General features: G+C 46.2%; 1 protein-coding gene across 7 annotated transcripts; it reads left to right on the forward strand.

The window, feature by feature from the left end:
• The first annotated feature begins 9448 nt into the window (after positions 1-9448).
• Positions 9449-203033, forward strand: LOC141171973 (myelin-associated glycoprotein-like). Of its 7 annotated transcripts, XR_012252401.1 has the most exons (12): positions 91324-93304; positions 94831-94883; positions 162949-163024; positions 165812-166180; positions 166460-166756; positions 175338-175595; positions 177987-178247; positions 179428-179715; positions 190242-190338; positions 191214-191307; positions 196217-200245; positions 200407-203033. XR_012252401.1 is itself a non-coding variant. In XM_073655717.1 (11 exons), the coding sequence occupies exons 3-11, from the start codon at positions 162976-162978 to the stop codon at positions 196379-196381; spliced, it is 1878 nt and encodes a 625-aa protein (XP_073511818.1). In that variant the 5' UTR covers positions 9449-9590; positions 94831-94883; positions 162949-162975; the 3' UTR covers positions 196382-203033. The 7 variants fall into 7 exon arrangements, 6 of the variants coding, with proteins under 6 accessions (XP_073511818.1, XP_073511823.1, XP_073511822.1 ...); XM_073655717.1 differs by lacking the exon at positions 91324-93304 and adding an exon at positions 9449-9590 and having other exon boundaries at positions 196217-203033; XM_073655720.1 differs by lacking the exons at positions 196217-200245; positions 200407-203033 and adding an exon at positions 192304-192344 and having other exon boundaries at positions 91323-93304.
• The last annotated feature ends 85325 nt before the right edge of the window (positions 203034-288358 follow it).

A 288358-nucleotide genomic window follows, 5' to 3' on the forward strand; every position in this document is an offset into this window, starting at 1 on the left:
AATAGATCATAGACTGAACATGAGTCAACAGTGTGATGCAGCAGCAAAAAAGGCAAATACAATTCTGGGATGTATTAACAGAAGCATACAGTCTAGATCACGTGAAGTCATTATCGGTCTTTACTCCTCTTTGGTCAGACCTCATCTGGAATACTGTGTACAGTTTTGGGCACCACATTTTAAAAAAGACATAGACAAACTGGAGCAAGTTCAGAGAAGAGCGACCAGAATGGTGACCGGTCTGCAAACCCTGTCCTATGAGGAACGGTTGCAGGATTTGGGAATGTTTAGCTTGCAAAAAAGAAGACTGAGAGGAGACTTAATAGCTGTCTGCAAATATGTCAAGGGCTGTCACATTGTAGAAGGATCATCTTTATTCTCATTTGCACAAGGAAAGACTAGAAGCAATGGGATGAAACTAAATGGGAGGAGACACAGATTAGATATTAGAAAAAACTTTTTGACAGTTAGGATGATTAATGAGTGGAACAGGCTGCCACGAGAGGTGGTGAGTTCCCCTTCAATGGACGTCTTCAAACAGAGGCTGGACAGACATCTGTCTGAGATGATTTAGTGAATCCTGCTTTGAGCAGGGGGTTGGATCAGATGACCCAGGAGGTCCCCTCCAACTCTACCATTCTATGATTCTATGATTTAAAACTATGAATTAACACATGTGGAATTATATACTTAACAAAAAAGTGTGAAACAACTGAAAATATGTCTTATATTCTAGGTTCTTCAAAGTAGCCACCTTTTGCTTTGATGACTGCTTTGCACACTCTTGGCATTCTCTTGATGAGCTTCAAGAGGTAGTCACCGGAAATGGTCTTCCAACAATCTTGAAGGAGTTCCCAGAGATGCTTAGCACTTGTTGGCCCTTTAGCCTTCACTCTGTGGTCCAGCTCACCCCAAACCATCTCGATTGGGTTCAGGTCTGGTGACTGTGGAGGCCAGGTCATCTGGCGTAGCACCCCATCACTCTCCTTCTTGGTCAAATAGCCCTTACACAGCCTGGAGGTGTGTTTGGGGTCATTGTCCTGTTGAAAAATAAATGATGGTCCAACTAAACGCAAACCGGATGGAATAGCATGCCGCTGCAAGATGCTGTGGTAGCCATGCTGGTTCAGTATGCCTTCAATTTTGAATAAATCCCTAACAGTGTCATCAGCAAAGCACCCCCACACCATCACACCTCCTCCTCCATGCTTCAGGGTGGGAACCAGGCATGTCGAGTCCATCCGTTCACCTTTTCTGTGTCGCACAAAGACACGGTGGTTGGAACCAAAGATCTCAAATTTGGACTCATCAGACCAAAGCACAGATTTCAAATCCTATAAAAAGAAGGAAATACCACAAATTTTACTATACCAATCCAAGATACCGCAAACTCAGGATAACAACCGCACAAAAAAGGTATAAAGGAATAACACAATACTCACTATTCATCATATACTAATTTTATTTTAATTTAAACATCTCAGGACAGACAACAAGAAAGATTAAAATCATTTAAAAACATAATTAAAATACAGCTCAGGAGGGGGGGACCAGAAAATGGATGCTCAAAATGAATAACACAAAATGAATACCTCTATAAATCCCCTGTATGATAATATATAAATCCAATTTAATTACCCATAACTTCTTCACAATGATTGGATATATATAATAATCTCTGATAGCAGCAACATTAGATAAATAAATAAATATATCATATAGAGTGAGACTTTGACAACTCAATACGAGGTAAAATGCCCGTGCAATAACTTTATTAACAATGATTAGATATATATAATAATTCCTGATAGCAGCAACATTAAATAAATAAATAAATGAATAAATATTTCATATAGAGTAAAACTTTAACGATTTAATATAAGATAAAGCGCCCGTGCAGTAAATTTATACACATATAAAATAAATATTCAAGCACATCATGCTGCTGCCAGCAGTGGGACATCTAAAATATTCACCAATGTATCCATCAATAGGTAATTACAGTTCTACTGAAGTATCCCAAGGTAACAGAGTACTGAAATTATAATGAACATCTCATTAGAGACATACCCTGGTCCCCCTCACACCACTCCAAAGCACAGATTTCCACTGGTCTAATGTCCATTCCTTGTGTTCTTTAGCCTAAACAAGCCTCTTCTGCTTGTTGCCTGTCCTTAGCAGTGGTTTCCTAGCAGCTATTTTACCATGAAGGCCTGCTGCACAAAGTCTCCTCTTAACAGTTGTTGTAGAGATGAGTCTGCTGCTAGAACTCTGTGTGGCATTGACCTGGTCTCTAATCTGAGCTGCTGTTAACCTGCGATTTCTGAGGCTGGTGACTCGGATAAACTTATCCTCAGAAGCACAGGTGACTCTTGGTCTTCCTTTCCTGGGGCGGTCCTCATGTGAGCCAGTTTCTTTGTAGCGCTTGATGATTTTTGCAACTGCACTTGGGGACACTTTCAAAGTTTGCCCAATTTTTCGCACTGACTGACCTTCATTTCTTAAAGTAATGATGGCCACTTGCTTTTCTTCACTTAGCTGCTTTTTTCTTGCCATAATACAAATTCTAACAGTCTATTGAGTAGGACTATCAGCTGTGTATCCACCAGACTTCTGCACAACACAACTGATGGTCCCAACCCCATTTATAAGGCAAGAAATCCCACTTATTAAACCTGACAGGGCAGACCTGTGAAGTGAAAACCATTTCCGGTGACTACCTCTTGAAGCTCATCAAGAAAATGCCAAGAGTGTGCAAAGCAGTCATTAAAGCAAAAGGTGGCTACTTTGAAGAACCTAGAATATAAGACATATTTTCAGTTGTTTCACACTTTTTTGTTAAGTATATACAGTTATATGAAAAAGTTTGGGCACCCCTATTAATCTTAAGCTTAATGTTTTCTTAAAATTGGTGTTTTTGCAACAGCTATTTCAGTTTGATATATGTAATAACTGTTGGACACAGTAATGTTTCTGCCTTGAAATGAGGTTTATTGTACTAACAGAAAATTAGCAATCTGCATTCAAACAAAATTTGACAGGTGCATAAGTATGGGCACCTCACCAGAAAAGTGACATTAATATTTAGTAGATCCTCCTTTTGCAAAAATAACAGCCTCTAGTCGCTTCCTGTAGCTTTTAATGAGTTCCTGGATCCTGGATGAAGGTATTTTTGACCATTCCTCTTTACAAAACAATTCCAGTTCAGTTAAGTTTGATGGTCGCCGAGCATGGACAGCCCTCTTCAAATGATCCCACAGATGTTCAATGATATTCAGGTCTGGGGACTGGGATGGCCATTCCAGAACATTGTAATTGTTCCTCTGCATGAATGCCTGAGTAGATTTGGAGCGGTATTTTGGATCATTGTCTTGCTGAAAGATCCATCCCCTGCGTAACTTCAACTTTATCACTGATTCTTGAACATTATTGTCAAGAATCTGCTGATACTGAGTGGAATCCATGCGTCCCTCAACTTTAACAAGATTCCCGGTGCAGGCATTGGCCACACAGCCCCAAAGCATGATGGAACCTCCACCAAATTTTACTGTGGGTAGCAAGTGTTTTTCTTGGAATGCTGTGTTTTTTTTGCCGCCATGCATAACGCCTTTTTGTATGACCAAACAACTCAATCTTGGTTTCATCAGTCCACAGGACCTTCTTCCAAAAAGAAATTGGCTTCTCCAAATGTGCTTTTGCATACCTCAGCCGACTCTGTTTGTGGCGTGCTTGCAGAAACGGCTTCTTTCGCATCACTCTCCCATATAGCTTCTCCTTGTGCAAAGTGCGTTGTATAGTTGACCGATGCACAGTGACGCCATCTGCAGCAAGTTGATGCTGCAGCTCTCTGGAGGTGGTCTGAGGATTGTCCTTGACTGATCTCACCATTCTTCTTCTCTGCCTTTCTGATGTTTTTCTTGGCCTGCCACTTCTTGCCTTAACAAGAACTGTCCCTGTGTTCTTCCATTTCCTTACTATGTTCCTCACAGTGGAAACTGACAGGTTAAATCGCTGAGACAGCTTTTTGTATCCTTTCCCTGAACAACTATGTTGAATAATCTTTGTTTTCAGATCATTTGACAGTTGTTTTGAGGAGCCCATGATGCCACTCTTCAGAGGAGATTCAAACAGGAGAACAACTTGCAAGTGGCCACTTTAAGTAGCTTTTCTCATGATTGCATACACCTGGCTATGAAGTTCAAAGCTCAATGAGGTTACAAAACCAAAAAAAGTGCTTTAGTAAGTCAGTAAAAAGTAGGTAGGAGTATTTAAAACAAGAAAATGATAAGGGTGCCCATACTTATGCATCTGTCAAATTTTGTTTGAATGCAGATTGCACATTTTCTGTTAGTACAATAAACCTCATTTCAAGGCAGAAACATTACTGTGTCCAACAGTTATTACATATATCTAACTGAAATAGCTGTTGCAAAAACACCAATTTTAAGAAAACATTAAGCTTAAGATTAATAGGGGTGCCCAAACTTTTTCATATAACTGTAATTCCACATGTGGTAATTCATAGTTTTGATGCCTTCAGTGTGAATGTACAATTTTCATAGTCATGAAAATACAGAAAAATCTTTAAATGAGAAGGTGTGTCCAAACTTTTGGTCTGTACTGTACTTAAACCCTAGTACTTAAATAGAAAGGCCCTTTAATTTTGCAAAAAAAAAAAAAACGCACCACAACTCTGTGGCGCTCAGGCCTTGCAGTATCACCTGTCTGAGTGTCTGCATTATTAATGAGTTGACATAATAAGCGCTAAGTTACCGGAACATGATTCTTCAGCCATTATTTTAACCCTTTGGTACAGAATTCCGAAACATATATTCACTATTGCATTTGCGCCTTTTTTTGTGTCGTTTTTCACCTTTTGTTTCCATCTGTTCATTTATTATGTTTTAGTATATTATTATTATATTATTTAATATTTATTATATTATGTTCATTATATTTTTTTTATTATATTATTATTATATTATTTATTTATTATGTTCATTATTATGTTTTATTATATTATGATTAGTGATGAGCGAGCATGCTCGCCACTGATCGGTACTCGCCCGAGCATCTCAGTACTCGAGATGCTCGGAGCTCGCCGAGTACTTGCGCGATGCTCGGGCAGGAGAATTCTCTCACGCTCACCGCATGCACAGGAGAATTCTCCCACGCTGTCAGTGACGTGCATGAGGTGAGCTGAGTTCATTGGACATGAACTCGGCTCATCTGGATGCCGTCACAGCCAGTCACTGAGGAGCGCAAGCATGCCTGCGCTTCTCAGTATCTGCGGCATGGCAAGCTGGATGGCAGCTTTCGGCTGCGATCCAGCCTGTCATGTGAATGTAGCAGAGCTGGAGCCGTCCTGGGAACCATGGAAAGGTAAGGATGAGGTTGGTTTATTATTTTTCTTTTATTGCAGGAGATCGTTGGCTTCAGCTGGAATGGGCGTGATGGTAAGTATGGTTTAATTTAGAACATTAAAGAATTGTGTGTTTATTTCAATTAAAGGACTTTATTCTGGGTGTTTGTGTTTTTTTTTAACTTTGACTATGGGGTTAGTAATGGGGGTGTCTTATAGACGCCTCTCCATTACTAACCTGGGCTTGATGTCAGCTGGCATTATAAGCTGACATCAACCCCAACCCTATTACCCCACTGCCACCGCTACAGGGCAGTGGGAAGAGTGAGGCTAAGTGCCAGAATTGGCGCATCCTATGGATGCGCCATTTCTGGGGTGGCTGAGGGCTGGTGTTTCTATCCTGGGAGGGGGCCAATATTCTGCCTAGCCTTTGCTAGCTATTAAAGTAGGGGGGACCCCACGTCATTTTTTTTGGGGGGGGGGTCCCCCATTTTAATAGCTAGTAAAGGCTAGGTATTCAGCTGGGGGCTGATATTAGTAGCCTGGGAAGCTCCGTGGGTATTACCCCCTTCCCAGGCTTCAAACATCTGCCCCAGCCGTCTGCTTAACCTCCGCTAGAGACTAAAATTACGGGGAACCCTACGCCAATTTTTTTTTTAATAAATCCTTTATTTTAACACTAAATGACAAGTACAGTAATCAGCACTATCCCTGTACTTCATATATATGTGACTGACATGTTTCTATCTAATCTATGTGTGATGCTCTATTCTTTCTGTTCTAAATTGTCGGGTACCGGTGTATGCCGCTGATGAATTGCCGGCCGGGTTTTTTAAAGAGACGGGTGGATGAAAATCGGAGGGCACTAGTCTGTTCCAAGTGCCCTGCTATGTTTTTCATGCACCCTCCTATATACCCTGCCTGCCTGTCTGCCTATATATTCTGCCTGCCTGACGTTTAATTGAGCACCGTTGCCATCGATTTGGGCAATTTTTGACCTTCTGCAGACCGCCGGGGGGGGACTTCCAGAAAAATGCTCGAGTTTCCCATAGACTTACATTGGGCTCGTTGCTCGAGTCGAGCACCCGAGTATTCCAATGTGCTCGACCTGAGCTTCGAGCTCCCGAGCATTTTAGTGCTCGCTCATCACTAATTATAGTTTTTGTTATATTATGTTCATTATTATGTTTTATTCTATTATTATTAATATAATATTAAATAATAATACAATAATAATAGAATAAAACATAATAATGACCATAATATAATATGTTCATTATTCTAATTATAATTTGCGCCTTTTTTACTTTTATTTTACATGTGTTCTCCTCTTTTTATTCTTTAAGATTGTCATTATTAATAGGGGTTTGGTGCTTCCGGATGATTCATCAAGTGCAACTTTTTAAAAAAAGTTGCTAGATTTTTGTGCAAATGTGATTTCTTGCACGCCTGAAATTTTCTAATGTAAATTTTGCAATATTTTAGCAGTAAATGCAAAAATTTTTTTTTTACTTTGCTCAAAATTAGTGAACCACATGCGCCGTTGATATAAAACTTGAAGAAACGAAAAAAGTCAAGAAATAACGAAAAGACACAAAAAAAGAAAATGGATTTAAAACAAAACAAAACCCCAAATGATGAATCGGGAGCATTTCTTTTAGGTCTATTAATTTCGAGTGGTCGGATCTGATCTAGTTAGTGCAGAATTTGACATAAAGTGCATGTAGATGTAACTGAGAATTAATCTAGTGCTGGTGCTGGAGATGTCATTGGTTTCGTCCACATGAGTAGGTTTCTGCACAGCTCGCTGGACAATGAGCCGTTGTGGCCGCCGGCTGTGTGTATCATACAGTCCATTGATGATGTCCCTGCAGCTCTTCGCTCCCAGTGAGTAATGTTTGTGACTCATGGCCCCCCGAATAATAATCCCACCCTTTGTTTAGGTGATTTACACACTTGCATTGCGGCCCCCGGCTGTGACAGACACAAATATGTACAGTATGACTTATATGGCCGCTCCTGACAAAACTGCTCTCCATCCATAGCAAGAGATAATAAGTCACAAGAGGTTCCGCAGAGGCCGCCATTCAGCTTTCCTAGAGTTCTGAGCTGCAAGTAAAGGAAATGTGTCACTTACTTATTTGCTAGTCAAAAGTTTCAGAAAGTTTAGAACAGATAGAACCAACGAGTAAAAGTTGTAAAAAGTTGGAAAAACTTTTTTTTTTACCAACGTTCTGAAACTTTCTGAGGTTTTGTACACCAAATTTATCCGAAAGTGTATCGTTCAGTTGGCGAATGCCAGAAATGTTCCGCCGGCCGGGGACTGAACGTACATTTCTGCCGTAATTTTTGACAGTTTTCTGCATAAAATTTGATAAATTTTTCAGGCGTGCTTCTCCGCATTTCGAAAAGTTAGAAAAGGGACTGACGTAAAGACACCAAAAGTTGCAAAAAAAAAAGTGACATTTTAAGAAGTTTTACTCTACTAAAAATTCATCATTTTTATTTATTTATTTATTTTTTGTCTCGTGGTACTCGTTGAAATTTTTCATGCCAAATTCTTTAAATTGACGCGCGTGGTTCATGAATTTTAGGGAAAATCACAAGTGTTCTTTATTTTTGTCTTTTTTTTGCGCATTTTAGTTTTAATTGCAGGCATGCATCAAATTATTCTGAGGGGGAGAGGGACTGGAGTAAATTTGCTCAAAAGTTTTTGACTTTTAGATGAGTTGGCTGCAAATCTTTGGAAAAACAAATGGAGAACACAAAAAAACAAGCAGACAAACAAATATAAAATAGACTTAGAAAAGGTGCAAACTGAAGAAGAATTGGGCACAAATAAACAGGCAAAAAGTTGAAATCTAGACAAAAAAGTCCAACATTTCCAGGTTACATTACTCGCTGATAGTAAATGGCTTCATCTTAGTTTTCATACATGAGGTTGAGAACAGCTGAGGTGTTGCTACACGGATATCCAGATAGTGAGTCACCAGCAGAAGAAATGTATCAATGGAGGCAAAGTGTATCAGCGGAGGCAAAATGTATCAAAGGAGGCAAAATGTATCAGCGGAGGCAAAATGTATCAAGGGAGGCAAAATATAGCAGTGGAGGCAAACTATATCGGTGGAGGAAAAATGTATCAAGGGAGGCAAAATGTATCAATGGAGGCAAAATGTATCAAGAGAGGCAAAATATATCAGTGGAGGCAAAATATATCAGTGGAGGCAAAATGTATCAAAGGAGGCAAAATGTATCAAGGGAGACAAAATATATCAGTGGAGGCAAAATGTATCTAGGGAGGCAAAATGTATCAAGGAAGGCAAAATATATCAGTGGAGGAGAGGAGGGGGATGCAGCTGTATGACTGGAGAAGAGGTCAGAGTGGTAAGATAATGGATTGGCTGAAAACACAGATCCTTACATCACTCCTGAGAGATATAAGGGGAGGGGGGAGATGCAACTGCAGTCTTTCTCTCATCAGCTGGGATTGCATGCTGTGAGAGGGGAAAGGAGGTAAAGTGATGAGAAGATGGAGTAGATCAGAGGCGCTTACATAGCAGCAGGAAGATAAATGAGCTGCGGCAGTAGGGGAGGAGGGGGATGCAGCTGCAGTTTTTCTAAAACATACCCAGTAAAAGTAGTACGACACAGACCTTTATATCCCACCAGGATGAGCCCACTCACTCTAAAATGGGCGCTTGTGGCTTTGGTGGGGGATAGTGGGAGAGTCGTCATTTTTACATTGGGTTGTGCTGGGCTGGTTGATCGAAAGTGAAGCTGCGGATGACGGCAGGTAAGAGGCGGTTTGTAGGGAGTAAAAGAGAAAGGTGCGTGCTGGCAGCCAATGTCCGAGGGCGCCCCAAGTGGACACACTGATGTCTTCGAAGAGAGAGTTTCCTAACGAAGGTCGGTAGATCATCATTTAGTGGCATTTTCTTTGCATGTTGCACATTTTACCAATATTCCCACAAGAATAAGACACAACCCATCATCTGCTGCACGGGCCAAGGGTTAAAGGAGTCAAGTGCAGACCTAACAAAGCTCCGCTTGTGAGGGGTCCGGAGGCTTGGTCCGGTGGGACAATCCTCGCTGCTCTGTGGCTATTTGTCCTTTGTTCCGTGCGGAGGGTGGTATCACTTGGTACTGTCGGTGCGTTATCGGGGCATGACACACACTGCAGCACATCTCTACTGGGAGAGGATATGACAAGCCGTCCTGACTGACCGGGGTGAGTCCTCCATCACAAGCAAAAAGATAAAAAGAACAATTACTAAATATTATTATTTATTATTAACTATTATTATTAGATTTTATTAATAATAACTAGTACTATTAACTATTATTATTAGATTTTATTTATTATTATATTATTAATAATTAGTATTATTAACCATCATTATTAACTATTAATATTATTTTATTTGTATTAACAATAACTATCATTCTTAACTGTTATTATTAACTATTTATCACTATTATTATTTTATTAATAATAAAAAGTATTATTAACTATTATTAGCTATTATTTATTATTATTATTATTATATTATTTTATTAATAATTTGTATTAACCATCGATATTAATTATTATTATGAACTATTTAATGTTATTATTTATTATTAGCTCTTTTATAATTAATAATAATAATTATTATTAAATAATATTAAATTAGCTCTTTTTACTACGTATATGATTATTATTATTACTAGAATTTTTTTCTACATGAATTTGGACACTTTTTGTGGCATTTCTTTTTTTCTACTTAAATGTGTATATATTTTATATATGTGTGTATGTATATGTATGAGTATGTATATATGTATATACAGTATATATATATATATATATATATGAGTATAATATATTTACAGTAGGGTCTCATGCAAAACTTTAGATCCTTTGGTTTCTACAGCTCCTATGTGTCGCAGTACATACCAGGATGAGTTAACGCTGAATCGTTCAGTGAGCTCAGCGCAATCTATAACTGTTGTCTTTCTTCTCCTGAACTCTAAGCTCGCTTCCAAATGAACCTGTCGTGTTGAAATAGTATCTGATGTGCAGGCAGGATGTGATAGAGTCGGAGGAGCTGATCAGATTTATAGACATTTGTATGGGAAAAAAGTTTCAGTAAAAGTTGTATTTTATTCATTAAAGTCCTTGGAGTTTGTATGTAGGAGTCCAGTGGGCGGTCCTTCTTAGTTATTCAGTCTTCCCTGTATGACTGTGCATCTAGAGATAGCTGTCAATCACTAATAGCCCCGCCCACTGGACTCATAATATACAAACAAACCCCAGGGATTCGCTATATAGTGAATCTTTTCCAACAAACATTTGTATAATTATTATTACATTCTAGGATTTTTTGTTGTATTTTTTTTTTATTTGCACAAACAAAAAAATGACCTCGTTTCATGAAAAATTAACTTTCTTGATGGAATGTGACCGGCAGCCGCTTATCTGTAGGAAAACTGAATCAGCAAGTGCTGCCCACGCAATCCTACTGCTTAGTGGTGCGGGCACGAGGTCAGCGCCTTGTACTAAAGGTGCCATACACACTGGGGGAAATCAGCTGAGCACAATGAGTTCAGGGGGATGTACACCGGGGTGCAAGCTCTGCCCTGAGGATTGGCAAGGGAAAGTCTGGACACCCCCATACACTGGGGTCAAGGGAGAGTCAGGACACCCCCATACACTGGGGTCAAGGGAGAGTCAGGACACCCCCATACACTGGGGGTCAGGGGAGAGTCAGCACACCCCCATACACTGGGGGTCAGGGGAGAGTCATGACACCTCCATACACTGGGGTCAACAAATAGTCAGGGCACCCCCATACACTGGGGTCAAGGGAGAGTCAGGACACCCCCATACACTGGGGTCAGGGCAGAGTCAGGACACCCCCACACACTGGGGATCAGGGGAGAGTCAGGACACCCCCATACACTGGGGTCAATGGAGAGTCAGGACTCCCCGATACACTGGGGTCAGGGGAGAGTCAGGACACCCCCATACACTGGGGTCAATGGAGAGTCAGGACACCCCCATACACTGGGGGTCAGGGGAGAATCAGGACACCACCATACACTGGGGTCAAGGGAGAGTCAGGACACCCCCATACACTGGGGGTCAGGGGAGAGTCAGGACACCCCCATACACTGGGGGTGAAGGGAGATTCAGGACACCGCAATATACTGGGGGTCAATGGAGTTTGGGACACCCCTATACACTGGCGGTCAAGGGAGAGTCAGGCCCCCCCATACACTGGGGGTCAAGGGAGAGTCAGGACACCCCCATACACTGGGGGTCAAAGGAGAGTCAGGACACCCCCATACACTGGGGGTCAAGGGAGAGTCAGGACACCCCCATACCCTGGGGGTCAAGGAAGAGTCTGGACAACCCCATACACTGGGGGTCAAGGGAGAGTCAGGATACCCCCATACACTGGGGGTCAAGGGAGACTCAGGACACCCCCATACACTGGGGGTCAAGGAAGAGTCTGGACAAGCCCATAAACTGAGGGTCAAGGGAGAGTCAGGACACCGCCATACACTGGGGGTCAAGGGAGAGTCAGGACACACCCATACACTGGGGGTCAAGGAAGAGTCTGGACAATCCCATACACTGGGGTCAAGGGAGAGTAAGGACATACTCTGGGGGTCAAGGGAGAGTCAGGCCCCCCATACACTGGGGGTCAAAGGAGAGTCAGGACACCGCTATACACTGGGGGTCAGGGGAGAGTCAGGACACCCCCATACACTGGGGGTTAAGGGAGAGTCAGGACACCCCTCTACACTGGGGTCAAGAGAGAGTAAGGACTTAAACTGGTGGTCAAGGGAGAGTCAGCCCCCCCATACACTGGGGGTCAAGGGAGAGTCAGGACATCCCCATACACTGGGGGTCAAGCGAGAGTCAGGACACCCCCATACACTGGGGGTCAAGGGAGAGTCAGGAGACCCCCATACACTGGGGTAAGGGGAGAGTAAGGACATACTCTGGGGGTCAAGGGAGAGTCAGGACACCCCCATACACTGGGGGTCAACAAATAGTCAGGACACCCCCATACATAAGGGTCAACAAATAGGACTCCCCAATATACTGGGGTCAAGGGAGTTTGGGACACCCCTATACACTGGGGGTCAAGGGAGAGTCAGGACACCCCCATACACTGGGGGTCAAGGGAGAGCCAGGACACCCCCATACACTGGGGGTCAAATGAGAGTCAGGACACCCCCATACACTGGGGGTCAAGGGAGAGTCAGGACTCCCCCATACACTGGGGGTCAAGGGAGAGTCAGGACACCCCCATACACTGGGGGTCAAGGAAGAGTCTGGACAACCCCATACACTGGGGGGTCAAGGGAGAGTCTGGACAACCCTATACACTGGGGGTCAAGTGAGAGTCAGGACACCCCCATACACTGGGGGTCAAGGGAGAGCCAGGACACCCCCATACACTGGGGGTCAAATGAGAGTCAGGACACCCCCATACACTGGGGGTCAAGGGAGAGTCAGGACTCCCCCATACACTGGGGGTCAAGGGAGAGTCAGGACACCCCCATACACTGGGGGTCAAGGAAGAGTCTGGACAACCCCATACACTGGGGGGTCAAGGGAGAGTCTGGACAACCCTATACACTGGGGGTCAAGGGAGAGTCTGGACAACCCTATACACTGGGGGTCAAGGGAGAGTCAGGACACCCCCATACTCTGGGGGTCAAGGGAGAGTCAGGACACACCCATACACTGGGGGTCAAGGAAGAGTCTGGTCAACTCCATACACTGGGGTCAAGGGAGAGTAAGGACATACTCTGGGGGTCAAGGGAGAGTCATGACACCGCTATACACTGGGGGTCAGGGGAGAGTCAGGACACCCCCATACACTGGGGGTCAAGGGAGAGTCAGGACACCCCAAACACTGGGCTCAAGGGAGAGTTAGGATACCCCCATACACAGGGGGTCAAGGGAGAGTCAGGACACCCCAAACACTTGGGGTCAGGGGAGAGTCAGGACACCCCCATACACTGGGGGTCAAGGGAGAGTCAGGACACCCCAAACACTGGGCTCAAGGGAGAGTTAGGATACCCCCATACACTGGGGGTCAAGGGAGAGTCAGGACACCCCAATACACTGGGGGTCAAGGGAGAGTCATGACACCCCTATACACTGGGGTCAAGAGAGAGTAAGGACACACACTGGGGTCAGGGGAGAGTCAGGACACCCCCATACACTAGGGTAAGGGGAGAGTAAGGACATATACTGGGGGTCAAGGGAGAGTCAGGACACCCGCATACACTGGGGGTCAGGGGAGAGTCAGGACACCCCCATACACTAGGGGTCAAGGGAGAGTCAGGACACCCCCATACACTGAGGGTCAAAGGAGAGTCAGGACACCCCAGTACTCTGAGGGTCAAGGGAGAGTCAGGACACCCCATATACTGTGTGTCAAGGGAGAGTCAGGACACCCCATACACTGGGGGTCAAGGGAGAGTTAGGATACTGGCATACACAGGGGGTCAAGGGAGAGTCAAGACGCCTTAATACACTGGGGGGTCAAGGGAGAGTCAGGACACCCCATATACTGGGGTCAACAAATAGTCAGGACTTCCCAATATACTGGGGGTCAATGGAGAGTCAGGACACCCCCATACACTGGGGATCAAGGAAGAGTCAGGACACCCCATATACTGGGGGTCAAAGGAGAGTCAGGCCCCCCATACACTGGGGGTCAAGGGAGAGTCAGCACACCCCCATACACTGGGGTCAACAAATAGTCAGGACACCCCCATACACTGGGTCAAGGGACAGTCAGGACACCTCCATACACTGGGGTCAACAAATAGTCAGGACACTCCCATACATTGGGGGTGAAGGGAGATTCAGGACACCCCCATACATAAGGTTCAACAAATAGTCAGGACACCTCCATACATAAGACTCAACAAATAGTCAGGACTCCCCAATATACTGGGGTCAAGGGAGTTTGGGACACCCCTATACACTGGCGGTCAAGGGAGAGTCAGGCCCCCCCATACACTGGGGGTCAAGGGAGAGTCAGGACACCCCCATACACTGGGGGTCAAAGGAGAGTCAGGACACCCCCATACACTGGGGGTCAAGGGAGAGTCAGGACACCCCCCATACCCTGGGGGTCAAGGAAGAGTCTGGACAACCCCATACACTGGGGGTCAAGGGAGAGTCAGGATACCGCCATACACTGGGGGTCAAGGGAGACTCAGGACACCCCCATACACTGGGGGTCAAGGAAGAGTCTGGACAAGCCCATAAACTGAGGGTCAAGGGAGAGTCAGGACACCGCCATACACTGGGGGTCAAGGGAGAGTCAGGACACACCCATACACTGGGGGTCAAGGAAGAGTCTGGACAACCCCATACACTGGGGTCAAGGGAGAGTAAGGACATACTCTGGGGGTCAAGGGAGAGTCAGGCCCCCCATACACTGGGGGTCAAAGGAGAGTCAGGACACCGCTATACACTGGGGGTCAGGGGAGAGTCAGGACACCCCCATACACTGGGGGTCAAGGAAGAGTCTGGACAACCCCATACACTGGGGTCAAGGAGTAAGGACATACTCTGGGGGTCAAGGGGGAGTCAGGCCCCCCATACACTGGGGGTCAAAGGAGAGTCAGGACACCGCTATACACTGGGGGTCAGGGGAGAGTCAGGACACCCCTCTACACTGGGGTCAAGAGAGAGTAAGGACTTAAACTGGTGGTCAAGGGAGAGTCAGCCCCCCCATACACTGGGGGTCAAGGGAGAGTCAGGACATCCCCATACACTGGGGTCAAGGGAGAGTCAGGACACCCCCATACACTGGGGGTCAAGGGAGAGTCAGGAGACCCCCATACACTGGGGTAAGGGGAGAGTAAGGACATACTCTGGGGGTCAAGGGAGAGTCAGGACACCCCCATACACTGGGGGTCAACAAATAGTCAGGACACCCCCATACATAAGGGTCAACAAATAGGACTCCCCAATATACTGGGGTCAAGGGAGTTTGGGACACCCCTATACACTGGGGGTCAAGGGAGAGTCAGGACACCCCCATACACTGGGGGTCAAGGGAGAGCCAGGACACCCCCATACACTGGGGGTCAAATGAGAGTCAGGACACCCCCATACACTGGGGGTCAAGGGAGAGTCAGGACTCCCCCATACACTGGGGGTCAAGGGAGAGTCAGGACACCCCCATACACTGGGGGTCAAGGAAGAGTCTGGACAACCCCATACACTGGGGGGTCAAGGGAGAGTCTGGACAACCCTATACACTGGGGGTCAAGGGAGAGTCAGGACACCCCCATACACTGGGGGTCAAGGGAGAGCCAGGACACCCCCATACACTGGGGGTCAAATGAGAGTCAGGACACCCCCATACACTGGAGGTCAAGGGAGAGTCAGGACTCCCCCATACACTGGGGGTCAAGGGAGAGTCAGGACACCCCCATACACTGGGGGTCAAGGAAGAGTCTGGACAACCCCATACACTGGGGGGTCAAGGGAGAGTCTGGACAACCCTATACACTGGGGGTCAAGGGAGAGTCAGGACACCCCCATACACTGGGGGTCAAGGGAGAGTCAGGACACACCCATACACTGGGGGTCAAGGAAGAGTCTGGACAACTCCATACACTGGGGTCAAGGGAGAGTAAGGACATACTCTGGGGGTCAAGGGAGAGTCATGACACCTCTATACACTGGGGGTCAGGGGAGAGTCAGGACACCCCCATACACTGGGGGTCAAGGGAGAGTCAGGACACCCCAAACACTGGGCTCAAGGGAGAGTTAGGATACCCCCATACACAGGGGGTCAAGGGAGAGTCAGGACACCCCAAACACTTGGGGTCAGGGGAGAGTCAGGACACCCCCATACACTGGGGGTCAAGGGAGAGTCAGGACACCCCAAACACTGGGCTCAATGGAGAGTTAGGATACCCCCATACACTGGGGGTCAAGGGAGAGTCAGGACACCCCAATACACTGGGGGTCAAGGGAGAGTCAGGACACCCCTATACACTGGGGTCAAGAGAGAGTAAGGACACACACTGGGGTCAGGGGAGAGTCAGGACACCCCCATACACTGGGGGTCAAGGGAGAGTCAGGACACCCCTATACACTGGGATCAAGAGAGAGTAAGGACACACACTGGGGTCAGGGGAGAGTCAGGACACCCCCATACACTAGGGTAAGGGGAGAGTAAGGACATATACTGGGGGTCAAGGGAGAGTCAGGACACCCGCATACACTGGGGGTCAGGGGAGAGTCAGGACACCCCCATACACTAGGGGTCAAGGGAGAGTCAGGACACCCCCATACACTGAGGGTCAAAGGAGAGTCAGGACACCCCAGTACTCTGAGGGTCAAGGGAGAGTCAGGAAACCCTAAAGACTGAAGTCAAGACCTCCCCACATACTGGGGTCAATGAAGTCAGGGGACCACCAGACATTGGGAGTCAAGAGAGAGTAAGATGTGCTGATAACTGTACAGGGATCACTGGAGTAAGAAGCGCCAAATCCATGAAGAGGCAGAAGCCTGAATCTGGAGCGTGTGATGACTGCCAGTGACACAAGCGTCACGCAGCGCCCGTGTCCTTTGCCGTCACCTGCTGCTGCTCCACCTCACCTGTCTGGCAGCAATTACAGGAAACGCCGTCATACCAGGAGGCTTCGGCTTAGAGGGATTTTCCAGTGTTTTATAAATAAACATTAATCATTGTATCACTTTCTCATATACTTTATTATACATTGTTGTCTACATGCAGACGCTGAGAACCTGCGTGTAGTAAAAACATGGCTCCTTACTTTCAGAAACAGCGCCACCCCTAACTAAAGGTTGTGCACGGTATTGCAACTCATCTTCATTTGCTTTAATAGTGCCGAGTTGCAATACCAGTCACAAGCCATGATAGGATTGGCGCTATTTTTGAAAAATAGGAGCCATGTTTTTGTAATTCTGGATGACCCCTTTAAACGGATAATTCTTAGAATTGCAAGTTTTCCCGTATCCATAGGATAGAACAATTTACTGATCTCTGGGGGGGTCACTAATTTACTGATCGCAGGGGTCACTAATTTACTGATCACAGGGGGTCACCAATTTACAGATCACTGGGGGGTCCGGAAGCTAAAACTTAATTTCCATAAAACTTTTATAAAGTTTCTGCAATTTGAGTGTAAGCGCTACATCAGACAATGGGGTGACCGCCCCTTTAACATCCCTTCAATCCCATCTCCATCTGGTTTTTGAATACAATTGTGCTGTTGTTCCCTGTTATCAGCTATTGGAGACAATTGAATTCCATCTATTGTATTTTGGTAAATAGAATCGATTTATTGTTCTCTGTTATCAGCCATTGTCAATCTTGCGATTTATAGGGTCTTTCAATGGGATGCATGATAATTAGCTTTTTAAATCCTCACCATTTTCCAGAGCTCTGCTTGTTGTCGGCGACTGGAAAGATTTGAGGTTGAAATGAGTACAGATCTAATACTGCTCACAGCAGAGGGTTTGTTACAATTGTATCACATCCAGGTAATCCTTTATGGACTATGATGGTTTGTTACAATGTATCAGTGCAGATGACACGTCACAGTCTGGATTGTTTGGATTGTGGTTATTACAGTCGCGTGCAATATCCTGTATTACTCAGGGGAGCGGTTTCGTGTCACTGGGGCAGTGACAGACACTGATCTGCTCTCGGCGAAACTTTTTCTTGGCGGAAAGTGAAACTGACTTTACCTGCCGAGCGAGTCGTCATCAGAGAAACAATGCAAACTATTGACGGCATGGCGGTATTATCCAGCACCTGCACTACTGCAACCAAAATCGCCACCCATGATCCCCTTTAACCTATCCAAAAAATTCAGATTATTTCCACTGTGACTGGTTGGCCGGCACTAAACCGCAATTTCCATTTCAATTGGTGCAATATTCTGAGCCGAGTAATTACCTAATGGTTTTTTATAGGGTTTGTCATACACCGCTCCAAACCCCCTGCACAGATATTGACAAATAGTCACTTTCCATAATCACCACTAGAGGGAGCCAGATACAGTGCTATTATGTGGGTACTGTATGGTCCTGTTATGGGGTCACTGTATAGAACAGTTCATGGTTGTTCTATGATTACTGCTTTATGTAGGGACTGCGTTGTCCTTACTGTGTAGTACTATTATGGCGCTACTGTTATTTGATTGCTGTGTAGTATTATTATTTAGGGACTGTCGTGTTGTTATATTTGTTACTTTTTAGTGCTGTTGTGTAGCAATTTTATATATTTCATGTTTTATATTTTCTGGGGCTTTGGTCAAGATATGTTTAAATCAGTGGCCTCCATATACTCTGACCCAACTATTTTGGCAGCTGAAAAACCTACTGTACATGTCCCTTCTCTGAATCGGTGGAGCAGGTTACCTTCAACTTTCCTCACAGCTCAGTCTAGCCCTATTTACACCAGCAGATGACTGGTCAAACTACCAAAAAATGCATGTATGAGTCTAAGCTAAGACTAATTAGGAGACCCAATACTAGACCCAACCCAGGGATCATTAGGAGTCCCAGCACTAGTCTCAGCCCAGGGCTTATTAGGAGTCTCAATACTAAACCCAACCCAGGGATCATTAGGAGTCCCATCACTAATCTCAGCCCAGGGATCATTAGGAGTCCCATAACTAGTCCCAGCCCAGGGATCATTAGGAGTCCCAGCACTAGTCCCAGCCCAGGGCTCATTAGGAGTCCCATCACTAGTCCCAGCCCAGGGCTCATTAGGAGTCCCAGCACCAGTCCCAACCCAGGGATCATTAGGAGTCCCAGCACTAGTCCCAGCCCAGGGCTCATTAGGAATCCCATCACTAATCTCAGCCCAGGGATCATTAGGAGTCCCATCACTAATCTCAGCCCAGGGATCATTAGGAGTCCCATAACTAGTCCCAGCCCAGGGATCATTAGGAGTCCCAGCACTAGTCCCAGCCGAGGGCTCATTAGGAGTCCCATCACTAGTCCCAGCCCAGGGCTCATTAGGAGTCCCAGCACTAGTCCCAACCCAGGGATCATTAGGAGTCCCAGCACTAGTCTCAACCCAGGGCTTATTAGGAGTCTCAATACTAAACCCAACCCAGGGATCATTAGGCGTCCCATCATTAGTCCCAGCCCAGGGCACATTAGGAGTCCCAGCACTAGTCTCAGCCCAGGGCTCATTAGGAGTCCCAGCACTAGTCCCAACCCAGGGATCATTAGGAGTCCCAGCACTAGTCTCAGCCCAGGGATCATTAGGAGTCCCATCACTAATCTCAACCCAGGGATCATTAGGAGTCCCATCACTTGTCCCAGCCCAGGGATCATTAGGAGTCCCAGCACTAGTCTCAGCCCAGGGATCATTAGGAGTCCCATCACTAATCTCAACCCAGGGATCATTAGGAGTCCCAGCACTAGTCTCAGCCCAGGGATCATTAGGAGTCCCATCACTAATCTCAACCCAGGGATCATTAGGAGTCCCATCACTAGTCCCAGCCCAGGGATCATTAGGAGTCCCATCACTAGTCCCAGCCCAGGGCTCATTAGGAGTCCCGCACTAGTCTCAGCCCAGGGATCATTAGGAGTCCCATCACTAATCTCAACCCAGGGATCATTAGGAGTCCCATCACTAGTCCCAGCCCAGGGCTCAGTAGGAGTCCCATCACTAGTCCCAGCCCAGGGCTCATTAGGAGTCCCATCACTAGTCCCAGCCCAGGGCTCATTAGGAGTCCCATCACTAGTCTCAGCCCAGGGCTCATTAGGAGTCCCATCACTAGTCCCAGCCCAGGGATCATTAGGAGTCCCAGCACTAGTCCCAACCCAGGGATCATTAGGAGTCCCAGCACTAGTCCCAGCCCAGGGCTCATTAGGAGTCCCAACACTAGTCTCAGCCCAGGGATGATTAGGAGTCCCAGCACTAGTCCCAGCCCAGGGCTCATTAGGAGTCCCATCACTAGTCCCAGCCCAGGGATCATTAGGAGTCCCAGCACTAGTCTCAGCCCAGGTCTCATTAGGAGCTCCAGCACTAGTGCCAGCCCAGGGCTCATTAGGAGTCCCAGCACTAGTCCCAGCCCAGGGATCATTAGGAGTCCCAGCACTAGTCCCAGACCAGGGATCATTAGGAGTCCCAGCACTAGTCCCAGCCCAGGGCTCGTTAGGAGTCCCAGCACTAGTCTCAGCCCAGGTCTCATTAGGAGCCCCAGCACTAGTCCCAGCCCAGGTCTCATTAGGAGTCCCAGCACTAGTCCCAGCCCAGGACTAATGGCAGCTGAGCCACCAGAGCTCTGGCCTGGACCGGAACTTGCCATACAGACTATTGCACCTTCCCATTACATGAGTCAGCTGTGGCTGGGTGAATACTCTGCATAGTTAGACGTGTTATCTCTTGGTGAGTCATGACTGCAGTCATGATGGTAAACCAGCCTGAGATAAGTATAATGTGCAGCCCCAGCCATACAGAGCTACCTGTGTGTGATCAGCAGGAGCCCCAGCCATACAGAGCTACCTGTGTGTGATCAGCAGGAGACCCAGCCATACAGAGCTACCTGTGTGTGATCAGCAGGAGCCCCAGTCATACAGAGCTACCTGTGTGTGATCAGCAGGAGCCCCAGCAATACAGAGCTACCTGTGTGTGATCAGCAGGAGCCCCAGCCATACAGAGCTACCTGTGTGTGATCAGCAGGAGCCCCAGCCATACAGAGCTACCTGTGTGTGATCAGCAGGAGCCCCAGCCATAGAGAGCTACCTGTGTGTGATCAGCAGGAGCCCCAGCCATACAGAGCTACCTGTATGTGATCAGCAGGAGCCCCAGCCATACAGAGCTACCTGTGTGTGATCAGCAGGAGCCCCAGCCATACAGAGCTACCTGTGTGTGATCAGCTGGAGCCTCAGCCATACAGAGCTACCTGTGTGTGATCAGCAGGAGCCCCAGCCATACAGCGCTACCTGTGTGTGATCAGCAGGAGCCCCAGCCATACAGAGCTACCTGTGTGTGATCAGCAGGAGCCCCAGCCATACAGAGCTACCTGTGTGTGATCAGCAGGAGCCCCAGCCATACAGAGCTACCTGTGTGTGATCAGCAGGAGCCCCAGCCATACAGAGCTACCTGTGTGTGATCATCAGGAGCCCCAGCCATACAGAGCTACCTGTGTGTGATCAGCAGGAGCCCCAGCCATACAGAGCTACCTGTGTGTGATCAGCAGGAGCCCCAGCCATACAGAGCTACCTGTGTGTGATCAGCAGGAGCCCCAGCCATACAGAGCTACCTGTGTGAGATCAGCAGGAGCCCCAGCCATACAGAGCTACCTGTGTGTGATCAGCAGGAGCCCCAGCCATACAGAGCTACCTGTGTGATCAGCAGGAGCCCCAGCCATACAGAGCTACCTGTGTGTGATCAGCAGGAGCCCCAGCCATACAGAGCTACCTGTGTGTGATCAGCAGGAGCCCCAGCCATACAGAGCTACCTGTGTGTGATCAGCTGGAGCCTCAGCCATACAGAGCTATCTGTGTGTGATCAGCAGGAGCCCCAGCCATACAGAGCTACCTGTGTGTGATCAGCAGGAGCCCCAGCCATACAGAGCTACCTGTGTGTGATCAGCAGGAGCCCCAGCCATACAGAGCTACCTGTGTGTGATCATCAGGAGCCCCAGCCATACAGAGCTACCTGTGTGCGATCAGCAGGAGCCCCAGCCATACAGAGCTACCTGTGTGTGATCATCAGGAGCCCCAGCCATACAGAGCTACCTGTGTGTGATCAGCAGGAGCCCCAGCTATACAGAGCTACCTGTGTGTGATCATCAGGAGCCCCAGCCATACAGAGCTACCCGTGTGTGATCAGCAGGAGCCCCAGCCATACAGAGCTACCTGTGTGTGATCATCAGGAGCCCCAGCCATACAGAGCTACCTGTGTGTGATCAGCAGGAGCCCCAGCCATACAGAGCTACCTGTGTGTGATCAGCAGGAGCCCCAGCCATACAGAGCTACCTGTGTGTGATCAGCAGGAGCCCCAGCCATACAGAGCTACCTGTGTGTGATCAGCAGGAGCCAAAGCCATACAGAGCTACCTGTGTGTGATCAGCAGGAGCCCCAGCCAGGCAGAGCTACCTGTGTGTGATCAGCAGGAGCCCCAGCCATACAGAGCTGCCTGTGTGTGATCAGCAGGAGCCCCAGCCATACAGAGCTACCTGTGTGTGATCAGCAGGAGCCCCAGCCATACAGAGCTACCTGTGTGTGATCAGCAGGAGCCCCAGCCATACAGAGCTACCTGTGTGTGATCAGCTGGAGCCTCAGCCATACAGAGCTACCTGTGTGTGATCAGCAGGAGCCCCAGCCATACAGAGCTACCTGTGTGTGATCAGCAGGAGCCCCAGCCATACAGAGCTACCTGTGTGTGATCAGCAGGAGCCCCAGCCATACAGAGCTACCTGTGTGTGATCAGCAGGAGCCCCAGCCATACAGAGCTACCTGTGTGTGATCAGCAGGAGCCCCAGCCATACAGAGCTACCTGTGTGTGATCAGCAGGAGCCCCAGCCATACAGAGCTACCTGTGTGTGATCAGCAGGAGCCCCAGCCATACAGAGCTACCTGTGTGTGATCAGCAGGAGCCCCAGCCATACAGAGCTACCTGTGTGTGATCAGCAGGAGCCCCAGCCATACAGAGCTACTGTTAGAACCTTGCTCTTAGGTTTTTTCCTTTGCTGATCACATGACCTTGTTGGCCTATTTAATCCTGCTCCGCCCTTCTGGCTTTGCTGGACTTCATTGTATAACTACTTTCTAGCTAGCCTGTGCTCTGTGTCTTGCTCTGTTAGTTTGCTTGGTCTTCGGACCTCAGTGTTCTTTATATTTTGTTTGTTTGTCTGTCTGCTACTATTTCTGTTAGGAGGTGTCCCATTTTCCTCCCAGTCCTTAGTACTTGTAGGGATTCCTTCCCCACATCTATAGGTCTCCGTACAGACTAGCTTAGGACTTTAGCAGGTCTGATCGCAGGATCAGGTCCCCTGTTACATCGTAGGGATAAAGCTGAGTTCTATCGTAGGGACAGATCTCCTCTCTTTCCTTAGCTCTGGTAGCAGAACATAACAGCTACCTGTGTGTGATCAGCAGGAATCCCAGCCATAGAGAGCTACCTGTGTGTGATCAGCAGGGGCCCCAGCCATACAGAGCTACCTGTGTGTGATCAGCAGGAGCCCCAGCCATACAGAGCTACCTGTGTGTGATCAGCAGGAGCCCCAGCCATACAGAGCTACCTGTGTGTGATCAGCAGGAGCCCCAGCCATACAGAGCTACCTGTGTGTGATCAGCAGGAGCCCCAGCCATACAGAGCTACCTGTGTGTGATCAGCAGGAGCCCCAGCCATACAGAGCTACCTGTGTGTGATCAGCAGGAGCCCCAGCCATACAGAGCTACCTGTGTGTGATCAGCAGGAATCCCAGCCATACAGAGCTACCTGTGTGTGATCAGCAGGGGCCCCAGCCATACAGAGCTACCTGTGTGTGATCAGCAGGAGCCCCAGCCATACAGAGCTACCTGTGTGTGATCAGCAGGAGCCCCAGCCATACAGAGCTACCTGTGTGTGATCAGCAGGAGCCCCAGCCATACAGAGCTACCTGTGTGTGATCAGCAGGAGCCCCAGCCATACAGAGCTACCTGTGTGTGATCAGCTGGAGCCCCAGCCATACAGAGCTACCTGTGTGTGATCAGCAGGAGCCCCAGCCATACAGAGCTACCTGTGTGTGATCAGCAGGAGCCCCAGCCATACAGAGCTACCTGTGTGTGATCAGCAGGAGCCCCAGCCATACAGAGCTACCTGTGTGTGATCAGCTGGAGCCCAAGCCATACAGAGCTACCTGTGTGTGATCAGCAGGAGCCCCAGCCATACAGAGCTACCTGTGTGTGATCAGCAGGAGCCCCAGCCATACAGAGCTACCTGTGTGTGATCAGCAGGGGCCCCAGCCATACAGAGCTACCTGTGTGTGATCAGCAGGAGCCCCAGCCATACAGAGCTACCTGTGTGTGATCAGCAGGAGCCCCAGCCATACAGAGCTGCCTGTGTGTGATCAGCAGGAGCCCCAGCCATACAGAGCTACCTGTGTGTGATCTGCAGGAGCCCCAGCCATACAGAGCTACCTGTGTGTGATCAGCAGGAGCCCCAGCCATACAGAGCTACCTGTGTGTGATCTGCAGGAGCCCCAGCCATACAGAGCTACCTGTGTGTGATCAGCAGGAGCCCCAGCCATACAGAGCTACCTGTGTGTGATCAGCAGGAGCCCCAGCCATACAGAGCTACCTGTGTGTGATCAGCAGGGGCCCCAGCCATACAGAGCTACCTGTGTGTGATCAGCAGGAGCCCCAGCCATACAGAGCTACCTGTGTGTGATCAGCAGGAGCCCCACCCATACAGAGCTACCTGTGTGTGATCAGCAGGAGCCCCAGCCATACAGTGTGTGATCAGCAGGAGCCCCAGCCATACAGAGCTACCTGTGTGTGATCAGCAGGAGCCCCAGCCATACAGAGCTACCTGTGTGTGATCAGCAGGGGCCCCAGCCATACAGAGCTACCTGTGTGTGATCAGCAGGAGCCGCAGCCATACAGAGCTGCCTGTGTGTGATCAGCAGGAGCCCCAGCCATACAGAGCTACCTGTGTGTGATCTGCAGGAGCCCCAGCCATACAGAGCTACCTGTGTGTGATCAGCAGGAGCCCCAGCCATACAGAGCTACCTGTGTGTGATCAGCAGGAGCCCCAGCCATACAGAGCTACCTGTGTGTGATCTGCAGGAGCCCCAGCCATACAGAGCTACCTGTGTGTGATCAGCAGGAGCCCCACCCATACAGAGCTACCTGTGTGTGATCAGCAGGAGCCCCAGCCATACAGTGTGTGATCAGCAGGAGCCCCAGCCATACAGAGCTACCTGTGTGTGATCAGCAGGAGCCCCAGCCATACAGAGCTACCTGTGTGTGATCAGCAGGAGCCCCAGCCATACAGAGCTACCTGTGTGTGATCAGCAGGAGCCCCAGCCATACAGAGCTACCTGTGTGTGATCAGCAGGAGCCCCAGCCATACAGAGCTACCTGTGTGTGGTCAGCAGGAGCCCCAGCCATACAGAGCTACCTGTGTGTGATCAGCAGGAGCCCCAGCCATACAGAGCTACCTGTGTGTGATCAGCAGGAGCCCCAGCCATACAGAGCTACCTGTGTGTGATCAGCAGGAGCCCCAGCCATACAGAGCTACCTGTGTGTGATCAGCAGGAGCCCCAGCCATACAGAGCTACCTGTGTGTGATCAGCAGGAGCCCCAGCCATACAGAGCTACCTGTGTGTGATCAGCAGGAACCCCAGCCATACAGAGCTACCTGTGTGTGATCAGCAGGAGCCCCAGCCATACAGAGTTACCTGTGTGTGATCAGCAGGAGCCCCAGCCATACAGAGCTACCTGTGTGTGATCAGCAGGAGCCCCAGCCATACAGAGCTACCTGTGTGTGATCAGCAGGAGCCCCAGCCATACAGAGCTACCTGTGTGTGATCAGCAGGAGCCCCAGCCATACAGAGCTACCTGTGTGTGATCAGCAGGAGCCCCAGCCATACAGAGCTACCTGTGTGTGATCAGCTGGAGCCTCAGCCATACAGAGCTACCTGTGTGTGATCAGCAGGAGCCCCAGCCATACAGAGCTACCTGTGTGTGATCAGCAGGAGCCCCAGCCCTGCAGAGCTACCTGTGTGTGATCAGCAGGAGCCCCAGCCATACAGTGTGTGATCAGCAGGAGCCCCAGCCATACAGAGCTACCTGTGTGTGATCAGCTGGAGCCCCAGCCATACAGTGTGTGATCAGCAGGAGCCCCAGCCATACAGAGCTACCTGTGTGTGATCAGCAGGAGCCCCAGCCATACAGAGCTACCTGTGTGTGATCAGCAGGAGCCCCAGCCATACAGAGCTACCTGTGTGTGATCAGCAGGAGCCCCAGCCATACAGTGTGTGATCAGCAGGAGCCCCAGCCATACAGAGCTACCTGTGTGTGATCAGCAGGAGCCTCAGCCATACAGAGCTACCTGTGTGCGATCAGCAGGATCCCCAGCCATACAGAGCTACCTGTGTGTGATCAGCAGGAGCCCCAGCCATACAGAGCTACCTGTGTGTGATCAGCAGGAGCCCCAGCCATACAGAGGTACCTGTGTGTGATCAGCAGGAGCCCCAGCCATACATAGCTACCTGTGTGTGATCAGCAGGAGCCCCAGCCATACAGAGCTACCTGTGTGTGATCAGCAGGAGCCCCAGCCATACAGAGCTACCTGTGTGTGATCAGCAGGAGCCCCAGCCATACAGAGCTACCTGTGTGTGATCAGCAGGAGCCCCAGCCATACAGAGCTACCTGTGTGTGATCATCAGGAGCCCCAGCCATACAGAGCTACCTGTGTGTGATCAGCAGGAGCCCCAGCCATACAGAGCTACCTGTGTGTGATCATCAGGAGCCCCAGCCATACAGTGTGTGATCAGCAGGAGCCCCAGCCATACAGAGCTACCTGTGTGTAATCAGCAGGAGCCCCAGCCATACAGAGCTACCTGTGTGTGATCAGCAGGAGCCCCAGCCATACAGAGCTACCTGTGTGTGATCAGCAGGAGCCCCAGCCATACAGAGGTACCTGTGTGTGATCAGCAGGAGCCCCAGCCATACATAGCTACCTGTGTGTGATCAGCAGGAGCCCCAGCCATACAGAGCTACCTGTGTGTGATCAGCAGGAGCCCCAGCCATACAGAGCTACCTGTGTGTGATCATAAGGAGCCCCAGCCATACAGAGCTACCTGTGTGTGATCAGCAGGAGCCCCAGCCATACAGAGCTACCTGTGTGTGATCATCAGGAGCCCCAGCCATACAGTGTGTGATCAGCAGGAGCCCCAGCCATACAGAGCTACCTGTGTGTGATCAGCAGGAGCCCCAGCCATACAGAGCTACCTGTGTGTGATCAGCAGGAGCCCCAGCCATACAGAGCTACCTGTGTGTGATCAGCAGGAGCCCCAGCCATACAGAGCTACCTGTGTGTGATCATCAGGAGCCCCAGCCATACAGAGCTACCTGTGTGTGATCATCAGGAGCCCCAGCCATACAGAGCTACCTGTGTGTGATCAGCAGGAGCCCCAGCCATACAGAGCTACCTGTGTGTGATCAGCAGGAGCCCCAGCCATACAGAGCTACCTGTGTATGATCAGCAGGAGCCCCAGCCAGGCAGAGCTACCTGTGTGTGATCAGCAGGAGCCCCAGCCATACAGAGCTACCTGTGTGTGATCAGCAGGAGCCCCAGCCATACAGAGCTACCTGTGTGTGATCAGCAGGAGCCCCAGCCATACAGAGCTACCTGTGTGTGATCATCAGGAGCCCCAGCCATACAGAGCTACCTGTGTGTGATCATCAGGAGCCCCAGCCAGGCAGAGCTACCTGTGTGTGATCAGCAGGAGCCCAAGCCATACAGAGCTACCTGTGTGTGATCTGCAGGAGCCCCAGCCATACAGAGCTAGCTGTGTGTGATCAGCAGGAGCCCCAGCCATACAGAGCTACCTGTGTGTGATCAGCAGGAGCCCCAGCCATACAGAGCTACCTGTGTGTGATCAGCAGGAGCCCCAGCCATACAGAGCTACCTGTGTGTGATCAGCAGGAGCCCCAGCCATACAGAGCTACCTGTGTGTGATCAACAGGAGCCCCAGCCATACAGAGCTACCTGTGTGTGATCAGCAGGAGCCCCAGCCATACAGAGCTACCGGTGTATGATCAGCAGGAGCCCCAGCCAGGCAGAGCTACCTGTGTGTGATCAGCAGGAGCCCCAGCCATACAGAGCTACCTGTGTGTGATCAGCAGGAGCCCCAGCCATACAGAGCTACCTGTGTGTGATCAGCAGGAGCCCCAGCCATACAGAGCTACCTGTGTGTGATCAGCAGGAGCCCCAGCCAGGCAGAGCTACCTGTGTGTGATCAGCAGGAGCCCCAGCCATACAGAGCTACCTGTGTGTGATCAGCAGGAGCCCCAGCCATACAGAGCTACCTGTGTGTGATCAGCAGGAGCCCCAGCCAGGCAGAGCTACCTGTGTGTAATCAGCAGGAGCCCCAGCCATACAGAGCTACCTGTGTGTGATCAGCAGGAGCCCCAGCCATACAGAGCTACCTGTGTGTGATCAGCAGGAGCCCCAGCCATACAGAGCTACCTGTGTGTGATCATCAGGAGCCCCAGCCATACAGAGCTACCTGTGTGTGATCAGCAGGAGCCCCAGCCATACAGAGCTACCTGTGTGTGATCATCAGGAGCCCCAGCCATACAGTGTGTGATCAGCAGGAGCCCCAGCCATACAGAGCTACCTGTGTGTGATCAGCAGGAGCCCCAGCCATACAGAGCTACCTGTGTGTGATCAGCAGGAGCCCCAGCCATACAGAGCTACCTGTGTGTGATCATCAGGAGCCCCAGCCATACAGAGCTACCTGTGTGTGATCATCAGGAGCCCCAGCCATACAGAGCTACCTGTGTGTGATCAGCAGGAGCCCCAGCCATACAGAGCTACCTGTGTGTGATCAGCAGGAGCCCCAGCCATACAGAGCTACCTGTGTGTGATCAGCAGGAGCCCCAGCCATACAGAGCTACCTGTGTATGATCAGCAGGAGCCCCAGCCAGGCAGAGCTACCTGTGTGTGATCAGCAGGAGCCCCAGCCATACAGAGCTACCTGTGTGTGATTAGCAGGAGCCCCAGCCATACAGAGCTACCTGTGTGTGATCAGCAGGAGCCCCAGCCATACAGAGCTACCTGTGTGTGATCAGCAGGAGCCCCAGCCATACAGAGCTACCTGTGTGTGATCATCAGGAGCCCCAGCCAGGCAGAGCTACCTGTGTGTGATCAGCAGGAGCCCCAGCCATACAGAGCTACCTGTGTGTGATCAGCAGGAGCCCCAGCCATACAGAGCTACCTGTGTGTGATCAGCAGGAGCCCCAGCCATACAGAGCTACCTGTGTGTGATCAGCAGGAGCCCCAGCCATACAGAGCTACCTGTGTGTGATCAGCAGGAGTCCCAGCCAGGCAGAGCTACCTGTGTGTGATCAGCAGGAGCCCCAGCCATACAGAGCTACCTGTGTGTGATCAGCAGGAGCCCCAGCCATACAGAGCTACCTGTGTGTGATCAGCAGGAGCCCCAGCCATACAGAGCTACCTGTGTGTGATCAGCAGGAGCCCCAGCCATACAGAGCTACCTGTGTGTGATCAACAGGAGCCCCAGCCATACAGAGCTACCTGTGTGTGATCAGCAGGAGTCCCAGCCATACAGAGCTACCGGTGTATGATCAGTAGGAGCCCCAGCCAGGCAGAGCTACCTGTGTGTGATCAGCAGGAGCCCCAGCCATACAGAGCTACCTGTGTGTGATCAGCAGGAGCCCCAGCCAGGCAGAGCTACCTGTGTGTGATCAGCAGGAGCCCCAGCCATACAGAGCTACCTGTGTGTGATCAGCAGGAGCCCCAGCCAGGCAGAGCTACCTGTGTGTGATCAGCAGGAGCCCCAGCCATACAGAGCTACCTGTGTGTGATCAGCAGGAGCCCCAGCCATACAGAGCTACCTGTGTGTGATCAGCAGGAGCCCCAGCCATACAGAGCTACCTGTGTGTGATCAGCAGGAGCCCCAGCCATACAGAGCTACCTGTGTGTGATCAGCAGGAGCCCCAGCCATACAGAGCTACCTGTGTGTGATCAGCAGGAGCCCCAGCCATACAGAGCTACCTGCGTGTGATCAGCAGGAGCCCCAGCCATACAGAGCTACCTGCGTGTGATCAGCAGGATCCCCAGCCATACAGAGCTACCTGTGTGTGATCAGCAGGAGCCCCAGCCATACAGAGCTACCTGTGTGTGATCAGCAGGAGCCCCAGCCATACAGAGCTACCTGTGTGTGATCAGCAGGAGCCCCAGCCATACAGAGCTACCTGTGTGTGATCAGCAGGAGCCCCAGCCATACAGAGCTACCTGTGTGTGATCAGCAGGAGCCCCAGCCATACAGAGCTACCTGTGTGTGATCAGCAGGAGCCCCAGCCATACAGAGCTACCTGTGTGTGATCAGCAGGAGCCCCAGCCATACAGAGCTACCTGTGTGTGATCAGCAGGAGCCCCAGCCATACAGAGCTACCTGTGTGTGATCAGTAGGAGCCCCAGCCATACAGTGTGTGATCAGCAGGAGCCCCAGCCATACAGACCTACCTGTGTGTGATCAGCAGGAGCCCCAGCCATACAGAGCTACCTGTGTGTGATCAGCAGGAGCCCCAGCCATACAGAGCTACCTGTGTGTGATCAGCAGGAGCCCCAGCCATACAGAGCTACCTGTGTGTGATCAGCAGGAGCCCCAGCCATACAGAGCTACCTGTGTGTGATCAGCAGGAGCTCCAGCCATACAAAGCTACCTGTGTGTGATCAGCAGGAGCCCCAGCCATACAGAGCTACCTGTGTGTGGTCAGCAGGAGCCCCAGCCATACAGAGCTACCTGTGTGTGATCAGCAGGAGCCCCAGCCATACAGAGCTACCTGTGTGTGATCAGCAGGAGCCCCAGCCATACAGAGCTACCTGTGTGTGATCAGCAGGAATCCCAGCCATACAGAGCTACCTGTGTGTGATCAGCAGGAGCCCCAACCATACAGAGCTACCTGTGTGTGATCAGCAGGAGCCCCAGCCATACAGAGCTACCTGTGTGTGATCAGCAGGAGCCCCAGCCATACAGAGCTACCTGTGTGTGATCAGCAGGAGCCCCAGCCATACAGAGCTACCTGTGTGTGATCAGCAGGAGCCCCAGCCATACAGAGCTACCTGTGTGTGATCAGCTGGAGCCTCAGCCATACAGAGCTACCTGTGTGTGATCAGCAGGAGCCCCAGCCATACAGAGCTACCTGTGTGTGATCAGCTGGAGCCTCAGCCATACAGAGCTACCTGTGTGTGATCAGCAGGAGCCCCAGCCATACAGAGCTACCTGTGTGTGATCAGCAGGAGCCTCAGCCATACAGAGCTACCTGTGTGTGATCAGCAGGAGCCCCAGCCATACAGAGCTATCTGTGTGTGATCAGCAGGAGCCCCAGCCATACAGAGCTACCTGTGTGTGATCAGCAGGAGCCCCAGCCATACAGAGCTACCTGTGTGTGATCAGCAGGAGCCCCAGCCATACAGAGCTACCTGTGTGTGATCAGCAGGAGCCCCAGCCATACAGAGCTACCTGTGTGTTATCAGCAGGAGCCCCAGCCATACAGAGCTACCTGTGTGTGATCAGCAGGAGCCCCAGCCATACAGAGCTACCTGTGTGTGATCAGCAGTAATCCCAGCCATACAGAGCTACCTGTGTGTGATCAGCAGGGGCCCCAGCCATACAGAGCTACCTGTGTGTGATCAGCAGGAGCCCCAGCCATACAGAGCTACCTGTGTGTGATCAGCAGGAGCCCCAGCCATACAGAGCTACCTGTGTGTGATCATCAGGAATCCCAGCCATACAGAGCTACCTGTGTGTGATCAGCAGGGGCCCCAGCCATACAGAGCTACCTGTGTGTGATCAGCAGGAGCCCCAGCCATACAGAGCTACCTGTGTGTGATCAGCAGGAGCCCCAGCCATACTGAGCTACCTGTGTGTGATCAACAGGAGCCCCAGCCATACAGAGCTACCTGTGTGTGATCAGCAGGAGCCCCAGCCATACAGAGCTACCTGTGTGTGATCAGCAGGAGCCCCAGCCATACAGAGCTACCTGTGTGTGATCAGCAGGAGCCCCAGCCATACAGAGCTACCTGTGTGTGATCAGCAGGAGCCCCAGCCATACAGAGCTACTTGTGTGTGATCAGCAGGAGCCCGAGCCATACAGAGCTACCTGTGTGTGATCAGCAGGAGCCCCAGCCATACAGAGCTACCTGTGTGTGATCAGCAGGAGCCCCAGCCATACAGAGCTACCTGTGTGTGATCAGCAGGAGCCCCAGCCATACAGAGCTACCTGTGTGTGATCTGCAGGAGCCCCAGCCATACAGAGCTACCTGTGTGTGATCAGCAGGAGCCCCAGCCATACAGTGTGTGATCAGCAGGAGCTCCAGCCATACAGAGCTACCTGTGTGTGATCAGCAGGAGCCTCAGCCATACAGAGCTACCTGTGTGTGATCAGCAGGAGCCCCAGCCATACAGAGCTACCTGTGTGTGATCAGCTGGAGCCCCAGCCATACAGAGCTACCTGTGTGTGATCAGCAGGAGCCCCAGCCATACAGAGCTACCTGTGTGTGATCAGCAGGAGCCCCAGCCATACAGAGCTACCTGTGTGTGATCAGCAGGAGCCCCAGCCATACAGAGCTACCTGTGTGTGATCAGCAGGGGCCCCAGCCATACAGAGCTACCTGTGTGTGATCAGCAGGAGCCCCAGCCATACAGAGCTACCTGTGTGTGATCAGCAGGAGCCCCAGCCATACAGAGCTACCTGTGTGTGATCATCAGGAGCCCCAGCCATACAGAGCTACCTGTGTGTGATCAGCTGGAGCCTCAGCCATACAGAGCTACCTGTGTGTGATCAGCAGGAGCCCCAGCCATACAGAGCTACCTGTGTGTGATCAGCAGGAGCCCCAGCCATACAGTGTGTGATCAGCAGGAGCCCCAGCCATACAGAGCTACCTGTGTGTGATCAGCAGGAGCCCCAGCCATACAGAGCTACCTGTGTGTGATCATCAGGAATCCCAGCCATACAGAGCTACCTGTGTGTGATCAGCAGGAGCCCCAGCCATACAGAGCTACCTGTGTGTGATCAGCAGGGGCCCCAGCCATACAGAGCTACCTGTGTGTGATCAGCAGGAGCCCCAGCCATACAGAGCTACCTGTGTGTGATCAGCAGGAATCCCAGCCATACAGAGCTACCTGTGTGTGATCAGCAGAAATCCCAGCCATACAGAGCTACCTGTGTGTGATCAGCAGGGGCCCCAGCCATACAGAGCTACCTGTGTGTGATCAGCAGGAGCCCCAGCCATACAGAGCTACCTGTGTGTGATCAGCAGGAGCCCCAGCCATACAGAGCTACCTGTGTGTGATCAGCAGGAGCCCCAGCCATACAGAGCTACCTGTGTGTGATCATCAGGAATCCCAGCCATACAGAGCTACCTGTGTGTGATCAGCAGGGGCCCCAGCCATACAGAGCTACCTGTGTGTGATCAGCAGGAGCCCCAGCCATACAGAGCTACCTGTGTGTGATCAGCAGGAGCCCCAGCCATACAGAGCTACCTGTGTGTGATCAGCAGGAGCCCCAGCCATACAGAGCTACCTGTGTGTGATCATCAGGAGCCCCAGCCATACAGAGCTACCTGTGTGTGATCAGCAGGAGCCCCAGCCATACAGAGCTACCTGTGTGTGATCAGCAGGAGCCCCAGCCATACAGAGCTACCTGTGTGTGACCAGCAGGAGCCCCAGCCATACAGAGCTACCTGTGTGTGATCAGCAGGAGCCCCAGCCATACAGAGCTACCTGTGTGTGATCAGCAGGAGCCCCAGCCATACAGAGCTACCTGTGTGTGATCAGCAGGATCCCCAGCCATACAGAGCTACCTGTGTGTGATCAGCTGGAGCCTCAGCCATACAGAGCTACCTGTGTGTGATCAGCAGGAGCCCCAGCCATACAGAGCTACCTGTGTGTGATCAGCAGGAGTCCGAGCCATACAGAGCTACCTGTGTGTGATCAGCAGGAGCCCCAGCCATACAGAGCTACCTGTGTGTGATCAGCAGGAGCCCCAGCCATACAGAGCTACCTGTGTGTGATCATCAGGAGCCCCAGCCATACAGAGCTACCTGTGTGTGATCAGCAGGAGCCCCAGCCATACAGAGCTACCTGTGTGTGATCAGCAGGAGCCCCAGCCATACAGAGCTACCTGTGTGTGATCAGCAGGAATCCCAGCCATACAGAGCTACCTGTGTGTGATCAGCAGGAGCCCCAGCCATACAGAGGTACCTGTGTGTGATCAGCAGGAATCCCAGCCATACAGAGCTACCTGTGTGTGATCAGCAGGAGCCCCAGCCATACAGAGCTACCTGTGTGTGATCAGCAGGAGCCCCAGCCATACAGAGCTACCTGTGTGTGATCAGCAGGAGCCCCAGCCATACAGAGCTACCTGTGTGTGATCAGCAGGAGCCCCAGCCATACAGAGCTACCTGTGTGTGATCAGCAGGAGCCCCAGCCATACAGAGCTACCTGTGTGTGATCAGCAGGAGCCCCAGCCATACAGAGCTACCTGTGTGTGATCAGCAGGAGCCCCAGCCATAGAGAGCTACCTGTGTGTGATCAGCAGGAGCCCCAGCCATACAGAGCTACCTGTGTGTGATCAGCAGGAGCTCCAGCCATACAGAGCTACCTGTGTGTGATCAGCAGGAGCCCCAGCCATACAGAGCTACCTGTGTGTGATCAGCAGGAGTCCCAGCCATACAGAGCTACCTGTGTGTTATCAGCAGGAGCCCCAGCCATACAGAGCTACCTGTGTGTGATCAGCAGGAGCCCCAGCCATACAGAGCTACCTGTGTGTGATCAGCAGGAGCCCCAGCCATACAGAGCTACCTGTGTGATCAGCAGGAGCCCCAGCCATACAGAGCTACCTGTGTGTGATCAGCAGGAGCCCCAGCCAGGCAGAGCTACCTGTGTGTGATCAGCAGGAGCCCCAGCCATACAGAGCTACCTGTGTGTGATCAGCAGGAGCCCCAGCCATACAGAGCTACCTGTGTGTGATCAGCAGGAGCCCCAGCCAGGCAGAGCTACCTGTGTGTGATCAGCAGGAGCCCCAGCCATACAGAGCTACCTGTGTGTGATCATCAGGAATCCCAGCCATACAGAGCTACCTGTGTGTGATCAGCAGGAGCCCCAGCCATACAGAGCTACCTGTGTGTGATCAGCAGGAATCCCAGCCATACAGAGCTACCTGTGTGTGATCAGCAGGAGCCCCAGCCATACAGAGCTACCTGTGTGTGATCAGCAGGAGCCCCAGCCATACAGAGCTACCTGTGTGTGATCAGCAGGAGCCCCAGCCATAGAGAGCTACCTGTGTGTGATCAGCAGGAGCCCCAGCCATACAGAGCTACCTGTGTGTGATCAGCAGGAGCCCCAGCCATACAGAGCTACCTGTGTGTGATCAGCAGGAGCCCCAGCCATACAGAGCTACCTGTGTGTGATCATCAGGAGCCCTAGCCATACAGAGGTACCTGTGTGTGATCAGCAGGAATCCCAGCCATACAGAGCTACCTGTGTGTGATCAGCAGGAGCCCCAGCCATACAGAGCTACCTGTGTGTGATCAGCAGGAGCCCCAGCCATACAGAGCTACCTGTGTGTGATCAGCAGGAGCCCCAGCCATACAGAGCTACCTGTGTGTGATCAGCAGGAGCCCCAGCCATACAGAGCTACCTGTGTGTGATCAGCAGGAGCCCCAGCCATACAGAGCTACCTGTGTGTGATCAGCAGGAGCCCCAGCCATACAGAGCTACCTGTGTGTGATCAGCAGGAGCCCCAGCCATACAGAGCTACCTGTGTGATCTCAGCAGGAGCCCCAGCCATACAGAGCTACCTGTGTGTGATCAGCAGGAGCCCCAGCCATACAGAGCTACCTGTGTGTGATCAGCAGGAGCCCCAGCCATACAGAGCTACCTGTGTGTGATCAGCAGGAGCCCCAGCCATACAGAGCTACCTGTGTGTGATCAGCAGGAGCCCCAGCCATACAGAGCTACCTGTGTGTGATCAGCAGGAGCCCCAGCCATACAGAGCTACCTGTGTGTGATCAGCAGGAATCCCAGCCATACAGAGCTACCTGTGTGTGATCAGCAGGAGCCCCAGCCATACAGAGCTACCTGTGTGTGATCAGCAGGAGCCCCAGCCATACAGAGCTACCTGTGTGATCAGCAGGAGCCCCAGCCATACAGAGCTACCTGTGTGTGATCAGCAGGAGCCCCAGCCAGGCAGAGCTACCTGTGTGTGATCAGCAGGAGCCCCAGCCATACAGAGCTACCTGTGTGTGATCAGCAGGAGCCCCAGCCATACAGAGCTACCTGTGTGTGATCATCAGGAGCCCCAGCCATACAGAGCTACCTGTGTGTGATCAGCAGGAGCCCCAGCCATACAGAGCTACCTGTGTGTGATCAGCAGGAGCCCCAGCCATACAGAGCTACCTGTGTGTGATCAGCAGGAGCCCCAGCCAGGCAGAGCTACCTGTGTGTGATCAGCAGGAGCCCCAGCCATACAGAGCTACCTGTGTGTGATCAGCTGGAGCCCCAGCCATACAGAGCTACCTGTGTGTGATCAGCAGGAGCCCCAGCCATACAGAGCTACCTGTGTGTGATCATCAGGAGCCCCAGCCATACAGAGCTACCTGTGTGTGATCAGCAGGAGCCCCAGCCATACAGAGCTACCTGTGTGTGATCAGCAGGAGCCCCAGCCATACAGAGCTACCTGTGTGTGACCAGCAGGAGCCCCAGCCATACAGAGCTACCTGTGTGTGATCAGCAGGAGCCCCAGCCATACAGAGCTACCTGTGTGTGATCAGCAGGAGCCCCAGCCATACAGAGCTACCTGTGTGTGATCAGCAGGATCCCCAGCCATACAGAGCTACCTGTGTGTGATCAGCTGGAGCCTCAGCCATACAGAGCTACCTGTGTGTGATCAGCAGGAGCCCCAGCCATACAGAGCTACCTGTGTGTGATCAGCAGGAGTCCGAGCCATACAGAGCTACCTGTGTGTGATCAGCAGGAGCCCCAGCCATACAGAGCTACCTGTGTGTGATCAGCAGGAGCCCCAGCCATACAGAGCTACCTGTGTGTGATCATCAGGAGCCCCAGCCATACAGAGCTACCTGTGTGTGATCAGCAGGAGCCCCAGCCATACAGAGCTACCTGTGTGTGATCAGCAGGAGCCCCAGCCATACAGAGCTACCTGTGTGTGATCAGCAGGAATCCCAGCCATACAGAGCTACCTGTGTGTGATCAGCAGGAGCCCCAGCCATACAGAGGTACCTGTGTGTGATCAGCAGGAATCCCAGCCATACAGAGCTACCTGTGTGTGATCAGCAGGAGCCCCAGCCATACAGAGCTACCTGTGTGTGATCAGCAGGAGCCCCAGCCATACAGAGCTACCTGTGTGTGATCAGCAGGAGCCCCAGCCATACAGAGCTACCTGTGTGTGATCAGCAGGAGCCCCAGCCATACAGAGCTACCTGTGTGTGATCAGCAGGAGCCCCAGCCATACAGAGCTACCTGTGTGTGATCAGCAGGAGCCCCAGCCATACAGAGCTACCTGTGTGTGATCAGCAGGAGCCCCAGCCATAGAGAGCTACCTGTGTGTGATCAGCAGGAGCCCCAGCCATACAGAGCTACCTGTGTGTGATCAGCAGGAGCTCCAGCCATACAGAGCTACCTGTGTGTGATCAGCAGGAGCCCCAGCCATACAGAGCTACCTGTGTGTGATCAGCAGGAGTCCCAGCCATACAGAGCTACCTGTGTGTTATCAGCAGGAGCCCCAGCCATACAGAGCTACCTGTGTGTGATCAGCAGGAGCCCCAGCCATACAGAGCTACCTGTGTGTGATCAGCAGGAGCCCCAGCCATACAGAGCTACCTGTGTGATCAGCAGGAGCCCCAGCCATACAGAGCTACCTGTGTGTGATCAGCAGGAGCCCCAGCCAGGCAGAGCTACCTGTGTGTGATCAGCAGGAGCCCCAGCCATACAGAGCTACCTGTGTGTGATCAGCAGGAGCCCCAGCCATACAGAGCTACCTGTGTGTGATCAGCAGGAGCCCCAGCCAGGCAGAGCTACCTGTGTGTGATCAGCAGGAGCCCCAGCCATACAGAGCTACCTGTGTGTGATCATCAGGAATCCCAGCCATACAGAGCTACCTGTGTGTGATCAGCAGGAGCCCCAGCCATACAGAGCTACCTGTGTGTGATCAGCAGGAATCCCAGCCATACAGAGCTACCTGTGTGTGATCAGCAGGAGCCCCAGCCATACAGAGCTACCTGTGTGTGATCAGCAGGAGCCCCAGCCATACAGAGCTACCTGTGTGTGATCAGCAGGAGCCCCAGCCATAGAGAGCTACCTGTGTGTGATCAGCAGGAGCCCCAGCCATACAGAGCTACCTGTGTGTGATCAGCAGGAGCCCCAGCCATACAGAGCTACCTGTGTGTGATCAGCAGGAGCCCCAGCCATACAGAGCTACCTGTGTGTGATCATCAGGAGCCCTAGCCATACAGAGGTACCTGTGTGTGATCAGCAGGAATCCCAGCCATACAGAGCTACCTGTGTGTGATCAGCAGGAGCCCCAGCCATACAGAGCTACCTGTGTGTGATCAGCAGGAGCCCCAGCCATACAGAGCTACCTGTGTGTGATCAGCAGGAGCCCCAGCCATAGAGAGCTACCTGTGTGTGATCAGCAGGAGCCCCAGCCATACAGAGCTACCTGTGTGTGATCAGCAGGAGCCCCAGCCATACAGAGCTACCTGTGTGTGATCAGCAGGAGCCCCAGCCATACAGAGCTACCTGTGTGTGATCAGCAGGAGCCCCAGCCATACAGAGCTACCTGTGTGTGATCAGCAGGAGCCCCAGCCATACAGAGCTACCTGTGTGTGATCAGCAGGAGCCCCAGCCATACAGAGCTACCTGTGTGTGATCAGCAGGAGCCCCAGCCATACAGAGCTACCTGTGTGTGATCAGCAGGAGCCCCAGCCATACAGAGCTACCTGTGTGTGATCAGCAGGAGCCCCAGCCATACAGAGCTACCTGTGTGATCTCAGCAGGAGCCCCAGCCATACAGAGCTACCTGTGTGTGATCAGCAGGAGTCCCAGCCATACAGAGCTACCTGTGTGTGATCAGCAGGAGCCCCAGCCATACAGAGCTACCTGTGTGTGATCAGCAGGAGCCCCAGCCATACAGAGCTACCTGTGTGTGATCAGCAGGAGCCCCAGCCATACAGAGCTACCTGTGTGTGATCAGCAGGAGCCCCAGCCATACAGAGCTACCTGTGTGTGATCAGCAGGAATCCCAGCCATACAGAGCTACCTGTGTGTGATCAGCAGGAGCCCCAGCCATACAGAGCTACCTGTGTGTGATCAGCAGGAGCCCCAGCCATACAGAGCTACCTGTGTGATCAGCAGGAGCCCCAGCCATACAGAGCTACCTGTGTGTGATCAGCAGGAGCCCCAGCCAGGCAGAGCTACCTGTGTGTGATCAGCAGGAGCCCCAGCCATACAGAGCTACCTGTGTGTGATCAGCAGGAGCCCCAGCCATACAGAGCTACCTGTGTGTGATCATCAGGAGCCCCAGCCATACAGAGCTACCTGTGTGTGATCAGCAGGAGCCCCAGCCATACAGAGCTACCTGTGTGTGATCAGCAGGAGCCCCAGCCATACAGAGCTACCTGTGTGTGATCAGCAGGAGCCCCAGCCAGGCAGAGCTACCTGTGTGTGATCAGCAGGAGCCCCAGCCATACAGAGCTACCTGTGTGTGATCAGCAGGAGCCCCAGCCATACAGAGCTACCTGTGTGTGATCAGCAGGAGCCCCAGCCATACAGAGCTACCTGTGTGTGATCAGCAGGAGCCCCAGCCATACAGAGCTACCTGTGTGTGATCAGCAGGAGCCCCAGCCATACAGAGCTACCTGTGTGTGATCAGCAGGAGCCCCAGCCATACAGAGCTACCTGTGTGTGATCAGCAGGAGCCCCAGCCATACAGAGCTACCTGTGTGTGATCAGCAGGAGCCCCAGCCATACAGAGCTACCTGTGTGTGATCAGCAGGAGCCCCAGCCATACAGAGCTACCTGTGTGTGATCAGCAGGAGCCCCAGCCATACAGAGCTACCTGTGTGTGATCATCAGGAGCCCCAGCCATACAGAGCTACCTGTGTGTGATCAGCAGGAGCCCCAGCCATACAGAGCTACCTGTGTGTGATCAGCAGGAGCCCCAGCCATACAGAGCTACCTGTGTGTGATCAGCAGGAGCCCCAGCCATACAGAGCTACCTGTGTGTGATCAGCTGGAGCCTCAGCCATACAGAGCTACCTGTGTGTGATCAGCAGGAATCCCTGCAGTGCCAGCAGCCAAAACTGACCCCATAATCTGCAGCTTAGAAATGGGGAACACTGCTGGAGATTTTAGCTGATAACAGAAAACAATAGACCTAAGTTAGTAACCTGTAGTTTATATTTCAATGTCTATCTAACTGACATCAACACAATGGCATCCAGCCAGCTGGGAGGGGAAGGGGAGAGGAGGCAGAGGGGCCTGGGCCCCCTATTTAGTCTCAGACACAGTAGACGTTTGAATGCCCCTTTAGTTGCCCTGGATGAGCGTTGTACGGGGGTCATTCACACTGCACAATCTGAATGATATCACATGTATGAATTTATATATTTTTTGGCTGTGTCTTTAAGAAGAAGATTGTGGGAGGAGGAAACATAAATATTTTTCATAGCAGAAGTTACAAGTAACAACAATGTACTAAGAGAAATCCTACTGTAGCTCCTGAGCTCCCTACGCCCCCTGCAGGGAACCCTGAGCATAGCAGCCGTGTACTCACTAGGGTGGAAGTGCTCCAAATTAGAAACATTCTTTCTATCTATCTATCTATCTATCTATCTATCTATCTATCTATCTATCTATCTATCTATCTATCTATCTATCTATCTATCTATTATCTATCATCTATCTATCTATTATCATTCTATCTATTATTTATCCATCCTTTCTATAAAATAAGGATATTTTAAAAATATTTGGTAGACTATTGACAGTTTGCATTTGTGTTGTGATTTTATCCTAATTTACATTTAAAGATGATAAATCTCCAAATGAACAGATAAAGAGAGAAATCTTCTAGCTGGTGGAATAAACAGCTCTGGAGTCCCTGAATGTCTGCCAGCCACACATGCCAGTGACAGCGGCTACAAGAGGAGGCTCATTAACTGTTTGTGACGCATCAAGTCATATGTGCCCTCTGCTATTAATGTCTTCCTTGGACATGGAAGAGAGCAGAGAGCAAAGAACACTGGTGCCCAAGGGTTAAATCTTGAATGTAAACTATAAACCGCAACAAGTTGAGTTATGTTGTAAACATTACATTACTGATCCTGAGTTACATCCTGTATTATACTCCAGAGCTGCACTCACTATTCTGCTGGTGCAGTCACTGTGTACATACATTACATTACTGATCCTGAGTTACATCCTGTATTATAGTCCAGAGCGGCACTCACTATTCTGCTGGTGCAGTCACTGTGTACATACATTACATTACTGATCCTGAGTTACATCCTGTATTATACTCCAGAGCTGCACTCACTATTCTGCTGGTGCAGTCACTGTGTACATACATTACATTACTGATCCTGAGTTACATCCTGTATAGTGTTGAGCGATACCTTCCGATATCGGGAAATATCGGATTGGATTGGATCGGACCGATACCGAAAAAGTATCGGATATCGCCGATTCCGATACCGGAAACCAATGCAAGTCAATGGGACATAAATATCGGAATTAAAATAAACCCTTTCTTTCCTTGTAGGTTATTTCTACATGAAGGAAAACAACTAAGAATAATGTAGAATGTATTGGGGGAGGTGGGGGAGACAATAAAGGCATAGAGGTTTAGCCCAGTCAAATGGAATAGCAGGAATTAATATTTTTTTATTATGTTCTGAGTTACGGAAATATTAACTATGTTAAGTATTTTTATATTTTGTCAGATATTTATGTTTCACTACTTCCATGCTCTTCACCTTCTTTTTTACTTCTCCCACACTTTCTCCTTCATCATCCTCAGCATCTTTTTCATCCACTTCTTCTTCACCTTCTTCTTCTTCACCTTCTTCGTATTATTCTTTTTTTTACATTCTTCATATTCTACTTCTTCATCTTCTTCATATTCTTCTTCTTCATCATATTCTTATTTGTGACAGGCATTCCTGTAGTTGTTATCTATAAAAGGTTGGACATTACACCTTTCGTTCTGCCCGTCACAAAAGATTTACAACAGGATTTGTCCGCGTTCAGTTTGGCCTGCAGCAGCAGGTCTTTTCCAGGGGCACCACGAGGAGGAACGGACTCACCCCCATACACTGCTTAGTCATCTTCTGCTTATAATTTAGATATTATCTTTTGCTCTGATTTTTAGTCTTATGCTTAATGTTCTTCCGCTTTTTGTTCTGCAGCTTCTTGTATTTCTGCTTCTTGGTTTTCTGTCTCTTGTTTTTCTGTATCTTGGTGCTTGTCTTCTCTTCTTTGTCTTCTTGGTCAACTTCTTCAGGGTCATCTTCTTGGTCTTCTTCGGGGTGGTCTTCAGGGTCGTCGTCTTCGGGGGTCCTCGTCTTCGGGGTCCTCGTCTTCTTCGGGTTGGTCTTCTGGGTCCTCGTCTTCGGGGTCCTCGTCTTCTTCGGGGTGGTCTTCAGGGTCCTCGTCTTCTTCGGGGTGGTCTTCAGGGTCCTCGTCTTCTTCGGGGTGGTCTTCAGGGTCCTCGTCTTCAGGGTCATTGTCTTCGGGGTCCTCGTCTTCTTAGGGTTGGTCTTCAGGGTCCTCGTCTTCAGGGTCCTCGTCAGGGAGATCCAGAGTGATTACCAAGAACCATTTCAAAAAGCTTGAACTTGGAAATGTAGCAGAAGGTACAAGAAAGCTGAGGAACTACCGAGGACCAGCTGACGGTACTGGAACCCGGATGGATAGCAGAAGGTACAAGAGCCAATGGAACTACCGAGGACCAGCTGATGTTACTGGAACTCGGTTACTAAGCAGGAGGTACCTGTGCCAGAAAGCACTACCAAGGACCAGCAGACGTTGGTGGAACTTGGATACCGAGAAGGAGGCACCTAATCCAAAGGCACTGCCGAGAACCAGCTGACGGTACTGGAACCCGGATGGGTAGCAGAAGGTACAAGAGCCAATGGAACTACCGAGGACCAGCTGATGTTACTGGAACCCGGATGGGTAGCAGAAGGTACAAGAGCCAATGGAACTACCGAGGACCAGCTGATGTTACTGGAACTCGGTTACTAAGCAGGAGGTACCTGTGCCAGAAAGCACTACCAAGGACCAGCAGACGTTGGTGGAACTTGGATACCGAGAAGGAGGCACCTAATCCAAAGGCACTGCCGAGAACCAGCTGACGGTACTGGAACCCGGATGGGTAGCAGAAGGTACCCATGTAAAAAAAAAGTTCAAGGCCGCGAGCCGGCCGCAGTTACCAAAACCCACAGTCCTACAGAGGGTGCTTGTCCTATTGGCACTATGGAACCAGCCTTCATTGCCAGATCCCGCAGCCCACATAGGAGTCACCTAAACTGCAGGCACCATAGAGTCGGCTAACCCGACCGCAACACGACAGGACAACGCATTGGAGGCAAAGTGACGTTGACACTACCCGGAAACAGCTGGCGTGCTGGAACCAGGCTGGGCAGGAGGGAGTACCCGTGCCAAAGACACTGCCGAGAACCAGCTGACGGTACTGGAACCCGGATGGGTAGCAGAAGGTACAAGAGCCAATGGAACTGCCGAGAACCAGCTGGCGGTGCTGGAGCCCAGGGTAAATACTAAAAACAGAAGAGCCAGAGGTGTATTTGGAGGAGGTTTTAAATCCGTACTACAGTGGATGTGGACAAAGCAGGAGAATTTGCCGGACACACAGCTGGGGATCAGCTGACGTTACTGAATCCCAATAACACTGGAGCAAGCGTTGACTGTGCAGACGGCACTTCTGAGCAGCAACTAGCGGTATTGGAGCCCAGGGTAAATACTAAAAACGGAGGAGCCAGAGGTGTAATTGGAGCAAGTTTTAAATAAGTAGCACAGTGAATATGGACAGAGCAGGAGAAATTGCCGTGAACACAGCAGGGGAACAGCTGACGTTACTGAACCCCAATAACATGGTAGCAAGTGTTGACTGTGCAGACAGCACTTCCGAGCGCCAACTGGCGGTGCTGGAGCCCAGGGATAAGAATGAAAACAGAGGAGCCAGAGGTGTAATTCGAGCAACTTTAAAATGTGTAGTACAGTGGATGTGGACAAAGCAGGAGAAATTGCCGTCCGCACAGCAGGAGAACAGCTGACGTTACTGAACCCCAATAACACGGCAGCAAGTGTTGACTGTGCAGACAGCACTTCCGAGCGCCAACTGGCGGTGTTGGAGCCCAGGGTAAATACTAAAAACGGAGGAGCCAGAGGTGTAATTGGAGCAACTTTAAAATGTGTAGTACAGTGGATGTGGACAAATCAGGAGAAATTGCCGTCCGCACAGCAGGAGAACAGCTGACGTTACTGAACCCCAATAACACGGCAGCAAGTGTTGACTGTGCAGACGGCACTTCCGAGCGCCAACTGGCGGTGTTGGAGCCCAGGGATAAGAATGAAAACAGAGGAGCCAGAGGTGTAATTGGAGCAACTTTAAAATCTGTAGTAGTGAGAATGTGGACAGAGCAGGAGAAATTGCCGTCCGCACAGCAGGGGAACAGCTGACGTTACTGAACCCCAATAACATGGCAGCAAGTGTTGACTGTGCAGACGGCACTTCCGAGCACCAACTGGCGGTGTTGGAGCTCAGGGATAATACTGAAAACAGAGGAGCCAGAGGTGTAATTGGAGCAACTTTAAAATCTGTAGTAGTGAGAATGTGGACAGAGCAGGAGAAATTGCCGTCCGCACAGCAGGGGAACAGCTGACGTTACTGAACCCCAATAACATGGTAGCAAGTGTTGACTGTGCAGACAGCACTTCCGAGCGCCAACTGGCGGTGCTGGAGCCCAGGGATAAGAATGAAAACAGAGGAGCCAGAGGAGTAATTGGAGCAACTTTAAAATGTGTAGTACAGTGGATGTGGACAAATCAGGAGAAATTGCCGTCCGCACAGCAGGAGAACAGCTGACGTTACTGAACCCCAATAACACGGCAGCAAGTGTTGACTGTGCAGACGGCACTTCCGAGCGCCAACTGGCGGTGTTGGAGCTCAGGGATTACAGTTCAGGTGGTAGAAACATGAACAGAACAGGAGACCTGGATACTGTTGCCAACCAATTATTTATTCTGGAAGAGGACTGGCAAATTCATGAGAGATCCAGGCCTTGTTCATTTTGAGAAAAGTAAGCCGGTCAACGTTATCGGAGGATAGTCGCATGCGACGGTCTGTTAGTACACCACCTGCGGCACTAAAGACGCGTTCCGATAATACACTAGCAGCAGGGCAAGCTAGCACCTCCAGTGCATACTGACTAAGCTCTGGCCATGTATCCAGCTTACAGACCCAAAACTTGAAGGGAGAAGAGCCGTCTGGGAGTACACTAAGAGGGCAAGACATGTAGTCTGTCACCATCTGACGGAAACGTTGCCTCCTGCTGACTGGAGCTGTCTGTGATGGTGTAGACATTTGTGGCGGCGGGGACACAAAACTTTGCCACATTTCGGCCATACTGGTCTTGCCTTGTGCTGAGGCGCTGCTTCTGCTCCCTCTTTGTGCAGAGCTTCCTCCACTGCCTCGACGCACTGAGCTGCTTTGTAAAGCACTAGCAGCACTGCTCTCGGTTGGAATGGAGAACATGATGGAATGCACCAGTGCGTCTTGGTACTCCCGCATTTTACGCTCCCGGTTCAATGGTGTTATGAGGCTTTGTAAGTTGTCCCGGTAGCGAGGATCTAGGAGGGTGGACACCCAATAATCAGCCGTGTTGAGAATGTGGGCGATGCGGCGGTCGTTTCTGAGGCACTGCAGCATGAAATCAACCATGTGCTGCAGACTGCCAACTGGCCAAGAAACGCTGTCCCCTGCTTGAGGCGTGATCTCTGCCTGCTCTGCATCACCCCACCCTCGCTCTAGATACTGACTACTAGAGCATTGTGTACCTCCCTCCTCTGGACAGATGTCTTCCTCATCCATTGACTCCTCCTCATCCTCCTCACAAAGTGTCCCCTGCCTAGGCCTTTGTGAGGAACCACGTTGCGCAGACTGTAGAGAAGCAGATGGCATTTGTGACTCCTCATCCTCCACCTCTTCCAAAACCTCGTCCCTTAGTGCTTGCAGTGTTTTTTCAAGCAGGCAGATAAGGGGGATAGTCATGCTGACTAGTGCATCATCTGCACTCGCCATCCGCGTGGAATAATCGAAGGCACGCAAAACGTGGCAAATGTCCTTCATAGAGGCCCACTCAGTGGTGGTGAAGTGTGAACGGCGCGCACTGCGACTTGTTTGCGCCTGCTGCAGCTGGTACTCCATTACTGCTGCCTGCTGCTCACACAACCTCTCCAACATATGTAACGTTGAATTCCACCTGGTGGGTAGGTCACATATGATGCGATGTTCCGGAAGACATAATCGGCGCTGCAGAGCTGCAATGCGTGATCTTGCATTGCTGGAACGCCGCAAGTGAGCGCACTCTATGCGGACCTTGTGAAGCAGTGCATCAAGATCCGGATAGTCCCTCAAAAAACTCTGCACGACCAAGTTGAGCACATGTGCCAGACATGGGATGTGAGTGAGGTTGCCTAGGCCCAGAGCTGCCACCAGATTTCGGCCATTGTCACACACTACCATGCCTGGCTGGAGATTCGCTGGCACAAACCACACGTCACTCTGCTGCTTGATGGCATTCCAGAGCTCCTGCGCTGTGTGGCTTCGATTCCCCAAAGAAATTAATTTTAATACGGCCTGTTGACGTTTGGCCACGGCTGTGCTCATATCGGTCATCATAACAGGTAACCGTTCACGGGTCGATGTGGAGGTAGACCGTGACGGCTCCTGCAGCGCTGATTCAGAGGAACTGGAGTATGAGGAGGAGTCAATGTGTACAGACTGGATTCCTGCAATCCTTGGAGTTGGCAGAACACGTACAGCGCCACTCTCAAGATCTGTACCCGGCTCCACAACATTTACCCAATGGGCAGTGAGGGAAAGGTATCGTCCCTGTCCATGCTTACTGGTCCACGCATCAGTGGTCAGGTGGACCTTGCTACTGACGGCGTTTTGTAGCGCATGTTTAATTTTTCCCTCCACATGATGTTGCAGGGCAGGGACGGCTTGCCTGCTGAAATAAAAGCGGCTGGGCACGTTGTATTGTGGGACTGCCAATGCCATAAAGTTACGGAATGTGTCAGTCTCCACCAGCCTGAATGATAGCATTTCAAGGGCCAGTAGTTTAGCAATGCCAGCATTCAGAGCCTGTGCTCGGGGGTGGTTTGCCGAGTATGGGCGCCTTTTCTCCCATGCCTGTGCTAACGATGGCTGTAGACTGGCCTGGGAGTGTGAGGATGACTGGGAAAGTGGTGCTGTGGGTGGAATTACACTGTGTCTCTGTTCAACAGTGCCAGAGATTCTTCCATGGCGATCCTGTGAGGAAGCCGAACCAGCTGTGTGTGAGCTGGAGGAAGAGGCTACAACACGAGCTGAAGAGGTGGTAGGTGGCGCTGTAGGTTGGCCTAGGTCTTCAGTGTGTTTGTGTAACTCCACCACGTGCTTGGTCCGCACATGTTTCCACATATTTGTGGTATTGAGGTTGCTGACACTTTTCCCTCTTTTCACCTTCTGATTACACAGCTTGCATTTGACAAAGCAAATGTCATCTGCAACTGTGTCAAAAAAGGACCAGGCACTGCAAGTCTTGGGAGCGCCCGCTTTGGATTTTGGAAGAGCCATGCTCCTAATGGGTGCCGAAGTGGAGGCTACAGGCAACCAAGTCTGCCCCCTCCCTCTCCCTCCTTTTTGGGCTGTTCGGGGAATCTCTTCCTCAGAGCTGCTCCCACCACCTTCCTGTCCCTCACGCCATGATGGGTCAAGGACCTCATCATCTACACCACCCTCTTCAAACAACTGCTTCTCCTGGGTAGTCTCGACAGCACAGTACGCACCAGAAAGTGGCACCTGAGTCTCATCATCAGATGCGTACTGAGGTGTGCTGCTGACCATAGGCACTGGCCCACCCGCCTCTTCAGATTCAGAGAGACAAAACGGTTGCGCATCACTGCATACTACCTCTTCTTCAAATTCTCGAATTCTGCTTGGCTGGCCCCCTCTTTCCAAGCCAAGAGATTCAGAGAACAGAAGTAGAGATGGCTCCTGTCCAGGGCTCTCTGACTGCCTGGGCAATTTGGCAGGTGGTGAAGAGACAGATGGGTGCTCTTCAGTGCTCAGGACCTGAGAGGATCTGGAACTAATTGAAGTCGATGCGTTAGCTGCCATCCATCCGACAACGGCTTCAATTTGGTCCTCGCGCAGCAGTGGGGTACGGCTAGCTCCTACAAAGCTGCGCATAAAGGACTGTTCCCTGGTAAAACTGGGGGATGCTGAGTCACTGGTGCCCGCAGCAGGCACAGAATCCCCACGTCCTCTCCCTGCAGGCACAGAATCCTCACGTCCTCTCCCTGCAGAAACTCCACGCCCACGCCCACGACCACGACCACATGCCTTACTCCCTGCCTTCTTCATCTTGGTAGACTGATAAAGATAGGCAGAAAAGTACTAAGGGCTTAGTGTGCTTATTCCTGAACAGCTGCTAACAGGTATAAGAAACACTAATTTTATAAAGTGTGGACTAGACTTTAATATGAGCTAATGTGGCCTACACAACTGTAAAGTGGAGTGTTTGGTGAACTTTATTTAGGTTTTTTTTGTCACAAAAAGACACTGGATGTGCCTAAAGATGTAATAACGATAGTATCACAAACTTTTTGTAGCTATTACAATGTAGGAAGGTAACCTACAATGCAATAGATGAGGCTGCAAAAAATAGGCTAATACTAATCTGGCTGGGGCTGCAGGGCACAAGGCTGCAGAAAGGCTCCTCTATCTACTCCTATATAGTGTGTTTGGAATCAATTTAGCTGAATATGGATGGAACCACCACACTAATAGGAGATATCAGGAAAAATTATGAATTGGCAATAAAGGACAATGTATGAGGCAGTGACACACACTGAGTGCACTACAACCAGACGTGGTTGAAGCACACACTACAGGGTGAGCTGCACTCACACACCAGACCTTGCAGACAGCGGTGAACAGTACAGATGCAGAGCACTGTGCACTAGCGCTGCAAGACCAAAAAAAATTCTCTATCTACTCCTATATAGTGTGTTTGGAACCAATTTAGCTGAATACGGATGGAACCACCACAATAATAGGAGAAATCAGGAAAAATTATTAATTGGCAAAAAAGGACAATGTATGAGGCAGTGACACACACTGAGTGCACTACAACCAGACGTGGCTGAAGCACACACTACAGGGTGAGCTGCACTCACACACCAGACCTTGCAGACATGCGTGAACAGGGCAGATGCAGAGCACTGTGCACTAGCGCTGCAAGACCAAAAAAAATTCTCTATCTACTCCTATATAGTGTGTTTGGAACCAATTTAGCTGAATACGGATGGAACCACCACACTAATAGGAGATATCAGGAAAAATTATTAATTGGCAAAAAAGGACAATGTATGAGGCAGTGACACACACTGAGTGCACTACAACCAGACGGGGTTGAAGCACACACTACAGGGTGAGCTGCACTCACACACCAGACCTTGCAGACAGCGGTGAACAGTGCAGATGCAGAGCACTGTGCACTAGTGCTGCAAGACGGAAAAAAAATTCTCTATCTACTCCTATATAGTGTGTTTGGAACCAATTTAGCTGAATACAGATGGAACCACCACACTAATAGGAGATATCAGGAAAAATTATGAATTGGCAAAAAAGGACAATGTATGAGGCAGTGACACACACTGAGTGCACTACAACCAGACGGGGTTGAAGCACACACTACAGGGTGAGCTGCACTCACACACCAGACCTTGCAGACAGCGGTGAACAGTACAGATGCAGAGCACTGTGCACTAGTGCTGCAAGACGGAAAAAAAATTCTCTATCTACTCCTATATAGTGTGTTTGGAACCAATTTAGCTGAATACAGATGGAACCACCACACTAATAGGAGATATCAGGAAAAATTATGAATTGGCAATAAAGGACAATGTATGAGGCAGTGACACACACTGAGTGCACTACAACCAGACGGGGTTGAAGCACACACTACAGGGTGAGCTGCACTCACACACCAGACCTTGCAGACAGCGGTGAACAGTACAGATGCAGAGCACTGTGCACTAGTGCTGCAAGACGGAAAAAAATTTCTCTATCTACTCCTATATAGTGTGTTTGGAACCAATTTAGCTGAATACAGATGGAACCACCACACTAATAGGAGATATCAGGAAAAATTATGAATTGGCAAAAAAGGACAATGTATGAGGCAGTGACACACACTGAGTGCACTACAACCAGACTTGGCTGAAGCACACACTACAGGGTGAGCTGCACTCACACACACAGACCTTGCAGATAGCGGTGAACAGCACAGGGAACTGTGCACTAGCACTGCAAGGCACAGTGATTTAGAAAGTAGCTTGGGTAAAGCAGTATAGAGCAAATAGGTAGCTAAAACTGTCCCTCAGAACAACAGCGTCCTATCCCTAACTGAATTCACAGCAGAGTGAGCTCAAAATGGCGGCGGTGGCTTTTATAGTGCATCATGACATCATTTCAGCAGCCAATCACAGCCATGCCATTAGTTAAGATGCCTACATGCCTAACAGGATGTGCCCACACTTCTTAGGATCCTCATTGGCTGAATAAAATGAAAATGTCTCATTGCATTATGGGAACTTCCGATTCCGGTATACGATATTGCAATAGTATCGGAATTAAGTATCGGAATTCCGATACCGCGAATATCGGCCGATACCCGATATTTCAGTATCGGAATGCTCAACACTAATCCTGTATTATACTCCAGAGCTGCGCTCACTATTCTGCTGGTGCAGTCACTGTGTACATACATTACATTACTGATCCTGAGTTACATCCTGTATTATACTCCAGAGCTGCGCTCACTATTCTGCTGGTGCAGTTATTGTGTACATACATTACATTACTGATCCTGAGTTACATCCTGTATTATACTCCAGAGCTGCGCTCACTATTCTGCTGGTGCAGTTATTGTGTACATACATTACATTACTGATCCTGAGTTACATCCTGTATTATACTCCAGAGCTGCGCTCACTATTCTGCTGGTGCAGTCACTGTGTACATACATTACATTACTGATCCTGAGTTACATCCTGTATTATACTCCAGAGCTGTACTCACTATTCTGCTGGTGCAGTCACTGTGTACATACATTACATTACTGATCCTGAGTTACCTCCTGTATTATACTACAGAGCTGCACTCACTATTCTGCTGGTGCAGTCACTGTGTACATACATTACATTACTGACCTGAGTTACATCCTGTATTATACTCCAGAGCTGCGCTCACTATTCTGCTGGTGCAGTCACTGTGTACATACATTACATTACTGATCCTGAGTTACATCCTGTATTATACTCCAGAGCTGTACTCACTATTCTGCTGGTGCAGTCACTGTGTACATACATTACATTACTGATCCTGAGTTACCTCCTGTATTATACTACAGAGCTGCACTCACTATTCTGCTGGTGCAGTCACTGTGTACATACATTACATTACTGACCTGAGTTACATCCTGTATTATACTCCAGAGCTGCACTCACTATTCTGCTGGTGCAGTCACTGTGTACATACATTACATTACTGATCCTGAGTTACATCCTGTATTATACTCCAGAGCTGCGCTCACTATTCTGCTGGTGCAGTCACTGTGTACATACATTACATTACTGATCCTGAGTTACATCCTGTATTATACTCCAGAGCTGCGCTCACTATTCTGCTGGTGCAGTTATTGTGTACATACATTACATTACTGATCCTGAGTTACATCCTGTATTATACTCCAGAGCTGCGCTCACTATTCTGCTGGTGCAGTTATTGTGTACATACATTACATTACTGATCCTGAGTTACATCCTGTATTATACTCCAGAGCTGCGCTCACTATTCTGCTGGTGCAGTCACTGTGTACATACATTACATTACTGATCCTGAGTTACATCCTGTATTATACTCCAGAGCTGCGCTCACTATTCTGCTGGTGCAGTCACTGTGTACATACATTACATTACTGATCCTGAGTTACATCCTGTATTATACTCCAGAGCTGTACTCACTATTCTGCTGGTGCAGTCACTGTGTACATACATTACATTACTGATCCTGAGTTACCTCCTGTATTATACTACAGAGCTGCACTCACTATTCTGCTGGTGCAGTCACTGTGTACATACATTACATTACTGACCTGAGTTACATCCTGTATTATACTCCAGAGCTGCACTCACTATTCTGCTGGTGCAGTCACTGTGTACATACATTACATTACTGATCCTGAGTTACATCCTGTATTATACTCCAGAGCTGTACTCACTATTCTGCTGGTGCAGTCACTGTGTACATACATTACATTACTGATCCTGAGTTACCTCCTGTATTATACTACAGAGCTGCACTCACTATTCTGCTGGTGCAGTCACAGTGTACATACATTACATTACTGACCTGAGTTACATCCTGTATTATACTCCAGAGCTGTACTCACTATTCTGCTGGTGCAGTCACTGTGTACATACATTACATTACTGATCCGGAGTTACATCCTGTATTATACTCCAGAGCTGCACTCACTATTCTGCTGGTGCAGTCACTGTGTACATACATTACATTACTGATCCTGAGTTACATCCTGTATTATACTCCAGAGCTGCGCTCACTATTCTGCTGGTGCAGTTATTGTGTACATACATTACATTACTGATCCTGAGTTACATCCTGTATTATACTCCAGAGCTGCGCTCACTATTCTGCTGGTGCAGTTATTGTGTACATACATTACATTACTGATCCTGAGTTACATCCTGTATTATACTCCAGAGCTGCGCTCACTATTCTGCTGGTGCAGTCACTGTGTACATACATTACATTACTGATCCTGAGTTACATCCTGTATTATACTCCAGAGCTGCGCTCACTATTCTGCTGGTGCAGTCACTGTGTACATACATTACATTACTGATCCTGAGTTACATCCTGTATTATACTCCAGAGCTGTACTCACTATTCTGCTGGTGCAGTCACTGTGTACATACATTACATTACTGATCCTGAGTTACCTCCTGTATTATACTACAGAGCTGCACTCACTATTCTGCTGGTGCAGTCACTGTGTACATACATTACATTACTGACCTGAGTTACATCCTGTATTATACTCCAGAGCTGCGCTCACTATTCTGCTGGTGCAGTCACTGTGTACATACATTACATTACTGATCCTGAGTTACATCCTGTATTATACTCCAGAGCTGTACTCACTATTCTGCTGGTGCAGTCACTGTGTACATACATTACATTACTGATCCTGAGTTACCTCCTGTATTATACTACAGAGCTGCACTCACTATTCTGCTGGTGCAGTCACTGTGTACATACATTACATTACTGACCTGAGTTACATCCTGTATTATACTCCAGAGCTGCACTCACTATTCTGCTGGTGCAGTCACTGTGTACATACATTACATTACTGATCCTGAGTTACATCCTGTATTATACTCCAGAGCTGCGCTCACTATTCTGCTGGTGCAGTCACTGTGTACATACATTACATTACTGATCCTGAGTTACATCCTGTATTATACTCCAGAGCTGCGCTCACTATTCTGCTGGTGCAGTTATTGTGTACATACATTACATTACTGATCCTGAGTTACATCCTGTATTATACTCCAGAGCTGCGCTCACTATTCTGCTGGTGCAGTTATTGTGTACATACATTACATTACTGATCCTGAGTTACATCCTGTATTATACTCCAGAGCTGCGCTCACTATTCTGCTGGTGCAGTCACTGTGTACATACATTACATTACTGATCCTGAGTTACATCCTGTATTATACTCCAGAGCTGCGCTCACTATTCTGCTGGTGCAGTCACTGTGTACATACATTACATTACTGATCCTGAGTTACATCCTGTATTATACTCCAGAGCTGTACTCACTATTCTGCTGGTGCAGTCACTGTGTACATACATTACATTACTGATCCTGAGTTACCTCCTGTATTATACTACAGAGCTGCACTCACTATTCTGCTGGTGCAGTCACTGTGTACATACATTACATTACTGACCTGAGTTACATCCTGTATTATACTCCAGAGCTGCACTCACTATTCTGCTGGTGCAGTCACTGTGTACATACATTACATTACTGATCCTGAGTTACATCCTGTATTATACTCCAGAGCTGTACTCACTATTCTGCTGGTGCAGTCACTGTGTACATACATTACATTACTGATCCTGAGTTACCTCCTGTATTATACTACAGAGCTGCACTCACTATTCTGCTGGTGCAGTCACAGTGTACATACATTACATTACTGAACTGAGTTACATCCTGTATTATACTCCAGAGCTGTACTCACTATTCTGCTGGTGCAGTCACTGTGTACATACATTACATTACTGATCCGGAGTTACATCCTGTATTATACTCCAGAGCTGCACTCACTATTCTGCTGGTGCAGTCACTGTGTACATACATTACATTACTGATCCTGAGTTACCTCCTGTATTATACTCCAGAGCTGCACTCACTATTCTGCTGGTGCAGTCACTGTGTACATACATTACATTACTGATCCTGAGTTACATCCTGTATTATACTCCAGAGCTGCACTCACTATTCTGCTGGTGCAGTCACTGTGTACATACATTACATTACTGATCCTGAGTTACATCCTGTATTATACCCCAGAGCTGCACTCACTATTATGCTGGTACAGTCACTGTGTACATACATTACATTACTGATCCTGAGTTACATCCTGTATTATACTCCAGAGCTGCACTCAATATTCTGCTGGTGCAGTCACTGGGTACATACATTACATTACTGATCCTGAGTTACATCCTGTATTATACTCCAGAGCTGCACTCACTATTCTGCTGGTGCAGTCACTGTGTACATACATTACATTACTGATCCTGAGTTACATCCTGTATTATACTCCAGAGCTGCACTCACTATTCTGCTGGTGCAGTCACTGTGTACATACATTACATTACTGACCTGAGTTACATCCTGTATTATACTCCAGAGCTGCACTCACTATTCTGCTGGTGCAGTCACTGTGTACATACATTACATTACTGATCCTGAGTTACATCCTGTATTATACTCCAGAGCTGCACTCACTATTCTGCTGGTGCAGTCACTGTGTACATACATTACATTACTGATCCTGAGTTACATCCTGTATTATACTCCAGAGCTGCACTCACTATTCTGCTGGTGCTGTCACTGTGTACATACTTTACATTACTGATCCTGAGTTACCTCCTGTATTATACTCCAGAGCTGCGCTCACTATTCTGCTGGTGCAGTCACTGTGTACATACTTTACATTACTGATCCTATACTGATCCTGAGTTACATCCTGTATTATACTCCAGAGCTGCACTCACTATTCTGCTGGTGCAGTCAATGTGTACATACATTAAATTACTGATCCTGTACTGATCCTGAGTTACATCCTGTATTATACTCCAGAGCTGTACTCACTATTCTGCTGGTGCAGTCACTGTGTACATACATTACATTACTGATCCTGAGTTACCTCCTGTATTATACTACAGAGCTGCACTCACTATTCTGCTGGTGCAGTCACAGTGTACATACATTACATTACTGACCTGAGTTACATCCTGTATTATACTCCAGAGCTGCACTCACTATTCTGCTGGTGCAGTCACTGTGTACATACATTACATTACTGATCCTGAGTTACATCCTGTATTATACTCCAGAGCTGCACTCACTATTCTGCTGGTGCAGTCACTGAGTACATACATTACATTACTGGTCCTGAGTTACATCCTGTATTATACTCCAGAGCTGTACTCACTATTCTGCTGGTGCAGTCACTGTGTACATACATTACATTACTGATCCGGAGTTACATCCTGTATTATACTCCAGAGCTGCACTCACTATTCTGCTGGTGCAGTCACTGTGTACATACATTACATTACTGATCCTGAGTTACCTCCTGTATTATACTCCAGAGCTGCACTCACTATTCTGCTGGTGCAGTCACTGTGTACATACATTACATTACTGATCCTGAGTTACATCCTGTATTATACTCCAGAGCTGCACTCACTATTCTGCTGGTGCAGTCACTGTGTACATACATTACATTACTGATCCTGAGTTACATCCTGTATTATACTCCAGAGCTGCACTCACTATTATGCTGGTACAGTCACTGTGTACATACATTACATTACTGATCCTGAGTTACATCCTGTATTATACTCCAGAGCTGCACTCACTATTCTGCTGGTGCAGTCACTGGGTACATACATTACATTACTGATCCTGAGTTACATCCTGTATTATACTCCAGAGTAGCACTCACTATTCTGCTGGTGCAGTCACTGTGTACATACATTACATTACTGATCCTGAGTTACATCCTGTATTATACTCCAGAGCTGCACTCACTATTCTGCTTGTGCAGTCACTGTGTACATACATTACATTACTGATCCTGAGTTACATCCTATATTATACGCCAGAGCTGCACTCACTATTCTGCTGGTGCAGTCACTGTGTACATACATTACTGATCCTGATTTACATCCTGTATTATACTCCAGAGCTGCACTCACTATTCTGCTGGTGCAGTCACTGTGTACATACATTACTGATCCTGATTTACATTGTGTATTATACTCCAGAGCTGCACTCACTATTCTGCTGGTGCTGTCACTGTGTACATACATTACATTACTGATCCTGAGTTACATCCTGTATTATACTCCAGAGCTGCAGTCACTATTCTGCTGATGCAGTCACTGTGTACATACATTACATTACTGATCCTGAGTTACATCCTGTATTATACTCCAGAGCTGCACTCACTATTCTGCTGGTGAAGTCACTGTGTACATACATTACATTACTGATCCTGAGTTACATCCTGTATTATATTCCAGAGCTGCACTCACTATTCTGCTGGTGCAGTCACTGTGTACATATATTACATTACTGATTCTGAGTTACACCCTGTATTATACTCCAGAGCTGCACTCACTATTCTGCTGGTGCAGTCACTGTGTACATACATTACATTACTGATCCTGAGTTACATCCTGTATTATACCCCAGAGCTGCACTCACTATTGTGCTGGTGCAGTCACTGTGTACATACATTACATTACTGATTCTGAGTTACATCCTGTATTATACCCCAGAGCTGCACTCACTATTCTGCTGGTGCAGCCACTGTGTACATACATTACATTACTGATCCTGAGTTACATCCTATATTATACCCCAGAGCTGCACTCACTATTCTGCTGGTGCAGTCACTGTGTACATACATTACATTACTGATTCTGAGTTACATCCTGTATTATACTCCAGAGCTGCACTCACTATTCTGCTGGTGCAGTCACTGTGTACATACATTACATTACTGATCCTGAGTTACATCCTGTATTATAGTCCAGAGCTGCACTCACTATTCTGCTGGTGCAGTCACTGTGTACATACATTACATTACTGATCCTGAGTTACATCCTGTATTATTCTCCAAAGCTGCACTCACTATTCTGCTGGTGCAGTCACTGTGTACATACATTACATTACTGATCCTGAGTTACCTCCTGTATTATACTCCAGAGGTGCAGTCACTATTCTGCTGGTGCAGTCACTGTGTACATACATTACATTACTGATCCTGAGTTACATCCAGTATTATACTCCAGAGCTGCACTCACTATTCTGCTGGTGCAGTCACTGTGTACATACATTACATTACTGATCCTGAGTTACATCCTGTATTATACCCCAGAGCTGCACTCACTATTCTGCTGGTGCAGTCACTGTGTACATACATTACATTACTGATTCTGAGTTACATCCTGTATTATACTCCAGAGCTGCACTCACTATTCTGCTGGTGCTGTCACTGTGTACATACATTACATTACTGATCCTGAGTTACATCCTGTATTATACTCCAGAGCTGCACTCACTATTCTGCTGGTGCAGTCACTGTGTACATACATTACTGATCCTGATTTACATCCTGTATTATACTCCAGAGCTGCACTCACTATTCTGCTTGTGCAGTCACTGTGTACATATATTACATTACTGATCCTGATTTACATCCTGTATTATACTCCAGAGCTGCACTCACTATTCTGTTGATGCAGTCACTGTGTACATACATTACATTACTGAGCCTGAGTTACATCCTGTATTATACTCCAGAGCTGCACTCACTATTCTGCTGGTGCAGTCACTGTGTGCATACATTACATTACTGATCCTGAGTTACATCCTGCATTATACTCCAGAGCTGCACTCACTATTCTGCTGGTGCAGTCACTGTGTACATACATTACATTACTGATCCTGAGTTACATCCTGTATTATACTCTAGAGCTGCACTCACTTTGCTGCTGGTGCAGTCACTGTGCACATACATTACATTACTGATCCTGAGTTACATCCTGTATTATACTCCAGAGCTGCACTCACTATTCTGTTGGTGCAGTCACTGTGTATATACATTACATTACTGATCCTGAGTTACATCCTATACTCCAGAGCTGCACTCACTATTCTGCTGGTGCAGTCACTGTGTACATACATTACATTACTGATCCTGAGTTACATCCTGTATTATACTCCAGAGCTGCACTCACTATTCTGCTGGTGCAGTCACTGTGTACATACATTACATTACTGATCCTGAGCTACATCCTGTATTATACTCCAGAGCTGCACTCACTATTCTGCTGGTGAAGGCACTGTGTACATACATTACATTACTGATCCTGAGTTACATCCTGTATTATACTCCAGAGCTGCACTCACTATTCTGCTGGTGCAGTCACTGTGTACATACATTACATTACTGATCCTGAGTTACCTCCTGCATCATACCCCAGAGCTGCACTCACTATTCTGCTGGTGCAGTCACTGTGTACATACATTACATTACTGATCCTGAGTTACATCCTGTATTATACTCCAGAGCTGCACTCACTATTCTGCTGGTGGAGTCACTGTGTACATACATTACATTACTGATCCTGAGTTACATCCTGTATTATACCCCAGAGCTGCACTCACTATTCAGCTAGTGCAGTCACTGTGTACATACATTACATTACTGATCCTGAGTTACATCCTGTATTATACTCTAGAGCTGCACTCATTATTCTGCTGGTGCAGTCACTGTGTACATACATTACATTACTGATCCTGAGTTACATCCTGTATTATACTCCAGAGCTGCACTCACTATTCTGCTGGTGCAGTCACTGTGTACATACATTACATTACTGATCCTGAGTTACACCCTGTATTATACTCCAGAGCTGCACTCACTATCCTGCTGGTGCAGTCACTGTGTACATACATTACATTACAGATCCTGAGTTACATCCTGTATTATACCCCAGAGCTGCACTCACTATTCTGCTGGTGCAGTCACTGTGTACATACATTACATTACTGATCCTGTACTGATCCTGAGTTACATCCTGTATTATACCCCAGAGCTGCACTCACTATTCTGCTGGTGCAGTCACTGTGTATATACATTACATTACTGATCCTGAGTTACATCCTGTATTATACTCTAGAGCTGCACTCACTATTCTGCTGGTGCAGTCACTGTGTACATACATTACATTACTGATCCTGAGTTACATCCTGTATTATACCCCAGAGCTGCACTCACTATTCTGCTGGTGCAGTCACTGTGTATATATATTACATTACTGATCCTGAGTTACATCCTGTATTATACTCCATAGCTGCACTCACTATTCTGCTGGTGCAGTAACTGTGTATATACATTACATTACTGATCCTGAGTTACATCCTGTATTATACCCCAGAGCTGCACTCACTATTCTGCTGGTGCAGTCACTGTGTACATACATTACATTACTGATCCTGATTTACATCCTGTATTATACTCCAGAGCTGCACTCACTATTCTGCTGGTGCAGTCAGTGTGTACATACATTACTGATCCTGAGTTACCTCCTGTATTATACTCCAGAGCTGCACTCACTATTCTGCTGGTGCAGTCACTGTGTACATACATTACATTACTGATCCTGAGTTACATCCTGTATTATAACCCAGAGCTGCACTCAATATTCTGCTAGTGCAGTCACTGTGTACATACATTACATTACTGATCCTGAGTTACATCCTGTATTATACTCCAGAGCTGCACTCACTATTCTGCTGGTGCAGTCAGTGTGTACATACATTACATTACTGATCCGGAGTTACCTCCTGTATTATACTCCAGAGCTGCACTCACTATTCTGCTGGTGCAGTCACTGTGTACATACATTACATTACTGATCCTGAGTTACATCCTGTATTATACTCCAGAGCTGCACTCACTATTCTGCTGGTGCAGTCAGTGTGTACATACATTACTGATCCTGAGTTACCTCCTGTATTATACTCCAGAGCTACACTCACTATTCTGCTGGTGCAGTCACTGTGTACATACATTACAGTACTGATCCTGAGTTGCATCCTGTATTATAACCCAGAGCTGCACTCACTATTCTGCTAGTGCAGTCACTGTGTACATACATTACATTACTGATCCTGAGTTGCACCCTGTATTATACTCCAGAGCTGCACTCACTATTCTGCTGGTGCAGTCACTGTGTACATACATTACATTACTGATCCTGAGTTACATCCTGTATTATAGTCCAGAGCTGCACTCGCTATTCTGCTGGTGCAGTCACTGTGTACATACATTACATTACTGATCCTGAGTTACATCCTGTATTATAGTCCAGAGCTGCACTCACTATTCTGCTGGTGCAGTCACTGTGTACATACATTACATTACTGATCCTTAGTTACATCCTGTATTATACTCCAGAGATGCACTCACTATTCTGCTGGTGCAGTCACTGTATACATACATTACATTACTGATCCTGAGTTACATCCTGTATTATACTCCAGAGCTGCACTCGCTATTCTGCTGGTGCAGTCACTGTGTACATACATTACATTACTGATCCTGAGTTACATCCTGTATTATAGTCCAGAGCTGCACTCACTATTCTGCTGGTGCAGTCACTGTGTACATACATTACATTACTGATCCTTAGTTACATCCTGTATTATACTCCAGAGATGCACTCACTATTCTGCTGGTGCAGTCACTGTATACATACATTACATTACTGATCCTGAGTTACATCCTGTATTATATTCCAGAGCTGCACTCACTATTCTGCTGGTGCAGTCACTGTGTACATACATTACATTACTGATCCTGAATTACATCCTGTATTATACTCCAGAGCTGCACTCACTATTCTGCTGGTGCAGTCACTGTGTACATACATTACATTACTGATCCTGAGTTACATCCTGTATTATACTCCAGAGCTGCACTAACGATTCTGCTGGTGCAGTCACTGTGTACATACATTACATTACAGATCCTGAGTTACATCCTGTATTATACCCCAGAGCTGCACTCACTATTCTGCTGGTGCAGTCACTGTGTACATACATTACATTACTGATCCTGTACTGATCCTGAGTTACATCCTGTATTATACCCCAGAGCTGCACTGACTATTCTGCTGGTGCAGTCACTGTGTATATACATTACATTACTGATCCTGAGTTACATCCTGTATTATACTCTAGAGCTGCACTCACTATTCTGCTGGTGCAGTCACTGTGTACATACATTACATTACTGATCCTGTACTGATCCTGAGTTACATCCTGTATTATACCCCAGAGCTGCACTCACTATTCTGCTGGTGCAGTCACTGTGTATATATATTACATTACTGATCCTGAGTTACATCCTGTATTATACTCCATAGCTGCACTCACAATTCTGCTGGTGCAGTAACTGTGTATATACATTACATTACTGATCCTGAGTTACATCCTGTATTATACCCCAGAGCTGCACTCACTATTCTGCTGGTGCAGTCACTGTGTACATACATTACATTACTGATCCTGAGTTACATCCTGTATTATACCCCAGAGCTGCACTCACTATTCTGCTGGTGCAGTCACTGTGTATATACATTACATTACTGATCCTGAGTTACATCCTGTATTATACTTCAGAGCTGCACTCACTATTCTGCTGGTGCAGTCACAGTGTACATACATTACATTACTGATCCTGTACTGATCCTGAGTTACATCCTGTATTATACTCCAGAGCTGCACTCACTATTCTGCTGGTGCAGTCGCTGTGTACATACATTACATTACTGATCCTGAGTTACATCCTGTATTATACTCCAGAGCTGCACTCACTATTCTGCTGGTGCAGTCACTGTGTACATACATTACATTACTGATCCTGATTTACATCCTGTATTATACTCTAGAGCTGCACTCACTATTCTGCTGGTGCAGTCACTGTGTACATACATTACATTACTGATCCTGTACTGATCCTGAGTTACATCCTGTATTATACTCCAGAGCTGCACTCACTATTCTGCTGGTGCAGTCACTGTGTACATACATTACATTACTGATCCTGAGTTACATCCTGTATTATACGCCAGAGCTGCACTCACTATTCTGCTTGTGCAGTCTCTGTGTACATACATTACATTACTGATCCTGATTTACATCCTGTATTATACTCTAGAGCTGCACTCACTATGCTTCTGGTGCAGTCACTGTGCACATACATTACATTACTGATCCTGAGTTACATCCTGTATTATACTCCAGAGCTGCATTCACTATTCTGCTGGTGCAGTCACTGTGTATATACATTACTTTACTGATCCTGAGTTACATCCTGTATTATACTCCAGAGCTGCACTCACTATTCTGCTGGTGCAGTCTCTGTGTACATACATTAAATTACTGATCCTGAGTTACCTCCTGTATTATACTCCAGAGCTGCACTCACTATTCTGCTGGTGCAGTCACTGTGTACATACATTACATTACTGATCCTGAGTTACATCCTGTATTATACTCCAGAGCTGCACTCACTATTCTGCTGGTGCAGTCTCTGTGTACATACATTACATTACTGATCCGGAGTTACATCCTGTATTATACTCCAGAGCTGCACTCACTATTCTGCTGGTGCAGTCAGTGTGTACATACATTACTGATCCTGAGTTACCTCCTGTATTATACTCCAGAGCTGCACTCACTATTCTGCTGGTGCAGTCACTGTGTATATACATTACATTACTGATCCTGAGTTGCATCCTGTATTATACCCCAGAGCTGCACTCACTATTCTGCTAGTGCAGTCACTGTGTACATACATTACATTACTGATCCTGAGTTGCACCCTGTATTATTCTCCAGAGCTGCACTCGCTATTCTGCTGGTGCAGTCACTGTGTACATACATTACATTACTGATCCTGAGTTACATCCTGTATTATAGTCCAGAGCTGCACTCACTATTCTGCTGGTGCAGTCACTGTGTACATACATTACATTACTGATCCTTAGTTACATCCTGTATTATCCTCCAGAGCTGCACTCACTATTCTGCTGGTGCAGTCACTGTGTACATACATTACATTACTGATCCTGAGTTACATCCTGTATTATAGTCCAGAGCTGCACTCACTATTCTGCTGGTGCAGTCACTGTGTACATACATTCCATTACTGATCCTGAGTTACATCCTGTATTATACTCCAGAGCTGCACTCACTATTCTGCTGGTGCAGTCACTGTGTACATACATTACATTACTGATCCTGAGTTACATCCTGTATTATTGTCCAGAGCTGCACTCACTATTCTGCTGGTGCAGTCACTATGTACATACATTACATTACTGATCCTGAGTTACATCCTGTATTATACTCCAGAGCTGCACTCACTATTCTGCTGGTGCAGTCACTGTGTACATACATTACATTACTGATCCTGAGTTACATCCTGTATTATACTCCAGAGCTGCACTCACTATTCTGCGGGTGCAGTCACTATGTACATACATTACATTACTGATCCTGAGTTACATCCTGTATTATACTCCAGAGCTGCACTCACTATTCTGCTGGTGCAGTCACTGTGTACATACATTACATTACTGATCCTGAGTTACATACAGTTTTATACTCCAGAGCTGCACTCACTATTCTGCTGGTGCAGTCACTGTGTACATACATTACATTACTGATCCTGAGTTGCATCCTGTATTATACCCCAGAGCTGCACTCACTATTCTGCTAGTGCAGTCACTGTGTACATACATTACATTACTGATCCTGAGTTGCACCCTGTATTATTCTCCAGAGCTGCACTCGCTATTCTGCTGGTGCAGTCACTGTGTACATACATTACATTACTGATCCTGAGTTACATCCTGTATTATAGTCCAGAGCTGCACTCACTATTCTGCTGGTGCAGTCACTGTGTACATACATTACATTACTGATCCTTAGTTACATCCTGTATTATCCTCCAGAGCTGCACTCACTATTCTGCTGGTGCAGTCACTGTGTACATACATTACATTACTGATCCTGAGTTACATCCTGTATTATAGTCCAGAGCTGCACTCACTATTCTGCTGGTGCAGTCACTGTGTACATACATTCCATTACTGATCCTGAGTTACATCCTGTATTATACTCCAGAGCTGCACTCACTATTCTGCTGGTGCAGTCACTGTGTACATACATTACATTACTGATCCTGAGTTACATCCTGTATTATTGTCCAGAGCTGCACTCACTATTCTGCTGGTGCAGTCACTATGTACATAACATTACATTACTGATCCTGAGTTACATCCTGTATTATACTCCAGAGCTGCACTCACTATTCTGCTGGTGCAGTCACTGTGTACATACATTACATTACTGATCCTGAGTTACATCCTGTATTATACTCCAGAGCTGCACTCACTATTCTGCGGGTGCAGTCACTATGTACATACATTACATTACTGATCCTGAGTTACATCCTGTATTATACTCCAGAGCTGCACTCACTATTCTGCTGGTGCAGTCACTGTGTACAATAATTACATTACTGATCCTGAGTTACATACAGTATTATACTCCAGAGCTGCACTCACTATTCTGCTGGTGCAGTCACTGTGTACATACATTACATTACTGATCCTGAGTTACATCCTGTATTATACCCTAGAGCTGCACTCACTATTCTGCTGGTGCAGTCACTGTGTATATACATTACATTACTGATCCCGAGTTACATCTTGTATTATACTCCAGAGCTGCACTCACTATTCTGCTGGTGCAGTCACTGTGTACATACATTACATTACTGATCCTGAGTTACATCTTGTATTATACTCCAGAGCTGTACTCACTATTCTGCTGGTGCAGTCACTGTGTATATACATTACATTACTGATCCTGAGTTACATCCTGTATTATACTCCAGAGCTGCACTCACTATTCTGCTGGTGCAGTCAGTGTGTACATACATTACTGATCCTGAGTTACCTCCTGTATTATACTCCAGAGCTGCACTCACTATTCTGCTGGTGCAGTCACTGTGTACATACATTACATTACTGATCCTGAGTTACATCCTGTATTATAACCCAGAGCTGCACTCACTATTCTGCTAGTGCAGTCACTGTGTACATACATTACATTACTGATCCTGAGTTACATCCTGTATTATACTCCAGAGCTGCACTCACTATTCTGCTGGTGCAGTCACTGTGTACATACATTACATTACTGATCCGGAGTTACCTCCTGTATTATACTCCAGAGCTGCACTCACTATTCTGCTGGTGCAGTCACTGTGTACATACATTACATTACTGATCCTGAGTTACATCCTGTATTATACTCCAGAGCTGCACTCACTATTCTGCTGGTGCAGTCAGTGTGTACATACATTACTGATCCTGAGTTACCTCCTGTATTATACTCCAGAGCTGCACTCACTATTCTGCTGGTGCAGTCACTGTGTACATACATTACATTACTGATCCTGAGTTGCATCCTGTATTATAACCCAGAGCTGCACTCACTATTCTGCTAGTGCAGTCACTGTGTACGTACATTACATTACTGATCCTGAGTTGCACCCTGTATTATACTCCAGAGCTGCACTCGCTATTCTGCTGGTGCAGTCACTGTGTACATACATTACATTACTGATCCTGAGTTACATCCTGTATTATAGTCCAGAGCTGCACTCACTATTCTGCTGGTGCAGTCACTGTGTACATACATTACATTACTGATCCTTAGTTACATCCTGTATTATACTCCAGAGATGCACTCACTATTCTGCTGGTGCAGTCATTGTGTACATACATTACATTACTGATCCTGAGTTACATCCTGTATTATACTCCAGAGCTGCACTCACTATTCTGCTGGTGCAGTCACTGTGTACATACATTACATTACTGATCCTGAGTTACACCCTGTATTATACTCCAGAGCTGCACTCAGTATTCTGCTGGTGCAGTCACTGTGTACATACATTACATTACAGATCCTGAGTTACATCCTGTATTATACCCCAGAGCTGCACTCACTATTCTGCTGGTGCAGTCACTGTGTACATACATTACATTACTGATCCTGTACTGATCCTGAGTTACATCCTGTATTATACCCCAGAGCTGCACTCACTATTCTGCTGGTGCAGTCACTGTGTATATACATTACATTACTGATCCTGAGTTACATCCTGTATTATACTCTAGAGCTGCACTCACTATTCTGCTGGTGCAGTCACTGTGTACATACATTACATTACTGATCCTGTACTGATCCTGAGTTACATCCTGTATTATACCCCAGAGCTGCACTCACTATTCTGCTGGTGCAGTCACTGTGTATATATATTACATTACTGATCCTGAGTTACATCCTGTATTATACTCCATAGCTGCACTCACAATTCTGCTGGTGCAGTAACTGTGTATATACATTACATTACTGATCCTGAGTTACATCCTGTATTATACCCCAGAGCTGCACTCACTATTCTGCTGGTGCAGTCACTGTGTACATACATTACATTACTGATCCTGAGTTACATCCTGTATTATACCCCAGAGCTGCACTCACTATTCTGCTGGTGCAGTCACTGTGTATATACATTACATTACTGATCCTGAGTTACATCATGTATTATACTTCAGAGCTGCACTCACTATTCTGCTGGTGCAGTCACAGTGTACATACATTACATTACTGATCCTGTACTGATCCTGAGTTACATCCTGTATTATACTCCAGAGCTGCACTCACTATTCTGCTGGTGCAGTCGCTGTGTACATACATTACATTACTGATCCTGAGTTACATCCTGTATTATACTCCAGAGCTGCACTCACTATTCTGCTGGTGCAGTCACTGTGTACATACATTACATTACTGATCCTGATTTACATCCTGTATTATACTCTAGAGCTGCACTCACTATTCTGCTGGTGCAGTCACTGTGTACATACATTACATTACTGATCCTGTACTGATCCTGAGTTACATCCTGTATTATACTCCAGAGCTGCACTCACTATTCTGCTGGTGCAGTCACTGTGTACATACATTACATTACTGATCCTGATTTACATCCTGTATTATACTCTAGAGCTGCACTCACTATGCTTCTGGTGCAGTCACTGTGCACATACATTACATTACTGATCCTGATTTACATCCTGTATTATACTCCAGAGCTGCACTCACTATTCTGCTGGTGCAGTCACTGTGTATATACATTACTTTACTGATCCTGAGTTACATCCTGTATTATACTCCAGAGCTGCACTCACTATTCTGCTGGTGCAGTCTCTGTGTACATACATTACATTACTGATCCTGAGTTACCTCCTGTATTATACTCCAGAGCTGCACTCACTATTCTGCTGGTGTAGTCACTGTGTACATACATTACATTACTGATCCTGAGTTACATCCTGTATTATACTCCAGAGCTGCACTCACTATTCTGCTGGTGCAGTCTCTGTGTACATACATTACATTACTGATCCTGATTTACATCCTGTATTATACTCCAGAGCTGCACTCACTATTCTGCTGGTGCAGTCAGTGTGTACATACATTACTGATCCTGAGTTACCTCCTGTATTATACTCCAGAGCTGCACTCACTATTCTGCTGGTGCAGTCACTGTGTACATACATTACATTACTGATCCTGAGTTACATCCTGTATTATAACCCAGAGCTGCACTCACTATTCTGCTAGTGTAGTCACTGTGTACATACATTACATTTCTGATCCTGAGTTACATCCTGTAATATACTCCAGAGCTGCACTCACTATTCTGCTGGTGCAGTCACTGTGTACATACATTACATTACTGATCCGGAGTTACCTCCTGTATTATACTCCAGAGCTGCACTCACTATTCTGCTGGTGCAGTCACTGTGTACATACATTACATTACTGATCCTGAGTTACATCCTGTATTATACTCCAGAGCTGCACTCACTATTCTGCTGGTGCAGTCAGTGTGTACATACATTACTGATCCTGAGTTACCTCCTGTATTATACTCCAGAGCTGCACTCACTATTCTGCTGGTGCAGTCACTGTGTACATACATTACATTACTGATCCTGAGTTACATCCTGTATTATAACCCAGAGCTGCACTCACTATTCTGCTAGTGTAGTCACTGTGTACATACATTACATTACTGATCCTGAGTTACATCCTGTAATATACTCCAGAGCTGCACTCACTATTCTGCTGGTGCAGTCACTGTGTACATACATTACATTACTGATCCGGAGTTACCTCCTGTATTATACTCCAGAGCTGCACTCACTATTCTGCTGGTGCAGTCACTGTGTACATACATTACATTACTGATCCTGAGTTACATCCTGTATTATACTCCAGAGCTGCACTCACTATTCTGCTGGTGCAGTCAGTGTGTACATACATTACTGATCCTGAGTTACCTCCTGTATTATACTCCAGAGCTGCACTCACTATTCTGCTGGTGCAGTCACTGTGTACATACATTACATTACTGATCCTGAGTTGGATCCTGTATTATACCCCAGAGCTGCACTCACTATTCTGCTAGTGCAGTCACTGTGTACATACATTACATTACTGATCCTGAGTTGCACCCTGTATTATACTCCAGAGCTGCACTCGCTATTCTGCTGGTGCAGTCACTGTGTACATACATTACATTACTGATCCTGAGTTACATCCTGTATTATAGTCCAGAGCTGCACTCACTATTCTGCTGGTGCAGTCACTATGTACATACATTACATTACTGATCCTGAGTTACATCCTGTATTATACTCCAGAGCTGCACTCACTATTCTGCTGGTGCAGTCACTGTGTACATACATTACATTACTGATCCTGAGTTACATCCTGTATTATACTCCAGAGCTGCACTCACTATTCTGCGGGTGCAGTCACTATGTACATACATTACATTACTGATCCTGAGTTACATCCTGTATTATACTCCAGAGCTGCACTCACTATTCTGCTGGTGCAGTCACTGTGTACATACATTACATTACTGATCCTGAGTTACATACAGTATTATACTCCAGAGCTGCACTCACTATTCTGCTGGTGCAGTCACTGTGTACATACATTACATTACTGATCCTGAGTTACATCCTGTATTATACCCCAGAGCTGCACTCACTATTCTGCTGGTGCAGTCACTGTGTATATACATTACATTACTGATCCCGAGTTACATCTTGTATTATACTCCAGAGCTGCACTCACTATTCTGCTGGTGCAGTCACTGTGTACATACATTACATTACTGATCCTGAGTTACATCTTGTATTATACTCCAGAGCTGTACTCACTATTCTGCTGGTGCAGTCACTGTGTATATACATTACATTACTGATCCTGAGTTACATCCTGTATTATACTCCAGAGCTGCACTCACTATTCTGCTGGTGCAGTCACTGTGTACATACATTAAATTACTGATCCTGAGTTACATCCTGTATTATACTCCAGAGCTGCATTCACTATTCTGCTGGTGCAGTCACTGTGTACATACATTACATTACTGATCCTGATTTACATCCTGTATTATACTCTAGAGCTGCACTCACTATTCTGCTGGTGCAGTCACTGTGTACATACATTACATTACTGATCCTGTACTGATCCTGAGTTACATCCTGTATTATACTCCAGAGCTGCACTAACTATTCTGCTGGTGCAGTCACTGTGTACATACATTACATTACTGATCCTGATTTACATCCTGTATTATACTCTAGAGCTGCACTCACTATGCTTCTGGTGCAGTCACTGTGCACATACATTACATTACTGATCCTGATTTACATCCTGTATTATACTCCAGAGCTGCACTCACTATTCTGCTGGTGCAGTCACTGTGTATATACATTACTTTACTGATCCTGAGTTACATCCTGTATTATACTCCAGAGCTGCACTCACTATTCTGCTGGTGCAGTCTCTGTGTACATACATTACATTACTGATCCTGAGTTACCTCCTGTATTATACTCCAGAGCTGCACTCACTATTCTGCTGGTGCAGTCACTGTGTACATACATTACATTACTGATCCTGAGTTACATCCTGTATTATACTCCAGAGCTGCACTCACTATTCTGCTGGTGCAGTCTCTGTGTACATACATTACATTACTGATCCTGATTTACATCCTGTATTATACTCCAGAGCTGCACTCACTATTCTGCTGGTGCAGTCAGTGTGTACATACATTACTGATCCTGAGTTACCTCCTGTATTATACTCCAGAGCTGCACTCACTATTCTGCTGGTGCAGTCACTGTGTACATACATTACATTACTGATCCTGAGTTACATCCTGTATTATAACCCAGAGCTGCACTCACTATTCTGCTAGTGTAGTCACTGTGTACATACATTACATTACTGATCCTGAGTTACATCCTGTATTATACTCCAGAGCTGCACTCACTATTCTGCTGGTGCAGTCACTGTGTACATACATTACATTACTGATCCGGAGTTACCTCCTGTATTATACTCCAGAGCTGCACTCACTATTCTGCTGGTGCAGTCACTGTGTACATACATTACATTACTGATCCTGAGTTACATCCTGTATTATACTCCAGAGCTGCACTCGCTATTCTGCTGGTGCAGTCACTGTGTACATACATTACATTACTGATCCTGAGTTACATCCTGTATTATAGTCCAGAGCTGCACTCACTATTCTGCTGGTGCAGTCACTATGTACATACATTACGTTACTGATCCTGAGTTACATCCTGTATTATACTCCAGAGCTGCACTCACTATTCTGCTGGTGCAGTCACTGTGTACATACATTACATTACTGATCCTGAGTTACATCCTGTATTATACTCCAGAGCTGCACTCACTATTCTGCGGGTGCAGTCACTATGTACATATATTACATTACTGATCCTGAGTTACATCCTGTATTATACTCCAGAGCTGCACTCACTATTCTGCTGGTGCAGTCACTGTGTACATACATTACATTACTGATCCTGAGTTACATACAGTATTATACTCCAGAGCTGCACTCACTATTCTGCTGGTGCAGTCACTGTGTACATACATTACATTACTGATCCTGAGTTACATCCTGTATTATACCCCAGAGCTGCACTCACTGTTCTGCTGGTTCAGTCACTGTGTATATACATTACATTACTGATCCCGAGTTACATTTTGTATTATACTCCAGAGCTGCACTCACTATTCTGCTGGTGCAGTCACTGTGTACATACATTACATTACTGATCCTGAGTTACATCTTGTATTATACTCCAGAGCTGTACTCACTATTCTGCTGGTGCAGTCACTGTGTATATACATTACATTACTGATCCTGAGTTACATCCTGTATTATACTCCAGAGCTGCACTCACTATTCTGCTGGTGCAGTCACTGTGTACATACATTACATTACTGATCCTGAGTTACATCCTGTATTATACTCCAGAGCTGCATTCACTATTCTGCTGGTGCAGTCACTGTGTACATACATTACATTACTGATCCTGAGTTACATCTTGTATTATACTCCAGAGCTGCACTCACTATTCTGCTGGTGCAGTCACTGTGTACATACATTACATTACTGATCCTGAGTTACATCCTGTATTATACCCCAGAGCTGCACTCACTATTCTGCTGGTGCAGTCACTGTGTACATACATTACTGATCCTGAGTTACATCATGTATTATACTCCAGAGCTGCACTCACTATTCTGCTGGTGCAGTCACTGTGTACACACATTACATTACTGATCCTGAGTTACATCCTGTATTATACTCCAGAGCTGCACTCACTATTCTGCTGGTGCAGTCACTGTGTACATACATTACATTACTGATCCTGAGTTACATCCTGTATTATACTCCAGAGCTGCACTCACTATTCTGCTGGTGCAGTCACTGTGTACATACATTACATTACTGATCCTGAGTTACATCCTGTATTATACTCCAGAGCTGCACTCACTATTCTGCTGGTGCAGTCACTGTGTACATACATTACATTACTGATCCTGAGTTACATCCTGTATTATACCCCAGAGCTGCACTCACTATTCTGTTGGTGCAGTCACTGTGTACATACATTACATTACTGATCCTGAGTTACATCCTGTATTATACCCCAGAGCTGCACTCACTATTCTGTTGGTGCAGTCACTGTGTACATACATTACTGATCCTGAGTTACATCCTGTATTATACTCCAGAGCTGCACTCACTATTCTGCTGGTGCAGTCACTGTGTACATACATTACATTACTGATCCTGAGTTACATCCTGTATTATACTCCAGAGCTGCACTCACTATTCTGCTGGTGCAGTCACTGTGTACATACATTACATTACTGATCCTGAGTTACATCCTGTATTATACCCCAGAGCTGCACTCACTATTCTGTTGGTGCAGTCACTGTGTACATACATTACATTACTGATCCTGAGTTACATCCTGTATTATACCCCAGAGCTGCACTCACTATTCTGCTGGTGCAGTCACTGTGTACATACATTACTGATCCTGAGTTACATCCTGTATTATACTCCAGAGCTGCACTCACTATTCTACTGGTGCAGTCACTGTGTACATACATTACATTACTGATCCTGAGTTACATCCTGTATTATACTCCAGAGCTGCACTCATTATTCTGCTGGTGCAGTCACTGTGTACATACATTACTGATCCTGTACTGATCCTGTATTATACTCCAGAGCTGCACTCACTATTCTGCTGGTGCAGTCACTGTGTACATACATTACATTACTGATCCTGAGTTACATCCTGTACTATACTCCAGAGCTGCACTCACTATTCTGCTGGTGCAGTCACTGTGTACATACATTACATTACTGATCCTGAGTTACATCCTGTATTATACTCCAGAGCTGCACTCACTATTCTGCTGGTGCAGTCACTGTGTACATACATTACATTACTTATCCTGTACTGATCCTGAGTTACATCCTGTATTATACTCCAGAGCTGCAATCACTATTCTGCTGGTGCAGTCACTGTGTACATACATTACATTACTGATCCTGAGTTACCTCCTGTATTATACTCCAGAGCTGCACTCACTATTCTGCTGGTGCAGTCACTGTGTACATACATTATATTACTGATCCTGAGTTACATCCTGTATTATACTCCAGAGCTGCACTCACTATTCTGCTGGTGCAGTCACTGTGTACATACATTACATTACTGATCCTGAGTTACATCCTGTATTATACCCCAGAGCTGCACTCACTATTCTGCTGGTGCAGTCACTGTATACATACATTATATTACTGATCCTGAGTTACATCCTGTATTATACCCCAGAGCTGCACTCACTATTCTGCTGGTGCAGTTACTGTGTACATACATTACATTACTGATCCTGAGTTACATCCTGTATTATACTCCAGAGCTGCACTCACTATTCTGCTGGTGGAGTCACTGTGTACATACATTACATTACTGATCCTGAGTTACATCCTGTATTATACTCCAGAGCTGCACTCACTATTCTGCTGGTGGAGTCACTGTGTACATACATTACATTACTGATCCTGAGTTACATCCTGTATTATACTCCAGAGCTGCACTCACTATTCTGCTGGTGGAGTCACTGTGTACATACATTACATTACTGATCCTGAGTTACCTCCTGTATTATACTCCAGAGCTGCACTCACTATTCTGCTGGTGCAGTCACTGTGTACATACATTACATTACTGATCCTGAGTTACATCCTGTATTATACTCCAGAGCTGCACTCACTATTCTGCTGGTGCAGTCACTGTGTACATACATTACATTACTTATCCTGTACTGATCCTGAGTTACCTCCTGTATTATACTCCAGAGCTGCAATCACTATTCTGCTGGTGCAGTCACTGTGTACATACATTACATTACTGATCCTGAGTTACCTCCTGTATTATACTCCAGAGCTGCACTCACTATTCTGCTGGTGCAGTCACTGTGTACATACATTATATTACTGATCCTGAGTTACATCCTGTATTATACTCCAGAGCTGCACTCACTATTCTGCTGGTGCAGTCACTGTGTACATACATTACATTACTGATCCTGAGTTACATCCTGTATTATACCCCAGAGCTGCACTCACTATTCTGCTGGTGCAGTCACTGTATACATACATTATATTACTGATCCTGAGTTACATCCTGTATTATACCCCAGAGCTGCACTCACTATTCTGCTGGTGCAGTTACTGTGTACATACATTACATTACTGATCCTGAGTTACATCCTGTATTATACTCCAGAGCTGCACTCACTATTCTGCTGGTGGAGTCACTGTGTACATACATTACATTACTGATCCTGAGTTACATCCTGTATTATACTCCAGAGGTGCACTCACTATTCTGCTGGTGCAGTCACTGTGTACATACATTACATTACTGATCCTGAGTTACATCCTGTATTATACTCCAGAGCTGCACTCACTATTCTGCTGGTGCAGTCACTGTGTACATACATTACATTACTTATCCTGTACTGATCCTGAGTTACCTCCTGTATTATACTCCAGAGCTGCAATCACTATTCTGCTGGTGCAGTCACTGTGTACATACATTACATTACTGATCCTGAGTTACCTCCTGTATTATACTCCAGAGCTGCACTCACTATTCTGCTGGTGCAGTCACTGTGTACATACATTATATTACTGATCCTGAGTTACATCCTGTATTATACTCCAGAGCTGCACTCACTATTCTGCTGGTGCAGTCACTGTGTACATACATTACATTACTGATCCTGAGTTACATCCTGTATTATACCCCAGAGCTGCACTCACTATTCTGCTGGTGCAGTCACTGTATACATACATTATATTACTGATCCTGAGTTACATCCTGTATTATACCCCAGAGCTGCACTCACTATTCTGCTGGTGCAGTTACTGTGTACATACATTACATTACTGATCCTGAGTTACATCCTGTATTATACTCCAGAGCTGCACTCACTATTCTGCTGGTGGAGTCACTGTGTACATACATTACATTACTGATCCTGAGTTACATCCTGTATTATACTCCAGAGCTGCACTCACTATTCTGCTGGTGCAGTTACTGTGTACATACATTACATTACTGATCCTGAGTTACATCCTGTATTATACCCCAGAGCTGCACTCACTATTCTGCTGGTGCAGTTACTGTGTACATACATTACATTACTGATCCTGAGTTACATCCTGTATTATACTCCAGAGCTGCACTCACTATTCTGCTGGTGGAGTCATTGTGTACATACATTACATTACTGATCCTGAGTTACCTCCTGTATTATACCCCAGAGCTGCACTCACTATTCTGCTGGTGCAGTCACTGTGTACATACATTACATTACTGATCCTGAGTTACATCCTGTATTATACTCCATAGCTGCACTCACTATTCTGCTGGAGCAGTCACTGTGTACATACATTACATTACTGATCCTGAGTTACATCCTGTATTATACTCCAGAGCTGCACTCACTATTCTGCTGGTGCAGTCACTGTGTACATACATTACATTACTGATCCTGAGTTACATCCTGTATTATACTCCAGAGCTGCACTCACTATTCTGCTGGAGCAGTCACTGTGTACATACATTACATTACTGATCCTGAGTTACATCCTGTATTATACTCCAGAGCTGCACTCACTATTCTGCTGGAGCAGTCACTGTGTACATACATTACATTACTGATCCTGAGTTACATCCTGTATTATACTCCAGAGCTGCACTCACTATTCTGCAGGTGCAGTCACTGTGTACATACATTACATTACTGATCCTGAGTTACATCCTGTATTATACTCCAGAGCTGCACTCACTATTCTGCTGGAGCAGTCACTGTGTACATACATTACATTACTGATCCTGAGTTACATCCTGTATTATACTCCAGAGCTGCACTCACTATTCTGCTGGAGCAGTCACTGTGTACATACATTACATTACTGATCCTGAGTTACATCCTGTATTATACTCCAGAGCTGCACTCACTATTCTGCAGGTGCAGTCACTGTGTACATACATTACATTACTGATCCTGAGTTACATCCTGTATTATACTCCAGAGCTGCACTCACTATTCTGCTGGTGCAGTCACTGTGTACCTTTGATCAGATTCCTCCCTCCTGTGGCTGGCTGACGCTTTACATCTTATCTCAGGTTGGGTAAACAGATTTCAGAAATCATTAACTAGTTTGTTCCTTTGTTTTGGAAGCAGGGGTGGGGGAGACACTTTTCACTTTTGTGCACTACTTTTTTCTATATTTCACATTTCTTTTTTATATGATGAAAACATAAACAAAACAAAACTTTAAAGTATTTTGTAAGAAAATAGCCTGAAAAATTGCAACAAATCCCTTCTGGTCTGAGTCAAGGTGAAGAATTGGCTGCATTTGCTTTTCGTTTTAGCTCCACTGCTGCCACCTGGTGGTGAATATGATACAGGTGGGGAAATATTCCAAAGGGATTTCTCATTTCCTGTAATTGTCTCTGGAGGTCGATAAGGTCATATGTTATCGGTAATAATGTCAAGTCATGTGATCACAGGAGTTTGCACAGTTGTCTGACCTCCATCTGTTGGACATTTTTAGAATATTCTTTGCCATCAATGTGTGTGATGAGACAACCCCTTTAAGTGTAAGTTCAGTACTCACTGTTCTTTTCTTGTCCACAAGAGGGCGTCAGTGTGCGACCGTTTCCATAAAAGTCTATGGAAGGTGACGGAGCATGAGAATCTGCTTCCGTATTCCTAAAACTTTTTCTACCTCCAAAATTCTAATTGGAATCAGAATGTTTTGACTCCACCCCATTGTCAGGTGTGTGACCTAGCAGCTCTGGTGCAGAGCGGAGTTTTTCAAAATGCATTGCTTTCTGATACCAACATAAATCAGGATGGCAGCTTTAGATGTGAATGGAGAAGAAAATGTATCCATTGTAGCATTTGTTGATGTAGACAGGGTTGGACTGGCCCACCGGAGAAGCGGAGAATCCTCCGGTGGGCCCTGTCTTCTCCTTTAGTGGCAGAGTTTGGGAGTAACACAGCGCCACCATCTGGATTATGTGATCACTTATCAAATCAGCATGCAGAGCTGAATCCTAACATTATGGCTATACCGATAATTAGTCCTGATCTGAAAAAACCCTTTACTGATAATGAATTGGTTCTGTGTAGATGAAAGACGGGACCAGTCTGACTCTGGATGTGGAGTTCCCCTTTAAGTGCCGATTTGCTCTTTGTGTCCTTACTTCGTAGGTCTTTGCCTCTTTGCAGCTAACAAAGCGGAATAATCCGCGATGGCCGTACACTGATCTTTTGTGTGTCACGCTTGTTTTCCATGAGTGTAGGTGTGACGTGTGCTGGGAATGCTCATCAGGAATGTGGAGAATGTGTCCAGTGTAAAGCCCCATTCTGCCGCAAACGCCGTGACACTTACATGGCGACGCTTCATAAAAAACCTTGTCCCGAGACACATTGGGGGTGGAATTTAGTCAATGACCCCAACCTGTGGGGCACACAATGGCATGAATGTGAGCCGGGAGCCGTGGAAAATTGGAAATTGTTGCATCTGATTTTCCAGAGTTAATGAGCGTTTCCCCCTACGACGGACATCTTTAATGAGCGCCACTCCGGCTCTAACTCTAACTTTCCTAGAGTCCTGATCGGCAAATCGCCAGCCTGACAACGCCCGAAAAAGTTGGATTGTGATCCTGAAAATCAATCTTCAGACAATCCCTTTAATTATATTTTCTTTAGGGGCCAGGTCCACCCTCCTCCTCCTGCCAGCTAGCTGCAGCAGGAGCCTCCCCCCTCCTCTGCCACCTCAAAACATTGCAGAAAAATGTGGACTTAGCGGCAGATCATAGTTTTAAAAAGTTTTGAAAAAGTTTGAAATAAGTTGGAATCCACCTGAAAAAAAAAAAAAATACTGCAAAAGTGTCCCATAAAAACGAACACGGTGCGCAGCGATGTCAAGACGATATTGCTGTGCACGTGTTTCGTCTTATGTCACTTATTTTAACAGCTTCAGGGTTCGGATACCCTGAAGGGGTTAAAAAAAAGTAATGGTCATTCCTTGGGTGGCTTCTGCTGGGAAGTTGCCCGCTCTCTACACTTTGAGAGTATAGAGCGAAAGACGCCGGCGGATCCTGCTTGTTGATGGTTTCTAGGTCGCAAACCGATTTCCGTGTTAGCGCGGACGAAAATTAAAACGGCAACAAGTTTTAAAGAAAAGAGGCAAAAATTGTGGACTTTATGTTCATTATATTGTACCTGTCATTTCAGGTGACTTTAGAACAAGCTGCCCCGTGTGTACGCGAGGAATGACACTTTATCTGCCTATTCTGTGACTTCTTTCCTGCATTTTTCACAAGGTTTCCACTCCAGAATTTATCTCCAATCTTCAGTTGTCTCTGAAGTAGTGGGTGAAGGCTATCTGCTCGCATGCCGACATAGCGCACACAGACATGAGGGATACCTGCTCTTTCATGTTCAGAAACAGAAGCAAAGAGAGCGTTATACATCAGTACTCAGCAGTTTAACTGTGAATCCAGCTGTTGGGTGAGATACAACACTTACTAAAAAGCAGCTGCAGCCTGATAGACATTATATAGCATTACTGAACAGAGCTGCTGTGCATACAGTGTTGGAGTGAGATAAAACACTTATTAGTAAGCAGGAGCAAACTGGTAGATATTATATAGCAGCACTGAACAGAGTAGCTGTGCATACAGCATGGGGTGAGATAAAACACGTACTAGTAAGCAACAGCCTGGTAGACATTATATAGTCGTACTGAACAGAGAAGCTGTGAGTACAGCATTCTGGTGAAATAAAACGCTTACTAGTAAGCAACAACAGCCTGGTAGACATTACAAACTAGTACTGAACAGAGTAGCTGTGAGTAGCATTGGGGTGAAATAAAACACTTACTAGTAAGCGGCAGCAGTAACAGCATAGTAGACACTTAGTAGAGAGCAGCAGCGACAACCTGATAGACCTTATATAGTAAAACTGAACAGAGTAGCTGTGCATAGAGTACTGGGGTGAGATAAAACACTTATTAGTAAGCAGCAGACTGGAAGACATTACATAGCAGTATTGAACAGAGTAGCTATGAGTACAGCATTGGGTTGAAATAAAACACTTACTAGTAAGCAGCAGCAGAAGCCTAGGAGACATTATATAGCAGTATTGAATAAAGTATCTGTGTATACAGCATTGGGATGTGATAAAACACTTACTAGTGAGTAATAGGAGCCTGGTAGACATTATATAGTAGTACTTAACAGAGTAGCTGTGCATACAGAATTTGGGTGAGATGAAACACTTACTAGTAAGCAGCAAACTGTCAGACATTATATAGCAGTACTGAATAGAGTTACTGTGCATACAGCATGGAGTGAGATAAACCACTTACTAGTAAGCAGCAGCAGACTGGTAGACATTATATAGCAGTACTGAACAGAGTGGCAGTGCATACAGCATGTAGTGAGATAAAACATTTACTAGTAAGAAGCAGCAGACTGGTAGACATTATATAGCAGTACTGAACAGAGTAGCTGTGCATACAGCATTGGGTGAAATAAAACACTTACTAGTAAACAACAGCCTGGCAGACATTATATAGCAGTACTGAATAGAGTATCTGTGCATACAGTATTGGGGTGAGATAAAAAACATACTAGTAAGCAGCAGCCTAGTACATATTATATAGCAATGCTGAACAAAGTAGCTGTGCATACAATATTGGGGTAAGATAAAACATTTCTTAGTAAACAGCTCCAGCCTGGTACACATTAAAAATCAGTACTGAACAGAGTAGCTGTGACTAGAGCTGTAGGGTGAGATACAACACTTGCTACAAAGCAGCATCATGGTGGTCATTATAGAACAGCACTGAAAAGAGTAGCTGTGAGTACAGCATTGGGGTGAGATAACACACTTAATAGTAAGTAGCAAAATGGTAGACATTATATAGAAGCACTGAGCAGAGCTGCTGTGTATAAAGCATTGAGATAAGATAAAACACTTACTAATAAGCAGCATCCTGGTAGACATTATATAGCAGTACTGAACAAAGTAGCCTTGCATACTACATGGGAGAAAGATAAAACACTTACTAGTAAGTGGCAGGAGCCTGGTAGACATTATATAGCTGTATTGAATAGAGTATCTGTGCATACAGCATTGGGGTGAGATAAAACACTTATTAGTAAGCAGGAGCAAACTGGTAGATATTATATAGCAGTACTGAACAGAGTAGCTGTCCATAAGTAAGCAACAGCCTGGTAGACATTATATGGCAGTACTGAACTGAGTATCTGTGCATACAGTATTGGGGTGAGATAAAACACATACTAGTAAGCAGCAGCCTGGTAGAGATTATATAGCAGAGCAGTGTAGCTGTGCATCCAGCTTTTTGGTAAGAAAAAAACACAAGTGTGCAGCAGAAAGGTCTGCATGTCTTTTTCTTTCACTCTTTTCGTCCAACCTATCCCCTCTACGTTGACTTCAATAGGCAGTTGTAATCTGATCCCTCAGTGAGCCGGCAGTCCATTTTGTCTTGACGAAGAAGAATTTTAGCAATATTCTAAAGCAACTGATGAGTTTGGAAGGCAGAAGGAGGAGAAGTGGCTCATGAGTGGAGAAAGAAGCAGTACCATTGATTTATTTCAGGTTCGCTGGAACGACAGCGACCATTTAAAGGAGTAACGTCTCTTTAATGTCCCAATGTTGTTTTTATCTTGTTATCTTAGTGCAGGAGGCCAAACATAGTTCAAAATAAGCAAGTGGGATGCAAAATAACTCATTAAAGGCATTTTCTCCCACGAGCCGACAGCTCCACTACATTTAAATAACACCCCAATGTCAGCCTTGGCATGGGGTGCGGGAGAACTGCTGACATGAAAAAAAGAGGTGGATAAAAAACACCGCACACATGAAAAACCCCGAAGTGTGAAGCTGGGCTGCATCTTTATGTCGAGGTTCTCAGCTAATTAACAGTTAATTAGAAGCTCTTCGCACCTTGGCCTGTCAGCAGCTCGTTGGACCGCGCCGGGGGACCTCGTCGCGAGCGGTTATATCGCCATGGTGACAGCCCGCCGTATTTTGTCTTTTTTTTTCTTGAAAAACCGGCCAACTTACTGTCCATCCAACTCGTTTCCAGCTTTGGAGAATTGTATCAACACGGCCGGCTCCGAAAACCAGAAATAATCATGAGAAAATAAACAAAATGTGACAAACATGTAAACATTCCGTAACCCACTGAGAAGTGACGTTCTGTCGTGGGGTGACACGTTCTTCCCCTTAAATACTTAGTGCTGCTGGGATACGCTCCTCCTTCCATTATGCCTTTCTCAGCTGGTGAGCTCCCTCTCTGGAAATACTTTGCACCATATACGTTGTCACATGATGGGGGTTGTAGTCACTGCCACACTAAGATTAGAAAAATCACATGCTAAAATACTCTGTGCTGCTCTATCCAATAACGTTCATTAAATTTGAGACTTTCCACTTTGTCCCCACCGATCACAGATGAACAGGACACTTTAGTGGACTGCTTGACAGCTGAAAACTCACATTAGAGCAGGCCACAAATATTCGGTGAGCACCCGAGCATGCTCACCGAAAGGGTTAACAGAAAATGCTCGCTCATCACTACTCAGTTGTGCAGTAAAATGGATGTCACCCAGCTTTCCCAGTTTCATCTGTTGTGCAGTACATGTTGTGTCACCCAGCTTTCCCAGTTTCATCTGTTGTGCAGTACATGTTGTCTCACCCAGCTTTCCCAGTTTCCTCTGTTGTGCAGTACATGTTGTCTCACCCAGCTTTCCCAGTTTCCTCAGTTGTGCAGTACATGTTGTCTCACCCAGCTTTCCCAGTTTCCTCAGTTGTGTAGTACATGTTATGTCACCCAGCTTTTCCAGATTACTCAGTTGTGTAGTGCATATTATGTCACCCAGCTTTCCCAGTTTCCTCTGTTGTGCAGTACATGTTGTCTCACCCAGCTTTCCCAGTTTCCTCAGTTGTGCAGTACATGTTGTCTCACCCAGCTTTCCCAGTTTCCTCAGTTGTGTAGTACATGTTATGTCACCCAGCTTTTCCAGATTACTCAGTTGTGTAGTGCATATTATGTCACCCAGCTTTCCCCATTTCCTCATTTGTGTAGTACATGTTGTGTCACCCATCTTTCCCAGTTTCCTCAGTTGTGCAGTACAATGGTTGTCACCCAGCTTTCCCAGTTTCCTTGGATGTGTAATACAATATTTGTCACCCAGCTTTCCCAGTTTCCTCAATTGTGCAGTCAATCTTGTGTCACCCAGCTTTCCCAGTTTCCCCAGTTGTGTAGCACATGTTATGTCACCCAGCTTTCAGAGTTTCCTCAGTTGTGTAGTACAATGGCTGTCACCCAGCTTTCCCAGTTTCCTCAGTCGTGCAGTACATTTTGTGTCACTCAGCTTTCCCAGTGTTCCCAGTTGTGCAGTACATATTGTTTCACCCTGCTTTCCCAATGTCCTCAGTTGTACAGTATATGTTGCCCAACTTTCCCAGTGTCCTCAGTTGTGCAGTACATGTTGTATGACCCAACTTTCCCAGTTTCCTCAGTTGTGCAGTACATGTTGTGTCATCCAACTTTCCAAGTGTCTTCAGTTGTGCAGTACATGTGTGACCCAGCTTTCCCAGTTTCCTCAGTTGTGCAGTACAAGTTGTATGACCCAACTTTCCCAGTGTCCTCAGATGTGCAGTACATGTTGTGTGACCCAGCTTTCCCAGTGTCCTCAGTTGTGCAGTACATGTTGTGTGACCCAGCTTTCCCAGTGTCCTCAGTTGTGCAGTACATGTGTGACCCAGCTTTCCCAGTGTCCTCAGTTGTGCAGTACATGTTGTGTCACCCAGCATTCCCAGTTTCCTCAGTTGTGCAGTACATGTTGCGTCACCCAGCTTTCTCAGTGTCCTCAGTTGTGCAGCACATGTTGTGTCACCCAGCTTTCCCAGTTTCCTCAGTTATGCAGTACATGTTGTGTCACGCAGCTTTCCCAGTGTCCTCAGTTGTGCAGTACATCTTGTGTCACCCAGCTTTCCCAGTGTCCTCAGTTGTGCAGTACATGTTGTGTCACCCAGCTTTCCCAGTTTCCTCTGTTGTGCAGTACATGTTGTGTCACCCAGCTTTCCCAGTGTCCTCAGTTGTGCAGTACATGTTGTGTCACCCAGCTTTCCCAGTGTCCTCAGTTGTGCAGTACATGTTGTGTCACCCAGCTTTCCCAGTTTCCTCTGTTGTGCAGTACATGTTGTGTCACCCAGCTTTCCCAGTGTCCTCAGTTGTGCAGTACATCTTGTGTCACCCAGCTTTCTCAGTGTCCTCAGTTGTGCAGTACATTTTGTGTCACTCAGCTTTCTCAATGTCCTCAGTTGTGCAGTACATCTTGTGTCACCCAGCTTTCCCAGTTTCCTCAGTAGTGCAGTACATGTTGTGTCACCCAGCTTTCCCAGTGTCCTCAGTTGTATAGTACATGTTGTGTCACCCAGCTTTCTCAATGTCCTCAGTTGTGCAGTACATGTTGTGTCACCCAGCTTTCTCAGTGTCCTCAGTTGTGCAGTACATCTTGTGTCACCCAGCTTTCCCAGTGTCCTCAGTTGTGTAGTACATGTTGTGTCACCCAGCTTTCTCAATGTCCTCAGTTGTGCAGTACATGTTGTGTCACCCAGCTTTCTCAATGTCCTCAGTTGTGCCAAACATCTTGTGTGACCCAGCTTTCCCAGTGTCCTCAGTTGTGCAGTACATATTGTGTGACACAGCTTTCTCAGTGTCCTCAGTTGTGCAGTACATGTTGTCACCCAGCTTTCCCAGTGTCCTCAGTTGTGCAGTACATCTTGTGTCACCCAGCCTTCACAGTGTCCTCAGTTGTGCAGTACATGTTGTGTCACCCAGCTTTCCCAGTGTCCTCAGTTGTGCAGTACATCTTGTGACACCCAGCTTTCTCAATGTCCTCAGTTGTGCAGTACATGTTGTGTCACCCAGCTTTCTCAGAGTCCTCAGTTGTGCCATACATCTTGTGTGACCCAGCTTTCCCAGTGTCCTCAGTTGTGCAGTACATGTTGTGTCACCCAGCTTTCCCAGTGTCCACAGTTGTGCAGTACATCTTGTGTCACCCAGCCTTCCCAGTGTCCTTAGTTGTGCAGTACATCTTGTGTCACCCAGCTTTCTCAGGGTCCTCAGTTGTGCAGTACATCTGGTGTCACCCAGCTTTCTCAGTGTCCTCAGTTGTGTAGTACATGTTGTGTCACCCAGCTTTCTCAATGTCCTCAGTTGTGCAGTACATGTTGTGTCACCCAGCTTTCTCAGTGTCCTCAGTTGTGCCATACATCTTGTGTGACCCAGCTTTCCCAGTGTCCTCAGTTGTGCAGTACATATTGTGTGACCAAGCTTTCTCAGTGTCCTCAGTTGTGCAGTACATGTTGTCACCCAGCTTTCCCAGTGTCCTCAGTTCTGCAGTATATCTTGTGTCACCCAGCCTTCCCAGTGTCCTCAGTTGTGCAGTACATGTTGTGTCACCCAGCTTTCCCAGTGTCCTCAGTTGTGCAGAACATCTTGTGTCACCCAGCTTTCCCAGTGTCCTCAGTTGTGTAGTACATGTTGTGTCACCTAGCTTTCTCAATGTTCTCATTTGTGCAGTACATCTTGTGTCACCCAGCTTTCTCAGTGTACTCAGTTGTGCAGTACATCTTGTGTGACCCAGCTTTCCCAGTGTCCTCAGTTGTGCAGTACATGTTGTGTGACTCAGCTTTCCCAGTGTCCTCAGTTGTGCAGTACATCTTGTGTGACCCAGCTTTCCCAGTGTCCTCAGTTGTGCAGTACATGTTGTGTCACCCAGCTTTCCCAGTGTCCTCAGTTGTGCAGTACATCTTGTGTCACCCAGCCTTCCCAGTGTCCTCAGTTGTGCAGTACATGTTGCGTCACCCAGTTTTCCCAGTGTCCTCAGTTGTGCAGTACATCTTGTGTCACCCAGCCTTCCCAGTGTCCTCAGTTGTGCAGTACATGTTGTCATCCAGCTTTCCCAGTGTCCTCAGTTGTGTAGTACATTTTGTGTCACCCAGCTTTCCCAGTGTCCTCAGTTGTGTAGTACATTTTGTGTCACCCAGCTTTCCCAGTGTCCTCAGTTGTGCAGTACATGTTGTGTCACCCAGCTTTCTCAGTGTCCTCAGTTGTGCAGTACATGTTGTGTCACCCAGCTTTCCCAGTGTCCCCAGTTGTGCAGTACATGTTGTGTCACCCAGCTTTCCCAGTGTCCTCAGTTGTGCAGTACATGTTGTGTCACCCAGCTTTCTCAGTGTCCTCAGTTGTGCAGTACATATTATGTCACCCAGCTTTCCCAGTGTCCTCAGTTGTGCAGTACATCTTGTGTCACCCAGCTTTCCCAGTATCCTCAGTTGTGCAGTACATGTTGTGTCACCCAGCTTTCTCAGTGTCCTCATTTGTGCAGTACATCTTGTGTCACCCAGCTTCCTCAGTGTCCTCAGTTGTGCAGTACATGTTGTGTCACCCAGCTTTCTCAGTGTCCTCAGTTGTGTAGTACATGTTGTGTCACCCAGCTTTCCCAGTGTCCTCAGTTGTGCAGTACATCTTTAGTCACCCAGCTTTCCCAGTGTCCTCGGTTGTGCAGTACATGTTGTGTCACCCAGCCTTCCCAATGTCCTCAGTTGTGCAGTACATGTTGTGTCACCCAGTTTTCCCAGTGTCCTCAGTTGTGCAGTACATCTTGTGTCACCCAGCTTTCCCAGTGTGCTCAGTTGTGCAGTACATGTTGTGTCACCCAGCTTTCCCAGTGTCCTCAGTTGTGCAGTACATCTTGTGTCACCCAGCTTTCCCATTGTCCTCAGTTGTGCAGTACATGTTGTGTCACCCAGCTTTCTCAGTTTCCTCAGTTGTGCAGTACATGTTGTGTCACCCAGCTTTCCCAGTGTCCTCAGTTGTGCAGTACATCTTGTGTCACCCAGCTTTCCCAGTGTCCTCAGTTGTGCAGTACATCTTGTGTCACCCAGCTTTCCCAGTGTCCTCAGTTGTGCAGTACATCTTGTGTCACCCAGCTTTCCCAGTTTCCTCAGTTGTGCAGTACATGTTGTGCCACCCTGCTTTCCCAGTGTCCTCAGTTGTGCAGTACATGTTGTGTCACCCAGCTTTCCCAGTGTCCTCAGTTGTGCAGTACATGTGTGACCCAGCTTTCCCAGTGTCCTCAGTTGTGCAGTACATCTTGTGTCACCCAGCTTTCCCAGTTTGCTCAGTTGTGCAGTACATGTTATGTCACCCAGCTTTCCCAGTGTCCTCAGTTGTTCAGTACATGTTGTGTCACCCAGCTTTCCCAGTTTCCTCAGTTGTGCAGTACATGTTGTGTTACCCAGCTTTCCCAGTTTCCTCAGTTGTGCAGTACATGTTGTGTCACCCAGCTTTCCCAGTGTCCTCAGTTGTGCAGTACATGTTGTGTCACCCAGCTTTCCCAGTGTCCTCAGTTGTGCAGTACATCTTGTGTCACCCAGCCTTCCCAGTGTCCACAGTTGTGCAGTACATGTTGTGTCACCCAGCTTTCCCAGTGTCCTCAGTTGTGCAGTACATCTTGTGTCAACCAGCCTTCCCAGTGTCCTCAGTTGTGCAGTACATGTTGTCACCCAGCTTTCCCAGTGTCCTCAGTTGTGCAGTACATGTTGTGTCACCCAGCTTTCTCAGTGTCCTCAGTTGTGCAGTACATGTTGTGTCACCCAGCTTTCTCAGTGTCCTCAGTTGTGCAGTACATGGTGTCACCCAGCTTTCCCAGTGTCCTCAGTTGTGCAGTCCATCTTGTGTCACCCAGCTTTCCCAGTGTCCTCAGTTGTGCAGTACATCTTGTGTCACTCAGCTTTCCCAGAGTCCTCAGTTGTGTAGTACATGTTGTGTCACCCAGCTTTCTCAGTGTCCTCAGTTGTGCAGTACATGTTGTGTCACCCAGCTTTCTCAGTGTCCTCAGTTGTGCAGTACATGTTGTGTCACCCAGCTTTCTCAGTGTCCTCATTTGTGCAGTACATCTTGTGTCACCCAGCTTTCTCAGTGTCCTCAGTTGTGCAGTACATGTTGTGTCACCCAGCTTTCTCAGTGTCCTCAGTTGTGCAGTACACGTTGTGTCACCCAGCTTTCCCAGTGTCCTCAGTTGTGCAGTACATGTGTGACCCAGCTTTCCCAGTTTCCTCAGTTGTGCAGTACATGTTGTGTCACCCAGCTTTCCCAGTATCTTCAGTTGTGCAGTACATGTTGTGTCACCCAGCTTTCCCAGTGTCCTCAGTTGTGCAGTACATGTTGTTTCACCCAGCTTTCCCAGTTTCCTTAGTTGTGCAGTACATGTTGTGTCACCCAGCTTTCCCAGTGTCCTCAGTTGTGCAGTACATGTTGTGTCACCCAGCTTTCCCAGTGTCCTCAGTTGTGCAGTACATGTTGTGTCACCCAGCTTTCCCAGTGTCCTCAGTTGTGCAGTACATGTTGTGTCACCCAGCTTTCCCAGTGTCCTCAGTTGTGCAGTACATCTTGTGTCACCCAGCTTTCCCAGTGTCCTCAGTTGTGCAGTACATCTTGTGTCACCCAGCTTTCCCAGTGTCCTCAGTTGTGCAGTACATGTTGTGTCACCCAGCTTTCTCAGTGTCCTCAGTTGTGCAGTACATCTTGTGTCACCCAGCTTTCCCAGTTTCCTCAGTTGTGCAGTACATCTTGTGTAACCCAGCTTTCCCGTGTCCTCAGTTGTGCAGTGCATCTTGTGTCACCCAGCTTTCTCAGTTTCCTCAGTTGTGTAGTACATGTTGTGTCACTCAGCTTTCCCAGTTTCCTTAGTTGTGCAGTACATGTTGGGTCACCCAGCTTTCTCAGTGTCCTCAGTTGTGCAGTACATCTTGTGTCACCCAGCTTTCCCAGTTTCCTTAGTTGTGCAGTACATGTTGTGACACCCAGCTTCCCCAGTTGTGCAGTACATGTGTGACCCAGCTTTCCCAGTGTCCTCAGTTGTGCAGTACATGTTGTGTCACCCAGCTTTCCCAGTGTCCTCAGTTGTGCAGTACATGTTGTGTCACCCAGCTTTCCCAGTTTCCTCAGTTGTGCAGTACATGTTGTCACCCAGCTTTCCCAGTTTCCTCAGTTGTGCAGTACATGTTGTGTCACCCAGCTTTCCCAGTGTCCTCAGTTGTGCAGTACATGTTGTGTCACCCAGCTTTCCCAGTGTCCTCAGTTGTGCAGTACATGTTGTGTCACCCAGCTTTCCCAGTGTCCTCAGTTGTACAGTACATCTTGTGTCACCCAGCTTTCCCAGTGTCCTCAGTTGTGCAGTACATCTTGTGTCACCCAGCTTTCCCAGTGTCCTCAGTTGTGCAGTACATGTTGTGTCACCCAGCTTTCCCAGTTTCCTTAGTTGTGCAGTACATGTTGTGTCACCCAGCTTTCCCAGTGTCCTCAGTTGTGCAGTACATGTTGTGTCACCCAGCTTTCCCAGTGTCCTCAGTTGTGCAGTACATGTTGTGTCACCCAGCTTTCCCAGTGTCCTCAGTTGTGCAGTACATCTTGTGTCACCCAGCTTTCCCAGTGTCCTCAGTTGTGCAGTACATCTTGTGTCACCCAGCTTTCCCAGTGTCCTCAGTTGTGCAGTACATGTTGTGTCACCCAGCTTTCTCAGTGTCCTCAGTTGTGCAGTACATCTTGTGTCACCCAGCTTTCCCAGTTTCCTCAGTTGTGCAGTACATCTTGTGTCACCCAGCTTTCCCGTGTCCTCAGTTGTGCAGTGTATCTTGTGTCACCCAGCTTTCTCAGTTTCCTCAGTTGTGTAGTACATGTTGTGTCACTCAGCTTTCCCAGTTTCCTTAGTTGTGCAGTACATGTTGGGTCACCCAGCTTTCTCAGTGCCCTCAGTTGTGCAGTACATCTTGTGTCACCCAGCTTTCCCAGTTTCCTTAGTTGTGCAGTACATGTTGTGTCACCCAGCTTCCCCAGTTGTGCAGTACATGTGTGACCCAGCTTTCCCAGTGTCCTCAGTTGTGCAGTACATGTTGTGTCACCCAGCTTTCCCAGTTTCCTCAGTTGTGCAGTACATGTTGTGTCACCCAGCTTTCCCTGTGTCCTCAGTTGTGCAGTACATGTTGTGTCACCCAGCTTTCCCAGTTTCCTCAGTTGTGCAGTACATGTTGTCACCCAGCTTTCCCAGTTTCCTCAGTTGTGCAGTACATGTTGTGTCACCCAGCTTTCCCAGTGTCCTCAGTTGTGCAGTACATGTTGTGTCACCCAGCTTTCCCAGTGTCCTCAGTTGTGCAGTACATGTTGTGTCACCCAGCTTTCCCAGTGTCCTCAGTTGTACAGTACATCTTGTGTCACCCAGCTTTCCCAGTGTCCTCAGTTGTGCAGTACATCTTGTGTCACCCAGCTTTCCCAGTGTCCTCAGTTGTGCAGTACGTCTTGTGTCACCCAGCTTTCCCAGTGTCCTCAGTTGTGCAGTACATCTTGTGTCACCCAGCTTTCTCAGTGTCCTCAGTTGTGCAGTACATGTTGTGTCACCCAGCTTTCTCAGTGTCCTCAGTTGTGCAGTACATCTTGTGTCACCCAGCTTTCTCAGTGTCCTCAGTTGTGCAGTACATGTTGTGTCACCCAGCTTTCCCAGTTTCCTCTGTTGTGCAGTACATGTTGTGTCACCCAGCTTTCCCAGTTTCCTCTGTTGTGCAGTACATGTTGTGTCACCCAGCTTTCTCAGTGTCCTCAATTGTGCAGTACATCTTGTGTCACCCAGCTTTCCCAGTGTCCTCAGTTGTGCAGTACATGGTGTCACCCAGCTTTCCCAGTGTCCTCAGTTGTGCAGTACATCTTGTGTCACCCAGCTTTCTCAGTGTCCTCAGTTGTGCAGTACATCTTGTGTCACCCAGCTTTCCCAGTTTCCTCTGTTGTGCAGTACATGTTGTGTCACCCAGCTTTCCCAGTGTCCTCAGTTGTGCAGTACATGTTGTGTCACCCAGCTTTCTCAGTGTCCTCAGTTGTGCAGTACATGTTGTGTCACCCAGCTTTCCCAGTTTCCTCTGTTGTGCAGTACATGTTGTGTCACCCAGCTTTCCCAGTGTCCTCAGTTGTACAGTACATGTTGTCACGGCTTTTTACTAGAATCCTACATCCCATAATTGTGGCTTTGGTATCAGGCAGGATGTGACTTTCCTGTGTTGTAGCCACGTTGATCTGCAGGAGGATCCTCTTGTTACTACGTATCTGCTTGTATCAATGTGTTAATCCGGTCATCGCTCTGTGCCCGTCCTATAGAATGTGAGTGATGCTGATGTCGCTGACTGCCAGGACCTGCACAGATTGTCCTCCCACCTACACACCTACACAGAGGCAGACTGACACCAGCCCAGCACTTACTAACATGTAACGTGCCATCTTCATAGGCTCACAGGGAGGGAGGTCTACGCTGCCGCTCACAGGAATTTATGTGTGGGTTCAAGATTTGAGGAAAATGTAGAGAAAGTGCATTTCACAACTCCTACTAGAAGATTGTGCCTGGCTCATCATCGCCATCCTCGAGAGGACTGTGCCAGGCTCAAAGTCACCAGCTCAGAGAAGACTGTGCCAGTGTATCATCACCATTCTAGAAAGGTCAGTGCCCGGCTCATCATCAATGTCCTAGAAAGGTCTGTGCCTGGTGTATCATCACCATTCTAGAAAGGTCTGTGCCCGGCTCATCATCAATGTCCTAGAAAGGTCTGTGCCCGGCTCATCAATATCCTAGAAAGGTCTGTGCCCGGCTCATCATCACCATTCTAGAGAGGACTGTGCCCGACTCATCATCACCATTCTAGAGAGGACTGTGCCCGGCTCATCATCACCACTCTAGAGAGGACTGTGCCCGGCTCATCAGCTTCCTAAAAAAGAACTGTGTCCGGATCATAGTCAATCCCAGTGAAGACTGTGCCCCGATTATCTTCACCAGCCTAGAGAAGATTGTGCCCAGATCACTGTCACCATCCCAGAGAAGACTGTGCCCAGATCACTGTCACCATCCCAGAGAAGACTGTGCCCGGAACACTGTCACCATCCCAGAGAAAACTGTGCCCAGATCACTGTCACCATCCCAGAGAAGACTGTGCCCGGATCACTGTCACCATCCCAGTAAAGACTGTGCCCGGATCACTGTCACCATCCCAGTAAAGACTGTGCCCGGATCACTGTCACCGTCCCAGTAAAGACTGTGCCCGGATCACAGTCATCATCACAGAGAAGACTTTGCCCAGATCACTGTCACCATCCTAGAGAAGATTGTGCCCGGAACACTGTCACCATCCCAGAGAAGACTGTGCCCGGATCACTGTCACCATCCCAGAGAAGACTTTACCTAGATCCCTGTCACTATCTCAGAGAAGACTGTGCCCAGATCACTATCTCCACCCCAGAGAAAACTGTGCCCAGATCACTGTCACTATCCTAGAGAACATTGTGCCCAGATCACTGTCACCATCGGAGAGAAGACTGTGCCCGGATCACTGTCACCATCCTAGAGAAGATTGTGCCCAGGTCACTATCTCCACCCCAGAGAAGACTGTGTCCGGAACACTGTCCCCATCCCACAGAAGACTGTGCCCGGATCACTGTCCCCATCCTAGAGAAGATTGTGCCCAGATCACTGTCACCATCGGAGAGAAGACTGTGCCTGGATCACTGTCACCATCCTAGAGAAGATTGTGCCCAGGTCACGATCTCCACCCCAGAGAAGACTGTGCCCGGATCACTGTCCCCATCCCACAGAAGACTGTGCCCATATCACTGTCACCATCCTAGAGAAGACTGTGCCTGGATCAGTGTCCCCATCCCAGAGAAGACTGTGCCCGGATCACTATCTCCACCCCAGAGAAGACTGTGTCCAGATCACTATCACGATCCCAGAAAAGACTGTGCCTAGCTCATCATCCCCAATCCAGTGAAGCCTGTGCCCAGATCCTTGTTACCATCCCATAGTGGACTGTACCAGGGTAACTGGCATTTCTCAGGATCAGACAATTCTCAGGTCACACACAACATTCTGGACAGCGCCCAGCTCGGTGGAGTTATTCCTGACCGGACCGTGCCCAGCTAATTGGCGTTGTACTAGAAACGACTGTGCGGCTGACCGGCATTAATACAGGAAACATTGTGCCCCGCTCCCTACCATCCTACGGAGAAAGACCGTGCTGAATTCATATGCATTATTCAGGACAATAACATACCCGACTCAGGGGCATCATTATTCTGGAGGGATTTTACAAACTGTGCCAGGGCAGCAGAGGTTGGGACGTGGTACCAGAGGGACACTTGATCTAGGTGAGTGACTTATTGCTGTATGTGACTTTATATGCTGGTGCTTCATATCAGAAAAGTCTCACTTTTTAGTTATTTTTTGGGAAAAACATATAAATAAGTAATTGTAGATAATCTACATTACTGTAATAATCAGATTATTATATTGTCTGTAACAAACTAATATATATATTGATATGGACCATACCATAGAATGATAGCGCGGAGGGGGGTCCAGCCCAGGATACTCTATAAACCTTCTCTTTTGGGGGGTGTGGACTTATGCTGCGCTCCCCCTTTCTATATGCCATACATGCAACAGAAAAGTGACCATGTCTTACCAGTGGGCAGTAATGGAGTGGAGTGGGCTGTGCAGCACCAGGGGGAAAAGTGCGCAGCGGAATCAACCTACTGTTGAATTTTCCAACAAAGTAGCAATTATCTCAGAACAGTAAATAGAAGTGGTTTGTCACACAAGCCCGATCCGTGGGGGTCTAGTTAGAGGGTCACCCCCCCAATATTGGCCTTCTGGTTCCTCGCCAATGAAAATATCCATGGGATTGTCCAAGATTAGAAAGGCATGGCTTCTATTTTACAGAAACTGCACCACGCCCGTCAGTGGGTTGCGTCTGGCATTGCGGCTCAATTCCACTGAACTGAATGAAAGTGAGCTGCAATACCAGACACAACCTGTGGATCAGAGTGGCGCTATTTTTAGAAAAAAAGTAGCAATATTTCTTTAATTCTTGAAATGAATGGAAACGAGCTGCAATACCAGTCACAACCTGTGGACCAGAGTGGCGCTATTTTTAGAAAAAAGTAGCACTATTTCTTTAATTCTCGAACTTAATTGAATCAAGCTGCAATACCAGATGCAACCTGTGGTTCAGAGTGGCACTATTTTTAGAAAAAAAAGTAGCAATATTACTATAGTTCTCAAACTGAATGGAAACGAGCTGCAATACCAGACACAACCTGAGGACCAGAGTGGCACTATTTTTAGAAAAAAAAGTAGCAATATTTATATAAATCTCGACAACTTCCTTTAAGATTAGTGTTATAGGGCAACTTGCATGTGAATTGTGCAATATTTTTTTTTTTTTACTTATATTATATATATAATATATTTTTTAAATTATATTATTATATATAAAATACTATATATTTTTTATTTATATTATATTATTAATATATATATATAATATTCTACATTTTTTATTTATATTATATTATTATTATATATACAATATTCTATATTTTTTATATATATATTATATTTTTATTATATATACAATATTCTATATTTTGTTATTTATATTATTATATATATAATACTATAGATTTGTTATTTATATTATATTATTAATATATATATAATATTCTATATTTTTATTTATATTATATTATTATATAGATATAATATTCTATATTTTTATTTATATTATATTATTATTATACAATATTATATATCTTTTATTTATATTATTTTATTATATATATAATACTATATATATTTTTATTTACATTATTTTTTTAAATTTTTTTTTTAGATTAGACGTATCACATTTTATGCCGGGTATCTGGACAGACTTGCACGGAGCAGGTAAGAGCGCGGTCGCTTTATTTTCCGTTGTGCCGTCTCCACATGGTCACCTGTCGTGGGATACAATGACTCCGGAAGAGACCTTCTGCTCGCCTTTGACAACCTTTCCTGTAAATTAAATTCATTTTGTTACTTTCGCCTTTGATGATTTACAACCGAGTCCTAAATCCAGAATCCTGATCAAATAAATCCCCCCGTCTCTGCTCATCTGCGCCAGACATGATTCTATCAATTCTTCCCTACTGGCTTTATTATTTTTGGGATATAATGTGACAACTTTTATATCTCACCCAATGGCAGCCTGTCCAGGTCCCTTCTCACCTGGGCCACAAATGGTGTATGAGCATATAACATGTTATGTAAGAGCGGTAAAAAGTATATGGCCTAATGTAAATATGTAATAACAAAGGATAAAAAAACCTTAAATAACACAGATAATAAACTATACAGTATAATGGCCCCACATAGTGCTCCATATAGTATAATGGGCCCCATATATTGCTTCATACAGTATAATGGCCCCACATAGTCCTCCATACAGTATAATGGCCCCACATAGTCCTCCATACAGTATAATGGCCCCACATAGTCCTCCATACAGTATAATGGCCCAACATACTGCTCCATACAGTATAATGGCCCCACATAGTCCTCCATACAGTATAATGGCCCCACATAGTCCTCCATACAGTATAATGGGCCCCACATAGTCCCCCATACAGTGTAATGGCCCCACATAGTCCTCCATACAGTATAATGGCCCAACATACTGCTCCATACAGTATAATAGCCCCACATAGTCCTCCATACAGTATAATGGCCCAACATAGTGCTCCAAACAGTATAATGGCCCCACATAGTGCTCCATACTGTATAATGGGCCCACATAGTGCTCCATACAGTATAATGACCCCACATAGTCCTCCATACAGTGTAATGGCCCCACATAGTCCGCCATACAGTATAATGGGCCCCACATAGTCCTCCATACAGTATAATGACCCAACATAGTGCTCCATACAGTATAATGGCCCCACATAGTGCTCCATACAGTATAATGGGCCCACATAGTGCTCCATTCAGTATAATGGCCCCCACATAGCCCTCCATACAGAATAATGGCCCCCACTTAGTCCTCCATACAGTATAATGGACCCACATAGTCCTCCATACAGTATAATGACCCCACATAGTCCTCCATACAGTATAATGGCCCCCACATAGTGCTCCATACAGTATAATGGCCCCACATAGTGCTCCATGCAGTATAATGGGCCCCACATAGCCGTCCATACAGTATAATGAGCCCCACATAGTCCTCCATACAGTATAATGGGCCCCATATAGTCCTCCATACAGCATAATGGCCCCACATAGTCCTCCATACAGTATAATGGCCCCACATAGTGCTCCATACAGTATAATGGCCCCACATAGTCCTCCATACAGTATAATGGCCTCATATAGTCCTTCATACAGAATAATGGGCCACACATAGTCCTCTATACAGTAAAATGGCCTCACATAGTCCTCCATACAGTATAATGGCCCCACATAGTCCTCCGTACAGTATAATGGCCCCACATAGTCCTCCATACAGTATAATGGGCCCCACATAGTCCTCCATACAGCATAATGGCCCCACATAGTCCTCCATACAGTATAATGGCCCCACATAGTGCTCCATACAGTATAATGGCCCCACATAGTCCTCCATACAGTATAATGGCCTCATATAGTCCTTCATACAGAATAATGGGCCACACATAGTCCTCTATACAGTATAATGGCCCCACATAGTGCTCCATACAGTATAATGGCCCCACATAGTCCTCCATACAGTATAATGGGCCCCATATAGTGCTCCATACAGTATAATGGCCCCACATAGTCTCCATACAGTATAATGAGCCCCTTATAGTGCTCCATACAGTATAATGGACCACAAATAGTCCTCCATACACTATAATGGCTCCACATAGTGCTCCATACAGCATAATGGCCTCACACAGTCCTCCATACAGTATAATGGCCTCACATAGTTCTCCATACAGAATAATGGCTCCACATAGTCCTTCATACAGTATAATGGGCCCCATATAGTCCTCCATACAGTATAATTGGCCCCACATAGTGCTCCATACAGTATAATGGCCTCACATAGTCCTCCATACAGTATAATGGCTTCACATAGTCCTCCATACAGTATAATGGCCCCACATAGTCCCCCATACAGTATAATGGGCCCCACATAGTGCTTCATACAGTATAATGGGCACCACATAATCCTCCATACAGTATAATGAGCCTCACATAGTCCTCCATACAGTATAATGGGCACCACATAGTCCTCCGTACAGTATAATGGCCCCACATAGTCCTCCATACAATATAATGGGCCCCACATAGTCCTCCATACAATATAATGGCACCACATAGTCCTCCATACAGTATAATGGGCCCCACATAGTCCTCCATATAGTAAATGGGCCCCACATAGTCCTCCTTACAGTACAATGTCCCCACATAGTCCTCCATACAGTATAATGGCCCCACAGAGTCCTCCATACAGTATAATGGCCCCACATAGTCCTCCATACAGTATAATGGGCCCCACATAGTGCTCCATAGAGTATAATGGGCCCCACATAGTGCTCCGTACAGTATAATAGGCCCCACATAGTCCTCCATACAGTAAAATGGCCCCTACATAGTCCTCCATAAAGTATAATGGCCCCACATAGTCCTCCATACAGTATAATGGCCCCACATAGTCCTCCATACAGTATAATGGGCCCCATATAGTGTTCCATACAGTATAATGGGCCCCACATAGCCCTCTGTACATTATAATGGGCCCCACATAGTCCTCCATACAGTATAATGGCACCACATAGTCCTCCATACAATATAATGGGCCCCACATAGTCCTCTGTACATTATAATGGGCCCCACATAGTCCTCCATACAATATAATGGGCCCCACACAGTCCTCCATATAGTATAATGGGCCCCACATAGTGCTCCATACAGTATAATGGGCCCCACATAGTCCTCCATACAGTATAACGGACCCCACATAGTCCTCCATACAGTATAATTGGCCCCACATAGTCCTCCATACAGTATAATGGCCCCACTTAGGCCTCCATACAATATAATGGCCCCACATAGTCCTCCATACAGTATAATGGCCACACATTGTCCTCCATACAGTATAATGGGCACCACATAGTGCTCCATATGGTATAATGGGCCCCACATAGTGCTCCATACAGTATAATGGGCCACACATAGTCCTCCATGCAGTATAATGGGCACCACATAGTCCTCCATACAGTATAATGGGCCCCACATAGTGCTCCATACAGTATAATGGGCCCCACATAGTCCTCCATACAGAATAATGGCCTCATATAGTCCTCCACACAGTATAATGGCCTCACATAGTCCTCCATACAGTATAATGGGCCCCACATAGTCCACCATACAATATAATGCACTCCCTATAGTCCTCCATTCAGTATATTGGGCTCCACATAGACTTCCATACAGTATAATGGGCCCCACATAGTCCTCCATACAGTATAATGGCCCTACATAGTCCTCCATACAGTATAATGGGCCCGCATAGTCCTCCATACAGTAAAATGGGCCCCACATAGTCCTCCATGCAGTATAATGGCCCCACATAGTCCTCCATACAGTATAATGGCCCCACATGGTTCTCCATACAGTATAATGAGCCCCACATAGTCCTCCATACAGTATAATGGCCTCACATGGTTCTCCATACAGTATAATGGCCCCACATAGTCCTCCATACAGTATAATGGCCCCACATAGTCTTCCATACAGTATAATGGGCCCCACATAATGCTCCATACAGTATAATGGGCCCCACATAGCCCTCTGTACATTACTATGGGCCCCACATAGTCCCCTATACAGTATAATGGCCCCACATAGTGCTCCATACAGTATAATGGCCCCACATAGTCCTCCATACAGTATAATGGGCCCCATATAGTGCTCCATACAGTATAATGGCCCCACATAGTCTCCATACAGTATAATGAGCCCCATATAGTGCTCCATACAGTATAATGGACCCCAAATAGTCCTCCATACACTATAATGGCTCCACATAGTGCTCCATACAGCATAATGGCCTCACACAGTCCTCCATACAGTATAATGGCCTCACATATTTCTCCATACAGAATAATGGCTCCACATAGTCCTTCATACAGTATAATGGGCCCCATATAGTCCTCCATACAGTATAATTGGCCCCACATAGTGCTCCATACAGTATAATGGCCTCACATAGTCCTCCATACAGTATAATGGCTTCACATAGTCCTCCATACAGTATAATGGCCCCACATAGTCCCCCATACAGTATAATGGACCCCACATAGTGCTTCATACAGTATAATGGGCACCACATAATCCTCCATACAGTATAATGAGCCTCACATAGTCCTCCATACAGTATAATGGGCACCACATAGTCCTCCGTACAGTATAATGGCCCCACATAGTCCTCCATACAATATAATGGGCCCCACATAGTCCTCCATACAATATAATGGCACCACATAGTCCTCCATACAGTATAATGGGCCCCACATAGTCCTCCATATAGTAAATGGGCCCCACATAGTCCTCCTTACAGTATAATGTCCCCACATAGTCCTCCATACAGTATAATGGCCCCACAGAGTCCTCCATACAGTATAATGGCCCCACATAATGCTCCATACAGTATAATGGGCCCCGCATAGTGCTCCGTACAGTATAATGGGCCCCATATAGTCCTCCATACAGTAAAATGGCCCCTACATAGTCCTCCATAAAGTATAATGGCCCCACATAGTCCTCCATACAGTATAATGGCCCCACATAGTCCTCCATACAGTATAATGGGCCCCACATAGTGTTCCATACAGTATAATGGGCCCCACATAGCCCTCTGTACATTATAATGGGCCCCACATAGTCCTCCATACAGTATAATGGCACCACATAGTCCTCCATACAATATAATGGGCCCCACATAGTCCTCTGTACATTATAATGGGCCCCACATAGTCCTCCATACAATATAATGGACCCCACACAGTCCTCCATACAGTATAATGGGCCCCACATAGTGCTCCATACAGTATAATGGGCCCCACATAGTCCTCCATACAGTATAACGGACCCCACATAGTCCTCCATACAGTATAATGGGCCCCACATAGTCCTCCATACAGTATAATGGCCCCACTTAGGCCTCCATACAATATAATGGCCCCACATAGTCCTCCATACAGTATAATGGCCACACATTGTCCTCCATACAGTATAATGGGCACCACATAGTGCTCCATATGGTATAATGGGCCCCACATAGTGCTCCATACAGTATAATGGGCCACACATAGTCCTCCATGCAGTATAATGGGCACCACATAGTCCTCCATACAGTATAATGGGCCCCACATAGTGATCCATACAGTATAATGGGCCCCACATAGTCCTCCATACAGAATAATGGCCTCACATAGTCCTCCACACAGTATAATGGCCTCACATAATCCTCCATACAGTATAATGGGCCCCACATAGTCCACCATACAATATAATGCACTCCCTATAGTCCTCCATTCAGTATATTGGGCTCCACATAGTCTTCCATACAGTATAATGGGCCCCACATAGTCCTACATACAGTATAATGGCCCTACATAGTCCTCCATGCAGTATAATGGCCCCACATAGTCCTCCATACAGTATAATGGCCCCACATGGTTCTCCATACAGTATAATGAGCCCCACATAGTCCTCCATACAGTATAATGGCCTCACATGGTTCTCCATACAGTATAATGGCCCCACATAGTCCTCCATACAGTATAATGGCCCCACATAGTCTTCCATACAGTATAATGGGCCCCACATAGTAATCCATACAGTATAATGGGCCCCACATAGCCCTCTGTACATTACTATGGGCCCCACATAGTCCCCTATACAGTATAATGGCCCCACATAGTGCTCCATACAGTATAATGGCCCCACATAGTCCTCTATACAGTATAATGTGCCCCATATAGTGCTCCATACAGTATAATGGCCCCACATAGTCTCCATACAGTATAATGAGCCCCATATAGTGCTCCATACAGTATAATGGACCCCAAATAGTCCTCCATACACTATAATGGCTCCACATAGTGCTCCATACAGCATAATGGCCTCACACAGTCCTCCATACAATATAATGGCCTCACATAGTTCTCCATACAGAATAATGGCTCCACATAGTCCTTCATACAGTATAATGGGCCCCATATAGTCCTCCATACAGTATAATTGGCCCCACATAGTGCTCCATACAGTATAATGGCCTCACATAGTCCTCCATACAGTATAATGGCTTCACATAGTCCTCCATACAGTATAATGGCCCCACATAGTCCCCCATACAGTATAATGGGCCCCACATAGTGCTTCATACAGTATAATGGGCACCACATAATCCTCCATACAGTATAATGAGCCTCACATAGTCCTCCATACAGTATAATGGGCACCACATAGTCCTCCGTACAGTATAATGGCCCCACATAGTCCTCCATACAATATAATGGGCCCCACATAGTCCTCCATACAATATAATGGCACCACATAGTCCTCCATACAGTATAATGGGCCCCACATAGTCCTCCATATAGTAAATGGGCCCCACATAGTCCTCCTTACAGTATAATGTCCCCACATAGTCCTCCATACAGTATAATGGCCCCACAGAGTCCTCCATACAGTATAATGGCCCCACATAGTCCTCCATACAGTATAATGGGCCCCACATAGTGCTCCATAGAGTATAATGGGCCCCACATAGTGCTCCGTACAGTATAATAGGCCCCACATAGTCCTCCATACAGTAAAATGGCCCCTACATAGTCCTCCATAAAGTATAATGGCCCCACATAGTCCTCCTTACAGTATAATGGCCCCACATAGTCCTCCATACAGTATAATGGGCCCCACATAGTGTTCCATACAGTATAATGGGCCCCACATAGCCCTCTGTACATTATAATGGGCCCCACATAGTCCTCCATACAGTATAATGGCACCACTTAGTCCTCCATACAATATAATGGGCCCCACATAGTCCTCTGTACATTATAATGGGCCCCACATAGTCCTCCATACAATATAATGGGCCCCACACAGTTCTCCATATAGTATAATGGGCCCCACATAGTTCTCCATACAGTATAATGGGCCCCACATAGTCCTCCATACAGTATAATGGACCCCACATAGTCCTCCATACAGTATAATTGGCCCCACATAGTCCTCCATACAGTATAATGGCCCCACTTAGGCCTCCATACAATATAATGGCCCCACATAGTCCTCCATACAGTATAATGGCCACACATTGTCCTCCATACAGTATAATGGGCACCACATAGTGCTCCATATGGTATAATGGGCCCCACATAGTGCTCCATACAGTATAATGGGCCACACATAGTCCTCCATGCAGTATAATGGGCACCACATAGTCCTCCATACAGTATAATGGGCCCCACATAGTGCTCCATACAGTATAATGGGCCCCACATAGTCCTCCATACAGAATAATGGCCTCACATAGTCCTCCACACAGTATAATGGCCTCACATAGTCCTCCATACAGTATAATGGGCCCCACATAGTCCACCATACAATATAATGCACTCCCTATAGTCCTCCATTCAGTATATTGGGCTCCACATAGACTTCCATACAGTATAATGGGCCCCACATAGTCCTCCATACAGTATAATGGCCCTACATAGTCCTCCATACAGTATAATGGCCCCGCATAGTCCTCCATACAGTAAAATGGGCCCCACATAGTCCTCCATGCAGTATAATGGCCCCACATAGTCCTCCATACAGTATAATGGCCCCACATGGTTCTCCATACAGTATAATGAGCCCCACATAGTCCTCCATACAGTATAATGGCCTCACATGGTTCTCCATACAGTATAATGGCCCCACATAGTCCTCCATACAGTATAATGGCCCCACATAGTCTTCCATACAGTATAATGGGCCCCACATAATGCTCCATACAGTATAATGGGCCCCACATAGCCCTCTGTACATTACTATGGGCCCCACATAGTCCCCTATACAGTATAATGGCCCTACATAGTGCTCCATACAGTATAATGGCCCCACATAGTCCTCCATACAGTATAATATGCCCCATATAGTGCTCCATACAGTATAATGGCCCCACATAGTCTCCATACAGTATAATGAGCCCCATATAGTGCTCCATACAGTATAATGGACCCCAAATAGTCCTCCATACACTATAATGGCTCCACATAGTGCTCCATACAGCATAATGGCCTCACACAGTCCTCCATACAGTATAATGGCCTCACATATTTCTCCATACAGAATAATGGCTCCACATAGTCCTTCATACAGTATAATGGGCCCCATATAGTCCTCCATACAGTATAATTGGCCCCACATAGTGCTCCATACAGTATAATGGCCTCACATAGTCCTCCATACAGTATAATGGCTTCACATAGTCCTCCATACAGTATAATGGCCCCACATAGTCCCCCATACAGTATAATGGACCCCACATAGTGCTTCATACAGTATAATGGGCACCACATAATCCTCCATACAGTATAATGAGCCTCACATAGTCCTCCATACAGTATAATGGGCACCACATAGTCCTCCGTACAGTATAATGGCCCCACATAGTCCTCCATACAATATAATGGGCCCCACATAGTCCTCCATACAATATAATGGCACCACATAGTCCTCCATACAGTATAATGGGCCCCACATAGTCCTCCATATAGTAAATGGGCCCCACATAGTCCTCCTTACAGTATAATGTCCCCACATAGTCCTCCATACAGTATAATGGCCCCACAGAGTCCTCCATACAGTATAATGGCCCCACATAGTCCTCCATACAGTATAATGGGCCCCACATAATGCTCCATACAGTATAATGGGCCCCACATAGTGCTCCGTACAGTATAATGGGCCCCATATAGTCCTCCATACAGTAAAATGGCCCCTACATAGTCCTCCATAAAGTATAATGGCCCCACATAGTCCTCCATACAGTATAATGGCCCCACATAGTCCTCCATACAGTATAATGGGCCCCACATAGTGTTCCATACAGTATAATGGGCCCCACATAGCCCTCTGTACATTATAATGGGCCCCACATAGTCCTCCATACAGTATAGTGGCACCACATAGTCCTCCATACAATATAATGGGCCCCACATAGTCCTCTGTACATTATAATGGGCCCCACATAGTCCTCCATACAATATAATGGACCCCACACAGTCCTCCATACAGTATAATGGGCCCCACATAGTGCTCCATACAGTATAATGGGCCCCACATAGTCCTCCATACAGTATAACGGACCCCACATAGTCCTCCATACAGTATAATGGGCCCCACATAGTCCTCCATACAGTATAATGGCCCCACTTAGGCCTCCATACAATATAATGGCCCCACATAGTCCTCCATACAGTATAATGGCCACACATTGTCCTCCATACAGTATAATGGGCACCACATAGTGCTCCATATGGTATAATGGGCCCCACATAGTGCTCCATACAGTATAATGGGCCACACATAGTCCTCCATGCAGTATAATGGGCACCACATAGTCCTCCATACAGTATAATGGGCCCCACATAGTGATCCATACAGTATAATGGGCCCCACATAGTCCTCCATACAGAATAATGGCCTCACATAGTCCTCTACACAGTATAATGTCCTCACATAGTCCTCCATACAGTATAATGGGCCCCACATAGTCCACCATACAATATAATGCACTCCCTATAGTCCTCCATTCAGTATATTGGGCTCCACATAGTCTTCCATACAGTATAATGGGCCCCACATAGTCCTACATACAGTATAATGGCCCTACATAGTCCTCCATACAGTATAATGGCCCCGCATAGTCCTCCATACAGTAAAATGGGCCCCACATAGTCCTCCATGCAGTATAATGGCCCCACATAGTCCTCCATACAGTATAATGGCCCCACATGGTTCTCCATACAGTATAATGAGCCCCACATAGTCCTCCATACAGTATAATGGCCTCACATGGTTCTCCATACAGTATAATGGCCCCACATAGTCCTCCATACAGTATAATGGCCCCACATAGCCTTCCATACAGTATAATGGGCCCCACATAGTAATCCATACAGTATAATGGGCCCCACATAGCCCTCTGTACATTACTATGGGCCCCACATAGTCCCCTATACAGTATAATGGCCCCACATAGTGCTCCATACAGTATAATGGCCCCACATAGTCCTCTATACAGTATAATGGGCCCCATATAGTGCTCCATACAGTATAATGGCCCCACATAGTCTCCATACAGTATAATGAGCCCCATATAGTGCTCCATACAGTATAATGGACCCCAAATAGTCCTCCATACACTATAATGGCTCCACATAGTGCTCCATACAGCATAATGGCCTCACACAGTCCTCCATACAGTATAATGGCCTCACATAGTTCTCCATACAGAATAATGGCTCCACATAGTCCTTCATACAGTATAATGGGCCCCATATAGTCCTCCATACAGTATAATTGGCCCCACATAGTGCTCCATACAGTATAATGGCCTCACATAGTCCTCCATACAGTATAATGGCTTCACATAGTCCTCCATACAGTATAATGGCCCCACATAGTCCCCCATACAGTATAATGGGCCCCACATAGTGCTTCATACAGTATAATGGGCACCACATAATCCTCCATACAGTATAATGAGCCTCACATAGTCCTCCATACAGTATAATGGGCACCACATAGTCCTCCGTACAGTATAATGGCCCCACATAGTCCTCCATACAATATAATGGGCCCCACATAGTCCTCCATACGATATAATGGCACCACATAGTCCTCCATACAGTATAATGGGCCCCACATAGTCCTCCATATAGTAAATGGGCCCCACATAGTCCTCCTTACAGTATAATGTCCCCACATAGTCCTCCATACAGTATAATGGCCCCACAGAGTCCTCCATACAGTATAATGGCCCCACATAGTCCTCCATACAGTATAATGGGCCCCACATAATGCTCCATACAGTATAATGGGCCCCACATAGTGCTCCGTACAGTATAATGGGCCCCATATAGTCCTCCATACAGTAAAATGGCCCCTACATAGTCCTCCATAAGGTATAATGGCCCCACATAGTCCTCCATACAGTATAATGGCCCCACATAGTCCTCCATACAGTATAATGGGCCCCACATAGTGTTCCATACAGTATAATGGGCCCCACATAGCCCTCTGTACATTATAATGGGCCCCACATAGTCCTCCATACAGTATAATGGCACCACATAGTCCTCCATACAATATAATGGGCCCCACATAGTCCTCTGTACATTATAATGGGCCCCACATAGTCCTCCATACAATATAATGGGCCCCACACAGTCCTCCATACAGTATAATGGGCCCCACATAGTGCTCCATACAGTATAATGGGCCCCACATAGTCCTCCATACAGTATAACGGACCCCACATAGTCCTCCATACAGTATAATGGGCCCCACATAGTCCTCCATACAGTATAATGGCCACACATTGTCCTCCATACAGTATAATGGGCACCACATAGTGCTCCATATGGTATAATTGGCCCCACATAGTGCTCCATACAGTATAATGGGCCACACATAGTCCTCCATGCAGTATAATGGGCACCACATAGTCCTCCATACAGTATAATGGGCCCCACATAGTGATCCATACAGTATAATGGGCCCCACATAGTCCTCCATACAGAATAATGGCCTCACATAGTCCTCCACACAGTATAATGGCCTCACATAGTCCTCCATACAGTATAATGGGCCCCACATAGTCCACCATACAATATAATGCACTCCCTATAGTCCTCCATTCAGTATATTGGGCTCCACATAGTCTTCCATACAGTATAATGGGCCCCACATAGTCCTCCATACAGTGTAATGGCCCTACATAGTCCTCCATACAGTATAATGGCCCCGCATAGTCCTCCATACAGTAAAATGGGCCCCACATAGTCCTCCATGCAGTATAATGGCCCCACATAGTCCTCCATACAGTATAATGGCCCCACATGGTTCTCCATACAGTATAATGAGCCCCACATAGTCCTCCATACAGTATAATGGCCTCACATGGTTCTCCATACAGTATAATGGCCCCACATAGTCCTCCATACAGTATAATGGCCCCACATAGTCTTCCATACAGTATAATGGGCCCCACATAGTGCTCCATACAGTATAATGGGCCCCACATAGCCCTCTGTACATTACTATGGGCCCCACATAGTCCTCCATACAGTATAATGGCCCCACATAGTCCTCCATACAATATATTGGGCCCCACATAGCCCTCCCTACAGTATAATGAGCCCCACATAGTGCTCCATACAGTATAATGGGCCCCACATAGTCCTCCATACAGTATAATGGGCCCAACATAGTCCTCCATACAGTATAATGGGCCTCACATAGTCCTCCATACAGTATAATGGGCCCCACATAGTCCTCCATACAGCATAATGGCCCCACATAGTCCTCCATACAGTATAATGGCTCCACATAGTGCTCCATACAGTATAATGGCCCCACATAGTCCTCCATACAGCATAATGGCCCCACATAGTCCTCCATACAGTATAATGGACCCCACATAGTCCTCCATACAGTATAATGAGCCCCATATAGTCCTCCATACAGTATAATGGGCCTCACATAGTCCTCCATACAGTATAATGGGCCCCACATAGTCCTCCATACAGCATAATGGCCCCACATAGTCCTCCATACAGTATAATGGCTCCACATAGTGCTCCATACAGTATAATGGCCCCACATAGTCCTCCATACAGCATAATGGCCCCACATAGTCCTCCATACAGTATAATGGACCCCACATAGTCCTCCATACAGTTTAATGGGCCTCACATAGTCCTCCATACAGTATAATGGGCCCCACATAGTCCTCCATACAGCATAATGGCCCCACATAGTCCTCCATACAGTATAATGGCCCCACATAGTCCTCCATACAGTATAATGGCCTCATATAGTCCTTCATACAGAATAATGGGCCACACATAGTCCTCTATACAGTAAAATGGCCTCACATAGTCCTCCATACAGTATAATGGCCCCACATAGTCCTCCGTACAGTATAATGGCCCCACATAGTCCCCTATACAGTATAATGGCCCCACATAGTGCTCTATACAGTATAATGGCCCCACATAGTCCTCCATACAGTATAATGGGCCCCATATAGTGCTCCATACAGTATAATGGCCCCACATAGTCTCCATACAGTATAATGAGCCCCATATAGTGCTCCATACAGTATAATGGACCCCAAATAGTCCTCCATACACTATAATGGCTCCACATAGTGCTCCATACAGCATAATGGCCTCACACAGTCCTCCATGCAGTATAATGGCCTCACATAGTTCTCCATACAGAATAATGGCTCCACATAGTCCTTCATACAGTATAATGGGCCCCATATAGTCCTCCATACAGTATAATTGGCCCCACATAGTGCTCCATACAGTAAAATGGCCTCATATAGTCCTCCATACAGTATAATGGCCCCACATAGTCCCCCATACAATATACTGGGCCCCACATAGTGCTTCATACAGTATAATGTTCACCATATAATCCTCCATACAGTATAATGAGCCTCACATAGTCCTCCATACAGTATAATGGGCACCACATAGTCCTCCATACAGTATAATGGCCCCACATAGTCCTCCATACAATATAATGGGCCCCACATAGTCCTCCATACAGTATAATGGCACCACATAGTCCTCCATACAGTATAATGGGCCCCACATAGTGCTCCATACAGTATAATGGGCCCCACATAGTCCTCCATATAGTAAATGGGCCCCACATAGTCCTCCTTACAGTATAATGGCCCCACATAGTCCTCCATACAGTATAATGGCCCCACAGAGTCCTCCATACAGTATAATGGCCCCACATAGTCCTCCATGCAGTATAATGGGCCCCACATAGTGCTCCATACAGTATAATGGGCCCCACATAGTGCTCAATACAGTATAATGGGCCCCACATAGTCCTCCATACAGTAAAATGGCCCCTACATAGTCCTCCATACAGTATAATGGCCCCACATAGTCCTCCATACAGTATAATGGCCCCACATAGTCCTCCATACAGTATAATGGGCCCCACATAGTGCTCCATACAGTATAATGGGCCCCACATAGTGCTCAATACAGTATAATGGGCCCCACATAGTCCTCCATACAGTAAAATGGCCCCTACATAGTCCTCCATACAGTATAATGGCCCCACATAGTCCTCCATACAGTATAATGGGCCCCAAATAGTGCTCCATACAGTATAATGGGCCCCACATAGTGCTCCATACAGTATAATGGGCCCCACATAGTGCTCAATACAGTATAATGGGCCCCACATAGTCCTCCATACAGTAAAATGGCCCCTACATAGTCCTCCATACAGTATAATGGCACCACATAGTCCTCCATACAATATAATGGGCCCCACATAGTCCTCTGTACATTATAATGGGCCCCACATAGTCCTCCATACAATATAATAGGCCCCACACAGTCCTCCATACAGTATAATGGGCCCCACATAGTGCTCCATACAGTATAATGGGCCCCACATAGTCCTTCATACAGTATAACGGACCCCACATAGTCTTCCATACAGTATAATGGGCCCCACATAGTCCTCCAAACAGTATAATGGCCCCACATAGTCCTCCATACAGTATAATGGGCCCCACATAGTGCTGCATACAGTGTAATGGGCACCACATAGTCCTCCATACAGTATTATGGGCACCACATGGTCCTCCATACTGTATAATGGCCTCACATAGTCCTCCATACAGTATAATGGGCCCCACATAATCCTCCATACAGACTAATGGCCTCACATAGTCCTCCACACAGTATAATGGCCTCACATAGTCCTCTATACAGTATAATGGGCCCCACATAGTCCACCATACAATATAATGCACTCCCTATAGTCCTCCATTCAGTATATTGGGCTCCACATAGTCTTCCATACAGTATAATGGGCCCCACATAGTCCTCCATACAGTATAATGGCCCTACATAGTCCTCCATACAGTATAATGGCCCCACATAGTCCTCCATGCAGTATAATGGCCCCACATGGTTCTCCATACAGTATAATGGCCCCACATAGTCCTCCATACAGTATAATGGCCCCACATAGTCTTCCATACAGTATAATGGGCCCCACATAGTGCTCCATACAGTATAATGGGCCCCACATAGCCCTCTGTACATTACTATGGGCCCCACATAGTCCTCCGTACAGTATAATGGCCCCACATAGTCCTCCATACAATATATTGGGCCCCACATAGTCCTCCATACAGTATAATGAGCCCCACATAGTGCTCCACACAGTATAATGGGCCCCACATAGTCCTCCATACAGTATAATGGCCACACATTGTCCTCCATACAGTATAATGGGCACCACATAGTGCTCCATATGGTATAATGGGCCCCACATAGTGCTCCATACAGTATAATGGGCCACACATAGTACTCCATGCAGTATAATGGGCACCACATAGTCCTCCATACAGTATAATGGGCCCCACATAGTGATCCATACAGTATAATGGGCCCCACATAGTCCTCCATACAGAATAATGGCCTCACATAGTCCTCCACACAGTATAATGGCCTCACATAGTCCTCCATACAGTATAATGGGCCCCACATAGTCCACCATACAATATAATGCACTCCCTATAGTCCTCCATTCAGTATATTGGGCTCCACATAGTCTTCCATACAGTATAATGGGCCCCTCATAGTCCTCCATACAGTATAATGGCCCTACATAGTCCTCCATACAGTATAATGGCCCCGCATAGTCCTCCATACAGTAAAATGGGCCCCACATAGTCCTCCATGCAGTATAATGGCCCCACATAGTCCTCCATACAGTATAATGGCCCCACATGGGTCTCCATACAGTATAATGAGCCCCACATAGTCCTCCATACAGTATAATGGCCTCACATGGTTCTCCATACAGTATAATGGCCCCACATAGTCCTCCATACAGTATAATGGCCCCACATAGTCTTCCATACAGTATAATGGGCCCCACATAGTGCTCCATACAGTATAATGGGCCCCACATAGCCCTCTGTACATTACTATGGGCCCCACATAGTCCCCTATACAGTATAATGGCCCCACATAGTTCTCCATACAGTATAATGGCCCCACATAGTCCTCCATACAGTATAATGGGCCCCATATAGTGCTCCATACAGTATAATGGCCCCACATAGTCTCCATACAGTATAATGAGCCCCATATAGTGCTCCATACAGTATAATGGACCCCAAGTAGTCCTCCATACACTATAATGGCTCCACATAGTGCTCCATACAGCATAATGGCCTCACACAGTCCTCCATACAGTATAATGGCCTCACATAGTTCTCCATACAGAATAATGGCTCCACATAGTCCTTCATACAGTATAATGGGCCCCATATAGTCCTCCATACAGTATAATTGGCCCCACATAGTGCTCCATACAGTAAAATGGCCTCACATAGTCTCCATACAGTATAATGGCTTCACATAGTCCTCCATACAGTATAATGGCCCCACATAGTCCCCCATACAGTATAATGGGCCCCACATAGTGCTTCATACAGTATAATGGGCACCACATAATCCTCCATACAGTATAATGAGCCTCACATAGTCCTCCATACAGTATAATGGGCACCACATAGTCCTCCGTACAGTATAATGGCCCCACATAGTCCTCCATACAATATAATGGGCCCCACATAGTCCTCCATACAATATAATGGCACCACATAGTCGTCCATACAGTATAATGGGCCCCACATAGTCCTCCATATAGTAAATGGGCCCCACATAGTCCTCCTTACAGTATAATGTCCCCACATAGTCCTCCATACAGTATAATGGCCCCACAGAGTCCTCCATACAGTATAATGGCCCCACATAGTCCTCCATACAGTATAATGGGCCCCACATAATGCTCCATACAGTATAATGGGCCCCACATAGTGCTCCGTACAGTATAATGGGCCCCATATAGTCCTCCATACAGTAAAATGGCCCCTATATAGTCCTCCATAAAGTATAATGGCCCCACATAGTCCTCCATACAGTATAATGGCCCCACATAGTCCTCCATACAGTATAATGGGCCCCACATAGTGTTCCATACAGTATAATGGGCCCCACATAGCCCTCTGTACATTATAATGGGCCCCACATAGTCCTCCATACAGTATAATGGCACCACATAGTCCTCCATACAATATAATGGGCCCCACATAGTCCTCTGTACATTATAATGGGCCCCACATAGTCCTCCATACAATATAATGGGCCCCACACAGTCCTCCATACAGTATAATGGGCCCCACATAGTGCTCCATACAGTATAATGGGCCCCACATAGTCCTCCATACAGTATAACGGACCCCACATAGTCCTCCATACAGTATAATGGGCCCCACATAGTCCTCCATACAGTATAATGGCCCCACTTAGGCCTCCATACAATATAATGGCCCCACATAGTCCTCCATACAGTATAATGGCCACACATTGTCCTCCATACAGTATAATGGGCACCACATAGTGCTCCATATGGTATAATGGGCCACACATAGTGCTCCATACAGTATAATGGGCCACACATAGTCCTCCATGCAGTATAATGGGCACCACATAGTCCTCCATACAGTATAATGGGCCCCACATAGTGATCCATACAGTATAATGGGCCCCACATAGTCCTCCATACAGAATAATGGCCTCACATAGTCCTCCACACAGTATAATGGCCTCACATAGTCCTCCATACAGTATAATGGGCCCCACATAGTCCACCATACAATATAACGCACTCCCTATAGTCCTCCATTCAGTATATTGGGCTCCACATAGTCTTCCATACAGTATAATGGGCCCCACATAGTCCTCCATACAGTATAATGGCCCTACATAGTCCTCCATACAGTATAATGGCCCCGCATAGTCCTCCATACAGTAAAATGGGCCCCACATAGTCCTCCATGCAGTATAATGGCCCCACATAGTCCTCCATACAGTATAATGGCCCCACATGGTTCTCCATACAGTATAATGAGCCCCACATAGTCCTCCATACAGTATAATGGCCTCACATGGTTCTCCATACAGTATAATGGCCCCACATAGTCCTCCATACAGTATAATGGCCCCACATAGTCTTCCATACAGTATAATGGGCCCCACATAGTGCTCCATACAGTATAATGGGCCCCACATAGCCCTTTGTACATTACTATGGGCCCCACATAGTCCTCCATACAGTATAATGGCCCCACATAGTCCTCCATACAATATATTGGGCCCCACGTAGTCCTCCCTACAGTATAATGAGCCCCACATAGTGCTCCATACAGTATAATGGGCCCCACATAGTCCTCCATACAGTATAATGGGCCCAACATAGTCCTCCATACAGTATAATGGGCCTCACATAGTCCTCCATACAGTATAATGGGCCCCACATAGTCCTCCATACAGCATAATGGCCCCACATAGTCCTCCATACAGTATAATGGCTCCACATAGTGCTCCATACAGTATAATGGCCCCACATAGTCCTCCATACAGCATAATGGCCCCACATAGTCCTCCATACAGTATAATGGACCCCACATAGTCCTCCATACAGTTTAATGGGCCTCACATAGTCCTCCATACAGTATAATGGGCCCCACATTGTCCTCCATACAGCATAATGGCCCCACATAGTCCTCCATACAGTATAATGGCCCCACATAGTCCTCCATACAGTATAATGGCCTCATATAGTCCTTCATACAGAATAATGGGCCACACATAGTCCTCTATACAGTAAAATGGCCTCACATAGTCCTCCATACAGTATAATGGCCCCACATAGTCCTCCGTACAGTATAATGGCCCCACATAGTCCCCTATACAGTATAATGGCCCCACATAGTGCTCTATACAGTATAATGGCCCCACATAGTCCTCCATACAGTATAATGGGCCCCATATAGTGCTCCATACAGTATAATGGCCCCACATAGTCTCCATACAGTATAATGAGCCCCATATAGTGCTCCATACAGTATAATGGACCCCAAATAGTCCTCCATACACTATAATGGCTCCACATAGTGCTCCATACAGCATAATGGCCTCACACAGTCCTCCATACAGTATAATGGCCTCACATAGTTCTCCATACAGAATAATGGCTCCACATAATCCTTCATACAGTATAATGGGCCCCATATAGTCCTCCATACAGTATAATTGGCCCCACATAGTGCTCCATACAGTATAATGGCCTCACATAGTCCTCCATACAGTATAATGGCCCCACATAGTCCCCCATACAGTATAATGGGCCCCACATAGTGCTTCATACAGTATAATGGGCACCATATAATCCTCCATACAGTATAATGAGCCTCACATAGTCCTCCATACAGTATAATGGGCACCACATAGTCCTCCATACAGTATAATGGCCCCACATAGTCCTCCATACAATATAATGGGCCCCACATAGTCCTCCATACAGTATAATGGCACCACATAGTCCTCCATACAGTATAATGGGCCCCACATAGTGCTCCATACAGTATAATGGGCCCCACATAGTCCTCCATATAGTAAATGGGCCCCACATAGTCCTCCTTACAGTATAATGGCCCCACATAGTCCTCCATACAGTATAATGGCCCCACAGAGTCCTCCATACAGTATAATGGCCCCACATAGTCCTCCATGCAGTATAATGGGCCCCACATAGTGCTCCATACAGTATAATGGGCCCCACATAGTGCTCAATACAGTATAATGGGCCCCACATAGTCCTCCATACAGTAAAATGGCCCCTACATAGTCCTCCATACAGTATAATGGCCCCACATAGTCCTCCATACAGTATAATGGCCCCACATAGTCCTCCATACAGTATAATGGGCCCCACATAGTGCTCCATACAGTATAATGGGCCCCACATAGTGCTCAATACAGTATAATGGGCCCCACATAGTCCTCCATACAGTAAAATGGCCCCTACATAGTCCTCCATACAGTATAATGGCACCACATAGTCCTCCATACAATATAATGGGCCCCACATAGTCCTCTGTACATTATAATGGGCCCCACATAGTCCTCCATACAATATAATAGGCCCCACACAGTCTCCATACAGTATAATGGGCCCCACATAGTGCTCCATACAGTATAATGGGCCCCACATAGTCCTTCATACAGTATAACGGACCCCACATAGTCCTCCATACAGTATAATGGGCCCCACATAGTCCTCCAAACAGTATAATGGCCCCACATAGTCCTCCATACAATATAATGGCCCCACATAGTCCTCCATACAGTATAATGGCCACACATAGTCCTCCATACAGTATAATGGACACCACATAGTGCTCCATATGGTATAATGGGCCCCACATAGTGCTCCATACAGTATAATGGGCCCCACATAGTCCTCCATGCAGTATAATGGGCACCACATAGTCCTCCATACAGTATAATGGGTCCCACATAGTGCTGCATACAGTGTAATGGGCACCACATAGTCCTCCATACAGTATTATGGGCACCACATGGTCCTCCATACTGTATAATGGCCTCACATAGTCCTCCATACAGTATAATGGGCCCCACATAATCCTCCATACAGAATAATGGCCTCACATAGTCCTCCACACAGTATAATGGCCTCACATAGTCCTCCATACAGTATAATGGGCCCCACATAGTCCACCATACAATATAATGCACTCCCTATAGTCCTCCATTCAGTTTATTGGGCTCCACATAGTCTTCCATACAGTATAATGGGCCCCACATAGTCCTCCATACAGTATAATGGCCCTACATAGTCCTCCATACAGTATAATGGCCCCACATAGTCCTCCATACAGTATAATGGCCCCACATGGTTCTCCATACAGTATAATGGCCCCACATAGTCCTCCATACAGTATAATGGCCCCACATAGTCTTCCATACAGTATAATGGGCCCCACATAGTGCTCCATACAGTATAATGGGCCCCACATAGCCCTCTGTACATTACTATGGGCCCCACATAGTCCTCCGTACAGTATAATGGCCCCACATAGTCCTCCATACAATATATTGGGCCCCACATAGTCCTCCATACAGTATAATGAGCCCCACATAGTGCTCCACACAGTATAATGGCCCCACATAGTCCTCCATACAGTATAATGGGCCCCACATAGTCCTCCATACAGTATAATGGGCCTCACATAGTCCTCCATACAGTATAATGGACCCCACATAGTCCTCCATAGAGTATAATGGCCCCATATAGTCCTCCTACAGTATAATGGGCCCCACATAGTCCTCCTTACAGTATAATGGCCCCACATAGTCCTCCATACAGTATAATGGCCCCACCTAGTCCTTCATACAGAATAATGGGCCCCACACACTCTTCCATACAGTAAAATGGCCCCTACATAGTCCTCCATACAGTATGATGGCCCCACATAGTCCACCATACAGTATAATGGCCCCACATAGTCCTCCATACAGTATAATGGCCCCACATAGTGCTCCATACAATATTATGGCCCCACATAGTCCCCCATACAGTATAATGGCCCCTCATAGTCCTCCACACAGTATAATTATCCACATAGTGCTCCATACAGTATAATGGGCCCCACATTGTCCTCCATACAGTATAATGGGCCCCACATAGTGTTTCATACAGTATAATGGCTTCACATAGTCTTCCATACACAATAATGGCTCCATAAAGTATAATGGACCCACATTTTAAAACAAACACCTCTGGCCATTCCCCCACTGCTCCTTTCTCTTCATGGTGTCTTCAGGTCCTCTGCACACCTCAGTACAGTGTGCGCGTTGTAATGACGTCATTGCGCCCGCTGCGCTGTGACTTCAGATGCAGAGGGGGACTGATGTGAGAGCGCACGTCAGCTGACGCTCCCTCCTCCATCATTGCTGCCAACTGTGTCCGCATCTAGGAAAGTGTGATGCCCGGAGTGGGGGGAACCTGCCCAGCATCGTGGACCAAATATACTCACCCTGTGGGCCCCGTTTGGCCCCTATCCAAAGTTTAACATATGTGCTCTCTGATATGCAGTATCTGAAGTATCTCATCATGGACATATATATAAAGAGTCAAACAACACATTTAGTATACGGCCCTTGCAGAGTGAGAGCCCCACCCTTACTTCTCCCTTCCCCATTAACAAAAGGGTAATTAAAGGGAACCTGTCACCATTTTTTTCCAATCTAACCTACGGCCACCACCTTTCAGCCCCATGTGACAGTATTCTATAATGCTGTAGATATGACTCGAATTCACCCTGCAAGACAAAAAAAGTCCTTTTATTATAGTCACCTATGGGGAAGTTCTGTTCGGTCAGATGGGCGTCACTGGTCTTGGTACGGTGCCTCCTCTCTTCTTGTGATGCTGTCTTCCTTCTGTGCTTCATGTGGATGGCGCATCCTTCGTTATTCACATAGTGTCCTCCTTAGCGCTTCTGCGCAGTCGCACTTCTCTCTGCTGAGGGTAGAGCAAAGTTCCGTAATGCGCATGCTCCAGCACTCTCCTGACCTTTCCCAGCGCATGCGCGGAACAGTACTTTGCTCTGCCCTCAGCAGAGAGAAGTGCACCTGTGCAGAAGTGCGAAGGGGGACACTGTGTCAGTGACGTATGGCGCTTCATCCACACGAAGCACAGAAGGAGGCACCGGACCAGGACCGGCAACACCCATCGGACCAGTCTGCTCCGTAGGTGAATATAATGAAAGGTGTTTTTTTGCCTTGCAGGGTGAATTGGAGTCATATTATAGAATGCTGTCATATGGGGCTGAAAGGTGGCGGCTGTAGGTTATATTGGAAAAAAACTGGTGACAGGTTCCTTTTAAATAGGTATTATAAAGTGATGGCAAAACACTAGAATATGCCATTACTTTATTATCTCCAATGATCCTGCCAATAAAGTGGTCCCTTCACGGTATATATCAGCACAGAACAACCTGCTCCGCCGGGGAGGTGCAGCACAACTCCATTAAAGGGAATAAAACGAGCGGCATTTCACTACACATCTAAATTCCATAAAGTGATGGCAAAATACCAGAATATGACATTACTTTATGACTGATGGGGATCGCCAAAGAATCTGAAAATAAAGTGGTCCCTTCTAGGTATATACCGGCACATGGCCACCTGCTCCGCGGGGGAGGAGCAGCACAACTGCAGTAAAGAGATTAAAACTGACGTCATTTCACTACACATCCAGGCTCCATAAAGTGATGGCGAAACACTAGAATATGCCATTACTTTGTTATCTCCAATGATCCTGAAAATAAAGTGGTCCCTTCTCGGTATATATCGGCACAGAACCACCTGCTCCGCGGGGGAGGAGCAGCACAACTGCAGTAAAGGGAATGAAACTGACGTCATTTCACTACACATCCAGGCTCCATAAAGTGATGGCAAAACACTAGAATATGCCATTACTTTGTTATCTCCAATGATCCTGAAAATAAAGTGGTCCCTTCTCGGTATATATTGGCACAGAACCACCTGCTCTGCGGGGGAGGAGCAGCACAGCTCCAGTAAAGGGAATGGAGATGCCTGCATTTCATTATACATCCAAGTTCCATAAAGTGATGGCATAGTTGTAAGAAAACCCATTAAAAATAGAACAAGAGGAGAAAAAAACACTTCCAGTCTCTTTGGTCCAGGATGGCATCTTAATGATGGGGTCCCGGTTTGACTTTTGCAATGTAGCCCATTCTATTCTATTCACTGTCAACAAATTGAGATATTCCAGCAGAGAAACTACAACTCCTTAAAGCTGTTCTGCCGTGACCCTGGCACTATGGAGGTCCACCCAAACCCATCATAATTGGGAGAAAGTTAAAGAGTTGGGACCTCTAACTCAACCTTGGTTGGAATATGTCTTCATTTTTCCCATGTCATCAACTTGCCGCTTTGATGAACCTTGGCCGAGGGTTGGGGCAAATGGTAGGCAGGAGAGACAATCACCGACCGCCTTCCCTGCTCGGGTGCCCTCATTTCCATAGGCTCCATAACAGCTGCATACACCCACTCCTATATAATGCATCCGCTGAGCCAATTATTGAGAACCCATATTGCGGAGAATGCCATATGGCACGTCCTACTCATTATCATATGTAAATCTGGGCATCAATCTCTATAGGGCCGGTATCTCGCCTTTCATGTCCGCAGGAACATTTACAAATGCTGCCCATTAAAGATCTAAATGTAAAAATGTATCTGTGATGTGCGCGCGGCTCCGAGCCGATCCACAGACAATGGTTATTATGGTTTCCAGAAATAAAGTACAGCTCAGAGGCAGCAGATTTATTTTAGAACGAGGGTAATTGACTCTTAATAATCATTTCTATTGTTAGGTGATCCGGCGGCGTCCTGTAGAGCTTTTGTTATCAGACAGTTTAGAGATAACACAAAACATCCATGCGAAAAGCTTTAATACCTTCCCTGAAAGATCAAAAAGTCTCTTCATCTATAATGGTCTCGTGTAGGATGAATCTTCTTCTTGCTGCCTGGACAGATAAATTGTAAGCCACAGTGGTCCTGAGCCTATAGGCATTAAAGAAATGTCTGACTTATTATCTACCGCTGAAAAGTGAACGGATCGCAAATTAAAAGAGCGATTCTGGTGACAGGTGACCTGGAAGTCAGCCAGGCTGTAAACGGTTAATGAAAATTGTACAGGTGACCAAGAAAAAGTTATAACTACTATAATACTGCTCCTATGTACAAGAATGTAGCTACTATAATACTGCTCCTATGTACAAGAATATAGCTACTATAATACTGCTCCTATGTACAAGAATGTAACTACTATAATACTGCTCCTATATACAAGAATATAACAACTATAAAACTGCTCCCTATGTACAAGAATATAACTACTATAATACTGCCCCCATATACAAGAATATAACAACTATAAAACTGCTCCCTATGTACAAGAATATAACTACTATAATACTGCTCCTATGTACAAGAATATAACTACTATAATACTGCCCCTATGTACAAAAATATAACTACTATAATACTGCCCCTATGTACAAGAATATAACTACTATAATACTGCCCCTATGTATAAGAATATAACTACTATAATACTGCTCCTATGTACAAGAATATAACTACTATAATACTGCCCCTATGTACAAAAATATAACTACTATAATACTGCCCCTATGTATAAGAATATAACTACTATAATACTGCTCCTATGTACAAGAATATAACTACTATAATACTGCCCCTATGTACAAAAATATAACTACTATAATACTGCTCCTATGTACAAGAATATAACTACTATAATACTGCCCCTATGTACTTGAATATAACTACTATAATACTGCCCCCTATGTACAAGAATATAACTACTATAATACTGCTCCTATGTACAAGAATGTAACTACTATAATACAGCCCCCTATGTACAAGAATATAACTACTATAATACTGCCCCTATGTACAAGAATATAACTACTATAATACTGCTCTCTATGTACAAGAATATAACTACTATAATACTGCCCCTATGTACAAGAATATAACTACTATAATACTGCCCATATATACAAGAATATAACTACTATAATACTGCCCCTATATACAAGAATATAACAACTATAAAACTGCTCCCTATGTACAAGAATATAACTACTATAATACTGCCCCCTATGTACAAGAATATAACTACTATAATACTGCCCCTATGTATAAGAATATAACTACTATAATACTGCCCCCTATGTACAAGAATATAACTACTATAATACTGCTCCTATGTACAAGAATATAACTACTATAATACTGCCACTATGTACAAGAATATAGCTACTATAATACTGTCACTATGTACAAGAATATAACTACTATAAGGCTGTGTGCCCACGATGCGTTTTTGGTGCGTATTTGCAGCGCGTAAACGCTCCAGAAACGCATTACATACCTTATCCCATGACTTCCTATGACATTCTGCAAGTTCTGTGCACATGGTCCGTATTTTTTCTGCGCAGATTTTACTCGCAGAAAAAATACGGACATGACCAATTCTTGTGCGTTTCTGCATGCGTATTTGCCTATACAATGCATTGGAAAAACGCATGGCAAATACGCAAGCAAATACGCGTCAAAAACGCATGTAAAAAACGCATGCGTTTTTCTGCCAAGGAGATGCAGAAATGCTCAGGAAAATTTCTGCTTCATTTCTGCATCGTGGGCACTAAGCCTAATACTGCCTGTTACGAGTCCGGGTGGTGGAACCTCTGTGCTTCGGTGCAAGGAGGGACCAGAGGGGCGTAACGAAGTGCCTACTCGGCCTGACCAAGGTCACATGGCGGCTTAGTCGACTCCGTGAACCAGGGAGGGACCAGGTGCCACTCTGGGACCGACCTTGTGTGAGAGCAGGTGACTCCCACGGGTCAGATGGCAGGAACTGACCGATACAGTGGATGAGCACGGCAGGAAGGCTGACGGGTGGTCCGGGTAGATAAGCAGGCTGGTTGGGTAGACGGCCAGACGGGTGCTCCTGGGAAAGGAAGCAGGCGGGCATGGCAGGTAGCTGGCAGGTGCTCCGGGTAGGCTGGCTGGTGGGCACGACAGGTAACAGGCAGGTGCTCCAGTTAGGCAGGCTGGTGGGCACGACAGGTAACAGGCAGGTGCTCCAGGTAGGCTGGCTGGCGGGCATGGCAGGTTATAGCAGGTGCTCCAGGTAGGCAGGCTGGTGGGCACAACAGGCAACAGGAAAGTGCTCCAGGTAGGCTGGCTGGCAGAACTGACAGGCAGCGGGACCTGACGGCTGAAGCAAGTGTTAGCACATGGAACAACAACCTAGCACAGGCACCTCCATTTTGGAGGAGGTGCCTTATATTGGAGGAGTCCTCCGGCCATTGGCCGGGGACACTATAGGACGGCGCGCTCGGCCACTTTAAGAGGGAGGAAGCGTGTGCGCACGCGCCCTAAGCACAGTGCCCGGGAGGCTGTGCGTGGTGCGCGCCACAGCATCAGGGAAGCGGGAAGACGCTGGACCTGGACTGCGGCGGTGAGGGGAATGACGTCTCTGCCCGGCAGGAGGCAGAGACGCCGATGCTACAGTACCCCCCCTTTACGCCCCCTCTTCTTTAGGCCCGTGAGAAATTTATTAAGAAGATGAGGGGCATGAATGTTCTCCCTGGGTTCCCAAGACCTCTCCTCAGGACCAAACCCCTTCCAATCCACAAGAAAGAAAGTCTTTCCTCTTACTCTCTTGATGGCCAAAATGTTTTCTACCTCAAAGACGTCCTCAGCGGAGACTAGAGCTGGAGCGGTACCTGGATCGTCAGAGAAAGAATTAAGGACAACAGGTTTGAGGAGGGATACATGAAAGGAGTTGGGAATCCGTAAGGTGTAACCGGGAGTTTCAGCTTGTAAGCCACAGGATTGATTTGTTTCAAAACCTCGAACGGACTGATGAACCGCGGACCCAACTTATAGGAAGGTATCTTGAGACGAACATATTTGGAGGAAAGCCAGACCTTGTCTCCTGGACTGAATTGAGGCGGATCAAGACGTCTCTTACCAGCATGTCTCTTCATCCGCTCGGAGGACTGAAGAAGTGCAGATCTAGTGTCTTCCCAAATAGCCGAAAAATCGCTGTCAAGAGACTCCGCGGCAGGATTGTCCACTGAAGAGGAGACTGGAAACAGAATCCGGGGGTGTCGACCGTAGACCACAAAAAACGGGGATTTAGTAGAAGACTCGCTCTCATGGTTGTTATAGGAGAACTCGGCCCAGGGCAGGAGCTCAACCCAATCGTTATGGTGAGCGTTGAAGAAGTGCCGAAGAAAGCTGGTAAGGATCTGGTTGATACGTTCCACTTGACCATTGAATTGAGGATGATAAGCAGAGGAGAAATCCAAGGAGACATCCAGCAGCTTGCACGTAGCTCTCCAGAAGCGCGAAGTGAACAGAACCCCGCGATCAGACACAATGTGGAGGGGTAGGCCGTGAAGGCGAAAGATGTCATGGATGAAGTGCTTAGCCAGCGCAGATGCAGATGGAAGACCAGGCAGAGGGATGATGTGGGCCATTTTAGAAAAGTGGTCAGCGACCACCCAAATGACAGTACAACCGGCAGAAACAGGGAGATCCGTGATGAAGTCCATTGCAATGTGTTGCCACAGAGCGGAAGGCACGGGAAGAGGAAGGAGACGGCCGGATGGAAGGTGCCTGGGAACCTTGTTACGGGCACAAGAGGAACAAGCCACGACAAAGTACGCAACATCCTTGCGCAGGGAGGGCCACCAGTAATGTCGGGCAATAAGCAGAAAGGTCTTCCTCTGGCCAGCATGACCGGCTAGTTTGGATGAATGGCCCCAGAGTAGAACCTTCTTTTGATCCGGAACCGCTACAAAGGTCTTACCGGGTGGAAGATGAGTCAGGTCAAACGGAGCCACAGTCATTACTTTGGAGGGGTCAATGATATGTAGAGGCTCCTCCTCCTGGTCGGAAGACAGGAATGAGCGGGATAGAGCGTCAGCCTTAATGTTCTTGTCCACCGGGTGGTAATGCAGAGTGAAGCAGAATCGGCCAAAGAATAGAGACCAACTGGCCTGACGCGGATTTAGTCTTTGGGCGTTCTGTAAATAAGCGAGGTTTTTGTGGTCAGTGTAGATGACCACCGGGTGCAGAGCCCCCTCCAGCAAGTAGCGCCACTCCTCCAGTGCTAATTTGATGGCCAGCAGCTCACGATCTCCTATGGAGTAGTTGCGCTCGGGTGAAGAGAAGAGCTTGGAGAAGAAGCCGCAGGTTACCATTCTCCCGGACGAGGATTTCTGGGTGAGCACCGCTCCAGCTCCGGAGGAGGATGCATCAACCTCCAGGAAGAACTGCTTGTTGCAATCCGGACGGTGTAGCACAGGAGCGGAGGAGAAGGCTTGTTTAAGGGAGACGAAGGCCTCCTCCGCTTCAGCAGTCAATTCCCTGGGATTAGCTCCTTTACGGGTGAGCGCGGAGATGGGAGCAGTCCGGAAGGAGAAATGAGGAATGAAGAGGCGGTAATAGTTTGCGAAGCCCAGGAATCGCTGAATCGCCTTCAACCCCTCCGGTCAGGGCCACTTTAAGACGGCAGATACCTTCTCGGGATCCATCCGCAGACCAGTCTCGGAGATAATATAGCACAGGAATGGTAGGGAGGTCTGCTCAAAGAGGCATTTCTTGAATTTAGCGTATAGGCGATTCTGTCGGAGACTTAGCAGAACCTGACGAACATCCCTCCGGTGTGAGGGCAGATCCGGAGAGAAGACCAAGATATCGTCCAGGTACACCACTACGCAAGAATACAGGAGATCACCGAAGATGTCGTTAACCAGCTCCTGGAAGATGGCTGGAGCATTACAGAGACCAAAGGGCATCACGTGGTATTCGTAGTGACCGTCCCGGGTGTTGAATGCCGTCTTCCACTCGTCTCCCTGGCGGATCCGGACCAAATTGTACGCCCCACGAAGATCGAGCTTGGTGAAGATCTACGCGCCTTTGAGGCGGTCGAACAGCTCCGAGATGAGAGGCAGGGGGTACTTGTTTTTGATGGTAATCTGGTACAGCTCCAAGATGAGAAGCAGGGGGTACTTGTTTTTTATGGTAATCTGGTTAAGGCCCCTGTAATCGATAAAGGGACGTAGAGAGCCGTCTTTCTTCTTGACAAAGAAGAATCCTGCTCCAGCCGGAGAGGTGGATTTCTGGATAAATCCCCTAGCAAGATTCTCTTCTATGTACTCAGACATGGCCCGGGTCTCATGTCTTTGTAACCAGGGTAGGCCAAGCAAGAGGGGGTGAGAGAGACTGGACAGCACATGAAAGGAGATCTTCTCCGAGTGCAGCATTCCCACCTGAAGGGTTACAGACTCTGTGACGAGCAACATGGTCTCCGGAAGAAGCCTCCCATCCACGGAGGCAACCGCCAATGGTTCAGCCAGACGTACGGTAGGAATCTGATACCGCTCCACAACAGCCTGTTGAATGAGATTTCCAGCGGCTCTGGAATCCAGATGGGCAGTCTCGAAGAAGCAGGTCTCACCACTGGAAACAGACAGAATCAAGGACGGAGAGGATTTACTCTTGCCTAGGACGACCTCTCCGAGCTGTCCTAGACACTGGAGTTTCCCAGCCTCACTGGGCAGGAACGGATCAGATGCTCTTTACTGCCACAGTAGAAGCAACTGCCCTCGGCTCGGCGCGTCTCCAGGCGAGACTTGACCATCTTGGTTTAGTCAATTTGCATAGGCTCAGGCGATCATACTCGGGGAATTGCTGGTTGCGAGGCTGGCCTTTGGAATACAGGAGCGAGATGCGGAAATCTTCTCTCCGGGAAGTCTCCTTAGCAAGTTCCAGAAAACGTATGTCAATCCGGGTAGCTAATGACACCAGGTCATCCAGGGTGGAAGGGATGTCACGACCGGCTAGCTCATCCTTGATCCGTCCGGAAAGACCCTCCCAGAAGGTGGACACCAGGGCCTCGTTGTTCCAGGCAAGCTCAGATGCGAGGGTTCGGAAACGTATGGCATACTGGCCCATGGTGAGACTCCCTTGGCGGAGACGGAGAAGTGAGGAGGCAGTAGAAGATTTTTGTCCGGGCTCATCGAAGACCTTCCGGAAGGCAGCGAGGAAAGCCAGAAGATTGGACACCAGGTGATCCCCTTTTTCCCATAGAGGGTTTAGCCATGCCAATGCTTCCCCGGTGAGGTGAGACATGATGACCGCCACCTTGGCCCGGTCGGAGGTGAACTGGTGTGCCCGAGTTCAAAGTGCAGCGTGCACTTATTTAAGAAGCCTCGACATAAGACGGGGTCACCACCAAAACATGGAGGCGCAGAGAGCTGGGGTCCAGAGCCGGGTGCCACAGCGCCACTGGGTTGAGGTGCCGCTCGGCAAGAGACGGACACAGGCAGGGTGGACAGCATGTTCAGGCGGGAGTTGACATTCCGCAGATAGGACAGGATAGTCTCCTGTTGGGATCTCTGACGTGAGACCTCCTGGTACAGGTCAGAGAGCGAAGGAGCCTGGGGGCCACCGGGTTCCATGGCCTGTGCAAACTGTTACGAGTCCAGGTGGTGGAACCTCTGTGCTTCGGTGCAAGGAGGGACCAGAGGGGCGTGACTAAGTGCCTACTCGGCCTGACCAAGGTCACACGGCGGCTTTGTCGACTCCGTGAACCAGGGAGGGACCGGGCAGGTGGACCAGATGCCACTCTGGGACGGACCTTGTGTGAGAGCAGGTGACTCTCACGGGACAGATGGCAGCAATTGACCGGTACAGCGGATGAGCACGGCAGGAAGGCTGGCGGGTGGTCTGGGTAGATATGCAGGCTGGTTCGGCAGACAGTCAGACGGGTGCTCCGGGTAGGCAAGCAGGCGGGCACGGCAGGTTGCTGGCAGGTGCTTCGGGTAGGCTGGCTGGCGGGCACAACAGGTAACAGGCAGGTGCTCCAGGTAAGCAGGCTGGTGGGCATGACAGGTAACAGGCAGGTGCTCCAGGTAGGCAGGCTGGTGGGCATGACAGGTAACAGGCAGGTACTCCAGGTAGGCAGGCTGGTGGGCACGACAGGTAACAGGCAGGTGCTCCAGGTAGGCTGGCTGGTGGGCACGACAGGTAACAGGCAGGTGCTCCAGGTAGGCTGGCTGGTGGGCACGGCAGGGTAGCGAGCAGGACTGTTAGACAGACTGGTGGGCTGAACTGTTAGACAGACTGGCGGGCAGAAATGACAGGCAGCGGGACCTGAGGGCTGAAGCAAGTGTTAGCACACGCAACAACAACCTTGCACAGGCACCTTCATTTTGGAGGAGGTGCCTTATATAGGAGGAGTCCTCCGGCCATTGGCCGGGGACTCTATAGGACGGCGCTCACGGCCCCTTTAAGAGGGAGGAAGCGTGTGCGCCCTAAGCACAGTGGATGGGAAACTGCGCGTGACCTGGACCGCGGCGGTGAGGGGAACGGCGTCTCTGCCCGGCAGAAGGCAGAGACGCCGATGCTACACTGCCCCTATGTACAAGAATATAACTACTATAATACTGCCCCTATGTACAAGAATATAACTATTATAATACTGCCCCCTATGTACAAGAATATAACTATTATAATACTGCCCCTATGTACAAGAATATAACTATTATAATACTGCCCCTATGTACAAGAATATAACTAATATAATACTGCCCCCTATGTACAAGTATATAACTACTATAATACTGCCCCTATATACAAGAATATACCTACTATAACAATGCTCCTTTGTAAAAGAATATAACTGCTATAATTCTGACCCTATGTGCAAGAATATAACTACTATAATACTGCCCCTACGTACAAGAATATAACTACAAAAATACTGCCCCTATGTACAAGAATATAACTACTATAATACTGCTCCTACGTACAAGAATATAACTACTATATTACTGCCCCCTATGTACAAGAATATAACTACTATAATACTGCTCCTATGTACAAGAATATAACTACTATAATACTGCTCCCTATGTACAAGAATATAACTACTATAATACTGCTCCTATGTACAAGATTATAACTACTATAATACTGCTCCTATGTACAAGAATATAACTACTATAATACTGCCCCTATGTATAAGAATATAACTACTATAATGCTGCTCCTATGTATAAGAATATAACTACTGTAATACTGCTCCTATGTACAAGAATATAACTACTATAATACTGCCCTCTATGTATAAGAATATAACTACTATAATACTGCTCCTATGTATAAGAATATAACTACTATAATACTGCTCGCTATGTACAAGAATATAACTACTATAATACTGCTCCTATGTACAAGAATATAACTACTGTAATACTGCCCCTATGTATAAGAATATAACTACTGTAATACTGCCCCTATGTATAAGAATATAACTACTATAATACTGCTCCCTATGTACAAGAATATAACTACTATAATACTGCTCCTATGTACAAGAATATAACTACTATAATACTGCTCCTATGTGCAAGAAAATAACTACTATAATACTGCCCCTATGTATAAGAATATAACTACTATAATGCTGCTCCTATGTATAAGAATATAACAACTGTAATGCTGCTCCTATGTACAAGAATATAACTACTATAATACTGCCCTCTACGTATAAGAATATAACTACTGTAATACTGCTCCTATGTATAAGAATATAACTACTATAATACTGCTCCCTATGTACAAGAATATAACTACTATAATACTGCTCCTATGTACAAGAATATAACTACTATAATACTGCCCCTATGTACAAGAATATAACTACTATAATACTGCTCCTATGTACAAGAATATAACTACTATAATACTGCCCCTATGTACAAGAATATAACTACTATAATACTGCTCCTATGTACAAGAATATAACTACTATAATACTGCTCCTATGTACAAGAATATAACGATTATAATACTGCCCCTATGTATAAGAATATAACTACTATAATGCTGCTCTTATGTATAAGAATATAACTACTGTAATACTGCTCCTATGTACAAGAATATAACTACTATAATACTGCCCTCTATGTACAGTATAAGAATATAACTACTATAATACTGCTCCTATGTATAAGAATATAGCTACTATAATACTGCTCCCTATGTACAAGAATATAACTACTATAATACTGCTCTTATGTACAAGAATATAACTACTGTAATACTGCCCCTATGTATAAGAATATAACTACTATAATACTGCCCTCTATGTACAGTATAAGAATAAAACTACTATAATACTGCTCCTATGTATAAGAATATAACTACTATAATACTGCTCCCTATGTACAAGAATATAACTACTATAATACTGCCCCTAAGTATAAGAATATAACTACTATAATGCTGCTTCTATGTGTAAGAATATAACTACTATAATACTGCTCCTATATACAAGAATATAACTACTATAATACTGCCCCTATGTATAAGAATATAACTACTATAATGCTGCTCCTATGTACAAGAATATAACTACTATAATACTGCTCCTATGTACAAGAATATAACTACTATAATACTGCTCCTATGTACAAGAATATAATTAATATAACACTGCCCCTATGTATAAGAATATAACTAATATAATACTGCTCCCTATGTACAAGAATATAACTACTATAATACGGCCCATATGTACAAAAATATAACTACTTTAATACTGCTCCTATGTACAAGAATATAACTACTATAATACTGCCCCCCTATGTGCAAGAATATAACTACTTTAATACTGGTCCCTATGTACAAGAATATAGCTACTATAATACTGCTCCTATGTACAAGAATATAACTACTATAATACTGCTCCTATGTACAAGAATATAACTACTATAATACTGCTCCTATGTACAAGAATATAACTATTATAATGCTGCCCCTATGTATAAGAATATAACTACTATAATGCTGCTCCTATGTATAAGAATATAACTACTGTAATACTGCTCCTATGTACAAGAATATAAGTACTATAATAGTGCCCTCTACGTATAAGAATATAACTACTATAATACTGCTCCTATGTATAAGAATATAACTATTTTAATACTGCTTCCTATGTACAAGAATATAACTACTATAATACTGCCCTCTATGTATAAGAGTATAACTACTATAATACTGCTCCTATGTATAAGAATATAACTAATATAATACTGCTCCCTATGTACAAGAATATAACTACTATAATACTGCTCCTATGTACAAGAATATAACTACTGTAATACTGCCCCTATGTATAAGAATATAAATACTATAATACTGCTCCCTATGTAGAAGAATATAACTACTATAATACTGCTCCTATGTACAAGAATATAACTACTATAATACTGCTCCTATGTACAAGAATATAACTACTATAATACTGCCACTATGTATAAGAATATAACTACTATAATGCTGCTCCTATCTATAAGAATATAACTACTGTAATACTGCTCCTATGTACAAGAATATAACTACTATAATACTGCCCTCTACGTATAAAAATATAACTACTATAATACTGCTCCCTATGTACAAGAATATAACGATTATAATGCTGCCCCTGTGTATAAGAATATAACTACTATAATGCTGCTCCTATGTATAAGAATATAACTACTGTAATACTGCTCCTATGTACAAGAATATAACTACTATAATACTGCCCTCTATGTACAGTATAAGAATATAACTACTATAATACTGCTCCTATGTATAAGAATATAGCTACTATAATACTGCTCCCTATGTACAAGAATATAACTACTATAATACTGCTCCTATGTACAAGAATATAACTACTGTAATACTGCCCAAATGTATAAGAATATAACTACTATAATACTGCCCTCTATGTACAGTATAAGAATATAACTACTATAATACTGCTCCTATGTATAAGAATATAACTACTATAATACTGCTCCCTATGTACAAGAATATAACTACTATAATACTGCCCCTATGTATAAGAATATAACTACTATAATGCTGCTCCTATGTACAAGAATACAACTACTATAATACTGCCCCTATGTACAAGAATATAACTACTATAATACTGCTCCTATGTACAAGAATATAACTACTATAATACTGCCCCTATGTATAAGAATATAACTAATATAATACTGCTCCCTATGTACAAGAATATAACTACTATAATACTGCCCCCTATGTATAAGAATATAACTACTATAATACTACCCCTATGTATAAGAATATAACTACTATAATGTTGCTCCTTTGTGCAAGAATATAATTACTATAATACTGCCCGTATGTACAAGAATATAACTACTATAATACTGCTCCTATGTATCAGAATATAACTACTGTAACACTGCTCCTATGTACAAGAATATAACTACTATAATACTGCCCTCTATGTATAAGAATATAACTACTATAATACTGCTCCTATGTGCAAGAATATAACTACTATAATACTGCCCCTATGTATAAGAATATAACTACTATAATACTGCTCCTATGTATCAGAATATAACTAATGTAATACTGCTCCTATGTACAAGAATATAACTACTATAATGCTGCTCCTATGTACAGGAATATAACTACTATAATACGGCCCATATGTACAAGAATATAACTACTATAATACTGCTCCTATGTATCAGAATATAACTACTGTAACACTGCTCCTATGTACAAGAATATAACTACTATAATACTGCCCTCTATGTATAAGAATATAACTGCTATAATACTGCTCCTATGTGCAAGAATATAACTACTATAATACTGCCCCTATGTATAAGAATATAACTACTATAATACTGCTCCTATGTATCAGAATATAACTACTATAATGCTGCTCCTATGTACAGGAATATAACTACTATAATACGGCCCATATGTACAAGAATATAACTACTTTAATACTGCTCCTATGTACAAGAATATAACTGCTATAATACTGTCCCTATGTACAAGAATATAACTACTATAATACTGCTCCTATGTACAAGAATATAACTACTATAATACTGCTCCTATGTACAAGAATATAACTACTATAATACTGCCTGCTATGTACAAGAATATAACTACTATAATACTGCTCCTATGTACAAGAATATAACTACTATAATACTGCCCCTATGTACAAGAATATAACTACTATAATACTGCTCCTATGTATATGAATATAACTACTATAATACTGCTCCTATGTACAAGAATATAACTACTATAATACTGCCCCTATGTACAAGAATATAACTACTATAATACTGCTCCTATGTACAAGAATATAACTACTAGAATACTGCCCCCTATGTGCAAGAATATAACTACTATAATACTGCCCCTATGTACAAGAATATAACTACTATAATACTGCTCCTATGTACAAGAATATAACTACTATAATACTGCTCCCTATGTACAAGAATATAACTACTATAATACTGCTCCTATGTACAAGACTATAACTACTATAATACTGCCTCTTATGTACAAGAATATAGCTACTATAATACTGCCCCTATATACAAGAATATAACTACTATAATACTGCCCCTATGTACAAGAATATAACTACTATAATACTGCCCCCTATGTACAAGAATATAACTACTATAATACTGCTCCTATGTACAAGAATGTAACTATTATAATACTGCTCCCTATGTAGAAGAATATAACTACTATAATACTGCTCGTATGTACAAGAATATAACTACTATAAAACTGCCCCTACATATAAGAGTATATCTACTATAATACTGCCCCCTATGTATTTCCCAGTGAAGAGAGGGTTTGTTGCTCCGGCATCATGTTCTCCGGGCTCGGTTGCAGTGTGTCTTGCCTCTGATATTTTTCTTTTTGGGTTGTTATTATTTTTACAAACTAAAGCTGTATTTCCTATAAATAAAATATATAAAGGAGACGTAATAGGCGCATATTACAGAGAATAGTAACTGAGCATGAAGACAATGCCGGTCTGTGATGGGCGATCGCCTTGACAGTGGCTCATTGTTGGTCGAGCTGTTTAATGTCGTTGTGAACCTCAGAAGGAGATTTTTTTTTGTATTTCTGGGCACAAATGTCGGTTTTCCTTTCCCAGTAAATCTGTGATCTTTCTGCGGTCGCTGCGGTTTTGTTGTGGCTTTTTTTGTCGCAGCCTGGTTGTCAGGATTCCTCGTAATTGGATGTATAGTATAGCGGAACATTTCAGCATGAAACGTAAGGTTTATCTTATTTTCAGTTGAATGCAAGCTATTGTTCTCTGTGATCAGGCTTTAGCGATGCTTATGGTAGTCTTCTTCGTGAGAAAACTCTTGGTGATCTAATGCTTTGTAAAGCAAGATCATTGTGAAGACTATCGGGGTCTCCCAGCAGTACAGAGTATTTAAGTGAAGAGTGTGAATTGTATACTGGAAGAGCCATGGTTTTTCAGCAGCACAGAGTATTTTATGGAGAGGAGTGTTCTGATTTTGCAGGAGGCAGTCACCCCTCCCTTTGTCTGCTGTCACGTTCTCCTTTCCTTTCCCTTCTCTTCTCTTCCGATCCTTCAGCATTTTGCAGCAATCCTTCCCAACCGTGTACGATTGTGCGGTATTTCTCGTCATATGCTTCTCATCTGTTTATTTTGCTTTCTGACGACTTCATCTACATAATACAGCGAAGTCTAACAGCACCATACTGTCATGCCAGTTTAATGATCTCCAGACCAGACTGTGGGGACAGGAGGCAATGACAGATTTTGGGAATTGTTTTGTTATCTGACAGGACTGATACAGTTGAAGTTCATGATAATATTGAAACATTGTAAAATCACGGCACGAGGTTCGTTAAAGGGTTCTTCTCCAAATCATAATGTGCTCTCAGTTTTTTGTAAATGCGGAACTATTTGAGTGTGCCAATACAACCTTTTTTGAAAGCTATCACCTCCTAATTATGCCCTCTGTTGCCACTGATTTTGTTATTCATAATTATAAATCTGTCAATCAAGAATGTGCAGATGCCCCTAATGACTCTGTCTAAAAAAAAAACCTCTGTTGCTACATACTCTTTGATCTGACAGTGGGTTTGTAGCACATCATATCTATGCTATGCTTGGCTTTGAAGATCTCACTGATAACAACTGTAGATACACCCAATTACCCTGTTTCATTCATGAGATGATTTACCGTGTCTAATTTATAGAAAACAGATGCACCTAATGACGCTATCTAATTCCTGACAAACGCAATCAGCTAATGACCCTGTCTATTAAAGCACTCTCATGACATCCTTTATTTATCTGACAGTTGGGTTGTAGCACAGCTCATTTCAGCTATGCCTTGCTTGGCCCTGAAAGAAACATTAATGCACCTAATGGCCCTGTCTAATTCATGAAAAACAGATGCACCGAATGTCCCTGTCTAGTTCTTGAGAAACAGATGCACCTAATGCCGCTCTCTAATTCAGACAGCTAATGGTCCTGTCTAATAAAACACTTTCATAGCATCCTCATTTATATGACAATTGGGTTGTAGCACAGTTCAGCTGCACTTTGCTCGGCTCTGAAAATACCATTAATACCAGCTTCATATGCACGTAATGGCCTTGTTTAATTCATGAAAACAGATGCACTTAATATCCCTGTCTAATTGATGCAAAAAAACACAAGCAGCTATTGACCCTGTCTAAGAAAACACTGTCATGATATCTTCATTTATCTGACAGTTGGGTTGTAGCACAGCTCAGTAAAGCTATGCTCAGCTTAGAAAATACTATTAATACTAGCACCTAATGGTCCTCTAATTCAAGAAAAACAGATGCACCTAATGGCCCTGTCTAGTTCTTGAGAAACAGATGCACCTAATGACGCTATCTAATTTCTTAAAAACACATTAAGCTAATGACCCTGTCTAATAAAGCATTCTCACAGCATCCTCATTTATCTGACAGTTGCGTTGTAGCACAGCTCAGTTGTACTATGTTCGACTCTGAAAATACCATTAATGCCAGCTTCAGATGCACTTAATGGCCCTGTCTAATCCATGAAAAACACGTGCACCTAATGACCCTGTCTAAGAAAACACTCTCATGGCAACCTCATTTATGTGTTAGTTGGGTTGTAGCACAGCTCAGTAAAGCTATGCCCACCTAATGGCCCTGTCTAATTCATGAAAAACACAAGCAGCTAATGATCCTGTCTAATGAAACACTGTAATGGCATCCTCATTTATGTGATAGTTGGGTTGTAGCACAGCTCGGCTACGCTATGCTCGGCTCTGAAAATACCATTGATACCATCTGCAGATGCACCTAATGACCTTATTTAATTCCTGAAAAACAGATGCACCTAATGATGCTATCTAATTCCTGAAAAACACATGCTGCCCATGACCCTGTCTAATAAAACACTCTCATGGCATCCTCATTTATATGACAGTTGGTTTGTAGCACAGTTCAGCTGCACTATGCTTGGCTCTGAAAATACCATTAATACGAGCTTCAGATGCATGTAATAGCTCTGCCTAATTCATGAAAAACACATACAGCTAATGAGCCTGTCCAATAAAACACTGTCATCACATTCTCATTTATCTGACAGTTGAGTTGTAGCACAGCTCAGCTAAGCTATTCTAGGCTTTGAAAATACCATTAATATCAGCTTTAGATGCACCTAATGGCCCTGTCTAATTTATGAAAAACAGATACACCTAATGACGCTATCTAATTCCTGAAAAACACAAGTAGCTAATGACCCTGTCTAATGAAACACTGTCATTTCATCCTCATTTATGTGTTAGTTGGGTTGTAGCACAGCTCAGTAAAGCTATGCCCTCCTAATGGCCCTGTCTAATTCCTGAAAAACACACGCAGCTAATGACCCTGTCTAATGAAACACTGTCATGTCATCCTCATTTATGTGTTAGTTGGGTTGTAGCACAGCTCAGTAAAGCTATGCCCACCTAATGGCCCTGTCTAATTCATGAAAAACACAAGCAGCTAATGATTCTGTCTAATGAAACACTGTCATGGCATCCTCATTTATGTGTTAGTTGGGTTGTAGCACAGCTCAGTAAAGCTATGCTCGCCTAATGGCCCTGTGTAATTCTTGAAAAACACATGCAGCTAATGACCCTGTCTAATAAAACTCTGTCATCACATTCTCATTTATCTGACAGTTGAGTTGTAGCACAGCGCAGCTAAGCTATTCTAGGCTTTGAAAATATTATTAATACCAGCTTCAGATGCACCTAATGGCCCTGTCTAATTCATGAAAAAGCAGATGCACTTAAAGAAACTAACTCATTAAAAACAGATGCACTTACTGACCCTAATAAAACACTCTTATAGCATCCCCATTAATCTGTAGCTCAGCTCAGCTATGTTCAGGAGAAAGCTTAATCATGTTTACTAGAAGAGACTGGAAAATCTAAGGGCACATTGTTAGTAAAAATAGTAGGAGGAAAGAAACTGGCCACTAGGGACAGAGATTCATTGAGGTCTATGTCACTTCTCTTAAGGGATATCGGCATCTTCGGAGGATTTGTTTTTATTACATACATGTATGTTTGACTAAAAACTGCAGAATGAGTTAAAGGGGTCAATTAATCCTCTTTCTTCAGGAGTGCACCGCTCCCCAGCCTTCCTGCTTCTTGGGTGACAGTGCGCTCCTGAAGAATGACAGTATAAACTACTGGCATGGTCATACTAATGGTTTTAATTAAAAATTCCTCCGTTCTTCATAACAGAGAGGATTTGTAATAAGAGGTAAATTGTAAAATAGCTTTTTTTAACATGCGCTTTGCAATTTTAACAAGTCGAGAAAACCGCTTTAATTGAGATTCCATCAGTGAACTCCTTTTGATGGGAGAGTTTACATCTCTTATCTTTATTCTTTTGACCTCCGGCAAAGTCAAGCTCAACTTTCGCATGGTCAGAAATCAGTGAGTTATAAACTCTCTCCTCAGAATGCGCTCACTGATGGATTCTCAGCTAACTCATTCTACAGCCAACAATAGACAGGACAACACAGAGGCTATGAAATGCTAATTTTGCAAACATTTTTCTGAAACCAATTTGCAATAATGATTTTTACCCAAAAAGTAAAAAATAAAAGCCCTCAACCCATATTTTTAATGCAGCTATTTTAGGTCTTTTGAACACCAATTTTTTCTATTTTTTTTTCAATTGCTAATAGCGGCAGTAGTCGCTGACTTCCATTAGCCCTGTGAAGCCATTGGGCTTCTATGGCAGCTAGGGGCCTGCCTGTCGAGGATCATCACAACTGCCAACTTCGTACTCCGGTGAAGCCCATCTACAGGCAATACTTATGTAATGTAGTATATAGCACAAATAGTATATTATTATTATTATTATTATATACAAATACAAAATAATAATAATAATAATTTTATTATTATTGTTAGTTTATTCTGTATTTGTAGATAATAATAATAACAATAATATTATTGTTATTTTATTAATATTTATTTATATTATCTACAAATCCAAAATAATATTAATATTAATAATAATAAAAAGTCAAAAATAAAAAAGTTTTTAAAGAGAAAGGAAAAAAAATTGGATTATCCCCTATTTCACCCCTTTAATAATAAATAAATAAAGTAAAAACAATATGTTTGATATCACAGCATCCATAAAAGTCCATTCTATCAATATATAAAATTAATTATACTCAAATTATGCCCATCTACAGGCAATACTTATGTAATGTAGTATATAGCACAAATAGTGTATTATTATTATATACAAATGCAAAATAATGATAACAATAATTTTATTATTATTGTTAATATTCTCTATTTATTATTTATTGTAAATAATAATAATAATAATAACAATATTATTATTTTTTATTAATATTTGTTATTTTAAATTATCTACAAATCCAAAATAATAATAATAATAATAATAATAGCAATAATAATAAAAAATCTAAAATAAAAAAGCTTTTAAATAGAAAGGAAAAAAATTGGATTAACCCCTATTTCACCCCTTTAAAAATAAATAAAGTAAAAACAACATGTTTGATATCCAGAAAAGTCCGTTCTATCAATATATAAAATTAATTATACCCGTACCGTAAGCTTGGTAAAGAGAAAAAAAATAAAACACCAGAAATTCAGTTTTCCGGTCACCAAAAATCCCTAAAAAATACAATAAAAAGTGATAAAACTGTTGTATGTTCCCCAGATTGGTATTACTGTTCACTCTTTACAGAACCAACAAGCTCCCATAAAATCTCGGATGTTGTCAACAAAAATATATATATATATTTTTTTTACAATTTTACACATTTTTTTTTCACGATTTAATAAAAAACTATGCAGGTTTGGTGTCGTCATCATAACCGTGCTGCTGCGGAGAGTCATGTTTCTGGGGGATTTTTAATATACAGTGAAAGCCATAAAAACGGAACCCAAAAAATAAATGGAGGAATTTCCTGTTTTTCACCATTTTTTCCCACCTGGATTTTTCTTTTCTCGTTTTTCACTACATTGGTGTTGTGAATGATGTCAATCGAAACTACAACTCATCCTGCGAAAAAAAAAAAAAGTCCTCATATAACTATGTGGATGGAAAATAAAAAATATATGTCTCTTTGACACTTGAGGAAACAACACGCGAGGAAAAAACAAATGAGTAAAAAATGAAAAATCGCCCGGTCCTTAAGTGGTTAATGTAGACACATTTTTTTCTAGTTTTAGATTAGTTACCTTATGTAACTTATCAATCATCACTTAATTGCATTATCACTATCATTTAAGTCTTACATGAATTGTCCACATTTGGGAACCACAGTTTTTTTCTTGCTTCAGTGCATGTATTTTTGGATAAAAATCATTCATGCCATTGGGTTTCATTAAAAATGTTGCATCATTTGTCTTCTATAACCTCTTTGTTGCACTGTCTATTGCTTACTGTAGAACGAGTTAACTGAGCATCTGTCAGTGAGCTTGTTCTGACGATCTTATGGAAGAACTTGTAACACTTTTATCTATTGGATTATGACCAAGGATCACATAAAAGTTGAATGTCTAGGGAAAATAAATTGAAAAAAATATATACACTGCTCAAAAAAATAAAGGGAACACTCAACACATCCTAGTTCTGAATGAATGAAATATTTGTGTCACCCAGGGGGATATAGGGGACTCGGTACCCGGGCCTTTTACCTTGTTTAGGAGGTCACGGCAGTCGGCTCCCAGGCCCGTACTCTGGGTCTCTCTTTAAAAAGGGGTTTTAGTGTACAGTTTGTCTCGTGACGCCACCTGTGGTTTCCGGTAATGGTTACCGGCGCTGCTGCAGACCTCCGGGGGGTGATGGGATGGCACTGGGATGTTTCTGCTCCCCACAGGCGGAGCGGGCCCCCGGGGCAGTGTAGGTGCAAATGGTGGTGATGCTGGAGCTTGTAGTGCAGGCGGGATGGCGCAGCAGGAGTAACTGACAGAGACAGGGGATTCGCTTCAATACCTTTACTGGTGCGGATGTCAGGTACGGTCCAGGGTACTCAGTAGGATAGGTGCACTTCAGGCCTTCTCCCCAGTGAGCGGGTATAAGGCCTCCTGGTCCGTGTCTCCCTCTCTCTAAGCTCCTGGCCAGCCTGCAATTGGGCCTAGCTTCTGTGTCGTGCTGTTCCTTCACCTGTCGCTTGGTAGTAGGACCTTTTTCTGGCAACCACTATCCCTGGACGCAGGGGCCTTCGTGGTTCCTGGTCCTGTACTGTGTCTAGCTTCAGGTCGACCAGGGACTTGTAGTCTTCCTGGTATGCCGGTGATCCCTACTGGGTATAAAGGACCCTGTAGGCGCGGACCCGGTGTCTGGTTTGTGTCTTGGGGTGAGCCTATGATGCTCCTCTGCCCCCTCAACTCCTCTCTCCTCTCCTCCTTGCCTCCGGCCACACTCGGGGTCCTCAATACAGCAGCAGACGTGCTGCGTCTTCACTGCTCTCAGTGGCAGCACACTCTCTGACTAGACAACTAACTGAACTGCCTGGCTCCACCCTCCAGTATATATATCCCTAACGGGCTCCCTCTGGTGGTATGAGGTAGAAGGGTGGAGGTGTTTGTTTGTAGTGAGGGCCTCTTGTGGAGAAGTCCGTCCATGCACCCTTTTGGGTCCTGTGGTACCTGTGGGTAGCAGGGTGCCACATTCCCCCCTAGTACAATTCAGTACTCCTGGACTGAAGCATTTTGAAACAGGTTACAACAATAATTATAATATTAAGAACAATAACAATAATTAAGTTACAGTAAGTCCCGTAACCAGGTGTCCATTTCACCGAAGAAAGCGTAAAAATGAGTAACATAAGGGACCCGCCTGAAAACCCTCAACGTAGGCCCTGGGTGTGGCTACAGGGCATAAGTGATCCAGGTGTTGGACCACGTCTTCGGCCACGCCAAAAGGGTTTTTGTTCAGTGGTCAAATAAGGGGCACTTTTGATGAGTGCAACTATTTACAAGGACGGTTTTTGGCTGCTCACAGTCCTCAGCCTACAAGTCTCTGTACCCTGACGGGTATCTAAATGCACACATTAATTTTAGTTTACACAATAAACAATAGGCAATACCCAACTGAGTAACTATTTATATTTTAGACACTTTGTATTTTAATCCCTAAACCTGGCAGGGATCTGTCCTTGTGTGCTGCGTGTGGACCTTCGTAGCACTGGGGTGTTACTAGTTTCTTTGCATGCACTCTCTGCTAACCTATCAGGTGTACGTGCTGGTAGATTATTAAACTGCCTCAATCTCTCTATGGGACTGGCAAGTGCACTGATTACTGGGCCTTCAGGCTCTGCTTCAACGGGTGATCCTCCTCTGACTGGGGACTCTTCCTGTTCCTGAGCAGGTTCTTCTAGGGCGCTCACAGGTTCTTCTTGTGGTTGATAGAAGTGTATTACTGGTATAATAACTGCTCCATCAAGTTGAGGCCAGTCCATAGGGAAATTTCCTAGAACTGTGTGAAGCACATCTTCCTTGGGTTCTTCCGGTGCTATAAGAGGTACTTCTTCCTCTGTTGTCTTCAGTAGACCTGGGCACACTTTCAAGTGGTCTCTTGAGACTGTTGCAGTTGTCTTACCTCCATCCTTACTAATCAGGCAGGTTTTACTGTTGTCAAATCTGGAGTTTAGCACAGTGTAGGGCTCTCTTTCCCACTGGTCATCGAGCTTGTGACCTCTTCTTTTCCGCTTCAGCACTATCTCTCCAGGTGCCAAGGGTTCTGCTGGTGCATGTTTATTGTACTGCTCTTCCTGTCTTTCCCTCACCTTGTTTAGACTGTCTTCGACACAGGCTTGTACCTTCCTGTACTGCTCTTGCCGACTTGTGTCCCAATCTTCAGTGGACGTATCTGCAGCAGGTTCTACCACTCCAAGTTCCAGGTCCATGGGCAATTTTCCAGGTCTTGTTCTCATGAGGTACGCTGGGGTACAATTTGTAGAACTCACGGGTATGTGGTTATACAGGTCCACTAGGTCAGGTAGCTTTTCTGGCCACTGGTTCCTTTCTTCCAAGGGTAGGGTTTTCAACAGGTCTATAATGATGTTGTTCATTTTCTCGCACATACCGTTGGTCTGCGGATGATATGGCGGTAGTCCGAATCTTCTTGCATCCATACAGGTGGCAGAATTCCTTGAATAGCTCAGCTTCGAAAGCAGGGCCTTGATCTGTGAGCACCTTTTCCGGATATCCATGGGGTCTGCAGAAGTAGGCTTGGATCGTTCTTGCTGCAGTTTCTGCTGTCAGATCCTTGACAGGGGCTACCACCAGGAACGGGAATAGTGATCCACCATGGTCAGGGCATAGGAATAGCCTGATCTGCTGGGCGACAGTTTGACGTGATCCAGAGTGACAATCTCCAGGGGTTGGGTTGTTTTGATGGACTCCAGTCTTCCTTTCTGATGCTACAGGGCCCACAATTCCGCCACCACCTTTCTATGGAGCTCCGCATTCCAACCCAATAGAACCGGTCCTTCAGCAGGGTTTCCAGCTTCTTCCAGCCAAAGTGACCTGCTTGATCGTGGTAGGCCTCTAACACCATCTGGATATCCGTCCTGGGTACAACAATCTGCCACACCATTTCATGGGTCTTGGGGTTGACATACCTTCTGCACAGCTTCTCTCTGTAGATGAACAGCCGGCTACTCTCATTTTACAGGTTTTTGGCTTGTGGAGGAGCATCCTTCTCCAGGTGAGAACCTTCTTGGGTTATCAGTCTTTTGATGAGGCTGACAACTGGGTAACTGTCCTGGGTCTCCTTCCAGCTGTGATGAGGTAGAGGGTTTGGTGTCCTACCATGACATCTTCTGGAGGCGTGCTGCTCGTGGACCATTCCATTTCTGTGGAAAGCAGGTAGTTCAATTTCTTTGAGATCATCCACTTCATCCTCGGTGTCTGACTGATGGGGCATCCTTGACAGGGTATCTACATTGGTGTTCTTGTGACCTGCCCGGTACTTGATTGCGAACTAATAATTAAACAGTCTGGCCACCCAACGCTGTTCCATGGCTTCCAGGTGTGTCAAGGGATTATTGTCGGTAAAGGCTGTGAATTTAGTTGAGGCTAGGTAATGCTTGAATCTTTCAGTGATAGCCCAGACCAAGGCCAGGAACTCCAGCTTGAAGGAACTGTAATTCTCCGGGTTCCTCTCAGTAGGGCGAAGCTTCCTACTGGCATACGCAATTACCTTTTCTCTGCCGTTTTGCTTCTGGGACAACACAGCTCCCAGTCCCTTGTTGCTGGCGTCGGTGTACAACAGGAAAGGCTGGCTGTAGTCAGGGTAAGCCAGGATTTCTTCACCGGTTAGGACTTCCTTCATTGATGCAAAGGACTCAGTCTGCTCTTTTCCCCACTGGAACAGGGGACTTTTTCCTCTTTTGGACTGTCCTACCAGGAGATCTTGTAGAGGTGCTACCTTTTTGGTATAGTCCTTTATGAACTTCCTGTAGTACCCGACCAGTCCCAGGAACTGACGTACTTCCTTGAAATTTCTCGGTTCAGGCCAATTCTGCATGGCAGTGACCTTCTCCGGGTCTGGTGCTACTCCCTCTGAGCTGACTACGTGTCCCAGGTACTGAAAATTCTGTTTGAGCAGGTGGCACTTTGAAGGTTTTAGTTTCATCCCATACCGGGACAATGCTTCAAATACCTCCACCAGGTGCTTCAGATGGTCTTCATACGTCCTCGAGTACACGATAACGTCATCCAGGTACAGCGGCACTGTCTCAAAGTTCCATCAACACTCCATCAGCCTTTGGAACGTTCCGGGGGCGTTGCAGAGCCCAAACGGCATACTGTTGAACTCGCATAATCCCATCGGGGTGGTGAAGGCTGCCTTCTCCCGGTCTTCCTCAGCAACAAAGACTTGCCAGTACCCGCAAGTGAGATCCAATGTAGAGAAGTAATTGGCAGATTTTAGTGCAGCCAGGGATTCCTCTATACGGGGCAAAGGGTAAGCATCTTTATTTGTTATTCGATTAATTTGTCTATAATCTACACACATCCTCATGCTACCATCCTTCTTTCTGACCAGGACCAGGGGAGCTGCTCAGGGGCTACAGCTATCCTTTACTACCCCTGCCTTTTTCATGTCATGCAACATTTCCTTGGCTGTTTGGTAATGTGATGGTCGTACGGGTCTGTAACGCTCCTTAATGGGTGGATAATTACCAGTGGGTATGTGGTGTTGTACCCCTTTAACCCTTTCAAAATCAAGTGGGTGCTTGCTAAACACCTGTTCATATTCCTGAACCACTCTGTAAACACCATGTTTCTGATGGACAGGGGTGGCGTCAGTCCCAACATGGAGCTGTTGACACCATTCCTCCGGTTGAGCTTCGGAGTCATTGTCCTCCACTGTATCTGGTGGGGTCAAGGATTCCACTGTGTGTATGGCATCATTATTCACAGTATACAGTCTGGCAACAGAGGCGTACCTTGGCAATTTGACTTCCTTCTCTCCACAATTTAGGAGACGTACAGGTACCCTTCCATTGCGTACATCAACTACCTCTGTAGCAGTTAGGAGTGTAGGTCTGTGCTCTGAGTTGATGGGCTCTACTACCGCCTGGTAGTTCTGTCCCTTGAGACCTATTGCTGCTCTACACCAAATCAGCATTTCACTTATTGGCGGAATCACAATGGGCATCGGGTCTGTCACCCGTACATTACCAATCTCACCACCTGTTAGCTTTACCTGTTGCTGGTACAGGAGGGCGCGAATTTCCTTCTGGAGTACCCTCCTCTGCCCTGGTTTGGTGGTGTCAGCAATCTGTTGGAGTAAAAACAACACTTCTTCCAAACAGTTACCAACAGTATTTGTACCAAGTATAATATACGGATTGGTATCACCAGGATTAGATTCTATGACAATTAGTCCTTGGTCCTTTAGTTCCACTCTCCCCACCTTCACTGTCACATCCTTAACCCCTACTAGGTTAAGAGGAAGGCCGTTAGAGGCATACACAGAGAGGTTCGGGTCAGGCGGGTGGAGTTCATCTATGGACCAGTACCTTTTGTAGAGGACATCAGGTATGATGGTTACCTGTGAGCCGATGTCCAGTAATGCAGGTGTTGCTATGCTGTCCAGCACGATGGACAGGTAAGGCCTTCCTCCTACAAACCGGTCGTACCAGCTTGATGGGCCTGGTTGATTTACTCCTGGGTGTCGGCCCTTGGCCCCAGGGTTTGCCCGTTTAAAGGACAGTCCCGCGTGGTGTAGCATGCCTTGTGGCAACAGTAGCAGATGAAGTCTCCTGGAGGGCGACGTTGGTCGTTGGTCCTCCCACGGGGTGGCGTTGTCCTCCTATGGGGTGGCGTTGTCCTCCTCCTTCTCCTCATCCAGGGGGCATCCTCAGGACTGTCGGCGAGTAGGATCCTGCCTTCCGGCTCGGGCTCCGTCTGTAGCTGCAGGGTGCTCAGGACAGTGGTCAGGGTTTTACTTAGCTGACGCACTTCAGAGCGCAGGCTGTCCAGCTCGCTAGGTGGCACTGTTTGCATCTTTGTTTCAGCCGTTAATGAAGGAGCAGTGGGTGCTGCGGGCACTGAGGTGGCCCCACCCTGGTAATACTGGATTGCAGTATCTGATGGTTCCAGGGGCTGCAGACCCTTAATAGCCATGTCCTTCAAGGCGTCAAAGGTGGCATTTGGATGATCTAAGGACCACCACCGTACGGTTCTGCTCTCCTCCTGGGACCTCAACCCCCGGATGAATTGTTCTGTCAGCATTTTGTCCTCATCATGTATGCTGGCTGGACTAACCTGTTTCAGGGCCTGCAGGTCTTCCTGTAAGCGCCAGGCATAGTCCCAGATACTGTCCTCAGGTTTCTGGGTACAGTGGTAGAACCTCATTGCGGTTTTCAAAGACAGTTTGCAGTCTCTTAAAGATAATGGATACTGATTCCTGGTCTGCGGCTGACCAGGTTTCAACTTCCCGCTCTGCGGCACCAGTCAATTGTCCCAGCACAACAGCGGCTCTCTGCTTACCAGTCATTGAGTACATATCCAGTACACCGCATATTTTCCTTTTGAATCCAGACAGGGTGTCTGGTTTGCCGTGATACTGCGGAAGCCATTTTGCTCCAGGGATATACGGCAGGGCCATGGCCCTGCTGGTGGGGCGGCGGCTCCGGCCTGAGCAGCGCCGGGCGCGAGTTGAGCATCAGGAGCGTTAACCGGTGCTCCGGCGTTTTGCTGGTCGTCGGCCATGGTTGCGCCCCCCTAGTGAACCATAGCCTACCTCCTTTACTTTAATCGGGTAGGCCGCAGCTCCGTAGATGACAGTCTCCTTCCAGGACTTGACGCTTCCTGGTGCTGCATCAGAGCGTGAGGCGGGGCTTGAGCTTCGCATGCTTCCTACGGTCACGCCTCTCTGGTTCCCGCAGTTACGCCCCTCTTCTTCCCGCGCGGCGATGCGGTAATGGCTGCGATGTTCACCACGGTTAAAACACAGTTCAAATACGGCACACAGTACCCGGTGGCAACGGGCACGAAATCCTGTTCGTGATGCCAGTAAAGAGAGATGTGTCACACAGGGGGAATATAGGGGACTCGGTACCCGGGCCTTTTACCTTGTTTAGGAGGTCACGGCAGTCGGCTCCCGGGCCCGTACTCTGGGTCTCTCTTTAAAAAGGGGTTTTAGTATACAGTTTGTCTCGTGGCGCCACCTGTGGTTTCCGGTAATGGTCACCGGCGCTGCTGCAGACCTCCGGGGGGTGATGGGATGGCAGCTGGGATGTTTCTGCTCCCCACAGGCGGAGCGGGCCCCCGGGGCAGTGTAGGTGCAAATGGTGGTGATGCTGGGGCTTGCAGTGCAGGAGAGATGGCGCAGTAGGAGTAACTGACAGAGACAGGGGATTCACTTCAGTACCTTTACTGGTGCGGATGTCAGGTACGGTCCAGGGTACTCGGTAGGAAGGGTGCACTTCAGGACTTCTCCCCAGTGAGCGGGTATAAGGCCTCCTGGTCCGTGTCTCCCTCTCTCTAAGCTCCTGGCCAGCCTGCGACTGGGCCTAGCTTCTGTGTCGTGCTGTTCCTTCACCTGTCGCTTGGTAGTAGGACCTTTTTCTGGCAACCACTATCCCTGGACGCTGGGGCCTTCGTGGTTCCTAGTCCTGTCAAGGGTTTAGCTTCAGGTCTAACAGGGACTTGTAGTCCTCCTGGTATGCCGGTGATCCCTACTGGGTATAAAGGACCCTGTAGGCGCGGGCTCGGTGTCCGGTTTTTGTCTTGGGGTGAGCCTATGATGCTCTTCTGCCCCTTCAACTCCTCTCTCCTCACCTCCTTGCCTCCGGCCACACTCGGGGCCCTCAATACAGCAGCAGACGTGCTGCGTCTTCACTGCTCTCAGTGGCAGCTCACTCTCTGACTAGACAACTAACTGAACTGCCTGGCTCCACCCTCCATATATATATCCCAAACGGGATATGTGGAGAGGTCCGTCCATGCACCCTTTTAGGTCCTGTGGTACCTGTGGGTAGCAGGGTGCCACATATTCTCATTGAATACTTTGTTCTGTACAAAGTTGAATGTGCTGACAACAAAATCACACAAAAATAATCAATGGAAGTCAAATTTATTAACCAATGGGGGCCTGAATTTGGAGTCACCCCCAAAATTAAAGTGGAAAAACCCACTACAGGCTGATCCAACTTTGATGTAATGTCCTTAAAACAAGTCAAAATGAGGCTCAGTATTCTGTGTGACCTCCACGTGCCTGTATGACCTCCTTACAATGCCTGGGCATGCTCCTGATGAGGTTGCGGATGGTCTCCTGTGGGATCTCCTCCCTGACCTGGACTAAAGCATCCGCCAACTCCTGGACAGTCGGTGGTGCAACGTGACGTTGGTGGATGGAGCGAGACATGATGTCCCAGATGTGCTCAATCGGATTCAGGTCTGGGTAACGGGTGGGCCAGTCCATAGCTTCAATGCCTTCATCTTGCAGGAACTGCTGACACACTCCAGCCACATGAGGTCTGGCATTGTCCTGCATTAGGAGGAACCCAGGGCCAACCACACCAGCATATGGTCTCACACGGGGTCTGAGGATCTCATCTCGGTACCTAATGGCAGTCAAGCTACCTCTGCTGAGAACATGGAGGGCTGTGCGGCCCTCCAAAGAAATGCCACCCCACACCATTACTGACCCACTGCCAAACCAGTCGTGCTGAAGGATGTTGCAGGCAGAAGATTGTTCTCCATTGTATCTCCAGACTCTGTCACGTCTGTCCCATGTGCTCAGTGTGAACCTGCTTTCATCTGTGAAGAGCACAGGGCGCCAGTGGCGACTTTGCCAATCCTGGTGTTCTGTCGCAAATGCCAAGTGTCCTGCACGGTGTTGGGCTGTGAGCACAACACCCATCTGTGGGCGTCGGGCACTCATACCACCCTCATGGAGTCGGTTTCTAGCCGTTTGTGCAGACACATGCACATTTGTGGCCTGCTGGAGGTCATTTTGCAGGGCCCTGGCAGTGCTCCTCCTGTTCCTCCTTGCACAAAGGCGGAGGTAGTGGTCCTGCTGCTTGGTTGTTGCCCTCCTATGGCCCACTCCACATCTCCTGGTGTACTGGCCTGTCTCCTGGTAGCGCCTCCAGCCTCTTGACACTACGCTGACAGACACAGCAAACTTTCTTGCCACAGCTTGCATTGATGTGCCGTCCTGGATGAGCTGCAGTACCTGAGCAACTTCTGTGGGTTGTAGAGTCCGTCTCATGCTACCACGAGTGTGAAAGCACAACCAACATTCAAAAGTGACCAAAACATCAGCCAGAAAGCATTGGTACTGAGATGTGGTCTGTGGTCCCCACCTGCAGAACCACTCCTTTATTGAGGGTGTCTTGATAATTGCCAATAATTTCCATCTACACCGCGTGCAGAATTATTAGGCAAATGCAGATTTTGTTCACTTCGATACTTTTTATACATGTTGTCTTACTCCAAGCTGCATAGGCTTGAGAGCCAACTACCAATTAAGTAAATCTGGTGATGTGCATCTCTGTAATGAGGAGGGGTGTTGTATAATGACATTAACACCCTATATAAGGTGTGCTTAATTATTAGGCAACTTCCTTTCCTTTGGCAAAATTGGTCAGAAGAGAGATTTGACGGGCTCTGGAAAGTCCAAAATTGTGAGATGTCTTGCAGAGGGATGCAGCAGTCTTGAAATTTCCAAACTTTTGAAGCGTGATCACCGAACAATCAAGCGTTTCATGGCAAATTGCCAACAGGGTCGCAAGAAGCGTGTTGGCCAAAAAAGGCGCAAAATAACTGCCCATGAATTGAGGAAAATCAAGCGTGAAGCTGGCAAGATGCCATTCGTCAGTAGTTTTGCCATATTTCAAAGCTGCAACGTTACTGGAGTATCAAAAAGCACAAAGTGTGCGATACTCAGGGACATGGCCAAGGTAAGGAAGGCTGAAAAACGACCACCTTTGAACAAGAAACATAAGATAAAACATCAAGAATGGGCCAAGAAATATCTTAAGACTGATTTTTCAAATGTTTTATGGACTGATGAAATGAGAGTGACTCTTGATGGGCCAGATGGATGGGACAGAGGCTGGATCAATAAAGGGCAGAGAGCTCCACTCCGACTCAGATGCCAGCAAGGTGGAGGTGGTGTACTGGTATGGGCTGGTATCATCAAAGATGAACTTGTGGGACCTTTTCGGGTTGAGGATGGAGTGAAGCTCAACTCCCAGACCTACTGCCAGTTTCTGGAAGACAACTTCTTAAAGCAGTGGTACAGGAAGAAGTCGGTATCGTTCAAGAAAAAGATGATTTTCATGCAGGACAATGCTCCATCACATGCATCCAACTACTCCACAGCGTGGCTGGCCAGTAAAGGTCTAAAAGAAGAAAAAATAATGACATGGCCCCCTTGTTCACTTGATCTGAACCCCATAGAGAACCTGTGGTCCATCATAAAATGTGAGATCTACAGGGAGGGAAAACAGTACACCTCTCGGAACAGTGTCTGGGAGGCTGTGGTGGCTGCTGCACGCAATGTTGATCGAAAACAGATCAAGCAACTGACAGAATCTATGGATGGAAGGCTGTTGAGTGTCATCATAAAGAAAGGTGGCTATACTGATCACTATTTTTTTTGGTTTTTGTTTTTGCATGTCAGAAATGTTTATTTCTAAATTTTGTGCACTGATATTGGTTTACCTGGTGAAAATAAACAAGTGTGATGGGATTATATTTGTTTTTTATTAAGTTGCCTAATAATTCTGCACAGTAATAGTTACCTGCACAAACAGATATCCTCCTAAAATAGCCAAATCTAAAAAAATCCCACTCCAACTTCCAAAAATATTAAGCTTGGATATTTATGAGTCTTTTGGGTTGATTGAGAACATAATTGTTGATCAATAATAAAAATAATCCTCTAAAATACAACTTGCCTAATAACTCTGCACACAGTGTATTGTCTATTCCATTTGCACAACCGCATGTGAAATTGATTGTCAATCAGTGTTGCTTCCTAAGTGGACAATTTGATTTCACAGAAGTTTGATTTACTTGGAGTTATATTCTGTTGTTTAAGTGTTCCCTTTATTTTTTTGAGCAGTGTATTTTTAGCCTAAAAAACACATTAAAAAATTGGTCCCAAAGGTGGACAACCCCTTTAATTAATAAATAATTAATAAAAGCAGTGCATATGGGGTAAATTTGGGGTACAATTATGATCTAGTGAGCCCTTCGAGCCAAATGTTTCCAGCAGTGCAAGTCTAGAGATGCTTTGGGCAGTCCAGACAAAGAGTCACTGCTCCTTCGAGCCCCTAGTAGGTGGAATTTATGAGTGGGCGAGTCTTCTTGGTGTGATGTCAGAGCTGTGCTGTAAACTTTGAGCCAATCAACTGTTTCCCTCCTTCCCTCTCACAGCATCATTTTCATAGTAAGAGACTGCAGCTGCATCTCCCTCCTCCCCCACCTTCTACTTCTCGATGGATTTTGTTGGTGACTGAACATTGCAGTATTTTACTGCAAATATCAGTTATTTTTTACCTCTTAATTTAAGCTCCTGCTATTAACAAGTCATTACGTGGTTGCAATCAAACTGAACTTTTATTTTTAGTCATTCGAGGGGGTGATCTCACCCATCATTCTTGATTTACGCATGATGCCCCTCCATAATTAGGAAAGTCCGGCAGTGACAGTGTTAATCTGCAAGAAAACAAGTCCCAGACCTCCGCAGTGAGCAGATGATGAGAGCCTCGTACACCCCCTCACAGATCCCTTCGCATGTGGAAGTGACTCAATTATTGGCTCGACCCGCAGCCCTGCGTTAAGTTGTGCGATCAAAACAGTTTTTGTACCATCACAGAGGATTCAATGGCCGCTTGTGGTCTCACAATACAAGAGAAATCATTGTGTGCTGATGAGGCTGGCCCCAGACCAGGAGGTGGAAGGACAGGACAAGCCCCTTCTGTCCCTTTTGCGTTCCCAGCCTAGGGTGGTACAATGTACAGGGAGATGTGTCCTGTCTATAGAACCTTGTATGACAATCACAGTGTAACAATGTGTGTATCAAAGCCTGCAGAGCTAGGATTTAACCCTAGCCTACCTGGCATTGCTACTATATATATAGGCTAGGGTTAAATCCTAGCTCTGCAGGCTTTGATAAGTACACCTAGCTAGTCCTACATATAACCAGGCTAGGTGTTCAACTAAGACAGTCTGCTGGGGAGGCTTACCAGACTGGATGTGTCTTGAAGTTGAGGAGCGAAACAAGCCATAATCTCTTTGAGAAGAGTCTGCACAGGCCTTGTGCACCAAACTACAAGTATCAGTGGTTGCTGTGGACGTTAGCAGTTTTGTGACAGAGCTGGGGCTAGCTCAGCCATGTATGAGTAGCCAGGGTTGGTTCTAGGTAGTTATCCCCAGGACAAGGCTAGGGATTTATGTTTATGAGTTTGTTTTGGTGTTGAACAACCTGTGGAAAGCAATAAAAACTGCACATGTTTGGACCAAAACTGCAATGCCTGTTTGAATGCTACCTAAGGCCTTCCTGAGATAATCCCTACAATTAATGGATGAAATGCAGGTGTGAAGTCCTGGAGAGCACAGTCGATTGCAGTGTAAAGATTGAATGTCCTGGTTAAAGGCAGCTACAGCACTGAGAACACAGCCTGAATGCATGGAGGAGCTTGTTAAGCAATTGGTCCAGGCCAATCTGCCGCAGTGGCAGCAGCAGGACCAACAAAAAACCAACAAACGCCTGATCCAGCATTTGCAGCTTCAGCAGCAGATGGCTCTCCTGACAGAAACTGTCCTGGTCAGGGAGATGGCATCACCCCCCCCCAGCTAGAGTGAAGGTATCCAGGTGAGGGGAACAGTACGGTAGGCCTTACAGAAGATGACATCGAGGTTTTCTTGACTATATTTGAGAGGATGGTACACAGAGAGAAACTGCCCCCAAAGCAATAGACAGAGGTCATAGCTCTGTATCTTTCTGGGGAACCGCAGAAAGCATACCATGACCTTGCCCTGCGGGATACTGAAGACTATCAGGGTACCAAAGATGCCAAAAACTATCCCATGGCCCAGGTTTAAATACGCACAGACTGTGGTGCTGTGTCCCACCAAGTGGTAGTGGTCAAAGACTTGTGTTACAGTGTTATCGGACTTGACTTTTCATTGTTCTGGGAATTGTGGGCTAAGGCTGTAACACCCAGTAGTCCAGTATGTCGCCAGGAGTTGGCTATGGTAACAAAATCACATGATGTAAACAGTGAATTTCTGTTCTCTGTACTGGCTAGAAAAGAGGATGAGGAAGTGTGGCACCCCAGGGATCTGGTTTCCACAGTAACAGCAATGTTATGTCTGAGAGCAGGTGGGAGGTCTCTTGGTCAGGAATCCTATGCATGCCACACCTCCTGCCCAGTCCTGGGAGGGGAAGAACTTCCCCTATATAAACCTAGGGCTGAGGCAGGGTTAGTGAGTAGAGAAGAAGTAGAGACAGAGAAAAGAAGCAAATATAGGAACAGAACATCAGGAGCTCTGTGGGAGCAGTGTAACAAGGAGTCAGGGGCTGGCAGCTGCAGAGCTCGCCCTGACTGAGAAGATTTCTTACCGGACCCGGAGTCCGAGGCTGTGGGGACTAACTCCTACCCAGCAGCAGAATCCGTCAGGCAGGGGATTCCAGGTCCTCTGGCCAAGAAACCCGAAGGCACGGTCACACGCATGGGACCAGCACCGCCGTCGTGGAGCGGAAGCTACTAGAAGGCCCCGAGTCACCGGCCATATGGGTGAGCACCACACGGTACACTCAGGGACGTCGGCTACTTATACCCGCCTCTAGCAAGGTAGCCAGAAGAGTACAGTTAGTTTGGGAGGCCTACAACTCCGCCTGGCCAGGGGAGATCCCATCTGCTCAAGGACTGACCAGGCCCCAATCGCTAGCCAGTACTCTGGGAGGGTCTATCTTTGTCACCAGTAAAGACCCTGAACTACACCGTACCGTCTCCGAGTGGTTCCTGCTACCCCCATCATCCACGTCGGCTGCCCTGAGGCCATACCCCTTCCGTTGGGGGTTATACTATCACGCTGCACAATCCTACCACCGGCCTCAGCGGTCTGCCCTGCAGCAGCAGCTCCTTAGCTGTACTCAACGGGTGGCGTAGTCGTCCAACATCTACCGCTGATACATCGCCGCTCAGTTTGACTCCCTGGGCACGGACCGGGTCACCGCCACGAGACTACAACCCTCAACAGATCCGGCTCCGGGCAAGCTCCCGCGTGCGCAACGCAGCGCGACACAGGCCCAGGGGCACGTCAACTTTTGGCGTAGTCGGCAGGATTTCGTGCCCGCAACCACCGGGTATTGCGTGCCTGAAAGAGACTGTTCAAACTTACCTGTGGTGAAGATTCCCGCCATCCGGCGCCATCTTCAGCCTTCTTCCCGCCATCGGTGAAGATTCCCGCCATCCGGCGCCATTTTCAGCCTTCTTCCCGCCTTCCGTGGAGTTTTCCCGCCGTTGGACGCCATCTTGAAGACGTCGCGCGGGAAGAAGAGGGGCGTGGACTCCGAAAGCGCGCGAGAACTGAAGCCCCGCCTCACGTCCGGACGTCGCGTAAGGTCCTGGAAGGAGCCCAGCAGACGCCGACGTCACAGGAGCGCGACGGAAGGTCCTCAACCCTGACGATCTACTGCGGAGCCGCGGCCTACGGAAGAGGATCATCGCAAGGTAGGCCACGGTCCACTAGGGGGGAGGAGGATGTCGGATACGGAGGAGAGCTTCACTGCCTCAACCCCCGCCAGCGCCATCGCTGCTGCAGTCATGCCTTTCACCATGCCCTATATCCCGGGAGCGGCCTGGCTACCCCAGTACTCAGGGGAGTCACATACCCTGCATGACTTTAGAGAAAAGCTGGATAGCCTCTTCCAGGTGTACCCCCTCACAGAAGAGCAAAAAGTGAGCATCCTGGTGGCCCAATTAACTGGGGCAGCCCGAAGGGAGGTAAAGTCCTGGCCACCTGGGGGGAGGACTGTCGCAGGGATACTAACCCGGCTGAGGGACACCTTTGATACCCGCACCTCAGCCGAGATCAAGCTTAGATTCTACGGGTGCAAACAGCGGGCACATGAGAGTATAAGGGACTATGCCCTGAACCTACAAGAGGCCCTGAGAGCCATTAAGCAGACCGACCCTGACGGCGTGGGAGACGAGGACAGGCTGTTGACTGAACAATTTATAGAGGGTTTATATTGCAATGCCCACCGAACCCAGTTGCGGGCAATGGCCTTACAGGACCCTCATCTGGGATTTGCACAGTTCAAGGACAGAGCCATCCGGGTGCTCCGAGAACCGGCACCAGGTGGCGTTGTGACCCACAGACGCCCCACTACTACTTACCACCAGGAGGCGGCGCCCTTGTCGGCAGGGCCTGTGGGAGCTGATGCGCAGGCTTTGAGCAATGACCCGGCTCCAGACCTGCACCATCAGGTCCAAGAGCTAGCTAAAAGCGTTGCTGCGCTAACCCGAACTGTGCAGTCTTTACAGGTTTCTACTCCAGGGAAGATCCAGCTGGCATGCGGACCGGAGGACATCCCGTGGCGTCGACCAAGGAGGACCCCACCGGCCAGAGGAAGACCCAGCGACCGATACAACGAGGACGGACGACCCATCTGCCGCCGCTGTAATCAACCCGGACATATGGCAAGGTACTGTCCTTTAAACTGGCACAACCTAGGGTAGAGGGCCAACCCCTAGGAAAAAGATCATCAGGCCCATCGAACTGGCGCGACAAATATGTGGGAGGACGTCCAGTCTTGCCTGTGGTACTGGATGGCATTCCTATGAGTGCCCTACTGGACACCGGGTCACAGGTCACCACCATCCCGTACGTGCTCTTCAAGCAGTACTGGAATGACTCGGATATTACCCGCTACCCTGACGACGACTTGAGTATCATCGCCAGCAATGGTCAGCCCGTGCCACAGATCGGATTTAAAGAGGTGACCATTAAAATTGGTAGAGTTGAACTGGCAGCACAGGGACTGATCATTGTAGACATTGACAAACACGAGAGTCACCCAAAGATAACTCTAGGAACTAATGTAATTGAAAATTGTCTTGCAGAGGTGATTTTCCTTTTACAGCAGGTTGCCAAGAACGCCAGCTCCGGCGAGCAGCGAGTGCTCCAAAAAGAGATCCGGGCACTGATGCGACGGCAACAGGTGGAACTCTCCGGCGGTGAGATTGGTAGCGTGAGAATGTGTGACCCTTTCCCTATTGCCATGCCCCCAAAAAGTGAAATGATGATTTGGTACCGGGCAGCTATTGGTCTGAGAGGTAGAGATTACCAGGCAATGGTAGAACCAGTTTACTCAGACAGTAGGCCCACCATCTTGACAGCACGGGGGGTGGTTAATGTACGCCATGGGAGGGTGCCCGTTCGCATAATCAATATCGGGAAGAGGGAAGTGTACCTGCCCCGGTATGCCACGCTAGCCAAATTATATACCATTAACCAAAATGCTATACAATCTGTGGAACCCTTGCCTCCATCTCACCCGGAGGAAGGTAACGGCTCTAAGAAAACAATGGAGGACTGGTGTCAGCAACTACATTTGGGTACTGACTCCGCTCCCTCACACCAGAAACAGGGAGTCTATCGGGTGGTTCAAGAGTACGAGAGAGTGTTTAGTAAACACCCGTTAGACTTCGGGCGAGTCAAGGGGATAGAACACCACATCCCCACGGGAGACCATCCTCCCATAAAAGAGAGGTATCGACCCGTACCCCCTGCACACTACCAACACGCCAAGGGGATGCTTAGAGACATGAAGGAGGCTGGGGTGATCAGGGATAGCTGTAGCCCCTGGGCAGCTCCACTAGTCTTAGTCAAAAAGAAAGACAACACCATGAGGATGTGTGTAGATTACCGGAAAATCAACCGTATCACACACAAGGATGCGTACCCCTTACCAAGGATAGAGGAGTCTTTGGCTGCTTTAAGATCTGCTAACTTCTTCTCTACCTTGGATCTCACTAGTGGGTACTGGCAGGTTCCTGTAGCAGAGGTGGACCGGGAGAAGACCGCATTCACCACCCCGATGGGACTTAGCGAGTTTACCTGCATGCCGTTCGGACTCTGCAACGCACCAGGAACCTTCCAACGATTAATGGAGTGCTGTCTGGGCCACAGAAACTTCGAGACGGTCCTGTTGTACCTGGACGATGTCATCGTATATTCTAAGACTTATGAGGACCACCTGAAACACCTGGCGGAAGTGTTCGAAGCTCTGGCAAGCTACGGCCTAAAGGTGAAACCCTCCAAGTGTCACCTCCTGAAACCAAAGGTGCAGTACCTGGGACACGTGGTGAGCACTGACGGAGTGGCTCCCGACCCTGATAAGATCACCGCAATTAAGGAATGGCCAAGTCCCTCCAGTGTAAAGGAAGTGCGGCAGTTCCTCGGGTTGGTAGGCTACTACCGCAGGTTCATCCCCGGTTTCACCAAAAAAGCAGCTCCTATGCAGGACCTCCTGATAGGCCAGTCCCGGAAGGCCAAGAACCAGAAGCCGCCCTTCAGATGGGAGAAGTTGGAAGAAGAGTCCTTCCGCCAGCTGAAGATGGCCCTCACGGGGGATGAAATCCTGGCGTACCCGGATTACAGCCAGCCCTTTATCCTCTACACCGACGCAAGTAACATCGGGCTAGGAGCCGTGCTGTCCCAGATCCAGCAGGGGAAAGAGCGAGTAATCGCTTACGCCAGCCGAAAACTGCGACCCACCGAAAGAAACCCTGAGAATTACAGCTCATTTAAGCTAGAGTTCCTGGCAGTGGTGTGGGCAGTCACCGAACGCTTTAAGCACTACCTCGCTTCTTCCCGGATAACAACCCGTTGACACACCTGGACACGGCAAGACTCGGTGCCCTAGAGCAGAGATGGATGGCCCGCCTGTCCAACTACGAGTTCACCATCAAATACCGGGCAGGACGCTCCAATACCAACGCGGACGCCCTGTCCAGGATGCCAAACCTACCGGACGTAGGAGAAGATCCAGAGGGACTGGAAGAAGTCGAACTCCCCGCGTTTCACCGTCATGGGACTATCCAGTATTCCCATCGGGTAAGGAGTAAGCAAGGCGCTACGCTTAACCCCTTACCTCACTACAACTCGGCGGAAACGCAAGACAGTGACCCTGCTGTCCGGCTGGTGAAGGAGATGCTGACTCAGCCAGAGGCTCGCCTTGACCCAGACGCTCCGGAGGAAGCCAAGCAACTGTGGGCAGAAAAGAGTAGACTGTTCCTTTACAAGGGGAAGTTGTGCCGCAGGATGGTTAACTCCCGGACGCATGAACTAATCTGGCAAGTAGTGGTGCCACGACGAGACGCAGCCATGGTGATGGAGGCATACCACGATGGAGCTGGGCATTTCGGATGGAAGAAGCTGGAGTTCCTGCTGCGCAGGCGGTTCCATTGGGTAGGCATGAGGGGAACCATCGAGAGGTGGTGCAGAGACTGTGGCCCGTGCAACCTGAGGAGGAAGGACCGTGCCAGCCAGAAGACTCCCCTGCAGTCCATCGTCACCCGGCAGCCGTTGGAACTGGTAGCCTTGGATCATGTAAAACTGACCCCAAGCAGAAGTGGCTACGTCTACGCGTTAACCATCGTGGATCATTACTCCCGGTTCTTGGTTGTCGTCCCCGTCAAGGACTTAACGGCTCAAACAGCAGCTAGAGCCTTCCAGCAGCACTTCTGCCGTCCACACGGGTACCCGGACCAAGTGCTGACGGACCAGGGACCTGCCTTTGAAGCGGAGGTCTTCCAGGAATTCTGCAATCTGTATGGCTGCCGGAAGATAAGGACGACACCCTATCATCTGCAGACTAATGGACTTTGTGAGAAAATGAACCAGGTGGTAATGGATCTTCTGAAAATGTTGCCCCTGGAAGAACGCAGTCTGTGGCCTGAGAAGCTGCCCGATCTGGTGGACCTATACAACCACATCCCGGTAGGTTCCACCAACTGTACCCCGGCTTACCTAATGAGGGCGAGACCTGGTAAGTTACCTGTTGACCTGGAAATGGGAGTCCTGACACCCGAGGACACTTCACCAGAAGCAGACTGGGACACAGAGAGGCAGCAGCAGTACCGGAAAGTACAGGAGAGCGTGGAGCGAAGTCTCTGTCAGGCTAGGGAGAGACAAGAGAAAACTTACAACCAGTATGCTCCCGCTGTTCCCCTGGTGCCCGGAGAGCAGGTCTTGAAGAGGAAAAGACGGCTCCACAAGTTGGACGACCAGTGGGAGAAGGACCCGTACACCGTACTGCCCTCAAGCCACGAGAACCCGAAGGTCTGTACCATCAGTAAAGACGGAGGGGAGACCACAGCCATTGTATCCCGGGATCACCTGAAGAAGTGTCCTGAACAGCTACGGAACCCTGAAGAGGAACAAGAAGACCATCGACCCGTAGAGGAAAGGGAAGATATGGTTAGTACTGTGCTCGGAGACTTCCCTCGGTCTTGGACTCAAGTCAATGGTGCAGTTGTGGTACCCGTACTCACCTTCCTCCAACCAGCATCCCAAGCACCTACGGAGCAAAAGGTAGAGCTGGAAGAACAGCCGGTCCAGGAGGCAGAAGACCCCACACCAGCAGACCAGGAGGATCAACCCTCTGCTTGCAGTGAGCCTGCCATATCCCTAGTGAGCCAAAGGGCCCGTAGACCGCTGCCCAGTTTACCCTTAACAGCTCCTACACCCTGTAGTTCAGGGCCAGACAGTCAGCTCCGTAGGTCCACTAGGGCCACTAGAGGCCAGTTACCCGCACGTTGGAGGATTTGAAGTGTATAAATTGTTTTATTTGTGGTTACCTGTTTTTCTTGTTGCTTGTGTATAATTATGTGTTTCTAGTTGTTTATAGGAGTCTTTGGTGGATTTACCGGGAATCCTGTGTACATAGTTGGAGCGTAACCCGAGACGGACTAAAGACTGTTAAGGACTCGGGGCAGGACAGACCCCTACCTGGTTACGTCTCCCTGTTTTGGTGAAATGGACACCTTGCTTTCTTCAAAGACTGCACCCGGTTACGGACATGCCGTGACCACCTTTATGTGTTTCTTTATTGTATTGTTATTGTTATATCTTGTTATGTTTTTCTAAAATATGTTTAGTCCCGGAGTACTAAATTTCACTAGGGGGGAATGTGGCACCCCAGGGATCTGGTTTCCACAGTAACAGCAATGTTATGTCTGAGAGCAGGTGGGAGGTCTCTTGGTCAGGAATCCTATGCATGCCACACCTCCTGCCCAGTCCTGGGAGGGGAAGAACTTCCCCTATATAAACCTAGGGCTGAGGCAGGGTTAGTGAGGAGAGAAGAAGTAGAGACAGAGAAAAGAAGCAAATATAGGAACAGAACATCAGGAGCTCTGTGGGAGCAGTGTAACAAGGAGTCAGGGGCTGGCAGCTGCAGAGCTCGCCCTGACTGAGAAGATTTCTTACCGGACCCAGAGTCCGAGGCTGTGGGGACTAACTCCTACCCAGCAGCAGAATCCGTCAGGCAGGGGATTCCAGGTCCTCTGGCCAAGAAACCCGAAGGCACGGTCACACGCATGGGACCAGCACCGCCGTCGTGGAGCGGAAGCTACTAGAAGGCCCCGAGTCACCGGCCATACGGGTGAGCACCACACGGTACACTCAGGGACGTGGGCTACTTATACCCGCCTCTAGCAAGGTAGCCAGAAGAGTACAGTTAGTTTGGGAGGCCTACAACTCCGCCTGGCCAGGGGAGATCCCATCTGCTCAAGGACTGACCAGGCCCCAATCGCTAGCCAGTACTCCGGGAGGGTCTATCTTTGTCACCAGTAAAGACCCTGAACTACACCGTACCGTCTCCGAGTGGTTCCTGCTACCCCCATCATCCACGTCGGCTGCCCTGAGGCCATACCCCTCCCGTTGGGGGTTATACTATCACGCTGCACAATCCTACCACCGGCCTCAGCGGTCTGCCCTGCAGCAGCAGCTCCTTAGCTGTACTCAACGGGTGGCGTAGTCGTCCAACATCTACCGCTGATACATCGCCGCTCAGTTTGACTCCCTGGGCACGGACCGGGTCACCGCCACGAGACTACAACCCTCAACAGATCCGGCTCCGGGTAAGCTCCCGCGTGCGCAACGCAGCGCGACACAGGCCCAGGGGCACGTCAGAAGCATCCCCTGAAGCCAATATCCATGACCTGGATGAGTCCCAGGACAACTTTGGGACTGCCCAGCTCAGAGGCTTAACAATAAAAAGTACTCTGGAAAATATAAATGGGGTTCCCCAGGAGCCTCCAGAGGGAGGGAATTATAAAACAGGCCATGCCCCCTCCCAGAATCAGCTTTGGTAACTTCGCCCTCTGTAGGCACTGGGAGGTTGGCAGATGGTGCCCAGCACTTGGCTTTGGGCAGAGGGGGAGGGTATGTAGCAATGCTAGGTAGGCTAGGGTTAAATCCTAGCTCTGCAGGCTTTGATTAGTACACCTGGATAGCCCTGCATATAAACAGGCTACGTGTTCATCTAAGTCATTCTGCTGGGGAGGCTGAGCAGACTGCAGGTGTCTTGAAGTTGATGAAAGAAGCAAGCCAGAAGAGTCTGCTCAGGCCGTGTGCACCAAACTGCAATTGTCAGTGGTTACTATGGACAATACTGCATTGCCTGTGTGAACGCAACCTAAAGCCTAATGTCTGATGCCTACCAGAGCGAGTGAATCCCTACAATATATATAGGTAGGGTAATATGCAAATGAAGGAGGAGGTACTTGATGGCTAAAAAAGTCTACAAAGTCCAAAAATGACCCGAAATGAGTTGAAGACCAATGGGGTTACAATTCCAGTTGAACCCTGATGCCCAGGTGGACCTCTTGAACTGTGACTTATTAAAATTGCCCACTTATAAAATCAAGGACTAATGATGCTGAATTTGCAAAAGGAATAATTGTAAAATGTATAACATGACCTCAGATGTATATGGCCAGAGTGGGCACCATTAGTGCTTATGGGTTGGACCTAGTTATGGATGGATCCAGGTTTATTTGGAACCTTGGGTTAGGTGATAGAGACCCATCAGGCTTCTGGTATACCCTACTCTTGTTTTAAATGTACACAACAGGCTCACACCAGATGGTCATGGACCCTCCAGGCTACCTGCGCTGCTCGCTCTCTCCTGTACAGAACAGTCACATAATCATACTGCCGCTTCATCTTTACACTAGACTGGGACTTCTGGCCACAAGGTCAACCTGTCCAAGCATGAGGATGCAGTGTGTGGTGACGATAAGAGGATGCAACGTGGGCCGTACAGTGGAAAATGAGCAGCAGTGGTGGCCAGAGTCGTAAGTACTTGCTATTTTTTTTTACTTTTTACCAACCCTCTTTGGCTCAGCAAAATTGGCTGCCAGACGCTATTTTGCTGGGTTTGCACAGAGTGAATTAGAAAAAAAATTGCATTCTGGAGAATAAGCATTTTTTGTAAATTTTGAATAGAATTAAATTCCGCACCAATAAATTTGCCTAACTCTATAAAGAGATGTAAAAGAAAAAAAAACTAATTTAGTATCGTCGTGTAAATGAAAATTAGAACTATCAAAATATAAAATTAAATTAAACGTATGATAAACTACAAAAGAAATCAAAAAGCCAGAATTGCCATTTTTCAATCATTGCACAAAAAAGGTAATAAAAGGTGATCAAAACATTATATGTACCTCTAAATAATATAGGTATTCACATTAGCTCTCCAATTGAAAAATAGGCTCTTATACGGCGTCATCGACTGAAAAAAAAGTTACTTGACTCAAAAAATGTCAACACAAATAAAATCTGTGTTTGGAAAGAGTCAAGTGGTCGTATAACTCGCAACTCAATGCTAGGACTGGCCATCGGCTCTCCCGACCCAAGCATGACAGCATGTATTTCTATGCAGCTGTCACGATTGGGTCGGTAGAGCTGACGGCCAGTCCGAGTATTGCGTTGCGATCCACATTTGAGATATACGTTGTGTAAACTTTTACAAAGTTGGGCATTTTGTCTAACCACTAAAAAAAAATCCTTACAAGTTTGATATTGCCATAAACTTACTGAACTGATGTCACCCAGTCATTTTTGTCATGAATGACCCCCCCCAACCACCCCCACCCAAAAAAATTGAATTGCGTTTTTCCTATTTTTTTTTCACCATTTCATTCCACTTTAGAATTTTTATTCATTTTTCAGTACATGGCAAAATTAACAGTGCCATTCAAAACTACAACTCACCCCGCAAAAAAAATTGTTCCTTTTTTACAGCTATGTGGATGGGGAAAAGAGAAAAAAAAAGTATGACTTGTGGTAGAAAGAGGAAAAAAAACGAAAAAAAATGCCCGTCATGAATAGGTTAAGCATGTTCCGATGAAGCCTCATTTCCAAAGTAGGTGGAACCCGGCTGCAACCTAGCGCAGGGTAAATGTTCTGATTTTTAGGGCACCTAGCACCTTTTGCAGACAGATTATTCTCTTCGCTCTTTTCCCCTCCTCCAATCTGTTGGGAAGCGTCCAGATCAGTAGCGCACCGTTTGTCACTCTACACAATGTGTACATTCATTTCTAGTGAGATCTGTCTTCCCCGTCATGTCATACGTGTGAGCGAAGCCTCTGAAGTCTTCCTACTCATTAAAACATCTTGACATCTACTACAATTGCAATGTTTATGTCTTTTAATTCATAGTTCGTAGATTTGGTTTCCCTCCTACGCACATCACCGAGCTACGAGATGTCACCACACATGAGTAATCTCCAACACATTTCTATTCTGAGTGTACTATTGGCGACTCCTTACGAAATCGTTAACCTTTCTATGAATTTAAAGAGTCCTCCTAAATCCAAGGCTGAGATCGTCTTTGGCCCCTTGTGAATACAAGGCTGAGATCATCTTTGGCCCCTCGTGCCGGGTCTTGTGATGCCAACCAGTTGGCCAGACGAGCCTTTGGTGGAGCAGAAAGTGATCCCATTCCAATGTGGTTTTCCAACCATCCTGATACTTATTGTCGAAAGCACAGATATTCAGTTTGTAGTTTGACCTCACCAGTAGACTACTACAGTATAGCCATCTGCGTGGGGTGGCTGTGCATCCTTGGCATGCCACTGCACTTCTATCATTGGGTAACTCATCCAAAATTATATTTTATCTGTTTTATTGCAGAGAGTTTATCTACTGGTTTAGAAGAAGATGGAATGGCGGTGGAAATTTCTTCCTTTAATATTAATACTTTTGGAAGGTAAGAGGAATAATCAATCTTAAAGGGAACGTGACATCAGAAAATGATCTAGCTTTCATGTTAAACATATTTTATTTATCATTTTTATTTTTCTGTATTATTATTTGCCGTTTTCCTTCTGGCAACTTAGTCTCAAAAGAGATCAATTTTCAGCAGCTATTTCTATGATAAACCTATATATATAGATAATATGATATTCACCATTCAGAATAGATGATGGTTAGAGCACACTTTCACCCACTCCCTGCACAATGACCACTGCTTAAGTCAAAAAGCAAGCTCACAATCCTCTCCAATAGAAGACAATAGCTGATAATCACAGCTCACCTCCTCCTTCCTCTCCCATAAAATATAATATATTATGGTCACAGCTCACCTCATCTTCCCTCTGCAAAGATCATAGACAATTTCCACAACATTTTAACGTGGAAGATAATTGGTACTGCTCAAAGCTCACCTCCTCCCCTTAAATGCACAATGACCACTGCACAGGTCAAAGAGCAAGCTCACAATTCTCTCCCATAAAAGATAATAGCTTATGGTCACAGCTCACCTCCTCCTCCCTATGCAAAGAACACAGAGCAATTCCACAACACTTTACACTTGAAGATAAATGGTACTGCTCAAAGCTCACCTCCTCCCCCTCCCTGCACAAGGAACTCTGCTTAGGTCAAAGTGCAAGAACAAAATTCTCTTACATTCAAGATGGTGATGTCACAGCTCACCCCCTTCTCTTCCTTTTAAAGATCACAGAGCACTCAAACAACACTTTACCAAAAAAGTTAATTGATGATGCTCAACTCTCCTCCTCCTCCCTGCACAATGACCTCTCTGCAGGTCACAGAGCATGCCCACAAAACTTTACCATATAACATAATAGATGATGGTCACAGCTCACTCTTTCCGCCTGGCACAGTTTCATAGAGCATGACCACAACACTCTCCCACAGAAGTTCATGAACATCTTCTTGGCAGAGAGCTCCGTAGCCTCACTGCTCTTACAGTAAAGAATCCTTTACTACGTAGGTGTAGAAACCTCTTCCCTATAGACATAGTGAATTTCCTATTTTTATTTTAACAATCCTTGGTATTCATAGATCATGAGATCGATTTCTGTATTGACCTGGGATATACATAGTTATTAGGTCATCCTTCAGCCGTCTACTTTAAAAACAAAATTACCCTAATTTTGATAATCTTTCTCTAGTTCACTTTGACCATTTATTACCTCAACACAAAATATTCCATGTTTGGTCTTTAATGATTTGTAAATGCTCTCATCATATACATTTTTGCCTCTTATTATGCACCACATAATTGCATTGGCTTTGGGAGCAGCTGCCTGACATTGGTTTCTATACTTCATTTTGCACTAGTCGTATCAAATATCATTTTACTAAATGTTTTTCCATTTTGTATACTGGTGACCATTATAGATGTTAATTAGATTAGATTGCTAATTTTGTAAGTAATACAAAAAAAAAGTATGTGAACCTACCCTAAAAGTGCCTATACACATTGGAACAAAGTTAGTTGAAGCCACCAATTTTGACAGGTTTGGCCAACCATCTAATGTTTACGGGGATGTTCTGCCTCTCCAGAAAAAGTTGGGGGGGGGGGGGGTAGAGATCAATCGGCTTGAATTTAATTGCCAGATCCTTCTGTTCTAAGTCAGTAGAGTCTGGGCCAAGTGTTCATGTGCAGGTGGAAGCATGGATAGATAGCTGTTGGCCTACTGTGCCGACAGGTACACAAAGTGTAGGAGCACCTCATATCTCCTTCTACTGGAGCCAAAAATTAGCTTGAACATAAATATAGCATATAAGACCAAGCCGTCTAAAAGCAAAACATCAGATATCATAAATGTATGACCTCCCTTGATGACCTTGAGCAAAAAATGATTCTAGCTCTGGAGGGCTTCAATTCATCTTCTGCTGCCATCTTCAGGACAAGCCCACCCAAAACCAAAACTTGACACAAACCAAAAAACAAAGATCAGTTCAAAAACTTCTCAGAAACTTTTTGAAAAAGTTAATAAGATCTGTCTATAGGGGTTGCGTATAGACAGGCTTGGACTGGCTCACGGTTGAACAGGTTAATTCCCCGGTGGGCCCCCTACATGAGCAGTGGTAGGCAAATTACACTTAATTCACTATGTATAAAGATAGCATCTCATCATTCATGCAACAAACTATTATGTTTATCACTATATAGAAGCATAGGTAAATTTGTGAATAAGGGTGATGTAATATTGCATGGCCTACCAGAGCCAATGATATCGGTGGGCCCTTTGCAGCCCAGTCTGACACTGCGTTTAGACAATTTTTTAACAAGTATTGTTAAGGTTTGTTTTTGGTATTTCCTCCCTCTGCTGTTTTTCTCACTCCTCTTTCTTAACAGTAAATGATTGATATAACACCAGGACAGATTGAATTGGTAATGTCGTCCCACACATAGAAGAAGAATCTGTCTGGACCAATAACAAGAACAATGGCTGTGGTTCAAGTTGGCTGGATCCTGCTGTTTTGGCGGGCGTTGTTACAGATGGGGCCAAATTATTATTTTTTTTTCAAATTGTTACATCAATAGAATAGATATAAGAAAACAGTATAAGAATTTAAAATTCAAAATATGTGATCTGGATCCAGTCACTTGGTAAACATAGTCTACGAGTTCTATAGATTGTCATTGGAGGTGTTGGGTATTTTATTCAGATGGGGAAAAAAAATACAAAAAATGCTTCCACTTGAAATTATTGATTTCTATCTATGATTGACTCCATTCAAGGTGTGTTGAGCAGACACTGGTCAGCTTGGATGCCTCCGTCCATCTCGGCGTTTAAGGAGACTTGTGTGGCCATCCCATGTAACTTCGATTACCCTGAAGACATTCGGCCGTCGGCCGTACATGGTATCTGGTACTTTAACAGTCCGTATCCTAGGAACTTTCCCCCTGTGGTCTTGAATTCGAAAACCAACTCGGCACATGAAATGTACATGGGTCGTACAAAGATAATTGGGGACCTTCAAGGATTAAACTGCTCGATACAGATTGACAAAGTCACCAATGAACTTCAGGGAAAATACTACTTCCGAGCCGATTTGGGAGGCTACAATCAATATACCTACTCAGAACATGCCAACTTCTATATATTAGGTAATGGTTTCTTTTGGGGGTTGGGGAAAGTGTGAAAACAGATATTTACAACCTTCATTTTTTGCCCAAAACCCTTTGGAAAACTGCGGAGAACTTCCAAATGGGACCACTGGAGCAACGTAGAGTGGAATGGTTTTGGGGTAGAGTGTTCTTGTTATTCCAACTTATTTAGTTTTAGTAATTAACTTTCTCAACCATTTGACCATATGATATGTAGATACCCCCGGCAAAAAGGGATAAACTGTATATTACATGGGTAACATGATGATTTTTTCGTAGATGAACCCTTCGTAGTTCAGCCCCAAGAAATTATATCAGGCTCCGAAGCTGAGATCACTTGCTTAGTAGATGATAACTGTCCGGACATGAAGCCTACAGTGACCTGGATGGACATCGAAGGACTGGAACATCATAACGTGTACGCCCGCCTTGAGGAAAACAATGGCGCATGGAAGCACATATCTACTCTAAGGTTCCTTCCATCACATAAAAACCATGGCCAGCGGTTGGGCTGCAAAGTCACATTTCCAAACACTGAACTGAAGTATAAAGGTTTTGCCACAATGGATGTAAAATGTAAGTTACCCCTGAAGAGCTTAGTGAGCAATTAATTACCAGAGCCCTGTATTATTAAGGTGCATCTTTTAGTTAGTGAACCTAAATCCACCCCCCGCAAAAAAAATATTTTCCATGGTTAAATGTTTAATGTTGCTTAAAAAAGCATTGCATTAATCTATAGTATAAACAAATATAAAAAGTTTGTAACATATTTTATCAGAAAAATATACTTCTTTCTCCACTTGTAAGCCACTTCTTTTCCTCTGCCTGATTCACTCTGAAACACTGCTAATATTCATCTTGATCAAACCAAGATGGCTTGCCAGCTCAGGGAACCTTCCACAAACTGTGTGTCCGTGTGCTTCACACGGAGACAAGTCAGTTTTTTTGCGGATACACGGTCTGCAAAACGCACCAAAAGGATGACATACATGTGTCATCTATGTGACACATAGCGGCGCCTGGGTATCAGTGCTACAGTTACCGCTGTTCCCAAGCACCGGTACTGAATGCTGCCCTCATGGTTCCCTGCCGGCTTTGTGATCACCTCCACCTCCTCCTGAAAACCAGACTCCGCTCCCTCCTCCTCTTCCTCCTGACAACCAGACTCCACTCCCCACTTCTTCTCCTGACAACCAGACTCCGCCCCCACCTCCTCCTGCTGACAACCAGACTCCACTGCCTCCTATTCCTCCTCCTGACAACCAGACTCTGCTCCCCATCCTCCTCCTGACAACCAGACTCCGCTCCCTCCTCCGCTTCCTGATAACCAGACTTCGCTCCCTCCTCCTCCTGACAACCAGACTCTGCTCCCCTTACTCCTGACAAGCAGTCTTCTCTCCTCTCCCCCTCCTCCTCCTCCTGACAACCAGACTCTGCTCCCCCCCTCCTCCTCTTGACAACCAGACTTCTCTCCCCCTCCTCCTCCTCCTGACAACCAGACTCCTCTCCCCCTCCTCCTCCTTCTGACAATCATACTCTGCTCTCTCCTCCTCCTGACAACCAAACTCCGCTCCCTCCTCTTCCTTCTCCTGACAACCAGACTCCACTCCCTCCTCCTTCTCCTGACAACCAGTCTCTGCTCCCTCCTCCTCCTCCTGACAACCATATTCCCTCCCTCCCCCTCCTCCTGGCAACCAGACTCCGCTCTCCTCCTCCTGACAACCAGACTCGACTTCCCCCTCCTCCTGACAACCAGACTCCACTCCTCCCTCCTCCTCCTCCTGACAACCAGACTCCACTCCTTCCTCCTCCTGACAACCAGACTCCACTTCCCCCTCCTCCTCCTCCTGACAACCAGACTCCTCTCCCCCTCCTCCTGACAATCTGACCGCTGTTCCCAAGCACCGGTACTGAATGCTGCCCTCATGGTTCCCTGCCGGCTCTGTGATCACCTCCACCTCCTCCTGAAAACCAGACTCCGCTCCCTCCTCCTCTTCCTCCTGACAACCAGACTCCACTCCCCACTTCTTCTCCTGACAACCAGACTCCGCCCCCACCTCCTCCTGCTGACAACCAGACTCCACTGCCTCCTATTCCTCCTCCTGACAACCAGACTCTGCTCCCCATCCTCCTCCTGACAACCAGACTCCGCTCCCTCCTCCGCTTCCTGATAACCAGACTTCGCTCCCTCCTCCTCCTGACAACCAGACTCTGCTCCCCTTACTCCTGACAAGCAGTCTTCTCTCCTCTCCCCCTCCTCCTGACAACCAGACTCTGCTCCCCCCCTCCTCCTCTTGACAACCAGACATCTCTCCTCCTCCTCCTCCTGACAACCAGACTCCTCTCCCCCTCCTCCTCCTTCTGACAATCATACTCTGCTCTCTCCTCCTCATGACAACCAAACTCCGCTCCCTCCTCCTCCTTCTCCTGACAACCAGACTCCGCTCCCTCCTCCTTCTCCTGACAACCAGTCTCTGCTCCCTCCTCCTCCTCCTGACAACCAAATTCCCTCCCTCCCCCTCCTCCTGGCAACCAGACTCCTCTCTCCTCCTCCTGACAACCAGACTCGACTTCCCCCTCCTCCTGACAACCAGACTCCACTCCTCCCTCCTCCTCCTCCTGACAACCAGACTCCACTCCCTCCTCCTCCTGACAACCAGACTCCACTTCCCCCTCCTCCTCCTCCTGACAACCAAACTCCACTACCTCCTCCTCCTTCTCCTGACAACCAGACTCCGCTCCCTCCTCCTGACAACCAGACTCCGCTCCGCTCCCCCTCCTCCTCCTGACAACCAGACTCCGCTCCCTCCTCCTCCTGACAACCAGACTCCACTCCCAGTCTCCTGATAACCAGACTCCGCTTCCCTCCTCCTCCTGACAACCAGACCCGCTCCCTCCTCTTCCTGACAACCAGACTCCACTCCCCCTCCTCCTGACAACTGGACTCCACTCCCCCTTCTCCTCCTGACAACTAGTCTCTGATTCCCCTCAACCTCCTGACAACCAGACTCCGCTCCCCCTCCTCCTCCTCCTGACAACCAGACTCCGCTTCCCTCCTCCTGACAATTAGACTCCGCTCCCCTCTTCCTCCTGACAACCAGATCCCACTCCCTCTCCTCTTGACAACCAGACTCCACTTCCCCTCCTCCTCCTGACGACCAGAATCGGCTTCCCCCCTCCTTCTCCTGACAACCAGATTCCGCTCCCCCCTCCTCTTCCTGACAACCATACACCACTCCCCCTCCTCCTCATGACAACCATACTCCTCCCCCTCCTCCTCCTGACAACCAGACTCCGCTTACTCTTCCTCCTCCTGACAACCAGACTCCGCTCCCCATCCTCCTCCTGACAATCAGACTCCGCTCCCCTCCTCCTCCTGACAACAAGACTCCGCTCCCCTCGTCCTCCTCCTGATAACCAGACACCAATCCCCCTCCTCCTCCTGACAACCAGACTCCACTCCCCCCTCCTCCTGACAACCAGACTCTACTCCCCCTCCTCCTTCTGACAAGCAGACTCCACTCCTCCCTCCTCCTGACAATCAAACTCCGCTCCCTCCTCCTCCACCTGACAACCAGACTCTGTTCCCCCTCCTCCTCCTGACAATCAGACTCCACTCCCCACTCCTCCTCCTGACAACCAGACTCCACTCCCTCCTCCTCCTGACAACCAGACTCCGCTCCCCCTCCTCCTCCTGACAACTAGACTCCACCTCCCCTCCTCCTCCTCCTGACAACCAGTCTCTGCTTCCCCTCCTACTCCTGACAACCAGACTCCGCTCCCCCCTCCTCCTCATCCTCTTGACAACCAGGCTCCACTCCCTCCTCCTCTTGACAACCAGACTCCGCTCCCCCTCCTCCTCCTCCAGATAACCAGACTCCACTTCCCTCCTCCTGACAATGAGGCTCTGCTCCCCTCTTCCTCTTGACAACCAGATTCCACTCCCTCTCCTCTTGACAGCCAGACTCCGCTCCCCTTCCTGCTCCTGACACAAAACTCCGCTCCTCCTCCTGACAACCAGACTCCGCTCCCCCCTCCTTCTCCTGACAACCAGATTCCGCTCCCCCTCCTCTTCCTGACAACCATACACCACTCTCCCTCCTCCTCCTGACAACCAGACTCCTCCCCCTCCTCCTCCGGACAACCAGACTCCGCTTACTCCCCCTGCTCCTCCTGATAACCAGACTCCGCTTACTCCCCCTACTCCTCCTAATAACCAGACTCCGCTCCCCCCTCCTCCTAATGACAACTAGACTCTGCTCCCCCTCCTCCTCCTGACAACCAGACTCCGCTCCCCCTCCTCCTGACAACCAGACTCCGCTCTCTTCTTCCTGACAACCAGACTCCGCTCTCCTCCTCCTGACAACCAGACTTCGCTCCCCCTCCTCCTGCTGACAACCAGATTCCGCTCCCTTCTCCTCCTGACAACCAAACTCCGCTCCCTCCTCCTCCTTCTCCTGACAACCAGACTCCGCTCCCTCCTCCTTCTCCTGACAACCAGTCTCTGCTCCCTCCTCCTCCTCCTGACAACCAAATTCCCTCCCTCCCCCTCCTCCTGGCAACCAGACTCCGCTCTCCTCCTCCTGACAACCAGACTTGACTTCCCCCTCCTTCTGACAACCAGACTCCGCTCCTCCCTCCTCCTCCTGACAACCTGACTCCACTCCCTCCTCCTCCTCCTCCTGACAACCAGACTCCACCTCCCCCTCCTGACAACCAGACTCCTCTCCCCCTCCTCCTGACAATCAGACTCCGCTCTCTCCTCCTCCTCCTGACAACCAAACTCCGCTACCTCCTCCTCCTTCTCCTGACAACCAGACTCCGCTCCCTCCTCCTGACAACCAGACTCCGCTCCGCTCCCCCTCTTCCTCCTGACAACCAGACTCCACTCCCTCCTCCTCCTGACAACCAGACTCTGCTCCCGGTCTCCTGATAACCAGACTCCGCTCCCTCCTCCTCCTGACAACCAGACTCCACTCCCCTTCCTCCTCCTGACAACTGGACTCCACTCCCCCTCCTCCTCCTGACAACTAGTCTCTGATTCCCCTCAACCTCCTGACAACCAGACTCTGCTCCCCCTCCTCCTCCTCCTCCTGACAACCAGACTCCGCTTCCCTCCTCCTGACAATTAGACTCCGCTCCCCTCTTCCTCCTGACAACCAGATCCAACTCCCTCTCCTCTTGACAACCAGACTCTGCTCCCCCTCCTCCTCCTGACGACCAGACTCGGCTCCCCCCCTCCTTCTCCTGACAACCGGATTCCGCTCCCCCCTCCTCTTCCTGACAACCATACACCACTTCCCCTCCTCCTCATGACAACCAGACTCCTCCCCCTCCTCCTCCTGACAACCAGACTCCGCTTACTCTTCCTCCTCCTGACAACCAGACTCCGCTCCCCATCCCCCTCCTGACAATCAGACTCCGCTCCCCTCCTCCTCCTGACAACAAGACTCCGCTCCCCTCGTCCTCCTCCTGATAACCAGACACCAATCCCCCTCCTCCTCCTGACAATCAGACTCCGCTCCCCTCTCCTCCTGACAACCAGACTCTACTCCCCCTCCTCCTTCTGACAAGCAGACTCCACTCCTCCCTCCTCCTGACAACCAAACTCCACTCCCTCCTCCTCCACCTGACAACCAGACTCTGCTCCCCCTCCTCCTCCTGACAATCAGACTCCACTCCCCACTCCTCCTCCTGACAACCAGACTCCTCTCCCCCTCCTCCTCCTCTTGACAACCAGACTCCGCTCCCCCTCCTCCTCCTGATAACCAGACTCCGCTCCCCCCTCCTCCTCCTAATGACAACCAGACTCCGGTCCCCCTCTTCCTACTGACAACCAGACTCCGCTCCCCCCTCCTTCTCCTGACAACCAGACTCTGCTCCCCCTCTTCCTCCTGACAATCAGACTCCGCTCACCCCTCCCCCTCCTCTAAACAACCAGACTCCGCTCCCCCTCCTCCTGAGAACCAGACTCCGCTCCCCTCCTCCTGACAACCAGACTCCACTCCCCCTCCTGACAACCAGACTCCGCTCCACCTCTTCCTTACAACCAGACTCCACTCCCCTCTCCTCCTGACAACCAGACTCCGCTCTCCTCCACCTGACAACCAGACTCCGCTTTCCTCCTCCTGACAACCAGACTCCGTTCCCCCTCCTCCTCCTGACAACCAGACTCCTCTCCCCTCCTCCTCTTCCTGACAACCAGACTGCACTCCCCACTCATCCTCCTGACAACCAGACTCCTCCCCCCCTCCTCCTCCTTCTGACAATCAGACTCCGCTCTCTCCTCCTCCTCCTGACAACCAAACCCCGCTCCCTCCTCCTGACAACCAGACTCCACTCCCCCTCCTCCTCTTGACAACAAGACTCCGCTTTCTCCTCCTGACAACCAGACTCCGCTCCCCCTCTTCCTCTTGACAACCAGACTCCGCTCCCCCTCCTCCTCTTGACAACCAGACTCCGCTCCCCTTCATCCTCCTGACAACCAGACTCCGCTCCCCCCTCCTCATCCTGACAACCAGACTCCGCTCCCCCCTCCTCCTCCTCCTGACAATCAGACACCGCTCCCTCCTCCTGACAACCAGACTCCGCTCCCACCTCCTCCTCCTGACAACCAGACTCCGCTCCCACCTCCTCCTCCTGACAACCAGACTCCGCTCCCCCTCTTCCTCTTGACAACCAGACTCCGCTCCCCCTCCTCCTCTTGACAACCAGACTCCGCTCCCCTTCCTCCTCCTGACAACCAGACTCCGCTCCCCCCTCCTCATCCTGACAACCAGACTCCGCTCCCCCCTCCTCCTCCTCCTGACAATCAGACACCGCTCCCTCCTCCTGACAACCAGACTCCGCTCCCACCTCCTCCTCCTGACAACCAGACTCCGCTCCCACCTCCTCCTCCTGACAACCAGACTCCGCTCCCACCTCCTCCTCCTGACAACCAGACTTTACTCCCCCTCCTCCTCCTGACAACCAGGTTCCGCTCCCCCTCCTCCTCCTCTTGAGGGAAGCACAGCATGGATCCAGGACCAGTACAAAATACACAGTCATATCATGTTGCAAATTTCTAGTGAGTGTATTATCTGACTCAGAGCTAGGTTCACAGCTACACTGCTCAGTACTGCTGTATAATGTCCTCCATGCTTCTGCTTTTTAGTAAGTGTTTTAGCAAACAAACAAAGCTGGATTCACAGCTATACTGCTCAGTATTACTGTACAATGTTCTCCTTGCTGTAGCTTTCTATTAAGTGTTATATCTAAACTTAGAGCTGCATTCACAGTTCCCCTGCTCAGAACTGCTGTATAATGTCCTCTGTGCTGCTGCTTCGGAACATGTGCTAAATGGAGACAGGAGAGCAGGAATCCCACATGTCTGTGTGTGCTGTGTATGGGAGACATCATAGTAACTTTTCTCCACCCAGTAGCTCAGAGACAACTGATAGTCTACAGACATAAAAAATGCAGGATATCTACTATATAATTGTCTTATCCCGTCTGTCTGTCTGTCTTTCTGTCTGTCTGTCTGTCCTGGAAATCCCGGGTCACTGATTGGTGTGGCCGCGGCCAATCAGCGATAAGGCATTTCTGAAAAACATGACGGCCGTAAGCGGCTCATGTGTGGCACGGAGGTCAGTGGCGATGCAGCTGGCTACTCGCAGCATAAGTCACCTGACCGCTGGCGCCGCTGACCTACATGCGGCTATCGTCAGGAGATCAGCGGCTACGGCCGCTTATCTCCCGAGGACAAGTGTGACGCCCCTCCCCTCCTCTCCCCTTCTCTCCTCTCCTCTCCCCTCCCCTCTCCTCCCGTCCCTCCCCCTGTTCGATCAGGACCCCGGCACCCGGCGTCATACTTACCCCTCCCCTCCGCTCTCCTCTCCTCCCGTCCCTCCCCCCGCTCGATCAGGACCCCGGCACCGGCATCATACTTACCCCTCCCCATGCCTCCGCAGCAGCTCCTGTGTCTTCCGCTGATGCTCTGTGACGTCTCAGGTCAGAGGGCGCGGTGACGTATTTACACCGCGCTCTCTCCTGACCGGTCACAGCGCACAGCGTCAACATGCCGGCTACGCTGGAGTCCAGAGAAGCAGCTGAGAAGGGAGGTGAGTACTGGATTTTTCTTTTGGTATGGGCCCATAGGGGACCTGCATGGGGCACTATGGGGGGATGCATATACAGGGGATATGACTTCCTGCATGGGGCATTATATGGGGGAGAGGTGACATCCTACATGGGGCATTATATGGGGGAGAGGTGACATCCTGCATGGGGCATTATATGGGGGGGTGACATCCTACATGGGGCATTATATGGGGGAGAGGTGACATCCTGCATGGGGCATTATATGGGGGGGGTGACATCCTACATGGGGCATTATATGGGGGAGAGGTGACATCCTGCATGGGGCATTATATGGGGGGAGAGGTGACATCCTGCATGGGGCATTATATGGGGGAGAGGTGACATCCTACATGGGGCATTATATACGGGGGATGTGACTTCCTGCATGGGGTATTATATACAGGAGATGTGACTTCCTGCATGGGGTATTATATACGGGGGATGTGACTTCCTGCATGGGGCATTATATGCTGGGGATGTGACATCCTCCATGGGGTATTATATACGGGGGATGTGACTTCCTGCATGGGGCATTATAAAGGAGGGTCGGGAGACATATGCTAGAATACCCGATGCGTTAGAATCGGGCCACCATCTAGTGAGCTATATAATTGCCATAAATAGTGTTAATGCTGAAAAATCACCTGAAATGACAGGTGCGCTTTAAGTCCCTCCTACGGCTCAAGATGGAGCAAAGGTTTAAATTATTTTGGCGTTTTCCACTTTTTTCACTAATTAGTAATGTAATTTGTGAGTCCAAAGGGAATGGAGGAGTGGAAGCAACAACTGATCTGATAATATGTCTACCTACTGATCTGATAATATGTCTACCTACAGCTGACCTCCTGCAGTTTTGGGCGCACCTTTTACCCCACCAACTTTGTTATACAGAAGTTTGGAGTGAAGGAAAAGATGTTTGGGTTATGTACTAAATATTTTTTCATTTCTTAAATAGTTTATTTTTTATAGTTTGTATTATGATTACTTTGATGGTTGTTGGTCAGATATATAATTTGTTACCATTTTGTATCCATTCCAGATGCCCCCCGCATCGTAGACATTAACTCCTCCACGGAAACAACGGAGGGCACTCAGGTGGTGTTTCTGTGTGTGATAGATAGTAACCCCGTGGCGCGCGTCATGTGGTTCAAGGATGACTCTCTCCTAAAAGAAGATTACACTGGGAACCTTACTCTGGAACTGGAGTACGTCACCTACAACCATGATGGCATCTATGTGTGCGCAGCCGAGAACGAGTACGGCCGCATCAACAAATCCATAGGACTGGCCGTCATGTGTGAGTTTTCCTTTTAATTTATTTCTGATAGGGAAACCAAAATTCAGATTGTAAAATATCCATGAATTAGCAATATTTGAAGGATCAAATTGATACACAATTTGATAGTCAGGAAGTGTTGTCTTAGGGTCACAGAAAGCCGGAAACCTTAATCTCTGATAACACAAGACAATGATCATGATGAAAGGGATGTAGTCATCTTCAGCGTGCAAGAGCGCACCAAATAGAACAAAATAACTGAAAACTTCAGTGTGCATAACTATTCACCCCCCTAAGGTCAGTACTTTGTGGAACCTCCTTTTGCAGCAATTACAGATACAAGTCACTTTGGATAAGTCTCTATTAGCTTTCCACATCTTTCCACTGGGATTTTTGCTCATTCATCAAGTCAAAACTGCTCCAGCTCCTTCAAGTTCGATGGTTTCCTCTGGTGAACAGCAATCTTCTCATCTGACCACAGATTCTCCATTGGATTGAGGCCTGGGTTGTAACTCAGCCACCCCAGAAAATTTCGACATTTCCCCTTACACCACTCGAGTGTTACTTTAGCAGTATGCTTTCGGTCATTGTATTGTTGGAAGGTGAACCTCCATCCCAGTCTCAAATCACTGAAAGACAGAAACAGGTTTTGCTCCAGAATATCCCTGTATTTGGCACCATCCATTTTCTCCTTGACTCAGACCATTTTTCCTGTCCCTGCTGCCAAAAACATCCCCCAGCATGATGCTGCCACCACCATGTTTCACTGTGGGGATGGTGTTCTTGGGGTGATGAGCTGTGTTGGTTTGGCGCCAGACTTAGCATTTACCTTGCTGGCCAAAAAGTTAAATTTTGGTCTCCTCTGACCACAGCACCTTCCTCCATACATTTGGGGAATCTCCCACATGTCTTTTGGCAAACTCAAAACGAGCCATACAATTTTTGTGTTTAATTAAATGCTTTTTTATGGCCACTATTCCATAAAGGCTTATTGTGGTCGTATGAACAATACTCCAGTCTCTGCTTGGGAACTCTGCAGCTCCTTCAGGGTTACCTTGGATCTCTGTGCTACCTCTCTGTTTAATGCCCTTCTTGGCCGGGCTGAGAGTTTTGGTGGGCGCCCTCTTTTTGCAGGTTTATTGTGGTACCATGTTCTTTCCATTTGATGATAGTGGATTTGATGAGAGATCATCAGAGATTGGGGATATTTTTTTTATAACCCAACCCTGACTTGTACTTCTCAACAACTTTGTCCCTGATGTGCTTGGAGATCTCCTTGGTCTTTTTGGTGTTGTTTGGTTAGTGGTGGTTTTGGCTTACAAATACTGATGAAAAATACTGACCAAATACTGAACATGTGAACGTGGCCTTAGTAAAGATCATCAATGATTGATTAATCAGAACCCGACCCTCACAGAACTGTCATGTCACCTGTGCCGAGGGCTGCAACTTTGCCCCATTCTCCTGTTTGGTCTTTCATTGTAAGGATATTTCTGTGCCAGAGAATGAAGATAAAAGGGAAATCGCAGATAACTATGCAGAAAACGATGAGCCCAAGCTAGATGTATTTTACCAAATGTTCACAAGAAATTCTCTATATTATATGACCTTGTCCTTGTAGCTTGGGTGGAGCGCTATTACTGAAACGATCACTAGATGGCAGAACTGGACTATGGAAAGTCTGTGGGAAACTTCACAATGTTGAAGAATAATAATTATTAAAATTTTACTAATACAAATATTAATAATGATAATAATACTACCAATAATAATTATAACAGGAATAATGAATGAATAATAATGAAGCCAATAATAGTGGTAATTTTATTAACAATAATTTAACAATAATCATAATGGTATTAATAAGGATAATACTGCCAATAATACTACTAATAGCAATTACATATAAATTATGATAAAAAATAATAATATTAACAATACAACAGTAATACTTAAACTAACATCAGTGCAAGTAATAATCATAATGATAATGTTAATAAAAATATTACAAATAATTATGATAACAGCAATAATATTACAAGTTAAGATAAAATAATAATAATTTTAAGAACACTGGTAATAATTATGTTAAAAACAATAATGATAACAATGAACTATAGTAATGATGATAATAATGAATAATAATAGTAATATTGATGATAATAGCTTTGATAATAGTAATACGAATGTTCATAATAATGAGAATGATAATTAGAATAGTAATAATAGTGAATGATAATAATGAATAATGATGATTATATTGATGATGGCGGTGAAATGCCAAATACTGATGCCAGCTATTATGATAGGATCAGTTTGTGGCATGGTGTGGCAAGTTTACTGAATTTTCAGCCACATATCCTCATGGGTTGGATGGAACTGAAATAACAAGTCATACCTGATATCTTCCAGATCCTCCATGGAAACCCTCAGTGAACGCCTCCCTGTTAGTGGTAGAAGGAGAGACAGTCACCATTATGTGTAACACACAAGGAAACCCAGATCCCATCATGACCATCGTCAAAGACAAGCAGGTTCTTAACTCGGTCATCTTCCAGAACGAACTGGTCCTGGAAATTCCATCTGTGTCCCATGAACATGATGGGGAGTACTGGTGCCTGGCGGAAAACCAGTATGGCCACAGCAACAGCTCCTTCAACCTCACTGTTGTATGTGAGTATCGCACAAGTAATAGACAAAATCAGGTATTTTTGGGAATACATTGTTTGTTGGGGTCTGCGGTAGTCTAAAACCCACCTCCTGTCTCATCAGAGGCTCGGTTCGCTGCTCTATCCCCCCATCATTGATTTTTACTGCAGCTCGGCATGTTCAGATTGGCTGCAATGTATGAGCACAAGCTCACCTTGAGATCACTACTATGTAAGCACAAGATGAATATAGAGTAGATACTTATGACTTCTCTCCTGACACGCGTTGGGCGTATTTGTCACATGTTGGGTCCTGAGCTGAATTGCTATTTTTTATTGGTCATCTTGACTCCACCCAAAAAATAAAAAACAAACAAGTTTTTGCGCCCCAAAATGAAAGCAATAAAAACTACAGCAAAAAAACAAAACATACAGCTCAATAGATGAAAAAAAAGATGTGTCTGAAAAAATGATGACAAAAACAAAATTTGTTAAAATAGAAAGAACCAAAGCGAAAAAAAAAAAATTAATAGCCAGGGCTGTAAAGGTTTAAAGGGAACCTGTTACTAGATTGAAAGTGTCCAGTTTTGGTCTTATTTTATTCCCGCCGCTCACCTGAGTAATCTGTTTTTTTTCTTTTTCTAAATCCTCCATTCCGTTCCAGAGATATAGGCCTTTTTATGCAGAGATTTTTGTGCTCTTACCTTGGGGGCGTGACTTATATGGTAATAACGCGGAGCAGCCTCAAGACACGCCCTAGAGGATCCTGTGAGCCACGCCCCTTTGAAAATCATACAAGTAATAGCAAACAAAAAGACTCATATCTTGGGAACCGTATGTTGGATTTCAAAAAAGAAAAAAACTGAATATTCAGGGGATCAGTGGGAATAATAAAAAAAGTAAAAACTGGGCTCTTTTGACTTTGTGAAACTTTCCCTTTAAAGGTGAATTTTTGTAATAAAATCATTACTATTCAATAAGCTCAGTTTTTTTTAATTTGATCATTAAGCATAAAACTCAACTAATATCAATTGATTCCTCCCTATTTTGTAGATGACTTTTGATATTTGTTGCCTATTTATATGTAGGTGGTGGTGTCACTGTGGCCAGGCACATGGCGGGGTATCAAATGATCTATATTCACTCTGGTAACTCCAACGTTCCTTCTAATTTCATAATTCCTCATGATGCTTCTATCTTTCCAGTCTCGCCATTAGTTTTGCCTGAATCCAAGTGCACGGTGACCAAGGACAACGTCCAGTGTATGTGCACGGTGAAGTCCAACCCAGATCCGTACATCATGTTTGAGATCCCAGAGAAGAACTTCACGGTCAGTGAGCTCAACGCGGAGTATGTGCACTCTCAGAGGAATGGCTACATGGTGAGCAGCATCCTGACCCTGCATAAAGAGACCAAGCTTCCGGACGTTGTTCTGTGCTCCGCAAGCAACTTGTATGGAAAGAAAGTTCATGAGCTTTTCTTCCAGGACACAAGTAAGTCATGTCCTCAGGTAGACATGTCCACATGAAGCAGTGAGTGGTGGATGGAGTTGGATGATAGGGCAATGTACCCACCAAAGCTGTGCCCTACTCTTGCCCCACAGAGCGGATGGAGCCTGATAGCATTACAATAGCTTCCAACACTTAAGGAGTAACAAAACTTTTTTTAAATCAATTTTGTCCAACATGGAAAGTTCTGAAACTTTTCAAATCACTTTTATTAGAGAATTTGTCCTAAATCCTGCAAAAAAATAATTACATGAAAGTAGCTTCCATATCTTGTCTTTTCTTCAGTTTATTTCCTTGCCTTCAGCTGTATTCATGCCAGAGTGTACTCATTTAGAGTACAGACAATGGCAGTGATTGTGTCACTGCCATCATCTGTACTTCAAATGGGTGCTTTCTGATATCAATGCAGCCGAAGGAACGAAAATAATTTAGGGAAAAGCTGGAGTTTGGAAGCCACTTGCATGCAATTCTTCTTTTTATGGGAATGAAGACAAATTCCCTAATAAAGTGATTGCAAAGGTTCATAACTTTCCATGCTGGACAAAATATTTAAAAAAAATGCAAGTTTAGTTACTCTTTAAATCATTTTCCAATGAGGAATCTGACATTAATCTATTTCATAGTAGAGGACAGAAGTTTAGGCAAACACATAATCCAGCCATTGGTCATTACTAGTGTTGAGTGAACATGCTCGACACTGTACGGTACTCGCCCGAGCATCACGCTACTCGGGATGTTCGGCGAGCACCGAGCATTTCCGGGTTACTCGGGCGGGAGCTCGGGTCTCCGCCCTGCATGTTTGGCGCTCTTTACAGAGCCAATGAACATGCAGGGATTGCAGCCAGTCACTGTAATGCCGCAGCCATGTTGGTTGTGAGCATTACAGTGATTGGCTGGCCGCACAGCGTCACCTCGAGTATTTAAAACCGGGCGCCGCAATCTTGGACACAGACGGCTGGGATCAGACAGTGTAGGGAGAGTGCTGCTGAGCTAGGGAGAGATATATACTGCGAAATAGATAGTGTAGGCTGCCAGATCAAACAGTCCTTCTCAGGACTAATATCTATCCCAGATATCAGGCAGGCAGGCTGTATGGGAGACGCAGTGGTTGTACCAGCAAACGCTGCATTACAGTCCTGTATGCTCCTGTTGCTGAAATTTCTGGACTTAGCTCGAGGTCTCGGGGGCCAGGAAAAATCCTTTTTTTTTCATCTAAATCCTCTTTTTTTTTTCCTCCTTCACACTGTATAAATACCCGTCTTATTAACCTTTTGGTGTCCCCCCTACACCCCCCCACAAAAAAAAAGTGTGTCTCTGACTTTTCAGACACAAATACAGTATATGTGTTGAAAATAGTCTGGTGTAGGCCAGAGAAATATAACTGATTTTGCAGTTCCACGGTTCAAACCTCTGTATTATCCACTTTTAGGCCATTTGTATCTAAAAAAAATACAGTTTGAGTGTGTCGCTCACTGTTCAGCCGCAAATATATGTATTTAAAAAAGTCTAGTATACACCAGTAAATTATAACTGTGGTTTTGCTGTTCCATGGTAAAAAAATCTCTATTATCCTTCTTTTGGCATTTTTTGCCATAAAAAAACAACTAATATTGTCTCCCTGATTTTTCAGACACAAATATATCTGTTGAAAATAGACTGGTATAGGCCCGAGAAATAGAAGTGTGGTTTTGCAGTTCCACGGGTCAAATCTCTGTATTATCCTGCTTTTGGCATTTTTTGCCGTAAAGAAAAACAGTAATAGTGTCTCCTGATTGTTTAGACACAAATATATCTGTTGAAAATAGTCTGGTGTAGGCCCAAGAAATAGAAGTGTGGTTTTGCAGTTCCACGGGTCAAATCTCTGTATTATTCTGCTTTTGCCATTTTTTGCTGCAAAGAAAAACAGTAATAGTGTCTTCTGATTGTTCAGACACAAATATATCTGTTGAAAATAGTCTGGTGTAGGCCCAAGAAATAGAAGTGTGGTTTTGCAGTTCCATGGTTCAAACTCTGTATTATCCACTTTTGGGCCATTTTTAACTAAAAAAAAACAGTTTGAGTGTGTCGCTCACTGTTCAGCCGCAAATATATCTATTTAAAATTGTCTGGTATACCCCAGTAAACAATAACTGTGGTTTTGCCATTCCACAGTAAAAAATCTCTATTATTTAGCTTTTGGTATTTTTTCCGTAAAGAAAAACAGTAATAGTTTCTCCCTGATTGTTCAGATTGTTTAAAAGAGTCGGGTGTAGGCCAGAGAAATAGAACTGTGGTTTTCCTCTTCCACGGTTCTAATCTACTTTTTATTACCCTTTTTCCATTGATAGTGCGAGTGTAAGCTATTTTACTTCATTTACAATGGGCAAGGCGCGTGGCAAGGGATGTGGAACTGGACGTTCTGGTGATGGTGCATGCAGAGGACTGGGCAGTGGCCAAGGTGAAAATGTGCCACAACCAACAGCCACATCTTCTCGCTCCCACTTCTTGACCGTATTACTAGGGAAGCACAGAACAACACCAGTATTGCGAACTGATCAGTGTGAACAGGTTATTAATTGGATAGCAGATAATACTTCCAGTTACCTGGGCACCACCACCTCCGGTCTGTCTTCCACACGATCGACTCTTAGTAGCCGTGAGTCTCGACCGCATACTCCTCCTCACCCTGATGCTCCTTCCTCCCACCATGCCGAGTGTCGTCAGACAGCAACTGATCCCACACTTGGACACTCTGAAGAGCTGTTCACTGGTCCATTTCCAGATTTGTGCCCCTCGCCTGCTCCGCTTGAAGTGGTAGAAGGGGAGATCCCATGTAGTGATGTCCAAATATTTGAACAGCCACGGCCACAGGAAATTGACGCTGGCAATTTGTCACAAGAGGTGGACGATGACGAGACACAATTGGCAGGAAGTGAGGAGGAGGATCGTGGTGCGCAAGTGGAAGAGGAGGAGGTGGTGGATGATCTAGTAACTGACCCAACGTGGCAGGAAGACATGCAGAGCGAGGCCAGCAGCACACAGGGTGAGGGAGGCAGAGTACCCCAACAGGCAGGAAGAAGCAGTGTGGTGGCCGCACACAGAAGGCAGGCAACAGTTCCCCGTAACACCAACACGAGGGACGTTGCCAGTACAACTGGTAGGTCTTCCAGAGTCTGGAATTTTTTTAAAGACTCTGCTGATAACCCCAAAAAGGCCATTTGTACCACCTGCCATGCCAGCATCAGCAGGGGTGACAAAACTATCAGCCTGACCACCACCAGCAAGATCAGGCACATGGCAGCAAAGCACCCGACTTTGTGGGGTGAACCCCAGGGTCCACGACCAGTGTCAGCGGGTGTCACCACTGCTTCTTCCGCTGTTGTGCGTGCAATAGAACCCCCTGTTGTGTGTGCAAGGCAATCCCCTGTCCATACTGCATGCAAAGATGCCCCCTCCTCTCAGTCTTCACTTGTTCTGGCAGTTTCTCAAGAAACAGCATCAACGTCCACGTCCACGTCCCACCGCGGCGTTAAATTGTCCATATCCCAGATCTTTGAACGAAAGCGGAAATTCACAGCCAACACCCCACAGGCCACAGTCCTAAATTCGTACATTTCACGACTGCTTGCGTTGGAAATGCTGCCTTTTAGACTGGTGGAGACGGAATCCTTCCGCAACCTTATGGCGGTGGCCGTCCCTCGGTACTCGGTCCCCAGCCGACACTATTTTGCCCGGTGTGCCATCCCCGCACTACACAAGCTCATGTCCCAAAACATCTGCCGTGCCCTCAACAACACAGTTACTGGGAGAGTCCACCTGACAACGGACACGTGGACAAGTGCTTGTGGCCAGGGACGGTACATCTCCCTGATGGCACATTGAGTAAACATAGTGGAAGCTGGGACCCAGTCGGACCTTGGGACGGAACACATCCTCCCCACACCGAGGATTGCGGGCCCTATGTCAGTCAGAGTTGCCCCCACAGTGTACAGCTCCTGCGCATCATCCTCCTCCTCCTCCTCATGTTCAGCCACCATCTCAGATATCACCACATCAGTTACAAGCTGGAAGCACTGCAGTACTGCCTCCGCCAAGCGGCAACAGGCTGTGCTGAAACTCATAAGCTTAGGTGAGAAACCTCACACTGCTTGTGAGTTGTGGACAGCAGTGAAAGAGCAGGCAGATCTGTGGCTGACACCGCTGAACCTACATCCAGGCATGGTCGTGTGTGACAATGGCCGTAGCCTGGTGGCGGCTCTGAGGCGAGGCGAGATCACACACGTACCATGCCTGGCTCATGTGCTTAACCTCGTGGTTCAGCGGTTTCTTAAATCGTACCCCGAGTTGCCAGATCTGCTCGTCAAAGTATGCTGCCTGTCAGCTCATTTTCGCAAGTCGGCTACACCTTCCGCTGCCCTTGCTGTGTTGCAGCAGCGTTTGTGGCTTCCGTCGCACCGACTGGTGTGTGATGTCCCCACACGTTGGAACTCTACCCTCCACATGTTGCAAAGGATTTGTGAGCAGAAGAGAGCAGTTGTGGAGTACCAGCTGCAACAAGGTCATCGATATTCAGGTCAGACTCCACACTTAAGACCTCAGGAGTGGACCTGGATGTCTGACATATGTACCATCTTTGAGGAGTCCACCAAGATGGTGAGTGGCGATGACGCCATCATTAGCGCCAGCATTCCACTTGTCTGTCTTTTGCAACGCTCTCTGCAGAGAATTAAAGAGGAGGCATTGCAGCCAGAGTATGATGAGATGGATCAAGAAGCCGTAGAGGTCTATTACACACAGCCCAGCCTCATCTCATCCCAACATGCATTGGGGGACAATGAGGGAGAGGAGGAGGAGGAGGAAGAACAGGAGCTTGTATCATGCGCTGTAGATGGTAGTACCTGTACAACTGTCATACCGTCGGTTCAGCATGGGTGGCCTGAGGACAGGGGGGAGGAGGAGGAGGAGGAGGAGAGCATGGTCAGTCGTCATCTTGGTGAGGACACGGAAGTCTTGCCCGTTACCAGTCTGGCACACATGGCTGACTTTATGTTACGCTGTCTTAACCGTGACCCTCGTGTTGTCAAAATGTTGGTGACACTTTTAGATCCCCGCTACAAGGAGAACTTTCACTCTCTTATTCCTGAGGTGGAGAGGTCTACAAAAATGGGGCAGTACCAAAAGACCCTTGCTGCAGAACTGTTAAAAAAATTCCCATCTGAACACGCTAGCGGCAGAGGTCACAGTTCATTGCCCAACCAAGGCGTACATGCGAGAGCGTGTTATCGGAGCGTGTTTTTAGTGCCGCTGGGGGAATTACAACTGATAAGCGCACTCGCCTGTCAACTGACAATGCTGACAAGCTGACCCTTATCAAAATGAACAAGGGCTGGATTGGGCCAGACTTCTCATCACCACCAAATGACAGCAGAGTAGCATAAAGTCAAATCCACTGTGTTATTTCGGGAGGTGTAATCACATGCACTGCTTCACACCCACACATGGGTATACGCTTCCTCATTTCGGCTGTTTTATGTTCTTCTCCTTATCCTCAGCCTCCACCACCACTATACCACCAGGGTGACCGTGGTCCGTGTTGCCATTATTGAAAGTTCCTCCGTCCTTATTTTTGTCAGCTTTTGCTTGGAAGGCATAAGCAAAGACTGTGGGAGACCCACTTCCCAATAATGGGACTTATGTTTGTAATATGCTGTACTGCATGGCTCTTGTAAGGGGCATTGCAAGTTGCTCCGTCCAAATTTTTGGAAGCTTTTGCTTGGAAGGCATAAGCAAATACTATGGGAGACCCACTCCCCAATAATGGGACTTATGTTTGTAATATGCTGTACTGCATGGCTCTTGTAAGGGGCATTGCAGTTCCTCATAATTTTTGGAAAGCCTTCCATTCACTGCTTAGGCCAACAGTGCACAGGAGACCCAGTTGCTATAAATGGAAAAAAAGGTTTAGTTAAGGCCCTCTGACCTCCATGTCATTTCCAAGGGGCATTGGAGTGCCTCGAAATTTTTGGTAGGCATTGCACTCACTGTATGCCCTATAACTGTGTAGCCGAACCGCTCCTTTTGTTACAGAAACATATCCTACAAGACATATCTGGTTGACTGGCCTGATATTGATGTGAATGGTCCTTGCAGGTGCAGGGTGGGAGGCATCTTCGCATGTACCATGAACAGGGGTTTGGCATGCACACACTACAGCGGAATAGGCTGTCCTTCCCACTAAATGCACTGGGGACGGCACAGGTAATATTTTGGTATGCGCGCTTAATCTTATGCATAAGGCACACCGGGACAAATAGGGGCGGCTGGGGACTGAGTATGGATAACACGCTTGCATTCCAAGAAAACAAAGCAGATGCTAACTTCTATCATCATCATCATGCTCCTCACCTTGGCACTCTCAACTCGCCTGATGGAGAAGCCAGGGCCCACCAGAGGAGTCTGGTTCTCTGGTGGGCTCGTCCAATGCTGCCCTAAAGCAGGCCAGGCTAAGAAAAGTATGTGGGAAGTTGACAGGAGAAATAGGGGCGGCTGGGGACCGTTTATGGACATCCGGCCGCCCCCAGGCGGCTGGGGACCGCGTGTGGACACCCGGCCGCGGGGTGGCTGGGGACCGAGTATGGACACCCGGCCGCCCCCTGGCGGCTGGGGACCGAGCGTGGACACCCGGCCGCCAGGCGGCTGGGGACTTAGTATGGATACCTCGCTGCCGAAGCAGCCATGAGGTAGTGGCCAGCTTCGGCCTCCTCCAAACTAAAAGGCCCCATTTCAAGTGCAAGCTAGCAGTATAGTATTGCAGCCTGCAGGTGGGTGGGTGGTTGGCTGCATATTTGCGCTTGCGTTGCAAGGAATGGGGGAGGTACAATTGAACACTGCCCTGGGACAAGGATTTGCACGGGGATAGTTGCAAGTCTGCATCTTCTGATGCGGCAAGGATGACTTCTGATGGGCACACTTTTAGGCAGTGACCTGGGTGTCAGAGATGCTTCCAGGGGTCTTCCCCATGCTGTTCCCATGTCTTTTCAGCACTGTATGCATGTGTCACACAGCACATGGCCTGATAAGGTTGTAAAATGTTAAAATGACATTTCCCGGTGAATGCATTTGTCATGGTTGAAAGCAATACAAAAGTGCAAAAATGCATAAAAAATGCTACTTGTGAACATAGCCAAAGGTGTGGAGGAGTATTTTTTTTTTGGTTATTTATTTTACCTTATACACAAGTCTTTACCCTGGAAAGGAACTACCTTAACTTATTTCACAGGAAAGCAGTTTCTGTTTAGTTTTTGAACGTTTTATTGTGAGCCCTTAAAAGTGGCTTAATACCTCTGAAAAGACTGCCGGGGGTGCCGCCGCAAAAATGCTCGGGTCTCCCATATACTAACATTGGGCTCGTTGCTCGGGTCGAGCACCCGAATATCACGGCGAGCTCGGCCCGAGCTTTGAGCACCCGAGCATTTTAGTGCTCGCTCAACACTAGTCATTACCTCCCCTAAAGAGGTTTTCTCATCCCATAAAGTGATGGCTTATTGTTATTTTTTCCTGCAAAGTGATGCTCCTGCCAAACAGCTGTGTAGCATGATTATTCAGATTACATACATAGGATTACAGAGGGAAGCAGCCATAAATATATAATATGTATATACTGTAGAGATTCACGCTCTTTGGCAGGCTGATAGAGTACACACAGGGATCTAGGTCTTGTGTCCAACCAGTGAGCGGTTTATTAAAAGTCCATAAACAATCACAATTTACAAATGAAAACAGCTTTTTCTCGGCACAAAGGTGTGACAAAATAAACAAAACAGTTCACATAGCAGACACGGGCTCACCCGATTAGAATAAAATCCACTCTCTCTCCCACTGCTAGACTGACTAGCACAACAAGGTCCTTTTTGCCTCCCACACACAAACAGCTCTGAGTCTGCTCCACTGCCTTAAAGAGCACCTGGAAAGCCTGGGCTGGGGATATGGGAGTGACTATTCCCACCCAAGCTCTTCTATTCACTCCTAAAACCCGGACCCAAAATCCGGCCCCATTCAAAACTTTCTCAGCAACCTACTGTTGCTGGAACCTCATCTCCAGGACTTACATCATGAAGGCTAGCTTCCTCTGTGACACACACCTCCAATCAAGAACTTTACAACCTGCTTTCCAACATACTCCCTCTACCCAAAGCTGGGGAGCTGGTCACCTTCTACCATCGAACAGTGAACCCTTGATAGCATGCTAGCGTTTCCTTGTAGATTTCCGGGTCTATGTTCTTCATGAAACTTAAAATCTTGCAAAGACAAGAATCACTGAATTAGTGTCACGCAAGGTGAGGGAACGAACAAGTGTACAATGAAGGGGAGAGGGGGAAGGGAGACCAACAACTAGGGAAAGAGGGGAGTGAAGACCCCTAGGCAGATCTGATATCACCCTGACTACCCTATCGTCCATATATAGGTTCAGCACCTATCGCTGAGCAGGAAACCTAATCCCTGAATGTCACCAAAGCTAAGCCCTAGATAGGGAGGGGACTGGTGAAGACTAGTCAGGCTCCACTGTAACTAAAGACAACAAGGTAAACAAACAAAGGGGACACCCTTAGCTTGAGAAGACACCAGAGAGATAACGCCAACTGTCCTCCAAGGGAAGTCCAAGAAGAAACCAGCTACTACTAGTACTCCAGTCATGGAAAGAGGAACATAGAACTATCACCGGTGACTCTCTGGAGACACTGAGAGTATTTAACTACCAAGCAAGGGTGTGTCAATTAGCAGCAGAAGGTGTAGGTCGCTGCTGGGTCCTAAAGGGAGAAGCATATCACTACACTACAGAAATGAGAGGATCAAGAAGGCGTCTGCAATGCCAAGCGCAGTGACCTTCTACAGCCGTATCCAGAGCGACTGTCTGTCACACTTGATACACCCGTGATAGTTAGCCGGACATTGTTCCCATTTTTGTCCCTCATCCTTCTTAGTGGGGCATGGCCGGATAGTATCTTAAATTTCCGGCTCACAAGTAGTACCTTAGACCGTCCAATGACTATTTGATAGCCAAACACTCTTTTTCCACAATGGGATAGTTCTTATCACATGGGGAAAGCTTTTGACTCAAGTAGATTATTGGGTGTTTCCTCCCCATGACACCCTCTAGCCCGGCTGAATATGACAATGTCATCCAAAAAGTTGCTCTACTACATCATCATCATCACCCAGAGGGATTTTCTGCCACGCCTCTCTTACCATCCTCCTCATCTGTGTACCGTCACCTTGATTTGGGGAAGTTACAGCTTCCCTGGCTCTGACGTCTCGGTTAGGAGCGTCACCTGCTGCTACTGCTGCTGTTGCCACTGGTGCTGTTGCTGTGGCTTAGTTGTTTAAAGCACCATTCTTTTAAGTGAGAGATCCTGAGTTCCAATCTCAGCAGTGAAATCCCATGGAATACAGGTGATTGCTTTGTACAGACTGTATGTCCTGGATGAAAGCGGTAGCGTGTGGCTGCTCGGTAGACAACTAGACTGCGGCTAAAAGACACCCATCACAGGATGTGACCAATGAATTTCCATTTTCTGTACTGGCTGGCTATGAAGAAGAGGAATTACTTGTGCCAGGGCCCTACAGACACAAGTTGTTAGATATGGCTCATTCTCATGAGTTGGATGGGCATCTGGGAGTTGACAACACTAAGGAGCGGATCCTCCAGAGGTTATACTGGCCTGTCGGTCTTGTCCCACATGCCAGTTGACCTCCCCGGTGGCCCACTTCTGCAGTCTCTTAGTTCCATTGCCAATTATTGAGGTTCCATTCGAACGCATAGCCATGGATTTGTTGGGACCCCTGGTAAACCCCGCCAGAGAACATCAGTATATATTGGTGGTCTTAGATTACATTAAATGGTACCCAGAGACACTTTGAGGCACTCCTCCGAGTGCCTGCATTCTCCACCAACTGTAAAGATTCTCACTTTGGCAGCTGGTAGAGTACACACAGGGATCCAGTTCTTGTGTCCAAATAGTGATTGGTTTATTAAAAGTCCGTAAAATATCACAGTTCACAAATGACAACAGCCTGTTCTTGAAATAAAGGTGTGACAAAATAAACAAAACAGTTCATATAGCAGGTACAGGCTCAGCCTTTTAGAATAAAGTCCATCCTATCTCCCACTGACTAGCGCAATAAGATCCTTTTCTCCATCCACACACAGACAGCTCTGAGTCTGCTCAGTTGCCATAAAAAGCACCTGAAAAGCCTGTACTGGAGATATGGGAGTGACCATTCCCACCCAAGCTCTTCTAGTTGCCCCTGAAACCCGGACCCAAAATCCAGTCTCATTAAAAACTTCTCAGCAACCTACTGTTGCTGGAACCTCATCTCCGAGAGTAACATCACCTAGGCTACCCACCTCGGTATCACATACCTCCCATCCAGGACTTAACCACCTGCTTTCCTACAATATATATACACATATATATATTTAAAGTTCAATTCTATATTTTACTCATTGATACCTTTCTCTTCTTTCTTCGTAGATAACTTAATTTGGGCCAAGGTTGGTCCCGTTGGAGCTGTGGTGGTTTTCGTCATCCTTGTAGCTGTCGGTGGCTACATGATTAAAACCAGAGAAAAGTAAGGAACATTTCTTGTGTGTGAACCAGATACTAGAATATAGTTATAGTCGCTTGTTTAAGAGAATATCATATATTACAGAGATGTAACACATACCCATGGAATAGAGCCTCATCTAGGGGGGCAATGTTTACATCACACATGACAAATTCCAAGCATTTGCAGTCAATTTTTAAGAAAATTGTATCGAAAAATTGTATAGACAAGCCCTCTTTTCACTGACCAAACTCCTTCAAGCCACACCCAGTTGCCATCTCCTGAGCATGGATCAGGATGTTGGGACTCGGCATCACAGCTAAAAAATCAGTTGAGAAGTTCTTCGTGGAAAAGACTTGACAACTTTTCCAGAAGTCTGGGAGGTCTCCTTTTTTTCCAAACATTTCGGAATCTTACATACTACAATGTGTATGGATATGAAATGTCAAAAGGTGGAATCCTTGGGAAATTAATATGGTGCGATGATATATAATGATCCATTGCTGGGGTACTCTGGATTTAAATCACCACTCAGGGGTGTAGCTATTGGGGATTCAAAACAAGTAATCAAATCCAAACCCTGCCGCCTAATGGAGCCCAACAGCCCCTCTGCTACCTATAGTGACCACCAGTATTGATATTGACACATGGTAGGTGAAGGGCTCTCTTATAGATTTTGATTTGGAGCCCAGAAGCTTAAAAATGGAGATTAAATATGTCATATTTTAAACATTTTTATTGTTGGGTTTCTGTACGCTGAGACCTCCTGCAATCTCTAGATGGAAGGGAGAACCGTTTTCCTGAACGTTGCCCCCTTCAAGTTGGGAGATTTCCGCATCATTTTTATAATTTAGCTACAACTTTAATATAAATTTACCATACTTGACTTTGTGCCATAGGAAGAGCGTAACAGAAAGCTCCAGCTTTATCCAGACAGAGACCTCCCCGTCATACAGTGGAGATGGGTCCAAGAAAAAATTAGGAAAAATAGAGGTAAGATAAAATTCTCTATTTTTTTTTTTTATTATTATTGAGTAAAATAGATTTTTGGAGATAAATATTTTGTACCATATTATGGGCAAAGTAATATCATACCTCACAACATTTGCATCCCCAATCATGGGACACTTTTAAAAATTGCCCCTTATCTGCCCATTTTGATGTAAACTTGATAGACCACTGCTCAATTTAATGAAGAATGGGATAGTCAGGGAGAATAGTGATACCCGTAACTTTTTTCAGTTGCATCCTACATTGTAGATGGTTTGAAAACTTGGTTCTCCATGTTTTCCAGGTGTTCCCGAGTCAGTTAGGTCAGATAGTAGATAAAATAAATGGGGTCTAAGTGTGGAGCCCTTGCCATTTCCATGATGAAGGTAAAATAAATGGGATTCCAAGAGCGGAATCATCACCAATTCCATGAGCAAGATGCCCTGTTGGGCACATATGACTGCTGTGACGGTTAGAGGTGAAGGCAGAGGAAAAATGTGAATACCTCAGTAGCTACGCCCCTGGGTGAAAAAGTCCAGCCCCAGAACTTAGACTCTAGCCAATGCTGGAACTCCTTAAGAAGATCTGAGCCCTCACTGATAACCTGGATGATAGGGTCCCAGATCTGGTTTGAATTCTGGACCCATATAGGCTTTCAAGGCATTGAGGTGCCTAGACTTCTTAGCTATGGGCCAAATGCTTTTTTTTTTTATAACTTTTTGAAACTTTTGAAAACTATTCACATATAAAACATAACCATACACCAATCCTGATATGGGATATAAATGGACCAACTAATATAGTAATTCAGGTGACCCCATAGTTGATATTGAATGTTGGAATAAAACCACAAGTTTTTGAATATATTTGGGTCTACCTTGTTCTATGACAAATCTGATAAAGCATACACTATTAACTAATAACGTGAGTCACCGTGTGTTTTTTTAACTAAAATCATGAACCACCATGTAACATTCACTAATATACCTTCTTCAACAGTCAGGAGAGATCTGTGCGGTGGAGGTAAAATGATCCAAAAGGTACGTACTTTGCTGTATATGTGTTAACAATGAATTTTGGACTTTCTGTGTAGGGAAGAAATGATCAGAAATGGACAATAGAATTAACTGCTTGGGATTTAGGACAAGGCGCCTACTTAGTGATGGCAGTTGAAGCCATCATGCTGTTCATCCAAGATGGCCCATCTCTTAGAGAAGAGAAGGGATCTTTTGACCCTTTTCTTATGGTTGTTCTAAGGATAAACCATTTCTGGATCATGAAAAGGAGAGATAGGGCCAACCTATTTTTGACTACTCCACTTGCTACATTGAAAGTTCATGGACAACCACTATGGTATGTAAAGCCTTCATAAGTGGTGTGACCATGCCTAGTAGAAATTTCACTTTTTTTCAGAAGTTTTTTGTTTAATTATTTTAGTTTTTAATGTTCAGATGGTTCTTGACCTTCCCAGCTACAAAACCACTGCTGCTCCATTAAAAAATTAAAAACCTATGAAACTGATCCACGTGAGGGACAGAAGATCGGAATCACCCATACTATTGATTGGTGATGGAACCCTGACCAGTCTAACATGTATCACCTAGTTAGTGGATATGCAATCAAAGTTTTTGGCCATAATAACCCTATAACATTACTAAATTGATAGCTTTTAAAAAAATGTGGACTATTTTTTCCTGATGCTTTTAATCACGCCCCCTGATGAAGCAAAGAGTGAAACGTGCGTTGGAGTACTAGAGTCACACACCATTTGAGTATTGTAATATCTAATTATGTTGATGTATCATGGGGTCCTCCATTGCATTTCTCTGTTAAACATATATATACAGTACAGACCAAAGGTTTGGATACACCTTCTCATTTAAAGATTTTTCTTTATTTTCATGACTATGAAAATTGTACATTCACACTGAAGGTATCAAAACTATGAATTAACACATGTGGAATTATATACTTAACAAAAAAGTGTGAAACAACTGAAAATATGTCTTATATTCTAGGTTCTTCAAAGTAGCCACCTTTTGCTTTGATGACTGCTTTGCACACTCTTGGCATTCTCTTGATAAGCTTCAAGAGGTAGTCACCGGAAATGGTCTTCCAACAATCTTGAAGGAGTTCCCAGAGATGCTTAGCACTTGTTGGCCCTTTTGCCTTCATTCTGCGGTCCAGCTCACCCCAAACCATCTCGATTGGGATCAGGTCTGGTGACTGTGGAGGCCAGGTCATCTGGCGTAGCACCCCATCACTCTCCTTCTTGGTCAAATAGCCCTTACACAGCCTGGAGGTGTGTTTGGGGTCATTGTCCTGTTGAAAAATAAATGATGGTCCAACTAAACGCAAACCGGATGGAATAGCATGCCGCTGCAAGATGCTGTGGTAGCCATGCTGGTTCAGTATGCCTTCAATTTTAAATAAATCCCCAACAGTGTCACCAGCAAAGCACCCCCACACCATCACACCTCCTCCTCCATGCTTCACGGTGGGAACCAGGCATGTAGAGTCCATCCGTTCACCTTTTCTGCGTCACACAAAGACACGGTGGTTGTAACCAAAGATCTCAAATTTGGACTCATCAGAGCAAAGCACAGATTTCCACTGGTCTAATGTCCGTTCCTTGTGTTCTTTAGCCCAAACAAGTCTCTTCTGCTTGTTGCCTGTCCTTAGCAGTGGTTTCCTAGCAGCTATTTTACCATGAAGGCCTGCAGCACAAAGTCTCCTCTTAACAGTTGTTGAAGAGATGTGTCTGCTGCTAGAACTCTGTGTGGCATTGACCTGGTCTCTAATCAGAGTTGCTGTTAACCTGCGATTTCTGAGGCTGGTGACTCGGATAAACTTATCCTCAGAAGCAGAGGTGACTCTTGGTCTTCCTTTCCTTGGGCGGTCCTCATGTGAGCCAGTTTCTTTGTAGCAATTGATGGTTTTTGCAACTGCACTTGGGACACTTTCAAAGTTTTCCCAATTTTTCGGACTGACTGACCTTCATTTCTTAAAGTAATGATGGCCACTCATTTTTCTTTACTTAGCTGCTTTTTACTTACCATAATACAAATTCTAACAGTCTATTTAGTAGGACTATCAGCTGTGTATCCACCTGACTTCTGCACAACACAACTGATGGTCCCAACCCCATTTATAAGGCAAGAAATCCCACTTATTAAACCTGACAGGGCACACCTGTGAAGTGAAGACCATTTCCGGTGACTACCTCTTGAAGCTCATCAAGAGAATGCCTAGAGTGTGCAAAGCTGTCATCAAAGCAAAAGGTGGCTACTTTGAAGAACCTAGAATATAAGACATATTTTCAGTTGTTTCACACATTTTTGTTAACTATATAATTCCACATGTGTTAATTCATAGTTTTGATACCTTCAGCGTGAATGTACAATTTTTAAAGTCATGAAAATACAGAAAAATCTTTAAATGAGAAGGTGTGTCCAAACTTTTGGTCTGTACTCTATATATTTTTTAATTATTTATTTTCAATAAAAGTTATGAATTTTTAGAGACTATATGCACCTATCTTTTCTTTGGGAGGTATATATTGTTCAGGTGTGTCTTTAGCAATTAATAGGAAAGTACATGCTCTATATGTTGGTAGTCAAGCTTAGATTGGTAGGTTTTCTAGACCAAGAACATTCTTCCCAATATTGTATATTTTTTGAAGAATTTTAGAAAACGTCATCTTCTGATTGCTTCTTCCCTATCAATGTTTGCCAGATTTTTTTTTTTTCAGCTGAAAGAAATTGTCTTGTGGGTCTTGGTTTCTAAAAAAATTGTTAACTTCTATTGAAATTTTTGCTTTGTATTCTTGTGCAAACAGTGTGATGTCTTGTTACTGTATTTTTATATTTATTGTATGTTTTACAACATGATATTTTACAAGAGTTTTATAATGAAATTTGTTTTTATTAAATATGTATACATTTTTGGAAATCCAATTACAAATATTTGTGGTGAGGATAGGACCGGTGCTGGTCCGAATAAAATTTTTGGGAGTTACGAAAATGAGGAAACAAGCAGCACCCTCCCAAATAATTCAGGGGAGAGCACCCCCTACCTAAGCAAGAGGGTCATAACTTCTGACAAGTTTTGGGTGGAGCAGATATTCTTATATTTCCTAGACTATAAATGGCTGTTGATATTTACAGTAGAGCTGGGGTGGAATTAAATGCTACTCGAATTTTGCAAATATAATTTTTTTTGCGCAGAATCCTCCTGGGTGTTATGTCTTGAGACTCCCTAGAGCATAATAATGGGCATTAAACTCATGGAGAATAACATCTCCACTAATCAAATTTCCCAGGAAAATCAGGTGATTTGGTATTTTGCCTGATCCGCTCATCTTTAGTTTTCAGTACTAAGTCCCTGGTGAGCCAGTGGTAAATAAGGGACTAAGTCCCTGGTGCCCCCATGGTGATTACATATTTCCTGGTGGGTGATTCGTATAATTTGTCGCTACTAATCAAATTTCCCAGGAAAATCAAGTGAATTGGTATTTCGCCTGATCCGCTCATCTCTAGTTTTCAGTACTAAGTCCCTGGTGAGCAAGTGGTAAATAAGGGACTAAGTCCCTGGTGCCCCCATGGTGATTACATATTTCCTGGTGGGTGATTCGTATAATTTGTCGCTACTAATCAAATTTCCCAGGAAAATCAAGTGAATTGGTATTTCGCCTGATCCGCTCATCTCTAGTTTTCAGTACTAAGTCCCTGGTGAGCAAGTGGTAAATAAGGGACTGAGTCTCAGGTGCCCGCATAGAGATTACATATTTCACGATGGTTTATTTTGTATATTTTGTTTCTAATCTATATTGTTTCCCCAAATACCTATTGTCTTGTTTTCTATACGTTCACCGCATGATTTTTGCAATTTTATCTTTTTACTTTGTTTCTAGAACCAATTTCTCAGTATTTCGGAAAGAATCCTATTGAGTAAGAGGAAGCAAAAACCAACTGTGGACTCTGAGTATGCAAATATTGACTTTACAAAGAAAAGTGTAACGGATATCTACACCTCCCCCGAGGAGCTGACTGAATACGCGGAAATCCGGGTGAAATGACGGCCACTTATCTAACAGCACAAAACACAACTGACCCAATGTCTTGCCGCCATCGTAAAAAATTAAGCCCAAAATATCAAAGGATTGAAAAAAAAGAGAAGAGATTCATTTTCCTGAGGAATATACACAATATTGTTTAAAGTGTACTTATTGTTTTATTCTCATGAATCGGTATAAAAAATGAGGAGGGAGGAGGGAGATGCAGCTGCAGCGAGGAAGAGGGAGAATTTTGACTGGTCAGATCTCCAACGGAGGGGAGGAAAAATACTCCAAATTGGTAATTTAGGAGTTTTTTTCTAACAATATGTACATCTTAATTTACAGAATTTATTAATAGCCACAGGTGTGAATAACATCGACTTGTCATCTTTTGGAACTTGGTATTCAAGAGAGGATAAGTCTTGCAATGACCATGCTCCCCTTTTATACACTTCATGTTCCTTCTTCCTGTCCCCTCAGTCCCTGCCTTCCTGAGACAGCGGTGGCCAAAATTTTCTTCGGACTTGCTGACTTCTCGAAAGCTTTGGCAGGACTCGTGAGATTTACTGACTCTTCCGGGAGTCTTGGACATCTCTCCTTTTTCCGACAGCCTCTTGTACATTTTTTTTTTTTAAAAATTGGCATATACAGCGTCGGTTCTAACATGCAATTTTTCAAAAATTGTCAAAATTTTTGTCAAGGTTGGGTTCTAACACGCCTTGCTAAAACTAAAGTCAGTAGTCGATTGGTTGCTGTAATCACATGACATAAATATTATATGTTTACAATGTTATACTCATGTTTATAAACCTCATACTTTTAGGATTCCAAAAGCCCCTCCCCTTTGTTTTCTGGTCTTGAGAATAAAGGAAAATCCCCTCTCTGTTCCTAGAGTCTGGGAGGTCCCTCCTTTTTTCCTGACAGCCTCTTGTACATTTTTTTTTTTTTTAAATTGGCATATACAGAGTAGGTTCTAACATGCAATTTTTCAATTGCAATTTTGCCAATGTTGGGTTCTAACACGCCTTGCCAAAACTAAAGTCAGAAGATGATTGGTTGCTGTGATCACATGTCATAAATATTATAGATTTTACAATATTATGCTCATGTTTATAAACATCATACTTTTAGGATTCCAAAAGCCCCTCCCCTTTGTTTTCTGCTCTTGAGAACAAAGGAAAATCCTGTCTTTTGCAAACTTCCTGTTCCACATGCAAATTTACCGCTACCGAATACCACACCTACGTGACTTCATGGGGGCTGTCCATACACGCTGGATAGAAGTTGGTGATTCTGTATTGTAGCAATAACCCTCCAAATCTCACTTCCCTCCTACCATATTTATTGATTGCTTGGCCGGATGGATCGGCTCCAGGCAATGGCGCCAGTTGTGTCAGAGGGAGTGGGTGTCTTCTTAAGTTTCATGGTTCCATCTCTCTACCCACAATCCTTTGTGCTGTTAGTTTTCTGGGGAAAAAAAAAAAGCTAATGTGTGCTGGATCAGATAAACCTGATGAGTCCAAAACTCTGGGAATTATTATTTGTGGCTCCGGATACACAGGCGGACTCGCTACGTGTGTCATGTGCAATCTATGCCAGAGGTTTTCTACTAAATCTAAAGCATTTCCCTTATTTTTACCCCCCCCCAATATCTCCCTATTATTTCATCTAACCATATAGGGGGCGCTGTTCTCTTGCCTACTCTATTTATATTAAGCTTTGCGCCCTAATTTATGCAGAAAGTGCCGCCCCCTGGACTCCCAATTAATACCGAAATGCTGTATATGCCCGTCTCCTGCGCATAGTTGCCTGAATCTAAATAAAGAAAAACTTTATTTTCCAATCGTTACTAAAACTTTTTAATGACTTCTGCGGTTGAGTTAAAAAATCTAATAATTGTAAAATATATATTATATAAAGTAACAGAAAAATGATTCTTCATTGCCCGTCCATTCGACCTTGAAAGCGTCACTTTTTTTTAATAAAATGACCGCCACATGTAACGCAGGGTCAATAAACCTTCATTGAAAGTATCTTATTTTATAGAACGATTGCTATGCGATTTGTCATTGAGCTCTCTTTATTTATTTATTTTTTTTAATTTTTTTTTCCCAATTTTGTTAAATGTTTTCCATAGGCATTAAAACAATGAGCGCGTCACAAAATATTTATTCCCAATACGTAAATGCCAACACTGCTTTATTGTGTCATCAGAAAACGACCTAAATAACTTTTTTTATGTTAACTATATTTTTGAAACATTTTTTTAGCAATTTTTTTTTTCTGTGTTAAAACCAAGAAAATGGAAATCTTGCACTTTCCACAATGAAAACTGGGGTCCATTTTAGACTCTTTCTTCCTGATGTCTCAGTAAACGTACATTAAATTACCGAAAATAAAAGGGAAGTGATAGGAGCCCGAGTAATCAAAATGCAACAATCTTTATTAGAAAAACACGGGAAAAAACAGTAAGGATGAAATAAAGTTAGAATATATCAGTGCACCAGTGACTCCTAGTGGTCAAACAAATAATGACAGTTTGTTCTATGATAGGTTTATATATATTATATATATATATAAATATATATGTGTGTATATATATATATATATATATATATATATATATATATATATATATATATATATATATATATATATCTAGGTAAATATAGACCAAGTAAAATCTGAGACTGAAACAATCAAAAAAAAAGCAAAAGCAATGCAAAAAAAATTCTGTACACCTGCATGTATACTTATGCATATGAATAGTTCTTCACATTTAATACCCACCCTTAATATGCAGTGACAATTATTATTTTCTAGGGCTGTTCAGTATCACCACTGCTTCATGCATCTCGTTTTGCATTGCTTTTTGTGATTGTACTTGATCTGTTTTAATCTGATTATTATAGCATAAACTGCTAATATTTATTTGACCACTAGGAGTCACTGATGTACTGATACTTACTGCTATATTCTATCTTCATTTCACTGTAAATAGTACAAATTGCAATTGCACTTTTGACCACTAGGTGTCACCGCTGACTCATGAGATGCTTTCATGTATTCTGTGACTGAGGAGAAGCTATCTGCTATTCCATACATTATACCTCATTGATAGATCTTGCATGCAGGAGATTCTTCTTGTTTTTTCTCCCTTTTTAGAAACGTTTTACTGTTTTTACCGTGTTTTTCTAGTAAAGACTGTTACATTTTGATTACTTGGGCTTCTATCACTTACCTTTTTTTCAATTTGGAAGCGTCCCTTACACATATGCAAAGCACCAGACTCACTCAGACGGGTCACTGTGGTATCACTTGTGATTGTTAGATTCTGTGTTGTACAGGAGGGGGAGGAGGTGAGCTGTGACATCACCTATTGCGAATGGTGGATCCTGTGTTATCAGTTATTGTACAGGAGGAGGAGGTGAGCTGTGACATCACATATTATGAACGTGGATCCTGTGTTATCTGCTGTATATAGAGGAGTTATCAGTCATTGTACAGGAGGAGGTGAGCTGTGACATCACCTATTGTGAATGGTGGATCCTGTGTTATCTACTGTATATAGAGGTGTTGTCAGTCATTGTACAGGAGGAGGAGGAGGTGAGCTGTGACATCACCTATTGTGAATGGTGGATCCTGTGTTATCTACTGTATATAGAGGTGTTATCAGTCATTGTATAGGAGGAGGAGGAGGTGAGCTGTGACATCACCTATTGTGAATGGTGGATCCTGTGTTATCTACTGTATATAGAGGTGTTATCAGTCATTGTACAGGAGGAGGAGGAGGTGAGCTGTGACATCACCTATTGTGAATGGTGGATCCTGTGTTATCTACTGTATATAGAGGTGTTATCAGTCATTGTACAGGAGGAGGAGGAGGTGAGCTGTGACATCACCTATTGTGAATGGTGGATCCTGTGTTATCTACTGTATATAGAGGTGTTGTCAGTCATTGTACAGGAGGAGGAGGAGGTGAGCTGTGACATCACCTATTGTGAATGGTGGATCCTGTGTTATCAGTTATTGTACAGGAGGAGGAGGTGAGCTGTGACATCACCTATTGTGAATGGTGGATCCTGTGTTATCAGTTATTGTACAGGAGGAGGAGGTGAGCTGTGACATCACCTATTGTGAATGGTGGATCCTGTGTTATCAGTTATTATACAGGAGGAGGAGGTGAGCTGTGACATCTCCTATTGTGAATGGTGGATCCTGTGTTATCTACTGTATATAGAGGTGTTATCAGTCATTGTACAGGTGGAGGTGAGCTGTGACATCACCTATTGTGAATGGAGGATCCTGTGTTATCTACTGTATATAGAGGTGTTATCAGTCATTGTACAGGTGGAGGTGAGCTGTGACATCACCTATTGTGAATGGAGGATCCTGTGTTATCTACTGTATATAGAGGTGTTATCAGTCATTGTACAGGTGGAGGTGAGCTGTGACATCACCTATTGTGAATGGAGGATCCTGTATTATCTACTGTATGTAAAGTTGTAATCAGTCATTGTACAGGAGGTGGAGGAGGTGAGCTGTGACATCACCTATTGTGAATGGAGGATCCTATGTTATCTACTGTATGTAAAGTTGTAATCAGTCATTGTACAGGAGGAGGAGGAGGTGAGCTGTGACATCACCTATTGTATATGGTGGATCCTGTGTTATCTACTGAATATAGAGGTGTTATCAGTCATTGTACAGGAGGGGGAGGAGGTGAGCTGTGACATCATATATTGTGAATGGTGGATCCTGTGTTATCTACTGAGTATAGAGGTGTTATCAGTCATTGTACAGGAGGAGGAGGTGAGCTGTGACATCACCTATTCTGAATGGTGGATCCTGTGTTATCTACTGTATGTAAAGTTGTAATCAGTCATTGTACAGGAGGAGGAGGTGAGCTGTGACATCACCTATTGTATATGGTGGATCCTGTGTTATCTACTGAATATAGAGGTGTTATCAGTCATTGTACAGGAGGGGGAGGAGGTGAGCTGTGACATCATATATTGTGAATGGTGGATCCTGTGTTATCTACTGAGTATAGAGGTGTTATCAGTCATTGTACAGAAGGAGGAGGTGAGCTGTGACATCACCTATTCTGAATGGTGGATCCTGTGTTATCTACTGTATGTAAAGTTGTAATCAGTCATTGTACAGGAGGAGGAGGTGAGCTGTGACATCACCTATTGTATATGGTGGATCCTGTGTTATCTACTGAATATAGAGGTGTTATCAGTCATTCTAATCCTGCTTCTGATGATAATGAGACTGCTGAAAACTCTTTCTGAAAGAACAGGAAGTATGTGTCTAATATTGCTCCAGTGTCCTGCGTGAAAATTGCAAGATTTCTGTTTTATTTATATGGAATGTTACAAAACTTTATTTAAGTAATAGGTAATTTTCTGATTATATACAATCCCTTTAAATATCATGAATGATTTGCAGATAAAACTGCAGATCCATCTGTCATTGCAGCTAAAGGGTCCGAGTCCTTTTACCAGATAAGAACATAATAAGCTTGGTATACAGTAAATAGGGACCTGTTACAGATTTTGCAGTAGGGTCCAGTAGCTGTAAATTCACCTTTGGGTGATGGATATTAAGGAAGTAGGGAAAAAAATGAAGCCGGAAGAGCAGGAGGATGTCGTAGCTTTACCTAAATATTAGGACCAATAAATAAATTCTCTCTCCCATTACTTTCATTTTTTTACCTTTGAAGCTGAATTAATTTTTTAATTTATCTATAAAAGTCAGAGCTCAACTTTCCTACAGTCACCACTAGGGGGAGCTTAGTATCTCATTGCATACAACATTTCCATTGAACTCAATATTAACACAGTATGCAGTGAGCTCCCTCTAGTGGTGACTGCAGACAAGCAGGATTTTATACTACAACATTTCAGGTTCTGTTTTAGAAGTTTTGTCGATATCTTTATCTGACAAATCATATATTTAGGGATTTCTGATAGTTACTTTGTACAAGATTCTGAATTTGAATTGTATTTTTCTTCTTGGAATCTGCGTACAATGTAACATTGCAAACAATTTTTACTTGTACTGATTGTATTAATTAATACACGTCTTACACTTCAATGACTCCGGAGCAGCATTCAAGATTCTGCTGTCAACATGGCCACTACACATGGTTTAGACACACACCTCTAACAGTTTAGCTGAGGTTTTGTATCACACAATCCAACAGAAAAACTAAGTGTATACAAATAAGAAACCATCAGGTGTCAACCGAGAGATGAAAAGTTGTGTTGTCTGACAACAGCAGAATTTTGAATGCAGCTCTGGCTGTGATAGAAGTTAAGATACGACACATATTTCCGAGCAAGAAATCTCTTGCAAGCGCCACCTTGAACATAAGAGTTACAGATTGGATGCAATGGAGGAATAACCTCTTTTCAAAAAGTATTTGTCTTGTGTCTTTGCACTGTAATCAGTTCCAGCCTGTTTCCCTCCCATCCCAAACCCAACAGAGTCTGTAACTTATTGCTTGATGTAAACTCCGGTAAACTACATAACATTATTATTATTATTATTATTATTGTTATATAGATTTCAAATGTTCATACAGTATAATACAACTGTATATAATATGAAAGCAAATGTTCATGTTGGTGACCCTGGTGCAAATAAAGTTACAGAAACTGGTGTATATGTGATGTTCTTTATATTCATAATATCTGTACGTCGGTTATATTCCAGCACATAGGGGCAGTATTATAGTAGTTATATTCTTGTACATAGGGGGCAGTATTATAGTAGTTATATTCTTGTACATAGGGGCAGTATTATAGTAGTTATATTCTTGTACATAGGGGCAGTATTATAGTAGTTATATTCTTGTACATAGGGGCAGTATTATAGTAGTTATATTCTTGTACATAGGAGCAGTATTATAGTAGTTATATTCTTGTACATAGGGGGCAGTATTATAGTAGTTATATTCTTGTACATAGGGGCAGTATTATAGTAGTTATATTCTTGTACATAGGAGCAGTATTATAGTAGATATATTCTTGTACATAGGAGGCAGTATTATAGTAGTTATATTCTTGTACATAGGGGCAGTATTATAGTAGTTATATTCTTGTACATAGGGGCAGTATTATAGTAGTTATATTCTTGTACATAGGGGGCAGTATTATAGTAGTTATATTCTTATACATAGGGGGCAGTATTATAGTAGTTATATTCTTGTACATAGGGAGCAGTATTATAGTAGTTATATTCTTGTACATAGGGGGCAGTATTATAGTAGTTATATTCTTGTACATAGGGAACAGTATTATAGTGGTTATATACATGTACATAGGGGCAGTATTATAGTAGTTATATTCTTGTACATAGGGGCAGTATTATAGTAGTTATATTCTTGTACATAGGGGCAGTATTATAGTAGTTATATTCTTGTACATAGGGAGCAGTATTATAGTGGTTATATACATGTACATAGGGGCAGTATTATAGTAGTTATATTCTTGTACATAGGGGCAGTATTATAGTAGTTATATTCTTGTACATAGGGGCAGTATTATAGTAGTTATATTCTTGTACATAGGGGCAGTATTATAGTAGTTATATTCTTGTACATAGGAGCAGTATTATAGTAGTTATATTCTTGTACATAGGGGGCAGTATTATAGTAGTTATATTCTTGTACATAGGGGCAGTATTATAGTAGTTATATTCTTGTACATAGAAGCAGTATTATAGTAGATATATTCTTGTACATAGGGGGCAGTATTATAGTAGTTATATTCTTGTACATAGGGGCAGTATTATAGTAGTTATATTCTTGTACATAGGGGCAGTATTATAGTAGTTATATTCTTGTACATAGGGGGCAGTATTATAGTAGTTATATTCTTATACATAGGGGGCAGTATTATAGTAGTTATATTCTTGTACATAGGGAGCAGTATTATAGTAGTTATATTCTTGTACATAGGGGCAGTATTATAGTAGTTATATTCTTGTACATAGGAGCAGTATTATAGTAGATATATTCTTGTACATAGGGGGCAGTATTATAGTAGTTATATTCTTGTACATAGGGGGCAGTATTATAGTAGTTATATTCTTGTACATAGGGGGCAGTATTATAGTAGTTATATTCTTGTACATAGGGGGCAGTATTATAGTAGTTATATTCTTGTACATAGGGGCAGTATTATAGTAGTTATATTCCTGTACGTAGGGGGCAGTATTATAGTAGTTATATTCTTGTACATAGGGGCAGTATTATAGTAGTTATATTCTTGTACATAGGGACAGTACTATAGTAGTTATATTCTTGTACATAGGGGCAGTATTATAGTAGTTATATTCTTGTACATAGGAGCAGTATTATAGTAGCTATATTCTTGTACGTAGGGAGCAGTATTATAGTAGTTATATTCTTGTACATAGGAGCAGTATTATAGTAGTTATATTCTTGTACACAGGAGCAGTATTATAGTAGTTATATTCCTGTACATAGGAGCAGTATTATAGTAGTTATATTCTTGTATATAGGAGGGAGCATTATAGTAGTTATATTCTTGTACATAGGGTGCAGTATTATAGTAGTTTTATTCCTGTACATAGGGGCAGTATTATAGTAGTTATATTCCTGTACATAGGGGCAGTATTATAGTAGTTATATTCTTGTACATAGGGACAGTATTATAGTAGATATATTCTTGTACATAGGGGCAGTATAATAGTAGTTATATTCTTGTACATAGGGAGCAGTATTATAGTAGTTATATTCTTGTACATAGGAGCAGTATTATAGTAGTTATATTCTTGTACATAGGAGCAGTATTATAGCAGTTATATTCTTGTATATAGGGGCAGTATTATAGTGGTTATATTCTTGTACATAGGGGGCAGTGTTATAGTAGCTTTATTCCTGTACATAGGAGCAGTATTATAGTAGTTTTATTCTTGTACATAGGGGCAGTATTATAGTAGTTATATTCCTGTACATAGGGGCAGTATTATAGTAGTTATATTCTTGTACATAGGGACAGTATTATAGTAGTTATATTCTTGTACATAGGGGCAGTATTATAGTAGCTATATTCTTGTACATAGGGAGCAGTATTATAGTAGTTATATTCTTAAACATAGGAGCAGTATTATCGTAGTTATATTCTTGTACATAGGAGCAGTATTATCATAGTTATATTCTTGTACATAGGAGCAGTATTATAGCAGTTATATTCTTGTATATAGGGGCAGTATTATAGTGGTTATATTCTTGCACATAGGAGCAGTATTATCGTAGTTATATTCTTGTACATAGGAGCAGTATTATAGCAGTTATATTCTTGTATATAGGGGCAGTATTATAGTGGTTATATTCTTGTACATAGGAGCAGTATTATAGTAGTTATATTCTTGTACATAGGGGGCAGTATTATAGTAGTTATATTCTTGTACATAGAGGGCAGTATTATAGTAGTTATATTCTTGTACATAGGGGGCAGTATTATAGTAGTTATATTCTTGTACATAGGGGGCAATACTACAGTAGTTATATTCTTGTATATAGGGGCAGTATTATAGTAGTTATATTCTTGAACATATCGGCAGTATTATAGTAGTTATATTCTTGTACATAGGGCAGTATTATAGTAGTTATATTACTGTACATAGGGGCAGTATTATAGTAGATATATTCTTGAACATAGGAGCAGTATTATAGTAGTTATATTCTTGTACATAGGAGCAGTATTATAGTGGTTATATTATTTTACATAGGGGCAGTATTATGGTAGTTATATTCTTGAACATAAAGGGCAGTATTATAGTAGGTATATTCTTGTACATAGAGGGTAGTATTATAGTAGTTATATTCTTGTACATAGGGGGCAGTATTATAGTAGTTATATTCTTGAACATAGAAGCAGTGTTATAGTAGTTATATTCTTGTACATTAGGAGCAGTATTATAGTAGTTATATTCTTGTACATAGGGGCAGTATTATAGTAGTTATATTCTTGTACATAGGGGCAGTATTATAGTAGTTATATTATTGTACATAGAGGGCAGTATTATAGTAGTTATATTCTTGTACATAGGGGCAGAATTATAGTTGTTATATTCTTGTACATAGGGGGCTGTATTATAGTAGTTATATTCTTGTACATAGGGGACAATATTATAGTAGTTATATTCTTGTACATAGGGGCAGTATTATAGTAGTTGTATTCTTATACATAGGAGCAGTATTATAGTAGTTATATTCTTGTATATAGGAGCAGTATTATAGTAGTTATATACTTGTACATAAAGGGCAGTATTATAGTAGTTATATTCTTGTACATAGGGGGCAGTATTATAGTAGTTATATTCTTGTACATAGGGGGCAATACTACAGTAGTTATATTCTTGTATATAGGGGCAGTATTATAGTAGTTATATTCTTGAACATATCGGCAGTATTATAGTAGTTATATTCTTGTACATAGGGCATTATTGTACATAGGGGCAGTATTATAGCAGTTATGTTCTTTGACATAGGAGCAGTATTATAGTAGTTATATTCTTGTACATAGGAGCAGTATTATAGTAGTTATATTATTGTACATAGGGGCAGTATTATAGTAGTTATATTCTTGTACATAGGGGGCAGTATTATAGTAGTTATATTATTGTACATAGGGGCAGTATTATAGTAGTTATATTCTTGTACATAGGGGCAGTATTATAGTAGTTATATTCTTGTACATAGGGGCAGTATTATAGTAGTTATATTCTTGTACATAGGGGCAGTATTATAGTAGTTATATTATTGTACATAGGGGCAGTATTATAGTAGTTATATTCTTGTACATAGGGGCAGTATTATAGTAGTTATATTATTGTACATAGGGGCAGTATTATAGTAGTTATATTATTGTACATAGGGGCAGTATTATAGTAGTTATATTATTGTACATAGGGGCAGTATTATAGTAGTTATATTCTTGTACATAGGGGCAGTATTATAGTAGTTATATTATTGTACATAGGGGCAGTATTATAGTAGTTATATTATTGTACATAGGGGCAGTATTCTAGTTGTTATATTCTTGTACATAGGGGGCAGTATTCTAGTAGTTATATTCTTGTATATAGGGGCAGTATTATAGTAGTTATATTCTTGAACATATCGGCAGTATTATAGTGGTTATATTCTTGAACATATCGGCAGTATTATAGTAGTTATATTCTTGTACATAGGGCAGTATTATAGTAGTTATATTATTGTACATAGGGGCAGTATTATAGTAGTTATATTCTTGTACATAGGGGCAGTATTATAGTAGTTATATTCTTGTACATAGGGGCAGTATTATAGTAGTTATATTGTTGTACATAGGAGCAGTTTTATAGTAGTTATATTCTTGTACATAGGAGCAGTATTATAGTAGTTATATTCTTGTACATATTGGCAGTATTATAGTAGTTATATTCTTGTACATTGGGGCAGTATTATAGTAGTTATATTCTTGTACATTGGGGGCAGTATTACAGTAGTTATATTCATGTACTTAGGGGGCAGTATTATAGTAGTTATATTCTTGTACATAGGGGCAGTATTATAGTAGTTATATTCTTGTACATAGGGGCAGTATTATAGTAGTTATATTCTTGTACATAGGGGGCAGTATTATAGTAGTTATATTCTTGTACATAGGAGCAGTATTATAATAGTTTTATTCGTGTACATAGGGGCAGTATTATAGTAGTTATATTCATGTACATAGGGGCAGTATTATATTAGTTATATTCATGTATATAGGGGCAGTATTATAGTAGTTATATTCATGTACATAGGGGCAGTATTATATTAGTTATATTCATGTTCATAGGGGCAGTATTATAGTAGTTATATTCATGTACATCGCGGCAGTATTATAGTAGTTATATTCATGTACATAGGGGCAGTATTATGGTAGTCATATTCATGTACATAGGGGCATGATTCATGGATAGAGATGAGCGTTGTTCTACTCGAACTGTTCGCCAATCTCAAATTCGAGCTGTTTTGGGCGGTGTTCGAGCCGGTCGGCGAACACGAACAATTTGAGAAAAATTCGGCTGTTCGAGGTTATGTTCGATAACTGTTCGTGCACCAAAATCATAACTGAATTTTTTCTCAGTAATGATGAAAATTAATGTTAATACGCAGTTTGAGTGTACAGCGGGGTGGGGGGAGGGGCAGGGGATGGATCTCTGCAGGAACAATGAAGATCTCCATTTTTTTTTCTCTTTCCCGCATTTACAGTGGGGAGGTGCAATCTGTCAGCCTATCAGCAGCGCACACACGGAGCGAAGTGCTTTTTTTCACACAAGCAAGGGCATGTGTCATTGGCAGTGTATGTCACATGTCTTTGCCCTATAAGACCAAGCCATTTTCCCCGTCGCCACCATTTTCTCACTGCTGCAGCTGCGTGTTAGACGGCACCGCTGTTGCTGTGTGCGCTATACCTTGTTAATTTCAAGCCAATTTTCGCACAAATCTACAGATAGCTTGGGAGTAGGGAATAGTTGTGATTGCAGTCCTTTTAAGGACTAGGTTACAGCATTTCCTACGACTTTTATCAGGCAGGTCTGTGCTCTTAAATAGATAGATTGTGGGAGTAAAGACTAATTGTAATTGGAGTCCTTTTCAGGACTAGGTTACATGAGTTCCTATCAGTTTTTGCCAGGCAGGTCTGTGCCAGTGCTGTGCAAGTTTTTTTCACAGCATTTGGCTGAATCTAGCAAAGCTAATCCTTTTTGGCCTATTGCAGAGTGTGTTAGTCAGTGGAGTAGCCTATCTGTGTTGCAAGATATACCACCTGTGTATAGAATACCAATTTTTTTACTGCACCTAGTGAAGTAAAATCTTTTGGGCATAGCATCATTCTATTAGTCCATCTATACTGACCTCCATCAGGTTGCAAACTGAATATAATTTTTTTCTGCATCTAGCTCTGAAAAAATATTTGGGCTTCTAGCAGTGTGTGGGACTTGGTCTATTAGTCCATCTATACTGACCTCCATCAGGTTGCAAATTAAAAATAATTTTTTTCTTCATTTAGCTCTGAAAAAATATTTGGGCTTCTAGCAGTGTGTGGGACTTGTTCTATTAGTCCTTCTATACTGACCTCCAGCAGGTTGCAAATTGAATATAATTTTTTTCTGCATCTAGCTCTGAAAAAATATTTGGGCTTCTAGCGGTGTGTGGGACTTGGTCTATTAGTCCATCTATACTGACCTCCATCAGGTTGCAAATTAAAAATATTTTTTTTCTGCATCTAGCTCTGAAAAAATATTTGGGCTTCTAGCAGTGTGTGGGACTTGGTCTATTAGTCCATCTATACTGACCTCCATCAGGTTGCAAATTAAAAATAATTTTTTTCTTCATTTATCTCTGAAAAAATATTTGGGCTTCTAGCAGCGTGTGGGACTTGTTCTATTAGTCCATCTATACTGACCTCCATCAGGTTGCAAATTAAAAATAATTTTTTTCTGCATCTAGCTCTGAAAAAATATTTGGGCTTCTAGCAGTGTGTGGGACTTGGTCTATTAGTCCATCTATACTGACCTCCATCAGGTTGCAAATTGAATAAAAAAATTTCTGCATCTAGCTCTGAAAATATATTTGGGCTTCTAGCGGTGTGTGGGACTTGGTCTATTAGTCCATCTATACTGACCTCCATCAGGTTGCAAATTAAAAATAATTTTTTTCTTCATTTAGCTCTGAAAAAATATTTGGGCTTCTAGCAGTGTGTGGGACTTGTTCTATTAGTCCTTCTATACTGACCTCCAGCAGGTTGCAAATTGAATATAATTTTTTTCTGCATCTAGCTCTGAAAAAATATTTGGGCTTCTAGCGGTGTGTGGGACTTGGTCTATTAGTCCATCTATACTGACCTCCATCACGTTGCAAATTAAAAATAATTTTTTTCTGCATCTAGCTCTGAAAAAATATTTGGGCTTCTAGCAGTGTGTGGGACTTGGTCTATTAGTCCATCTATACTGACCTCCATCACGTTGCAAATTAAAAATAATTTTTTTCTGCATCTAGCTCTGAAAAAATATTTGGGCTTCTAGCAGTGTGTGGGACTTGGTCTATTAGTCCATCTATACTGACCTCCATCAGGTTGCAAATTGAATAAAAAAAATTTCTGCATCTAGCTCTGAAAAAATATTTGGGCTTCTAGCGGTGTGTGGGACTTGGTCTATTAGTCCATCTATACTCACCTCCATCAGGTTGCAAATTAAAAATAATTTTTTTCTGCATCTAACCCAGCCAATAGTTTTGGCCTAATACCACAGTTTGGCCACTCAGCTCTGCTCGGTTACCATCCATTGTTTTTTTGTGCAAACAACTCCAGAGTTGTGAATTAGTTAACCACCAAAATGAGTGGAAAAAGGCCTGCTGCTGGTGGAAAGGGGAATAGGCGTGTTGGGAAGGGGAAAAAAGGTTGTGTCCATGGGGTAGGTGCAGAAGAAAGACCATCTTCCAGCCAAACTAAAATGTCTACTTCTTTTAGCGGACAATGTGATAAGATCCCTTTCTTACGGCCACGCCAATCGCTACAAATTCCAGATGAGGCACAAAAACAGCAGGTGCTTCAACGGATATCAAGTGCTCCTTTAAGTGGGCTCTCCTCCACATCAACTTCAACATCACAAATACTCCAGTCCTCAAAGGTGTCACCCAAATCGCACTTGCTTCCTCACAGCTCCCAAATCTCCAGCTGCCCGTCTGAGTATGAGGTAGAACAGATGGTTGAGTCTGCAGAGCTGTTTACTCATACTATAGCCTGGGAATCAGAGGTCGACTCCAGCGCTTCTGTGAATCCAGACGAGGAAATGATCTGCACTGATGCCCAGAATCTTTATGAGTCGGATCCAGGACCAGACGCAGAAGGTTCTGACCATAATGTAGACCCTCATTCCCAAACTGTAACTCCTGTTGGTGGAGACAATGAGGAAGACGATGATAAGACTCAAATACCTGATTGGAGCGACAACTTTAGTTTTTTGTCAGGGCAGGAACAGGTTGGCTCTGAGGACGACGGGTGTGATAACGCACAGGGTGATGATGATGAGGTCGGAGATCCCACTTACTGTCAACCCACAGTCAGCCAAGAGATGAGGTCAGCAGAGGAGGTGGAGGAAGATGCTAGTGACGACGAGGTCAGGTTGCGCCTTCCTGGACAGAGACGTAGTACTGGAAGCACGTCAACAACTGCATCCTCAAACACAACTCTGCCTCTCACCACAAGTCGTGGTGGCTCTTCAGGTCGCATGGGTGCTAAGCCTTGCATAGCCTGGGCATTTTTTCAGATCGATAAAGATGACCCAACTCGTGTTATCTGTAACATTTGTCAGCAAAAGCTAAGTAGAGGCCAAAAAATACATAGTTTGAGTACTTCATGCATGAACCGGCACATGGACATGAAGCATAAGTTGCAGTGGGAAGCTCAGTGTGCTACAATGCGGCCTAGCCGGCCGGGCCAACCACCGTCTGCCATATCTTGTGCATCCGCGGCCTCTTCATCCTCTGTGACAGGGGGGGACAGCAGTCACACCTGTTTTGGGGCGCAGACCTGCCACCTCTTTACCCGCAACAGCCAGCGTGATTGGCAGGTCATCATTTTCTTTGGAGGTGGTAACACCAGCTGGTCTTGAGCGCTGTCCGACATCGATAGCACCACCTTTGGATCAAGGCAACCTAACATGTCCGCCTGCATCTTCCTCACAGACCGGCAGTTTGCCGGGGACACCCTTATCAACCACGTCTAAGCACAATAGCCAGCCCTCGGTCCCTCAGATGTGGACAAGTAAAAGACCATTTCCTCCTAGCCATGAGAAAGCTAAGAGGTTGAATTTCACCATCTGCAAGCTCTTGGCTACAGAAATGCTGCCTTTCCGCCTGGTGGACACAGAGGATTTTCGAGACCTTATGTCCGTCGCAGTGCCCCAGTACCAGATGCCCAGTCGGCACTACTTCTCAAAGAAAGGTGTGCCTGCGCTCCACCAGCATGTCGCACACAACATCACCGCTTCTTTGAGAAACTCTGTGTGTGACAGGGTGCATTTCACCACAGACACTTGGACGAGTAGGCATGGACAGGGGCGTTACATGTCGCTGACTGGGCACTGGGTAACTATGGTGACAGCAGGACAAGGGGCTGCTGTCCAAGTCTTGCCGTCCCCACGAGTTGTGCGTCAATCCTCTTTATGTCAAAGTTCCTCCACTGCTTCTGCCTCCTCAACCTCCTCTCGGTCTTCCACCTGCACCCAAAGCCTGTCTGGTCATGCCACAAGCTTTCTAACTGCGCAGAAGGGATCCTGCACACCTCCTTACTATGCTGGCAGTAGGGCTCAACGTCATCAGGCGGTTTTTACATTGAAATGTCTGGGAAATGTGAGTCACACAGCTGAGGAGTTGTGGTCAGCTCTGGAGAACCAATTTCATGAATGGTTGTCTCCACTGGACCTGAAACCAGGGAAGGCCGTGTGCGACAATGCTGCAAACCTGGGTGCGGCCCTTCGCCGGGGCAATGTCACACACGTGCCTTGTATGGCTCACGTGTTGAACCTGGTTGTCCAGCAATTTTTAGCCCACTATCCCAGACTAGATGGCCTTCTGCAGAGGGCACGGTCGCTGTGTGCTCACTTCCGCCGTTCGCATCCCGCAGCTCAGCGACTTACATCTCTACAGAAGTCGTTGGGCCTGCCACTTCACCGGCTAAAATGCGATGTGCCTACCCAGTGGAATTCAACTCTGCACATGTTGCAGCGACTGTGGCAGCACCGACAAGCCCTGGTGCAATACGTTCTGACGTATAGCCTGGGCCAACGAGATTCAGAGGTGGGGCAAATCACGCTGGAGGAGTGGTCTCAGATCAGGGACCTATGCACCCTTCTGCACAGTTTTGAAATGGCGACGAAGATGTTTAGTGCTGACGATGCCATTATCAGCATGACTATTCCGGTGATTTACATGCTGGAGCACATGTTAAACAGAATTCGGAGTCAGGTGGTGGCACAAGAGGAGGTGGAGGAAGTAGAGGAGGAGGAGTTGTATGCGGAAGGGCTAACATCTGCAAGGTCCAGACGGTCGGCAGCACCAAGGCGGCAGGCATGTGAGGGTGGGGGAGATGATTTTACCAGGGCGCATGGTAGCAGCCAAACTAGTGAGGAAGGTGCAGGAGCCCAGGAAGAAGTGGAGGACGAACTGATGGAAGACTCATCAGATGAGGGAGACCTTGATCACATTTCTGTTGTGCGAGGTAGGGGGGAGAGGACAGAGGAAGGAAGCATGATTGTTACCTCGCCACCAACACAACAGGGACTTGGTGCTCCTGGATGCGCAACACACATGAGTGCCTTCTTGCTGCACTACCTGCAACATGACCCTCGAATTGTGAGAATTAGAAATAATCCTGACTACTGGGTTGCCACACTGTTAGATCCCCGGTACAAAAGTAAATTTGCAGAAATTATTCCTGCCATAGAAAGGGATGCACGCATGCAGGAGTATCAGCAGAGACTGTTGCAGAATCTTACATGTGCTTTTCCACAAAATACCAGTGGTGCACGTAGTGAATCTCACAGTTCCAACTTGCCAACCGTGGGACCGTCAAGTGTTCAGCACTCAAACCGTAACAGAACCACAGTATCTGCTGGTAACATCAATTTTGCGGAATCATTTCACCACTTTTTTAGCCCATCCTTTGCAAGGCCACAGGAGACAAGAAGTCTGACACATAGTCAACGCCTAGAGACGATGGTACAGGAGTATCTCCAAGTAAACATTGAAGCCACGACTGTGTCACTGGACCCTTGCTCTTTTTGGGCTTCCAATCTGGATAAATGGCCGGAGCTAGCCACTTACGCCTTGGAGATCTTGTCATGCCCCGCAGCCAGCGTTCTGTCTGAACGTGTGTTCAGCGCTGCTGGTGGTGTGCTGACAGATAAGCGCACGCGGCTCTCCACTGATAATGTAGACAGACTCACGTTCATAAAGATGAACAAATCATGGATCCGAAACGACTTTTCTACCCCTGTGTCATCCTGGGGAGAGTAAAAGCTTGATGATTGGTTAAAATCACCCTACCAACCGTTTTAAGCTTTCAAATTACTAATCATGTTTATCTGTATCTTGACTGGAAAATAATTTGGGCTTTGTAGCAGTGTGCAGCACTGATCCCATTAGGCCATCTATAATAAGCTTCACCAGATTTAAAATTAAAAATAATTTTTAGCTGCATCTAGCCCGGAAAATAATTTTGGGGCTCCGAGATGCGCAAGACACATAAGTGCCTTCTTGCTGCACTACCTGCAGCATGACCCTCATATTGTCAGAATTCGAAGTAATCATGACTACTGGGTTGCCACACTCTTAGATCCCCCAAACTTTTCGATCAACCTTTTCATTTTAATAAAGACCAAAAAAATGGTCATTTTTGAAATTATAAGCATTAGCAGGTTGTTAGAAACTGAAATCAAACAGTTTTCAACTCAAAACTTTATTCTAGGTGATGTTACATTTTCACATAGGACCCCTTGTTCGAAAGGAGCTTCTGAACTCTCTCGTCCATTGAATTTGTCAGGTTTTGGATGGTTTCTGCTTCAATTGTTTTGCATGAGGACAGAATACCCTCCCAGAGCTGTTGCTTAGATGTGAACTGCCTCCCGCCATCATAGACACTCCTTTTAATGATGCTCCAAAGGTTCTGAATGGGGTAGAGGTCAGGGGAGCATGGGGGTCACACCATAAGTTTGTCCCCTTTTATGCCCATATCAGCCAGAGATGCAGATGTTTTATGTGCAGCATGAGATGGTGCATTATCATGCAGAAAAATGATCTTGCTGTGAAATACACGGTTCTTCTTCTTGAACCATGGCAGGAAGTGCTGTTTGAGAAAATCCACATACATTATGGAGTTCATCTTTAGCGCCTTCAGGGATCCTAAAGGGGCCGACAATCTCTCTCCCCATGATTCCAGCCCAAAACATTACTCCACCTCCTCCTTGTTGGCGCTGTAGCCGTGTTTGCGTGGGGTGTCCATCAACCAGCCATCCTCCACTCCATTCATCTGGACCATCGAGCGCTGCACGGCACTCATCCGTGAACAAAACAGTTTTGAAATCAGTCTTCATGTAATGTTTGGCCCACTGGAGCCGTTTCTGCTTGTGTGAAGTGGATAGAGGAGGTCGACAGGATGGCGTATGCACAGCTGCAAACCTCTGAAGGACCCTGCATCTTGTTGTTCGGGGGACGTTGGAGGCACAAGCAGCTTCAAAAACTTGTCTGCTGCTATGACAAGGCTTTTTTGCCGCTGCTCTTTCAACCTGACGTAATTGCCTGTAGGAAAGAGTCCTCAATTTGCCCTTATCAGCACGCACACGTGTGTACTGTGAATCAGCTACATACTTCTTGATTGCCAAGACACTTCATCCTGATCATCGCACAATGTTGATTGTAGTCGTGCCTTGACCTAAACACTCCACAATTTGTTGCTTCTCAGCAGCCGACACATCCTTTTTCTTTCCCATTTTGGCAGAAAATGTAGGCTGCTTAATAATGTGAGAGAGCCTTCTTAAGTAGTCTTGCCTTTCATTGGACACACCTGCCAAACTAATTAGCACAGGTGTCTGCAATTGCTTACAGTGATATAAAGAGCCCTGACACACATCACCATCAATGAGTTTAACTGACAAACAAACAAATTCTTCCCTTATCACTCCTAAACACTTTTTGCATAATAATTTGGAACGCGGTGTACATGTGCTTTTCCACAAAACACCAGTGGTTCACGTAGTGAATCTTACAGTTCTAACTTGCCAACCGTGGTCTGTATGGAATTGTTCAATAAAGGGCCCAAAATTAAGATAACATAGATGGGAGAGGTCTCTATGAATAGGAATTCCTAAGTATTTGATACCCTGTGAGGGCCAGGCAAAGGGAAAGTTGGACTGGATGGAATCCTATATGGATTTAGGGAGGGAGACATCGAGGGCCTCAGACTTCGCTGCATTGATTTTAAAATTTTACCATGTAACAAAGTGATCTATTTCAGCCATAACAGCAGGGATGGATATATGTGATTGAGTGATATATACTAGGACATCATCAGCAAATAGAGAGCACTTGTACTCGGTGCCTCCCACCTCAATCCACCTAATATTGGGGTTAAGGCGAATTGATGAGAGCAGGTGCTCCGTCACTAGGATGTATAAGAGAGGGGACAGAGGACATCCCTGCCTTATCCCATTGGTGATTGTGAAAGGTGATGAAAATGTTCTGACGCACCCCCTGGGCCTTGGGACACCCGGAGCCGGACCCTTTTTGGTGGATGCTGGTGGTTGTAGTCTTCGTGGCGGCGATCCGGTTCCGTGGCTCAGGGCGGTCAAACCAGTGGCGGAACTATTTATGTGGTTTTGATGTTTAAATGTCCGACTACGCCACCCGTGGATTGCGGTCAGAGTGAACCGCCGCTACAGGGCAGACCGCTAAGGCTGGTGTTGTGGGTGCAGCAGAGCGTAGCATAACTCCCCACGGGAGGAGTATAGCCTCAGGGCAGTGTATGCGGAGGATGGGGGTGATGGTGCAGGGCAGCAGCAGTAACGACACGGAGTCAGTGATGCAGTTCAGGGCCTTTACTCACAGTTCTTATTATCCAGACCACGTCTGCAGGTAACGGCTGCCCACGTCGTACTGTGCTCACCAGGTGAGGGGCTCAGACAACTCCCAGATAACTTTGGAGCGCTTCACAGGACCCCCTTTGTGTGTCCTTTGTCTGGCCTTTCTTACCAACACTTCTGTCCGGCTGCCTCGGGCCTCCTCTTGGTAAACTTGGCGCCAGTTTCCCTGACCCTATGTGGTGCCTTCCTAGCGGGTGGAGCAAGGGGCTGCGCCACATAAAATGTCAGAGCCTCCGGTTTCTAGCTGAGGGTCGTTTCCTGCCTCCACTAGTTCGGGGACCGGTCTCCCCCTTTGGCCTGACCCCTCCACGCAGGTGGATTCGGGCGTGCGGTGGCGACTCGCCCGTCCGCACCCCTGGGATCCCTTCATTCCTCGTTCCTGGAGCCTTCTCTGCTCCTCTTCCTTCCTTCTCCCTCTTGCAGGCCTGGGCCTCTGTTACTAGGCCCGCCTCCGGAGCAGAGCTCATGCAGAGCCCCTGCTCCCTGCCACTTCTGCTCAGACTTCTCTGCACTGAACTAAGATGGTGCCCACCTTTTATACTCCCTTCTCAATGCACCCAGGAACTGCTTCCTCCCTGCTCCTGCACTGCAGGGTTCCCCTTCCTCAGTGTTCCCTCCCCCCACTCCAGCCAGGGACAGGGACTGTCGTGCCCATCTCAGGGGCATATTGGTCGCCCTGCCCCACGGCAATGTGGTGTAATGCATGCAGGTGTCGGGTCCTGATCCACACTCCATCCTTATCTGAGAGTGAGATATCACACCTCTGGGTGAGGTGCAATACCTCTGTAGCAACCGAGCCCTCGGTGCCACAGTTCCATTTATCTTCAGCCTAGGTGACGTATTGTGATACAGGGCCGTGATTTTGGCTATAAAAGGGTCCCCTAGACCCCTACCCCAAGCTTTTTAAGAGAATCATATATGGCGTGCCAGGAGACTCTATGGAATGCTTTCTCAGCATCCAACGAGAGTATCTACTTACAAATTTTTAACTGCATCTAGCCCAGGAAATACTTTGTGCCTAGTAGCAGTGTCTGCTAGTCAGCGGATTATCCCGGCTGTTAAGCAAGCTACACCACCTGTAGTTTGGACACTTAATTTTTTCAAAGGAAATGCTTCGGGACCACGGGATACTCAGTGAAGAGCATCAGGAGGCACCCCAAGGCATAGGGGCTGGGACTGGCAGTAGGATGCCTTGCGGTGGACAGCCGAGCTCGATCCTTATAAAAGCTTTTTAACTGCAGCAGCTTTAGTGGACGCTACTGGAGCTGGAATTACGCGGCTGCTGGCATGAGACTTGCCCTCCAATAGATCCTTGTAAATGGATTTAAAGTGTATTCATTCAAATTAGAGGGACAATTTAAATTAAAAAGCTTAGAGCTGCCTCCACCACAGGGGGGCTCTCTCGACCCACCAGCGGACAGGCACCAGTATTGGGAGAGGGGGGCTGGCCGTCAGGGTTCACCGCGGCTCTGGCACAAACCCGGCGACACGGAGGTGGCACGGGCAGGAGCGGACTGGCCGTCTCGGCTTCTCACTTTTTGGATTTTAGAAGGGCATGACATGCCTATATCTGTGTCTCCCCCTCCTTTTACTCCTCCACCTCTTTTCTTTTCGCATGACTATATGTACTTGTCACTTTTCCATGTGTTAGTTGTGTCTTCTGAGCAGTTTGTCAGCTTTTGGACACCTTTGAAGGTGTTTTCTATGTGTTTCTATGTGTTTTTGTTTGCCTGCCATTGGTTTTAACGGTGTTCGAAGGTGTTCGACGAACAGTTCGATGAACAGTTCGGCGAACACACGGGTGTTCGACGAACCGAACTGAACTCGAACACTACGGGGGTGGCTCAACACTATTCATGGAATCATGGAAAAGGAATTCATCTTGATAGCCAATCAGAATTTGCATCTGAAGATTTTATCCCAATCACTTCTTTCTGATCGGCTGTCAAGATTAATTCCTTTTCCACTACTACCCTCATAACCTTTTGTTTTGAATTGGATGCAGGTTTGTATATGTCTCCAAAAGCCCAATTGAAGCCAATCTAGGATGACTACTTTTTTAATTTGCAGTCTGAGAAGGGGAACTGAGGTCCCTTTGTTATAGGTAATCATGTGTATAACCACCCTGTGAAGTCAAGAATTCACTAAATTGAATGTTTGGCTAATTTTCAATATGTAATAGTTGTGATGGAAATATAGAGGACACACACCAATTCTGTCTAGGACTACAATTCTTTTCAATGTCTGAATCAGTTGAAGAATAATATAACTAAATACTTTGTTCTTTTTTCAGCTCTTCAATATTTGGTTTATTCTTTAATGTAAATCAACTACATAGAGTGCATAAGATGATATTGGGGCATATAAACAATGTAGTAACTATTAGTGATGAGCGAGCACTAAAATTCTCGGGTGCTCGTTGCTCGGGTCGAGCAAATTGGAATACTCGGGTGCTCGACCTGAGCAACGAGCCCAATGTACGTCTATGGGAAACTCGAGCATTTTTCAGGTGGCACCCCCCGGCGGTTTTCAGAGGGCCTAAAAATTGCCCAAATCGATGGGAACAGTGCTCAAATGACATGGGAACAGCATGCGGAAGAACCCTGGAAGCATTTCTGACTCCCAGGTCACTGCTGTTAACAACGTATTACGCCACTTTTACGGACTCACAATAAAACATACAAAAACGAAACCAAAATTTTCCTGGGAAATATATTAAGGAACATCATTTCCATGGTAATGACTTGTATAGAAGGCAAAATAAATAACCAAAACCAAAAATACTCCTCCACACCTTGGGCTATGTTCACACGTAGCATTTTTGATGCGTTTTTGCACTTTTGCATTGCTTTCAACAAAGACAAATGCATTCACTGGGAAATGTAATTTTAACATTTTACAACCTTATCTGGCCATGTGGTGTGTGACACATCATCAGACACATGCATACAGTGCTGAAAAGACATGGGAACAGCATGGGGAAGACCTCTGGAAGCATCTCTGACTCCCAGGTCACTGCCTACAAGTGTGCCCATCATAAGTGATGTCAGGCACTCTTGAAACACCTGGGAGTTTGCTGAACCCCTGCCTGGTGAATGCAGCGCGACGTGGGAGGCTGTAAGCTGGACAGTGCAACCTGAGGAACTTAACAACTGTGAGTAAACTCTGAAGACTGCACCCCACTGTCTCTGTGAAGTTATTGCTGCGCCATCACCCCCTGCACTACACTGCAACATCCATAACAACTCAGCACAGCCCTGGAGCTAAGCTCTACCTGTGGAGAGCTAAACCAACTCTGCTGCATTTACACCAGCTCCAGAGGAACTGCTCCGCAGCGGCGGCTCCCTTTAGCCGCATACCACAGGTGGCGTCATGAACTGTATATAAAAACTATAAATCCCCTCTAAATATTCCCCTTTTATTGACCGTCCTGGGTTGCGGACCGGGTCACCGCCACTGTGACATCCCCTGCACCCACCGGCCTGGCAACGAGTACCCCACGGACCAGGGGGCGCATCATATGCAGGGAGTCCAACGGCTGACCAAATTTAAGAAAAACCCCACTAAGAATTTAAAGACACATATAGCAGGGCCACAGTAACGACAAATTCTCATTAGAAAGGAGAGTGTCTCCCATAGTATTGGCCTATGCAATGAATGCAAGGGCTGCCAAAAATTGGGAGGCACTCCATTGTCCCTTGGAAGAGACTTAGAGGGCCTTATAAAAAAATGTTCCCATTAGAAAGGAACGGGTCTCCTATACTTGGAATGCCCATGCACTAAGCGTATGGGCTGACAAACATTTACCCCCGGGGTGTATACATGAACATACTGTATAATTTATTTTTTTTACGGACATCATAAGCACCGTTTAAAAAAATTATGTGGGTGCTGCATCACGGACAACGGTAACCCTGGTGATGTGGTGGTGGAGGATGAGGATAAGGAGGAGGACAAGAGCAAATAGCCAAAATCAGGAAGCGTATACCCATGTGTGGATGTGAAGAGGTGCATGGGATTACACCTCCCAAAAAAAGACACCGGATTAAAGTTTATGTTATGCTGCTATCATTCAGTGGTGTTGAGAAGTGTGGCTCAATCCAGCCCTTGTTCATTTTTATAAGAGTCAGCCTGTCAGCATTTTCAGTTTACAGGCGGATGAGCTTATCAGTTATAATTCCACCAGCAGCACTAAAAACCCGCTCTGATAAAACGCAAGTGGTAGGGCAGCCCAGGACCTCCAAGGCATAGAGAGCCAGTTCATTCCACGTATCCAGCTTGGATACCCAATAATTATAAGGCACAGAGGAATCACGGAGGACGTTGGTACGGTCGGCAAGGTACTCTCTGAGCATCTTCCCAAACTTTGCACTCCTTGTGAGAGTACCCCACACATCAGGGCCTGTGCGATGGGAGGGTCTGAGAAAACTCTCCCAGAACTTTGACAGTGTTCCCCTGCCTCTGCTGGAATGCATTTGTGTCTCTCTAGCCTGTACTCTTTGGTTGTCCAAAGAACTGTGACCTCTGCCGCCAGCGTTTTCAGATGGGAATTTTTTTAATAGTTACGCAACAAGGGCCTTCTGGTACTGCCCCATTTTTGTAGACCTGTCCGCTTCAGGAATAAGAGAAAGTTCTCCTTGTAGCGTGGGTCTAGAAGTGTCACCAACCAGTAATGACTGTCACCCAAAATTTTGTGAACGCGAGGGTCACGGGAAAGGCAGCGTAACATAAACTCAGCCATGTGTGCCAGACTGCTAACAGGCAAGACTTCCATGTCCTCACCAAGAGGATGACTGACCATGTTCTCCTCCTCCTCTCTGTCCTCTGGCCATCCACACAAGCACGTGTCCCAGTGTATGCAAGGGCTGCCAAAAATTGGGAGGCACTGAACAGACAGTATGACAGTTGTGCAGGTAGTACCGTCTATAGTACATGAAACTAGCTCCTGTTCTTCCTCCTCCTTTTCCTCATTGTCACCCAATCCACGTTGGGATGAGATGAGGCTGGGCTGTGTGTAATCACCCTGTATGGTACCTTGCTCCATCTCATCGTGCTCCGCCTGCAATGCATCCTCTTTGATTGTGAGCAGAGAGCGTTTCAGAAGACAGAGAAGAGGGATGGTGACGCTAATTATGGCGTCATCGCCGCTCACCATCTTGGTGGAGTCCTCAAAGTTTTGGAGGATGGTACATATGTCAGACATCCATGTCCACTTCTGAGGTCTTATGTGAGGAGTCCGAACTGAATACCGACGGCCTTGTTGATTCTGGTACTCAACAACTGCCCTCTTCTGCTCACAAATCCTTCCAAACATCTGCAGTGTAGAGTTCCAACGCGTGGGGACATCACATACCAGTCTGTGAGCTGGAAGCTGAAAGCACTGCTGAAACACGGCAAGGGCGGCGGAAGCTGTAGGGGACTTTCTAAAATGGGCACACAGGCAGCGTACTTTAACAAGCAGATCCGGCAGCTCCGGGTAGGATTGGAGAAACCGCTGAACCACGAGGTTAAGCACATGGGCCAGGCATGGTACGTGTGTGAGCTCGCCTCGCCTCAGAGCCGCCACCAGGTTCCGGCCATTGTCACACATGACCATGCCTGACTGTAGGTTCAGCGGTGTGAGCCACAGATCTGCCTGCTCTTTCAGAGCAATCCACAACTCTTCAGCATTGTGCGGTTTGTCACCTAAGTATATTAACTTCAGCAAAGCCTGTTGCCGCTTGGCCGAGGCAGTGCTGCAGTGATTTCAGCTTGTGACCGATGTGGTCATTTAGGAGATGGAGGCTGAAGAGGAGGAGGAGGCTGAGGAGGATGAGGTGCAGGAGCTGTAGACTGTGGTGGCAACCCTGATTGACCTAGGGCCCGCAATCCTCAGCGTCGGGAGGACGTGTTCCGTCCCAAGGTCCGACTGGGCCCCGGCTTCCACTATGTTAACCCAGTGTGCCATCAGCGAGATGTACCATCCCTGCCCACAAGCACTTGTCCACGTGTCCATGGTTAGGTGGACTTTCCCGTAACTGCGTTGTTGAAGGCACGGCTAATGTTTTGGGACACGTACTTGTGTAATGCGGGGACGGCACACTGGGAGAAATAGTGGCGGCTGGGGATCGGGTACCGAGGGATGGCCGCCGCCATCAGGTTGCGGAATACTTCAGTCTCCACGAGCCTAAAAGGCAACATTTCGAGCGCAAGCAGTCGTGAAATGTGGGAATTTAGTACTGTGACCTGTGGGTTGTTGGCTGCGTATTTGTGCTTGCATTCCAAGGACTTGGGTATGGACAACTGAACGCTGCGCTGGGACAAGGACGTGGATGTGCTTCCTGATGCTGCTACTTGAGAGTGTTCAACGACAGGGGTAGGGCAGGAGGCATCTTCGCATGCACCATGGACAGGGGATTGGCTTGCATGCACAACAGCGGAAGAAGCAATGGTGCCACCCACAGACACTGTTCCTGGACCCTGGGGTTTGGCCCACAAAGTCGGGTGCTTTGCTGCCATGTGCCTGATCATGCTGGTGGTGGTCAGGCTGGTCATTTTGCCACCCCTGCTGATGCTGGCCTGGCAGGTGGTGCAAATGGCCTTTTTGGAGTTATCGGCAGAGTCTTTAAAAAACAACCTGACTCGGGAAGACCTAACAGTTGTACTGGCAAGTTCCTTTGTGTTGGTTTTACGGGGAAAGGTTTCCTGCCTTCTTTCTCTGGCCACCACACGGCTTCTTCCTGCCTGTTGGGGTGCTCTGCCTCCCTCCCCCTGTGTGTTGCTGTCCTCGCTCTGCATGTCCTCCTGCCAGGTTGGGTCAGTTACTATATCATTCACCACCTCGTCTTCTACTTCCGCACTCTGGCCCTCCTCCTGACTATCTGGCAATAGTGTCTCATCATCGTCCACCTATTAGGACACTTTCCCACCGTCGCCTTCATGTGACCGTAGATGCTCAAATATTTGGGTATTGCTACATGCGATCTACTCTTGCCCCGCTTCAAGTGGACCGGGCGACAGGCCCGAATCTATAAATGGGAAAGTGAACAGCTCTTCGGAGTGTCCAAGTGTGGGATCAGTTCTCTCTGGGCACTCGGCATAGTGGGAGGAAGGAGGTTCAGGGTGAAGAATATGCGGTCCAGACTCACAACTACTGAGACTTGATCATGTGGAAGACAAGGTGGTGGTGGTGGTGGCTAAGTGACTGTAAGCATTATCTGCTATCCAACCAATAACCTTTTGACACTGCTCTGTGTTCAATAGTGGTGTTCTGCGGTCCCCTATGAATTGGGACAGGAAGGTCGAGCGAGAAGATGTGGGTGTTTGTTGTGGCACAATTTCAGCTTGCCCACAGCCTCGGTCTCTGCATGCACCATCATCACCATCAGGTCCAGTTCACCATCCCTTGCCACATGCCTTGCCCATTTTAAATGGAGGACAATATCTTCCACGCTCACAACAAATGACTGAATTTGGAGCGAACTTATATGTGATCCGTGTGACGGACAAACCACAGTTTTAAATACCTGGCCTGTAGGTAACTGTTTTGAACAGCAAACTGATGTCAATTGCTTCACTGACACACAGAAACAAATTTTTAATGGAGGTCAGAAATGGCAGTATTTTCTGAAAACGTATATGTGATCCGTGTGACAGAGAAAACACAGTTTTAAATAGCTGGATTTTTAGCGCTATAATATGGAAAGGACCTGGCTGTGTTCTGCAGTGCCAACAAGCAAATGGCGCAAAAAAACTGTGTTCTCTGGATTGCTTTTTAAGCAAATAATGAGAATTAAGATCCAAAAAAAATTATTCCTGGCCCCTGAGACCTGAGCCTTTGTATAGAAATATCTAACAGCAGCAGAAGGCAGAACTGGAATGGAGCCTCTTGTGCTATATGCACTGCAGTCTGCTATATACTGTTAGAACTCTCCTGTTAGGTTTTTTTTAGTTTGCTGGTCACATGAACCATTTATGCCTATTTAATCCGGCTCCGCCCTCCTGGTCTTGCTGGACTTCATTGTATTTACTACTCTTGAGCTAGCTTGGTGCTCTGTTGCCGTTCTCTGTTAGTTTTGCTAGGTCTTCTGACTAGAGATGAGCGTTGTTCTACTCGAACTGTTCGCCAATCTCAAATTCGAGCTGTTTTGGGCGGTGTTCGAGCCGGTCGGCGAACACGAACAATTTGAGAAAAATTCGGCTGTTCGAGGTTATGTTCGATAACTGTTCGTGCACCAAAATCATAACTGGATTTTTTCTCAGTAATGATGAAAATTAATGTTAATACGCAGTTTGAGTGTACAGCGGGGCGGGGGGAGGGGCAGGGGATGGATCTCTGCAGGAACAATGAAGATCTCCATTTTTTTTTCTCTTTCCCGCATTTGCAGTGGGGAGGTGCAATCTGTCAGCCTATCAGCAGCGCACACACGGAGCGAAGTGCTTTTTTTCACACAAGCAAGGGCATGTGTGATTGGCAGTGTATGTCACATGTCCTTGCCCTATAAGACCAAGCCATTTTCCCCGTCGCCACCATTTTCTCACTGCTGCAGCTGCGTGTTAGACGGCACCGCTGTTGCTGTGTGCGCTATACCTTGTTAATTTCAAGCCAATTTTCGCACAAATATACAGATAGCTTGGGAGTAGGGAATAGTTGTGATTGCAGTCCTTTTAAGGACTAGGTTACAGCATTTCCTACGACTTTTATCAGGCAGGTCTGTGCTCTTAAATAGATAGATTGTGGGAGTAAAGACTAATTGTAATTGGAGTCCTTTTCAGGACTAGGTTACATCAGTTCCTATCAGTTTTTGCCAGGCAGGTCTGTGCCAGTGCTGTGCAAGTTTTTTTCACAGCATTTGGCTGAATCTAGCAAAGCTAATCCTTTTTGGCCTATTGCAGAGTGTGTTAGTCAGTGGAGTAGCCTATCTGTGTTGCAAGATATACCACCTGTGTATAGAATACCAATTTTTTTACTGCACCTAGTGAAGTAAAATCTTTTGGGCATAGCATCATTCTATTAGTCCATCTATACTGACCTCCATCAGGTTGCAAACTGAATATAATTTTTTTCTGCATCTAGCTCTGAAAAAATATTTGGGCTTCTAGCAGTGTGTGGGACTTGGTCTATTAGTCCATCTATACTGACCTCCATCAGGTTGCAAATTAAAAATAATTTTTTTCTTCATTTATCTCTGAAAAAATATTTGGGCTTCTAGCAGCGTGTGGGACTTGTTCTATTAGTCCATCTATACTGACCTCCATCAGGTTGCAAATTAAAAATAATTTTTTTGTGCATCTAGCTCTGAAAAAATATTTGGGCTTCTAGCAGTGTGTGGGACTTGGTCTATTAGTCCATCTATACTGACCTCCATCAGGTTGCAAATTAAAAATAATTTTTTTCTGCATCTAGCTCTGAAAAAATATTTGGGCTTCTAGCAGTGTGTGGGACTTGGTCTATTAGTCCATCTATACTGACCTCCATCAGGTTGCAAATTAAAAATAATTTTTTTCTTCATTTATCTCTGAAAAAATATTTGGGCTTCTAGCAGCGTGTGGGACTTGTTCTATTAGTCCATCTATACTGACCTCCATCAGGTTGCAAATTAAAAATAATTTTTTTCTGCATGTAGCTCTGAAAAAATATTTGGGCTTCTAGCAGTGTGTGGGACTTGGTCTATTAGTCCATCTATACTGACCTCCATCAGGTTGCAAATTGAATAAAAAAATTTTCTGCATCTAGCTCTGAAAAAATATTTGGGCTTCTAGCAGTGTGTGGGACTTGGTCTATTAGTCCATCTATACTGACCTCCATCAGGTTGCAAATTGAATAAAAAAATTTTCTGCATCTAGCTCTGAAAAAATATTTGGGCTTCTAGCAGTGTGTGGGACTTGGTCTATTAGTCCATCTATACTGACCTCCATCAGGTTGCAAATTAAAAATAATTTTTTTCTTCATTTATCTCTGAAAAAATATTTGGGCTTCTAGCAGCGTGTGGGACTTGTTCTATTAGTCCATCTATACTGACCTCCATCAGGTTTCAAATTAAAAATAATTTTTTTCTGCATGTAGCTCTTAAAAAATATTTGGGCTTCTAGCAGTGTGTGGGACTTGGTCTATTAGTCCATCTATACTGACCTCCATCAGGTTGCAAATTAAAAATAATTTTTTTCTGCATCTAGCTCTGAAAAAATATTTGGGCTTCTAGCGGTGTGTGGGACTTGGTCTATTAGTCCATCTATACTGACCTCCATCAGGTTGCAAATTAAAAATAATTTTTTTCTGCATCTAGCTCTGAAAAAATATTTGGGCTTCTAGCAGTGTGTGGGACTTGGTCTATTAGTCCATCTATACTGACCTCCATCAGGTTGCAAATTAAAAATAATTTTTTTCTGCATCTAGCTCTGAAAAAATATTTGGGCTTCTAGCAGCGTGTGGGACTTGTTCTATTAGTCCATCTATACTGACCTCCATCAGGTTGCAAATTAAAAATAATTTTTTTCTGCATCTAGCCCAGCCAATAGTTTTGGCCTAATACCACAGTTTGGCCACTCAGCTCTGCTCGGTTACCATCCATTGTTTTTTTGTGCAAACAACTCCAGAGTTGTGAATTAGTTAACCACCAAAATGAGTGGAAAAAGGCCTGCTGCTGGTGGAAAGGGGAATAGGCGTGTTGGGAAGGGGAAAAAAGGTTGTGTCCGTGGGGTAGGTGCAGAAGAAAGACCATCTTCCAGCCAAACTAAAATGTCTACTTCTTTTAGCGGACAATGTGATAAGATCCCTTTCTTACGGCCACGCCAATCGCTACAAATTCCAGATGAGGCACAAAAACAGCAGGTGCTTCAACGGATATCAAGTGCTCCTTTAAGTGGGCTCTCCTCCACATCAACTTCAACATCACAAATACTCCAGTCCTCAAAGGTGTCACCCAAATCGCACTTGCTTCCTCACAGCTCCCAAATCTCCAGCTGCCCGTCTGAGTATGAGGTAGAACAGATGGTTGAGTCTGCAGAGCTGTTTACTCATACTATAGCCTGGGAATCAGAGGTCGACTCCAGCGCTTCTGTGAATCCAGACGAGGAAATGATCTGCACTGATGCCCAGAATCTTTATGAGTCGGATCCAGGACCAGACGCAGAAGGTTCTGACCATAATGTAGACCCTCATTCCCAAACTGTAACTCCTGTTGGTGGAGACAATGAGGAAGACGATGATAAGACTCAAATACCTGATTGGAGCGACAACTTTAGTTTTTTGTCAGGGCAGGAACAGGTTGGCTCTGAGGACGACGGGTGTGATAACGCACAGGGTGATGATGATGAGGTCGGAGATCCCACTTACTGTCAACCCACAGTCAGCCAAGAGATGAGGTCAGCAGAGGAGGTGGAGGAAGATGCTAGTGACGACGAGGTCAGGTTGCGCCTTCCTGGACAGAGACGTAGTACTGGAAGCACGTCAACAACTGCATCCTCAAACACAACTCTGCCTCTCACCACAAGTCGTGGTGGCTCTTCAGGTCGCATGGGTGCTAAGCCTTGCATAGCCTGGGCATTTTTTCAGATCGATAAAGATGACCCAACTCGTGTTATCTGTAACATTTGTCAGCAAAAGCTAAGTAGAGGCCAAAAAATACATAGTTTGAGTACTTCATGCATGAACCGGCACATGGACATGAAGCATAAGTTGCAGTGGGAAGCTCAGTGTGCTACAATGCGGCCTAGCCGGCCGGGCCAATCACCGTCTGCCATATCTTGTGCATCCACGGCCTCTTCATCCTCTGTGACTGGGGGGACAGCAGTCACACCTGTTTTGGGGCGCAGACCTGCCACCTCTTTACCCGCAACAGCCAGCGTGATTGGCAGGTCATCATTTTCTTTGGAGGTGGTAACACCAGCTGGTGTTGAGCGCTGTCCGACATCGATAGCACCACCTTTGGATCAAGGCAACCTAACATGTCCGCCTGCATCTTCCTCACAGACCGGCAGTTTGCCGGGGACACCCTTATCAACCCCGTCTAAGCACAATAGCCAGCCCTCGGTCCCTCAGATGTGGACAAGTAAAAGACCATTTCCTCCTAGCCATGAGAAAGCTAAGAGGTTGAATTTCACCATCTGCAAGCTCTTGGCTACAGAAATGCTGCCTTTCCGCCTGGTGGACACAGAGGATTTTCGAGACCTTATGTCCGTCGCAGTGCCCCAGTACCAGATGCCCAGTCGGCACTACTTCTCAAAGAAAGGTGTGCCTGCGCTCCACCAGCATGTCGCACACAACATCACCGCTTCTTTGAGAAACTCTGTGTGTGACAGGGTGCATTTCACCACAGACACTTGGACGAGTAGGCATGGACAGGGGCGTTACATGTCGCTGACTGGGCACTGGGTAACTATGGTGACAGCAGGACAAGGGGCTGCTGTCCAAGTCTTGCCGTCCCCACGAGTTGTGCGTCAATCCTCTTTATGTCAAAGTTCCTCCACTGCTTCTGCCTCCTCAACCTCCTCTCGGTCTTCCACCTGCACCCAAAGCCTGTCTGGTCATGCCACAAGCTTTCTAACTGCGCAGAAGGGATCCTGCACACCTCCTTACTATGCTGGCAGTAGGGCTCAACGTCATCAGGCGGTTTTTACATTGAAATGTCTGGGAAATGTGAGTCACACAGCTGAGGAGTTGTGGTCAGCTCTGGAGAACCAATTTCATGAATGGTTGTCTCCACTGGACCTGAAACCAGGGAAGGCCGTGTGCGACAATGCTGCAAACCTGGGTGCGGCCCTTTGCCGGGGCAATGTCACACACGTGCCTTGTATGGCTCACGTGTTGAACCTGGTTGTCCAGCAATTTTTAGCCCACTATCCCAGACTAGATGGCCTTCTGCAGAGGGCACGGTCGCTGTGTGCTCACTTCCGCCGTTCGCATCCCGCAGCTCAGCGACTTACATCTCTACAGAAGTCGTTGGGCCTGCCACTTCACCGGCTAAAATGCGATGTGCCTACCCGGTGGAATTCAACTCTGCACATGTTGCAGCGACTGTGGCAGCACCGACAAGCCCTGGTGCAATACGTTCTGACGTATAGCCTGGGCCAACGAGATTCAGAGGTGGGGCAAATCACGCTGGAGGAGTGGTCTCAGATCAGGAACCTATGCACCCTTCTGCACAGTTTTGAAATGGCGACGAAGATGTTTAGTGCTGACGATGCCATTATCAGCATGACTATTCCGGTGATTTACATGCTGGAGCACATGTTAAACAGAATTCGGAGTCAGGTGGTGGCACAAGAGGAGGTGGAGGAAGTAGAGGAGGAGGAGTTGTATGCGGAAGGGCTAACATCTGCAAGGTCCAGACGGTCGGCAGCACCAAGGCGGCAGGCATGTGAGGGTGGGGGAGATGGTTTTACCAGGGCGCATGGTAGCAGCCAAACTAGTGAGGAAGGTGCAGGAGCCCAGGAAGAAGTGGAGGACGAACTGATGGAAGACTCATCAGATGAGGGAGACCTTGATCACATTTCTGTTGTGCGAGGTTGGGGGGAGAGGACAGAGGAAGGAAGCATGATTGTTACCTCGCCACCAACACAACAGGGACTTGGTGCTCCTGGATGCGCAACACACATGAGTGCCTTCTTGCTGCACTACCTGCAACATGACCCTCGAATTGTGAGAATTAGAAATAATCCTGACTACTGGGTTGCCACACTGTTAGATCCCCGGTACAAAAGTAAATTTGCAGAAATTATTCCTGCCATAGAAAGGGATGCACGCATGCAGGAGTATCAGCAGAGACTGTTGCAGAATCTTACATGTGCTTTTCCACAAAATACCAGTGGTGCACGTAGTGAATCTCACAGTTCCAACTTGCCAACCGTGGGACCGTCAAGTGTTCAGCACTCAAACCGTAACAGAACCACAGTATCTGCTGGTAACATCAATTTTGCGGAATCATTTCACCACTTTTTTAGCCCATCCTTTGCAAGGCCACAGGAGACAAGAAGTCTGACACATAGTCAACGCCTAGAGACGATGGTACAGGAGTATCTCCAAGTAAACATTGAAGCCACGACTGTCACTGGACCCTTGCTCTTTTTGGGCTTCCAATCTGGATAAATGGCCGGAGCTAGCCACTTACGCCTTGGAGATCTTGTCATGCCCCGCAGCCAGCGTTCTGTCTGAACGTGTGTTCAGCGCTGCTGGTGGTGTGCTGACAGATAAGCGCACGCGGCTCTCCACTGATAATGTAGACAGACTCACGTTCATAAAGATGAACAAATCATGGATCCGAAACGACTTTTCTACCCCTGTGTCATCCTGGGGAGAGTAAAAGCTTGATGATTGGTTAAAATCACCCTACCAACCGTTTTAAGCTTTCAAATTACTAATCATGTTTATCTGTATCTTGACTGGAAAATAATTTGGGTTTTGTAGCAGTGTGCAGCACTGATCCTATTAGGCCATCTATAATAAGCTTCACCAGATTTAAAATTAAAAATAATTTTTAGCTGCATCTAGCCCGGAAAATAATTTTGGGGCTCCGAGATGCGCAAGACACATAAGTGCCTTCTTGCTGCACTACCTGCAGCATGACCCTCATATTGTCAGAATTCGAAGTAATCATGACTACTGGGTTGCCACACTCTTAGATCCCCCAAACTTTTCGATCAACCTTTTCATTTTAATAAAGACCAAAAAAATGGTCATTTTTGAAATTATAAGCATTAGCAGGTTGTTAGAAACTGAAATCAAACAGTTTTCAACTCAAAACTTTATTCTAGGTGATGTTACATTTTCACATAGGACCCCTTGTTCGAAAGGAGCTTCTGAACTCTCTCGTCCATTGAATTTGTCAGGTTTTGGATGGTTTCTGCTTCAATTGTTTTGCATGAGGACAGAATACCCTCCCAGAGCTGTTGCTTAGATGTGAACTGCCTCCCGCCATCATAGACACTCCTTTTAATGATGCTCCAAAGGTTCTGAATGGGGTAGAGGTCAGGGGAGCATGGGGGTCACACCATAAGTTTGTCCCCTTTTATGCCCATATCAGCCAGAGATGCAGATGTTTTATGTGCAGCATGAGATGGTGCATTATCATGCAGAAAAATGATCTTGCTGTGAAATACACGGTTCTTCTTCTTGAACCATGGCAGGAAGTGCTGTTTGAGAAAATCCACATACATTATGGAGTTCATCTTTAGCGCCTTCAGGGATCCTAAAGGGGCCGACAATCTCTCTCCCCATGATTCCAGCCCAAAACATTACTCCACCTCCTCCTTGTTGGCGCTGTAGCCGTGTTTGCGTGGGGTGTCCATCAACCAGCCATCCTCCACTCCATTCATCTGGACCATCGAGCGCTGCACGGCACTCATCCGTGAACAAAACAGTTTTGAAATCAGTCTTCATGTAATGTTTGGCCCACTGGAGCCGTTTCTGCTTGTGTGAAGTGGATAGAGGAGGTCGACAGGATGGCATATGCACAGCTGCAAACCTCTGAAGGACCCTGCATCTTGTTGTTCGGGGGACGTTGGAGGCACAAGCAGCTTCAAAAACTTGTCTGCTGCTATGACAAGGCTTTTTTGCCGCTGCTGTTTCAACCTGACGTAATTGCCTGTAGGAAAGAGTCCTCAATTTGCCCTTATCAGCACGCACACGTGTGTACTGTGAATCAGCTACATACTTCTTGATTGCCAAGACACTTCATCCTGATCATCGCACAATGTTGATTGTAGTCATGCCTTGACCTAAACACTCCACAATTTGTTGCTTCTCAGCAGCCGACACATCCTTTTTCTTTCCCATTTTGGCAGAAAATGTAGGCTGCTTAATAATGTGAGAGAGCCTTCTTAAGTAGTCTTGCCTTTCATTGGACACACCTGCCAAACTAATTAGCACAGGTGTCTGCAATTGCTTACAGTGATATAAAGAGCCCTGACACACATCACCATCAATGAGTTTAACTGACAAACAAACAAATTCTTCCCTTATCACTCCTAAACACTTTTTGCATAATAATTTGGAACGCGGTGTACATGTGCTTTTCCACAAAACACCAGTGGTTCACGTAGTGAATCTTACAGTTCTAACTTGCCAACCGTGGTCTGTATGGAATTGTTCAATAAAGGGCCCAAAATTAAGATAACATAGATGGGAGAGGTCTCTATGAATAGGAATTCCTAAGTATTTGATACCCTGTGAGGGCCAGGCAAAGGGAAAGTTGGACTGGATGGAATCCTATATGGATTTAGGGAGGGAGACATCGAGGGCCTCAGACTTCGCTGCATTGATTTTAAAATTTTACCATGTAACAAAGTGATCTATTTCAGCCATAACAGCAGGGATGGATATATGTGATTGAGTGATATATACTAGGACATCATCAGCAAATAGAGAGCACTTGTACTCGGTGCCTCCCACCTCAATCCACCTAATATTGGGGTTATGGCGAATTGATGAGAGCAGGTGCTCCGTCACTAGGATGTATAAGAGAGGGGACAGAGGACATCCCTGCCTTGTCCCATTGGTGATTGTGAAAGGTGATGAAAATGTTCTGACGCACCCCCTGGGCCTTGGGACACCCGGAGCCGGACCCTTTTTGGTGGATGCTGGTGGTTGTAGTCTTCGTGGCGGCGATCCGGTTCCGTGGCTCAGGGCGGTCAAACCAGTGGCGGAACTATTTATGTGGTTTTGATGTTTAAATGTCCGACTACGCCACCCGTGGATTGCGGTCAGAGTGAACCGCCGCTACAGGGCAGACCGCTAAGGCTGGTGTTGTGGGTGCAGCAGAGTGTAGCATAACTCCCCACGGGAGGAGTATAGCCTCAGGGCAGTGTATGCGGAGGATGGGGGTGATGGTGCAGGGCAGCAGCAGTAACGACACGGAGTCAGTGATGCAGTTCAGGGCCTTTACTCACAGTTCTTATTATCCAGACCACGTCTGCAGGTAACGGCTGCCCACGTCGTACTGTGCTCACCAGGTGAGGGGCTCAGACAACTCCCAGATAACTTTGGAGCGCTTCACAGGACCCCCTTTGTGTGTCCTTTGTCTGGCCTTTCTTACCAACACTTCTGTCCGGCTGCCTCGGGCCTCCTCTTGGTAAACTTGGCGCCAGTTTCCCTGACCCTATGTGGTGCCTTCCTAGCGGGTGGAGCAAGGGGCTGCGCCACATAAAATGTCAGAGCCTCCGGTTTCTAGCTGAGGGTCGTTTCCTGCCTCCACTAGTTCGGGGACCGGTCTCCCCCTTTGGCCTGACCCCTCCACGCAGGTGGATTCGGGCGTGCGGTGGCGACTCGCCCGTCCGCACCCCTGGGATCCCTTCATTCCTCGTTCCTGGAGCCTTCTCCGCTCCTCTTCCTTCCTTCTCCCTCTTCCAGGCCTGGGCCTCTGTTACTAGGCCCGCCTCCGGAGCAGAGCTCATGCAGAGCCCCTGCTCCCTGCCACTTCTGCTCAGACTTCTCTGCACTGAACTAAGATGGTGCCCACCTTTTATACTCCCTTCTCAATGCACCCAGGAACTGCTTCCTCCCTGCTCCTGCACTGTAGGGTTCCCCTTCCTCAGTGTTCCCTCCCCCACTCCAGCCAGGGACAGGGACTGTCGTGCCCATCTCAGGGGCATATTGGTCGCCCTGCCCCACGGCAATGTGGTGTAATGCATGCAGGTGTCGGGTCCTGATCCACACTCCATCCTTATCTGAGAGTGAGATATCACACCTCTGGGTGAGGTGCAATACGTCTGTAGCAACCGAGCCCTCGGTGCTACAGTTCCATTTATCTTCAGCCTAGGTGACGTATTGTGATACAGGGCCGTGATTTTGGCTATAAAAGGGTCCCCTAGACCCCTACCCCAAGCTTTTTAAGAGAATCATATATGGCGTGCCAGGAGACTCTATGGAATGCTTTCTCAGCATCCAACGAGAGTATCTACTTACAAATTTTTAACTGCATCTAGCCCAGGAAATACTTTGTGCCTAGTAGCAGTGTCTGCTAGTCAGCGGATTATCCCGGCTGTTAAGCAAGCTACACCACCTGTAGTTTGGACACTTAATTTTTTCAAAGGAAATGCTTCGGGACCATGGGATACTTAGTGAAGAGCATCAGGAGGCACCCCAAGGCATAGGGGCTGGGACTGGCAGTAGGATGCCTTGCGGTGGACAGCCGAGCTCGATCCTTATAAAAGCTTTTTAACTGCAGCAGCTTTAGTGGACGCTACTGGAGCTGGAATTACGCGGCTGCTGGCATGAGACTTGCCCTCCAATAGATCCTTGTAAATGGATTTAAAGTGTATTCATTCAAATTAGAGGGACAATTTAAATTAAAAAGCTTAGAGCTGCCTCCACCACAGGGGGGCTCTCTCGACCCACCAGCGGACAGGCACCAGTATTGGGAGAGGGGGGCTGGCCGTCAGGGTTCACCGCGGCTCTGGCACAAACCCGGCGACACGGAGGTGGCACGGGCAGGAGCGGACTGGCCGTCTCGGCTTCTCACTTTTTGGATTTTAGAAGGGCATGACATGCCTATATCTGTGTCTCCCCCTCCTTTTACTCCTCCACCTCTTTTCTTTTCGCATGACTATATGTACTTGTCACTTTTCCATGTGTTAGTTGTGTCTTCTGAGCAGTTTGTCAGCTTTTGGACACCTTTGAAGGTGTTTTCTATGTGTTTCTATGTGTTTTTGTTTGCCTGCCATTGGTTTTAACGGTGTTCGAAGGTGTTCGACGAACATTTCGACGAACAGTTCGGCGAACACACGGGTGTTCGACGAACCGAACCGAACTCGAACACTACGGGGGTGGCTCAACACTACTTCTGACCTCTATGCTTTTTGTTGTGTGTTTGTCTTTGACTGCTACTATTTCTGCTAGGAGGTGTCCAACTTATCCCAGTCCCTAGTTCTTGTAGGGATCCCTCCCTCACATTTATAGGTCTTCGTACAGACTAGCCGAGGACTTTAGCGGGTCTGATCGCAGGATCAGGTTCCCCGTTACATCGTAGGGATCTAGTTTAGTTCTATTGTAGGGACAGTTCTCCTGTCTTTCCTTAGTCCCTGTAGCAGATGATAACAGTAAGTCCAGCCCTAAAAAAAAAAAATAAATTTTCTCTAAGGAAAGACCTCCAGTTTTCCATCGTGGTCTCGGTTCAAGATTTGGCTCAACGCTTGCAGGGACTCTCTCTGGAGGTGGCCGAGCTCCAACAACACGTGAGTAGCTGTTCTGGAGCGCATTTTGTGGAACCAAAGGTTCCTGCCTGATCTATTTTTTGGCGAACAACAAGATTTTTTTTCTTTTAAAAATGCTTGTTTATTGTATTTTCGTTTGAGACCCGGATCCTCTGGTGATGAATCACAGCGCATAGGGTTCATAATGTCACTTTTGCGCAAAGATCCTCAGGGATGGGCCTTCTCTCTCCAACCTAGTGATCCATGCTTTAGATCAGTGGATAGTTTTTTTTCTGCTTTGGGTTTGTTGTATGATGATCCTGATCGTGTCTCATCTGCTGAGTCTGAATTGAGACGTTTGAGGCAGGGATCAGGTAATGTGGAAAAATATTGTTCTCACTTCCGTTGGTGGTCTGCCCAGGTGGGGTGGAACGATTCAGCTTTGAAAAGCTTGTTTCTTGCAGGGCTAGGTGAAAGGGTTAAGGATTTACTGATTGCTTATCCCACACCTGGAAACTTGCAGGAGGCAATGCAATTAGCTATACGGGTGGACAGGAGACTGCGTGCAAGGGTTAATGAGAGCAAATCCTCTGCTATGTCAGCTCTGAGTACTGAGAGGGTCTGTGCTGACAATGGAGAGCCGATGGAGATTGGGGCGATGACACCCCGCTCTCAGGAAAAAGACCGCAGGCTTTCTGAAGGCTTGTGCTTCTATTGCGGAAATTCTGGTCATTTTATTAAGAACTGTGTGCTTCGTATGAAGAAAGAAAAAAAAATGGTCAGTTATGCCCGTATTGCCTGTTTAAATTCTAAGGGAGTATTCCTATCTGCCACTACTGCTGCTCAGGATGAATTAATTGAATTTCGGGTATTTGTGGATTGTGGTTCTACTCTGAATGTGATTGATGGGGGATTCTTGGAAAAACTTAGATTAGAACCTAAAACTTTGTCATCCCCTATTGCTGTGGTTTCTGTTGATGGCTCTCCCTTGAAGAGTGTTACTCATAAGGTCTGTGAATTTCCCCTCACTATTAATGGTATTCACCAAGAAAATTTGGATTTGGTGGTATTGGATAATTTGCCTTCTCCAGTAATATTGGGGTTACCCTGGTTAAAATTGCACAATCCTGTACTGGATTGGTCTACCAATGAAATTAAGTCCTGGAGTCCTAAGTGTTATGACAAGTGTTGTAACGGACGTATTGCTGCTGTGGATAAAGGGGAATTACCTGTACCTATTCAGGATTTTTGGAGAGTTTTTTCTGAGGAGGAGTCGCAGGTTTTGCCTCCCCATAGAGACTATGATTGTACCATTGAATTTGTCCCTGGAGCGACTCTTCCTAAAAGTCGTTTATTTAATCTTACTATTCCTGAGAGAAAGGCTTTGGAGGAATACATACAGACAAGCTTGGCCGCCGGTCACATTAGGCCTTCCAAGTTTCCTGTGGCTGTTGGATTTTTTTTTGTAAAAAAAAAAGATGGCGGTTTACGTCCTTGTCTGGACTTTCGTGAGATTAATAAAATTACTGTACGCAATCCTTACCCACTGCCATTGATTCCTGATTTATTTAACCAGTTAGTGGGGGCCAAGTGGTTCTCTAAAATTGATCTCCGGGGGGCATACAATTTGTTGCGCATGAAGGAGGGTGATGAATTTAAGACTGCTTATAACACTCCTGTGGGTCATTTTGAGAATCTGGTTATGCCTTTTGGTCTTACCAATGCTCCAGCATTTTTTCAGAAACTTATTAATGACATCCTTAGACCTTTAATCGGCAAAAATGTGGTTGTGTATTTGGATGACATTCTGATTTATTCGCCTGATCTGGAGTCTCATTGGCGGAGCGTACGTGAGGTATTACAGTTATTAATGGACAATTCGCTTTTTGCTAAGCTGGAGAAATGTGAGTTTGCTGTACAGAGAATTAGTTTTTTGGGCTACATTATCTCCAGTGAAGGTTTTGAGATGGACCCGGTTAAAGTTCAAGCTGTGCAGGAATGGCCTAGGCCTATTGGTTTGAAATCGATACAGAGGTTTTTGGGTTTCGCCAATTATTACAGAAAATTCATAAAAAAAATTTCTATTATTGTCAAACCGCTGACCGATCTCACCAGGAAAGGTGCTGATGCGGTTCAGTGGACTTCTGAGGCCATTGAAGTTTTGTGTTTCTAAAGGAGAGGTTCACCTCTGCTCCCATCCTTATGCAGCCTGATGTGACTAAGCCGTTTTTGGTTGAGGTTGATGCTTCTTCGGTGGGGGTCGGTGCGGTGTTGTCTCAGGAAAACAAGGATGGAGTACATCCCTGTGCCTTTTTTTCAAAAAAATTTTCTGAGACTGAACTTAATTCCGATATTGGTAATCGGGAATTGCTGGCGATTAAACTCGCATTTGAACACTGGCGTCACCTCTTGGAAGGTGCTGAATTTCCCATTCAGGTTTTCACTGATCATAAAAATCTGATCTATCTTGATGCTGCCAAGCGCTTGAATGCCCGTCAGGCTAGGTGGGCACTTTTTTTCTCGCGGTTTAATTTTTCCGTTACTTACATCCCGGGTACCAAGAATGTTAAAGTGGATGCTTTGTCTCGCAGCTTTTCTCCCATAGTCGGTGTTGAGGAGGAAGAGGAGAGCATTTTACAAGAAGGTGTTGTGATTGCTGCTTTGGACTCCGTTTTGGAGGATGAGATTCTTAAAGCTCAGGAGAATGCCCCATCTAACACTCCACATGGGAGGTTGTTTGTGCCTAGGACTTTTAGGAGAGATTTGTTTGTTGAGTGTCATGAGTCTCGGTTGGCAGGTCATCCAGGAATTTCTGAGACCAAGAGACTTGTGGGTCGCAGTTTTTGGTGGCCTGGATGGCAGAAGGAAGTCATTAAGTGGGTGCGCCAATGTACTGTGTGTGCTAGATCCAAGTCTTCGCATGCTCCTGCTGCGGGGTTGCTTTGCCCTCTGGAGGTTCCTAGTGCACCTTGGACACATCTGGCTATGGACTTTATTACTGACCTTCCCCCCTCTGAAGGTTTCACGGTCATCTGGGTGGTCGTGGACCGTTTTAGCAAGATGTGTCACTTGGTTCCCTTCATCAAACTGCCTTGCGCTAAGACACTCGCTAAGGCCTTTGTCAAGGAAATTGTCAGACTACATGGTGTTCCTACTGACATTGTTTCTGATAGGGGACCTCAGTTCGTGGCTCGTTTTTGGCGTGCCTTTTGTGACAGGTTGGGAGTTCATTTGTCGTTTTCATCTGGATATCATCCTGAGTCTAATGGCCAGACAGAAAGGAAGAACCAGGATGTTGAGCAGTTCTTGCGTTGTTTTGTGGCAGACAATCAAGAGGGGTGGTCTGAGTTTCTGCTACTTGCTGAATTTGCTCTTAACAACCATACATCCTCTTCTGCTGGGTGTTCACCTTTTTTTTGTTGTTCTGGGAGACATCCGTCTTTTGGGTCATTCTCCAAATTGGTTTCGGCTGTGCCTGAGGAGGAGAGTTTTTCCGGTGATTTGGAGAGAGTTTGGACGGATATGCGTGGTAATCTTCAGGAGGCTAACAAAAAATCTAAGAGGTACTTTGATAGGAAACGGCAAGAGGTTTTGTTTGCTGTTGGTGACATGGTTTGGTTGTCCTCTAAGAATCTGCGATTGAGGATTCCTTCTAAAAATTGGGTCCCAAGTTCGTAGGGCCCTTTAAGGTGCTTCAGATAGTTAACCAATCTGCTGTTAGGTTGGAGGTTCCTACGTCCTGGAAGATTAACCCGGTGTTTCATGTTTCTCTGTTGAAAAAAGCTAATGTGTCGGATGGTGACGCCTCTGCCACTGTTCCTCCGGTGGTGGAGGACGGGGAATATGAAATTTCCCGCATCCTAAATTCTAGACGGTATAGAGGGAGTTTGCAGTATCTCGTCGCTTGGAAGGGTTTCGGACCTGAGGATAACTCATGGGTGAGGGCGGATGATGTTTCTGCTTACAGACTTGTCAGAGCGTTTCACAGGAGGTTTCCTGGTAAGCCTGGGCCTAGGGGATCCGGAGGATCCTCTTAGAAGAGGGGGTACTGTTAGAACTCTCCTGTTAGTTTTTTTTTAGTTTGCTGGTCACATGACCATTTTTGCCTATTTAATCCGGCTCCGCCCTCCTGGTCTTGCTGGACTTCATTGTATTTACTACTCTTGAGCTAGCTTGGTGCTCTGTTGCCGTTCTCTGTTAGTTTTGCTAGGTCTTCTGACCTCTATGCTTTTTGTTGTGTGTTTGTCTTTGACTGCTACTATTTCTGCTAGGAGGTGTCCAACTTATCACAGTCCCTAGTTCTTGTAGGGATCCCTCCCTCACATCTATAGGTCTTCGTACAGACTAGCCGAGGACTTTAGTGGGTCTGATCGCAGGATCAGGTTCCCCGTTACATCGTAGGGATCTAGTTTAGTTCTATTGTAGGGACAGTTCTCCTGTCTTTCCTTAGTCCCTGTAGCAGATCATAACATATACCCTGCCTGCCTGATATCTCTGCAGATGGATTAGTCCTCAGAAGGACTGTTTGTTGAGATGGAAATGTGTCTCTAATATAGTTTGGTACAACTACACTAACTAGAAACAAGCAAATCTCTCCCTAGCTCAGCAGCAGCTCTCCCTACACTGCCTGATTCCGGAGTGACTGTGATGAGTATGGTGGCGCCAGGTCTGATATAGACCTGAAGACGCTGTGTGGCCAGCCAATCACTGTAATCATAGAATCATAGAATGGTACAGTTGGAGGGGACCTCCTGGGTCATCTGGTCCAACCCCCTGCTCAAAGCAAGATTCACTAAATCATCTCAGACAGATATCTGTCCATCCTCTGTTTGAAGACGTCCATTGAAGGGGAACTCACCACCTCTCGTGGCCGCCTGTTCCACTCATTGATCACCCTAACTGTGAAAAAGTTTTTTCTAATATCTAATCTGTGTCTCCTCCCATTCAGTTTCATCCCATTGATTCTAGTCTTTCCTTGTGCATATGAGAATAAAGATGATCCTTCTACAATGTGACAGCCCTTGAGATATTTGTAGACAGCTATTAAGTCTCCTCTCAGTCTTCTTTTTTGCAAGCTAAACATTCTCAAATCCTGTAACCATTCCTCATAGGACATGGTTTGCAGACCGGTCACCATTCTGGTTGCTCTTCTCTGAACTTGCTCCAGTTTGTCGATGTCTTTTTTAAAATGTGGTGCCCAAAACTGGACGCAGTATTCCAGATGAGGTCTGACCAAAGAGGAGTAAAGTCCGATAATGACTTCACGTGATCTAGACTGTATGCTTCTGTTAATACATCCCAGAATTGTATTTGCCTTTTTTGCTGCTGCATCACACTGTTGACTCATGTTCAGTCTATGATCTATTAGTATACTTAAGTCTTTTTCACATGTACTGTTGCTTAGCTCTATTCCTCCCATTTTGTATATGCATTTTTCATTTTTATTTCCCATATGTAGTACTTTGCATTTTTCCCTGTTAAAAACCATTCTGTTAGTTACTGCCCACTGCTCCAGTTTATTTAGGTCTTTTTGAATCCTCTCTCTCTCTTCTCTAGTATTAGCTATCCCTCCTAGCTTTGTGTCTTCAGCAAATTTAATCAGTTTACCCTCAATTCCTTCATCTAAATCATTGATAAAGATGTTGAACAATACAGGTCCAAGGACAGAGCCCTGTGGTACCCCACTTGAGACATTCATCCAACTGGATGTGAAGCCATTTACGACCACTCTTTGAGTCCGATTACTAAGCCAGTTATGAATCCACCTAACAGTTGCCTTGTCCATTCCATACTTGGTAATTTTTTCAATAAGGATGGTGTGAGATACTTTGTCAAATGCTTTGCTGAAGTCAAGATATACTATATTTACAGCATTTCCCTGATCCACCCAGTCAGTGATTCTGTCATAGAAGGAAATTAAGTTAGTCTGACATGACTTGTTAGTTACAAACCCATGCTGACTCTGGTTAATCACTTCATTCTTATCCAGGTACTTACATACATGTTGTTTAATAATTTGTTCAAAGATCTTTCCTGGTATAGAAGTCAGACTCACCGGCCTATAGTTCCCTGGGTCCACCTTCTTCCCCTTTTTGAAGATAGGAACAACCTTTGCTCTTCTCCAGTCTTCTGGGACTTCTCCTGTTCTCCAAGAATTTTCAAAGATTATGGAGAGTGGTTCTAAAATTTCTTCCACGATCTCCTTCAGTACTCTGGGGTGTAATTAATCTGGACCTGGAGACTTGAACTCATTTATATTAGTTAAATATTCCCTCACAGTCTCTCTGTTTACAGATAACTTGGATTCTTCTATTCCTTTAATAGGACAGTGAAGATCAGTTGATGTTACATTTTCTTTCTGAGAGAAAAAAGATGCAAAATAGGAATTAAAACGTTCGGCCTTCTCAACATCCTTTCTTACCATTTCACCATCTTCATCCTGTAAAAATCCTATAGTATCTTTGACTTTTCTTTTACTTTTGACATACCCCCAAAATCCTTTTTATTGCTCTTGACATCTCTTGCAAGCCTTAATTCATTGTCAGCTTTAGCTAACCTGATACGTGCCCTACAGGATCTGCAGACTGCATTATAATCTTCTTTAGATATGCCTTCCTCTTTCCATTTGATTAACATTTCTTTCTTTCTTTTTAGCATGTGTTTAAGTTCTGTGTTCATCCATCCTGGTTTCCTTAAATGCTTCCCATTCTTCCTACTTTTCGGGATTGTTAACGATTGTGCTTTGAGAATCTCATTTTTAAAAATTTCCCATCCTTCCTAGACATTTTTGTTCTTAAGGACATCCAGCCATTGGATCCCTCCTATTCTCTTTCTGAGTTGCTTAAAATCTGCCCTTCTGAAATCTAACCTTGAAGTTTGAGTCTTCACATGGCTACGGCATTGCAGTGAGTGGCAGACAATCCCTGCATGTTTAATGTTTATTGGCTCTCTAAAGAGCGCCAAACATTCAGGGAGGAGACCAGAGCTCCCGCCGAGCAACCCTGGAAATACTCGGCGAGCGCCGAGCATGTCGAGCAGTGAATTGCTCGGGCGAGCACCAAGCAGCAGCGAACATACTCGCCCATCACTAGTATCTATTAAATCTCTAATTTTAAACAATTAGCTAGTTGTCTAGCTCCTTTTGAAAGTCCTAGAATTGTTTCTCTAATTAGTACTTTGAGTGCACAAGGGTATTTATTGCAAATGAACAGTCAAATAATCAGATTTATTCATGGCTACCAATGCATATCTGCATTATGCAAAATTAAATATTTAGAATTTAAGGTGACAGGCTGTTTGACTTAGCAGGTTTTTTTAAACTCATTTTCAACAATACACCCCAGTGTACTCAGAGTACTAGATATAAGCACAATTAGCTCAAAACTAGAGATGAGCGGTGTTCGAATCGAACTGTTCGCCAATTTCAAATTCAAACTGTTTTGGGCGGTGTTCGAGCCGTTCGGCGAACATGAACGATTTGAGAAAAATTCGGCTGTTTGAGGTTATGTTCGATAACTGTTCGTGCACCAAAATCATAACTGGATTTTTTCTCAGTAATGATGAAAATTAATGTTAATACGCAGTTTGAGTGTACAGCGCGGTGGGGGGAGGGGCAGGGGATGGATCTCTGCAGGAATAATGAAGATCTCCATTTTTTTTTCTCTTTCCCGCATTTGCAGTGGGGAGGTGCAGTCTGTCAGCCTATCAGCAGCGCACACACAGAGCGAACTGCTGTTTTTCACACAAGCAAGGGCATGTGTCATTGGCAGTGTATGTCACATGTCCTTGCCCTATAAGACCAAGCCATTTTCCCCGTCGCCACCATTTTCTCACTGCTGCAGCTGCGTGTTAGACGGCACCGCTGTTCCTGTGTGCGCTATACCTTGTTAATTTCAAGCCAATTTTCGCACAAATCTACAGATAGCTTGGGAGTAGGGAATAGTTGTGATTGCAGTCCTTTTAAGGACTAGGTTACAGCATTTCCTACGACTTTTATCAGGCAGGTCTGTGCTCTTAAATAGATAGATTGTGGGAGTAAAGACTAATTGTAATTGCAGTCCTTTTCAGGACTAGGTTACATCAGTTCCTATCAGTTTTTGCCAGGCAGGTCTGTGCCAGTGCTGTGCAAGTTTTTTTCACAGCATTTGGCTGAATCTAGCAAAGCTAATCCTTTTTGGCCTATTGCAGAGTGAGTTAGTCAGTGGAGTAGCCTATCTGTGTTGCAAGATATACCACCTGTGTATAGAATACCATTTTTTTTACTGCACCTAGTGAAGTAAAATCTTTTGGGCATAGCATCATTCTATTAGTCCATCTATACTGACCTCCATCAGGTTGCAAATTGAATATAATTTTTTTCTGCATCTAGCTCTGAAAAAATATTTGGCCTTCTAGCAGTGTGTGGGACTTTCTCTATTAGTCCATCTATACTGACCTCCATCAGGTTGCAAATTAAAAATAATTTTTATCTGCATCTACCTCTGAAAAAATATTTGGGCTTCTAGCTGTGTGTGGGACTAGTTCTATTAGTCCATATATACTGACTAGTGTTGAGCCACCCCCGTAGTGTTCGAGTTCGGTTCGGTTCGTCGAACACCCGTGTGTTCGCCGAACTGTTCGTCGAACTGTTCATCGAACACCTTCGAACACCGTTAAAACCAATGGCAGGCAAACAAAAACACATAGAAACACATAGAAAACACCTTCAAAGGTGTCCAAAAGCTGACAAACTGCTCAGAAGACATAACTAACACATGGAAAAGTGACAAGTACATATAGTCATGCGAAAATAAAAGAGGTGGAGGAGTAAAAGGAGGGGGAGACACAGATATAGGCATGTCATGCCCTTCTAAAATCCAAAAAGTGAGAAGCCGACACGGCCAGTCCGCTCCTGCCCGTGCCACCTCCGTGTCGCCGGGTTTGTGCCAGAGCCGCGGTGAACCCTGACGGCCAGCCCCCCTCTCCCAATACTGGTGCCTGTCCGCTGGTGGGTCGAGCGAGCCCCCCTGTGGTGGAGGCAGCTCTAAGCTTTTTAATTTAAATTGTCTCTCTAATTTGAATGAATACACTTTAAATCCATTTACAAGGATCTATTGGAGGGCAAGTCTCATGCCAGCAGCCGCGGTAATTCCAGCTCCAGTAGCGTCCACTAAAGCTGCTGCAGTTAAAAAGCTTTTATAAGGATCGAGCTCGGCTGTCCACCGCAAGGCATCCTACTGCCAGTCCCAGCCCCTATGCCTTGGGGTGCCTCCTGATGCTCTTCACTAAGTATCCCATGGTCCCGAAGCATTTCCTTTGAAAAAATTAAGTGTCTAAACTACAGGTGGTGCAGCTTGCTTAACAGCCGGGATAATCCGCTGACTAGCAGACACTGCTACTAGGCACAAAGTATTTCCTGGGCTAGATGCAGTTAAAAATTTGTAATTAGATACTCTCGTTGGATGCTGAGAAAGCATTCCATAGAGTCTCCTGGCACGCCATATATGATTCTCTTAAAAAGCTTGGGGTAGGGGTCTAGGGGACCCTTTTATAGCCAAAATCACGGCCCTGTATCGCAATACGTCACCTAGGCTGAAGATAAATGGAACTGTAGCACCCAGAGGGCTCGGTTGCTACAGACGTATTGCACCTCACCCAGAGGTGTGATATCTCACTCTCAGGTAAGGATGGAGCGTGGATCAGGACCCGACACCTGCATGCATTACACCACATTGCCGTGGGGCAGGGCGACCAATATGCCCCTGAGATGGGCACGACAGTCCCTGTCTCTGGCTGGAGTGGGGGGAGGGAACACTGAGGAAGGGGAACCCTGTAGTGCAGGAGCAGGGAGGAAGCAGTTCCTGGGTGCATTGAGAAGGGAGTATAAAAGGTGGGCACCATCTTAGTTCAGTGCAGAGAAGTCTGAGCAGAAGTGGCAGGGAGCAGGGGCTCTGCATGAGCTCTGCTCCGGAGGCGGGCCTAGTAACAGAGGCCCAGGCCTGGAAGAGGGAGAAGGAAGGAAGAGGAGCGGAGAAGGCTCCAGGAACGAGGAATGAAGGGATCCCAGGGGTGCGGACGGGCGAGTCGCCACCGCACGCCCGAATCCACCTGCGTGGAGGGGTCAGGCCAAAGGGGGAGACCGGTCCCCGAAACTAGTGGAGGCAGGAAACGACCCTCAGCTAGAAACCGGAGGCTCTGACATTTTATGTGGCGCAGCCCCTCGCTACACCCGCTAGGAAGGCACCACATAGGGTCAGGGAAACTGGCGCCAAGTTTACCAAGAGGAGGCCCGAGGCAGCCGGACAGAAGTGTTGGTAAGAAAGGCCAGACAAAGGACACACAAAGGGGGTCCTGTGAAGTGCTCCAAAGTTATCTGGGAGTTGTCTGAGCCCCTCACCTGGTGAGCACAGTACGACGTGGGCAGCCGTTACCTGCAGACGTGGTCTGGATAATAAGAACTGTGAGTAAAGGCCCTGAACTGCATCACTGACTCCGTGTCGTTACTGCTGCTGCCCTGCACCATCACCCCCATCCTCCGCATACACTGCCCTGAGGCTATACTCCTCCCGTGGGGAGTTATGCTACGCTCTGCTGCACCCACAACACCAGCCTCAGCGGTCTGCCCTGTAGCGGCGGTTCACTCTGACCGCAATCCACGGGTGGCGTAGTCGGACATTTAAACATCAAAACCACATAAATAGTTCCGCCACTGGTTTGACCGCCCTGAGCCACGGAACCGGGTCGCCGCCACGAAGACTACAACCACCAGCATCCACCAAAAAGGGTCCGGCTCCGGGTGTCCCAAGGCCCAGGGGGTGCGTCAGAACATTTTCATCACCTGTCACAATCACCAATGGGACAAGGCAGTGATGTCCTCTGTCCCCTCTCTTATACATCCTAGTGACGGAGCACCTGCTCTCATCAATTCGCCATAACCCCAATATTAGGTGGATTGAGGTGGGAGGCACCGAGTACAAGTGCTCTCTATTTGCTGATGATGTCCTAGTATATATCACTCAATCACATATATCCATCCATGCTGTTATGGCTGAAATAGATCACTTTGTTACATGGTAAAATTTTAAAATCAATGCAGCGAAGTCTGAGGCCCTCGATGTCTCCCTCCCCAAATCCATATAGGATTCCATCCAGTCCAACTTTCCCTTTGCCTGGCCCTCACAGGGTATCAAATACTTAGGAATTCCTATTCATAGAGACCTCTCCCATCTATGTTATCTTAATTTTGGGCCCTTTATTGAACAACTCCATACAGACCACGGTTGGCAAGTTAGAACTGTAAGATTCACTACGTGAACCACTGGTGTTTTGTGGAAAAGCACATGTACACTGCGTTCCAAATTATTATGCAAAAAGTGTTTAGGAGTGATAAGGGAAGAATTTGTTTGTTTGTCAGTTAAACTCATTGATGGTGATGTGTGTCAGGGCTCTTTATATCACTGTAAGCAATTGCAGACACCTGTGCTAATTAGTTTGGCAGGTGTGTCCAATGAAAGGCAAGACTACTTAAGAAGGCTCTCTCACATTATTAAGCAGCCTACATTTTCTGCCAAAATGGGAAAGAAAAAGGATGTGTCGGCTGCTGAGAAGCAACAAATTGTGGAGTGTTTAGGTCAAGGCATGACTACAATCAACATTGTGCGATGATCAGGATGAAGTGTCTTGGCAATCAAGAAGTATGTAGCTGATTCACAGTACACACGTGTGCGTGCTGATAAGGGCAAATTGAGGACTCTTTCCTACAGGCAATTACGTCAGGTTGAAAGAGCAGCGGCAAAAAAGCCTTGTCATAGCAGCAGACAAGTTTTTGAAGCTGCTTGTGCCTCCAACGTCCCCCGAACAACAAGATGCAGGGTCCTTCAGAGGTTTGCAGCTGTGCATGCGCCATCCTGTCGACCTCCTCTATCCACTTCACACAAGCAGAAACGGCTCCAGTGGGCCAAACATTACATGAAGACTGATTTCAAAACTGTTTTGTTCACGGATGAGTGCCGTGCAGCGCTCGATGGTCCAGATGGATGGAGTGGAGGATGGCTGGTTGATGGACACCCCACGCAAACACGGCTACAGCGCCAACAAGGAGGAGGTGGAGTAATGTTTTGGGCTGGAATCATGGGGAGAGAGATTGTCGGCCCCTTTAGGATCCCTAAAGGCGCTAAAGATGAACTTCATAATGTATGTGGATTTTCTCAAACAGCACTTCCTGCCATGGTTCAAGAAGAAGAACCGTGTATTTCACAGCAAGATCATTTTTCTGCATGATAATGCACCATCTCATGCTGCACATAAAACATCTGCATCTCTGGCTGATATGGGCATAAAAGGGGACAAACTTATGGTGTGACCCCCATGCTCCCCTGACCTCTGCCCCATTCAGAACCTTTGGAGCATCATTAAAAGGAGTGTCTATGATGGCGGGAGGCAGTTCACATCTAAGCAACAGCTCTGGGAAGGTATTCTGTCCTCATGCAAAACAATTGAAGCAGAAACCATCCAAAACCTGACAAATTCAATGGACGAGAGAGTTCAGAAGCTCCTTTCGAACAAGGGGTCCTATGTGAAAATGTAACATCACCTAGAATAAAGTTTTGAGTTGAAAACTGTTTGATTTCAGTTTCTAACAACCTGCTAATGCTTATAATTTCAAAAATGACCATTTTTTTGGTCTTTATTAAAATGAAAAGGTTGATCGAAAAGTTTGGGGGATCTAAGAGTGTGGCAACCCAGTAGTCATGATTACTTCGAATTCTGACAATATGAGGGTCATGCTGCAGGTAGTGCAGCAAGAAGGCACTTATGTGCCTTGCGCATCTCGGAGCCCCAAAATTATTTTCCGGGCTAGATGCAGCTAAAAATTATTTTTAATTTTAAATCTGGTGAAGCTTTAGTATAGATGGCCTAATAGGATCAGTGCTGCACACTGCTACAAAACCCAAATTATTTTCCAGTCAAGATACAGATAAACATGATTAGTAATTTGAAAGCTTAAAACGGTTGGTAGGGTGATTTTAACCAATCATCAAGCTTTTACTCTCCCCAGGATGACACAGGGGTAGAAAAGTCGTTTCGGATCCATGATTTGTTCATCTTTATGAACGTGAGTCTGTCTACATTATCAGTGGAGAGCCGCGTGCGCTTATCTGTCAGCACACCACCAGCAGCGCTGAACACACGTTCAGACAGAACGCTGGCTGCGGGGCATGACAAGATCTCCAAGGCGTAAGTGGCTAGCTCCGGCCATTTATCCAGATTGGAAGCCCAAAAAGAGCAAGGGTCCAGTGACACAGTCGTGGCTTCAATGTTTACTTGGAGATACTCCTGTACCATCGTCTCTAGGCGTTGACTATGTGTCAGACTTCTTGTCTCCTGTGGCCTTGCAAAGGATGGGCTAAAAAAGTGGTGAAATGATTCCGCAAAATTGATGTTACCAGCAGATACTGTGGTTCTGTTACGGTTTGAGTGCTGAACACTTGACGGTCCCACGGTTGGCAAGTTGGAACTGTGAGATTCACTACGTGCACCACTGGTATTTTGTGGAAAAGCACATATAAGATTCTGCAACAGTCTCTGCTGATACTCCTGCATGCGTGCATCCCTTTCTATGGCAGGAATAATTTCTGCAAATTTACTTTTGTACCGGGGATCTAACAGTGTGGCAACCCAGTAGTCAGGATTATTTCTAATTCTCACAATTCGAGGGTCATGTTGCAGGTAGTGCAGCAAGAAGGCACTCATGTGTGTTGCGCATCCAGGAGCACCAAGTCACTGTTGTGTTGGTGGCGAGGTAACAATAATGCTTCCTTCCTCTGTCCTCTCCCCCCAACCTCGCACAACAGAAATGTGATCAAGGTCTCCCTCATCTGATGAGTCTTCCATCAGTTCGTCCTCCACTCCTTCCTGGGCTCCTGCACCTTCCTCACTAGTTTGGCTGCTACCATGCGCCCTGGTAAAACCATCTCCCCCACCCTCACATGCCTGCCGCCTTGGTGCTGCCGACCATCTGGACCTTGCAGATGTTAGCCCTTCCGCATACAACTCCTCCTCCTCTACTTCCTCCACCTCCTCTTGTGCCACCACCTGACTCCGAATTCTGTTCAACATGTGCTCCAGCATGTAAATCACCGGAATAGTCATGCTGATAATGGCATCGTCAGCACTAAACATCTTCGTCGCCATTTCAAAACTGTGCAGAAGGGCGCATAGGTCCCTGATCTGAGACCACTCCTCCAGCGTGATTTGCCCCACCTCTGAATCTCGTTGGCCCAGGCTATACGTCAGAACGTATTGCACCAGGGCTTGTCGGTGCTGCCACAGTCGCTGCAACATATGCAGAGTTGAATTCCACCGGGTAGGCACATCGCATTTTAGCCGGTGAAGTGGCAGGCCCAACGACTTCTGTAGAGATGTAAGTCGCTGAGCTGCGGGATGCGAACGGCGGAAGTGAGCACACAGCGACAGTGCCCTCTGCAGAAGGCCATCTAGTCTGGGATAGTGGGCTAAAAATTGCTGGACAACCAGGTTCAACACGTGAGCCATACAAGGCACGTGTGTGACATTGCCCCGGCGAAGGGCCGCACCCAGGTTTGCAGCATTGTCGCACACGGCCTTCCCTGGTTTCAGGTCCAGTGGAGACAACCATTCATGAAATTGGTTCTCCAGAGCTGACCACAACTCCTCAGCTGTGTGACTCACATTTCCCAGACATTTCAATGTAAAAACCGCCTGATGACGTTGAGCCCTACTCCCAGCATAGTAAGGAGGTGTGCAGGATCCCTTCTGCGCAGTTAGAAAGCTTGTGGCATGACCAGACAGGCTTTGGGTGCAGGTGGAAGACCGAGAGGAGGTTGAGGAGGCAGAAGCAGTGGAGGAACTTTGACATAAAGAGGATTGACGCACAACTCGTGGGGACGGCAAGACTTGGACAGCAGCCCCTTGTCCTGCTGTCACCATAGTTACCCAGTGCCCAGTCAGCGACATGTAACGCCCCTGTCCATGCCTACTCGTCCAAGTGTCTGTGGTGAAATACACCCTGTCACACACAGAGTTTCTCAAAGAAGCGGTGATGTTATGTGCGACATGCTGATGGAGCGCAGGCACACCTTTCTTTGAGAAGTAGTGCCGACTGGGCATCTGGTACTGGGGCACTGCGACGGACATAAGGTCTCGAAAATCCTCTGTGTCCACCAGGCGGAAAGGCAGCATTTCTGTAGCCAAGAGCTTGCAGATGGTGAAATTCAACCTCTTAGCTTTCTCATGGCTAGGAGGAAATGGTCTTTTACTTGTCCACATCTGAGGGACCGAGGGCTGGCTATTGTGCTTAGACGGGGTTGATAAGGGTGTCCCCGGCAAACTGCCGGTCTGTGAGGAAGATGCAGGCGGACATGTTAGGTTGCCTTGATCCAAAGGTGGTGCTATCGATGTCGGACAGCGCTCAACACCAGCTGGTGTTACCACCTCCAAAGAAAATGATGACCTGCCAATCACGCTGGCTGTTGCGGGTAAAGAGGTGGCAGGTCTGCGCCCCAAAACAGGTGTGACTGCTGTCCCCCCAGTCACAGAGGATGAAGAGGCCGCGGATGCACAAGATATGGCAGACGGTGGTTGGCCCGGCCGGCTAGGCCGCATTGTAGCACACTGAGCTTCCCACTGCAACTTATGCTTCATGTCCATGTGCCGGTTCATGCATGAAGTACTCAAACTATGTATTTTTTGGCCTCTACTTAGCTTTTGCTGACAAATGTTACAGATAACACGAGTTGGGTCATCTTTATCGATCTGAAAAAATGCCCAGGCTATGCAAGGCTTAGCACCCATGCGACCTGAAGAGCCACCACGACTTGTGGTGAGAGGCAGAGTTGTGTTTGAGGATGCAGTTGTTGACGTGCTTCCAGTACTACGTCTCTGTCCAGGAAGGCGCAACCTGACCTCGTCGTCACTAGCATCTTCCTCCACCTCCTCTGCTGACCTCATCTCTTGGCTGACTGTGGGTTGACAGTAAGTGGGATCTCCGACCTCATCATCATCACCCTGTGCGTTATCACACCCGTCGTCCTCAGAGCCAACCTGTTCCTGCCCTGACAAAAAACTAAAGTTGTCGCTCCAATCAGGTATTTGAGTCTTATCATCGTCTTCCTCATTGTCTCCACCAACAGGAGTTACAGTTTGGGAATGAGGGTCTACATTATGGTCAGAACCTTCTGCGTCTGGTCCTGGATCCGACTCATAAAGATTCTGGGCATCAGTGCAGATCATTTCCTCGTCTGGATTCACAGAAGCGCTGGAGTCGACCTCTGATTCCCAGGCTATAGTATGAGTAAACAGCTCTGCAGACTCAACCATCTGTTCTACCTCATACTCAGACGGGCAGCTGGAGATTTGGGAGCTGTGAGGAAGCAAGTGCGATTTGGGTGACACCTTTGAGGACTGGAGTATTTGTGATGTTGAAGTTGATGTGGAGGAGAGCCCACTTAAAGGAGCACTTGATATCCGTTGAAGCACCTGCTGTTTTTGTGCCTCATCTGGAATTTGTAGCGATTGGCGTGGCCGTAAGAAAGGGATCTTATCACATTGTCCGCTAAAAGAAGTAGACATTTTAGTTTGGCTGGAAGATGGTCTTTCTTCTGCAGATGTTACTGTTGCTTTAACACCTACCCCACGGACACAACCTTTTTTCCCCTTCCCAACACGCCTATTCCCCTTTCCATCAGCCAGCAGCAGGCCTTTTTCCACTCATTTTGGTGGTTAACTAATTCACAACTCTGGAGTTGTTTGCACAAAAAAACAATGGATGGTAACCGAGCAGAGCTGAGTGGCCAAACTGTGGTATTAGGCCAAAACTATTGGCTGGGTTAGATGCAGAAAAAAATTATTTTGAATTTGCAACCTGATGGAGGTCAGTATAGATGGATTAATAGAACAAGACCCACACACAGCTAGAAGCCCAATATTTTTTCAGAGGTAGATGCAGGAAAAAAATATATTCAGTTTGCAACCTGATGGAGGTCAGAATAGATGGACTAATACAACAAGTCTCACACACAGCTAGAAGCCCAAATATTTTTTCAGAGGTACTGTAGATGCAGATAAAAATTAGTTTTAATTTGCAACCTGATGGAGGTCAGTATAGATGGACTAATAGAGAAAGTCCGACACACTACTAGAAGGCCAAATATTTTTTCAGAGGTAGATGCAGAAAAAAATATATTCAGTTTGCAACCTGATGGAGGTCAGTATAGATGGACTAATAGAGAAAGTCCGACACACTACTAGAAGGCCAAATATTTTTTCAGAGCTAGATGCAGAAAAAAATTATATTCAGTTTGCAACCTGATGGAGGTCAGTATAGATGGATTAATAGAACAAGACCCACACACAGCTAGAAGCCCAATATTTTTTCAGAGGTAGATGCAGAAAAAAATATATTCAGTTTGCAACCTGATGGAGGTCAGTATAGATGGACTAATACAACAAGTCCCACACACAGCTAGAAGCCCAATATTTTTTCAGAGCTAGATGCAGAAAAAAATATATTCAGTTTGCAACCTGATGGAGGTCAGTATAGATGGACTAATACAACAAGTCCCACACACAGGTAGAAGCCCAAATATTTTTTCAGAGGTACTGTAGATGCAGATAAAAATTAGTTTTAATTTGCAACCTGATGGAGGTCAGTATAGATGGACTAATAGAGAAAGTCCGACACACTACTAGAAGGCCAAATATTTTTTCAGACCTAGATGCAGAAAAAAATTATATTCAGTTTGCAACCTGATGGAGGTCAGTATAGATGGATTAATAGAACAAGACCCACACACAGCTAGAAGCCCAATATTTTTTCAGAGGTAGATGCAGGAAAAAAATACATTCAGTTTGCAACCTGATGGAGGTCAGTATAGATGGACTAATACAACAAGTCCCACACACAGGTAGAAGCCCAAATATTTTTTCAGAGGTACTGTAGATGCAGATAAAAATTAGTTTTAATTTGCAACCTGATGGAGGTCAGTATAGATGGACTAATAGAATGATGCTATGCCCAAAAGATTTTACTTCACTAGGTGCAGTAAAAAAATTGGTATTCTATACACAGGTGGTATATCTTGCAACACAGATAGGCTACTCCACTGACTAACACACTCTGCAATAGGCCAAAAAGGATTAGCTTTGCTAGATTCAGCCAAATGCTGTGAAAAAAACTTGCACAGCACTGGCACAGACCTGCCTGGCAAAAACTGATAGGAACTGATGTAACCTAGTCCTGAAAAGGACTCCAATTACAATTAGTCTTTACTCCCACAATCTATCTATTTAAGAGCACAGACCTGCCTGATAAAAGTCGTAGGAAATGCTGTAACCTAGTCCTTAAAAGGACTGCAATCACAACTATTCCCTACTCCCAAGCTATCTGTAGATTTGTGCGAAAATTGGCTTGAAATTAACAAGGTATAGCGCACACAGCAACAGCGGTGCCGTCTAACACGCAGCTGCAGCAGTGAGAAAATGGTGGCGACGGGGAAAATGGCTTGGTCTTATAGGGCAAGGACATGTGACATACACTGCCAATCACACATGCCCTTGCTTGTGTGAAAAAAAGCACTTCGCTCCGTGTGTGCGCTGCTGATAGGCTGACAGATTGCACCTCCCCACTGCAAATGCGGGAAAGAGAAAAAAAAATGGAGATCTTCATTGTTCCTGCAGAGATCCATCCCCTGCCCCTCCCCCCACCCCGCTGTACACTCAAACTGCGTATTAACATTAATTTTCATCATTACTGAGAAAAAATCCAGTTATGATTTTGGTGCACGAACAGTTATCGAACATAACCTCGAACAGACGAATTTTTCTCAAATTGTTCGTGTTCGCCGAACGGCTCGAACACCGCCCAAAACAGCTCGAATTTGAGATTGGCAAACAGTTCGAGTAGAACACCGCTCATCTCTAGACATCACCACTTCCTCTCCCAGAGAGTTCAAGAGTCTCACGGCTCTGTCCGTAAAGAATCCCCTTCTATGCTGGTGCAGGAACCTCATTTCCTCCAGACGCATAGTGTGCCCCCTCGTCTTTGTCACCATCCTTGGTATAAACAGGTCATGGGAGAGATCTCTGTACTGCCCTCTGATGTATTTATACATAGTTATGTCATATGGATCCCCACAACAATGTTACAGTGCTTGATTTTCAGTAAAATGTAGTTATATCAAAGATAGGTAGACAGGAGCCAGCACTAACTGTGGAGGTGGAGATCACATGGGAACAAATGCAAAAATAATAAAGTACAGCACAAAGGCTAAACAACAAAGTAAGCATACTAAAAATGAGTAAGGCTCTTACCCATGAGCCCCGTACGTAGTGCCCAAATACCCCAACGCATATTTTGAATCTTTCTCAGGGGTGGAGCTGTCATGTTAGTGCATAGCATGTGTTTTTCTAGGGTCCCGCCAAGAGTTGTGACGTGACCATCAAGTAGCGCATGCGCAGCAGGGTCCGCACCACAATGCACAGGTTGACGGGCGCCCACACAGGCGCACACAGGTCAGAGGGTGCACTTCCTCTGACCCTCATGCGCATACCCCATGGGAGCGCCCGAGTCGCCGGGAGGAAAACGGGCCTCCCGTGCATGGGCATGATCACCAGCACTAGAGGCTGAGAGGGGGTCGCCATTTTGATGTAGACCAAAATGGCGCTATGTTTTTGTCTATAGGGGGAGTAGGTATAGTTGCCCCACATAGAATGTAACAAGGAACATAATACAAAATGAATATCCCTCATTAATGCAGATGGTAAATCATTATATGAGGTATATATAGAGACTCACATCCCTGATTGACCACATCATTGGGATAATATACAAAAAGCACATAAAGGGTGAAATAACCACCACCTAATGATACCAAGGTGACACAACAGGTATATGCATTCATTTACACATGTTTATATCAAAGTGATTTATCACCACAATCGCATACATGTCTCGATAAATCAAGATAATAAAAATGCTGCATTCATTTATATAGATCTGGCAGATGCTTTGACATAAGTCCATTGAATATTGTCTGGTCATACTACAGATGGCCAACCATGCATCTCAAAAAAAATCCAGGCATGATGAAAAAAAGGGGGTTATCTCCACACGACCAGTGCCGAAGATGTGTACAGACAACAAGGGCAACTCCACATATCAGTCAAGTGGATGATGTAGAAAATACGCCCCTCACTCATGGACCGGATACACTACTTCATTCACGGAAAAGAAGTTTAAAACTACGAATAAATACAAATAACAAAAATTAATACGCATGCAAAAATTAAAATCAAATCTTAAAAATAGAGAAACGAGGAGAAAGAACTATTACTCACAGAAAGGATGCAAAACTGAGTTTCTCGTTTAGTCCCTTTACCGCTACGGCCAACGTGGAGTCCGTCTTAAGGATGTCCCAGTGTTAGCACGAATATTATCCCACCTAGAATTAAATATGGATATAAATCGTAATTGGCCCTCATTTTGGGGTCCATCCACATGTCTCTTCTTGGTGAGCAACTCAGACCGTGGTGTATTTTTGGCCCTCTGATACCCCTTCTTGATGCTCTATCTGCTATACCCACGAGCAAGAAATCTCTCCCTCAGGTCATCCAATTGTTCAAAGAATTCCTCAGAGGAACAAGTTCTCTTCATTCTTAAATATTGACCCGTAGGGATAGCTCGTATAGTAGACTGTGTATGGGCAGACAAAGCATGCAAAAGGGCGTTATCAGAGGAGGCTTTCCTGAAAACATCAGTACTAACCATTCCATCCTCAGAGACCATCAGTTTGATATCGAGAAAATCAATCTCATGATGGTCAAACCTATATGTGAGACAGATGTTTGAGCCGTTGCGGTTCAATTCCACCATAAAGTCCCTCAATTCAGATATAGTACCTTGCCACACCATGAGTACATCGTCAATATATCGGTACCAGAACTGCACATGTGCGATGGCACCAACACCCCCGCAGGCGACCCCCCTCTCCCAGTGGCCGAGGAAGAGGTTTGCGTACAAGGACGCGCACGCCGCACCCATGGCAGTGCCCCGTTTCTGCACAAAAAAATCTGTCCTTGAACAGAAGATAGTTATGGGTCAGAATGAACCGCAACAGCTCCAAGATCAAATCGCACATAGAGGGGTCTAAGTTGCTCATAGACAAAAAGAAACGAGTGGCCTCCAGGCCATCCTCATACAGTATACACGTATAGAGAGACTCCACGTAGGCTGTAACAAGGAGCATGTCCGCCTCAAGGGAAATGCCATCAATTCTCGCCAGGACGTCCATAGTGTCCCTGACATAGGAGGGCAGAGTCTCCACTAAAAGATGTAAATAATGATTTTTGGAATTAATTGATATGACCTCCTTCTACTATTTATGATATTCCTTATCAAGGTCATTAATACAATCATTGAATTGCTCAGAAGAAAGTTGTTTTCTTTCATCCTGGATCGTTACAATTTCAACGTCCAGTTCCTTGAGAGTATTTTCATTAGAAGTAATTAATAATTCCATAAAACGCCTAGAACACATAGAAGCCAGTTTTTCCCACTTGCACTTGAATTCATCGTCAATAGTTGGAAAAGAGGGGAACACCTGGACACGAAGGTCCCTCGGGATCAGCCCCTTTGACACATATTTCTCCAAAAAGGACTTATTTGACCACAAACGCATTCATTTGTTGGACAGTTCTTTCATTTTAGTAACAAGATCCCTTGTTTCTCTATGATCTAAAAACACATTTGGGCTTTCACAAAAAAACATCATTTAATTGTTCACGCCACGCCTGTTTTCGTGCCTAAAAGTCCATTTGTCCTGAAACACAAGCTGTGGAAAAACACAGGATTAACACTGACCAAAAACCAAAGCTCAGGACAACAGTATACATTATGGGTGAAGTAGACTCAGAAGACCAAGCAGATTCAACCATGAAAAAAGATTCACTACTACTTCGATCATATATCAAATATCAATATTAATGATGAGCAAGCATGCTCGCTCGAGCATGTCACTGCTCGAAATGCTCGGCACTTGCCGTGTATTTCCAGATTTGTTAGGCGGGAGCTCGGGTCCCCTCTCTGCATGTTTGGCACTCTTTGAAGTGCCAATAAACATGCAGGGATTGTCTGCCACACACTGTAATGCCGTAGCCATGTTGGTTGTGGTATTACAGTGATTGGCGGGCCGCACAGCGTCATCAGGTCTATATCAGACCTGGCGACGCCATGCTCGTCACAGTCTACTCCAGAATCAGGCAGTGTAGGGAGAGGTGCTGCTGAGCTAGGGAGAGATTTGCTTGTTTCTTAGTTAGTGTAGGTATACCAGCATATATTATACACATATCCATCTCAACTAACAGTCCTTCTGAGGACTAATCCAGCTGCATAGATATCAGTGCTAGGCAGGCAGGCAGTGTATGTGGCAGACTGCAGTGCATATAGCAAGAGGGTCCATTCCAGTTCTGTCTGCTGGTGCTTTTACAGATACTTCTAGGAATAGCCCCAGGTATCTGTAACATCCCTGGCAGCGTGCTTGCATGGCTTACCATCTCCCACCATGCAAGACCGCAATCTTACCTATCAGGTCAGGCTGCACACTTTGCTCCAGTACCTGCTGTTTGTATGTCTCTTGTCTGCTGGCTTAGGGCGTCGGCGCTGTTCCTTCCTGATTCTTAAAGCTACAGTGTGCGCACTCCTAATGCGTCCCCAGCCTATTGCTGTGAGTCACTGGATACTTAAACCCCCTCCACCCAGTAGGAGGTGCCTGAGCAACACTTTCTTCTTTCGGTTTCGCTCTGCTCTGCTTTCCACCGCACCTGCAGCTCCGTTCCTGTGTCCCAGTCTTTACTGGTCCCTATCCTGCCCGTGTTCCTACCTGCCAGTACCCGCCTGTCTGCATACCAGCCGTTCCTGCTGGTGCCCACCGGTCTGCATGCCAGCCATGCCTGCCAGTCCCCTCCTGTCTGCATTCCAGCCGTGCCTGCCAATACCCACCTGTCTTCATACCAGTCGTGCCAGCCAGTACTCACCTGTCTGTATGCCAGCTTAACCTGCCTGTTCCTGCATTCCCCGATGTGGGTCAACAACTGTGACCGGGTTCTGATCTGGAGTAGCACCTGGTCCCTCTGCTCGGTTCCTCCCTGGTTCACGGAGTCGACTGAGCTGCCATGTGACCTTGGTCAGACCGAGTTGATACTTAGTTACGCCCCTCCAGGCACTCCTCGGTTCATGGTCCAGTGGGATCACTAATCACGGTCATGCCAGTCAGTCCGGGCGCGAGCGTAACAGTATCAGGGGCCAGGAATAATTTTTTTTGGATCTTAATCCTTATTATTTGCTTAAAAAGCAATCCAGAGAACACAGTTTTTCAGCTCCATTTGCTTGTTGGCACTGCAGAATACAGCCAGATCCTTTCCATATTACAGCGCTAAAAATCCATCTATTTAAAACTGTGGTTTGTCCGTCACACGGATCACATATAATTGCGCTGAAAATTCTGCCATTTCTGGCCTCCATTGAATTTTAGTTGCAGTGTGTCAGCAAACTTATTGACACGAGGTCGGCGCTGTTAAAAATAGTTACCTACAGGCCAGCTATTTAAAACTGTGGTTTGTCTGTTACACGGATAACATATAATTGCGCTGAAAATTCTGCCATTTCTGGCCTCTATTGAAATTTTGTTGCAGTGTGTCAGCAAACTGATTGACACGAGGTCGGTGCTGTTAAAAATAGTTACCTACAGGCCAGCTATTTAAAACTGTGGTTTGTCCGTCACATGGATCACATATAATTGCGCTGAAAATTCTGCCATTTCTGGCCTCCATTGAAATTTTGTTGCAGTGTGTCAGCGAATTTATTGACATGAGGTCGGCGCTGTTAAAAATAGTTACCTACAGGCCAGCTATTTAAAACTGTGGTTTGTCCGTCACATGGATCATGCAACATACCTGGCGGCATCCTTGCATAGTGGTCCATCTCCCACTGTGCAAGAGCGCGCACTTGATTTCCAGTCCAGACTATCACTCTGGCTTTCCTCCATGCTGTCTGCTTGTCTCTGTTTCTTCTGCTTAAGGGCGGCGCCCGATCACTTCCTGCTTCTTGTAGCTGCTGCGGGCACACCCCTTGTGCGTCCTCAGCCTATTGCTGTCTGTCACCTGGTATTTAACCCAGCTCTTTCCTGGAATCCTTGCCTGAGCATCTTATTCTGTCAGTTGGCCTTTGGTTGCTGATGTGCCAGGTCCTTCCCTGTTCCCTGCCTTACGGTATCAGTTCCCGTGTCTGAACTGTGTCCTGCCTGTGCACTCTAGCCTGCTTCCTGTCTGAACACACTCCTTGCCTGTTCGTCCCGCCTCTCTGGGGGCCGCATACCCAGACTCGCTCCTGTCTCTTGCTGCAGTGTCGGTTTCTGTCCGAACACTCAGTTCCTATCTGAACACTCTCCTACCTTTTACCTGTTTTGTTTATATGTCCGTCCCTTCCCTTTTTCTGCAGAGTCTGTACCTGCTCCTAACTCTTACTCGTAGTCGCTGTACTTTCATTTGTGAGTTTAGTGTCCACTCGCTACTTCATTGCTATTGTCTAGTGTGTATCTGGTTCTGCCTTTCCCTTCTTGTCTGTTCCGTGTGAACAGAGCCGTGTCCCCTCTGCTCCGCCTTGCTCACTGCTCCTGCGGTTTCCGCTCTGCTCCGCCTTGCTCACCGCTCCTGCGGTTTCCGTTCTGCTCCGCCTTGCTCACCGCTCCTGCGGTTTCCGTTCTGCTCCGCCTTGCTCACCGCTCCTGCGGTTTCCGCTCTGCTCCACCTTGCTCACCGCTCCGGCGGTTTCCGCTCTGCTCCACCTTGCTCAACGCTCCTGCGGTTTCCGCTCTGCTCCGCCTTGCTCGCCGCTCCTGCGGTTTCCACTCTGCTCTGCCTTGCTCGCCGCTCCTGCGGTTTCCGCTCTGCTCCGCCTTGATCGCCGCTCCTGCGGTTTCCGCTCTGCTCCGCCTTGCTCGCCGCTCCTGCGGTTTCCGCTCTGCTCCCGCCTTGCTTGCCGCTACTGCGGTTTCCGCTCTGCTCTGCCTTGCTCGCCGCTCCTGCGGTTTCCGCTCTGCTCCGCCTTGCTCGCCGCTCCTGCAGTTTCCGCTCTGCTCCGCCTTGCTCGCCGCTCCTGCGGTTTCCGCTCTGCTCCGCCTTGCTCACCGCTCCTGCGGTTTCCATTCTGCTCCGCCTTGCTCACCGCTCCTGCGGTTTCCGCTCTGCTCCGCCTTGCTCACCGCTCCGGCGGTTTCCACTCTGCTCCGCCTTGCTCGCCGCTCCTGCAGTTTCCGCTCTTCTCCGCCTTGCTTGCCGCTCCTGCAGTTTCCGCTCTGCTCCGCCTTGCTCGCTGCTCCTGCGGTTTCCGCTCTGCTCTGACCCTTTGCTCGCTGCTCCGGCAGCCTCGCTCTGCTCTGACCCTTTGCTCGCTGCTCCAGCAGCCTCGCTCTGCTCTGACCCTTTGCTCGCTGCTCCAGCAGCCTCGCTCTGCTCTGACCCTTTGCTCACTGCTCCGGCAGCCTTGCTCTGCTCTGACCCTTTGCTCGCTGCTCCGGAAGCCTCTCTCTGCTCTGACCCTTTGCTCGCTGCTCCGGCAGTCTCGCTCTGCTCTGACCCTTTGCTCGCTGCTCCGGCAGCCTCGCTCTGCTCTGACCCTTTGCTCGCTGCTCCGGCAGTCTTGCTCTGCTCTTGCCCGCCGCTCTGGGCGGTCTCACCCTGCTGTGTTTGTCCACCGCATCTGCGGTTCTGTTCTGGAAGTCCCAGTCTGTACTGGGTCCTATCCACTCTGTGCTCCAGCCTGTCGTGACTGCCAGTACCTCCCTGCCTGCATACCAGTCGTGCTTACCAGCATCCACCTGCCTGCATTCCGGCCGTACCTGCCAGCACCTCTCTGCCTGCACACCAGTCGTGCTTACCAGCGTCCACCCATCTGCATACCAGCCGTGTCTGCCTATACCCCCAGTCTGTGTTCCAGCCTTACCTTCCAGTTCCTGTATTCCCCGGTGTGGGCCAACAGCCGTGTCCGGAGTCTGACAAGGAGTAGACCCTGGTCCCTCTGCTCGGTTCCTCCCTGGTGCACTGGCGTCGTATGCCGTTGTGCGACCTTGGTCGGATCGGGCAGATACTTAGTTACGCCCCTCCAGGCACTCTCCGGTTCATGGCCCAGTGGAACTACTAAACACGCACACGCCAGTCAGTCCGGGCGTGTGCATTACAGATCACATATAATTGCGCTGAAAATTCTGCCATTTCTGGCCTTCATTGAAATTTTGTTGCAGTGTGTCAGCGAACTTATTGACATGAGGTCGGCGCTGTTAAAAATAGTTACCTACAGGCCAGCTATTTAAACTGTAGTTTTCCATCACATGACATATCACTGCGGTTCAAATCCAGCCATTTGTAGTGAACGTGGAAAATATTGTCCTTCATTTAAAATGGGAAGGCGCATGCCAAAGGATGGGAAAGTGGATGCAATGGTGATAATGGTGCATGCAGAGGACGAGGCCAAGGCCGTGGGTTAGCTGAAATTGTGCAACAATAAACACCCACATCTTCTCGCTCAACTTTCCTGTCCCAATTAAAAGGGGACCACAGAACACCACTATTGAATACAGAGTTGTGTGAAAAGGTTATTGGTTGGATAGCAGATAATGCTTCCAGTCACTTAGCCACCACCACCACCACCCTGTCATTCACACGGTCAAGTCTCAGTATCCGTGAGTCTGGGCCGGATATTCCTGACCCTGATCCTCCTTCCTCCCACCATGCCGAGTGCCCGGAGACAACTGATCCCACACTTGGACACTCCGAAGAGCTGTTCACTTTTCCATTTATAGATTCAGACCTCTCGCCCGGTCCACTTGAAGTAGGGCAAGAGGAGATCGCATGTAGCAATGACCAAATATTTGAGCAGCCACAGTCACACGAAGGCAACGGTGGGAAAGTGTCACAAGAGGTGGACGATGATGAGACACAATTGGCAGAAAAGTCAGGAGGAGGACCAGGGTGCGGAAGTGGAAGACGAGGTGGTAGATGATATAGTAACTGACCCAACCTGGCAGGGGGACATACAGAGAGAGGACAGCAGCACACAGGGAGAGGGAGGCGTAGCACCACAACAGGCAGAAAGAAGCAGTGTGGTGGCCGCAGACAGAAGGCGGGCAACCGTTCTCCGTAACATCAACACAACAGAAGTTGCCAGTTCAACTGTTAGGTTTTCCCTAGTCTGGCTGTTTTTTAAAGACTCTGCCGATAGCCCCAAAAAGGTAATTTGCACCACTTGCTAGGCCAGCATCAGCAGGGGTAGCAAAACTACCAGCCTGACCACCACCAGCATGATCAGGCACATGGCAGCAAATCACCCGACTAAGTGGGCCGAATCCCTGTGTCAAGGAACAGTGTCTGCGGGTGGCACCACTGCTTCTTCCGCTGTTGTGCGTGCAAGCCAATCCTCTGTCCATGGCGCATGAGAAGATGGCTCCTGCCCTGCACCTGTCGTTGCACACTCTCAACTAGCACCATCAGCAAGCACGTCCATGTCCTTGTCCCAGCGCAGCGTTCAGTTGTCCCTACCCCAGTCCTTGGAATGCAAGCGCAAATACGCAGCCAACGCCCTCAGGCCACCCTACTAAATTCACACATTTTGCCACTGCATGCGCTCAAAATGTTACCTTTAGGAGACAGAAGCTTTCCGCAACCTGATGGCAGCAGCCATCACTCTGTACTCAGTCCCCAGCCGCCACTATTTCTCCCAGTGTACCGTCCCTGCATTACACGAGCACATGTCCCACAATATTAGCCATGGCCTCAACAACGCAGTTACTGAGAAAGTCCACCTAACCACGGACACGTGGACAAGTGCTTGTGGGCAGGGATGGTACATCTCGCTGACGGCACACTGGGTTAACATAGTGGAAGCTGGGATCCAGTTGGACCTTGGGGAGGAACACGTCCTCCCGACGCTGAGGATTGCGGGCCCTGGGTCACTCAGGGTTGCCCCCACATTTTACAACTCTTGCATCTCCTCTTCCTCCTCTTCAGGATCCATCTCCAAGATGACCACATCAGTCGCAAGCTGGAAGCACTGCAGCACTGCCTTGGCCAAGCGGCAACAGGCTGTGCTGAACCTAATATGCTTAGGTGACAAAACACATAACGCTGAAGAGTTGTGGACAGCTCTGAAAGTGCAGGCAGATCTATGGCTGACACCGCTGAACCTACAGCCAGGCATGGTCATATGTGACAATGGCCGGAACCTGGTGGTGGCTCTGAGGCGAGGCGAGCTCACACACGTACCATGCCTGGCCCATGTGCTTAACCTTGTGGTTCAGCCATTTCTCAAAACCTACCCAGAGCTGCTGTATCTGCTTGTCAAAGTACGCCGCCTTTGTGCTCATTTTAGAAAGTCACCTACAGCTTCCGCCGCCCTTGCCGTGTTTCAGCAGCGTTTGCAGCTTTCGGCTCACCGACTGGTGTGTGATGTCCCCACACGCTGGAACTCTACATTGCAGATGTTGGGAAGGATTTGTGAGCAGAAGAGGGCAGTTGTTGACTATCAGCATCAACAAGGCCATCGGTATTCAGTTCAGACCCCACAATTAAGACCTCAGGAGTGGACATGGATGTCAGACATATGTACCATTCTCCAAAACTTTGTGAACTCCACCAAGATGGTGAGTGGTGATGATGCCATAATTAGCATCACCATTCCGCTTCTCTGTCTTCTGAAACACTCTCTGCTCACAATCAAAGAGGATGCATTGCAGGCGGAGCACAATGAGATGGAGCAAGGAACCATATAGGGTGATTACACACAGCCCAGCCTCATCTCATGCCAACGTGGATTGGGTGACAATGAGGAAGAGGAGGAGGAGGAAGAGCTAGTTTTATGCGCTATAGACAGTACTACCTGCACAACTGTCATATCGTCTGTTCAGCATGCATGGCCTGATGACAGGGAGGAGGAGGAGAGCATGGTCAGTTGTCCTCTTGATGAGGACACGGAAGTCTTGCCTGTTAGCAGTCTGGCACGCATGGCTGAGTTTATTGTACGCTGCCTTTTCCGTGACCCTCGCGTTCTCCAAATTTTGGGTGACAGTCATTACTAGTTGGTGACACTTCTAGACCCATGCTATAACCAAAACTTTCTATTTCTTATTCCCGAGGCAGACATGTCTACTAAAATGGGGCAGGACCAGAAGGCCCTTGTTTCGGAACTATTAAAAAAATTACCTTGCCGACCATACCAACGTCCTCCGAGATTCCTCTGTGCCTTATAATTACTGGGTATCAAAGCTGGACACGTGGAATGAACTGGCTCTCTACGCCTTGGAGGTCCTGGCCTGCCCTGCCACTAGCATTTTATCAGAGTGGGCTTTTAGTGCTGCTGGTGGAATTATAACCGATAGGCGCATCCGCTGACAGGCTGACTGTTATAAAAATGAACAAGGGCTGGATTGGGCCAGACTTCTCAACACCACCGAATGATAGTGTTATGCACACACCCGGGCTGACTGGCGTGTGCGTGATTTAGTGATTCCACTGTGCCATGAACCGGAGAGTGCCTGGAGGGGCGTAACTAAGTATCAACCCGATCCGACCAAGGTCGCATGACGGCTAACGACGCCATGCACCAGGAAGGAACCGAGCAGAGGGACCAGGTGCTACTCCAGGCCAGACCCCAGACACGGCTGTTGATCCACACCGGGGAATACAGGAACAGGCAGGTTAGGCTGGCACACAGACAGGTGGGTATTGGCAGGCACGACTGGCATGCAGACAGGAGGGTATTGACAAGTACGGCTGGCGTGCAGACGGGGAATTACTAGCAGGTTGGAGCACAGGCTGGATAGGGTCCAGTACAAACTGGGATTCAGGAACAGAACCGCAGATGCAGTAGACAAGCAGAGCAGAGAGGAACCGCTGGAGCGGTGAGCAAGCAGAGCAGGGAGAAACCGCCGGAGCAGTGAGCAAGGCAGAGCAGGCAGGAACCGCCGGAGCGGTGAGCAAGGCAGAGCAGGCAGGAACTGCCGGAGCGGTGAGCAAGGCAGAGCAGGCAGGAACCGCCGGAGCGGTGAGCAAGGCAGAGCAGGCAGGAACCTCTGGAGTGGTGAGCAAGGCAGAGCAGGCAGGAACCGCTGGAGTGGTGAGCAAGGCATAGCAGGCAGGAACCGCCAGAGTGGTGAGCAAAGCAGAGCAGGCAGGAACCGCCGGAGCGGTGAGCAAGGCAGAGCAGGCAGGAACCGCCGGAGCAGTGAGCAAGGCAGAGCAGGCAGGAACCGCCGGAGCGGTGAGCAAGGCAGAGCAGGCAGGAACCACTGGAGCGGTGAGAAAGGCAGTGTGGACCGGGCTCTGTTCACACTGAACATACTGGAAGGGAAAAGCAGAACCAGATACACACAAGGTACTTGCAATGAAGTAGCGAGTGGACTCTAAACTCACAACAGAAGTACAGAGACATCCAGTAGGAGTCAGGTGCAGGTTCAGAGACTGTAGGAAAAGGGACGGTACGGACACAGAGACAAACAGGCTAGGAGAGTGTTCAGACAGGAACTGACACTGAAACAAGATACAGGAGCGAGTCTGGGTATACAGCCCCCAGAGAGGCGGACAAACAGGCTAGGAGAGTGTTCAGACAGGAACTCACACTGCAACAAGATACAGGAGCGTGTCTGGGTATACGGCCCCCAGAGAGGCGGACAAACAGGCTAAGAGATAGTTCAGATAGGCCTGGGAATACAGCCCCCAGGTTGGCGGACAGGCAAGAACAGAACGGGACCTGGCACATCAGAGGCAAGGAGCCCTCTGAAGGAAAGAGTTGCTCAGGCACCAGCTTCAGGGTGGAGCTGGTTTAAATATCCAGTGACAGACAGCAATAGGCTGGAGACGCATTAGGGGTGTGCCCACAGCAGCTACAAGAAATAGGAAGTAACCGGGCTGCCGCCCTAAGCAGACAGTCAAGGGACATGCACACAGCATGCACTGGAGCAGGAATAGCAAACTGGACAGACAGGTAAGATTGCGGTCTAGCATAGTGGGAGGTGGTGCACTATGCAAGTACGCCGCCAGGGATGTTACAGATAGCAGCATGACATAAACTTTAATCCAGTGTCTTTTTTGGGAGGTCTATTCCCATGCACCTCTTCACACCTACACACTGAAGATTTTGGCTATTTGCTCTTGTCCTCCAAATTCTCCTCATCCTCCATCACCATATCATTCACCACCATATCTACAGTATGACCTCCTTTACGTGTCTTGCAAGGGGCATTGGAGTTCCTCCAAATTTTTGGCAGTCGTTGCTTTACTGCATAGGCAAACACTATGGGAGACCCACTTCCTAATAATGGGAACATTGTTTTTAAAATGCTCTCCGACCTCTACGTCTCTTGCAAGGGGCATTGGAGTTCCTCCAAATTTTTGGCAGCCGTTGCTTCACTACATAGGCAAACACTATGGGAGACCCACTTCCTACTATTGGGAACATTGTTTTTAGTAGGCTCTCTGACCTCTATTTCTATTGCAAGGGGCATTGGAGTTCCTCCAAATTTTTGGCAGCTTTTGCATTCACTGCATAGGCAAACACTATGGGAGACCCACTTCCTAATAACGGGAACATTGTTTATAGGAGTCTCTCCGACCTCTATTTCTGTTGCAAGGGGCATTGGAGTTCCTCCAAATTTTTGGCAGCTGTTGCTTCACTGCATAGGCAAACACAATGGAGACCCATTTCCTACTAATGGGAACATTGTTTTTAGGAGGCTCTCCGACCTCTATGTCTCTTCCAAGGGTCATTGGAGTTCCTCCAAATTTTTGGCAGCCGTTGCTTCACTGCATAGGCAAACACTATGGGAGACCTACTTCCTAATAATGAGAACATTGTTTTAAATAGTCTCTCTGGCTTCTACGTCTCTTGCAAGGGGCATTGGAGTTCCTCCAAATTTTTGACATTCCTTGCAGTCACTGCATACGCAATAACAGTATAGGAGACCCACTTGTTAATATTGGCAAAAACAAAGCATAGCCTTCTGATGGCTCTCTAACAATAGCGAGGGCCGACTGCTGGACATTTAAGAATAGCAATGATGGCCCTATAAAAATAGGCTTTGCGACTTTCAGAGTGCCTCCATCATAAATGAAACAGGATGTGTCTGATGATATCTTACACACCACATGGCCAGATAAGGTTGGAAAATGTTAAAATGACATTTCCCAGTGAATGCATTTGTCTTGGTTGAAAGCAATTCAAAAGTGCAAAAACGCATCAAAATCGCTACGTGTGAACATAGTCCAAGGTGTGGAGGAGCATTTTTGTTTTTGTATATTTATTTTTCCTTATATACAAGTCATTACCCTGGAAAGGATGTTCCTTAACATATTTCCCAGGAAAATCCATTTTGGTTTCGTTTTTTCATTTTTGTATGTTTTATTGTGAGTCCGTACAAGTGGCGTAATAACTCTGACAATGTTGTTAACAGCAGTGACCTGGGAGTCAGAAATGCTTCCAGGGATCTTCCCCTTGCTGTTCCCATGTCATGTGAGCACTGTTCCCATCGATTTGGGCAATTTTTAGGCCCTCTGCAGACTGCCGGGGGGAGCCGCCTGAAAAATGCTCGAGTTTCCCATAGAATTACATTGGGCTCATTGCTCGGCTCGAGCACCCGAGCATTCTAATTTGCTCGACCCGAGCATCGAGCACCCGAGCATTTTAGTGCTCGCCGATTACTAATCAATATCAATTTTAATAATGAAAAAAGAAAACACATAGATTAAAAGCATGTAAGATGGGTATAAAACCCAAAATACAAAGAAAGAGACAGTTCCCTTACATGTATACAAGGTGAGTCGAGAGAGCGCAACACAGGGTTAGACAGAGAGGATCAATGGGGGTGCCTCAAGAGCTGTCATGTTAGTGCATAGCACGTGTTTTTATAGTGTCCTGTCAGGGACACTATGGACGTCCTGGGGAGAATTGATAGCATCTCACTCGAGTTGGACATGCTCCTTGTTACGGCCGACGTGGAGTCCCTCTATACGTGTATACGGCATGAGGATGGCCTGGAGGCCACTCATTTATTTTTGTCTATGAGCAACTTAGACCCCTCTATGTGCGATTTGATCTTGGAACTGTTGCGGTTCATTCTGACCCATAACTATTTTCTGTTCAAGGACAGATTTTTTGTGAAGAAACGGGGCACTGCCATGGGCGCGACATGTGTGCCCTCGTAAGCGAACCTCTTCCTCGGCCACTGGGAGAGACGGGTCGCCTGCATGGGGTTTTGGCGCCATAGCCCATGTGCAGTGCTGGTACCGATATATTGACGATGTACTCATGGTGTGGCAAGGTACTGTATCTGAATTGAGGGACTTTATGGTGGAATTAAACCGCAACAGCTCCAACATCTGTCTCACATTTAGGTTTGACCATCACGAGATTGATTTTCTCGATATCAAACTGATGGTCTCTGAAGATGAAATGGTTAGTACTGATGTTTTCAGGAAGGCCTCCTCTTTTAACGCCCTTTTGCATGCTTTGTCTGCCTATACACAGTCTACTATGCGAGCTATCCCTATGGGTCAATATTTAAGAATGAATAGAACTTGTTCCTCTGAGGAATTCTTTGAACAACAATTGGATGATCTGAGAGAGAGATTTCTTTCTCGTGGGTATAGCAGACGGAGCATCAAGAGGGGAATCAGAGGGCCAAAAATACACCACGGTCTGAGTTGCTCACCAAGAAGAGACATGTGGAGGGACCCCAAAATGAGGACCAATTACGATTTATATCCACATTTAATTCTAGGTGGGATAATAATCGTGCTATTCTAATTAAACACTGGGACATCCTTAAGACAGACTCCACGTTGGCCATAACCTTACCCGATAACCCTTTAATCACAGCACGTAGGAATAAAAATGTTAAAGATATACTCAGGAGCCATTATGTGGCCAAATCGACCCCATTTTTTAACACTAGGGGTCCAAATAAGGGTTTTTTTCCTTGTGGGGATTGTTTGGCGTGTAGCAATGTGATACAATCTAATACATTTAACTCCTCTGATGGGAAAAGACACATGTAGTGTACTATGCAATATGTTCATGTAATCTTATTTATATTGGACTAACATCACGGGAGTTACACGTGCGGGTAAGGGACCATGTCCGGGACATCCGGGGAGCAAAAGATATTGATGATGTAACAACTATAAGGACACTGGTGAGACATTTTAGGGACCTTCATGGCTGCAATCCATCGGTATTACTCAGTAAACAAGAAATGACTCTCAAATAGTACATGTCCATGTCATTTCAGTTCACTTTTTAGAAGAAGCTTTAATGCAAGCAGTACTTGGGAGATATGATAATTAAGCTGTCATGTCAGTGTGTGTAAATGAATAATAACACTATTTTAAAACATTTTTTTACTATTAGCCTAGAATTTTCACTTTGAAGACTTGATATTCAAATTTCACTTCTGTTTGAGCTATTGGGTGGAGACATGCTGCTATGATGTCTCCCATACACAGCACACACAGACAAGAGTGATTGTTGGTTTATTGCCTCTATGTAGCACATGTACAGAAGTAGCAACATGAAGGACATAATACAGCCGTACTGAGAAGTGTAGCTGTGAATCTATCTATAATGTGAGATAAAACATAACAAAGCAGCAGAAGCATGGACGGCATGAAACAGCAGTACTGGCCATGTTTGCTGTGAAACATGTTCTGTAGTGAGATCGACCAGTGTCTCACTTTGCCCATTTTCTCATTAAGCATCTTCATCCTGCTCCCCTGCCCTTCCATCCAATATATTAACCCCTTTATGCCCCAGGTCATCACCCCTGGTTCAGCGCGAGCTCCTGCTCTCAGCCCGCACTGAACCGGGCACGTCAGCTGATTTATATATTGCAAGTGAGCATTTCTACTACACAGAGGCGATCTGCTCATCTCCTGTGTGTAACAGAAGCAATCAGATAAGTGCTGCTTCTAGTCTCCTATGGAGACTTTTGAAGCAAGCAAAAAGTGTAAAAAATGTTTTTAAAAATATAAAAAAAATAAAAAAATAAAAAAATTTAAATCACCCCCCTTTCGCCCCATTCAAAATAAAAAATAATAATAAAAAAACCACATACGCATATTTGTTATCACCGCGTTCTGAATCGCCCGATCTATCAATATAAATTTTTTTTTATCAAATCGGTAAAAGGCGTAACAAGAAAATAAATCTAAACGCCAGAATTATGTTTTTTTGGTTGTCACAACATTGCAATAAAATGCAATAACGGGTGATCAAAACATCGCATCTACCCCAAAATGGTATCAATAAAAACGTCAGCTCATTGTGCAAAAAATAAGCCCTCACCCAGCTCCAGATCCCGAAATATGGAGACGCTACAGGTCTCGAAAAATGGCGCCATTTTTTTTTTTTAGCAAAACTTTGGATTTTTTCCCACCACTTAAATAAAAAAGAACCTGTACATGTTTGGTGTCTACAAACTTGTAATGACCTAGAGAATAATAAAGACAGCACAGTTTTAGCATTCAGTGAATGTGGTAAAAAAAAAAAAAAAACAACTGTGGAATTGCATTTTTTTTTACAATTTCACCGCACTTGGAATTTGTTTATCATTTTTCAGCACACGATACGGTAAAACCAGTGATGTCATTCAAAAGAACAACTTGTCCCACAAAAAATAAGCCCTTGCATGGTCATATTGACAGAAAAATAAAAAGTTATGTCTCTAGGAAGAAGGGGAGCAAAAAATGAAAATGCAAAAATGGAAAATCCAAGGTCATTAAGGGGTTAAGCAGCTGTAATCTGATCCCTCAGTAAGCTGGTAGCCCAATCTCTTTTGATCAAAATGAACTTTGGATTTTTTTCTAAATTTCTATTACTATTTGTATTGAAGGTTTCACAGGACCCCACAACAGCCTGATAAATCTTGTCATGTAAAGATTACTTCTCCGCATATTATAGGAGTATCCTATGAATAATAAAACTACCTGCTCATATCAACATTGCTGCACTTTATAAGTAACATAGAACACTAATTAGATCTTCAATGTCTTAAGTCATTCTTAGATAAAGATCTCTAGATAAAAAAAGAAGAGGCAGCTTTTATCTGTTTGGGGATAGAATTGATTTTAAAAAGCAATGCATTTACATCCAAAGAATTCATCCATCTATAAACTAAAGGTACTGCAATGGGGACTTAAACGGCCCCCCCAGCTATGCTTTTTTTTAATGAGGGTCTATGAACAGAAATCTTTCTACCTACTCCCCGATTTACTCCCCATGTTCTACTATACAGCTGATACATAGACAATTTGTTTTCCTTTGAAAGGGTATCTGAGAATCGACTTTCCTTCTGCCACCCCTCAAATCAGAAAAATGGGGACATGTCCTTAGCAGTCAACACTGGCCAGGAATCTATAAAATGTCTTGACCTTATAATTTTGCACCTTGAGACTATTTTCACCCAGGCTTTTTATTTTTTTTTTAAAGTGGATCCTACTAGTTATATAAACTACTCGAGGAGTTAATGTGCTAAATGGAAGCTAAACCTACCATTTAGCCATAATATACGAGACTGTCAAGTTTGGATGGGGAGACCCCCGGCCAGTCAATGAAACATAATCCATATGCAGACAGTGACACGTGAATGTGTGAATAAGGGTTAACAATTACATTTTACTTTTTTTGTTTTTAATACACTGGAAAGAAAAATCAAGACAGTACAATGGTTTTTACAGTAAAAAAAAATCTGAAATCAGTGTCAGATGGCGAGTTGATTTTCAGGAGTGACACTAATTTTTTGCACATTTTGTGCAATCGTTTTTGTAAAATGGAGACGAGTTGTTTTTTGAAAAATATAAAAAAAATTCCTGAAAACCGAAACATTTAACTTCGACACATTTAACTTCAACTGACTATCTCAAAAAGTATTGTGGTCAAAAACATTTTTCTATTTTTTGAGATATCCTTTTTACTAGTCAACCTTTACATTCGTACATGCTACACTAATACAGTCATGTACCTATCTGAGAATTCTTATTTTGGTATTTTGCACATCAGTTTTACCAGTCCAATTTAATAATGCACACACAACGCCTACAGTGGGGAAAATGAGTATTTGATACACTGCCGATTTTGCAATTTTTCCCACCTACAAAGAATGCAGAGGTCTATTATTTTTATCGTAGTTACACTTCAACTATGAGAGACAGAATCTAAAAATAAAAAACAGAAAATCATATTGTATGATTTTTACATAATTGGTTTTCATTTTATTTCATGAAATAAGTATTTGATACAATAGAAAAACAGAACTTAATATTTGGTACAGAAACCTTTGTTTGCAATTTCAGAGGTCAGACATTACCTGTAGTTCTTGATATTGACCAAGTTTGCACACACTGGAGCAGGGATTTTGGCCCACTCCTACATACAGATCTTCTCCAGATCTTTCAGGTTTCGGGGCTGTCTCTGGGCAACATTGAGTTTCAGCTCCTTCCAAAGATTTTCAATTGGGTTCAGGTCTGGAGACTGGCTAGGCCACTCCAGGACCTTGAAATGCTTCTATTGGAATCACTCCTTAGTTGCCCTGGCTGTATGTTTAGGGTTATTGTCATGCTGGAAGACCCAGCCACAACCCGTCTTCAATGCTCTTACTGAGGGAAGGAGGTTGTTGGCCAAACTCCCACTATACTTGACCCCATCCATCCTCCCTTCAGTATGGTGCAGTCGTCCTGTCGCCTTTGCAGAAAAGCACCCCCAAAGTATGATGTTTCCCCCACCTTGCTTCACAGTTGGGACAGTGTTCTTAGGGTTGTACTCATCCTTCTTCTTCCTCCAAACACAGGGAGGGGATTTGATATAAAAAAAAATCTATTTTGGTCTCATCTGACCACATGACTTTCTCTCTTGCCTCCTCTGGATCATCCTGATGGTCGTTAGCAAATTTCAAATGGGAATGGACATATGCTAAAGTGAGCAGGGGGACCTTGTGTGCCCTGCAGGATTTTAATCCATGATGGCGTAGTGTGTTAGTAACGCTAATGTTTGAGACTGTGGTCCCAGCTCTCTTCAGGTCATTGACCTTTCTCAGAATCATCCTTACCTCATGAGGCGAGATTTTGCATGGAGCCCTAGACTGAGGGAGATTGACAGTCATCTTGTGTTTCTTCCATTTTCTAATAATTGTGCCAACAGTTGTTGCCTTCTCAACAAGCAGCTTTGCCTATTGCCCTGAAGCCGATCCCAGCCTTGTGCAGGTCTACAATTTTGGCCCTGGTGTCCTTCAACTGCTCATTGGTCTTGGCCATGGTGGAGAAATTGGAGTGTGATTGATTGAGTGTGTGACAAATGTCTTTTTTTTACAGGTAATGAGTGCAGAATAGGAGGGCTTCTTAAAATAAACATATAAGGTCTGTAAGAACCAGAATTCTGGCTGGTTGGTAGGTGATCAAATATTTATTTCATACATTAAAAAGCAATTTAATTACTTAAAAATCATACAATGTGATTTTCTGTTTTTCTATCTCCGTAAGAAGCGTTTTAATGTCCTGGAGTGGCCTAGCCAGTCTCTAAACCTGAAACCAATAGAAAATCTTTGGAGGAAGCTGAAACTCAATGTTGCCCAATGACAGCCCCGAAACCTGAAAGATCTGTAGAAGATCTATATGGAGGAGTCGGCCAAAATCCCTGCTGCAGTGTGTGCAAACTTGATCAAGAACTACAGGAAATATCTGACCTCTGCAATTGCAAACAAAGGTTTCTGGACCAAATATAAAGTTCTGTTTTTCTATTGTATCAAATACTTATTTCATGAAATAAAATGCAAACTAATTATGTGATCACATGTGATCACACTATACAATGTGATTTTCTGTTTTTTAGTTTTAGATTCTGTCTCTCACAGCTGAAGTGTAGGTGGGAAAAATTGCAAAATCGGCAGTGTATTAAATACTTATTTTCCCCACTGTAGGTGTTGTGTGTGCATTATTAAATTGGACTGGTAAAACTGATGTGCAAAATACCAAAATAAGAATTCTAAGGTAGGTACATAATTGTATTAGTGTGACATGTACGAATGTAAAGGTTGACTAGTAAAAAGGATATCTCAAAAAAGAGAAAAATGTTTATGACCAGCATGTTTTTTGAAGTACAGTCATGGCCAAAAGTTTTGAGAATGACACCAAAATTATATTTTCACATGATCTGCTGGCCTCTGGTTTTTATTAGTGTTTGTCTGATGTTTATATCACATACAGAAATATAATTGCAATCATATTATGAGTACCAATAGGTTATATTGACAGTTAGAATGAGTTAATGCAGCAAGTCAATATTTGCAGTGTTGCCCCTTCTGACGCGCCCCTGGGCCTGTGTCGCGCTGCGGTGCGCACGCGGGAGCTTACCCGGAGCCGGATCCGTGGAGGGTTGTAATCTCGTGGCGGTGACCCGGTCCGTGCCCAGGGAGTCAAACTAGACGGCAGTCTATTAGTAGTAAATAGTTGATGACTACGCCACCCGTTGAGTGCAGCCAGGAAGCTGCTGCTGCAGGGCAGACCGCTGAGGCCGGTGGTAGGATTGTGCAGCGTGATAGTATAACCCCCAACGGGAGGGGTATGGCCTCAGGGCAGCCGACGTGGATGATGGGGGTAGCAGGAACCACTCAGAGACGGTACGGTGTAGTTCAGGGTCTTTACTGGTAACAACGACAGACCCTCCCGGAGTACTTGCTAGCAAACGGGGCCTGGTCAGTCTTTGAGCAGATGGGATCTCCCCTGGCCAGGCGTAGTTGTAGGCCTCCCAAACTGACTGTACTCTTCTGGCTACCTTGCTAGAAGCTGATGTAAGTAGCCCACGTCCCTGAGTGTACCGTGTGGTGCTCACCCGTATGGCCGGTGACTCGGGGCCTTCTAATGGCTTCCGCTCCACGATGGCGGTGCTGGTCCCACGCGTGTGACCGTGCCTTCGGGCTTCTGGGCCAGAGGACCTGAAATCCCCTGCCCGACGGATTCTGCTGCTGGGTAGGAGTTAGTCCCCACAGCCTCGGACTCCGGGTCCGGTAAAGAATCTTCTTAGTCAGGGCGAGCTCTGTAGCTGCCAGCCCCTGACTCCTTGTAACTCTGCTGTTTCCTATGCTGCTTCTCTTCTCCACTCTCCTTGTCTGACTCACCCTGCCTCAGCCCCGGGTTTATACAGGGGAAGTTCTTCCCCTCCCAAGACTGGGCAGGAGGTGTGGCATGCACAGGATCCCTGACCAAAGGACCTCCCACCTGCTCTCAGACATAATATCTCTATCACTGTGGCAACCAGACCCCTGGGGTGTCACATTCCCCCCTAGTGAAATTTAGTACTCCGGGACTAAACACATTTAGAAAAACATCACAAAGTATAACAATAACAATACTATAAGAAAAACACATAAGATGGTTACGGCGTGTCCGCAACCGGATGCAGTCTTTGAAGAAAAGCAAAGGTGTCCATTTCACCAACACAGGGAGACGTAACCAGGTAGGGGTCTGTCCTACCCCGAATCCTTAACAGTCTCTAGTCCATCCTGGGTTACGCTCCAACTATATACAAGGATTCCCGGTAAATCCACCAAGGTTTCCTAAAAATAACTAGAAACACAAAATTATACACAAGCAACAAGACACAGAAAAACATAAATAAAACAATTTATACACTTTAAATTCTCCAGCGTGCGGGTAACTGGCCTCTAGTGGCCCGAGTGGACCTACGGAGCTGACTGTCTGGCCCTGAACTACAGGGTGTAGGAGCTGTCAAGGGTAAACTGGGCAGCTGTCTACCGGCTCTTTGTCTCACTAGGGGTACGGCAGGCTCACTATAAGCAGAGGGTTGATTCTCCTGTTCTGCTTGTGTGGAGTCTTCTGCCTCCTGGACCGGCTGTTCTTCCAGCTCTACCCGTTGCTCCGTAGGTTCTTGGGATGATGGTTGGAGGAAGGTGAGTACGGGTACCACAACTGCACCATTGACTTGAGTCCAAGACTGAGGAAAGTCCCCGAGCACGGTACTAACCATATCTTCCCTTTCTTCCACGGGTCGATGGTCTTCTTGTTCCTCTTCAGGGTTCCTCAGTTGTTCGGGACACTTCTTCAGGTGGTCCCGGGATACAATGGCTGTGGTTTCCCCTCCGTCTTTACTGATGGTACAGACCTTCGGGTTCTCGTGGCTTGAGGGCAGTACGGTGTACGGGTCCTTCTCCCACTGGTCGTCCAACTTGTGGAGCCGTCTCTTCCTCTTCAAGACCTGCTCTCCGGGTACCAGGGGAACAGCGGGAGCATACTGGTTGTAAGTTTTCTCTTGTCTTTCCCTAGCCTGACAGAGACTTCGCTCCACGCTCTCCTGTACTCTCCGGTACTGCTGCTGCCTCTCTGTGTCCCAGTCTGTTTCTGGTGAAGTGTCCTCGGGGGTCAGGACTCCCATTTCCAGGTCAACAGGTAACTTACCAGGTCTTGCCCTCATTAGGTAAGCCGGGGTACAGTTGGTGGAACCTACCGGGATGTGGTTGTATAGGTCCACCAGATCGGGCAACTTTTCAGGCCACAGACTGCGTTCTTCCAGGGGCAACGTTTTTAGAAGATCCATTACCACCTGGTTCATTTTTTCACAAAGTCCATTAGTCTGCGGATGGTAGGGTGTCGTCCTTATCTTCCGGCAGCCATACAGATTGCAGAATTCCTGAAAGACCTCCGCTTCAAAGGCAGGTCCCTGGTCCGTCAGCACTTGGTCCGGGTACCCGTGTGGACGGCAGAAGTGCTGCTGGAAGGCTCTAGCTGCTGTTTGAGCCGTTAAGTCCTTGACGGGGACGACAACCAAGAACCGGGAGTAATGATCCACGATGGTTAACGCGTAGACGTAGCCACTTCTGCTTGGGGTCAGTTTTACATGATCCAAGGCTACCAGTTCCAACGGTTGCCGGGTGACGATGGACTGCAGGGGAGTCTTCTGGCTGGCTCGGTCCTTCCTTCTCAGGTTGCACGGGCCACAATCTCTGCACCACTTCTCGATGGTTCCCCTCATGCCTACCCAGTGGAACCGCTCGCGCAGCAGGAACTCCAGCTTTTTCCACCCAAAGTGTCCAGCTCCGTCGTGGTATGCCTCCATCACCATGGCTGCGTCTCTTCGTGGCACCACTACTTGCCAGAGTAATTCATGCGTCCGGGAGTTAACCATTCTGCGGCACAACTTCCCTTTGTAAAGGAACAGTCGACTCTTCTCTGCCCATAGTTGTTTGGCTTCCTCCGGAGCGTCTGGTTCAAGGCGAGCCTCCGGCCGAGTCAGCATCTCCTTCACCAGTCGGACGGCAGGTTCGCTGTCTTGCGTTTCCGCCCAGTTGTAGTGGGGTAAGGGGTTCAACGTAGCAGCCTGCTTACTCCTTACCCGGTGGGAATACTGAATAGTCCCATGACGGTGGAACGCAGGGAGTTCAACTTCTTCCAGTCCCTCCGGATCTTCTCCTCCGTCCGGCAGGTTGGGCATCCTGGACAGGGCGTCCGCGTTGGTATTGGAGCGTCCTGCCCGGTATTTAATTGTGAACTCGTAGTTGGACAGACGGGCCATCCACCTCTGCTCCAGGGCACCGAGTCTTGCCGTGTCCAGGTGTGTCAGCGGGTTGTTATCCGTGTACACGGTGAACCGGGAAGAAGCGAGGTAATGCTTAAAGCGCTCAGTGATTGCCCATACTACGGCCAGGAACTCTAACTTAAATGAGCTGTAATTCTCGGGGTTCCTTTCGGTGGGTCGCAGTTTTCGGCTGGCGTAGGCGATTACTCGTTCCTTCCCCTGCTGGATCTGGGACAGTACGGCTCCTAGCCCGATATTACTGGCGTCGGTGTAGAGGATAAAGGGCTGGCTATAATCCGGGTACGCCAGGATTTCGTCCCCCGTGAGGGCCATCTTCAGCTGGCGGAAGGACTCTTCTTCCAGCTCTTCCCATTTGAAGGGCGGCTTCTGGTTCTTGGCCTTCCGGGACTGGCCTATCAGGAGGTCCTGCATAGGTGCTGCCTTTTTGGTGAAACCGGGAATAAACCTTCGGTAGTAGCCTACCAACCCGAGGAACTGCCGCACTTCTTTTACGCTGGAGGGGCTTGGCCATCCCTTAATTGCGGTGATTTTATCAGGGTCGGGAGCCACTCCATCAGCGCTCACTACGTGTCCCAGGTACTGCACCTTTGGTTTCAGGAGGTGACACTTGGAGGGTTTCACCTTTAGGCCGTAACTCGCCAGAGCCTCGAACACTTCCGCCAGGTGTTTCAGGTGGTCCTCATACGTCTTGGAATATACGATGACATCGTCCAGGTACAACAGGACCGTCTCGAAGTTTCTGTGGCCCAGACAACACTCCATTAGGCGTTGGAAGGTTCCTGGTGCGTTGCAGAGTCCGAACGGCATGCAGGTGAACTCGCTAAGTCCCATCGGGGTGGTGAATGCGGTCTTCTCCCGGTCCGCCTCTGCTACAGGAACCTGCCAGTACCCGCTAGTGAGATCCAAGGTAGAGAAGAAGTTAGCAGATCTTAAAGCAGCCAATGACTCCTCTATCCTTGGTAAGGGGTACGCATCCTTGTGTGTGATACGGTTGATTTTCCGGTAATCTACACACATCCTCATGGTGTTGTCTTTCTTTTTGACTAAAACTAATGGGGCTGCCCAGGGGCTACAACTATCCCGGATTACCCCAGCCTCCTTCATGTCTCTAAGCATCCCCTTGGCGTGTTGGTAATGTGCAGGGGGTACGGGTCGATACCTCTCTTTTATGGGAGGATGATCTCCCGTGGGGATGCGATGTTCTACCCCCTTGACTCGCCCGAAGTCTAACGGGTGTTTACTAAACACTCTCTCATACTCTTGAACCACCCGATAGACTCCTTGTTTCTGATGTGAGGGAGTGGAGTCAGTACCCAGATGTAGTTGCTGACACCAGTCCTCCATGTCTTTCTTAGAGCCGTTACCTTCCTCCGGGTGAGATGGAGGCAAGGGTTCCACAGATTGTATAGAATTTTGATTAGTGATATATAATTTGGCTAGCGTGGCATACCGGGGCAGGTACACTTCCCTCTCCCCGATATTTATTATGCGAACGGGCACCCTCCCATGGCGTACATTGACGACCCCCCGTGCTGTCAAAATGGTGGGCCTACTGTCTGAGTAAACTGGTTCTACCATTGCCTGGTAATCTCTACCTCTCAGACCAATAGCTGCCCGGCACCAAATCATCATTTCACTTTTTGGGGGCATGGCAATAGGAAAAGGGTCACACATTCTTACGCTACCAATCTCACCGCCGGAGAGTTCCACTTGTTGCCGTTGCATCAGTGCCCGGATCTCTTTCTGGAGCACCCGCTGCTCGCCGGAGCTGGCATTCTTGGCAACCTGCTGTAAAAGGAAAATCACCTCTGCAAGACAATTTTCAATTACATTAGTTCCTAGAGTTATTTTTGGGTGACTCTCATGTTTATCGATATCTACAATGATCAGTCCCTGTGCGGCCAGTTCGACTCTACCAATTTTGATGGTCACCTCTTTAAATCCGATCTGTGGCACGGGCTGACCATTGCTGGCGATGATACTCAAGTCGTCGTCGGGGTAGCGGGTAATATCCGAGTCATTCCAGTACTGCTTGAAGAGCACGTACGGGATGGTGGTGACCTGTGACCCGGTGTCCAGTAGGGCACTCATGGGAATGCCATCCAGTACCACAGGCAAGACTGGACGTCCTCCCACATATCTGTCGCGCCAGTTCGATGGGCCTGGTGATCTTTTTCCTGGGGGTTGGCCCTCTACCCCAGGTTGTGCCCGTTTAAAGAACAGTACCTTGCCATATGTCCGGGTTGATTGCAGCGGCGGCAGATGGGTCGTCCGTCCTCACTGTATCGGTCACTGGGTCTTCCTCTGGCCGGTGGGGTCCTCCTTGGTCGACGCCACGGGATGTCCTCCGGTCCGGATGCCAGCTGGATCTTCCCTGGGGTGGAAACCTGTAAAGACTGCACAGTTCGGGTTAGCGCAGCAACGCTCTTAGCTAGCTCTTGGACCTGATGGTGTAGGTCTGGAGCCGGGTCATTGTCCAAAGCCTGCGCATCAGCTCCCACAGGCCCTGCTGACAAGGGCGCCGCCTCCTGGTAGTAAGTGGTAGTGGGGCGTCTGTGGGTCACAACGCCACCTGGTGCCGGTTCTCGGAGCACCCGGATGGCTCTGTCCTTGAACTGTGCAAAGTCCAGATGGGGATCCTGTAAGGCCATTGCCCGCAACTGGGTTCGGTGGGCATTGCAATATAAACCCTCTATAAATTGTTCAGTCAACAGCCTGTCCTCGTTTCCGACCCCATCAGGGTCGGTCTGCTTTATGGCCCTCAGGGCCTCTTGTAGGTTTAGTGCATAGTCCCTTATACTCTCATGCGCTCGCTGCTTGCACCCGTAGAATCTAAGCTTAATCTTGGCTGAGGTGCGGGTATCAAAGGTGTCCTTCAGCCGGGTTAGTATCCCTGCGACAGTCTTCCTCCCAGGTGGCCAGGATTTTACTTCCCTTTTGGCTGCCCCGGTTAGTTGGGCCACCAGGATGCTCACTTTTTGCTCTTCTGTGAGGGGGTACACCTGGAAGAGGCTATCCAGCTTTTCTCTAAAGTCATGCAGGGTATGTGACTCCCCTGAGTACTGGGGTAGCCAAGCTGCTCCCGGGATATAGGGCATGGTGAAGGGCATAACTGCAGCAGCGGTAGCGCTGGCGGGGGTTGAGGCAGTGAAGCTCTCCTCCGTATCCGACATCTTCCTCCCCCCTAGTGGACCGTGGCCTACCTTGCGATGATCCTCTTCCGTAGGCCGCGGCTCCGCAGTGGATCGTCAGGGTTGAGGACCTTCCGTCGCGCTCCTGTGACGTCGGCGTCTGCTGGGCTCCTTCCAGGACCTTACGCAACGTCCAGACGTGAGGCGGGGCTTCAGTTCTCGCGCGCTTTCGGAGTCCACGCCCCTCTTCTTCCCGCGCGGCGTCCTCAAGATGGCGTCCAATGGCGGGAAAACTCCACGGATGGCGGGAAGAAGGTCGAAGATGTTGCCGGATGGCGGGAAAACTTCGCGGATGGCGGGAAGAAGGTAGAAGATGGTGCCGGATGGCGGGAAACCTTCACCACTGGTAAGTTTGAACAGTCTTTGCTTTTCAGGCACGCAGTACCCGGTGGTTGCGGGCACGAAATCCTGCCGACTACGCCAAAGTTGACGCGCCCCTGGGCCTGTGTCGCGCTGCGGTGCGCACGCGGGAGCTTACCCGGAGCCGGATCCGTGGAGGGTTGTAATCTCGTGGCGGTGACCCGGTCCGTGCCCAGGGAGTCAAACTAGACGGCAGTCTATTAGTAGTAAATAGTTGATGACTACGCCACCCGTTGAGTGCAGCCAGGAAGCTGCTGCTGCAGGGCAGACCGCTGAGGCCGGTGGTAGGATTGTGCAGCGTGATAGTATAACCCCCAACGGGAGGGGTATGGCCTCAGGGCAGCCGACGTGGATGATGGGGGTAGCAGGAACCACTCAGAGACGGTACGGTGTAGTTCAGGGTCTTTACTGGTAACAACGACAGACCCTCCCGGAGTACTTGCTAGCAAACGGGGCCTGGTCAGTCTTTGAGCAGATGAGATCTCCCCTGGCCAGGCGTAGTTGTAGGCCTCCCAAACTGACTGTACTCTTCTGGCTACCTTGCTAGAAGCTGATGTAAGTAGCCCACGTCCCTGAGTGTACCGTGTGGTGCTCACCCGTATGGCCGGTGACTCGGGGCCTTCTAATGGCTTCCGCTCCACGATGGCGGTGCTGGTCCCACGCGTGTGACCGTGCCTTCGGGCTTCTGGGCCAGATGACCTGAAATCCCCTGCCCGACGGATTCTGCTGCTGGGTAGGAGTTAGTCCCCACAGCCTCGGACTCCGGGTCCGGTAAAGAATCTTCTTAGTCAGGGCGAGCTCTGTAGCTGCCAGCCCCTGACTCCTTGTAACTCTGCTGTTTCCTATGCTGCTTCTCTTCTCCACTCTCCTTGTCTGACTCACCCTGCCTCAGCCCCGGGTTTATACAGGGGAAGTTCTTCCCCTCCCAAGACTGGGCAGGAGGTGTGGCATGCACAGGATCCCTGACCAAAGGACCTCCCACCTGCTCTCAGACATAATATCTCTATCACTGTGGCAACCAGACCCCTGGGGTGTCACACTTCTTCTTCAAGACCTCTGTAATTCTCCCTGGCATGCTCTCAATCAACTTTTGGACCAAATCCTGACTGATAGCAGTCAATTCTTGCATAATCAATGCTTGCATTTTGCCAGAATTTGTTGGTTTTTGTTTGTCCACCCGTCTCTTGATGATTGACCACAAGTTCTCAATGGGATTAAGATCTGGGGAGTTTCCAGGCCATGGACCCAAAATCTCTATGTTTTGTTCCATGAGACATTTAGTTATCACCTATGCTTTATGGCAAGGTGCTCCATCATGCTGGAAAAGGCATTGTTGGGCGCCAAACTGCTTTTGGACGGTTGGGAGAAGTTGCGCTTGGAGGACATTCTGGTACCATTCTTTATTCATGGCTGTGTTTTTAGGCAAGACTGTGAGTGAGCCGATTCCCTTGGCTGAGAAGCAGCCCCACACATGAATGGTTTCAGGATGCTTTACAGTTGGCATGAGACAAGACTGGTGGTAGCGCTCACCTCTTCTTCTCCGAATAAGCTGTTTTCCAGATGTCCCAAACAATCGAAAAGGGGATTCATCAGAGAAAATGACTTTGCTCCAGTCCTCAGCAGTCCACTCCCTGTACCTTTTGCAGAATATCAGTCGGTCCCTGATGTTTTTTCTGGAGAGAAGTGGCTTCTTTGCTGCCCTCCTTGAAACCAGCCCTTGCTCAAAGAGTCTCCACCTCACAGTGCGTGCCTAAGCACTCACACCAGCCTGCTGCCATTCCTGAGCAAGCTCGGCACTGCTGGTAGTCCGATCCCTCAGCTGAAACAGTTTCAAGATACGGTCCTGGCGCTTGCTGGTCTTTCTTGGGCGCCCTGGAGCCTTTTTGACAACAATGGAAGCTCTCTCCTTGAAGTTCTTGATGATGCGATAGATTGTTGACTGAGGTGCAATCTTTGTAGCTGCGATACTCTTCCCTGTTAGGCCATTTTTGTGCAGTGCAATGATGGCTGCACATGTTTCTTTAGGGATAACCATGGTTAACTGAAGAGAAACAATGATACCAAGAACCAGCCTCCTTTTAAAGTGTCCAGTGATGTCATTCTTACTTAATCATGACTGATTGATCGCCAGCCCTGTCCTCATCAACACCCACACCTGTGTTAATGGATCAATCACTAAAACGATGTTAGCTGCTCCTTTTAAGGCAGGACTGCAATGATGTTGAAATGTGTTTTGGGGGTTAAAGTTCATTTTCTGGGCAAATATTGACTTTGCAAGTACAGTAATTGCTGTTAAGCTGATCACTCTTTGACATTCAGGAGTATATGCAAATTGCCATTACAAAAAATGAAGCAGTAAACTTTGGAAAAATTACTATTTGTCTCATTCTCAATACTTTTGGCCATGACTGTAGACAGTCGAAGTTAAATGTTTGGGTTTACAGGATTTTTTTATATTTTTCAAAAAACAACTCGTCTCCATTTTACAAAAACGATTGCAAAAAAACTTAGAAGAGTCACTCCTGAAAATCAACTCAGCGTCTTTCTATTGTATCAAATACTTATTTCATGAAATAAAATGCAAACTGATTATGTAAAAATCATACAATGTGATTTTCTGTTTTTTATTTTTAGATTCTGTCTCTCACAGTTGAAGTGTACCTACGGAAAAAATGACAGACCTTTCCATTCTTTGTAGGTGGGAAAACTTGCAAAATTGGCAGTGTATCAAATATTTATTTTTCCCACTGTATATACAAAAGATGTAAGACATTATTCACATTACGATACAACACATAACGCGATTGGTGTCTTCAGGGAAAGGAATGTGACAGCACAGTCCACCTCCTGACATTCCTTCACTCTTTAATCATGGTCGTTCTCGACCATGCAAAGACCTGTAAGACACCAATCAATGTCAGATACAGCATAAATAAAAGTCTCTTCTTCTGGAGGTTCTGATCGATGTTGACCCCGGTCACTGGGTTGGGACACCAGAAACATAGAGTCTACGTTCTTTTCAGAATAGCGGCCCAGAGGCCCACACAATAATTGCCCTAACAATTCATGGGCCCAGTCCGTAAAAGTGCTTCAACCGAGTTGGGACATTGGGTTGCCCATCCCCTTAAACATTGATCCTTGCGTTAAGGACAAAGTCCATTGATCCCCCATCAGTTCATGCGACGGGGACACAGTACTTCTCCTCATCTCTGCCCACAAGACACGCACACAGTCTCTCCAATGTATTCTCCCCTGCTGGCTGAGATTCAGTCCCGGGCTGAGCGTGTAGGACCCGCCAGCAGCTGCAGCATCTTTGTAATACAGCAGGGGGATGCACAACTGCTGCAACAAACTTGAGACGGGGGAATAACTTCTCGGCCATCCACGGTCATCAACATGGAGTAATGGATTTTGTGGATCTTCAACACGCTGAAGCTATGGGCCTACACTCACTTGTGCAACTGGCACAATATGGCCCATTCAACATCTGACTCCTTCTTCTCTTGTTATAAGCGCTCAAGCGACTCTGCTAAAACTGAGCTCTGACAGTCCCATGACCCTTTCTTCGGCCAAGACTTCACAAGAGCTTGGGTCTGCTGCAGCACTGGGGTTTCTGACTCTTACCCTCAGGGATTCGACAATCCTGGGTGCTGACACCTCCTGGTGAGGCTGCATGGCTTCTAGCTCCTGCTCGGCCCTATTCCTCTACAGCAGGTCTCCTGGTCTCACCTCCTTGCTCACCATATCCATAATCTGGCGCAACCATCCTCAGCTGCCTTTCTCCTCAGGTAACTCACTCAACGCCAACAACATTTTCCACTCTGCTATCATTTCCCACCACTGCTTCTTCTCTGACTAGCAAACCACAAATAGTGTAGTCTCCTCCATCTCCTGTTGCCCATTATGGTCCTGACTTTTGCAGGGAGTCCTCTCTGACTCACTGTCCCATTTCTCGATTGTCTCTGCCCATTTCCTTGGGCCACACCTTACTGGGTGGATCTTCTCCTTCCATCTTACTCTGCGACAATGGCCCCTCCCTGCTGTTGGCTGGTTCTCTTGGTTCCTACACTCCCCACTGTAGGCATACCTCTTGAATGGCTGGATACCACCTCGTGCCCTTTTGTTCTTTCCACGCCCAAGATAAGTGGGTTCTCCTTGCCATCTTGCGCCACTCACCGCCAATTTGCAGTCCTTGTTTGGTGCCATTTTAGACCCCATAAGAGTCGTCATATTTTCTGTAACTTGAGTCTTCCCTGCACTGCATTGTTCATTCAGCTGCAAGACAATCCTGCTGACTACGCCAAGTGTAACAAGGCACAGAGCGGTAGCTGCAGGCGAGGCACTTGTCTTCAGCACCCTGGCTCATTGCATGAAAGTGTGGATCCTGGCTGACATGTGCTGTCAGGGCCTTCAGGATCCCTTCTTCTTAGTCTCCTTTCACTCAGAATCACTGTGAGGAGCTGCTCAATAAAATATTGTTGCATCGTTAACGTGCCTAGATAATTACTTACAACCCACAACCTCAGATCTTTACAATCACCCTTCTTGCTGCTCTGCTCATGTTGCACTACAAAATGCTATCTCCTTAACTAAAAAGGAAACCAGTCACTTTCCCGAACACTATCCCCTCCCACTGTAGGCTGGTTCCAAACATTAACTCTATCTTACCCTATAGCCAACTATCTACATCACTTATCCTATACATTGTACTAGCTATCTTACAACACTATACCTTACACTATGCATTACATTACATCCTACATTACTACACACTCTATCAATGTTTAATAGGTTAGAGTAGAGTAGGACCCTCCCAAATAGTCTACCTTGTCGTGGTGGCAGGCTGAATAAATCTTTTGGCCACAAACAAAAGCTGCTGGCTATGTATGTGATCTGGTGTTCTGTGGGAACTGTTAATGTGTGATTGGTGAGGACATGGTGCAGAAGTGGAGTTTTTCCAAGAGTGGGCGGTGGGACTGTGGAAGGTTCGAGGGATGGTGGCAAAATTCCTGCTGGCATCCCTGTTCTGAGATGATGCATGCCATGGTAGCATGTTTAGGTCATGCAAACACTAGCACTGTCATGTTGAAAAATGGCTGCTGGGACACTTTACCTTCCATCGTGAAGGACTCCTCATGGCTTTGCCATGTGGTCTCTAGACCAATCTCTGGCTATCATTGCATCTAAGACAAAAGTAGGATTTATCACTGAAGAGGGTAGACCTCCATTGTTGTCTTGCTCTGCACCATGATAGGTTTTGAGAGCAGTGATGTAAGGTCAATGGAACACCTGGAATTGGACATCTTGTCTTGCCAGTAGCCCAATATCATGTAAGCAGCTTCTGATGGTTTGATTATTTGATGCTTTAGACTTGGCATATGATATCAAATTTCACTTGAACAATAGAATGGATCACTGTGTGCCATTCTTTGAATCTGAGAAGAACACATCGGCAATGCCATTAAGAGACCTTCAAGAGAGAAAGTCACTACTGTTCTACACCTGGGTTTATGGTGTAGGATTTTGTGAGTAGCCTGAGTGGCCTCAGTGTGCTATTGTAGCCTGCATTACCTCTTGACTTTTCTCCCATTGCTCTCCTCTTGGAAATTATTGGTCACTGATTACACAGGAGCTACCAGCAGTGGATCTTGATGATTTTCCCAAGTGCATTCAGTGCAGCAGAACAGTCTTCAGATGACCATTAATAACCTCAATGATAGCAGCCTAGGCAGTAAGTGCTGGGATTTCTACGCAAGCTTCATACTCGATACTGAATAAATCAAAATCTTTTTAAAATATTGTTTCCATTTTTTCATCATTTACAGATCAGCAACGTCTCCATCCTGTGATTTCCATAGCTCCATGACTTTTCCTTTTTGGTGTCTCGATTTCAATGTTAATGCATGGCTCAGATGGTCAGTCAATCACTTCAACAACCAACATGTAACACTACAAGTCTCTTATATAGGCAGCTGTAGAGCAAAT

The sequence above is a fragment of the Phyllobates terribilis genome, unplaced genomic scaffold (genome assembly GCF_046119375.1).
Source record: "Phyllobates terribilis strain yellow unplaced genomic scaffold, ASM4611937v1 Scaffold_12__6_contigs__length_324123572, whole genome shotgun sequence".
NCBI classification, from domain to species: domain Eukaryota; kingdom Metazoa; phylum Chordata; class Amphibia; order Anura; family Dendrobatidae; genus Phyllobates; species Phyllobates terribilis.

What these genes read in the sequence shown, in the direction of transcription:
- LOC141171973 (XM_073655717.1), top strand. Translation starts at nt 162,976, where the DNA reads ATGGAATGGCGGTGGAAATTTCTTCCTTTAATATTAATACTTTTGGAA. An exon ending in TGCCAACTTCTATATATTAG is followed by an intron (nt 166,181 to 166,459) that starts GTAATGGTTTCT and finishes ATTTTTTCGTAG; the next exon opens with ATGAACCCTTCGTAGTTCAG. An exon ending in TGCCACAATGGATGTAAAAT is followed by an intron (nt 166,757 to 175,337) that starts GTAAGTTACCCC and finishes TATCCATTCCAG; the next exon opens with ATGCCCCCCGCATCGTAGAC.